Source organism: Haemaphysalis longicornis, unplaced genomic scaffold (assembly GCF_048455015.1).
Source record: "Haemaphysalis longicornis isolate Haplotype H1 unplaced genomic scaffold, Haemaphysalis longicornis Haplotype H1 scaffold_10, whole genome shotgun sequence".
Lineage (NCBI taxonomy): Eukaryota > Metazoa > Arthropoda > Arachnida > Ixodida > Ixodidae > Haemaphysalis > Haemaphysalis longicornis.
Window position 1 is genome coordinate 110,149,327 of NW_027526204.1, and position 288,358 is coordinate 110,437,684.

Sequence of the window (288,358 nt, forward strand, 5' to 3'; positions counted from 1 at the left end):
GAATAATGAAATCCCTGCCCAAACTCATGGGCACCGCCAAACCCGGGCAGCACGTAAAGCGCTGCCGACACCTTCTGCTTGCGTAAGAAATGCGCAAGCGCACAGCACCACGCGCTTGAAAAACAGCACCATTGGCGACTTGCAAACGGGTGCTGCATTTGTGCAACTTGACACCACGTGCTCGGCAAAGTTCAAACACTGTATCGCCAATTAGCGACAAACTGCCGCCAGTGTGAATCAAGGCGTCAATGTTCGTTCCAACCACGTAAACAGAAACATGCGGTGCTATGGGCTGTACCGGCGCTTCAACACGACAAGCAGAGGGTAAAAAACACAAGTTTTCACCATTCGTCATATCCGGAGCCCATAGCGATGCTTTGGCGGCCATTAACATCGCGGGCTGTACTCGTTTCCCTGATGGCTGTTTCCCTGATGGACGGGTGGAAATATTTTGGCGACGAGCCATCACCCCAGGACACTCACGACGGAAGTGTCCAGGCTGTCCACATCGGAAACAGCCGCCAGATTGATTTTCATTGGGCACGTAGCCCCGCGACCCTCCCGTCTCGACGACCGGACGAGAAGGACCTCTGGAGTTCAGAGGATTTCGTTGCCGACCCCGAAGGGAGAGACTCGGGTCGGGGAGCGGTGAGCCTGCCAGTAAAGAGGGCCTGTTTTCCCAACGCAGGAACCCTGGCTCTAACCACTGCGGGGAGTTCCCGCCGTGGGCTGCACCATCTAGTGGTCTTCCGCGCTCCAACTGCTTGTCGCCAAGGGCAGAAGGACCTCGTGCGCGGGGAGAATTCAAGCCCGCCGCTGCCGTACCCGGCTGTGGACTTCACTGTGGCAAAGTCGCATAGGTGTCTCTCCATGCGCAAGCTGGCTCAAGTGCCTCCCCTGCTGGCGGAGGGGGTACATAACTCAGCTCTGATATCAGAGCGTCCTCGATTTCCTGAGCTGATGGCGCCATTTCCTCCAAACTGGAGTAATCACGACCATGCAGGAAAGGTCGGAAGCGCGGGTGGCAACGCCGCAAGACGTGCTTTACCATTTCCGCGTCAGACGCACCCGGGATAGCTCTTTTAAAATGCTCCTGAATCGTTCGAATGTATTCGAGCAAGCACTCTCGCGAGTGTTGTGTGCGTGCCACCAACTCACGGAGGATGCGGTACTCGTAGTCGGGTGGCAAGAACTCCACCCGGAAGCGTTCCTCGAAGTCGGCCGAGGACGCGAACGGGGTCTGGAGGCGCCACCAACGACCAGCCGATGCCTCCAGGGCAACCGGCAGGACAAGGGTCAAGACGAACTCGTCCGAAGCACCCGACGCCGTCTTGTAAACGTTGAGGTCGCACAGGAAGTCCGCCACGGATTTGAAGTCGTCATAGCCCGTGAACCGTGGCACTGCGAGGCTCGGGTGGAACGCCGGCACGCGCTGCGGCGCCTCGAGTCTCGTGGGGGGCGCATGCCCGGAACCAGCGGGCCCCACCTGCAAATTGTCCAGGCGATTAACAAGATTCTCGCAGAGGTGTGCGATCGGGCCCAAGGTAGCGACGACCGCCGAAGCATCCGATCCAATGCTGGCACCGTGAGGACCGGCCGAGAGGCTCCGCCGAGCAGGAGGCGTGGCTGCGCCCCGGCGAGGCCTAAGCTCCATGATGGAATCCCGTCAAGCCAGCGCACGGGGCCAACGACGCGGCGGCCGACCACCGAAGGTGAGGGTTAGTGGGATTTCTTGCGCTTCGTTGTGGCGGTGTAGGTTGAGTCTGGGGTTGCATGGTAGTCACGCGGAGCATGCTGGCGAATATGGCGGAAGGAGACGGAAATGGGCAGACGCATGAGGCGCCACCTCAAGGAGGAGCAGCGGCAGGAGGGGTGGTCCAAGTGGAGTCTGAGGCAATAATTCTTAGATGGAGTTGGAGTTTCAAGTGCGAAGGGAGGAAAGGGCGCGAGAATCGAAGGAGCGCATGCAAAAACTGGAGCTCGAATCTGAAGAGCGGTTGCGAAGGTATGAGTTGGAGCTGGAGCGGAGAAGGCCGACGCCCTTGCGCTCGGGCACCCGCGAGCAGAAACAATGGGGCACAGATCCAGCCAGTTGTATGGCGACAGCGAAGTGTAATGGTTCCAGGGAATGTTTGGAAGTTGAACATTGCGATGACAAAGTAAGCAGCCGTGACTCCCTACACGAGGCTAGCATTTCCGCCGGTGTCGAACGCGTGGAGACGGACATTGGGATGAGGAGTGACGAGGACAGAGCGTCCGATGATACCGTAGAGCGGTGTAATGAAGTGATGCTCGAACATGACGAGCAGCCTCGCAGGCAAAGTTTGGGGATGGAGCTGCAGCGCATAGGGCAGAACCCTTCGAGCAGGCCCAGTTATGCACTGACAGCAAAGTTGAAGGGGGGCAGCCCGTTTTTCAACTTTAAGCCACGCGAGAATGAGATAAGCGGCCGTGGCTGCGCACGGGAAGCCAGCGGCTCAGCCGGGAACAGCTGCATGGAAAGGGAAGCGAGCACGCGGAGAATCCCAGCGAGCGCGTCCGGTATGGGAGCAGAGTCAAGGGGTAGCCCCGTTGTCGCGGGTGTAGAGTCGCCAGCTGCTTTTGTACCGGACACTGTGCTGATGCAGGCTGATGATGATGGTTGGAGTTTTTTTTGGCGCAAGGCCAGCTGGGGCAAAGAGCACCAAACAAAAGTATTTAGAAGAAAATAGTGGCTACTAAAGCCAGAATAACACTAAAATCAATTAACGACAATGGTGATGGCTGGTGTATAGGGCCAGTTTTGATTACGCATGATAGGAAATGAGGTTTAAAAAGTTTACATCAGACAAATATTTAAAAACGCGTTGCACAGAGACCATGGCATTATCCCCCAAAAACAACGAAGGGTGTAGCGGAATGTGTTGTCTGTATAGTTCCTTGAAGTGTCTGTGTCTTGTTGTGTCGAGTGCCTTGCATGTGATTAGGATGTGGATTACGGATAGGCCCTCCCCACACCTGCTACACCCAGGTCTTGGAGAGCTAGTGAGCAGGTGTGAGTGTGTTACGTGAGTGTGGCCTATCCGCAACCTAGCTAATGTAACTTCAATGTGTCTGTTATGTGAGTCAGTAGCGTATGGTCCCAAGTGAGGTTTTATTACATGTAACTTGTTATCTGTCTGTTCACTCCAGTGTGTTTGCCATGTGTTGTGAAGTTGGTGTCTGATGTGTGGCTTCATATCTGTGTATGGAAGTGTTGCTATGCCCACTGAATTCAAGAGTGTAGCAGCAGTGGCCATTTCATCTGCAGTTTCATTCCCGGCTATTCCACAATGGCCAGGAACCCAACATATTGTTATTTCAAGACTTGATGCGTATGCCACCATAAGGCCCTTAAAAACAAGATTGATTATATAATTTTTTGAGCGTTTTCTAGACAAAAGTGCACGTACAACACTAAGAGAATCTGTAAAAACTATGGACTTTGGAATTTGATGCTGGACAATGTGGTCTAAAATAAGTAAAATGCCGTGTGCTTCAGCTGTAAAAATGCTGTTGTGGGAGTTCATTCTTTTTGCCATGTTAAAGGTCGGTCCATGGGCAGCACAAGACACAGCATCAGCTGTCTTTGATGCGTCGGAGTAAAACTCTGCACACTGGTACTTATCCTGTAGGAAGAGGAAATGCTGCATAATAGCTTCCCTTGGTGCCCGGTTTTTGTCGAACTGCACAAAAGACAGGTCACAGGAAACATCCCTGGCCTGCCATGGTGTAATAAAATCAATGATCGGTGTCTTGTGGATATATAAGAATGACACTGCTAGCTCAGAAGCTTCTGCTCTCACTCTGAGAGGGAACGGCATGGGAATAGATGGACGGTTTAAAAAGAGCTGCTGTGAGGATGCATCATGAATGGTCGAGTTAAGAGGATGATTTGTCAGAGTCATGATTTTAGAGGCGTACAATAGGTGAGTGTATATCCTCTGGTGATACAGGGACCATTTGTGGCACTCTGCATAGAGGCTTTCGACAGGGCTGGTGCGAAAGGCGCCACAAGCAAGGCGAAGCCCCAAATGCAGAACTGGGTCAAGCATTTTAAGTGCCGTTTTCGTTGCAGACCCATATACGACGCTGCCGTAGTCCAAGCGAGATCCTACCAGTGCAGTATAAAGACGCAGGAGTAGCTGCTTGTCTGCACCGTACGATTGGTGAGAGACGACTTTAAGGATATTCATAGTTTTTAGGCATTTTTGTTTAAGCATTTTCAGATAAGGAAGAAATGTTAGTTTGTTGTCGAATATTAGGCCTAAAAACTTGTGCTCCTTTTCTACAGGAATCGACACGCCGTTTAGAGTAATGTCAGGGTCCACATGGATCCCACGAACACGGGTGAACACAACACAAGTACTTTTTACGGGGTTCAGCTTAAAGCCGTTTGTGTCCGCCCAGCCAGCAAGTTTGTTCACGCCGAGCTGGACTTGCCGTTCACAGATTGACATATTACATGATTTAAAAGATATTTGCACATCATCTACATAAACTGAACAAGAAATGGTTGGTGGCAATGCCTTACGGAGTGAGTTCATCTTCACTATGAAGAGTGTGCAGCTCAAAACACCTCCTTGAGGCACGCCATTTTCCTGAACATGTACATTAGAAAGTGCACTACCAATTCTTACACGGAAAGTTCGTTCAGACATGTAGCTAGAAAGTGTGCTGAGCATGTTGCCCGAAACACCGAATGACTTCAAGTCACTCAAGATGCCGTATCGCCATGCCGTATCGTAGGCCTTTTCCATATCAAAAAAGACTGTTATACAGAACTGTTTGTGAATGAAGGCATCTTTTATGTAGGATTCTAACGCAACAAGCTGATCATTGGTGGAGCGCCCCGCCCTGAAGCCTGCCTGGCAGCTCTCGAGAAGACCGTTGTACTCAAGGAAGTACACGAGCCTGCGATTGATCATCTTCTCGAAAAGCTTGCACAGGCAGCTCGTCAGGGCTATAGGGCGGTAACTTGACGGGGACGACGGGTCCTTTCCCTCCTTCAAAAAAGCCACTACTACGGCCTCCCTCCAAGACTTTGGAATGTGCCCCGAAAGCCATATTTTATTATATAGATGAAGAAGTGCTTCGAGTGTGTCTGTGTGTAAGTGTTGTAACATTGTGTATGTGATGTTGTCTGGGCCTGGAGCTGAGGGTTTACACGTGCTCAGAGCAGCCCTCAGCTCATGTAGTGAAAACAGGGAGTTGTAAGAAGTCTGTGATTTGTTGTTGTCGCGTAGGGACTTCTTTTCACAACAGGCTTTATGTTTCAGGAAAGTGTTCGTGTAGTGTGCTGAACTGGACACGTGCTGGAAGTGTTGTGCGAGTGTGTCAGCCTGGTCTTCCAGAGTGTCGCCTGTTGTGCTAACCAGGGGCAGGCTGTGTGTCTGTTGTCCTTTTAGCTTGCGTATACGTGTCCATACTTTCCGTGTGTCTGTGTAGGAGTTTATTGATGTTATGAATGTACGCCAACTCTCTCGTTTTGCCTCACGGCGCACACGTTTTCCTAACGCCTTGGCCCGTTTGAACAAGAGGAGGTTTCCCGACGTGGGGTACCGACGAAGGACACCCCACGCCTTGTTCTGGGCCTCTCGCGCCCGCCTACAGTCCTCATTCCACCACGGCCTCCGCTGGTTGCGCGGGGCACCAGAGGCGTGGGGAATGGACTTTTCGGCGGCGTCGAGGATGTGCGCCGTGAGGAGTTGGGTAGCTTCTTCAACGTGTAGGTGTCCTATGGATGTGTGGTGTAGTTTGGATGTCTCTGTAAATGTGTTCCAGTTAGCTCGTGCTTCATTGAACCTATTATGGGAAGATGAACTGCTTGGGCCGTTACCTATGTATGTAAGTGAGGTGGGGAAGTGGTCACTGCCATATGGGTCAGTGCCCACACCCCACTCAAGACATGGAAAAAGAACTGCAGAGCCAATCGCCAAGTCAAGACATGAGTATGTGTTGTGTCCTATGTTATGGTATGTAGGCTGTTTATTGTTGAAAAGGCATGCTCCTGAAGATGTAAGGAATTTCTCTATAAGGCGACCTCGGGCATCCGTGCGAGAAGAGCCCCAAAGAGTGTTGTGAGCATTAAGGTCGCCTGTCAGGATGTATGGTTCGGGCAGCTGGTCAACCAGCGCCTCGAAGTCAGAGCTTAAAAGTGAAACATCAGGAGGAATGTATATGGAGCATACCGTTATCAACCTATTAAATATTATCAAGCGTATTGCTACAGCCTCAAGGACGGTGTTCAAGGTGACAGGGTGGCAGGCTAAGGATTTCCGGGCAATTATGGCCACGCCGCCAGAAGAGTGTGTGCAGCCATCCCTGTCCTTTCTGAAGACCATGCAACTATTCAAGAAATTTGTGTGCTTGGAATTCAAATGTGTTTCCTGAACACACATTACACTTGGCTGATTAGCATACAGTATTTCGTATACATCGTCAAGATTTTTAAGAAGGCCTCTACAGTTCCATTGAATTATGTTTTCTCTTCCCATTATTTAGTGTTAGAGCTACTGGAGTGTGTGTTTGTTTATGTGTCGTCTTTCGGGGCTGTGACTCTCGCCTTTCTTGGCTTGTCGGGAGGCTTTGGCGTCGGGACGCGTTCCTTGCGGTGCACCGCAGGCAAGAACGGCCCGACGTCCATGTCGTCGTCGGATGTCCGGGGGGTGCCCGACGGACCGGGCCCCTCGGACTTGGCCCCTCCTCGGGAGCCCTTCGTTTGAGCCGCCACCGCCGAGGGCGTCCGGGGCGCCAGAGGTGGCACGGGTGGTGCGGTGGCGGTGGGAGCCGGTGCGGGGCCCGTGGTGTCCATCACCTCGGTACCCTCCAACGGACTGGAGGACGGGGAGACAGAGGCGGGAGCGGCACCGGTCCCGACGGAAGACGTGGCCACCACAACCGCTGCTGCCTCAGCAGGCGGCGTGGTGGCGGGTTGGGCTGCCCGAGGCAACCCAGGGGGGGTGGGGGAGGGACCAGGTCAGACTCGCTGAACTCGGTCCCTATGGAAACCAGACGCCGCTCCGCCCCCCGGCGAGCTGCGTCGGCGTACCTCCCCAGAGGGAAAGAGGCGAACCTCTTTCTCGCCTCTGGAAAGGTGATGTTCTCAGTGACCTTAATGTTTATGATCTTTTTTTCTAGTTGGAATTTTTCGCACTTGCGGGAGTATGCTGCATGCGGCCCCCCGCAGTTTACACAAGTGAGGGTTTCGGATGCGCAGTTCTCGCTCGGATGATCGTGCGCCGCGCATTTTGCACACGTCGTTCGGCCACGGCAAGAGTTCGTACCGTTCCCGAACCGCTGGCACTTAAAACAGCGCCGCGGGTTCGGGATGTACGGACGGATGGAGCAACGGATAAAACCTGCATTTATGTGTTGTGGGAGTACTGCGCGGTCAAAGGTCAAGATGATGTGCTTGGTGGGAATCTCCTTGTCGTCTCTGCGGATAGTGATGCGTCTCACGGCAGTGACGCCCTGATCCTTCAAGCCGGCAAGGAGATCCGCATCCGTTTCGTTCAGGAGATCTGTTTCGGATATCACACCCTGCGAGCTGTTGAGGCTCCGATGGGGTGTGACCCTGATGTGGAGATCAGCCAGTCTAGTCTGAGCTAGAAGTTTTGCAGACTGCTGCTTGTCATTTATTTCGATTAGGAGTTCACCAGACCTTTGTTTTTTGCATTTATACGATTTTCCTATTATTGCTTCAAGATACTTGGCGATCAAGAAGACTGACTGAGATGCAAGAGGGTGGGTTGGATTCAGGGACTCCATGACAAGAAATCGAGAGTAATGTTCTGGTTCAGGAAATGTCAAAGATGGCAATGGAGGAAACGATACTTCGGTGCGGCCCCTTTTAGGGGGCCGATCACGGTTGGGGGGGTTTTAGACAATACCATAAAGCATAGTATAAAAGCAGGGAGACTGGGGTACTTTCTCCTTTGACCTTACCCTGGTAGTCAAAGAGGTCCCGGCGCTCCCTGCCTGGTAGACAGGCAGGGAGCCCATCGGCCGGAGCTTGACCAAGGCTCCGACGGCCACCGTTTACGGCTTCTACCCTTCACCTTTAAACACCTCGCCACGGTTGGACACGACTTATGTTGGGAGCTCGGGGTCCGCGGTGTCGCTGCTCACCGTCACCAAGATTACTCAAGGTGCCCCGTGCGGGGCTGATGCAGGCTGAACTTGCTGGCACGGGCAGTACCGAAATTCTAATCGGTGGAGCGGAGGAGACTGGAGTCGCGTAGGAAAGTCTTGGGGCCCGCCGCGCTCCCAATTACGCTCGAAAGTTGCACGAGTAAGCGAAGTCCGTGTCGGGCGTTCAGGAGCTCTCCCAGAAGACAAAGGATATAGAATACGAGAAAGCATGTGACGAGACGGAGCGAAAGGAGGAGGAAAACTTTTATTCATATCAAATAAGAGCGCTGTGAGTGGAGTCCTCAGTCCAGGACCCCAGAAGAGCTTGCTGCCGCCTTCGCCCTCTCGACGAGCCGAAGCTGACGGTCAGGGTCTGAGCTGGCCAGCTCTCGCTCCCACTGCTCTAAAGTTGGATTTCATATTCTGTCTAAATTCTTATTATGTTGACAAGCCGACACCATGTGATATAAGGTTGAGAGCTCTCCACATTGAGGGCAAGTGGATGTGTACATTGTGGGGAATATAGCGTGGAGCCTGGTGGGGTGCGGAAAAGTATTGGTCTGTAGCTGCCTAAGTGAGGTTTCTTGCTCTTTTGTAAGGGATTTATGGCCTGGCGGATATATCTGTCGGGAAAGCCTAGAATGTTGAGTGATCTCTCTGTACGTGACTAACGGCTGGTTAACCCTCTGCTGGTCTTCTTGTGGAGCCCGGCCGGCTAATTCTCGGGCACTCGTGTGAACGACGAGGTTTCCACGCAGACTGGAGTGGGCAGGTGTCCAGAGGATAATCACATTTCACAAATCAAATGTACAAGAAATTTGTTGAACAGCGTAATCAAGAACTATTTTCACAGTTCAAACTATACAGAAATAAACTCAACAAAGAATTAAAACAGGCAAGAGATGCGTACTATTACGCACTGTTTGAATCCTGCCATGATGACGTTAAAAAAAATATGGAGACAAATAAATACAGTAGTTCTGCATTCGAACAATGTCATAGCTCCTGGTGAGATAACTGTTGATGGAGCTAGCGTCGCGGGCAGACATGTGTGATGCCTTTAATGATTATTTTGTTAGCCGAAGGACTAAATGTGCTGCACCGCAAAATGAAAATTCATATTTTTATAACAGTAATTGCATGTTTATGAACCCAGTGACATGCTCTGAAGTTTATTCTGTTTTTATGAACATGAAAAATTCTCAAAGCCGGGATGCAGATGACGTCCAGATAAAGCCGGTGAAATACGTCCTTGATATATTAACCCCAGTACTTACAGACATCTTTAACCTCTGCCTTAATTCAGGCGTTTTTCCCGCCGAAATGCAAAAGGCAAAAGTGTCCGCCCTCTTCAAAAAGGGGGACAGGAGATGTGTGTCAAACTATCGGCCCGTGTCAATATTGCCGGTATTTTCTAAAGGGCTTGAAAAAATCATTCAAATTCGGATGGCATCATTTTGTAAAACTCATAAATTAGTTTCTGATGATCAATTCGGTTTTGTAACACACAAATCTACGGAATTAGCACTACTTCAACAAAAAGAATACGTATTACGCTCCTTTGAAGAAAAGAAAGTTGTTCTAGGCGTGTTCATAGATTTTTCTCAGGCATTCGATTGCATTAATCACAACATACTTTTATCGAAACTTGATAGGTACGGTTCCCGCGGTTGCGTTCACTCTTTACTCGCCTCTTACTTAGCCAATCGTACACAGTATGTTTGCATTGGCACCCACAAATCATCTGTTAAGCGTATAATAGCTGGCGTCCCACAGGGTAGTATATTAGGACCCTTGTTGTTTAATTTATATATTAATGATATTTTAAGCTTATTTCAACAAGCGAAGTGCATTTTGTATGCCGATGATATGACCATACTTTTTTCGTTGGATTCGTCAGACCAGATCGGAAGGAAAACTAACGCTGTCTTGCAGTCTGTTCAATGCTGGTCAATTACTAATCGATTAAAAATAAACGCAAATAAGTCTAAAGCTATACTGTTTCGTCCCAGAAATAAACAAATCATTGTTCCACAGTATGTTAAGTTTGGTTCTGACTCAATAGAAATTGTGGAATGCCTGAAGGTATTAGGAGTGTATTTCAGTAGTCACCTTACTTGGGATGACCACGTTAATTCTGTAATTATAAAATTGTCTCGCATTGCAGGAATTCTTAGCAAACATCGTCACTTAATTCCGCTTAAAGTTAAGTTACTGCTTTATAAATCTTTGTTTGAATCTTATTTAAATTACGGTCACCTAGTTTGGGGAACTACTACACTTGCTAATAAAAACAGACTTCATGTACTGCAAAAAAAAATCCTTACGTTCCATTTGGAATCTCAGCTTCTCGGCCCACACCGGTCATTTATTCCAGAAATACTGCATTGACAAAATTTTCGATCTTTATAATGTAAGATTAGTTCTTAGCTTTAAGAAAGAACTAGCGAAAAATTGCAAAAGTTTATCTGAGCTGGCCTGCTTTTGCCCTAATTCGCCTGTGTACACTTGCAGAAACACTGAACGATGGCATGTACCCACCTTTCGTACATCATACGGTCTGCAAACTTTATCTAATACTTTACCGCGCTTACTGAACAAATTGGAAGCACGAAATATAGATATGACACGTACTTAAGTGTGTAGATTGATAGCGTCATTCTGGTAATGTTTCTTTTTTTTTCTTTACGTCGCCCATCTTGTTATCGCCAAGCTAGCACCTATCAATGCTGCCCTGCAAAACACTTCGTTGCGGGCCTTCCTTTAATTCTTCTCTTCTTTGCTACTCCAATTTTTCGGGCCTTCAATAATTAGCATTACTGTTTTTCCTATGTGTAACGTTTTAATGAATTAGACATCTCACTGTGGGTAATGCCCTAATTGGTGTAACCATTTTTCTTGAAGTGCTTATTCCTGTTCTGTTGTGTGCAGTAGCTCATATGTATACTTCTTTATCACTTTTTGTTTACCAGTGCTTTTTTTTTGTAAACTGACACTATTTGCACTTTGTATGTTTCAGTATGTGCCTCGTCGTTTCTTTTTTTTCTTGTTTTTCTTTTTTTTCTCAGCAAAAATAAGATTTTCCTGTAGCGTTCTCACGTTTTTCGAATACAACATCGTTTCTTTGTTTAGTTGTTAGCGTGCATATATATACATATTTTTACTTTGCATATCTTTGTTATCGCAATAGAATTGCGTTATTTTGGTGTGTTTTGTGTTACTGTAAAAGCTGTACAGCATGCATTTTTGCCGTCTGCTGCTGACGTCTGAATTGGGCTGACGGGCTCGTCAAGATGCTTCTATGCAGCTTTTATCGTCAGCCTTTGATGTAAATAACGATAAATTGAAATAAAAGATACCTCACCTCACCTCACCTCTCCTAGGAGGGTTTTGCTGGTGAATGTGAAGGGCGGTTTTGGAAATTCGTCCATTTATATAATTCCTGCATGCTCCCTGTGAGTCTGAGATTACTGTCATGGCTTCAGTTTGAGAGATGGCCAGCGCAATGGCTGTTTCTTCCGCTTGCAGTGTATTGGTGCGTCTGAGTGTCAGGCTCGTGAGTGTTCGCGCCGTGTCAGTGACCACTGCCGTCATAGCATGCTGTCGGGCGTAGTCTGCCGCGTCTGTGTACACCACCCTGCTTTGTTGCCCATATTTTCTCCCTACGTTTTCGGCTCTGGCTGTTCTTCGGCCCTCATGGTGCTGAGGGTGCATATTTCGAGGTAGAGGGGAAACCTTGATGTTTTCTCTGATTTCTTCGGGAATATCTTCCATGGCAGGCTCCGAATTCACTACTGAATATCCGAGACGGCGCAAAAGGTGACGGCCAGTTGGAGTGGTGGCGAGTCGTTGCTGCTGAGTGGTCAGGTGGGCTTCTATGAGCTCGTCTATGGTGTTGTGGAGTCCAAGCCCAAGCAGTTTCTCGGTCGATGTGCTTATCGGTAGTCCGAGGGCTTGTTTGTAGGCCTTCCTGATTAGTGCGTCCAACTTATTGCGTTCAAACGTTTTGAGTATGGCATAGGGAGCGATGTAGACAATTCTGGATACAACGAAAGCTTGTACGAGGCGAATCGTGTCTTGTTCTTTCATTCCGTGCTTCTTGTTTGTGATACGGCATAGCATGCGGGTGATTTGACTGATCAAAGAGTAGAGTTTGCGGATCACCTGAGAGTTAGAACAGTCTTCTTGAAGGATCATGCCTAATATTTTGATGGAGGGTGAACGTTTGATGAGGACCCCATCTAGTTCTATTTCTATGGTTGTCTTAGTGGCATTCTTGAGTCGAGATCTCTTCTGCACCAGTAGGAGTTCTGACTTCTGAGGGGCGCATTTGAGGCCGCAGTTTGCTGCATAGGTTCGGACAACGTCTGCAGCCTGTTGTAATTTGTCTTGCATTTCGCCTTCTGAGCCTTCCCCTATCCGGATCGTGATGTCGTCGGCATTTATTCCGTGGTACATACCTGGAATTTGATCCAGTTGCCTTGGAAGGTTGATGAGTGCAATATTGAAGACAAGCGGGGAAAGCACCGCCCCCTGCGGAGTGCCCCTGCATCCAATCGTGATGGGTTGAGAGCTCACGTCCCCAACTTTGATGACAGCCACACGGCCCGTTAGGAAGTCTCGAATGTATGCGTACATTTTTTCCCTGCAGCCAAGGTTATTAAGGTTTTGGAGGATGACTTCGTGCTTGACGTTATCCAACGCCCCCTTTAGATCGAGGGCCAAAATAGCCTTCGGTGTGAGCTTGTTGGCTTTGCTCAGAACATCTTCTTTAATTTGCAGGAGAATGTCTTGAGTTGAATGATGTTGCCGGAAACCAAACATTGTGTGTGGCATGCGTTGGGATTCTTCAAGGTAGCCCTGTAGTCTGTTAAGAGCAACATGCTCCATGACCTTTCGAATACATGAAGTAAGAGAAATCAGTCTCAGATTTTCTATGCTTGGGTCTTTGCCAGGCTTTGGGTTAAGCCTGACCTCGGCTTCTTTCCATGTTGAGGGTATGGGATCTCTCTCCCAACAATCGTTCATGTATCCCGTGAGTGCACATATTGAGTTGTCATCAAGATTTGACAGAGCTCTGTTGGTGATTTGGTTCATTCCTGGTGATATGTTCTTCCGGATTTTTGCAAGGGCTGCCCTAACCTCTGCCTCGGTGATTGGTCGGTCGAGGTGAGCGTTTGGGTTGCCATTGTACGAAGCCGAGTGGAAAGGGGGTGAATTGGGCATGTAGCGTGATGGGAGAGCACGAAGCAAATCGTCTGTCGTTCCCGGAAATTGATGAATGATTGTCTGCATGGTTTTACTAGTTTCTCTTTTGCTTTTTGTCGGGTCAATGAGGTATCGGAGGAGACTCCAGGTTTTGGATGTGCTTAGAGTGCCTCGCAGCTCATCACATTTCCAAGCCAGTTCTGCCGGCAGAGCTTTGTTGTGTGAGCCTCTGCCTCCTTCGTCAGTTTTGCAATGCGGAGCTCAAGCTTCCGGTTGTGTTTTTGTCTTCTCCATCGCCTAGTAAGGCTGTGGCGAGCTTCCAACAAATGAAAGAGATGGCTGTCTATAGATGGGGTCTGGGTGGTGGCTTGGAGGACTCTGGTGTGGTTTTTAATGTCTTCTCGCAGTTTCTATGCCCAATTTTCGATGTCTATGATGGAGTCCTTCGGAGTTTGTTGCCGGCTTTTTCTTAAATTATGCCAATCTGTGATTCGAGCTTCAGTGAGATGCCTTCGGTTTGCATGCCCCATCTTCCCCGTCTCGGGTAATGACAGGGATCAACGCGAGCCCAGTGCAATGCCCGCGGCTCGCCCAGGGGGAGCGTCCTCGGTGATCAACGATGCCCCGACACCAGGTAAGTATGCTTTTTCTTTCTTCGGACGACCACCTGACCCGATCATGCGTGGCGTCGATTGATTGATTGATTGTAGGGTTTAACACGCTGACGAAACGCAGGAGATGAGGCGCGACGCGTAGTGGGGGGCTCCGGATTAATTTTGACCACCTGGGGATCTTTACGTGCGACGAAATTTCGTACACACGGGTGGTTTAGCATTTCGCCTCCATCAGAAAAGCCACCGCCGTGGCCGCAAATCGAACCCGCGACCTCGTGCTCAGCAGCACAGCCACTTAGCCACTGAGCCACCGTGATGGGTAGGCCTAGTGTCGAGAGCCGGGGAATATTTGAGTGTAACACAAAGTATAACCGGTGTGCAAACAACTTCTGCGCGTGCTTGACGATTGCTGAAGCGGACAGTGAGGTAATCCTGTTGCTCCGTTAGATTGTGCAGGATTATTTGGTATATGTGCCGCCATGGTACTCTCCATCGTGGCCATACGTTGGAATATTGCATCGAGGTCTTCGGATTGCCTTCTCAAGGCTTACATGACGGTCTCAAGTTTGTCTTCCTCCTCGGCCCTCCGAGAGCACGGAGATATTCTACGCTTGGTGCTGCGCAAACCCAAATGGACCCTGCAATGGCCAGTAAAACAAAGGACTTTCACATCTGGCAGTGGAACTGCGAGAGCTTCAAGCAAAGAAGAGCCACATTACAGCAATATTTAGAATCGCAACCCGAGAAACCCCAGGTAATCCTCCTACAAGAAACGCTCTGCGAAACCCTTACAATTCCAGGATATCGAGTCGTCGCGGCTGGAGAGCAAGGAAAGAGAGGACTTGCCACGCTCATATCTACTCAAGTTTCATTCCAAGAGCACGTGCTCAAAATCAATTCGGCCAAGCTCGAACACATCATGATCGAAATTGTCCCCAATGTCAAGTGGAGCGCACGGCTTTTCATTCTCAACGTTTACGACTCCCCGTCTGACTATAAACAATCTTTCTACACGTTAATCTCCAAGGCTGCAACGCTAGCGAGGGACGTCCCCATTGTTATGGCAGGGGGTTTCAACGCGGCGCACGAGGCCTGGGGTTACCAGAAAACAACGGTGCAGAAGAAGGGTTCTAGGCTCCTACAGGCGGTCACGGACTGTTCGTTTAACTTGATCACGGAACCCCAATTCCCTAGGCGGATTGGGACGTCCGTGACAAGAGATACAACACCGGACCTAACCTTCATAAAGAACATTCAGGAAGCGACCTGGCGCAATACCCTAGAGAACTAAGGCAGTGACCATTACATCTTGGCCACTACCCTTCAGATGGGAGCGCAAAAGCCCAGGCAACATAAAATCGTTGATTGGGACGCGTTTCGCTGGATCTGTAAGGAAGACCAAACCGAATACGAGACACTGCAGGATCTTCTCGATAGGCTTAAGACGGATGTCGCGGCCGCCACCAAAACCGTCGAAGCCCCACCAAATATCATGCAGATGGACGCTAGACTCGCGAATCTGCTTGAGGCAAGAAATCCAATTCAAGCAAGATGGCGCAAGCAACGACTTAATAGACGACTGAGGAAGGAGACTGCGGAAGTCAACCGCAAAATAAAGGAACATGCACTCAGACTCAATACTCAGAAAGGGGACGAGATCTGCGCCCTCTCAGACGGTCGCATGCGTATGGGTGGAAAGTGGAATCTGCTCAAGAAGCTCATCGACGACAAACAGTGGAAAGGCAATCAACTACTCGCACTCGACAAACTCATGCACAACCTGCGAACGTCGGGCATGACGAACGAAAATATTTTCGATAAATTAACTAGCATCTACCTCTCCGTGGGTCAGAGCTCAGACCAAGACTACCCCGAATACCAAGAAGAAGAGAACGAGGTTCTTGACGGCCCAATCACGGAGCGGGACGTCTGGGCGGCTCTGCAGGAGCTGAACAGCCGTTCTGCCCCGGGGCCTGATGGTGTCACGAACCGCATGCTGCGTAACCTCGACGCCAAATCGGTCAACAACCCTCACGGAAGAAGCGAACAAGGTCTGGACAACTGGCCAAGTTCCCAAAAGCTGGAAAGAAGCAAAGGTCGTCATGATTCCCAAACCAGGTAAGCCCCTAGCGCCCGAGAACATGAGACCGATCTCGCTGACCTCTTGTGTCGGCAAAGTCGAACACGTGGTCAACGCAAGGATCTCACGTCACATCGAGCAAGAAGAGATCTTCCCGCACAACGTGGTCGGCTTTAGACCCGGACTGCCCACGCAAGACGTCATGTTGCTTCTCAAGAACCAAGTCCTGGAAGTGTATTCGAGAGATGTCAGGGGCATCCTAGCCCTCGACCTCACAAAAACCTTCGACACGATTCGTCACCAATACGTGTTGAAGATGATATCGAAACTCAACCTCGGCAGAAACTTTCACTCATACATAAGATCCTTCCTCAGGGACCGCACGGCCTTCTTCAAACTCGGCCAGGTGCGGTCGAAGGAGTACGGACTCGGTCCGAGGGGCATCCCGCAAGGAGCAGTACTGTCTCTGCTGCTCTTCAATCTCGTTATGCGGGACCTGTCCCTCGAGCTGGGACGTATCCCCGGAATCAATCACGCTCTGTATGCGGATGACATCACGGTCTGGAGCCGCGGTGGTTCGGAAGCTCAGACGGAAGAAGCCCTGCAAACGGCGCTAGACATCACAGAAGAGTACCTTCAGGACACGTGACTAAAACTGTGGCCGGGCAAGTCGGAACTCCTGTTATACCGGTCCAACCGTAAGGGCGGAGTGGGGCAACCGCACCGCAATCAAGCGGCCATCGAGCTGCGCACGAGAGACGGCTCCGTCTTACCGAAGGTTGATGTCATCAGGATACTCGGTATGCTCATTCAAAGTCGAGGGAACAACACCAAGACCATCGAGAACCTGACGGGTAAAACGGAAGCGACGATCCGACTCATGGTGCGCGTCTCCAACCGCAGGGGTGGCCTCTCCGAGCGCAACCTCCTGCGACTGTACAACGCCTTCCTAATGAGCCACATTAACTACGTGGCGGGTGCCCTCGACTGGTCCCGCACGGAAGAGAGTAAAGTCGATACGCTCATGAGGGAGAGCATAAAGAGGGTGCTCGGTATCCTCTTATCCGCAAACACGGAAAAGTTGGAACAACTGGGCATCCACAATTCACTAGTCGAAATCGCAGAAGCGCAAAGAAGCGCGCAAGAACAGAGGCTGCTTTCCACCAAGGCCGGCAGGAAGATTCTTGCAGACATCGGCTACATGAACGAAGATTTTGTGGATCACACTGCACAGGTCTTCGGAACGGTGAGGGAAACGTTCCAGGTAGACCCGTTACCGAGGAATGTACATCCCCAATATAACGAGGGGAGAAGGCGAGCCAGGGCCCGAACCATCTTACATCGCGCAAATACAGGATCGGCCAAAGCTCTGTTCGTGGATGTCGCCCAGTACGGCCGCTCGGGCAGGTTGGACATGGCAGCGGTGGATGTCAAAGGAAATCTCGTCCCCTCGGCGTCCTTCTATGCACCAAAGGCCACTACGGCCGAACAAATCGCCTTATCCATCGCCATGACGGAAACCCGGTTTAAGCAAATCTACACGGAATCCCGCTCGGCGGCAAGAGCCTTCCTCAAAGGAACTATTGCCGAAGAGGCAACCAGGATTCTACATGGAAGAAAACAAGAGACGTTCCATAACATCACATGCTTCCCGGCCCACATGGGCCACGGAGTCCACGACACCCTCCCCAACGCCAATGAGTTCGCTCACGATCGCTCGTGAGAAACCGTCAGCCGCGGCGATCGAACAGGCCGAGCTCCCGAGGCCCCCAGAGAGTTCTGAGACGCGTTACTCACGCTCAACGAGGTAGTCACACACTACCAACTTACGCGAAGAACACTCCCGCTGGCCCACGCTGCTCTCACACACCCACAGTCAGCAGCCTTTAGAATGCTTCAGACCGGTTCCTTCCCAACCAGGAGCCGGTTTAGCTTATGTCACCCGCACATTGACCCTCACTGTCCTCTCTGCGACGGAGCTTACTGTAACTTAGACCATATGCTATGGCAGTGCCCGGCGTTACAAGAGGACGCCGAACTCATCACAGAGGAAGAATGGATCATGGCGCTCCACAGCGAAGACTACTGCACACAACTCCGGGCTGTCCAGAAGGCCTGCGTTAGGGCGGAGGTCCTAAACCTCCCGCCACCCGCGCAGGTGCAGCCCGCGTCTACTCGGGACGCTCCTCTGGGCCGCTAGGTTAGACCTTCCGGGCCTAATAGAGTTCAATGTCTGTCTGTCTGTCTGTCTGAAGCGAACAGGGAGCGTTCTACAAATCTTTAAATTATGTTAGTTCATATTGAACCAGTTTTATCCGTTCTATACTTTTCTTTTAGTACGCGTTAATTTCTAGCGCGACGCGTTGGAAAACGAGTGTCCCGGTGTTTTAGTACCGTGACTACAGGAAAAGACGACGACAGGAGACACCGACAGCAAGAGCCCCTAAGGGGCGTCTCCCCTAACACACCTTGTTTGCTGGAACATCTAATTTGCATCAATTTTTCGCTTTTGTTTGTCTTTTATCACGAATTACTTTGACTGGCTTCTTTTCTGGTGTACAGTGTTTGTGTTGTGAATAGGGGGAGGGGGCTGCACGAGGAGAACCTCATACGACTAGTGTAGTCATTCGTCATGGAGCCACATAACATACGTGGCGGCGTTTCACATGTGGAAGACCAGTGAGAAGAAAAAGCTGGAATCGCTGATCCGGAGGGCGTATAAGACGGCCATCGGACTACCCGAGCCCACAAGTACCGAGCGACTGCTAAGCCTGGGCGTACACAACACCTTGGACGAAGTCATCGAGGTCCAACGGGTGGCACAGCTAGAGAGGCTGACCATAACTAAAGCAGGCCGAAGAATCCTGGACCAACTGGGCTACAACTAGCAGCGCACCAAGACGCAGCTACGTGGCGACAGCAGGGACAAAATCAAGGTGGATGCAGTCCCGCGCAACATGCACCCTGAGTACAACGAGGGCTGGCGGCGAGCACGGGCGAAGGCGCTGGTGGAGCTACACGCCGGGGATGGTAGAGCCCGCTACGTCAATGCAGCAGAACACTGCAATAAACGTGGCTTCGTGGTGACGGTAGTCGACGCCGAGGCCAGCCTCTGAGCTGCGGCCACCGTTGCAAGCGGCAGACCCGAGGAATCAGAGGAGGTGGCGATCGCGCTGGCCATCAAAAATCGAAGCTGCACAACGGACCTGAGTGATCCAGGCAAGCTGTCAAAAACTTCACCAGAGGCAGGGTTTTCCCCGTAATGGAGAAACTACTGCGAAAACAACCAAGCCTTATGGGGAAGACAAGAATCACGTGGTTTCCGGCACACGCAGAGACGGTGTCGGCACGTGCTGAGAACCACAATGAAACCGCATGCGCTCGTGCACGCGAAATCACGAACGGCGCCGAGAAAAGTGTCGGAGAGCATTTGTGGCACAGCACACGAGACCGAATGACTACCTACAAATAAATTACTCAGGCCTATCTACTGGCCAGACGGAAGCTCCCGCCGCCCTCCAAAGGATTGAGCAGGGAGCAGGCGGTCATCTATAGGCAACTCGAAGCAAAGAAGGTCCCGAGCCCCTACCGGAGACATACCCTGATGCCACCTGTCGGATGTGTCGCAGAGCACCAGAAAGACTCGAGCACATCGTCTGGGATTGCCTCGCATACCCCGACGAATCAAACACAAGAGCAATGCCGCCTGCCTTCGAGGAAGCGGTGCGGACTTTCAAGACCAAAATCTTCAATTCCAGGCTGTCCAGCGAGCCATCGTGGCGCTGGCCAGGCAGGGGGACCCCGGTGACCCGGTGACGGGGAGCGGGGGCCCCTAGACGGGTTGGCTACATCTGTGGTGACGACTCCGGCCAAGTCATGAAGACCTAGCAATAGGACTTCATTCGCAGGCCCCAATGAAGTTTTCTCAATCCATTTGTGTTTCTTCGCTGGCATTTCTTCGTCTTTCGGCATGAATTACGTAAGCAACCAGACTGACACACGCCACAGCTTCCTTGAAATGAGGAGTTTGCGCAGCTGGTGTGCACCTGTTTTATTATTCACGTGCCATGAAGTTCGCGGGTAGTGCGGCACACTTCATTTTACAAATTTTACTTTTCCAATTCTGTAATGCTGGCACCTTAGCCCCTCAAATGTCCCGACTCCTGGCCAATCACCCAAGTGGGTATGTGCAACGAAGAAAGGAACATCTACAACTTTTGTTCCACAGCTGGCAACGTGCTGCTCCGTCTTGTTGGGGTTATTAGAGTGACATTTGCTTCCATGTTTGCTCGTTTGTAAACCGTTTATTAAATGTAAATGGGGGTCAAGGGAAGGACAAAAACTGTGGTTGATTCCTCTGTCGGGATCCACCGGGATCCACCAAGATCTGACTCACTTCATATCCCTCACGGAAATGACATCGCCAGAAAAACGCGGCTGCGCTAGGATTCGAGCCGGGTTCTCCGTCGCCGCAACGGGAGGTGCCAGGGGCTTTACCGACTCCGCTACGAGCTGAAGCACAGACAGCCGTATGAATGCGCCATATATCTTTCCTATAACCTCCTCATTTTTGATGGTGAAGCTAAGTAGTGCATCACAATGATAATGAGCGCCGACAATCGGAGCCAGCTGAGCTCGTCGCAACGCAACCGTCTGCCGTACACACCACAGAGAAGAGACGCAGTGGTCACGCATTCGCGAAAGCGACGCGCCCCCAGGTCTTGCTCGTTCCATTCACCAAATGATTCGCTGGCAACCCGTCCGGTTTCGTTCGCATGGTTTGCGAGCGCGTGTGGTTTCGTTCGGTTTTACGCAGTGCTCCGGCGTGTGCAATCCAGTGTTTAATGTTGATATGTCTGACGGTGCGATACTGAAGAAATATAAATAGCAACGTGCAAGTTCATATCGATGCAGAATAAATATTCAACTGATCCTATGAAGGCGCATCTCACTTTCGTGTTTTACCGATTCCTACGAAAGAGGGATCAACCGCATTTTTTTATTGCGATAGTATACCCGATGGCATAACGACTACGTTACAGGTATAAGTTAACTCCCGTTTCACGAAGAAACGCAAGGAGGAACCGGTCGTGGGACCCCCATATCCACCGACGGAGGTCAGGTGGTCTTCCAGGATGGAGGCCTGTGCCTCGAAGGTGTCGTGTTCTGGTCGCTTCCAATGAAGGGCGCGTGTTTTTCGAGAGATGTTGCAAAGGTAGGTATAATAGGTATATGTTTTAAGTCTTCGCCAAAGTGTTCGACGCGAACATCAGTAATTGTGGTGGGTGTCGGTGTAAGTTGGGTATAAAGGAACGGAGTAGCTGGGGAAACGCAAATGAGTCGCCGTTATTTTCCCCCAATAAAAAAAGTTCGGTGAAAATGCAGTGGTAGCGCATTGGCCCACGACTGCGGAGACCCAGGGGCAAATCTCATAGAATCATACATGCGTTTTGTTTATTTACTCGGAACAGCGGCGCCCAATTTTCTTAACTGGATAACAACTACAACAAAAGAGGTTTTTGGTAGAATGGTGCACTTGAAGCTTCCACCCTAAAAAATGCTCTTTTTACTGGTATGTCTATGAGTGATGCTTTGTCTCCACCACTGCAGACGTTACGGGCAGGGACTGGGGTTAACGGGAGTGCATCAGTTTGACGTAAATACGCTGTTTATATGCTTATGCCAGGTGCGTGGGCTGTAGCTTGTTTGAAAAAAGAGCGAACGCGGAAAGACGAATTACCTGCCGCATTGTTTGGTGTCAACACCGGGGCAAAAAAAAAGAAGAGAAAACACCGAGAATGTTTAATCTCTTGAGCAGTTGTCTGTTCTATTGTTGGTTGGCGCATCTTCGCAAGATGCAGCCGCTGCAAATGTAAATGCTTTATACGCACCTGCAAAACTTCTCTATGGAGGCAATTTTGAAAATGGGAGAAATATGTGCTTACAAGTTGCCAATAATGTGGGTTTATTTAGGAGCCCACCTTAGGGGGGGGGTCTCAAGATTTTCATTTTGTAATAGCCTCTTTTTTCCTACCGCGCGAGAAAAGGTACTGCGGCTGCGAGTTGCGCCGTTAAAAAATTCAGAATTAGAGGAATTCCTCTCATACAAAATGTATGGGAATTGAAAATAATAATCCTTCAATATTTCGTAAGCACAAATCGTGCATGCCGAAGACAGCATAGAACAGATTAAAAAATATTTAGGCCAAACAAACTAACGGCAAACGAGTTCACAGAAACTTCTTAATACGACAAAAAGAATGAATTCTACCGCCACTTGCAAAAGAAAATAGGTGCCGCCGAATTCGACACCACGACGTAATACTGCATAGATATTAAATTGACCAACGATTTCAACACGACGCAGCAGGCCTCATTTCCTTTGAAAATCAAATTTTGAAAGCGACTACACCCAAATTGTTTCGTAAAGTCCTTAATTTCTTCTATACATTCCATGGTGTGGTTAGAACAACAGCAAGGAAAAGAACAATAGTTGTAGGCAGGTGTGGTGTTTTAAAATCTTGCGTTGTAATAACAAAAAAAAAATATTGAGCCGTTCTACTTTGCCAGCAAAGATTTTTAGCACACGACATAGAGGTGACGATAAACTTAGGTGAAAGGTATGAACAAGTGCTCGTTCTTTTGAGCGTTTACGCTGGTCATCCACAATATTACATCCACAATTACGGTGGTCAAGCACACAATATTATTTACACTCTTCTGACCTTGATTATGGTACCTATACATACCTTGCACGTGAATTCACCGTCGCCCTTTCTTGTGCACTGCTTGCAGCTTCCCTAGCGCTGCTCGAGATAAGAGCACCAGGTAAGTTCACTGCATTCCGCCGTCCAGGCGGTTCACCAACATAGCATCTATCGTGACGTCAGTGGATGCTATGTATTGGTAACTAATCTGCTCAATATGCATGTTGATGTTCTGGGGCGTATAACGCTGAGGTCTAGGCCATTTTTACCTTGGCAATGATTCTTATTAATAAATAATCTTCTTAAGAAGCACACTCAAGTGATGAGATGTACAAGCTTGAGATCCAAATCAATGTTTTGAACGGCGTGCGACTTTGGTGATGACCGCCAGGGCGCCCGAGAGAGAGAGTAAACGTGTTTATTGCGAAAAGCAATCGGGAAGAGTCCTCACTCCAAGACCCCTTGAGCTTTCCCCGCCTCAACAGCCCTCAATACCAGCAGGCGCTGGTCATTGAGGTCAGAGCTGGTCAGAGCTCTCTCCCAAAGCTCGCGAGAAGGAATTGAGGGATTTCGCGAATGTAGTGGGGCGTGCGCGCAGCCCCCTACCATATGAAAGAGCGTCCCGGGGGCTCCGCAGAAGCGGCATAGCGGGGAATATACGGTGGGGTGCAAGATATGGCATTTAGTGGGATGGGGGAAAGTATTCGTCTGGAGTGCACGGAGCTGCCGTTCCTCCTCTTTCGTTAGGTGTTTATGCGGTGCTGGGTAGGTGATACGTCCCAACTTGTAGTGCTGCGTTATTTCGTGATACGTGATCAGCGGGGTTGGCCTCTCTTGCTCGCTTCCCGGGGCCCGGCGGGATAACTCTCGGGCCAACAGGTGGGCGGTTTCGTTGCCCGGGACGGCAGAGTGGGCGGGTGCCCATGTGATCATGATAGATCTGTCTGATGGACGCTGGCAGATGATTTGGTGGGTTGTGCGGTGAATTCGTCCGCATGAGAAGTTGCGGCACGCTTGCTGCGAATCTGTGATGATTACGCTCGCGGTGGTTTGCGTTATGGCGAGAGCGATGGCCGCTTCTTTCGCTTGTAAGGGGTTGTATCCGGGCAGGGTTAGGCTGGTGACGTGCTTATTGTTCTGGACAACCACGGCTGTCATTGCTCTTATGCCGGGATAGGAAGACGCGTCCGTGTACACTGTGGTTGGTTCCCTCCCGTAGTAAGTGTGGATGGCCTTGGCTCTTGCTTCCCTGCGCCCAGAGTGATGCACAGGGTGCATGTTTCTAGGGAGCGGTGAGACGTAAAGCTGTTTCCTGATATTGTGGTCGAGAATTCTCATTTGAGATGTCTGACGCTGCAGAGGGGATGTGAGCCCCAGACGAGAGAGAAGAGTCCTCCCTGTGCTTGTAACCGCCAGCCTCAACTTTTGGCTCGAAAGATGGGCTTCTATGAGCTCGTCGGCTGTATTGTGCAGGCCCAGCTTGAATAGCTTGTCCGTGGCCGTGCTGACGGGAAGTCCGAGTGCCTATTTGTAGGCCTTCTGAATGATGACATCCAGCCGTTCCATTTCTGACTTGGAGAGAAGAGCGTAGGGTATGGCGTATGTAATTCTTGATGTTATGAATGCTTGGACGAGGCGGAGGGTGTCCTCCTCGCGCATTCCCCGTGTTTTGGTGGTCACACGCCTGATCATATGTGTGACTTGGTCCGAGGTATGTTTCAGCCTATTTATTAGGATGGAGTTTGTTCGATCGGCTTGAAAGGTCATACCAAGGATCTTGATATGCGAGGAGGGAACGATGGTGTGGCCCTCCATGTGGATGGTGACAGTGGGTGGCCTCTGGAGGAGTTTCTTTCTTGTACAAATAAGGAGGAGTTCCGATTTTTGTGGGGCACATTGGAGGCCGCAAGACTTGGCGTAATGAGTGACCTTGTTGGCTGCAGTTTGTAGGCGCTCCTCTATCTCGCCTAGGGATCCTGTCTTCGACCAGATGGTAATATCATCTGCATACAAGCCGTGATGTATGCCCGGAATAGAATCCAATAAGGGAGGGAGACCGATCAGCGCAATATTGAACAACAAAGGGGAGAGCACTGCCCCTTGTGGTGTGCCGCGGCTGCCCAGCAGGATGGGATCTGTGGCTAGGTCTCCCACTTTAAGTATTGCCCTACGATCTGTGAGGAAATCTCTTATGTACTGATACATTCTAGGCCCGCAGTCAAGAGCATTTAGTTGCGAGAGGATGGCGGCGTGTTTAACATTGTCAAACGCCCCCTTGAGGTCCAGCGCAAGGATGGCTGTGGGTGAGTTGCGGGTGGCAGGCAGCATAACCTCTTCCTTGAGCTGGAGTAAGATGTCTTGCGTAGACAGACGAGGGCGAAAGCCAAACATGGTCGTAGGTAGCTTATCGTGATCTTCGAGGTACGTTTGTAGCCGGTTTAAAACGATGTGCTCCAACAATTTGCCTACACATGATGTGAGGGAAATAGGTCGAAGGTTATCAGTGCTCGGTGGTTTGCCCGGCTTAGGTATGAGCCTGACTTCCGCTGTTTTCCATTCATCTGGGAGTAAACCTGTCTGCCAGATGTGATTGAAATAATCCGTTAGCTCAAGCAGGGAAGGGGTGTCCAGATTAGCGAGGGCCTTGTTGGTTATTTGGTCTATTCCGGGCGCCGTATTGCGGCGACGCTTGTCCAGAGCGGCCGTAACCTCATGCAGAAGGATGTCGTCGTCCAGGAGCGGGTTGGACCTTCCAGAGTAGGGGGGAAGGGGCTCCGTAGGGTGAGTGGGAAGATAGCGGGCCGTAAGAGTGGCGAGCAGGTTTCGTGTGCTTCCCGAGTGTTGATGAAGGATTCTGGCCATTGTGCGTTGGGATTCCGTCTTGCTCTTGTCGGGGTCTATAAGAAAACGCAGCAGCTTCCACGTTTTGGAAGTGCTAAGGGAGTTACGCATACGATCGCAGAGGGCGAGCCAGTTTTCTTTGCACAAAGAGGCGGCATAGCGTGCCGCTTCCTCTGTAAGGTGAGCAATGCGTTTTTTTAACTTACGGTTGAGCTTTTGTTTGCGCCAGCGTTTAATTAGACTGCGGCGAGCTTCCCACATGTGGAGGAGCCGCGCGTCCACGCATGGGGCGGTGGTCGACGTCTCAATTACTTTTGTGTGATTTTGGACGTCCTGGTGGAGACGGGATATCCACCCTTGAAGAGTGATTGGTGGATGATTTGGCGGTTTTTCTCTTGTTTGTCGTTCTTCTCGGAGTTTGGTCCAGTCAGTGAGACGCGCCGTGCCGAGTTTGACTCGGTACTCTGTGCCGTGTATGGTAGTGGCCAAGATGGCGTGATCACTTCCTAAATATTCTCCGAGGTGCGCCCAGTCCGCATGAGAGATGTGACCAATCATAGCCAAATCTGGTGAAGTGTCCTTGGTGACGCTGTTGCCCATGCGCGTATGGGAGGCGGGATTAGTCAGGAGAGTTAGGTCGTAGTTATCGATGATGGCATGCAAAGCATTACCACGTGTATTAGAGTACGTGTAACCCCAGAGCTGGTGGGCCACGTTGAAATCGCCCGTTATGAGAAGAGGATGACTTCCCGCTTTGCGGATGGCCTGAGTGATCACATCGTGGAGGCTTCCGGCTTTACATTTGGGTCTGCAATACATGTTCAAAAAGAAGAGGCTGTGTATCGGTTTTGTAGCGCGTGGGATGAGCTCTACCAGGATTCCCAACTTCTCTGCTTGTTGGAGAGTGTGTTGGATAGCAGTGATTCGTTTGCTCACCAACGTGTGAAGTCTGTTGCCAGTGTCTTCTCCGTACGTCACGTAGCCGGGAAGGCGAGGGGGGGAATTGGTCTCTTGAAGTGCTATGACATCCGGGGGTGAGGTAGACGCCGCGACGAATTGAGAGAGTGAGCCACACTTGTTTTTGAATCCACGACAATTCCAGTGCCATATGGTGGTTTTGTGGTTGAGGGTTTGTTTATTCTTGTGCACTGCCATCTTCGGTCGGATGATCCTCTTGGGGGGGAGTAGGTCTGCTGTAGGGCTTCATGTCGCGCCGTGCTAGGCGAGCGGGGTGAGTGTGAATTTGAGCTTCAAGCTTTTCAAGGCGGGTGTTAGTTTGTTGCACATAGTTCAGAATAGTTGTCAGTTGCTGTGAGATTTCTGCGAGATTCGGTGCGGGTGTGAGCGGTGCTGGCGGGGGTTCGACCGGGGTTGGTGGTGAGCGTTCTGTCTTTCTGCGTTTCTCTGGAGTTAATTGCGATTGCGCCTGCTGCCTGATTTCATTGCGAAGGGCATGTAGTTCTTCTCTCAGACTGGTTATTTCCGCTTTAAGCTGTGCATTCTCCTCCATTAGTCGCGTGTTGGCAGCTTGGATTTGTTTAAGCTCAGCCCCAAGAGGTGATGGGGAACGAGTTTTAGGCGAGAGCATCTGTGCCCAGCTCACCTGCGCCAATGACGGGTCTCTTCGCCTTGGGGTGCTCCGACGCCTTCCTCGGGACTTTGAGCGTGACCGAGATCTCGAAGTGCGACGCCCGTTGCCCTGGGAAAGGTGGCGACAGCTCCGAGATCTGGATCTGGATCGGGATGGGGATGAGTGATCACCCTTTTGGCGAGAGGGCGTTCTCGACCACCGCTCAGTGTTAGGCTTCCCCTGTTTCCTCTGGTTCGCTGGTGGCAAGAAGCGCTTGGGGCAGGACTTGCTAGCCGTGGGGTTGTCGCCGCCGCATAGGGCGCATTTTGGTTTGCACTCGTGAGGCTCTGAGGTGAGTCGGGTTCCACAGTCCTTGCAAGTCGGCACAGCAGGTGGGTGAGGGCATACGTCCATGCGGTGGCCGATTTTGTGACATACGGTGCAGTGCGCGACGGTGCGTTTGTAGAGATAACATCTCGTCTCCACTCCACCAACGTATATTGTGAAAGGCACTTTCTTGCTCATGAAGGTGATGAGGATGGTGCTTGAGTCCCCGAGACGGCGGCACGTCAGGGGTTCGTATCCCGGTGCTGAGATCGCTCCATGATTTCTTCAGGGGTGGCTTCGTTGTGAATATTGTGTATCACGCCCTTACAGGAGTTGTCGGGGGAGATACCATACGACGCAATAGCGTAGGTGGTTTGACCAATAGTCAGCTTCTTTATCTTGCTCAGCGCCGAGGCTGCGGACTGGTACGGTGTGCTTGCTACAAGGATGTTCTGGTCCTCATTGATGCGAATTTTCATGCCTGCATCTTGGGAGCGTAGCTTGGCTTCTCGCAGTATGCAAGTAGAAAGAACCATCGGGCTCACCTTACTCAGCACGAGACCATTGCGAGGTCGGATAGCCAGTTTGAAGTCGTCAGGCGGGCGGCCTGTTAAGCACATAAAATGAAATGCGAGATCAAGTAGAAGAATATAGCTACCTTGAACAGGTTGCCTTTGCTCATCCCAGCCACGAAAAAGAAATTCGGCGCAGAATAGGTATGTTCTGGGATTCACTTGGCAAACACTCCTAAATACTGAAAAAGTAAGCTACATCTATCGCTGAAAAGAAGAATATGCAACCAGTGCGTCCTGCCTGTGATGACATATGGAGTGGTAACTTGGTGCCTTACTAAGTAAATCGAAAGCAAACTAAAGGGAGGGACACATGTGCGTCCGAACAATCAGGTTTCCGACGGGGTGCGGCAAAATATCTTACAGGTTAAATGCGCGCGGTAGTGGGCAACCTGTCTCCATCGCGTACGCGTACGCTTGCTTTTTCGCTCATGTGTTCAACCCTTAACGTCGGCGCCACAGGCCATTGAAAGAAGAATGATAGGAGTAACGTTAAGGGAGAGGATGGGAGCTACCTGGATCAAAGAACAAACTAGAGTAGAGGATATCACAGTTCGAGATGAGAAAAAAAAGAAGGACTTGGGCTGGCCGCGTAGTTAGATGAAATGAGAACCGGTGTACCACCAGGGCAGCAGAGGGGATACCGAGTAACGGGTCTAGAATAATGGGAACGCCAATAACTCTATGGAGAGACGAAAAATAAGGAAATTCGGAGGTAAAGAATGAACTCGAGCAGCGCACGGCAGGAGAAGTTGGAGACATGCATGGGAGAGGCCTTCTTGCATTGGACATGATGGGAGAGGCCTTCGTCCTGCAATGAACCTATAGTAGGCTGTTGATGATGATCAGAGCTGGAGTGGATAATCGTTAACGGCGAAAGTTCAGCAATTGTGTGTGGCCACCGACATTGTTGCAAAAACCAGTACACTTATTGCACGGGTGCGGCGCGCAGCCGCACCAATCGTATCATATTTGCTTCGTTTTGTGCAAAAAATTAGGACGCTGTTATTTAAAGTCTTTAATTTCCTCTGTTTGCAGTTGTGTTTGTTTGGTCCTTTTCAACTGGCATCTTTTTGCTCTCTACTGCACGAATAAATCACGGTACCAAAAAAAAAAAAAAATTGGCCGCGTATCTGCTCCTTTCGTTGCAAATGACGTCAAAAGACGATAGTCTTTATCGGCTTTTGCCAAGTAAATGCCTCCCTTCGCTTTCCCGCTCACCTCTCATGTTGTTCATCTTGCGCCGCGCTCCTCCCAAGGTAAAGACGCCATATGTTTGCTTAAATCATTTTAAATTTCCCGCGTTCCACTGCTCCAAACCGGGTGTCTCGATGCGAACGCTGCCGTACGGCGAAGACGAGCGTTAAACGAGGCGCCCTACTTCAACGTTTATAGAACCGCGTTTCTATACTCCACGTGCATTCCACGCAGAACGTGAAACATATCTAGTGGAACCTTGCGTAACTGTTGCCGGTTGATTTCTTAAAATAGCGCCAGGAGCTATAGTGGCGCGGGCGACAGCAGGCGACGGCGGAGTGAATTCTTTTTCTGCAGTTGATGAAGTATTTAACTTCGCAGAAGTCAAGCCTGTGTAATTTTTTATAAAGGAACACTGCAAATATCACTTCTGTATTGATTTGTTGTCTCATATTTGCGTAATGTATTGTTCTCCTTCAACAATGTTGACAAGTAGGAACATTACACCGGACATAGACGGGTAGATTTAGCTGTGAATATATAAGACTATTGCGCGGGCATTGTTTTGCTTTGGCCGGGTGGCTGAATCGAGTCACAGACAGACAGACGGACAGACAGGCATACAGACAGACCAAAATTTCTGGGTTTAAGTAGCCCAAGAAAGACTATCGTCTTCAAAAAGGGTTTTTACATGCTGACCCTACACCTGGGCTATCAGGCCCCGCCGTAGTGTACGAATCGTACTACCTTTAATACCACTCTATTATCCTTATCGGGATTCCAATTCTCTCACGTGTGCTTTTGGTTTTCTCCACTCCATTTAACATAGTAACATACTGTCACGGGACACGTATAGGCGGGCACTGTCCCATACTGCGTGGGCTCAGGCACAAGACGACGAAGACGACGAAGTGGCTGTGTCCTTGTGAGCGCTATCTTATGCCCGCCATGTACATTCTATAGATAGGTTGCTTCACCCAATCCCATAGTTCGTCTCATGTGTCCTGCCGCCTCGTAAAACACTCTCTGGACGTGAACACAGAGCCCTAACCTCCTCTCCCCCCATACCCAATCCCCAATCCTGCACCCTTTATGGGTAAAGAGGCTGGCCTACTCCAGTGCGGCAGGGCAAAGGACACTCACTGTACACGCACAGATGGCCTTGTCGACTATTCGTGGAGCTTCGGACTACGGGTTTGCTTGTGGAAATAAAATCGCTTTGTTGTTCTCGTCCTCAGCTTCACAATGCCTTAACCACTGAAATGCCATGGTGGGTGACAGTTTGTAGTAAAACTGCTCGCATGTCAGTACTTAAAGGGACACTGAAGCCAAAATACACGTCACTATAGATCGATAGATTAGCTCACTGTAAGCACGAATACACAACTTTTGCTGATAGCTTTTCGAAAAAAAGGCAGAAAATATCGAAGACGTGAAGACGCATGCTGCCACCGCTGGCTAGAGATGGTATTCACTGGAAAGTTTAGCTGTCAGTTTCTTCGCTTAGAAACACTGAAAAAGTCCGCGGAAATGGTGCGGCTTGTGCCGCTGCGGCCGCACGGCGCAGAAAAAAAAACACCGGCGTGCGTCGTCTGCTCCGCTTCAACCCGATTCTCAACGGTGGTGTCAACGGTGGTGCTATTAATCGCACTCACATTGGATTCGAGGCAACACTTAGCGTTCGGTGGGGTAGTGCTTGGAACGTCCAACACACATCATGTGCTTAGCACGGACAAGTACCGCCGTACCGGGGAGCCCTACGTAATCAGTAACGGCGCACTCACATGGTGGCCTGCATGCGTGCCTCGCCAGTCAATACAACCTATACCACACAACTTGCACCTGAAGTGGTTAAAACTTCGGCCGTGCGCAACGTCTTTTCTGGCTGCCGCTGCACGGTGCTACTAGTCTATACTTGGACGGTCGTACCGCTTTACGAGGAAGTGTGCGAGCTACGCACTTGTGGTTGATTCGACGCCAACATTCGCGGGGCCTCAAAAGGGCAATGTTTTGCTTCACTAAAGAGTGAGTGGTGATCACGCGTGTACCATTAAGGAAGATTTTGCTTAATGATTAAGTGCTGGAAAGGACGTGGGAGTTCGGGAAAACACAGCTGATTCCACTGAAACTGACCAAACCGGTCGCTACCTGGCAGCGTTATATTCGGTTGCTTACATAGCTCTATATATCACCACTGCTTCGCTTGCTTCTGGTTTATCATGACGGACACAGGAGATGCAATCGCTGTTTGCGTCATATTTTTTAAATCGCGATAGTATGTCCATTGTTATAGTTTACGTACTGATTACGGTACTGATTAGATAAGCGTTTGATTAACAATTTCTCAGAAATTAAGGCGCCTTTCGCACCTAATCAGCGCTAAAATAGCTATGGCAGGGTCACCTGTAGTGTCCCTTCAATGGCTGTTCGAACGTGCACATTTTCACGTTCACGTTCACGGAATTTCACGTGATAAGAAGAATGGGACTTGTGGTGGGTACGCTGGGACACTTTGCATCTCGTCAGATAATCTCTGCAGCACATGCGTTTTATTTGTGTCCGTGTTTTTCCCCCAGATACAGATATTAGCCCCAGATATAAAGCAGGCTAACTTGCATGGATTGGCCATCATTGCGATTCTTTCAATTTGATAGCATGGGTTAACTGTAGAACACAGTAGTTTTTTATAAGGGGTTTTCTTGTCACTAGCATAGAACTATCAACCCCTTACAATGGCGTACGGTTAGGCTTGTTTCCGCAGGGCTGCTTTTGTTGTAGCATAAATGGTGCCATCGTTACTTCCACAGAACGGAAATGAAGCGCGACCATTACCAATGTACATTCCGAGAGATGTCTGAAAAGCTATGAAGGTTCACAAAACAAAGCGAAAGTAATGAATATCCCAAGCAATACATTTCTTTCATGTTGGAATTTGAAAAATGCATACAACCGAAATATTTGGGTATGAAGCGCGGATTGTGTTTTGTAAGAAACCGACACGCGAATCGTTGCAGGATAAAAACAGACCTTGTTGTTCCCGAAAAATGTTTTACCTCTCAAACACAATAAATAATCACGCATTGTTACACATTCATGTAAACAGATATCGCTCAGGCAGACAACCGGTTCTTAGTGAGTGCTTTTTATAGCTTCAATAACAGCATGCAGAGAGCTGGTAATAATGGAATGTATATTTCCCCCAATCTCCCTCTGCGCAATTGGCACCCTGTTCGAATGACTAATGGAGATGAAAAAAAAAAAAAAAAACGCGCGTGTGCCGAGATTTCGGCGCACGTTAAAATTCTCCACATGGTCGAAAATAACCTGGAGCCCTCCAATACGCCCGCCTCATAGCCAGGGGCCGAATTATCTAAAACGACGGCCGTCATTTTGAGATGATACGTTATTGGCGAGCAAATACACGTACTCTGTGGCTGCACGCTCTTGTGGGTTGTATTGTCGAATTTACTGAGCACATCCGCCTTTCACGAAGGCGGACCAGGGCACGAAATGACGCGCACTATGTGCGTCGCTTTTTCCGTCGTGCGTGTTCACTTTCTTCGAAGCTTAGTTTGCATCTCAGTCCAAGGCATCCGTAAACATCGAAGCTCCGCATAGAAGTCCTGAGCTTTAACTTGCTTGCATTTTTCAGAGCGCAGCTCTTAGACGCCCGCTCCTGTGCTTTCGCGGAGTCTCCCCCCGTCGGCCTCGTAACCGCGAGAACAAGGAAGATACCAAAGATAGAGCGAGCAGGAAAGCGGAGAATGAGAGCATGGCGAATATGTGAGGAGGAAGGCGGGATGCCGAGGGTGTCGTGCGAGACGTGCTCCGCGGCGTCGACGCTCTACGAGATAGCGGCAGAGTAGCGGGCACAATCTTGCGTTCGCCGATGACGCGATCACTACCTGATCACTACATGCCCGAGCAGAGGAACAGCGCTGCTGACTCCAGAATCCAGAGGTTCGCGCCACCGATGCAGCAGCGATGTGCCAGCTCCCAGAAGGCTGCAGTTCGCTCTGCGCTCAAATTTCGGATTGGGGAGTACCGTAATCCTCAAGCCAATCTGTTTTCGCCACTCTGCCCACTCGGCGGTGTGCGAGAAACCCTCCAGCACCAGCTCTGCGAATGTGCTCGATTTAGTGCGCAAAGAGTATCCCTCGAAGTGTCTTTGGGACTGCCGCTTTCTGGGGACATTCAACTAAGGAACGTTTTAGGACCGTGTGGATGTCCCAAACGTGCTTTACGGGCTACGAAAGCTTTGATAGAGTGCCCTCAACACACAGGTCTAGACCAGTCTCTGTAAATAACTCAACGTCTCTGTGCGCATCAAGTTCGTGAACATCATCGCCATCATGTTCATCGCGTCATCAACTGGCGTAGCAGTTAGGCATTTTAGCCCGGATCACATCACCAGACTTCATTAAAGATCGTTCTATATATATCTCTTTCAGCCAATCATTCTTTGCTTTGCAGCACTTCACACCCTCTGCTTCATCACACAGCACCCGCAAACCCAGGGAATATTCTTTTTGCCACATGATGGTTTCCCGCCGGTCTGGTAGAAGCCTATATTAGTTGTAAAACCAAAAGTCTATGGTGAAACCGCGGGAGCACATTTGTGTATCTCAGTGCATAGGTTTTCTGAGCACGCATGAGTGCCGAGAGGGAGAGAGAGAGAGAATTAAATTTGTTTATTGAGAAAAAAATAAACTGGAGTCTTCGGGCTGGTTTTCTTAGTCCAGGACGCCTTGAGCTCGGGCCGCGTCCCCAGCTCTCTCGACCAGCTGACACTGATCCTCGTGGGTGGAGCTGGCCAAGGCCCTCTCCCAAAGTTCGTGGGTGGAATAGGAATTGGGGGCGGGGAAGTGGGGCTTGGTCGCAGCCTCCTACAATGTGATAGAGTGTCCCGGGGGCCTCACCGAAGCGGCACTGCGGGGGGAAACAGGTAGGAGCGCCAAAATGTGACTTCTGGTGGGGTGGGGGAAAGTGTTCGTTTGAAGGGAACGAAGGAGTCGTCCCAGCTCTCTGGGGAGTTGTTTGTACGCTGGAGGGTAATGCTATCGCTGTAGTCGGTAGTTTTGTGTGATTTCTTGGTACGTGAGCATCGGGTGCATGCGCTCAGGCTCACTTCCGGCAACAGCGGCTCGGCGGGATATCTCTCAAGCCGGGAGATGGGCGGTCTCGTTGCCCGGAACGTCGAGATGAACGGGGGCCCAGATGATCTTAATGGAGTGGTTTGGAGGGCGTTGTGCAAGAATCTTGAGGGTTGTGCGGTGAATTCTTCCATTGGGGAAATTTCGGCACGCCTGCTGCGAGTGTGTGATGTTGACAATAGCTGTGGTTTCACTCACGGCAAGGGCGATGGCCGCTTCCTCTGCTTGCAGTGGGTTGTGGTGTGGTATAGTGAGACTGGAGTGCCGAGATCATGCGAGTACTGGGCCCTTATAACTTCTGACTATCTGGGTTCGGCGGCAGGATGGGTTTTGAGCGCTAATGCGTGCTGTGACCAGATTCGTCATTATAAGTTTGTGCTCACGGTGAGTTTTGACTGCTGAGCTGCCGCTATTTATGAGACAGACAGAGAGATAGAGATAGATAGATAGATAGATAGATAGATAGATAGATAGATAGATAGATAGATAGATAGTAGATAGATAGATAGATAGAGAGAGAGAGAGAGATAGATAGAGAAAGAGAGAGAGAGAGAGAGAGAATAAATTTTAATTAAATCCAGAAAATGCTTCAAAGAGGCGTCGTCATTGCAGGGTGCCTCGAGCTCGGGCCGCGTCGACAGCCCTTTCGATCAGGCGCAGCTGATCTTCGAGGCCGGAGCTGGCCAAGGCTCTCTCCCAAAGCTCCGTGGAAAGGTGGATGTTAGGGGGGGCTAGGGTAGACTTATCGCAACCGCCCACAATGTGTCTGAGAGTCCCAGGCTCTCCACAGAAGCGGCAGGCTATGCCTGGAAAGGTCATGGCTTTAGCCTGTTGGGGATGCATGATGAGAATAAAAGTGCCCAACAAAGGCATTGGTGAAGATCGAGAGGCAACACCACGAGTACTTTGAAAATGTTTCATGGCGTCAGGAAGAAGGCGAAGGCGACACGATCTACGGTAGATGATTAGAGGGATTTAATGCATGTCAGTCATGTTGGCGCAAGCACGGCTATGTCACACTATGTGTATCATATTTGTCAAAGGCGGTTAAGCCTGACGCCATGTGTAATAGTCTCCCTTGTCAGCTTCTTCTCGTAAATATATATTTTCAAACAAAAAGCCATTTGTACACGCCAAAGCTGTCCTCTTCAACGTAGAACATATGCGCGCACTTATAGTCGTCTTTGGAAGCACAATTATTTTGCGTCAAGGACAAAGAGGGATGGCCGAGAGAACTTGCTTGCAACCTCTTTTCTCGGCTTCTACTATTTCTTCAGCGAGCCTTTTTTGTCATTGTTAGTCAGGAGACATTTGTCTATAAAGCGGTTCACACGAGCATGTGCTGTAATGATGAGCTAACAGCATGTAACCCGCATTCTTCAAATTGTCACAGCGTTCTTAAGCCAATTAATGAACACCACCTAGTTTTCCCAACATACCGTTTGCCACAGGAAAGGAGAACTTCATAGACAACGTTTTCCGTGCATTTTGAGGCAGAAGCCCCAATTACCCATTATGCGAAAAACAATCGTTGTTGTTGCCCAGTCAAGGAAATGGCTGCGGTTGTAAAAGGCAGATAAATAGGCATGCTCTTATACCTCCGTGTTCGGTTGTCCTTCCCCTCAACCCTACCAGTATGGAGGAGGTTGTCCTACGAAGAATCCGGTTGGGGGTTGCTCTTACCCTTGCCTGAACGCATGGATGGAAAGGAGACTACCAAGGGCAAGTGAAATGTCCAACCTGCCCCGATGAATCTTCTACGGCATACCTTCACCATCTATTTATGGACATGCCTTGGAACCACGGACATTCGAAGGAAATGTTTGAGGGCAGCCGGCCTAAATTTGCGGCAAGACACGCATCACCATCGGTGTCTCCGTGGTCCTTCTTACCGTTTCTTGCTGGGCTATATCCGGGAGGCTAACCTAGTTTCCCAGATATAGTTCGGACTCGCTTAATAACTACGAAGTCTTGAGTCTATTGACTAAATGAAAGCACAGCTAGGGTCTCCACAGCGCTACCACTGTGGTAATGGTTGTCCATAGAAATGTCGCATACCTACTTAGGCAGATTGGCCAAGGAGAATTTGTTTAAGTCATGAAAACCAATTCGTTAATCAGCATGGTAAAGCGAAAGACAAAAAGAGAAGAGAAGAAGTACAAGCTCAAAAAAGTCGGCCCGGTCTGAATAGCTCTAGCACGGATAATGAGCCGTCTCTGAAATGATGGCTATCTCCGCCCGTTGCCAGCGGTACAACAAAGGCTGCCGCTGCTGCTGCTGTTTCTTCCTTCGTGGCACATACCCACTTGAGGGACTGCCCAGGAAAGGGGAGCTTCGAGGGGCTAATGTTCCTGTTTAGCAAAATTCACAAAACCATTTCATGGAAACGTAAAAGCTGTAGAGTAGTGCATGCAGCGTCACACCTGAACGTGATGGCACGTGAATAGAACAGGTGTGAATTAGCCGCGAGAACTCTGATCCCCTGGAAGCAGTGGCGTGGGCCAGTGCTCTTGCGACGTCGTTCGCGCGGTAAAAAGGAGGAAAAAAGAGCGACGGAAGAGGCGCAGATACAATGTTGCAGCAAATAATTTGTGTATAAGTATCGCCAGGATTTCGTTTTCAAAGTACGTAAGGGGACAAAAGTCTACCGCTGAATGTTTTATGCCCTGGCTTGTGTGCTTTTTGACACAACGGTAGGAATGTTGACTACGGGGACTGCTGGCTTTGACTAATCTGGTCAGTTGACCCGTAGAATGTTGGCTTACTCTAATGTTAACGCGTCTTGCAATATTCTTCAAGTGGTTGGGAGCATTGTGCAGCCTTCAAGTGAATGTTCTTCTCTAAGTTAAGAAGTGAAGCCAAGCAACTGTGTAATAAGGTAGTTCTTGCCCAAGTTTTGGATTGTATATCCAAGTCAAAACCGATTTTCGGTGTAACTTGTAGTACCAGACCGCAAAAAAAACTGATAGACAGGTATGGGTCATTGTATGTAAAACACGTAGTAGTAAGCATTAACACTGCTTTCGCAACAATCTGTCAACATTTTAAAGTTTTCGATTCGTTCACGCGAAGAATGTGGGAAAAATTTCACAAATTTTGCATTGTAATTACCAAAATATGATGCGATTTTTCAATATATATTTCAGCCAGGCATACGCCATGGATTATATGCGGACGATATTGCCATATGGGCCATTCATGGATCAGTAGGGGGCATGGAGAATAATCTCCAACACGCGGTTGACGTACGGCAGTGTGGCCTAGAATGCTCGCCGCAGAAATCGGAGCTGTTGATCGTTTCAGCAAAGAAGAAACCCTCTTCTGGGTCGCCAACCACCTCTCTACATATGGATGACCATGTAATTGTTCCGGCTCCACAAGACAGAATTTTAGGCATGCTTTTCCAAGCGGATCGTTCGAACATCCAACTACTCAAGTGATTTAAGAACACCACAGAGCAAGTCTCCCCCATGATCCGGAGGATTAGTACCAAGACGAGGGGTATGCGAGAGGAGGATGTACTCAGGCTGGTTCAAGCCTCCGTAGTATCTAGGGTCACCTACTCCCTCCCCTACGCCATACTCTCCAAGACCGAAAAGGAAAAGGTGGAAGCGATGATACGCAAGGCGTACAAAGTAGCATTAGGACTACCTGTTACCACCTCAACGCAGAAACTCTTGCGGTTGGGAGTCCACAATACCTTAGCTGAACTATTCGAAGCCCATCATTTGAGCTAACTTTACGTCTTAGCTCTACCCCTACCGGTTGAGCCATTTTGTCTCAACTGCACCAGTGCTCTCCTCTGCAACACCCGCAGGCCGATGCGACTCAGCTTCCCCATGAGGTTCGCAAGTTCATTGATGTGGCCCCACTGCCACGCAACATGCATCCGGCACATCACGAGGCTCGTAGGGAAGCTCGAGCGAAAGCGATTGTTAATCAATACGGCCGAAACTCTGCCACACTCTATACAGACGCCGCTTCCTATCCAGGGCGAAAAGCTATGACCGCTGTCGTTTCTACAACCGAAAACCTCGTTACATGCGCATCAATTCCCACCATCCACCCTCTTCAGGCGGAGAAAGCGGCCATCTCCCTAGCCATTGCACAAACCTCTGTAGAAATAATTATCACAGACAGCCAACAAGCATGTAGAACCTTCTCCAGAGGTTGCATATCACGACCTGCCAGAACAATTCTTCTCCAGCATCCTCCTCGACATCCCATGAGGATTATCTGGGCTCCAGCCCACTCCGCCGTGTCTGGCAACGAAGCTGCCCATCAGCGTGCCCGAGAGTTGACGCACCGGGCAAGCCAGGAGTTCGGCGAGCCGTGGCAGGTCTGCCCCCTCTTGTCGTTCCACGAAATCACCCAGCATTACCGGCTGGAACGAACGCTATATCCCCCTGCGCACAAAAGCCTCACTAAACAACAAGAGCGCCACCTCCAAGGCATCCAAACAAACACCTTTCCCCACCCCACTAGAGCTCACATTCTGACCCCCACCCTGTACTCCTCGCAATGCCGCTTCTGCGAGGCTCCGGGCACCCTCTACCATATCATATGAGGCTGTGATAAGAACCCCCACCTACCCCCCCTGCCCTTCCCCTCCCCTGAGCACTGGGAGACAGTACTGTCCAGCTCGGACCCTGACGACCAGCTTTGGCTGGTGCAAGTGAGCCCAAGAAGCCGGACGGACTCCAGGGGTCCAGGAATGAGGACTCTTCCCCAGGGCTGACTGTTTTTGACACACGTTTATTCCTACTCCTCCTCAGCTTTATACTGTTATTTGCCACGTGACAAATTGCTGATGATGATGATGGTTAGAGTTTTTTGGCGCAAGGCCAGCTGGGGCAAAGAGCGCCAAACAAAAGTATCTAAAATAAAATAGTGGCTACTAAAGCCAAAACAACAATAAAATCAATTAACGGCAATGGTGATGGCTGGTGTATAGGGCCAGATTTGATTATGCGTGATAGGAAATGAGGTTTAAAAAATTCACATCTGACAAGTACTCAAACACACGTTTAACGGAAAACATGGCATCGTCACCCAGAAACAGAGATGGATGTAGGGGGATATGTTGTCTGTAGAGTTCTCTGAAGTGTTTGTGTCGTATTGTGTGAAGTGCCTTGCATGTTATTAGTATGTGTACTACGGATAGGGCCTCTCCGCACCTGCCGCACTGGGGCCTAGGAGATCCCGTCAGAAGATACGAGTGAGTTGCATGCGTGTGCCCTATCCGTAGCCTACCCAAAGCGACTTCCGTGTGTCTGTTGTGTGAGTCAGCTGTGTACCGTCCCAAGTGTGGCTTTATTACATGTAGTTTGTTGTCTGTCTGTTCGTCCCACATGTTCTGCGCAGGTGTTGTCTTATGTGTGGCTTGAGGTCTGTGTAGGGTACCGTTGTAATGTCAACAGTGTTCCTGAGTGCAGCAGCACCGGCCCTCTCGTCTGCCAACTCGTTCCCAGCGATCCCTGCGTGTCCTGGGACCCAGCAGAGGACCAGCTCATGCTTTTGTGCATACACGGACATGATAGTGTTGAATACAAGATTAACTATGTGGTTTTTGGGGGGCTTGTGCGATGACAGTGCGCGAACAACACTCAAAGAATCTGTATAAATGATGGAATTGGGAATTTGAGCTTGAAGAATGTGTCGTACAATCAGTAAAATTCCATACGCTTCTGCTGAAAAAATTGTTGTGTGCACGCTCATGGTTCTGGCTGCATTGAAATTTGGACCATGAGCAGCGCACGACACCATAGTGGAGGTTTTAGAAGCGTCACTATAAAATTCTGCACATGTGTATTTATACTGCAAAGACAGAAAGTGCTGCAGTATTGCAGCTCGTGGTACACGATTTTTGTCAAGTCTCATAAAAGAAAGGTCGCACGACACAGGGCGAACTTGCCAAGGCGGTAAACTGTAAGCAAAGCATGACCTGTACACATCTAAAAACGAAGCGCTCAGATCCGAGGCTCGCTCTCTCACTCTAAATGAAAAGGGCAGAGGAACGGATGGGCGATTTACAAAAAGCACAGATGTGGATGTGTCGTAAAGACAGGATAAAAAGAATGATTATTGAGTGAGGAAATTTTAAAAGCATAAAGTAAGTCCATATACGTTCGTTGGTTCTCAAGGCTCCACTTATCACATTCGACATACAGACTCTCCACAGGGCTAGGGCGAAAAGCACCCGAGGCGAGACGAAGCCCCAAGTGTAGCACTGGGTCAAGCATTCGTAACGCCGTTTTGCTCGCCGACCCATACACCACACTGCCATAGTCCAAACGAGACCCAACCAAAGCAGTATACAAGCGCAGCAGGAGTTCTTTATCGGAACCATAGGATTGGTGGGAGAGAACCTTAAGGATATTCATTGTTTTAAGACATTTTTGTTTTAGTTGTTTCATATGAGGGATAAAGGAAAGTTTTTCATCAAGAATTATACCGAGGAACTTGTGTTCTTTTTTGACCGGAATCGAGACACCATTCAGTTTGATGTCTGGATCTGGCCTGATCCCACGCCTTTTGGAAAACACAACACAAGTGCTCTTGACTGGGTTCAGCTTAAAACCGTTCTGATCTGCCCAGCCTGCTAGTTTGTTGACACCAAGCTAGACTTGGCGTTCGCAGATTGACATATTGCATGATTTAAAAGATATTTCCACATCATCTACATATATTGTACAGGAAATGGTTCGCGGCAACGCCTTTCGAAGTGAGTTCATCTTGACAATGAACAATGTGCAGCTCAAAACGCCGCCTTGAGGCACGCCGTTTTCCTGCAGGAAAACATTTGAAAGGGCAGTGCCAACTCTCACACGAAAGGTTCGCTCCGCCAGGTAGCTATGAAGTGTATTAAACATATTCCCCGAGACACCGAAGGCTTTTAGGTCGCAAAGTATCCCGTATCGTCAAGCGGTATCGTAGGCTTTCTCGAGATCAAAAAACACCGTAGCACAAAACTGTTTATGGACAAACGCATCCTTGATATACGACTCAAGGGCGACGAGTTGGTCGTTTGTGGATCGCCCCACCCTGAAGCCGGCCTGGCAGCTCTCGAGAAGACCATTGAACTCTAAGAAGAACACAAGTCTCCTGTTGATCATCTTCTCGAGAAGCTTGCCCAGGCAGCTTGTGAGGGCGATGGGTCGATAGCTGGCGGGAGAAGCAGGGTCCTTACCCTCCTTCAGGAACGCCACTACAATAGCCTCCCTCCAAGATTTTGGGATGTGCCCCGAAAGCCATATGTTGTTGTATAGGTGTAGGAGTGTTTCAAGAGTGTCCGGGTGTAGGTGTTGTATCATGGTGTATGTAATCTTATCTGCGCCGGGAGCTGAACGTTTACACGTGCTCAGTGCAGCCCTCAACTCATAGAGTGTAAATTCAGAATTGTAACCAGATATTGACCTGTTATTGTCATGTAGGGACTTCTTTTCACAAGAATTTTTATGTTTGAGGAAAGTGTTTGTGTAGTGTGCAGAGCTGGAAACGTGTTGGAAGTGTTGTGCAAGAGTGTTAGCCTGGTCTTCGAGTGTGTCCCGTGTTGTACTGACCAGGGGCAGGCTATGTGTATGTTGTCCTTTAAGTTTGCGTATTCTTGTCCATACCTTATGTGCATCTGTGTATGAGTTAATGGATGTAAGGAAGGTGCGCCAACTCTCTCGTTTTGCCTCACGGCGCACACGTTTTCCGAACGCCTTGGCCCGTATGAACAAAATGAGGTTACTCGACGTGGGGTACCGACGAAGGATACCCCACGCCTTGTTCTGGGCCTCTCGCGCCCGCCTACAGTCCTCATTCCACCCCGGCCTCCGCTGGTTGCGCGGGGCTCCAGAGGCGTGGGGAATGGACTTTTCGGTGGCGTCGAGGATGGGCGCCGTGAGTAGTTGGGTAGCTTCTTCAATGTGTAGGAGTCCTATGGATGTGTGGTGTAGTTTGGATGTCTCAGTAAATGTATTCCAGTTAGCTCATGCTTCATTGAACCTATTATGGGAAGATGGACTGCTTGGGCCTTTACCTATGTATGTCAGTGAGGTGGGGAAGTGGTCACTGCCATATGGGTCAGTTCCCACTCCCCACTCGACAAAAGGAAAGAGAACTGCGGAGCCAATAGCCAAGTCAAGACATGAGTATGTGTTGTGACCTATGTTATGGTATGTAGGCTGTTTATTGTTGAAAAGGCATGCTCCAGAAGATGTAAGGAATTTTTCTATCAGGCGACCTCGGGCATCCGTTCTGGAAGAGCCCCAAAGAGAGTTGTGAGCATTAAGGTCGCCGGTAAGGATGTATGGTTAGGGCAGCTGGTCAACCAGCGCCTCGAAGTCGGAGCTCGTAAGTGAAACATCAGGAGGAATGTATATGGAGCATACCGTTATCAACCTATTAAATATATTTAAGCGTATTGCTACAGCCTCAAGGATAGTGTTCAAGGTGACAGGGTGGCATGCTAAGGATTTCCGGACGATTATGGCCACACCGCCAGAAGAGTGTGTGCAGCCATCCCTGTCTTTTCTGTATACCAGGTAACTATTCAAGAAATTTGTGTGTTTAGAATTCAAATGTGTTTCCTGAACACACATTACACTTGGCTGATTGGTATGCAGAATCTCATACACGTCATCAAGATTATTTAGAAGGCCTCTGCAGTTCCATTGAACAATATTTTCTCTTCCAATTATTTAGTGTGAGAGCTACTGGAGTGTGTATGTTTATGTGTCGTATTTCGGGGCTGTGACTCTTGGATTGGGCTTTTTGGGCGGCCTATCTGAAGGCTTGGACGTCGGAGGCCGCTCCTTGCGCTACGTTGCAGGCAAGAACGGCACGACGTCCATCTCGTCGTCCGATGTCCTGGGTGTGCCCGTCGAACCGGGCCCCCCGGACTTGGCCCCCCTTCGGGGGCCCTTCGTTTGAGCCGCCACCGCCGGTGGTGTCGGAGGCACCAGAAGTGGCACGGGCGGTGCGGTGGCGGTTGGAGCCGGTGCGGGGCTCGTGGTGTCCATGGCACCCTCCAACGCACTGGACGATGGGGAGGCACGGACGGGAGCGGCACCGGTCCCGACGGAAGAGGTTGCCACCACAACCGCTGCTGGCTCAGCGAGTGGTTCGGAGGCGGGTTGGGCTGCCAGAGGCAACCCAGGGGGGGGGGGCGGGACCAAGTCCGACTCGCGGTACTGGGTCCCCGCCGAAACCACACGCCGCTCCGCCCCCCGGCGAGCTGCGTCGGCGTACCTGCCCAGAGGGAAGGAGGCGAACCTCTTTCGCGCTTCGGGGAAGGTGATGTTCTCGTTTACTTTCAAAGCAATGATCTGTTTCTCCTCTTTGAACTTCTCACAACTTCTGGAATAAGCAGCGTGCGGTCCCTGGCAGTTCGGACATGTGAAGTGCTCAGATTCACAATTATCGGTTGGATGATCTTGTGCTGCACATTTGGCGCACGTCAGTTTCCCACGACAAGAGTTTGTGCCGTGGCCAAACCGCTGACACTTAAAGCAGCGGCGTGGATTCGGCACGTAGGGTCGGACCGGACATCTAACGAAGCCTGCGTTGACCGACTCAGGAAGTGTTGAGCGGTCAAACGTCAAGATGATGTGTTTGGTAGGTATGATTTGATCGTTTCTGCGTTTGGTTATTCGCCTCACTGCCGTCACGCCCTGATCATGGAGGCCCTCGAGTAGATTGGATTCAGTTTCACTTATAAGATCTGGATCAGAGATCACGCCTTGGCAGCTATTAAGGCTGCGATGAGGTGTGATCTTGATGTCAACATTGACCATGCGCGTTTGTGAAAGAAGGTTTGCGGACTTCTGTTTGTTGTCTACCTCAATCAAAAGTTCTCCCGTTTTCAGTTTCTTAGCCTTGTACGACTCTCCGACAAGGCTTTCAAGATACTGGGAGATTAGAAACACGGACTGGGAAGTGATTGGCTTTGTCTTGTCAAGAGAATCCACGATCAGAAGGCGCGAGAAATTATCGGGCTTTTGGAGCGAGATTGATTGCAACGGAGGAAGAGATGCTTCGGTGCGGCCCCTTTTCGGGGGCCGATCACGTCTGGGGGGGTTTGGAAAATGCCATACGATACATTGGAAAGCAGGGAGACGGGGGTACTTTCTCCTTTGACCTAACCCTGGTAGTCAAAGAGGTCCCGGAGCTCCCTGCCTGGTAGAAAGGCAGGGAGCCCATCGGCCGGAGCTTGACCAAGGCTCCGACGGCCACCGTTCGTGGTTTCTAACCCTCCACCTATAAACACATTGCCACGGTTGAATCCAGCGTATGTTTGGGGGTTCGGGGTCCGCGGTATCGCCAGTACCGTCACCAAGATTGCTCAAGGTGCCCCGTGCGGGGGCCACGTGACAAACTACTTAATTTTAGGGAAAAAACAATCACGCGTTTGGTAGTGCGCCTTTCTAGAACGCAGCAGGAGTGACATGAGCTTTTTAGAAATTTAAGGTGGTAAGCCATGTCTTCAAAGTGAGAAAATACGTATTGGTTCGTGAATTCCGCAAATTCTTCGCGTCTCGTTTATTTAAAACTTGACAATGGGTGTTGCTGGCTACTTCGACAAGATTAATGTAACTCGTGCCTTTCGCTTTGTTGACAGTTTTTATTCTTCATTTATTCCAGGCTTGGAGTGCTTGAATATCGGGAGCTAAAGAAGCGCTTTCGTCATTGAACCTGTTGGGTGTACCAGCCGCAGAGCAGCGAACCCCCCCTCCCATGATATTCAGCGCGTTCCCAACTTGTGAAAAGAAAAGAGGGCTTTCAACATGTGCTTCAAGAATACCAAAAAATCCTGCCCCACCCAACACTCTTAATAAAAAGGTCGGGGCATTCACTAATGCAATACTAACAAATCACTTGTCCCAGTATACACTAGATACTTAGTAACTGTAGGTAGTAAATGTAGCACTTGTCAGAATTACTAATCGAAGCAGGCAGTAAGGACCACTTCCCCCACAAGTAAACATCCCAGCAATAGCACTCTTCTGAGCTACATGCGTTTACTAACTGGCCATGCACAACCTAGTCATCAGCACGAGCTTAATCTAGTGCATACTACTTCCTTCACTCAGTTAATTTACTAACCATGCAATTGTTAGTGGCAGAGCCTACGTACAAAACCGCGGGGTAGTAAGGTTTGTAAGGAGTTAGTAAATACGGCCGTTGCTACCTTTTTACGACCTTTTTTATTAAGAGTGAATGACTAGTAGCTTCTGTTAACAGTCACAAAAACTTTCCAATCCTGGCTATCCAATTCACGTGCAAACATTTCTCCGTGGGTACCTGTTAAAAACGTTGGACCCGCAAACGTAGTATGAGCGGTGGCATCAGTCGACATCCACCCAAAACTCGCTGTCATTCCTGATGTGCACTATGTGGACAGAAATGAGGTCTGCAGGCATCGCCGCCCGTAACCACGATTGGATGTCTGATTGTGTCTCTGATAGTAGCATCTACCTTTCAGTAGTAGATGGGGAGGCATCCCCACATAACATGTCCCGTGGTTGGCCTCAGGATGGGCTATTGAGCTCGACCCTCTTTAATACCTGGCTGATTGGCCTTGAGAGATGGCTACTGGAATTGGTTGACATTCCTATGCACGCAGATGATATCTGCATATGTTGCTCGGGCCGCAACATGCGTGCACTCCGGTCGAGGCTCCAGCGTGCAATGAGCTCAATCGAAAAATTTCTCGCAACACGTGACCTTGATATGCAGTCACGTAGCCAAAGACGACGCAGCTGACTTGAAAGAAAAGCGAGTTTATTGGAACGAACTTGTGTTCCCCTAACAACTCAAAGAATACAGAGGCGGCGAAGCAGCAGTAAACAAAGTGGCGGGCGCAGGCGAGTTTTGGGGAATGGAATGCCGCGACGTCTGCTCAGCGAGTTATCTTTCTAAAGATCTTTCTAAAGTTATCTTTCGGCGTTGTGGGAATCTAAGCCCAAGGAACAAATACCTCAATGCCAAGAAAAGGGACCTTGCAGGTCTCAACCACTTTAATGGCGACTTTTTGAAGAAGGATGAAGCAGCTCGAGTGAGCCGTCCGCGTGATGATCGGCACCGGTGATGATGATGCCATCGGTGCAGCAGTGATGGTGATTCCAAAGTTTCTACATCTTTCCCCGCCCACTAGGAAGATCGGTCAGTCCACTTCCAGTAGTCAGAGGCGCTGCACTTTTTGGCTTATGATTGGTCTATTGGGAAACTCACGGAGTGCTAAGGAACTAAATTTGTTTTCGCGGTCTATCGTTGCTAACCGGAGTCCAAAACACTCGTGGATCCATATAACCATTGTTCCTGATTCTGTTTTTTGCTTGTCGGAGGCCTTTTGAAGGTACTTGCTTTGAAAGAGAATTTCTTGGTATACCCTTTTCCGCCTCGTCCAACTTGGCAGTCTCTTAGATGTACATCTGTCTGTAGGTTCACAGAGGTGGTTCAGCTTTTCCTCGGAAACTGGAACGTCGTCTGCAAGGTGTGGATTTCTTTTCCAGGGAACGGTAAATATGTGTCGGCCATCGTGGTTCGAGATGGGTTCGTCAAGTACAGACATCACGGAGTCCTCTCAATGAGCGGAGCGTGGTCATTGGTTTCGATACACTTCGTCTTCAAAACTTGTTCAAGAAATGAGATCACTTGTGACTGTTGGGTGCACGTTTGGAATTCTGCGATGCTTGCGAAACTAACTCTACTTGAAGGTTCGTGTCCTTGTCCTTGCACTGTACATCGAAGTCGCGTCTCAACTGCTTTTAGTCTGGGCCGTAAACGTCGAATATGGCCAGTCACAACATCCCAATAAAAGTGTGATTCAATTAGCACAGCGATGTCTTTTTGGTCGATGTGCTCCCGCTCGAGACATCCAGTAGCGATGCCCTTCTCTCGCAAAGCTGCAATCACAGTTTCGTGTGGAAACGAAATCAACTGGTTTGAAATCGATTTCAGTTCAAGCGCTTCTATTGTTAATACCGTAGTGTTGGTTGTGAGGCTATGCAAGTGTACTCGCACTCTATTGAACATTTTTCTGATTTTTTTCCGCCAAATACTTCTACGGTGAGGGTTTTTTTTCCGATCAACTGGCAACCCAGCTTCTTGGAGAAGTCAATCGTGATAAAGCTACGCTGACTGCCTCCGTCGAAAAGAATTCTGCCATTTAGCTTCCTCGCCACTCCTGACATGGTGGCGGTCAGCGTTTGGAGGAGCACAACAGACCTCTCATGTCTGGTGATCAGCTGAGTTAGTTTTACGGTGGCGCTCTCGCTAACGTCATTCCTTTGGTGTTCGTTGCACATCGAAGAGGCATGTCACCGCGAGCAGTGTGGGCAGGCGATCTCTCTCTTACATTTCCTAGCAAGAGGTCCTTGCATCAAACAACGAAAGCAGCGTCCCACTCGAGAAAGTCGCGCCTTCTTCTCCTAAAGTTATCAATTCAGAGAAGCAAGACTCCGGGTGGTGCGTGGAAGCACAAAACAGGCATTCTCCCGTTCCAGATGTAGTACTGTGCAGGGATGCTACGCATGCCAGTTGGGGACATGTATGTTGCTGCTGTGAATTGGTATCTTCTAAATCGTAGTTCGACGTAACCGGTGTCATTGTCTCCCAGCACTGAAGTTCTTGCTCCCAAAAAGTCATGAGCTGCTGAAAGTCCTTCTCGTGTGCGACAATTTGTTGCGAAGAATCATCACTTGTGGTGGTCGTCATGGCCATCTTTGACCACTCCTGAAATCTAAGCACAAGATCTGGAGGTAGTGTCCGGATCAGAATCTCTCGAAGCATGGAGCAGTATGTACTAGGGCTCATCCCAAGGGCTTTTAGGCTTCTGCACTGAACTTGAACACGGTCATACAAGTTTCGCAATCTCTCTACGTCTGAGGATGAAGCGACCGGTTTTAATTCGATTAGGGCTTGCATGTGATCTTGCACAAGGAGCGCCTTATCTCCGAACCGTTGTTTCAATATCGCTATCGCGTCCTTGTAGCATTCCTCGGTCGGAGGCATTTCTGATAATTCGGAAGCAGCTTTTCCAGTTAAAAGGTTGACTAAGTAGTGGAATTTCTCCGTAGGGCGAAGTTCGGGGTTCGTGTGAATCACACTCTCAATCTGGTTCCAGAATTGGAGCCAGTTTCGCCGATCTCCATCGTATTTAGTCAATTCCAGGGTTGGTAGCTTCCCTCGCTTGGCTATGGCTCCGGAAGGCGGTGAGCTTGTCTGAGAAGGTGTAATACCAGACTCACCGCTCGGATGGTCTCGAACCGAAAGCGAAACTCCGCCATAATTTGGACGATTCTGTCGTTGAAGGCTGCTTCAGCAGATGTCTCCGCTGGAACGAGGTCGTCGGTGGTGCCCAGATAAATATCCTCGTCTAGCTTTTGGATCTGTCGAAATAGAAATTCAATCCGCTCCCGGGAAACAGCCATATCCATCTTTGTGGGAAGGTTTCCAGTGCGGAGGCCTGCTTCAACGTTCCGAACGATGCTATCTAGCTTCTCCCGCAGTGTGTTTCGTCACCGTAGCTTCCTTTCAATAGGGGTCATCGTGCTTCGCAAGAGTCTGGTCCGCCGGAGCAGTAGTCGTCGTAATCTGGTAGCGGTCCTGCTGCTCGTCGTCTCCGACGTCAATTCCCGGGTTTAACAGCACCAATTGTGGGAATATAAGCCCAAGGGACACATACCTCCGCGCAAAGAAAAGTGACCTTTCTGAACGCATCTAATTTTAATGGGGACTTTTGAAGAAGGATGATGCAGCCTGTGCGAGCCGCCCGCGTGATGATCGGCACGGGTGATGATGTCATCGGTGCAGCATAGATGATGATACAAAAGTTTATACAGGCGTGGTAGTTTTTCTAACCGTTGAATTACATCGAGGACACTGGAGATCACCGAAGATTATTCTAGTCCGGGAACAACAAGGCAAAACACTCTCCCAATCAAATGAGATAACCCGTGCGGGATCAAAAAACAATTGAACGCGCGCTTCGCTTGGCATACAGATAACACAGCCAGGCGCGGCCAGGCTGTAAAACCCAGCACATACATAAACAAACAAATGCAAGGTTCGTGGCCCTACCCCCCTCTGAGAGTGCATCGACCCGATGCTAAAATAAAACAACAGTCAGAGCAAGCACAAAGTCCGCAATCTTGCGTAGTAAAGATTGAGCCCAACCATGTGGACGACTTCGGGTCGCGTGTGTCGTGGTGATGTGCCGGAATCGCCGTCGGGGATCACCGGGTAGGTAAGTTGGCCAACACGTCGTAGAATCTTGTGCGGTCCGAAATACCGTCGGAGAAGCTTTTCACTAAGTCCGCGTCGTCTAATCGGGGCCCAAAACCACAAAAGGTCACCCGTCTGATACTCGGTGTCTCGACGCCGGAGGTTGTATATGATATATGCATCCGGCATCCGCCACCTGCATCCGCCATCCGCCACCTGGCGGGCCTCCTCCGTACGCTGTAGTATCCTTGGACTTCCGAGTTGACGTCGTCGTCGTCTAAGTGATGCACAATGGCATCGAGCATCGTCTTTGGCTGTCGACCGTAGGCAAGCTCGGATGGAGTAATCCGCGTAGTTTCGTGGAAAGCTGTATTGCACGCGAACGTGACATAACGGAGCATTTTGTACCATGATATATGCTCAACGTCGACGTACATAGACAGCATATCGGTCATTGTCTCGTTTATGCATTCGGTTAGTCCACTCGTGTGAGGGTGATACGCCGTCACCTTCCGGTGATATATGTTGCTGTAACAAAGAATGACTTGCATTATCTCCGTGGCAAATGCCGTTCCGCGGTGCGGGATTACTACTGCAGGGGCTCCATATCGAGTACAACTTCGCGACCACTTGTGCAGTAAAGAGGAAGTCTGGGCCTGTTTGTTCATCATGTTCAGGGAGAAACCAGTGAAAACACGCCACACAAGAGGAGAGGCAAGACAAGGACAGTCACTGGCAAGACAAAGACGAAGAATGCAGTCCCTTCTAGAAGAGCGGTGGTCTCTGCGTAACGCGTTGTGTTGTCTGTCGCTACGACAATCCACTTGTGTTCGGATCGTGACGTAGGAAATGGGCCCACATGGTCCATTCCAATCTGTTTGAAGGACCTTGATTGGACGGCGATCGGCTGCAGAAGTCCGGTGGGTCTCGTCGGCGGCGTTTTTTGTCGATGACAGTCCCGGTAGCTCCGGACGTAGTTGGTGATGTCGGATGTAAGGCGGCTCCAGTAGTACTTCGCCTTTATTTTTCCTATGCTGTGTGCTGTGCGGAGATTTCGGGAAGACGAGTCGTCAGGGCAAGCTTCCAAAATTTCGTCACGACGGTCTGCTAGGATGACAAGAAGATTAGTCGTTCTCGTTCTAGGGTTTAAATTTTTCTTCACGAGGACGGAGTTTTTCAGCCTGAACGCCGGCAAGTTGCGTTTGAAGGGCCTAGGCACGACGATGTTGCGTCCTTCGGGGTTGTCGATCATGGCGCGAAACTCGGGGTCTTCACGCTGCTGGGGGGCTAGGTCGCTCTTCGTCAGGACTCCTAAGAACGCGCTGTCTTCATCGGAATCCTGTGGTGGTGGGTAGACGGAGGAGCGGGACAGGCAGTCGGTGTCGGAGTGTTTCCTGTCGGATGTATAGACGATTGTAACGTCGAACTTATGCAGGCGCAAGCTCCACCACCCAAGACGGCCAGAGGAGTCCTTCAATTTGGCGAGCCAACACAGTGCATGGGGGTCTGTCACAACCTCGAATGGTCTGCCATACACGTATGGAAGAAACTAGAGGCTGAGTAGTTTTTCTCTTCCTTCGACAGACCACGGCGGGCATAAGCATTACTTTTTTGCAACCGCGTTGCTTTTGGACGAGCACCGCACCCAAGCCTATATCACTGGCGTCCGTGTGGATTTCTGTTTCGGCGTTTTTGTCAAGATGAGCGAGCACGGGCGGGTTCTGCAGGTGCTGTTGGAGGTCGCGGAATACTTTTTCTTCGGTTTTTCCAGCTGAAAGGAGGCTTTATTTCGTCAGCCGTGTGAGTCGCTTTGAATGCGTGCGAAGTTTGCGAGGAAGCGCCGGTAGTATGGGCGCAGTCCGAGAAATCGTGGCACACCCTTTTTGTCTTTCGGTCTTGGGAAGTTCGCTATGGCTGAAGGTTTCGCCGGGTAAGCTGGACTTCCGCGGCGTTGATGACACGGCCCAAAAACTTGAGTTCCTCGTACGCGAAGTTGCATTTTTGAGGCTTCAGCGTTGACCCCGACGTGCTAATTGCCTCGGGTATAGACTACAACCTTGCAAGGTGTTCGTCGAGTGTTCGGGCGAATACCACGATGTCATAGAGGTCTACGAGGGCAGCTAGCAGAGTGTCGATGACTCCCTTAAACGTTGCTGGTGCCGTGCACAGCCCAAACGGCATCACCTTGAACTCGTAAAGGCCGTCTGGGGTTACGAATGCCGCCTTCTCTCGATCTCTCTTGTCCACTTAGTTTGCCAGTAGCCTGGATTTAGTTACATCGATGAGAAGTACTTCGCGTGTCAGAGGTGGTCGAAGGCGTCGTCAATTCGTGGCAGGGAGTGCATGCTCTTTTTGATGGTTTTGTTCAGTCACCAGTAGTCAACGCAAAACCTTAACGTGCCGTCTTTATTCTTCACGAGTAGGACGGGCGCAGCCCAGGGGCTTTCGATGGCTGTGTAATGTCGTCGCTGAACATGCCTTCCACTTGTGTTAAGATGGGATGGCTTTCCGCTCGCGTGAAGACACGTGGTAGGTGACTGTCGGGTAGGACGGGATCCGTCTTCGATTATTATTTCGTGCTTCACTTAAGGTGTCTGACGTAAATTTTGAGTTCAACGAAAAACACTGACTGTAGCGACGCGGCAAAGCAAATAATTTGTTTCGTTGTTGTTGCGGTAGCTTCGAATTCACGTCGAAGAAATGCGGAAGCCTGAAGCCATCTTCGATCTTCGGGTTGACTGCTGCTTCGCCGCCTCTGTATTCTTTGAGTTATTAGGGGAGCACAAGTTCGCTCCAGTAAATTTTCTTTTCTTTCAAGACAGCTGCGTCGTCTTTTGCTACGTGTCATCTGGTGGACGGGCGCGGTAGATGCACCCTAAGCCCTTGTCAAGCCGAAAAGCAAGCCCAGCTCGCGTCAGCCGCCGGCAGCAAGGTCTTGAGCCGGAGTTTGGACTGCTTCTGGGTAAATTGAAGGAAGAAGACATCGTGAAAACCACCATGATTATCTCAGGCACCATGACGAGCGCTACAAATTCCGCCCTCGTTCTTCAGCAATTCAGGGAGGTCCCATCATTCCATGGCTCGCCTTCGGAGAAATCCGAAGACTGGTTGGATAAGTTGAGCGGGTCAGGCTGTCTAACCGATGGGACGGCGCGGAGACACTGAGGCAAGTGTTATTCTACCTTGAAGATTCAGCACGGATCTGGTTTGAAAACCATGAGAGCTCCCTTGAGTCTTGGAACGGGTTCTCAACGAAATTTTTAACGACGTTCACCACGGTTGTGCCAAAAGAGTGGGCCGAAGTGTTGCTGCAGACGCGGTCACAACACCCTAACGAAGTCATTGTTGTGTTCGTCGAAGCGATGAAGAGACGCTTCAGGCGTGCTGACCCTTGCATGGCGGAAGAAAAGAAGTTACGCTTCCTAATGCGTGGCGTAAAGAAAAAACTTTTAGCTGGAACTGTCCGCAATCCGCCCGAAACCGTCTTCCAATTCGTGGCCGAAGCCAGCACAGTTGAGAAGGCCCTGAAAGTCGTGCTAGCAGTACGAACGCACACTAGTTGGCACGGCGATTGCGAACTACGTCGACAGCATGCGGATTCTGGCAGATAGCCTGCACGAGACTATCCGCGCAGTAGTGAGGGAGGAGCTGCGGAAACTTCTAACGCCGCCACAACCCCAAGTCAGTCTCTCTACCGACGTCATTAGGGAAGAAGTGTTGCAAGCGCTAGGAACTTCAACGACGCCAGAAGCACCCCGCGAGCCGCAAGCCACGGCCTACGTTGACCTCGACCACCTGTACCCTATCGTCACGAGGCTCCGTACCGTCGTCCCCTGTCGCCGCCCCGACCACCTACGGTGCAACCCCCGGCCCCAAGAAAGACCGACGTGTGGTGAACGTCTGATAACCGTCCACTGTGCCACCGCTGCGGAGAGGGCGACCACATCTACAGTCACTGCTCCTACAAGAGGCTCGGTTTGCGAGGGTTCTCGGTCGACGCACCACGCCCCCGATCCTGTCAGCGCTCTACTTAGATAGAAGAAGTTTTGTACAACACCAACCGAGGATCAGCGCGCTTCAACCGTTCGCCCCCGCCCTGCCCATACCGATCGCTAAGCCGTCGAAACAATGCAGACTTCACGCGAGGGATGTCCCCCAGTCCACGTAGAAAAAACTAAAAGCAGCAACTTCTGGAGGTAAAGTTGCGCAACCGCGCGAAAATGAAAGCCCTCTAACGACGTAACGACTCCCCGAAAACCCCGATTCACGACATGCCCTGAGCCCGACGACCAAATCTACCCGTCACGTGACTCCCGAACACGACGACAGCAACACAGCGCGACGCGTACCCGACATGACCGAGTCTACCGCTGAGAAGACCACGGCTACGACGACGCATAGTACCCAGCACCTTCACCAGATGTTACTTAGTGAAAGACGACTCAGCCCAAACGGAATCGCCTTGAACTAAAGGCCATCCGGGATTATGAACGCAGTCCTCTCTCGGTCTCTCTCGTCCGCTTAAATCTGCCTGTAGCCTGACTTTAGATCCATGAATGAGAAGCACTTCGCGTGGCAGAGGTGGTCGATGGCGTCGTCGATTAATGGCAGGGGTACACGTCCTCAAAGAATACACGTACTGAAGGTATACAGAGGCGGCGAAGCAGCAGTCAACAAGTGACGTGCACAGGTGAGTGTCGACGTATCGAATGCCATGGCGTCTGCTCGGCGAGAATTTACCTTTCGGCGTGTGTGTTTCTCGAACCTCCGAATGACAGCGAGAACACTGGAGATCGCAGAAGATTATTCTAGTGCAGTAACGACAGGGTAAAACGCTCTCTCTATGAAATGAGACAACCCGTGCGGCAAAAAAAGAAAAAAAAATGGAACGCGCGCTTTGCTTGACACACAGAAACACAGGCGGGCGCGGACTGGGGGTAAAACACAACACACACATAAACAAACGATGCCAGGTTCGCAGCAATCTCACCGAACAAGTGCTCCGTTATAGCCTTCACAAAGCGGAACGTCACCAACTACTAGCTAATGGCTGCAGGCGTACCGATACCTTACGTCACGTATCATGGTTTCTTCTGACATTGACGCCGCACATTCAAGGCCTAAAGGGAAGCTAACATCATTTGCACATATTTTCGCCATACTTTCCCTAGCGCTGGTGGATGCTCTGTCAGCTCTCTTTTAAGGCTATACAAAGCTTACTGCGAAGGCTTATTTCGCTATACCCTCCCAGCTCTGGTTTCCCTCTACAAAGGAAATTTTCAAGTACTGAATGGGTTGCAGGCGCAAATACTGAGAATATATTTCGGTGTTCCGAAGGCGGCTTCCGCTGACTGCTGCGCAGGCAATGGATCAACCTCGCACGCGACTGCGCATTTCGGCAAGGCAGCCTGGACATCCTCTAGCTGCCGCCTGTGTCTCTGATGTACAGCACGATCTGCCTTCACACTATGAGCTTCCAGCTTCCCCTTCTTACCCTCTGTGGATGTTTCCGCCACTTAAAATTGTCACCACTGTACCTGGACTTAAGCGGAAGGCGGACATACCGGCCCCGGCAATACAGCTCTTTTTGGTGGAACATATCAACAACTACTAAAGATGCTACACTCACTTGTACACTGATGCTTCAGCGACGGCTACATCGCCGGCGATAGGGATCTCGATTCTTTCGTCGCTCACTACTATCTGCGCCCCACTTAGCCACCACTCATCTACAACAGTTACTGAGCTGGCTGGACTGTGCGCTGCATTTCAGTATATTCAGGAAATCAGTATATTCAGTATATTTAGCCAGAAAATCAATGGGCTGTATTTACAGACTCCAGGTCAGCACCCGAGTGTTTATAGTAGCTAGCGGAAGAATAGCTGACCTGGGAAATCTATGTTTTGCACCTACAATCAGTACAAAGGGGGCACTGCGGGAAACTGCAGTGGATTTCTGCACACTGTCGAGTTGCCGGCAACGACTCAGCCGATAAAGCCGCCTCATCTGCGCAAAGTTTTTGTATACCAACTCTGTCGATACCATTCGCGAGAAAGAATGCGACAGAACTCGCCTCATCGAACCAATTGAAAACGCGGATGTATATCTGGACTCACGAGAGAGAGAGAGAGAGAGAGAGAGAGAGAGACAAACATTTATTATACTGGTGAGCAGGAGGATGTTCGTAGGGCCTCCACCCAGTGAGAGGCATCCTTTTTTCCGGGCCCATTCCACCAGTCGGCGCTGGTCCGAGAGCTCGGAGCTGGTCAGCTGCTCCACCCTCTGCTCATAGGTAGGGTTGGGATTTGGGGTTAGAGTGGAGGTCCGTTGGCACTCCCATGCCACGTGGTATAGGGTACCAGCAACAGGGAAGAAGTTACAGGTGGCAGGGTATTGGGTGGGGTACATAGCGTTTAGTAGGGTGTTATGGGGATACGAATTGGTTTGTAGGCGCCGGAAAGTGGTTTCTTCGTCGCGCGTTAATTGTCAATGAGGTGGCGGGAAGCGAAGACGGTCGTTTTTGTAGTGAGCTAAGATTTCGGTGTATGTGTGGAGTGGGGCCGGCTTCGAAGCAGTTCGGTCGTTGGTTTCTCCCTCTGAGGTAACGGCCCGGTGTGTATGAGCATGGGCAGCGGCGTGTGCCGCCTCGTTCCCTTGGAGGGACTGGTGGCCGGGTGACCAGATGATATTAATTTCTGGTAGTCTTCTTATTTGACGAAGAAGGTACAGTGCGGGTTGAGATATGCGGCCAATTAAAAAGTTTCTGCAGGCAGTCTGTGAGTCAGTTATAACAGTAAGAGATTCCTCATCTGTTGTTGCAGCAAGAGCGATGGCACACTCCTCAGCAGTCTCGATGGAAGTGGTGAGAACGGTCGCTGCTGCCAGTTCTGTGCCTTGCGTGTTAACGACACAGGCTGCATGCGCTTTCTGATGAGGGTAGGGCGATGCATCTGTGTATCGAGTGCATAATAGATGGTGATTGTCCTTATGAATTAATCGAGCTCGTGCCGTGCGCCGTTGTTTGTTGAAAACCGGGTGCATGTTTCGGGGTAGAGGAGCTACGCGGATGTGTTGCCGAATGTCTGCTGGGATTAGAATCTTCTGATCTTGTCGTGGTGGGACGCTGTAGTGTAGACGGAGAAGTGTCTCTTTCCGTGGGCGTAATCTGTAGTCGGCGTATCTGTGATGCGTGGTGGGCCTCTTGTATTTCTTCCCTGGTGTTGTGGACCCCTAGCTGCAAAAGTTTCTTGTTTGCCGTGCTGATTGGGAGCCCCATAGCGGTCTCATAGGCCTGGCGTACGGTGGCGTCGAGTTTCCGTATTTCTTGTAGTCTAAGGACCAGGTATGGCGTGCCGTAGGCTATTTTGCTGATAAGAATGGCTTGGACCATGCGTAGGGTGTCGTGTTCGCGAAGTCCGAAGCGACGATTGGAGACGCGGCGGATAATGCGCATGAGCTGGTTAAGTGTGCGCTGTAAGTGTGGTATAGCTTGCAAGCCAGATCCGTCTCTAGGTATTATGAGGCCCAGTATCCGAAGGTGCGGGACGTTAGAGACAGAGTGATTATTTATATATAATTCTGGTTCGGGTATTCCGTGTGCGGACTTGCGGGTAGTTCTCTTACTGAGCACAAGTAAACCGGACTTTTGGGGGGCGCAATCCAGTCCTCTGGATTGGAGATATCGTTGGGCGGTGTCAAATGCCATTTGAAGTGCCTCTTCCTGATCTCCGATTGATCCAGTGGGTGTCCATAGCGTGAGGTCGTCCGCGTAGAAAGCGTGTCGGAGATGCGGAATATCTTGGAGCAAGGGTGGGAGGTCCTTCATGGCAAGGTTAAAGAGTAGGGGTGAAATAACCGATCCTTGAGCGGCTCCTTTGGGAATTGCTGGAAAAGGGTCAGATGACAGATGGCCGATGCGTACAGTGGCGGTTCGGGCGGTGAGAAATGCCGCGACATAGTTGTAAAGTCTGGGCCCGCAGTTGGTAGTACCTAGCCCTTGTAGGATGGCTTCGTGTGTGACATTGTCGAATGCCCCTTTTATATCAAGTGCGACAATGGAATATTTGTGGTTGCTTGAGAGTCTCATTAGTATGTCTTCTTTAAGCTGTAGCAGGATGTCTTGGGTGGAGAGATGGGGCCGAAATCCATACATGGTGGTTGGAAAGTAGTTATTGTCCTCTACGTAATGGGCGAGACGATTGTGAACCATATGCTCGAGAAGTTTGCCCACGCACGATGTGAGAGAAATGGGACGGAGGTTTTTGAGTGTGAGGGGTTTTCCGGGCTTGTGGATTAGCGTGATATCGGCATGCTTCCACTGTGACGGGAGAGTTCCTTTTGTCCAGTGTTCATTCATATATGTGAGCAGATTTTCGAGGGCGATGGCGTCCAGATTGCGCAGAAGTTTGTTAGGGATCTTATCCTGTCCAGGAGTGGTGTTCCTTGTTAGGCCGTGTATCGCGGCATCAATTTCTTGAATGGTGAAAGGCGTATCCAGTTCTGGATTCGGTTGACCAGTGTACTGCAGTGGCGGCAGTGCCTGTGTCGTGGGCTGAGCTTCGAATGATTTGTGCAGCTCTTTCAGCAGGTCTTCATCTGTTCCGGGGTGGTTATGGATTAATTTTTTTAAGGTTGTGCGCAGCCGTGGCTTTTGATTCTTTGGAGCCCATAAGAGAACGGAGAAGGTGCCAAGTTCTCCGGGTGCCGAGGGATCTCTTGAGCGTATTGCAGAATTGGTTCCAATTTTGCTGGCTTAGTTGTCGAGCATATTGTTCTGCTTCTTGTGTGAGCAAGGCTATACGAGTGCGTAGCTTCCGGTTGGTCTTGCGCCTTTTCCACCTCTTGAGAAGGCCGCTTCTGGCGTCCCATAAGTGTTTGAGGTGATTGTCTTTGGCCGGATTGTCTTCGGTGAGAGGAAGCTCTTTTGTGTGCTTTGCGAATGTCATGATAATCTCAGCGGCCCAATCCTCAATATTTTGGATTGACTCAGTAGGTGAGTCTTCTCTGAAGGCCTTCCAATCAGTAAGTTTGGCTGTCCCAATTCTTTGCCTGGCGTTTTTGTGATGAGTGATTCGGAGTTCTCTAATGTGATGGTCACTTCCTAGTGTTTCGTCTAGGCAGGTCCATGCGTCATTCTTGACGTTATAAGCTAGGGTTAGATCGGGTGAAGTATCTCGGGAGACGCTGTTTCCAATGCGGGTGGGTGTGTCTGGGTTGTTGCATAGATGAAGACGATGCTGCTGAATTGCGTCATGAAGTTGAATGCCTTTCCGATCGTTGCGATGGTAGCCCCACATCATGTGATGTGCATTAAAATCCCCTAGTATTAATAATTTATGTCCCTTAGTGCGGAGTTTCACTTCTCGGAAGAGCTTGTCTATTTCTGACAGGAGAGCAGCGGGTGGGCTGTAGATGTTTAGTACGAATAGGCTTGAGTGCGCCTTTTTTCGGGGGATGACCTCCACGAAGGTGTAATCTATGCTGGTGGGGAGGGTGTGTTGTTGGGCCGTTTGATCGGTGCGGACGAGGATGGCGGTGCGGGCAAGGGTGTCTGTAGTGTATGTCGTGTAATCTCTGAGGGTGACGTTGGTGGTGTCTGTTTCTTGTAGAGCGATGATATCGGGTCGGTGTTGTTGAGTGAAGTGAAGGAGGGATGATTTCTTGCTACGGTATGAGCGACGATTCCATCGCCATACGAGGGTGGTAGGTGGGGTGGCGGCTTTAGGCGGAGAGGAAGGGGGCGTCCCCATCATCTTTGAGCGGTACTGTTCTCCCGGTGGGATGTGGGCGAGAGCCTTGTTTGGGTTTCTTCCGTTTTTTCCTCTTGGTAATTTCTAGTGCGGCAACGCGCTTTTTCCTCTGAGTAATTTTTAGGGCGGGAACACGTGTGTCAACCGCTTGAATTTTCGCGTTCAAGTCCGAAAGAAGTCACGAGAGGAAGCAATACGCACCTCTGCACCTGACTAGTACCAAGTCCACCGTCAGGATACCACCATGGCATAGCAAGCGCGAGGAAACCATTCGGTAGAGACTGCTCTCGAATGTGGCCTGCACAGGAAATTACCTCCACACAATCCAACAGGCATCTTCTCCTTCTTGCTGAACATGCGACACACGAGAAGACATCCATTATGTTATGTGCATGTGTTCAAAGTAAATTGTGCACAGACAAAAACTCATATTATCTTTGTGCAGGTCGCTTGGTGAGGGTCTTGAGGACTGTTCTGGGTCCTTGGTCAGGTTCCAGTTAGGCTGCATGTAGAACCAAAGCTCTCTTGGTGTCCCTTCGGAGCACAGAACTGGGCAGAGTTTTGTGAAAAACTTTTTGCATGTTACGAGAATTTTGTACGCATCATCCTACACCTTTTCATTTTTATAAGTGATTGTTTTCTTTTCTTCTCTTCAAACATTTGACGTAGTAAGCCAGCGTGAGGGCTCGGCCAAGTAAATTTATTCTCTCTCTCTCTCTCTGTCTCTCTCCTTATCTGCACAATTTGAATAAAATTGCCGGATGATTCATCATTGTTTTTCTTGCCCCTGAAAAATTGGCCAGACTGTATAGCTAGCAGTCCTTGTCAACATTCCAAACATATTGTCGAAAACACAGACAGCAGTACATAAAATGTGCGGAAAACCCTGTCCATGGAATACGATTTTCCTGTTGCAAACGGCATGTCGGGCAGACTGGGTGGTGTATCAATGACCGGCTTGGTGAATGCTGTGCCAATGTGAATAATGCGTGTGACGCATGGTTGGGTCAGCATTACAAGATGTCTGGGTGGGAGCCACTTTTCTGACAAAACGTGTGATATTCTAACAGAAATTGTTCTTGAGCTAGTAGGGTCATGACTGCTTGCTTCATAATGCTATGTCTGCCGCTGGCTGTCGAGTCTGAGTTTGAATGAGCGCACATCGGTGGCAGTGGTGGAGAGGAAATTGAAGAAGCCTGTAACAGGTGGCCAGAGATAAAGCTGAGCTAGAGTGAGAAAAGTAATCTGAAAATTTTTTGTGAGTGGTTTGCAGGGAGCAGTTTCCACTGCGATAACGTATTACCGGTCAAACGCCCTAATTGAAAGTCACACAACTAAAATTGGCAGGTACTGTGAACTGTCCCATCGATCGCAATAATTTGAATAGAGAATGGCTACAGGAACTCTGTTAACTGTGAGGGAATGCGTACGCAATCTTACGCTCCTCCCCCGTTTCACGAACCTTACGTTTCCTTGGTGGTGTTGATGGAACACGCCAACCCAAGCAGTGTTTTTCTTGTTTTTTTCTGTTTTGAGTTTGTTTATTTGAATAATTTCCATACCCGAAGGATTTACAGAAAAGAGTGGGGGTTATACAACAAAAAGTAATCGAAATCTTACAATTGTTGCAAAATAGAGATTGAACATTGCAGGGTCGGTGAGGGATGCAGGGTCGGTGAGGGATGAAGCTGCAGTGAGCCTGATAGTCAAGCTAATCCCAGACAAGCACGAAAGCTAAGAATAAAAAGCTATACCTTAACACTGAGTTTAGCTGACCCAAGTCAGTGCTATTTTTTTTCTCGTCTGTGCGAGTGCATCAATTCATTTTCAGATTTTATACATTTCAGCTAAGACTTCTAGATTTAATACATTTACAGTATTACGTATTTTCTGATTTTGTTAGTTCATTTCCACTTTTTATATTTGGTATGTAGCTATTTCACCTGTTACTTCTGTTGTTTCCTGGAAAGCGATGGATTAGGTCTAGGCAGGGCCTATTGTGTGAACGAGTGGACCTAAATAGGTTGCTGCTGCTGATGATATTGATGATCATGAACACAGGAGAATGTGCAGCATTACTCTGAGGCCGTATAACGAAATAGTTGATCCCTATTCGTCAAAAGCGACCTCAAAAATAGCAATACACACTTATTTACATACATAAAGCGCAGAATACTTTATCAGGGTGGCCAGAGTTTGTTCTTGTGAGGGCGAAAACCTCCGAAAAAAACCTAAAAACAGCCATCATCGTGCGGTTTAAGCCAGAATATTTCATTAGGGCTGTCAGATGCTGTTTCGGCCAGGAACGCTTGCATTTCCGATATGGCTACCAATAATCAAACAATGGAAGCTTTGGCCTTGAAAATCCAAATTGCGAGATCTGGCTACCAGTCGAAATTGTGCGACTTTCTTTTTTAGTCTGGTAGCAGTTTCTCTTTGTTTCATTGCATATTTTACAATTAATTATGCGCCCACTAATATAAGAAATTAATGCCTCAAATTATCCATGTACGCATGTTAATGCACCCACAAGGCGTTGTGGTACTTTATCTTTACCAGACACTGTAAATGACTGCACGCATCTATGCCTATCAACTTCAACACCATGATATCATCACCCTAATTATAACGTGCTGTTGGGCTAGTTGGTGCATTATGTATCACGAAACTTGCGCTTAATAGACATACACAGACGAAGGAAGACGGACGATGCGCATGTTTTTTCCGTCTTCCTTCGTCTGTGTATGTCTATTAAGCGCAAGTTTCGTGATACCATAATTATAATTGAGGCATATTAACCCGGGTAACGTGGTTCTCGCTCTCTCTCTCTTTTTATGTCTCGGCAAAAAGTGCTTACTGTAAATAAGGAGGCTGGCTAAATTTAACGATGAAGGCACGCAACTGATGATTCACGCTGGCTACGCAGTGAGGGGCTCACCACAGAGTTCTTCCTGTTGCACACGTGGCTTAGACGGTCGGGCGCGTTACCTCCTCCAGCGAAGACTGCATCCGGCGCAAAAAGCTACGGTAGCAGTTTATCACCTCACTGATCCTGCCAGTAATAATATACTTTCATCAAAAATTAATCTCTGCGTACCTAAGTACAAGCTGAAATAAGGACAAGACGCATTGGTTTTGACTGTTCCTCTGGCGTTATTTACGTAAAAATAAATAAATAAACAGGCTTTTTCTCCCTGGTATGTGTATGGCTGGGTCTCTATCTCATTCCGTGCTGATGTAAGAAGGACAGCGAAAGCCGTCAGCGCGCCTGCATCAATATCGCCCGAATGCGCTATTTATACTTCTGTTAAGTGGATGCCGTCGCAGTTTGTTTAAAGGAGCCATGAGGACAAAACACAAGTTCGGTTAATTCGAAAGATTGCCTCGATAGAATCATACTGGCACCACCGTTAACGCACACTTCGCTCAAATAGGCTACATAACTAGGGAAAAAACGGAATGGCCATGCGACCCACTAGCTCATTTCCCGCAACAGAGCATGTGATGTCACATAAGCTCAGCTGTGCGATTGGCTGAGGACGGATAAAGTAAACGCAAATTAGGTACGGCTTATAGGCTTTCGGAACGAACTATTTGCGCTTAAGTGTAATGCATATTCATTTTACAGCAGTAAGAATGGTGTGGTAAACAAAGAAAATTACAAAAACGCATGTAAGCATAGAAGTACCGATGCACACTGCTGTTGGTACTGGGACCACTATGCTTGTTTTAGCTGCACAGCACTCCGCCGCTTTGAAGTTGTTTTACAGGACACTGGCCGATTGGCGTAAGCGGCGTTGTCTTACGTGACCCTGTTTGTCGAGGATACCCCAGGTTTCATGAGACGATCACTTTTTACAGTAACAAAAACAAGCCAGGTGCAAATACGCTAAAAGAAAAAGCAACGGCGGACAACGGTTCGTGTTGTTGTTGTTGTAGAACTTTTATTGTGAGAAGAAAGGGGAAGGGGGCAGGGGTGAAAAGTTGAAAGGGAGTTCATGGGTGGGGCCCAACGTCCAAGGCTCCAGATGCAACGGCTCCCACCTAGGCTCTCTGGATCAGACGTAGCTGATCTTCGAGAGATGAGCTGGTAAGAGCTGCCTCCCATGCCTCGATAGGATTAATCTGTATACTATTGTTTTCCTGGGGCCAGATGAGCGGGCACGCCCAGGTTGCGTGAAATAGCGTGGCTATCTCTCCGCATTTTGTGCACGTTTCTTCCAAGAAACGGTTCATGGATGACTATAGCAGCGCCATCTGGGAGGGCTGACGGACATCAAGGCCGCAAACCCGAATGACGCAGTGGAGGTTCGCTTGAATACACGCACTTCTGACGTCATTTGTGACTACGAAACCTACGATTTGGCGGGAGAATCAAAATTTCAACCTAAATTGATCAATTTCTCAGTGAATATGGCATCATTTGCAGCCGAGCAAGCACTGGTGGTGCTATAAAACGCGAAATCTTTCGAATAAAACAAACTTGTATTCAGTCTTCATGGCTCCTTTAAGGAGAAAGCGGACGTGGTGAGGCACAGTACCGCTACCGAAATTGGATTTCAACGTAGCTAGAAGACAAGTGAACAAACGTACAAGATATTGACGATGGCAAATCTCCTAAGCATCTGGCTTGTGTGTGCGTTGTTGTCGGGTTTATCTCCATGGCGATATTCCGCTTCAGCATAGGTACAAGCCCGGCACCTCCATTGCGTTGTAAAATGCTAATTAGTGTTAATAGGCTGCGCTCTATCTGTAAACTGACCTAAAAGATACCGAACGATTTTTTGTTTACGAAAAGAATGCGCACAATTGAGATAAGAGAACATTTCACAATAAAATGATCACGAATCTTGGGAAAAAAATATTGCCATTGCTGGGCTCGCGCTCAAGGCGTTCATTCCAAACCCTTAGGCAACTGCGGCAAACAATGAAATTCTTCTTTTTCTTTAATGCATGAAAAATTCAGCTGGACTCACACACAACACGCAATGTAGAAGATAAGAGACAGCGAAGAATAAGCACAGCAGTCTAACAAATATAGGCATCGATTCGAAACTCAGGCAAGCAGGCACTCATTCAAAAGATGCAGCCATTGCGGTGTATCACTCTGTGCGCTATAAACGCCCTGCACGACCTCACCAAAGGCTGACCTGTTCGCGACGCTTTGTCAACCCAGGGCGTTTTGCATGCCGGTAAATCATGCGGTACTTCCAGAAGCAAAACAATCATAGCACAACAAAAACGTCATAGGTCACCCAAATAACATCTTTAACAGGCAAGGAACGAATTGTGGACGGAGTGATGTCAATGTAAGTTTCAAGAGTCTGTTGAAAACAGCCCCAGAAAAAAACTGCGTCACGGCACAGCACAAAACAATGATCAACAGTCTGTGGTTGATTGCACAAGCGCAAATGGTCTGACCAAGCAATTGAAATCTGAATGGGCAGGAACTGAGCTAGTTGCATCACAATTGATTTAAACAATGGTCAGCCTAAATATAGCTCAGGACACAGACTAAGGCGGTAGACGAAGCACAAACGCTGGCACTAACAACAAAATTTTAACACCCCTCACCTTGTACATTTCTATACTCTCCTCGCCACGTGGTGCAGGTGTAGATATTTAAATAATTAACATTCATTTATTCCCCAGCTATGTTTTACTCCGGAAGCATTAATAAATGAAGTGTAAAGACAAACGTTTGTGTGCATTTCGCAGCGCACACATACGCTTAACACGATCTAAAACACTGCTGGCACCGCAACCGTCACTCCGTGACCCAGAGCCTATCCAGCAGCAGTACCGTGCTCTTCAGCAACACCACTGCCTTGCAAGATGTGCCTACTTACCACTGCACCAGAAGCTCACCTTAAAGGAGGCTGTAGCCTGGCGGCAACTACAGCCAAACACATACCCCAGCCTTAGCTTCCTGCAGTCATACACCCCACAATTTATCCGCAGCATGCCCACAGTGCAGCCAACGTCCAACATTGTACCACACCACATGGGCTTGCCAAAACACACCAGCAGCCCCTATAATTCGCACCCCCACCATCGAGTAGTGGGAGGCTGCTCTGTGCAGTTCGGACTTTGAGGACCAGCGACAGTTGGTGGACCGGGGACGCAGGACAGCAGCCGTCGCAGGGGCCCTGGACTGAGGGAGTCTCCCGATTTCAAGCGCGACCCTCTTTTACTTGAATAAATGTTTCACCGCCACCACCACCTGGCCGGTGAAAAATTTCAAAAAAGATGGACTCCACCAAAATATCTTGTCGCTTCCTTATCTCATTGTCGTTTTCCCATTTAAATTTATAGATGAAGTGTGCTAAAAGCATGCACGGAAACAAGGCCGAAAGGAGGCGGTGGGTTGCGCCACATAATATTTTCGGGGGTGCTATAATACCGACATCCCCAGGCTACGCCCTGGCCTGAGACGATCATGCTCACTACAACACAAAATCCCCCATGAGCATGACTCTTTGCGGGCGAAGGGAATTCCCAAACGACATAACTGTGATGAATGGCAACGTGAGGGATTGGCCGCGAAAGTGAGCCAGCAGAACGACAGCCACGATGACGAGGAGAAGGGCCGCGGGGTCGGGATCGCGAAGGCTCGAAGGACGACGGCTGCAATTCAAGCGGCGGAACAAGGCGCGGTCTGTGGGAAACGACCCCGTGAGACGCCTGGGCCACCTTGAGCGGGACCGGCGCTACCCTCCGCCAACGCTCGGGAGCGCATCTAGGCACCGCCATCGCGGCGCTTCTGGGCCAATTGCTGACGCTCCGTTCCGGCTGTCGGGCGGTGCCGCTCCTGCTGTTTGAGCCGCTTGCATCACATCGCGACGGAACGCGAGCTTACTTACTCATCGGGCATTGCTCGAACCTTCCGAACTGCGAGAGACTATTTCCGGAGTGCTGACTGTGCTCCCGTATGACACCCAAGTCCCAAGCTTGTCCTGTCTATAACGTCCCAGTGTCTACTGGCGTGTGCTTGTCCTTAGTCCTCTTCAATATAGTCTTCGGCGTGATAACCAGTGTTCGACTCTGCCTGCGTGGTCCTCGGCCCATTCATAACAAAAGTGGCGAGCCTGCCAGGATCCGCAGTTTACCATCAGTAGAGAGGAGCCTTACTACTGTTCTTCGCATTTCGCCGGTACATCAAATGTATATAGCCGGATTGGAAAAGATAATGAAACATGGACAAGAGCTAGGACTGACAGGTTAGAGCTTCGAAATTATTTCGACACCGAGCGCGAGAAGCTTGAAGCAGAGCTAGCGACTTGGTGGCGACGCTGCTTTATTACAACAAGGTGGTGAGCGGAAAGAAGTGACCCTGAGGCAATATCAGGAAAATAAAGATGAAGAGGAAAGAGAGGAACTTAAGGAGTATGAGAAGAGGAAGGACGAGGATGAACGAAGGATAGCCGCCCTCAAGAAACAGATCGCCGCTCTGGAATCGCGAGCATGCCTCGTTCGTCCGAACGACCTATTTCTTCATAGCTGTAACTTTTGCTGTATCTCTTCCCCCCGTACATGTGCCAGGCTCCGAACATAGCCCCCCAGCTTGCAGCTAAGTGCCTGTTCAACCAGAGCTTTACTTACAAGCACCTGACACCAATGACGTTAACGCAGAAGGTCCTGAGGCAGATGAGCCACAGGGTTCACTTAGTCCGGAAGCATGTTCAAATAACGGCCCGGAAGACAATATTCCAAAAGAACGCCAAGTTGGCAGCGAGATGTTTTCGAGCTCACAAAGGCTACCGTGGTCACGAAAGAGCCGCAAGAAGACTGCAATGCATTCCGCCACGAAAACATCAATAATACCTGTCTCTACTCCGCATAGCCGCGTATCTCTAAAGCAAGGTTGTCAACAGCGTTTTTACCATTGCGCGACTCGATGTTTGCCTAAGTTGAGTCGCAAAAGCAAATGCAATGTGATGTGCCACACCAAGAGATTTTCAATTGGCTCAGTACGTCGTAGGAGTGTAAGGATGGGAAACCTTTTCGCAGGACCAACCACTGCTATCCACCTTTCCGCGTGCAATGCTACTCAGCGTAGAGCCACTCCAACCAAGCAAGTACGCAAGCGGGGTAAAATAAGACGTAAGCGGAGGAGAAAGCTACAAAGGCGCAAAGAGCGTAATACGTTTCCAACAGTTCCAGGCGGCCCTTTTTCTACTCGATTGTCTGAACACAAACACCCTACTAAGAGGCGCAGGAACAGACACCAGTGGGTCTTCCATAGCAGAGGGTCGTGCTGCCCGACTCGGAAGAGGTGCCGGGTTTTTTAGGCAACCGTAGGCTTTTCTGAAGTACACACATGCCTGGACCTGGAAATATGACTCTGAACAAGGATTTACGGCTGTGCATAGCTCCGTGTGCTATCTTTTTTGAACTGTTTTCTTGTGAACTGTTTTCTTGTGTGAACTATTTTCTTTTCTACAAACTCGAACAAAGTGACTGTGCTGTATGACTCTGCTACATGGATTAGTTTTTCGACCGTCTCTTCGATACGGACGAGCCTTCACCCTAAGCGTCTCCAGAATAGTTCTCCTAAGAACTTTCTGAAGAGGGCGGTATTGTAGTGAAGGGCCGGTGCAAAGTTGTGGCCAATCCGCCGGTACCAGTGGCGTAACGTTTGCGCAATAGAAAGCGGCATCGAAGAAGGGGAAGAAGACGAGTAAGGAGCTCGGAAGCGGTCGGGCATGACGACAGGAGGACGGCGCCCTCGCGGTGTAGTCCCGAGGTCCGTCACCGGCGCTTCCTTGCAAGTTTTCGTGCGTCGCGGTGTAGGCCCGACGACAGCCCTGGACGCCGCCGGAAGAAGCCGGGGTCCTGCCCAAGAGTGAGCGGTGTGTCGGTGACGTGGAGCGCGAGCAGCGAGGCCTCGCCGTGGCACAGGCCTAAGCCCTTCCATCCCGCCGCTAGCCATCGGCCACCGTCACGTGGTTGTCCAGCGAGACACCTCCACAACGACTCGAGTAATCTGCCCCGTGGCCAGCCAGAGAAGTGCGGTTCCGAGTCGTCACATCCATATTGACTCATCTCTGCGATCCCCGTCTGTGAGCATACGACTCCCTTCATGACTTTGTCCGCCGTCATTCGCACCTGCGTGTTTCCGCGTGTAGTTTCGGCTTTTTACATTGTTGGGTTAATATAGTTGGTGTGTGCATTTGGAAAAGCGCAGTCCAGGCTCGTGACTTTCTACGCGGTCCGGCCCAACATTCATAAAAACGTTGTGCTTCTGCGGGTGGATAGTTCTTCCCATCGTCTGGATTATCTTTCTAGAGTGATGTACGACTCAACCTCGCATGGCGTGTGTGCAGTGTGCTCGTCTAAAAGCCTTCTCGGCTTGCGTGGACTTGCTGTTCGTGGCCGCAAACCGCGCGCGAGGTGATTGCCGAATTTACGACGGGCAGGATGAGGCAACCAATCGTCTGTAAATCGCGGTTCAAACTTGCAACGCATGTTGTGACGTTGTGTTCGTTCGAAACTCATCTCTGGATTGTTTTGAAGTTAAATACATGCGTCAAACCCGGACATTCGGCTCAGGGCGTTCTCTGCGATTCCACGATAGTGCCACGGGGCTTCAACGCTTTCTTTGTGGAGCGTACTCAGGTAAGAGAATATCCATGTTGTGGTATGGCCGTGTTGCATTCAATACAAATGGTTAAGCGTTTGTTTACACTTGTTTGGATAGTCGTAAACCGTCCAAGCACTCGGGCACTCCGCTGGCAGATAAACCGGCGAGCCGACGATGAGCAGACGACACATCTCTTTGCCGGAAGTGGATGAAAAAGTCGCCCAATAGCAGGATGTCTACCTCATGACGAACATCTGGGAATCGATAACGTAGACATGTGAAGATGGCAGCGTTCAAAAACACGCAGGGAAGGGTGAGAAAAGGGTGACAAACTTTGGAACAAAAGTGTGAGCTTTCCGCTGCACGTAAAAGAGTAATACTTGGCACAGCTGATGTTGACGACCCAATCTAACGATTGCGCTTGTTCATTTAGTGTTCTCAAAACGCCTTTCAGGGCTCCTTTAAAGTCTCAATCGTCTCTTAAGACACAAACTCAGCGCTATACTCGTGTCTTATATAATTCAACCTGCTTTTTGCGCTTTCATCCCCAGGGGCATGGGGAGAGGGGAAGCAGGAGTAACGACGGCTCCCCTAATGTACAAATGGGGCAGAATGGCTCCCCCAGTCAAAGGGCACCTGTAGCCGTCCACTGAGCCCCATACGGCTCCGGGTATGTTGGTTTATTCCCAGAAGGTGTTAAGTATTAGACTAAATTCACTTCAAATCGTGGCCGTCGCATCGTTCCCCCTTGCGCTTAACCCTCGGTATTCACGCGCCCGCCACGGGTCAGCCGCACAACATTCTGGAGACTGTCCCCCAAGGGCTGCTTCAGGCTGAGCGAATCACGAAACGGCTGCCCATGATAACGCAGGGCCCGGCGACGGGGGATGACCCAAGCTCTCCATGCACAAGTAGAGAACTACAAGTACGCAAATGTGTCAATCAACCGAAACGCTCGAAAAAAGATTTGTCCGAAATAAAAATGACCACCGACGTATCACTGATACAATTATCGACTTTTTGATTGATATAAAATTCTTCCAACAGTTCCTGTGCTGTCGCATCTCTGCTGCTACGCAGAATCTTTGCCCTCATTCACACAGCCGTTTTTCACCCCGTCACGTCATCTTAACGTCACCGTCTTCCGTCATCGGCGACGGTTTTTCGGGCGATTCCTCGCCGAAAACGGTGCGACGGTAACAGGAGGCCGAGCTCTACGTTTCCGTCCCGTCAACACGACGGAACCATGCCCCGCGGTAAACCAGCTAATCAGAAAAAAAATTTTACGGCTAAATTTAGTGAAATAGGAGCACAAGCCATTTTCTTTACTTTTCAGATGAAGCACGCCAATTCTAGGCTAAACTGATCACTAGGCAGACAACCCTGTACACTGACCGAAAGTTCCAGTACGAACGCTACCCCGTTTACGTCTCCGTCGTGGTTTCTTGACGTGAGGGTGCCGTGACGGAGAAGGTGACGGCTGCATGAATGAGGGCTTAATCTCACCCCCAAGTGGTTCACTGTTACAGGCATTGCAATGCGCTGGCAAATGCGCATTTCTTTTTATCGACAATTTATGTTCCCGTGCTCGGTCGCTGATACATCGGCCGGTCTGGCCAACATAGACTTTTCTGCATTTAAGTGGAATTTGATATACGACGTCTATAGCACAGACTAAAAAGGGCCTAGCATGCTTCTTGTCGCATCCTTGGTTTTTGTGTCCATTGGAAGAAATTCGCGCGCAAAGTCGGGCCAGCTTGCGCTGCGCCGAGAACAGGATCGGAATCCCATGCCTGTTGGCCACCTTCTTGAGGTGATAGGTGGCTTTGTGGATGTATGGCGCCACTTAAATCATATTCCACTTAAATGCGGGAAAGATTATGTTGGCCAGATTGGGCGATGTATCAACGACCGAGCACGGGAACATAAATTGTCGATAAAAAATAAAGAAAATGCGCATTTTCCGGCGCACTGCGATGCTTGGAAGAGTGAACCACTTCTGGGGGAGATTACAATTGTGGACTCTTTTAACAGCGCTAAAATGACGGGGACAAAGAGAGACAAATAGAGGGGCTGATTGGCGACTAAAACTTATTCAAAGGAAAACAACACCTATATACATATACATCTGCTCATGTGCAATGACTGTGTGCATCGATAAAAATAACAGCAATATTTGTATACACGATAAAACCAGCTGCAAGATTGTTCATTCGTCCTTTACCTCTCACAGACCTGACACCAGCAAACTAAATTCGTTATCTGAGAGGGATAAGGATGGGTGCCTTATGCAGTCCTCTCCGAATCTCTTAATGTGGAAAGCTTCCACCACTTCTCTTGTAGTTTGATAGGTCTGTTCGTATAATATCGTTGTGTCATTGAAGGACGGGCTACACATGCATTTTTTGCAATGAGGGGACAAGTGGCTTCAGGGCCTTCTCTTTAGTGACGACAGATGCTCTCTGAGCCTGGTATTAACTACCCGACTGACCCACGTACACGCGATCATAAATGAAATGGTATCCATACACGACCCCTTTCTTATTACAATAAAAAGATCGGGGAGTATGGTTGATATCACATTTTCTTTCGGAGCTTTCCTTTTGGTTTTTATTTTTGTACATGCGTTCAACAATGGGACAAACGCGGCTTGGTTTACTTTTTGCAGAAAAAACCCCATTTACATTGAACGTTCTGCTTATCTTTTTCATACGATGGGAAAGCCCATGAACTTACGGCATTACAATAATTTTCATCCGCGTGTCCTTAACTTTGTCAGATTGCAGGGGTGATTTAAAAGCTTTGAAAGCTTTCTCGCAGTCTGAGGCGTCGTCGAAGTTGCCGATACATTTGGTCGCACGCAGCTGGGACCCTCGCATAGATCTCAGGCTCCGCGTCGTCTCCTCTGCTTCCACGGCTCCGTGCGTCGATGTACTTGGCGTTGGCTAGAAGTTCCGGGTTTGGGCACCATGTGTTGGACCTCTGGGTCCTCCAGCTCTGGCGCCATGCTCAGGAAGGGGAGCGACACGTCTGAAGAGGATGAGGCTTTAATGGAATCCGGAAAAAGCGGGCGCGAGCCGGCGCAGCCACATGAGCATGCTCGTGACGACCGTAATGAAATGATGATGATTAGCGTCGTCTGCTACTAGGGACGGCAAAGAGGAAGTTACAACAAAAGGGTAAATAAAGAAGTAAAAAACCAACAAAAATAAGCAGATTCCCTCTGAACGGGGCGGGGACGGCAGGATGAAGTGATTGTTTAACGTCTCCCAGTTTGATTTCGTTCACTTCCATTGTTCACTGCGTTGTCGACGTCTGGGGACAGATCTTTCGCCAATGTCTTTATTGTCGTCCGAATCCATAATAAGCGAGCTCCGAAAAGCAAAAAAAAAAACAAAAATCTGGGGAAAACATCCATGAAACATTCCAAACTGTCAGGCGGGAACTCACAAGGTGGCTGCCATGTTGTTTATATGAAGTCACGCCAAAGGACACCCCCATTGATCAAATAGGTTTCGCTCATCGTGATCCGTGCAACAACACATTAAGCTCATTTTCGATATGAAATACGATTTTCGTGCGCGTTCGCTGGACGTTAACTGAGCTATTTCGTTGCAGCAGCTAATCTAGGGGAAAGTTTCAGAGTTCTTCTCGTTACTACAGTGATAACTTAGTTCCGGTTTGTGACTTTGACTCATTCCGAAAAATAATTTTTTCACACGTGCACTATAATAGCGCATTAATGTTTTAGCTTCTCGCAAAACGCATTTTATTCCCCACACACTGCGGCGTGGTACCCGGCAAAGAATGCTTACTAAATAAGGACGCCGGCTAATAATAAGTACAAAACGCGCCATCCCCACCGACTGTGTTTCTGGCAGGAAAAGGTTTTGGGCGGGAAATTTAAACCGAAAGGAGTGCAGTCCTGTAAGCCAGGTTACCTGCAAACAAAGGAATTCCGAGAGCATGAGGTAGCCTATTGTGCCCTCTCATGCATACTAACACGAAGTATTGCAGAGAGGGAGAGATAGATAGAGAGAGAGAGAGAGAGAGAGAGAGAGAGAGAGAGAGAGAGAGAGAGAGAGAGAGAGAGAGAGAGTAGTTTCATGTACTGATGAGATCAGCCGGCTTCCTGAGCAGATACGTCGTAAGTAGTGGCCGGAGTTTCAAGTGCCGATTTTGTGCCTTGAGCTAAAATTGCCTCATCTTGATAATATAAACATGAATCAGAGGTGAAGAGGGACTTTTACGGCGTTTTTGTAGTGCCTAGAAACGCCTATTTTGGTGTCCGTACCGAAATGCATATAAACGCCTATAATTGCATATTTTCAAAATTGGGGCCTACTTGCACACTATTTAGACTCAAGTTTTTCATTCGAGTTCAGTTTGAGATCGCTATTCCCGTTACCGGGCAGCACTGACTGTGCTGAACTTTGCGACTTCAACCTAGTCGTCTAGTTGAAGCAACTCCCGGAAAACTACTGCTAGCAGGAATGAAGTCGTACGCTCATTCTCAGTGACAAGAAACACAACTTCGAATCCAGAAATCTGGAGATGGTGTTAGTTTGCTATTGTTTTCTTAATTTTAAAAAGTTCTTAGACTCCGTTCCACGTTCTCTGCAAACAGATTTCTTCAAACATGTGCGGTCGCATGCTTTCTATAGAAGCATAGTAAAATACAACTCTATTTTCAAATGAATGGTTCAGCATCCAACGCGCCTTAGTCGGAAGATCATTTCTATATTGAAACGCCAACGACGAAACATTATTTGGAAGCTGCATTTCCTTACGCCTCGGAATCGCACTGCTGACGGGATCAAAGGTACAATTTTCTAAAAGAAATCGGTTTGGCTGCAAAACACCTTTTAAAAAATGCTCTTCAAATGTGCAGAGACCTACTTGGCACTGCTGGGAGCTTTGAATTTACAATTCGGATAACATCATTGTATATTACAACATTGTCAGAGTTGTACCTAACAGACCTCATCTAAGAACATATTAACTTCTTTATAAATTATCGTCTATCTTGCGTTTGTTTTGTGTCTTTGTTGTGCCGTAATTTAGTTGCGTCAGGAAGACTTAAGGCACCGCTTTTTTAACCAGTATCCCCAGCTGTGAAGTATTCTCTTTTATGCCTGCTTAACTATACGCGATATTTACAAGTTACAGTGGCCATTGAACATGAGTGCGAGAAGCGTGCTTGTTGAATTAAGCCAATGAGTCGTCATTAGTAGAGCAGTTTCGTGGGACAATAGGAATGCTATACTAAGCTGTCGGTGCCTTTTGGCCATCATAAACATTAACATTTAAGCTTTTCCTGTCGTAGATACAGATTACACACGGCTTCGTTTGAAATTATTTGCATTTATGTAGAAATTTATGGTGCCTATATTTACGCCGTTATTTGCCTTGGCTGCCTATATTTGGAACATAAAACGCGTTTTTTAAGGTCTAAAAATCCGGCCCCTCGTCATAAGTATTTAAGGGCATAGGCAGAGGAACGATTGACGCAGTGTGGGGCGGCCTATTTGATCTCAATGATGATGATGATGGTTGGTGTTTCATGGCGCAAGGCCAACGAGGGCAAACAGCGCCAGAAAAGAAGTTATTTAATGAAGCGAGGTGATTACCACAAAAAGGTAGGTATAAAAACATGTAAATCGAACATAGTAAAATCAATTAATGATGATGGTTAGAGTATTTTGGCGCAAGGCCAGCTGGGGCAAAGAGCGCCAAACAAAAGTATCTAAAATAAAATAGTGGCTACTAAAGCCAAAACAACAATAAAATCAATTAACGGCAATGACCCGCCGCGGTGGCTCAGTGGCTAAGGCGTTGCGCTGCTGAGCACGAGGTCGCGGGTTCGATTCCCGGTCGCGGCGGCCGCTTTTCTGATGGAGGCGAAAAGCAAAAACGCCCGTGTGTTCGAGATTTCGGCGCACGTTAAAGATCCCCAGGTGGTCAAAATTAATCCGGAGCCCTCCACTACGGCGCGCCTCATCGCCTGCGTTGCGTCGGCGCGTTAAACCCTACAATCAATCAATTAACGGCAATGGTGATGGCTGGTGTATAGGGCCAGATTTGATTATGCGTGATAGGAAATGAGGTTTAAAAACTTGGCGTCTGACAAGTACTCAAACACACGTTTAACGGAAAACATGGCATCGTCACCCAGAAACAGAGATGGACGTAGGGGGATATGTTGTCTGTAGAGTTCTCTGAAGTGTTTGTGTCGTGTTGTGTGAAGTGCCTTGCATGTTATTAGTATGTGCACTACGGATAGGGCCTCTCCGCACCTGCTGCACTGGGGCCTAGGAGATCCCGTCAGCAGATACGAGTGAGTTGCATGCGTGTGCCCCATCCGTAGCCTAGCCAAAGCAACTTCCGTGTGTCTGTTGTGTGAGTCAGATGTGTACCGTCCCAAGTGTGGCTTTATTACATGTAGTTTGTTGTCTGTCTGTTCGTCCCAGTGTGTTTGCCATGTTCTGCGCAGGTGTTGTCTTATGTGTGGCTTGAGGTCTGTGTAGGGTATCGTTGTACTGTCTACAGTGTTCCTGAGTGCAGCAGCAGTGGCCCTCTCGTCTGCCAACTCATTCCCAGCGATCCCTGCGTGTCCTGGGACCCAGCAGAGGACCAGCTCATGCTTTTGTGCATACACGGACATAATAGTGTTGAATACAAGATTAACTATATGATTTTTGGGGGGCTTGTGCGATGACAGTGCGTGAACAACACTCAAAGAATCTGTATAAATGATGGAATTGGCAATTTGAGTGTCAAGAATGTGTCGTACAATCAGTAAAATTCCATACGCTTCTGCTGAAAAAATTGTTGTGTGCACGCTCATGGTTCTGGCTGCATTGAAATTTGGACCATGAGCAGCGCACGACACCATAGTGGAGGTTTTAGAAGCGTCACTATAAAATTCTCCACATGTGTATTTAAACTGCAAAGACAGAAAGTGCTGCAGTATTGCAGCTCGTGGTACACGATTTTTGTCAAGTCTCATGAAAGAAAGGTCGCACGACACAGGGCGAACTAGCCAAGGCGGTAAAATGTTTGAAGAGGATGACCTGTACACGTCTAAAAACGAAGCACTCAGATCCGAGGCTCGCTCTCTCGCTCGAAGTGAAAAAGGCGGAGTAACGGACGGGAGATTTACAAACAGCACAGATGTGGATGTATCGTTAAGGACAGGATAAAAAGGGTGGTTATTCTGAGATGAAATTTTAAAAGCATAAAGTAAGTCCATGTACGTTCGCTGGTTCTCAAGGCTCCACTTATTACATTCAACATATAGACTCTCGACAGGGCTAGTGCGAAAAGCACCCGAGGCGAGACGAAGCCCCAAGTGTAGCACTGGGTCAAGCATTCGTCACGCTGTTTTACTCGCCGACCCATACACCACACTGCCATAGTCCAAATGAGACCCAACCAAACCAGTATACAAGCGCAGCAGGAGTTCTTTATCGGAACCATAGGATTGGTGGGAGAGAACCTTAAGGATATTCATTGTTTTAAGACATTTTTGGTTTAGTTGTTTCATATGAGGGATAAAGGAAAGTTTTTCATCAAGAATTATACCGAGGAACTTGTGTTCTTTTTTGACCGGATTCGAGACACCATTCTGTTTTATGTCTGGATCTGGCCTGATCCCACGCCTTTTGGAAAACACAACACAAGTGCTCTTGACTGGGTTCAGCTTAAAACCGTTCTGATCTGCCCAGCCTGCTAGTTTGTTGACACCAAGCTGGACTTGGCGTTCGCAGATTGACATATTGCATGATTTAAAAGATATTTGCACATAATCTACATATATTGTACAGGAAATGGTTCGTGGCAACGCCTTTCGAAGTGAGTTCATCTTGACAATGAATAATGTGCAGCTCAAAACGCCGCCTTGAGGCACGCCGTTTTCCTGCAGGAAAACGTTTGAAAGGGCAGTGCCAACTCTCACACGAAAGGTTCGCTCCGCCAGGTAGCTACGAAGTGTATTAACATATTTCCCGAGACACCGAAGGCTTTTAGGTCGCAAAGTATCCCGTATCGCCAAGCGGTATCGTAGGCTTTCTCAAGATCAAAAAACACCGTAGCACAAAACTGTTTATGGACAAACGCATCCTTGATATACGACTCAAGGGCGACGAGTTGGTCGTTTGTGGATCGCCCCACCCTGAAGCCGGCCTGGCAGCTCTCAAGAAGACCATTGAACTCTAAGAAGTACACAAGTCTCCTGTTGATCATCTTCTCGAGAAGCTTGCCCAGGCAGCTTGTGAGGGCGATGGGTCGATAACTGGTGGGAGAAGAGGGGTCCTTACCCTCCTTCAAGAACGCCACTACAATAGCCTCCCTCCAAGATTTTTGGATGTGCCCCGAAAGCCATATGTTGTTGTATAGGTGTAGGAGTGTTTCAAGAGTGTCCGGGTGTAGGTGTTGTATCATGGTGTATGTAATCTTATCTGCGCCGGGAGCTGAAGGTTTACACGTGCTCAGTGCAGCCCTCAACTCATAGAGTGTAAATTCAGAATATAACCAGATTTTGACCTGTTATTGTCATGTAGGGACTTCTTTTCACAAGTATTTTTATGTTTCAGGAAAGTGTTTGTGTAGTGTGCAGAGCTGGAAACGTGTTGGAAGTGTTGTGCAAGAGTGTTAGCCTGGTCTTCGAGTGTGTCCCCTGTTGTACTGACCAGGGGCAGGCTATGTGTATGTTGTCCTTTAAGTTTGCGTATTCTTGTCCATACCTTGTGTGCATCTGTGTATGAGTTAATGGATGTAAGGAAGGTGCGCCAACTCTCTCGTTTTGCCTCACGGCGCACACGTTTTCCGAACGCCTTGGCCCGTTAGAACAAAATGAGGTTACCCGACGTGGGGTACCGACGAAGGATACCCCACGCCTTGTTCTGGGCCTCTCGCGCCCGCCTACAGTCCTCATTCCACCACGGCCTCCGCTGGTTGCGCGGGGCTCCAGAGGCGTGGGGAATGGACTTTTCGGCGGCGTCGAGGATGTGCGCCGTGAGGAGTTGGGTAGCTTCTTCAACGTGTAGGTGTCCTATGGATGTGTGGTGTAGTTTGGATGTCTCTGTAAATGTATTCCAGTTAGCTCGTGCTTCATTGAACCTATTATGGGAAGATGGACTGCTTGGGCCTTTACCTATGTATGTGAGTGAAGTGGGGAAGTGGTCACTGCCGTATGGGTCAGTTCCCACTCCCCACTCGACAAGAGGAAAGACAACTGCGGAGCCAATAGCGAAGTCAAGACATGAGTATGTGTTGTGACCTATATTATGGTATGTAGGCTGTTTATTGTTGAAAAGGCATGCTCCAGAAGATGTAAGGAATTTTTCTATCAGGCGACCTCGGGCATCCGTTCTGGAAGAGCCCCAAAGAGAGTTGTGAGCATTAAGGTCGCCTGTAAGAATGTATGGTTCGGGCAGCTGGTCAACCAGCGCCTCGAAGTCAGAGCTCGTAAGTGAAACATCAGGAGGAAGGTATAGGAAGCATACCGTTATCAACTTATTAAATATTATTAAGCGTATTGCTACAGCCTCAAGGATAGTGTTCAAGGTGACAGGGTGGCATGCTAAGGATTTCTGGACGATTATGGCCACACCGCCAGAAGAGTGTGTGCCGCCATCCCTGTCTTTCCTGTATACCAGGTAACTATTCAAAAAATTTGTGTGTTTAGAATTCAAATGTGTTTCCTGAACACATATTACATTTGGCTGATTGGTGTGCAGAATCTCATACACGTCGTCAAGATTATTCAGAAGGCCTCTGCAGTTCCATTGAACAATATTTTCTCTTCCCATTATCCTTAAGTTGCAGGCGCTTCTTGGTTGGTGCACCTAAAAAAAGTGCCCTCCGCCAGCAGTGTTAGCGTCCGGCTACAAGAAGCCGCGACCGCAGTCAATTACTTCTTTCATCCTCCCAGGACGTACACGCTTTCCCCAAAGATTAATGCACATTCATGAAATACGTGTCGAAATAAGGCGAAGCCACATTTATTGTTACTGTAAGAGGTTTTCATTAAAAGTAGCAAATGAAATTAAGGGTTGCTTTTAATGGTATGTATATGGTATAGTCTTTGCCTCTTTCCACACTGAAGTTATAAGGACAGCGAATCACGTTAACGGGCCTACATCCTTCTCGTTTCAATGCGATCTTGATACTTACGTTAGTTATTTCAGAAAAAATCGGACATGTTGAGGTACAGTACCGCTAGCAGTATTTTGTTTTATTGTCGCATTAAAGAAAACAAAACAAACGTAGAAGATGGACGACGGCAAAAAAAGTTCGTCATCGTCCGTAGAAAGGTTTCAAGCGAACCACGTGGACGACTTCGGGCCGCGTACGTCGTCGTGATGTGCCGGAGGCACCATCGGGGGTCACTTCGTAGGTAAGTTGGCCAACACGTCGTAGAATCTGGTAGGGTGCGAAATACCGTCGCAGAAGTTTCTCACTCAGTCCGCGTCGTCGGATGGGAGTCCAAACCCACACACGATCCCCAGGATGGTACTCGGCGTCTCGGCGACGGAGATTGTAGCGTCCGGCATCCACCAGCTGCTGGTCTGTTATACGATTTCGAGCGAGCTGGCGGGCCTCCTCCGAACGTTGAAGATATCCTTGGACGTCGGCGTTGAGGTCGTCGTCTTCTACGTGTGGAAGCATGGGGTCGAGCATCGTAGTCGGCCGTCTTCCGTAGACGATCTCGAACGGTGTCATTTGCATAGTGTCCTGGGTAGCTGTGTTGTACGAAAACGTGACATACGGGAGGACTTCGTCCCAAGTCTTATGTTCAACGTCGACGTACATAGAAAGCATATCCGCGATCGTCTTGTTCAGACGTTCCGTAAGACCGTTCGTTTGGGGGTGGTACGCCGTCGTTCTTCTGTGATCCGTGTTGCTGTAGCGTAAGATTCCTTGCATAAGCTCCGCATAAGCTCCGGCTGCAGAAGTCCGGCGGGTCTCGTCGGTGGCATTTTTCGTCGCTGACAGTCACGGCAGCTCCAGACGTAGTGGGTGACGTCGGATGTAAGGTAGGGCCAGTAGTACTTCGCCTTGATTTTTCCAATTGTGCGGGCTGTACCGAGATGTCCGGAAGACGGGTCGTCGTGGCACGCTTCCAAAATTTCGTCACGAAGGTCTGCGGGGATGACAAGAAGGTAATTCGTTCTCGTTCCGGGGCTGAAATTCTTCTTCACGAGGACGGCGTTTCTCAGGCTGAATGCTGGGAAGCTGCGTTTGAAGGTCCTAGGTACGGCGACGTTGCATCCCTCGAGGTAGTCGATTATGACGCGTAGGTCAGGGTCGGCACGCTGCTGGGCCGCTAGGTCGCTCTCCGTCACGATCCCGAAGAACGCGCTGTCTTCGTCAGCGTCTTGTGGTGGTGGGTCGACGGGGGCGCGGGACAGGCAGTCGGCGTCGGAGTGTTTCCTGCCGGATTGACAGACGACTGTAACGTCGAACCCCTGCAGGCGCAAGCTCCACCGCCCAAGACGGCCAGAGGGGTAATTGGCGAGCCAACACAGCGCATGGTGGGCTGTTACAACCTTGAATGGCCCTCCATACACGTATGGGCGAAATTTTGAAATCGCCCATATAATTGCCAGGCACTCTTTCTCAGAGGCAGGGTGGTTTTTCTCCTTCGACAGACCACGGCTGGCATAAGCGATTACCTTTTCGCACCCGCGTTGTTTTTGGACGAGGACGGCTCCCAAGCCTATATCACTGGCGTCCGTGTGCATTTCCGTTTCGGCATTTTCGTCGAAATGAGCGAGCACGGGCGGGCTTTGCAGGCGTTTTTGCAGCGCGCAGAATGCTTTTTCTTGGTCGTTTTCCCAGCTGAAAGGGGTGCTATCTTTCGTCAAGCGCGTGAGCGGCTCTGCAATGCGTGCGAAGTTTGCGACGAAGCGCCGGTAGTATGCGCACAGTCCGAGGAATCTTCGCACGCCCTTTTTGTCTTTCGGCCTTGGGAAGTGTGCAACGGCTGAAGTTTTTGCTGGGTCGGGTAGGAATCCCGCGGCGTTGACGACGTGGCCCAAGAACTTCAGTTCCTCGTACTCGAAACGGCACTTTTCAGGCTTCAGCGTTAACCCCAACGTATGAATGGCCTCGAGTACAGACTCCAACCTTGCGAGGTGTTCGTCGAAAGTCCGGGCGAATACGACAACGTCGTCGAGGTATACGAGGCAAGTGTGCCACTTCAGGCCAGCTAGCACAGTGTCCATGACTCTTTGAAACGTTGCTCGGGCCGTGCACAGCCCGAAAGGCATCACCTTGAACTCCTATAGGCCATCCGGGGTTATAAATGCAGTCTTCTCTCGGTCTCTCTCGTCCACTTGAATTTGCCAGTAGCCGGTCTTCAGATCCATCGATGAGAGGTACTTGGCATGGCAGAGGTGGTCGAGGGCGTCGTCAATTCGTGCCAGGGGGTACACATCCTTTTTGGTGATTTTGTTCAGTCGCCGGTAGTCAACGCAGAAGCTTAATGTGCAGTCTTTTTTCTTCACGAGTACGACCGGTGCAGCCCACAGACTTTTCGATGACGGTATTATGTCGTCGCTGAGCATGTCGTCGACTTGAGTCCGGATGGCTTCGCGTTCGTGTGAAGAGACGCGGTACAGTGACTGTCGGGTAGGTAGGGCTCCATCCTCGGTTATTATCCGGTGCTTCGTCACAGGTGTCTTACGTAACTTTGAGTTCGACGAAAAACACTCGCTGTAGCGACGGAGCAAATCCAGTAATCTGTCTCGATTTTCTTGCGGCAGCGCCGGGTTCACGTCGAAAGCATCTGCGCGTGCGCATTCAAATTTAGCGACCGCGATGACTTGACTTGCTTCTTGCGTTTCTTCGAGGAACGCAATTGCAGCGCCCTTGCTTAGATGCTGGCACTCCTCGGTGAAATTGGTGACCAAAACATGGGATTTGCATTGCTTAAAGCGCGCAATGCCTCTTGCGACGGAGACACTGCGGTTTAGAAACAACCTTTGGTTACCCTCTACGATAGCGTCGATGTCACGAGGAGCATCCTCACAGTAGACGGCGATCATCAAGCTTGCGCAGGGTGGCAGGGTGACGTGATCGTCGGCGATCCTTACAGCAGCACCGTGATCGGGGTTCGGTGGCGGCGTCGTAGAGTGATCAGAGGAAGAAGTTATCGACTTGGTCTGCAGATCAATTATTGCGCCGTAGTCCGTCAAAAAGTCCATTCCGAGTATTACGTCGCGGGAGCAGTTAGGTAAAATTACGAACGCAGCAGGGTACATGATGCCGTCTACGGTGACACGGGATGTGCACGTTCCACTTGGCGTTACGAGATTGCCTCCTGCTGTGCCCGTCCCATCTTGTCGTAACTTCCTTCAGCTTAGACGCGAATGACCCGGTCATCACCGAGTAGTCGGCTCCTGTGTCGATGAGGGCTACTGAGTCAAAGCCGTCGATGGACAACTGGACGTCGGACGCTGCCATCCTCGAGTTCCGGGTGCGTCGGGGCGTCGCATCTCGGCTTATGCGTGTTGACGGTCGGGTACTGTGCGTCGTCGTTGTCTTCTCAGCGGCCGTCGTAGTCATGTTGGGTACGCGCCGCGCCGCGTACCTGTCGTCGTGTTCGGGGGTTTCGTCACGGCTCCGTCGGGATGAGGGCATGTCGTGAATCATGGTCTTCGGCGCGCCCTTGCGTCGTTGGAGGTTTTCATTTTTCCGCCGTTGTGCAACTTCACCTCGAGAAGTTGCTGCCTTTAGTTTCCCCCGCGTGAGCTGGGGGACCTTCCACGTAACAACTCAGCATTGCTACGGCGGTTCGGCGACTGGTATGGGTAGGGCGACGGCGAACGGTTGAAACGGGCTGGTCCACGGCTGGTGTTGGACAAGTAGCCTTCGATCTCCGATGGGCGCTGGCCGGTTCGGGGGCGGGGTGCGTCGACGGAGAACCCTCGCAAACCGAGCCTCCTGTAGGGGCAGCGACGGTAGATGTGGTCGGCCTCTCCGCAGTGGTAGCACAGCGGACGATTGTCGGACGTTCGCCACACGTCGGTCTTTCTTGGGGCGGGGGGTTGCACCCCAGATGGTCGGGCCGGCGACAGGGGACGACGGTACGGAGCCTCGTGACGATAGGGCGCAGGTGGGCGAGGGCGACGGACACTAGCCGCGTAGGTCATGGCTTGCGGCTCGAGAGGGGCTACTGGCGTCGTTGAAGTTCCCAGCGCTTGCTGAACGTCTTCTCTAATGACGTCGGTAAGAGAAGCGACTTGTGGTTGCGGTGGCGTTGGGAGCAGTTTCCGGAGCTCCTCCCTCAATATTTCGCGGATAGTCTCGCGTAGGCTATCTTCGGGAATGCGCCTGCTGTCGACGGAATTCGCATTGGCCGTGCCAACAAAGTTCCGGTCGTACTGCTTAGCACGCATTTCGAGGGCTTTCTCAATTGTGGTGGCTTCGGTCACGAATTTGGAGACAGTTTTGGGTGGGTTGCGGACAAGTCCAGCGAATAGTTCCTTCTTCACGCCGCGCATTAAGAAGCGTAACTTCTTTTCTTCCGCCGTGCAAGGGTCAGCACGCCTGAAGAGTCTCTTCATCTCTTCGACGAACACAACAATGCCTTCGTTAGGGTGTTGTGTCCGCGTCTGCAGCAACACTTCGGCCCGCTCTTTTCGCACAACCGTGGTGAACGTCGTTAAAAATTGCGTTCTGAATTCGTTCCAAGATTCTAGGGAGCTCTCATTGTTCTCGAACCAGATCCGTGCTGAATCTTCAAGGTAGAAGAACACTTGCCTCAGTGTCTCCGCGTCGTCCCATCGGTTAAACAGCCTCACCCGTTCGACTTGCTCCAACCAGTCTTCGGGGTCCCCCGAAGGTGACCCATGGAATGATGGGGGCTCCCTGGGTTGCTGAAGAACGAGGGCAGGATTGATCGCGCTGGTCATGGTGCCTACGTTGATCATGGTGGTGGTCACGACGTGCTCTTTATTCACTTTATCCGGATGCAGTCGAAACTCCGGCTGAAGACCTTGCTGTCGTAGGCTGACACGAGTAGGGCTTGCTTGTCGGCTTGACGATGGCTAAGGGTTCATGTACCCAGCACCTCACCAGATGTCACGAAGCCAAGGACGACGCAGTCGTTTTGTAAAACAAACAAGTTTATTGGAGCGAACTTGTGCTCCCCTAACTACTCAAAAGAATACAGAGGCGGCGAAGCAGCGGTCAACAAGGTGACGTGCGTCGGCGAACGTCTCAGAATCGAATACCCCGGTGTCTGCTCTGCAGGCTTTTTGTCTTTCGGCGCGCGTGATTCTCGAACCGTCGATTCGCATCGAGAACATTGTAGATCCACAAAGATTATTCCGGGCTGTTCACGTTAGATCGGAATGGTCTCCCTATCAGAACAGATAGCACATGCGGCACAGAAAGAAAGAATGGAACACGCGCTTCTCTTGGCACAGAGATAACACAGACCGGCGCAGCCGGGTGGAAAAAGAAAACACACATAAACAAACCCCATGCATGGTTCGCGGTAATACTGTGCCTGCAATGTTGCGTAAATAATAAAAGGGCATCCCGAAGACAGCACAGGAAGGAATATAATGTTTAGACTAAACGATATAAACATAAACCAAATGCCCTTTCGGATATATGTTATTACAAGAAATAGGGGTTGGGCCTATTATCCAACCAAACGCAAACTAAAATGAGAACAGCAGCATTGTAAACCGTACGGTGTAAAATGCCAGGGTTATTCATATACCGTGCAAGATAATTGGCAACGATTTGATTCTTACGCTGACGGCTTCGTTTCCTATGAAATTTATCTTGTCAGTGAAATGACCCGGATGCTGTCGCGTTTGAACTACGTAATATGTTGACTATATGCCTTCCCCCGTGCGGCGACAAGAACTACTACACGAAAAGATCCTCCATTATTTATATATATTTCTTGGCACCATTTGCTCTAGTTGGCCTTGCGCCCTTGAAATTCAAGCATCATCATTATTATTTATATTTTTCTTTCGTGTTCCACTCCAAGGAATTCCCGTTGGGTGAAATAATGAACGTGCAGCACCGATGACGTGCGAAGATCCTAGCAGTTACAGAACAAAGACGGACTGACTGCTGTTGTGCAGCTAAGCACAAGGACCCGGGTGCGATCCCAGCCTCGGCAGCCATATTTCTGGAATTGGAAACAACGGGAACAGCCCGTGCGTCTAGTTTTGGATTCCCGTTGCAGGTGTAGCTTCGGCGACTAAAACCCCGATTTTTTGTAAGTCTACGACTTCGGTCGCGTCAGTCCCGCGAGAGCGGAAAAGCATGTCTAACTCTACAGGAAGAGGAAAACACCAACACCACTCTGCACTGAGGACATTAAAGGGCAGAAGTAAATGTGTGGAAGTGAGGTGTTCCGCAAAATAAAATGAGCATAGTACGATACCTCGCGGACTCGGCATTACAACTGAGCAGAAAGCGTCAACATTTCACACGATTTTGTGACTTGGTACAAGTACTCCAACGGTGGCCAATTCGAAGTTTTTCACAGGTACTCTCACGGGTACGCTGACCTTAACTGTCAATCTTACCGAACATGTTAAGAAGACGCCGACGCTGCTATCACTGCCATCGTCATCGTCGTTCTAACCACACAGTCAACAGAATGGTTGGGATAGTTTGTATTTTAAACGCGACAGTGTCAGGGTTACCCATCGAGCATTAATTTCAAAGAAAATGAGCCCCGCAACGTCAGGCACAATCGTTGGTAAATTTTGCTGGATCACGTATCGATTCAAGATGCGCCTGTTCCATTTTTCCGTTGCCAGTGGTGCTGGAACGGGGTGACCCCTTTTTGTCGTGTTAACGAGTCTCCAGGAAGCATTTTGTTCACGTCATTTTTGCAACCTAAAAATTTCATTCAGTTCTCGGCTGTCTTCTGCATGCACGATTCATAGTTACGCAACATTGGAGAAAGCGAAATGGAAGAAAAGACGGCTTGTTCGAATTCTAAACTTTATTAGGGTATAACAGGTGGCCGCTGTAGGTTTTCCTGTGCCATAGGAAGGGAGCGAGTTCCAAGGCGAAAATCTCGGTGGAACTCGATAAACACGACTCAGAAGAAGCAGGATGGCGGGACAAGAGACCCTCCTGCTTTTTCTGTGTAATTGTGTTTATCTCATACTAATGTTTAGAATAAGTGCGCAACAACTTCTCCACCAATGTGTTTTGCTGAAGCTCCGATGCGAAACATTCCAACACTGCTGAAACCGCATTTTATTTTTGAAATAGGTTGATATTGTGGCTTACATAGACTAAAGGTGCCCGTGGCACGCACAATCTGAGCATATAAAACAACCCTATTTTCTGCGCTCTCGAAACCGCATATTTCTCTCATTGCTACAATAGCCTTACAGGTTCAGCCCATGCATTTATTTGACACTCGCTGCATCTCATGGAGAAAAAAAAAACCGACAATAAAGAATCCCACAAACCAGACGCATAGGGGATTTGCCATCGTCAATGTCCTCTGCGTTTCTTTCTTTATTGTTGTCTTGTGCCGTTAAAACCAAATACTGCTAGCGGTACTGTGCCTGTAAGCTGCAATGACGTCTCACTCGACGCAAGTATAAAATGTATTTTCGGGCTGTATTGATGCAGGCACGCTAACGTCATTCGCTGGCCTTATAACTTCAGCATGGAATGATGCCAAGACCCAGCCATATACATACGAGTAAAGGGAGCATTTATATTTATTGGTATTTACCAAAACAACTCAAGAGCGAACAGTCAAAGCAAATGCGGCTCTTTCTTGTTTTCGCAAGTACGAAGGAATCCATCAATTAGTCTTTGACAGAAGCGTATTGTTCACTGCAGGATCAGTCATGTGGCAAACCGCGCTCGCACCTTTTAACAGCGAAGATGTCTGTTGAGGAATTCGTTGATTCCGGCATGTCACAAAACTCAGCATAACACTACAAAGAAATGATATCACTGGCCCTGGCAGGATTCCAACCTGCATCTCGTAGATCAACGGAGTAGGAGTCAGTCGTCTTGCCCACTCGGCTGCGACCGCGAGTCAGCACGCGAAGGTTACACGGCTCACTCACTGAGCTGTGACTGTGGGGGGAGTAATCACGTCCCCTGCTCGACAAAGAACACGTGATATGGCACTCGTTGCACCTGTGGGCGACTAGTTTAGGTGTGCGCGTTTTGTTCGTTCCGTTCCTGCGATTTGCTTTTTCGCCATTATAGCAACAAAAATGTTGCTGCAGTGAAGAAGAATCAAATCGGCGGCAATCGTTGGCTTAAACCGTCGTGATGGTGAGGAAAGGTGCGCACAGCTTTGCTACCGTCAAGTCTTACGCCTTAGTGTGAGCTCCCTACATTTTTCCCTCTGTTTTTGCGGTCGCACGCCGTCTGCTTTGGAGGATGTAAGGTGCCCTATAACGTCGAATCGACGTGTGCAAATAAAAAAAACAGCCGCAATTCCAGGCGGCTCACTTCTTTCTCTATCTTTCTCTATCGCCTCCACGAAGGCTCGTTCATCTCCTTTCGCGTTCACCTCTGTAGCTAGCACATTTGGCATTTGAAACAGATTCGTTTCTTTACATGACCGTATCATTGGACATAAGGGTACAGAAGCCGAGAGTAACTTATATGTTTAGGGCCTATCCAAATCCTTATTTGTGGATTGTAAAACAATGTCATGTGGCCGAAAACCGCTTCTGAGGTCACGGGTTGAAGCTTTTTAGAGATTACCGCGTCAGGCAATGCTCTCGAAGTATGATCACAAGTCCAGCTACTTTTTATTTTATTTTATTTTATTTTTTTTGTCTCATTTTGAGTTTGTTAATCGCAGGAAAGCCAAGGGTCACAGGCGAAAGCGCACATAGAAGTACTTGGTGAGATTACAAAACCTCACTCAATCTTCAGCAGCAGTACATTCCGGGCGCAGTACACAAGCAATCGTACATAATAATGCATCAAAATACCCCCACAAGATGCGAAAAATAACAGCGACATTGTTAGAACCAAGAGCAGAATAGACACGAGAAAACAAGAGCAATAACGATAAGTGGTAGGGCAGAATCCTCACGAGTAACAAGCATCACAGCAAACAAAAAATTTGTAAAAAAGATAATAGAGACAGGTTGACGCAAATTGTTCCAGGAAGCTTCTACTTCTTCCTTTTCTTTACCTGCACCCGAAGTTTTCTACAAAAGTAACCAAAGTAAAATAAAATGAAGGCGTGTAGATGAACATAACCTCTGATACATGCACAACAAAGGAAACACTAAATTGACGTAGGACATGATGATCAGATTGAAATTGAGTGCAAACGAAAGTGTAACTGATAAATACATCAGTATTTTTTTACAGAATTGGAAGTTGACGACAAGCCACCTTTAGGTTTTATTACGCGATGAGACCGTGAATTCTTTCAAATACTTTTGGCCACTTAAAAAACTAGGAACAATATGTTTCATAGAATGCTGTCTGTATATAGTGCTAATCCTTGTCAGCATATTTTTTTTTCTAATGAAACACTTTTGTATCTCAGAAGGTCTGAGAACTCTGTTTTTTGGAAGCGCATTTTGAAGCCACATATGCTTAAACACTGGTTATTAGCCATTAATTTACATTATTCTGGGATTGCAATTCGAAGTCTAAGGGATCAAACATTTGTCAAATAACCCGGCGTTCAAGCTAGCGGGAATCAATTTGCTTAGAGCCCACAGCACAATTATCGGAAATACTACATGAGAAATCATATCGGCTTTCGCACGGCTACTTGGGACCAGATTACAATAATTAGCAGACACTTCGCAAGTAAGACGCACAGAACGAATGATATTTGTTCAAACGAGAAGCAGTTTGTCGCGTGAGTGTGCTGGTGAACGAATGGGTGTGCCCTGGTGCGCCACTTCTAAAAAGAGGCACCCATATCTATCAAGCATCTTCCATAATGGTGCATGAATAACCTAGCATCGAAAATACGCCCGTGCAATGGATTGAGATCAAATAGACCGCCCCACACTGCGTCAATCGTTCCTCTGCCTGTGCCCTTAAATACTTATGACGAGGGGCCGGATTTTTAGACCTTAAAAAACGCGATTTATGCTCCAAATATAGGCAGCCAAAGCAACGTTTTAGGCCTATAACGGCGTAAATATCGGCACCATATATTTCTACATAAATGCAAATCATTTCAAACGAAGCCGTGTGTAATCTGTATCTACGACAGGAAAAGCTTAAATGTTAATGTTAATGATGGCCAAAAGGCACCGACAGCTTAATATAGCCTTCCTATTTTCCCACAAAACTTCTGTACTCATGACGACTCATTGGCTTAATTCAACAAGCGCGCTGCATACACACATGCTCAATTGCCACTGTAACTTGCCTAAATATCGCGTATAGTTAAGCAGGCATAAAAGAGAATACTTCACGGCTGGGTATATTGGTTAAAAAAGCGGTGCCTTAAAGGGACACGGAAGTGAATTTGTCCAGCGCCCGGTTTTGCTTGCACTGCGTAGACTGGCTCAAATTACCACATTTTTCATCGTTTATGCGGTTGATAAGTCGGCAATTATTTTGTAAAGCGGGAAAGAAGAAAAAAAATTACACCATCTTCCCGTGGGGAATCCTGATGAGGATGCGAAGCATCGTGGCGGTTCAGTGTGGTTCCATTGTGTTGCCGTTATGTTGAGTGATCTGGTTTTTACTAGCGCCAGAGGGAATTCCGCGTCCGGGTCCACACCGGTGGCAAAGGCACGCAAGTGCTGTTGTGTTACGGTGAGTAGGCGGTGGTTCTCGAGGTGCCGAAACTCGTCCATCATGTTCTTGTCGATGTTGTCTCTGTGGTAGAATCGGTAGTCTCCGTCAGCTTTGGTGAGGTAAAGGTGTTGACATTGGTGCACCGGCTGAGAGCAATGTACACGCCCTCCTCTTCGCAGCTTTGTCTTCTCGTTCTTCTTCGGCGGTTCCCCTACGGGAAGATGACGACGGTGGTTGAACGCGAACCTACCTCGTGATGGATTCTTTAGTTGGCCAATCCCTAGGGGCATCCTGCCACAATCAGCATCAGAGGCGCTGCGGACGGGGCTGGTTGAGCTGCAAGGCGCGTGGCGCTTCCCGCCACAGCTTTCCCACGGGAAATTCAGCATACCCCTCTAAAGTTTTCAGTTCGTCGTTTCCGTTGACGTGCAGCTTCGCGTGCCTTCGTTGTATCAGTAGCTTCTTGACGTAGTTTGAATGAGTCAAGGACATAAGGCGCGTTCGTAGCACTTGCTCCTGTCCCCGGATTTGTAGCGTGGTGGGAAGAGCACCGCGTACCTCCTGTTGCGGCCAGAGAGTCTTGGGATCGAAACCGGGCGCCGCTAACTATTTCTTTTTTTTATAGTGTAGTATCGCGGAGCTGTGGGTGTAAGGAGGAGAGCTGCGCATGCGCAGTGAGCGTGTGGACGGCGCCGCCATCAACGACGCAGGACAAAGCGAGCCTAAGAAATGCTCCGCATTTAAAACTACCATGGGCGGTCTGTGGCGGCCGCACCAACTAAAGGCTGTAACGTCGGGAGGGGGTGCACCGTGATTGACGATGTCCAAGATTAGCATTCAAACAAGTTTCGGTTTCGGTTCTAAAAAACAACATGCTTGAGATCCGACGGCATCGTTAAATGGGCATTCTCGATATCTCAGTAATCGTCGTACAGCGCTTCTGCCATGTTGTCGGCTGTAATATGCCTAAGATAAGCCTCTCAGGACGGCTTGGCATAGTAGAAATCACTAGCCGAGGCCTACGCAGTGCATGAACGCCCTCCGCGTCACCGCAGACGCTCAAATGCCATGCGCTTTTCCCGCATATTCGGAGCTTGCCTCACTCATGCCCGTATCGTAAAAAGCGTGTTCGCACCAGGCCAAGGGTCTGCTGATTCTGGCCTGTGCCCACTGCCCGCAAGCGGTCGGTGCTTGTGGCAACAGCACGCCAACGAGAACTGGCTAGCGCGTCAGTGTCAGTCTGCGCGCGTTCTGCGAACTCGCTCGTGGAGCTGTGAACGTTACGGCCCAAAAATGGTGACCTCAAAAATGGTGACCGCAAAAAACTTAGGTTAGAAAACATCGGCCGCAAACGAAAAAATCAACTTACAAAAAAAAGCATGCACCCTTGGGGATTTGAACTTGCGACTTGCAAAACAAAAATTATAGCGCTTTAGACCACTTGGCCATGAGCCAGCCTTGCCAAAGGGTGATATATAAGGTATATAATGTACAAACAGTTTACACTTTTATTTAGTTTTAGCATTTCAAGTACCTTAGGTGACTATTTGTTGTATAGCGCTCCTGCAGTAAGCGTCCCCCAAACTTCCACAAAATCTCACGTCTACCAATTGCATTTGTTTGATGGAAAAGCGTTCGCAGATGTGTGGTCGTGCTGCTGACCGCTGTGCTTGTTCACCCAGCACAGAAAAGTGGTTCCGGCTTTCTAGTTTTGCGCGTTACGGTAAAAGTTTCAGTTGATTTTATTTCCTTAGTACCTATATTGACTTCGCTGACTCTTCTCCCGCCTTAAAGTGGCATTAGATTTTCCTACTAGCGTAAAGTCAGCGAAGCGTCGCATGTGCACTTGTGCAGCGCTTGTGTGGAGCGACCCGCACTCGGAGCTTGATACAGTGTACAAACTAACAAAGTAAAGAAAGGCACATTCTTCCATTCACAAATGTGCTGTGGCTTAGTTTCAACTGATCGAGCAAGTTGCGGTGACCCGTCGGCGGCCGGCGGACTAAACATTGGGCCGACTGACTCGGTCGCGGAATGTCGGCGACCAAAGAAGCCACTACTTACAGTTACTGTTGGAAGCGAACGAGTGCGGCACTGTTCGCTACACTTTCCACCCGATCTCCCCGCTTCACCTGAAAATCTCACCCCAAGCCCTCACAACCTACCACATAACTTGGGAGAGGTGTCGCCCTCCTGCAATCGCATCTAAACACTCCGCCCGCCATGAGCAGTCTGAAGGCATGCTAGCCAGCCCTGACACAGCGATCAGCTACAGGTAGTAAAAAGGTCCCGCTAGGCAGCGGCCACCCAGATATTCTGGATGAAGACCTTCTACCGGCATACGTGCAGGAATTACCAAAGGTTTAGCTCAAATACAGTTTACTCCAGATACTCAATAGTTATGGGTCATACATTCACTTGCCAGCTCACGGCAACAGCTGCATGTACGCAAACATGTACAATTGCTTTCGTTGTTAAACTTTGGTTTTGAGTATGTGTTCCAACGAGGGACAATTACGCACTCTCCCACGCGAAATGAATCACGGTATAACAGATTTTCGATGGTTAGTGCGCAACCATACAAGGAAGCTTCCTTAAAAGAAAACGATTCCCCGCCGTAAGTACACGAGAATACATTAAAGGAGACGAGGAAAATAAAAGACCCTCATTACGCAAAGGCGCAAGAATCACGATGATAGTATATTGTCATGTCGCCAAGGCCGACGCTCGATTCTGCAAGGAACAAAAATTCCCCCGCATTTCCCCGAGGGGGAGAATGTGAAAGTGCGAATGCACGGTTGTCGGCCCGCTTGCGGCGCTTGCGCTCGGCCCCCGCAGCCCACCGCCTCGCCGCCTTCTCTTCCATCTCTTCCATCGGGTTTGTAGTATCACGTGTACACCACGCAGTTATCAAGCCGCTATAACGCCGCTGAGTCGCCAACGCACGCCGCTGACGACGTAGTTTGAATGCGTTAAAGATATAAGGCGCGTCACTAACACTGATATCAGCGTCGCGTCCGTGGCTTATTCGGTAGAGCGTCGGGCTGCGGCCCGCAAAGTCCTCGGATCGAAACCTGGCGCCGGATGCTGTTTCTTTTTTAAATATAGAGGAGCACTGCGGACGCCAACGCCGCCGCCGCCGCCGCCGGCGGTGGATGGTTTGGGGTCGCTTATAAAGTGCATTCGCACTTAAAAGTTGTGCTCCGCTAAGAACTCAGAGTACATAAACGCTGACGGCGAAGTCAATAACGCACCCGCCGCGGTGGCTCAGTAGCTAAGGCGTTGCGCTGCTGAGCACGAGGTCGCGGGTTCGGTTCCCGGCCGCGGCGGCGACTTTTCTGATGGAGGCGAAAAGCAAAAACGTCCGTGTGTACGAGATTTCGGCGCATGTTGGAAATCCCCAGGTGGCCAAACTTAAACCGGAGCCCTCCACTACGGCGCGCCTCATCGCCTGCGTTGCGTCGGCGCGTAAAACTCTACAATCAGCAATAACTCAATAACGTGACATGTCCAGACGGGTGCCGGCCAATCAAATGCCGCGGCGTTTCACCTGCGAGCATTTATTTATCCTTTCGCGGTATACTTTCCGCAACCGTCAAACTAGATCGACACTTCTTGCGATTAACGATGGACGTTGTGGTGACAACTCCGGCCAAGTCATGAAGACCAATAATATGATTTTATTCGGAGGCCCCAATAAAGTTTTCCCAACCCAATGCAATGTAATATATTGAAGAAAGGGCGAGATACACTCACTTTTAAATCAGATACCCCGCGCGGGATACAAAATAATGGGAAGGAACCGGGCTGCACTTCGAACACAAATAAGACAACCCGGCGCTTCCAGCCGATGGCAACCAAACACATGAGTACACAAGATAGGAGGAATAGATCATGACAATATCGAAAATACAATCTCGCCACCGGAGGCCTACAAGAATAGTTCCGGGCTTAAAGTTTGGCGGTACCGAAGATATGGCGCTTTGCCGCACCTGTGAATATCGATCGCTCTGTCGCACACGCGGTCCGCCAGTATCAAATTCTAATTTAAACTAGGGCGATTGGCCAATCCTTTCAGTAATAGTAACAGAGAGGACAAAACGACGCAATGGGAAAATGATCATGACGATGGAGGAGGAGGAGAAAAACTTTTATTGTTGCCCGGCAACGGGTAGAGAGTAGGAGAGGTGGGAGTCCCCGTCCATTCTCCCTCACCCATCAGTCAGGAGGCCTTGGTCCCTGGCGGCGGCTTCGGCCATCCGCACTACTTGTAGCTGGATGTCAGCTTCCGAGCTGAGCAAGGCTGCCTCCCACTGCTCGGGTGTGTTTATAATGAGTGTTCTCTGATCAGTTTTATCTATTTTGGAGCAGGACCAGATGATGTATTCTAACTCCGCTCTCTGCTTGCAGTGTTTGCACTTGTAGTCTTGTATGCCTGGGTAGTAACAACTATGTAAGACTGGGTTAGCGTACATCCCAGTTTGAATTCGTCTCCAAGCTGTGGCCTGCTGCTTGTTGAGGGTTTTATGCGCTTCCGGACGATAGAAAAGACAGGACCCAATCGCACAACTGGACTCGTTGCTGGGGGTTCATGTTGTTTCCGCTGCGATCGACCTGGGAGCACCGGCTTGAGCGACAGGTGTGCAATGTTGTTGGCGACGGTAGTACCCATTATGAGAGGATGCAATGAAATACAAAAAAAATGTGGTTGATCCCTTTTTCATAGGAATCGGTATCACACGAAAGTCAGACGCGCCTTCACAGGATAAGCTGAATGTTTATTCTGCATTGATATGAACTTGCACATCGCTATATATATTCCGTCGGTATGGCACCGCCAGACTTATCAACATAAGACACAGGTTTGCACTCCGCGGAGCACTGCATAAAGCCGAATGAAACCACACGCACTCGAAAACCATGCGAACGAAACCGAACGGGTTGCCAGCGAATCGTCTGGTGAACTCACGGTCCGCTTTAGCGATATAGCATGATTTGCGGGGCTGTCTTGTGGGTGTTCTCGGCGAGCGACAACCTTCTGGCGCGTCGCTTTCGCAAACGTGCGGGACCACGAAACAACCCGAACGGGTTTTGCCTGTCTCAAAATCCCGCTCTCAAAATAAACTGGCTATTTCTCCTGTATTCAAAATTCCTCCTCTCATATGCACATGTTAGCGATTGTCCCCTCTCGTGTCCCCTCGACCTCCCGCTTCTCCTCAGCGAAAACGAGGGTTGGGTCGGCTTTTGTTGCCACCAAGACGAAAAAAGGGGCAGTGGCTGCCATGGGGCGCAAAGCGTAGAATGCGTGCGCGGAGGCGTGCAATGAGTGCTCCCCTGCTATAACTGGTGGGGGGGTCACTTTCACTGATTAGGTTTCCCTGCCATTCGCTCCATCTTAAGCAGCCGACACAGGAAAACACGCGTCAAAGAGTGCCGTACGGATGATACACAAGCGACGAAATAATTACCGAGAATGCTGTCGAAATAAAGGCGGAGTAATAACAAACAGATCATACCACGTCATTCCAACATTAAAAATGGAATGCCCTAATATGGAGCAGTCACAGGAATGACTTGAGCGAAAAAGAACTCGCTCTAAAAGAGTCACCGGTGCCATGAACATTATTGATTGATTGAATTTGTTATTGGAGCAAGAGGGCGTGTGCCGTACGATGGGGAGAGGGGATGCAAGCAAGGGGATTGAATAATATTAAAAAGAAAGATCTAAACAAGCTTTGCTCATTAGAGAAACATAAAACGCGTGGAGGAGGAAGAAATTCCCACCAAAAATTTTGTTAAATAAACAAACTCGCTGTGCAGATACACTTTGCTCTTTTTTATCCATGTCGATATTTATCTTGCTCTTATTTATCTACAGTCATTTATCTATGCTGAGCAGACTGAACATTTACCGAGAACATTTGCAAGTTAACAGGGGAAAGATTAGGGTAAATCTCAACGAAGTACCCAATAAGCATTTCGAAATTTTTTACTGAAGGGAGCACGCACATGGACTACGTGCAGAAAGTGTTTACAAATTCTTGTGAAGGAGATTGTTCATAACTTTCGGCACGCCCATCTTGGGAAATTTTTCGTCATGGTGGGTGGGCGTTCCTTCTACATCCGGAACTGCTGTGTTGCTTGCTTCCATGTTGTCGTCAGTTAATCCAAAGAAATGCAGTTGCTCATGACTTTCAGGACAGTTTTTTTTTCTGAGCACGCTGGAGAGTAATTGGCCTGCCATGCGCCCACATGTGCCTCAGGACCTAGCAACGAGCCCGTATTTAGGCCGCGTCGTCAACGTGTAGGTTCCATGGTATTATAGAAAACCTAAATATCATTTCTCTTTACTGGGCCTAACACTGACGACTTGGCCGGACCGAAGCATGTGCGACCACTGTGTCCCCATGTCCCTGCTCCATGGAGTGTACGGCAGATGGCTGCGTTGCGACGAGCTCAGCTGGCGCCAACTGTCGGCGCTCATTAGCATCGCGATGCACTACTTCGCTTCACCTCTCTTAGACGGCAGCACCATCGAAATAGAGGAAGTTATAGGAAACATGTACGGCGCGTTCATACGGTTGTCTGCGCTTCAGCTCTTAGCGGAGTCGGTAAAGTGCCAGACACCTCACGTTGCGGCGACAGAGCACCCGGCTCGAATCCTGGCGCAGCCGCGTTTTTCTGGCGTAGTCATTTTCGTGATGGATATGACGTCAGCCAGATCTTTGTGGATCCCGGCATAAAACACTTTTGTGTTAATATGCAACACGCTGAGCAAAAAAGCAGGCGCTTGATGCAGCTAGAACCACAACTAGGCGACACCACCGCAACCGTTACTAAGGGGAAGATTACACGCCAGACAAAGTTCCCTCTGCTGACGACATAGTTGAAGAAGATAGCATAATAGTGACAAACATGCCATTAAACGTACATTATCTCATAGCTTGGTATACAATGTTATGCTCCCGTTTTCTACATGGCAGCAGTATTAAGTGTCTGAATTTTTTGCTGCACCTGAATCAATGTATCAATCTATTCACGGAAAAAAAGTATTCGATTCGATTAGATTCTATTAGACACGGATTCGATTAGATTCGCGTTGACTTCGCCCACACTTGGACCCCTTTTCCGTCCACTCAACGTTTTTCACCCCCCTCGGTTTAAAGGTTGAATTGAGCACCTAAGATTGCGAAACTGTTGTACAGATACCGATTATAAACGGACAGCTAGTTACAGACCATAATGGTTACAGAGGTATCAACGGAGGAGAATGATTGCGCACTATTAGCCATACAGGTCTCGTATTAGTAGCGTTAGAGTGGAAATAGAAATAAAAATTAGGCGAACCGGTTGTCGACGTGAGTCAATAAGTGTTATTCCGGATGTGGGACAGATTTGTTTTGTCGAACTGATTTAATTTACCGCGCCCTACTTTTCCGCTTTCCTCCAGTCCCACCTACTACCCCTTGACTCCATTCACCCTCTTCGGGTGGAAGATGAAACTGAGGCAGCGAAAACCGTGAAAACCGTTAGATAGAAACTGGCGAACAACGAAATGGGCGACGTAGGTCAGGGGGGTCGACCGCAGTAAGGTCAGCCCGAATCAAAGTTCCTTACTGTCGGTGTGCTGCGACTGGCCTTCTTGGGGTTGCGTGAGGTGTGTCTATACCAACTGAACAAACTTCACTGCCACCTCACTCACTTTTTCTTTCTCCCTCACCCCGCTTCAGTTAATTTGAATTTGAACGCCGGATGGCCACTCCTCTTTCGTCATCCTTTCATTTCGCTCCAGTCACCTCTGACCACCCATACAGCGTCCTCTCCTCTACTGTTTGAAAGCAAAATAGCAGGTCGAGCGACGGGAAAACAAAAGAATGTCGACGTAACCAAACCCCCGAACAGACACCAACGGACCGAAATCTCTGTGAATCACAGCCCAAAAAAACCAACTGCATCAAAGTGGTTAGACGAATTACAGCGATGAAACACTTAGCCAGTAATTCATGATTAAATACTGAGAGAAGCCGCTCGAGAATGTTAAGCGCAATAAAAAGGACAACCATGCCGACTCCGACAATGGATCGTCATGGTTGTGGTGTTGGTTGTTGTGTGGGATCAGGCGGGGTTAGCCTGGATGGATATGCCGTCAATTGCTCCGCGCAGAAAATTGATCGGAGCTTGATGCATAGCTTTGTCTTTCTTACATTTCTCTCTTCACAATAGCACGTCGTGGGGGATAATTAATTTTTCAGGAGCCTATAATGTCATGACAGACGATATATTGTTTATGAGTTCCAGGAGCTGAGCTTTAAACTGCATTAGGCTTTTTTGTATAAATACAGAACCCCGCCATACAAATATTCAGTAGTATTCTGGGGTTCCTATCACCAGTCAAACTCGGTCAGTCAGATTCAAATTTTATACAACCGGCCTGACATAGATCTTTTAATTTACTCTACTTTTGGTGCCAATTTAACGACTTCCAGGTCTTCTACGCCATTCTGCAACTTCTTTGGGTTCGTGTTTTTTATGATATTACGTTGTCAGTTTCAAAAAACCATCAGTCTCATGGTCAATTCGTTCAACTGTTCAGGTAAACCGTATTCGCTTCCTTCTACTTATAGTGCCAAACTCACGACAGCGAGGTCTTGCGTCCCTTTCCGAGGTAAGCGAGTTTAAATTTTTTTTGGTTTGTGTTTTGTACGGTATTGTGTCCTCACCAGAACTGCATTTGGCCCAACTCAAGACCTATTCGAACTTCAAAACTTATTCGTACTTCGAAGTTCTTATTCGAACTCCATAGTAAAACACTGATTACTGAAACAAAAAGGATGAAATGTTCGCATGAGGCCGCTGTGCTATACAGTGCGCCTTATAAATAAAGGTTAGGGTATAGTTTAAATCTTACGGAAGGAGTAGGAGTAGTGCATACTAGTGGAATCTTCATTTGAGCGGAATGCCAAAGGCCAAAAGGGGTAGTGATATTAGGGGGCGGGGAGAAGAAAGAGTCAGTCTGTTCCGTAGCGGACAATGCCGGTCCCAGATGAACAATCCTTGCCAGGCCACTCTCAATAAAAAAAGACCTATTTTACACAGCTGTCCAGCAACGAGCGCAGGAAATAGAAACTGAAGGTGGAAGAAAACTGTTCATCGGCATTGCGGCCAGCTTCCGATCAGTGCACTGCCTTCTTCGATGCACGAGCTCACGTTTCTCACAAACTGCCTCGTCGTCTTCGCGGTAGGATGATGCAGTGGGTCAAGAGATTGAACACAGTAATTCTTTGTGTAGTGGTGTATCATCGATATAATTTGACATTAAATACCGGGGGGAGGGTGGAAAATCGAAGTTTGCTCGGAAAACAATTTCACAAAATGAATATTTAGAGGGGATGTGAGGAGAGATTGACTTATTAGTGAGGTGTGGAGTACGTGCTGCGTTGGTGACTAATTTATAAAAAAAACATTTCACCAGTACAGGAGGAGGGAGGAGACAAGTATTTCTTGCGAAATGGTGTCTTGAGCATAAAAATTGTTTCAGTGTGCAAAGGTCAGGATGGAGGGGAAGAGGCGACGACTCACGAGTTGGGCGCCATGAAGTCTGTCGTGCTTTACGTACTTGTGCCAGGTGAATAGTTTTTCAGGAAGCATGCGGCAGTGTTCAATGATACGGGCAGTAGCTGCCAGTGTATAAGCCGTTAATCAATACCAGACTACAATTTCACGTGAGCTCAAGCTATACTTTTATTTTAGTGAATGGCAGCAGCATTCAAGAGCCTGAAGCGGTCACATAAATGTGTTCGCCCCTTTTCTCTCGTACCAATGTGGTAAACGCCAGGAGGGAAACGAGATATGGTCCCACAAAGGCCAATGTACATTCATGAACAAAGGAAACTTCAACACAAAAATATGAATCAGGGCACGCAAAAGTGAAGAACACTGTTCATGCACATTACATTATAACGCAGTTGGGGAACATTTGTAAAGTCAGACTTCCAAATTTTGTCACTTTTAGGAAGCATTGCGACAATGTGACTTGCACGGAAAGGATTCTCGCTTTCTGTGTTCAGGATAATATTTTTGCGAGCGTAAGCGTTTTATTTGTCCAGGACTGCACTTGGTGCGGGAAAACCTAGGACCCAGGTGAAGGCATGAAAGGTAAACCCCCACTTTCTAGCCTTAGAAGTCCAACATCCTGGCGAAACAACCGTGGTCTTCATGGTTATTGGGCTGTGGTAAGAATACTCAAAGGAGGTTTCGAGAACCACTGACGTCATGGAGGAGATGAGTCCAATACTCGGCCAGATTGCACTAGGTAGCATCCCTTGTCGCTGATGGGCTGGAGGACGGTAAGAGCAGCCACTCCGGGGAAAGAAAACTAAATTAGTGCTAGTTATTAATTGTGAAAACGGGAATGCTCTACTTGTGCAGGAATGTGGTCTACGCTGTGACATCATGAAATGAAGACATGGTGTTTTGCAATATGTGAGAGCCCACTTTGTCGAAGTCAAATCCTATACGGCCTAGTTATCCATAAAAATCTCCCGCCCCTTGGGTGTAGCGAGTGGTTATCGTAGAACATTGTGGTGAAACATATCTACATAAATCTTTTTTAAGTGATAAAATTCACTGGCTGCAGTGCAGGAATACCTGCCCCGCCTGGGAACAATTTTCAGAGCTACAACAGACACGAGCCACGTGCGTGGGGCCCAGAGTTGTTCTATATATATAGTTGCAAAGCTTACATGACCAATTAAATCGTTTGGCTCGTTAATCAAGTGGCCTGAAGTTTTTCAAGTAATTAAAATAGCTTCGTGTTTGTTACTAAGATTTACTATATTTAAAAACTCTTTAAAAATTTTATTCACTGCTTCTTATTTAGTTAATTCAAATTTGTTCCGAAAGACAACAAAACAAGACGTACGGCCCCCACCCAAGGTCCGGAAGTCAGGGGACGCTTTTCGATGGGCCATTTGACAACTCACTATTTTGAAGAATTCTTTGTGCGCGTGGTCTTGTGTCATTGTGCGCCACCCATGTTTTTTCGTCATTTGTGGCCCTAAAAATAAGTGAAAAAGGTACAGGCGGTTAAATCTTCTTTTTAGAAAACAAACAATGAAGGTCTGGACAAAGACAGCGGGTTTGATTTGCATTGCGTTTTACGTGGGTGGATTTTTCGCTGTCGAAAGCACAAGCCAAGAGAACGTAAGTTTTTTTTGCTCTTGTACTCTTTCGCACTTGGTGTTGTCATCGTTGATTGGTTGATTGATTGATTGATTGATTGATTGATTGATTGTAGGGTTTAACGCGCCAACGTAACGCAGTCGATGAGGCGTGCCGTAGTGGAGGGCTCCAGATTAATTTTGACCACCTGGGGATCTTTAACGTGCGCCGAAATCTCGTACACACGGGCGTTTTTGCTTTTCGCCTCCATCAGAAAAGCGGCCGCCGCGGCCGGGAACAGAACCCGCGACCTCGTGCTCAGCAGCGCAACGCCGTAGCCACTGAGCCACCGCGGCGGGTTTGGTGCTGTCATTATGCTTTAAAAAGCCATGTGCGGAAATGAAACCAAGCGTACACATCATTTTAGTTGCGCAGGTTTTGTGGCGGAGAATGCTTAAAATGATTAAAATTGACCACACGAACCCTAAGATCATTACAATAGAAAGTTGCAGGGGACATCTACGTTTAAGTGTTAGGATGTGCGTTGCGACAACGTTACTTTGTCGAGAAGAGAGCGTTTGGAAACGTAGCTAGTTAATTTATCATCCATGCTGAACAAGCGCTGAAGGTCAACTGAGAGAGCAAGAGTTTCAGCAGCGGTTGTACTTGTTGCGGCCGATAAAAACAGTGGCTCGTTGGCTTGAGCGCTCGTTGAGGGAGAACTAACCCCGCTCCGCAAGCGCAACGCGGGATGAAATCGTGTATCCTCTCTTTTCCGTCGCGCCATCATTGTCCGCGAGCCTTCCGGCACGCCTCCTCATTTCCACAATCTAGCGCCCGATCTGAGCTGCATACGGCCACTCGCTTGTCGCTGTCGCCATCGTCGTTTTTGTTGGAAGTGATGACTTTATTTCCACGGGAGGAGTATATTTGAGGAGCGCGACTACGGACGCCTAGTGCTCATGACAAATCGTTCAATAAGCCCAGTTACGCTACCGCGTTAAAGACGCTATTAATAAAATGAGTGCCAGGGCAATCCTTGCTAAAGCAACATTATGTCCATCTACCTATGCTGCAACGTTGCCTGTTTTCAATGCACTAAACGCCGACAAATGACGCGTTCAGAAGAAAATATGACGGTAGAACCTCACTACGGTGCGTGGAAGCATGGTGCATTAATTGAAAAAAAAAACAATCAGGTAGAAGGTGCCGCCTGAGGCGGCGGCCGCAACAACTAGCAGCAGTGACACGAATTTGAGTTCCGATGTGATTGGATGACGTCCAAGATTAGAATTCAAACCATGCCCGGTTTTGATTCTGTGCAAGAACAAGCTTGGCAACTGACGTTAGCGTTTTTTGGGCATTCCGCATATCTCAGGAAGAAGTATACCACGCTTCTGCCATGTTGTCGGCTGTAGAATACGTCAGATAAGCTTGTGTGACGGATAGACCCGCGCAGGTTCTTCTCAGTTATTTAGGGGTGACTGGGACTTGCCACAGTGCCAATAACCAGACGAAGGCGCTTGCACTCTTGGCAAAAAGGTCGTGCACTTAGTGACCGAAAACTAACCAGATATTTGTCACGGTATCCACTAGGGACTTAGTGCTTTTACTAAATGGCCATCTATAACCTATTAAAAAGCTACGCGTGAAAATTTTGATCGGCCGATTGCGAAGCACGATATAGATACATTCAAAACCCACATATTTCACTTAGACAACAAATAAATTGAGCAAGAAAACCAGGGGGATGCACGAGGAAAGCGAGCATAACTCAGTTACCGTAGAAATACATGTGTTTTTCTTGCTTTTATAGCCAGCAGTGGAAATCCCTGTGATAGTCAGTGGGCTTGTCGCAAAAATAATATATTTCGGCGACAATTTTAGAATTATGCATTTGAATGTGAGCATATACAAGTCAGTGTGTGGATTTGAAAAACTTTCTACTAGTGGTTTGGAATGGGAAAAGTACTGTAGTTATTATGTTCATGAATTCATAGAATTTGTTACTGTGTGTGAATGTTAGTATAACAGCAGTTACTACGTGCATGGTCTGGACTGGTGACGATAGCATTTAGTTTCCATACTCAGTCGCAGTACGCACGTGTCGTTCTGGGGGTAGTAAAGTACGTAAGGAGTTAGTAAATACAACCTGTTAATACCATTATTAGTACTTTTGTTACGAGTGTGGAGGCGGAACAAACATATATTCCTAAGAAAATACAGCGCACATTAAATTACAAAACATTACACCCGAAAGCAAATCACAACTTAGAATTCTGCCAAATATACATAACCCTGAAAACTACCAGTTCTAAAGAGCATAACAAGAAAAGTCCCCACCATAGGTTCAGAGCGATGAGGCGTTGTCCGCAGGGCGTCGTGGGTTCTGGTGACGCTGCGAAGTGAGGTTTGCCGAGGCTAAGATGACAGCGTCGCGCGTGCGGGAATGTCGACGAGGAAGACGCACCGTTGTCCTCGTATAGAAGGGTCTGCCCGGCACCCGCTCACGATCGGGCGCCCTGTAGTAGCCGGCAGAAAGCAACCGGCCACTGCCCGTCGGAGATGGGCAGCAGGCAGCGGGTCGTCCAAGGGCGGAGCACGGCAAAGTTGCGCGTCTCCAAGATTCATGAGTCGCGCCTCGGCTCCAGGATGCCAAGACTCTATGTAAACCCCTCGTTGAGCCGTGCAGAGGCAGTGTTGTTACGACAGCTGCAGACAGGTTCGCTACACACCCCGGTCTTGATGAAGCACATATATCCAGAAGCCTACCTGACCGACACGTGCCGGGTATGCCAGCGGGGGAGGGCGGACTTCGTGCACGTGTTGTGGGACTGCATCAAGTTTCCAAAGCGAGCGTCAACAAGAGGAGGAAGACTGTCGATGAGGTTAGAAGCAGCGATGGCGAGCTGCGACCAAGAAGAACAATAATGGGCCGTCCAGCAGGTCCTGGAGGCTCTCGAAAGGCAGAAGCTGAGCGAAAACAACGGAGAGGCGCTTTCACAGGCGACGAACCGCGGGAGTAGCAGAAGCCGACTCTGAGTAGAGGACCCCACCAGAATGACGTAAAGGCCCACATCGCGGCGCTCTAGGACGTCGATCGGCAGGCTACCAATAAAGTTGCTTCCATCCACTGAGCTCGGGTCCCGAAAACCCGACGAGCTTCGAATCTCCCACCTGGACCTAGCGGTCTTCGAACCTGCTCCGTCCACTCCTCCCGGCGTACTACCTCCGTTCTAGTCTGGCTCTCCAGCGGCTTGCTTGTGGCCGCCTCTTATTGATCAACCTCATTTCCTCGTGGGGCTTGCTGCTGCTTCTTCCTCGGCGCAACCACACTGACGGGAATTCCCGTAGCCCGCATTCGTGCCACGAGCACTGGGAGGGCATGTTTCGGCCACGCTGTCGCCATATCGTCATCGTCACAACGAGTTTTACACCTCACAGGCTGTCAGCACTGGTTAGAATCGTAACCTTCACTAGCCGAGGCGCACGCAGCGGCTGAAGTCTCTCCGATTCATCAGAGACGCCCAACTGCGAGGCACTTCGCCCCAACCTTTGTAGCCTTCCTGGCTCGTCCTGACTTAAATGGACCCAGAAAAGCCTTTTGTAAAAGTTGCAAAATGCCTTTATTGTCGCGTAGTACTAGTATAGCGATGCAATGCCGTTGGAATTATTGATGTACATTAAGTATTAGCTGCGCCAGAAGCAATTAAGTGCACCTCTCCCCCCTTGCCGATTGATTCTTCCTCCCTCTCTGCTTCTTTCAAACGAGCTGGAAACACTGGGAATAGCCATGTGAAATCGCGACGCTCGACTTCGTTCTCCGCTAGCATTCCTGCGCCTAGGCACGCGTCAATCGCTGCAGACCCGCCTTTGCCTCGGGATCGCGCAGGAAGGAGGAAGAGCATCCGGAAGCCAATGGCAGTGACGCTGCCGGCGACCGACGATCGGCCGAATCAGGGGGGCGCCTCGCCGTTGCGTCAGCCGCGATCGCCGTTGCGTCATCCGCGGTCGGCAATGCGTCAGCCGCTTTCAGCTCGCTGCGGTGGCGCGCTCATCGGCTGAGAAAGGCGATCTTCAAAAATTGTTTACAAATTGTCCGTACAACGTATGGGGCTCACACTTGGCTCAAAAATCCCCCGTTATGTGTTGTACCACCTGAATGCATTTGATTACCACCTTCACAAAGCTTTCCTGGGTCCCTTTAAGAGGAGCGTTCGCACCATGCCGACAGTTGGCGCATTTGGCACTGTGGGCGCAAGCATTTCGATGCTTATGTCAACACCATGCCAACGAGAACTCTTCATCGCGTCAGTGTCAGTCTACACGCACTCTGCCAGCTCGCTCAAGGAGCAATGAAGCTTGCAGCGCAAAATGGCGAATTCAGTATACAAAAAATTACCTATGCAGAAAAAATTAACAAAAAAAAATTGATGCCCTTCACTCTGTGAAAACGGATCACCTGCGAAGCTGCACGCCTTCCATGCAATGCACGAAACAAAACACGTTTCTAATTTACGACTGAGCATACTTCCTAGGCAATTACCTGAATGAAATTTGGAAAGGCCCGAGATTCATCCTAGCGGACAAACGTAGAGGTGTCTCTTTCCCTCTCACGTCCCTTTCCCTCCCGGCAGCCGGTCATGAGCGGGTGCTCAAAAGTGATAGACACTGGCGAACGTGTCAGTCTGGAAGCCCTCTACACCATTTAGGTGATATTGGCCCACGTTGGCATTCCAAGCGGGCCAGTTGCTGTTCATCCGGGAGGGATTCGCTGCTACTCGACCAGCTGGAACTTCAGGTAGCAACGAAGACGGCAGCGGCTCTCCGTTGTTTTCGCGCCCATTCACGCTTCTGTTCAGGCTCAGGCTTCTTTAGTTTCCGCTTTTCTTCCTCCAAGCGAACGACATGCGTCCGTCCCATAGCGAGTGAACACCTGGAAGCCCTCGACCTTTATTCTAGAGGACACACACGTAGGTGTTCCTTACGCTGCCCAGTCGTAGACATCGTATTGTCTGTGCGACACACCAACCCAGACCCAAACCACTCGATTGTGGAGAACAGATGGCAGGACGCACTGAGCCATGAGACATCCACGTTTAATTCTCCCACCACCACAACGGGCACGCCACCGCCCTCCCCTCCCAACCCGTGCAAGCCTAAACCGGCTACCGGGGAGGAGTGCATAATTAGACGTGAAATACGCGGGCGAAAGGAGAGATAAAGACCTTGTATGCAGCCAGACTAAGATCTAATATTATTCTTCCGCCAGAAGAACTAGGACCAGCTGGTCAACGAGGGCCGCAGACGCGACAGTGTCGCACGGAATGGCTTTCATGCTAAAGGAGAATTATAGGCTCACGCCGGTGTTCCAACCGAGCAAGTTGCTTTCAACCGGCAGGGAAGCGCAGCTGGCGGGCGAGGTGGAATTCGAGGCGGCAACGGCCGCGGCTACATGCATGACGGCTTTGGCTGCGGTGGCTTTCGGGCGTATATACACCCATTCGCGCTGTTGATTATCTGCAATCATCTAATTACGGCGCTGCGGGCGCTGTGAGCCGACTGCGCAACTTGTGAAACAGGCATCGGTGGTGACGAGGGGAATAACCTTTGTGATAACCGTTGTGAAAAAAGGGTTCTGCGTTGGCAAGGAGGCGCCCCGGAGCGGCCCCGAGTAAATCGGCTTCACCGGAAGGAAAACTGGGGGGAGGGATGAGACATATACTGCTTCGTAATAAAAACAAGTGCCTTTGGGGATTTGAACTTGCTAACTGCGACGCTCTGCCCCCAGTGCTTCAGACCACTTGTTTATAATCTCAGCGCAGTCTTAAATGGAAATATAAAGTATATATCGTATAGCCTGGTTTTCTTAGTTATAGCATTCCGAACAACTTAGATGATTATTTATTGTATAACATTGTTTTAGTAGGCACCCCCTAAATTCCCACGAATATTTTATCTCTAGCGACTGCATTCCTTAGGCAGGAAGCGCGGTCGAAACTGTGTGGCCGTGCTAGGTCACCCAGCGCAAGAGAGCGATTCCTTTACCATGGTTTTACACTTTTACAATATTTTATTGGTTTTGGTTTTACAATAAAAGACCCCCTGGGTTATAATTTTTAGTACCCATATTAACTTCGCTGACTGTTCTCTGGCCTTTAACTGGCCTTACATTTTCTACTAGTGTATCAGTCAGCGAAGCGTCGCGCATGTGCGGTTGTATGGGGCTACTTTCACTTCAGAATTTAGTAGTCTTGATACAGTATATACACTAACAAACTAAGGGCACGTGCTTCCAACCACAAATCGTGCCATGAATTAGTTTTGAACGAACTGCGACGACCCGCCGGCGGGTGGCCGACTTATTCTGTTAGAGGGTCGGCGAGCCGAGCAGTAGAGTAGTCGAGCCGAGCCTTCTCCAGTAAGCGTCGTACAAAACATAATATGAAATCGGCAAGGAGGATGCAATGAGGTGGACAGCACTTTAGAAATAAATTTTCCTCCAAAAAAGTCGCGTAAATGCACCGAGAGTGTTCGCGCCATGGTTTAGGGGATCCAGGCTACAATTTCATAAGAAACCCCACATATTTATAATCACTTCGGTGTCGCTTAATGTGAGCCAGTTCCTCCGCGGTGAGAGAGCTAGAATACACTCAGAAACGTGCAATCTCTCCCGCTTCAGTAATTTCTCTGGTCGTCTGATTGCCACATCTGCCCAACACAGTGCATAGTTCGAACATTGGTGCCGATGCTGTTTACACCGAGCTGCCAAGTGCCCTGTCAGTGTCCCTTAATTTAATAATGCAATCATGTTCCCGCAAGTGATCATTTATGCACCGCCGGGTCTGGCCTACACAGCACTTTCCACATGAAATAAATTCTGTGCATAATACGGTGATGCACGTATGGATTCCGATGGTTGGTTTGGCATACTTGAGGCTGCTTGGTGTCGCCGCTGCAGGCTTTGCACAAACTTAACAAAATGTGCGGCGCGGAAAGGGCCATGCGCCCATCCACCCGTTTCTCTATTCTATTTAGGCCATTGGAAACCCCAGAAATATAAGGCAGTAGTGCCGTTTCTACATTCGTGTTTATTAGCTGCCCTATTTTCTGTGTATGCCTTCTGATACAGAAATCAGTAAACGTTAAGGGCCAGGCGTTTTTGTATTTATTTATTTACATACTCACATCACCCGTTGGACATTATAGTAGGGGGGACAGATAATCGATATAAAATACAAGATTGCACTCATTAAAAGGTAGGAGAGAAAAAGATGAATTGTAACACAAAATGCAAGGCTTAATTTCAAGGCCGTGACTGCAATACTAAGCATGCATGTGGTACATTCACCCGCTGCGGTGGCTCAGTGGCTAAGGCGTTGTGCTGCCGAGCACGCGGACGCGGGTTCGATTCCCGGCCGTGGCTGCCGCTTTTGTGATGCATGCGAAAAGCAAAAACGCCCGTGCGTTCGAAATTTCGGCGCACGTAAAGATCTCCAGGTGGTCAAAATTAATCCGGAGCCATCCACTACAGCGCACCTCATCGCCAGCGTTGCATCGGCTCGTCAAACTCTACAATCAATCAATCAATCGGGAATAGCCCAAGGAATATCCCAAGAACAGTCGCCAACCAAAAATTCAAAAGTTCCTTATGGTGCTAGTTTTCACGACCAATCCTCTCCCTCGATACGGCGCTCTCGAAGAGACCACGAGGAATTAATAAGCCCGACCGGCCAGGCCGATATTTTGAATCTCCTTATTACGATGCTCTTCGCAGCCATCAAGGCACTGCTAACTCTGCCTCTCGGCGCTTCCCTGAAGTCGAGGCTGTTCTGGCTCTAGAGCCCCTAATAGCGTCTAACTTCACGACGCAACAGCGAGTTGGCATATCGCAACAATGATGACTCGGCCGCCGTCGCCATTTACGATAGTGTCCAGAAACATCCATCTAAAGGACTGTACAATTTTTCAGTGGAACGCCCGTGGCTTGCGTTGAAAAATTGCCGACTTTCGGGAACTTTTACGTTCATACCAATTCCAATTCATTGTGATATCTGAATCTCGCGTTGGCGATAACTTTAGTTTAAAGAATTATTATATTCTTCATTCGCTACGTTTAAACGGTGGCAGCCGACTGTTCATAGGTTTCCGTAATGATGTACCTGCTGCAGCACTGGACGTTCCACCTCATCAAACCGAGGAGTACGTCTGTGCGAGGACTATTATTGGCACTCAACCGTTCACACTAATAGCTTCCCACCTAGAGCGAGGGACTGCCTTTGATGCTTTCAGGCTTGAAGGTATCATCACCAGCACTCCTCCGCCACACCTGACCTGCGGCGATTTCAACGCACACAACGAAATTTGGGGGAGCGCACAATCATATTCTCGCGGAGCAAGACTCGCCGAGCTGATGATGAAATATTGCATAGAGCCACTGAATAACGGCAGCGTTACGTACCTGAAAAATGCAGCAATCACCAGCTGCATTGATATTTCGTTTGTATCAAGTCATTTCATTCGGAAATTTGCTTGGAGAAGAGATTTCGAAACGAGACGGAGTGATCGCTATCCCGTTCTTGTATCCTATCACAATGCGGCTGTGCGTCGAGGCGGAAGGAGGATTAAACTCACGTACTGGGAAGCCTACAAATGTGCCCGCGCAAATCTTAGAATTACGGCGGCAACGCAGACGACGACCTTATTCCAACCATGCCCAACTGCCTTCAGGAGTCCTCCCGACCCACAATCGAGCGTCTCAACGTGAATACAGACCCAGAATATGAAAGATTACGAGTTCTTCGCAGGCGTGCTGAACGAAAGGCACAACGCACGAAGAAATTAGAAGACGTTCTAGAGGCTCGCATAATGCGGAGGCAAGTATGACGCCACTTGGAAAAGTTTAGCGGACAGCGATGGCGGGACTTCTGCTTAAAACTGGACGTTCGCAAGCCTCTATCACGAATTTGGCACGTCGTTAAGAGAATGCGCAGCAACGTTCAGCAGTGGTACCTATTCCGAGCGCTATTGTTGCATGACGACATTTCTCTTAAAGAGGCAGCCGAAGGGTATTGTAGGTTACTGTCCACGAGATCAGTACCGCCGTCACGCCCCACAGGTGCGCCCTCCGAAGTCCCGCTTGCAGCTTGCCCCGCCATCGACCTTCCTTTTTCCATACACGAACTCAACGGAGCCATTTGTCGTGCCAACAAACGTTCTTCACCGGGTGAAGACGAAATAACCTACGAGGCCATTTCTCACCTGTCCCACCACTCAGGATTGCGTCTCCTAGAATATTAACTCAATCTGGCTCCGTGGCACAGTACCTTCCCAATGGAAACTAGCTAAGGTAGTGGCCATCCTAAAGCCCAGTAAACCACCAACGATATATGACTCTTTCTGACCAATAGCTTTGCTAAGCTGTGTCGGCAAAGTTATGGAGAAAATGATATTCAGAGGAATGGCCTGGAACCTTGAGAGCAAAAAACTCTGTCCGCCGCACATGAACGGGTTTCGCGAAAATAGAGCAGCCATCGACAACGTGATTACACTAGTTTCATCTTTGGAAGAAGAACTGCATAATGCACACGTTCCTATTGCCGTATTTTAAGACATCAAATCGGAATTTGACTCATTTTTTCATGATGCCATTCTGACATCCCTTGCTGTTCTTGGGTTTGCTGGAAAACTTTGCGTTTGGATCTCGAGTTAACTACAATGGCGACAACTTTTCATGTCCACGCCGAAAGGCCCAACTTCCTACTATACCAGTGGTTCTCAGCCATGACTGCCCCGGGGACCCCTTTTGGGCTTGCTAAAGTGATGGGGGACCCCACGATGGAGCATATGTTGTTTGGTGTCATAATGTCAAACAATTTCTACTTGCAGCTTACGTAGCCCACACACTTATTCGATGCCCGCCTTTTATGGTTGACGCTAATGACGATGCGCACCATGTTAAACAATCTGGTCTTGAATCTAAAATTCTTCTAAACACCTATATATTGCCTCTTCTGTGTATGCTTTTCTTCCTTCTCATAGCTGGCTTGTCGTGCAAAAAGCAGTTGTTAAAACAAATAGGTGCTACGCGGAGAAACTAAACGTACATGTAATGCGACAAAGCTACATTTTTTGCATTGCAAGAAAGTGCTGGCCAAATCGAGAAAAGCTTTGAGTAAAAGCTTTGAGGTAGGCTTCGTGGACCCCTCAAATGTTCTCGCGGACCCCCAGGGGTCCGCGGACCCCCATTTGAGAATCGCTGTACTATACTATAAAAAAGGAGTACCTCAAGGAGCCGTCTTGAGCCCTCTGCTATTCAACCTTACTCTTATCCACCTAAAGCGGGCACTCCCACCTGGCGTCCGCGTCACCCTTTATGCGGACGACATCTGCATCTGGAGTGCATCGCGATGCCGGGGAACGAAAAGAGGAAAATATAAAACAATATTAAATTACCTAAGCGTAAAAGTGTTTTTAACATTAGGTGTATTTGTGTACTTTTCAAATTCACAGTGTTATGAATTTTGCGAACCGGGCACATTAGTACCTCAAAGCTCCCAATTGCGAGCCAATCCCCCAAGTGGCCATGTTTTACGAAGGCAGGCATAGCAACAAGGACAACAACTTTTCAGATTTGTTTACTTTATTTTACTGTGCTCTTTACCGCTTTTGCTCGAATAAGCTCTCCACAGTCGTTTTTTTCATAGAGTTCGATCCCCTCATAACCCTCTCTTCTTTCGCGCCCTTCATACTCCCACTTACCCTCTCTGTGGGGCCACGCGGGTCCTTTAATAATTCTTAGCTCTCCCCTTTACTTTCTTTCTATGCTCTGCTTCCTGTCATACGACGGTGCCACTGAACAAAACCCGTTGAAATGCGCAAAGATCGCTTTTGACAAAAGGCACGTGCCGTTGATTGTATTGTAGTGAGGATAATGAACAGATGCAAGAGGCCATCAGGCTGAAAAACTGTGTTAATTCAGGCTTGTTGGTGCATACTTAGTTTGATAACAGCGCTAGGACAGGACACAGAGAAGGCGACACGAGACCAGCGCCCAGTCTCGTGTCGCCTTCTCTGTGTCCTGTCCTAGCGCTGTTATCAAAGCCATCAGGCTATCGTGGTATGCGCCGTACAAGCATGAATCATGTTGAAAACAAAGGTAGGATTATGTCCTGTCCTGACGCGACGATATGCGCCAAAGACGTGTCAGGGGAAGAAGGTGAACACCATAGCCTGCATGCGCGAGAAACGAGCTGGGTTATCTCAACGCTCGGACCTGCGTTCCTATCGGCTTCACCCCTCCGAATAAACCACCTAAACCGTCTATCGGTGTGTGGACTATCTCCGTGACAGCATATGTAATACGTATAAGCTGTCCTGCCTTTACCCTTTCAAAAGAAATGCGCGTCACGCAACCCCTCAAGGGAGTCTGTCGCGCGGATGATAAACAAAACGCACAGTCATGCAACACCTCGTTCGAAACTGTTTTTTGAGCAGAAGATAACTGAAGCGCACTCCCCGGCTGCAGACGTATAGACTCGCGGTAGGAACCTGCCGAAGCCATGTCCGCCGAATTACCTAAAAGAAAAATGAGGTCTTGGAAACATGTCTCCACTGATCGTATTGCGCACACGCCTGTTGACAGTCGACTGGTGACGGTCGATGGTGCGGTCGCCACCAACGCTTCTGTACAAGCTGACCGTCGCGTAAGATGGCAGCGCACACTACAGTTGCTCCTCCACGGTCATGGAGCGAAAGCCGCCTGTAAGTCGTCGCAAAGGGGAGTCATCGCCAGACGACTGAAAAATCAATGCACACCACATTTCGAGACCTAAAAACGAGTTCGGAATTCCTCCTTCATTTAAAAGACCTGTCGGGGTAGAAATATGCCTGCTAAGGCAACGATAAAAATAAACGACGCCGCAGCAGCGGCCACCACGGGCGTCCGGAGTTCAACATAGCTGTTTAAAATCGTGCCCAAGTTTTCACCGAGTTCTAATGTCAGTCAAACACACCCAGCCTATTCGTGGGCGCAGTGTAACAACCGAAGCCACACCCACCCATGGCGTCCACTTTGTGTGGGCGTAGCGTCGTAGCCACGAAGTCGTCATTTGGTGCCCGCTAGCAGCGACAAGAGCTTAGCACAAAACAAAAATGAAGTCCCCAAGCCACCGCCAGCCAATGGTGCCACAGTCACGGGGGTGTTCAGTCCGAACTGCAGTTCACTATTGTACGAGCCGGTAGGAGAGGCCAAGACGACACAATTTTACCACGGCAGCCTTCTTCATACACCGTGGATACATAGTCGATGACAAATCACAAAACTCCAACGTCTAAAACGCACTCGCGAATGCTCAAACACACTCTTGACACGGGACAATTTATGATAAGTGCCCGCCGTGCACGCTCAAGCAAGCCGTAAACCAAAGCCATATTTGATGGTCGGGAGCAGGGCAAGTTCCGTTCGATACAGTGCGCCCTTTTGCTTACTTCGTTTGTGCTTGCGCAGAGCTGCACTGGGACTTCCCTCAAGTCAAGTAGCAAACATAATTCAGTGGAAGAACAGAAAACCGAGAAAAATGAACCGCCCCACGCCGGCGTGGCCGACAGCCAGGCCGGGGATTTCAAAGTAGCAGTGGGGTTATCTAGTTTATGCTATAGGGAATGAGTGTTGCAGATCGATTTCAGATGGTGCTGCATGCGGACGATGGCACAAGCCGTACTTTATCAACGTCAGCGGCCCCACTATACAGCGCGCTGAACATGCCAGGCGTGCTGCGCGCGATTCCGGTGGTTTCGCTCGAGGTGTATCGAATGCTCCACTATCTCTACTTTCATAACCCAAGCAGCTGGAAACTAGGGAGTAGGCGGAAGCACTGGGTGGAACTCAAGCCTTTTCGAATAGCGCCTCTGCTTAAACTTTCTTGGGTCCACGCAGAGCGATAACAGGAAATTCGGCCCGACGAAGTGGAGGGGAGAAAAACGCTAGGCCGAGAAGTGTGAGGGAAAGTGACGAGGAGGCAAGAAGCCCACGAGCACTTGATTGGAACACCGGTCTCAATAAAAAGAAGTATGGTTAAGGAAGATCCCGAGAATAGATCCCGGGTCTTTTACGCCGTGAAACCGGCAGCCTGCACTAGGCCACCCCAAAAGCCACAGGGGTGCGAGGATAGCGCCGGCGGCGAGCAATAACGTGTGCAGCCAATCGGAAAGGAATAAACGCTTCCCGTGGCCGTAATCGAACCTGTGTCCCTCGCGTTATGAAATCGGCGACTATCCGGTTGCTCTATCATCGCATTCGGGGCGCACCGCATTTCTTTGGGCTCGTAGCGCGGGCGTTGACATTGGACTTCTGCTGCAACTGCAGGGGACTGTGGCTTCGGACGTAGGCATTTGGGATTTTGTACTTGAGGTGCCAGGATTCTGGAGTTTGACTTACGTCAGGTTGCGTGGAGAAAGTTTGGATTTCTACCATCTTTTGCTTTAAAAAAATAAGAAAGGGGCGGACCTAAGACAAGCCAAAATAAAGCAAGGGAGGACCGTCAGCTCTTCCGTTTCCTCCGTCTTCGCATTTAAATTGCGAAGGTGGCCGAATTTTTTCGTAAAGTTTTTATTTTTGTATTTTTGGCTTTCCGAAATTCCATTAGACGGTTAGTTTCCGTTTACCTCCCTTGGGGGTAAATGGCGAAGAATTCATACTTCATACGAAAACAGCGCTCAAGACGGGACAAAAAAATGACGCTACACCCAGACAGAGCTGAAAGGAAAGAAGGCTACACATTAAAACACGACAGCCCATTTATCCAGTTCGCGCTGGCTACGTAGTGTTTTAGCCTACCAGGTTCTAGAAAAAGAAAACATATACGATACAAATTACCCAAAAAGTAGATTGTTTCTTGTTTTTCACTCGTAAAGATTTTCTAGGTGTCACCAGTTTCATAATATTTAAGCAAAATGTAAGGAGTGAATGAAAACAGAAATTGAGGCTTATCGGGGCTCAGCGGCAATGCTTAATATTTAGAGAGGTTTGTTTTAGAACATGTAGATTTCCTGCACGGGCCCACTCTTTTCTGCGCACTCTAAAAGCAGGCAAACATCTAATTTGTCAGCGCCGAAAAATGTGCAGAATTTCCGATAAATGTCTGTTAATCCGCAGTATTGTTGCGCTGCTTGTCGTCATTGCGAATTTTTTATATCGAGATTCAGCTGTGGGAAGCCAAATACAAGAAGTATTAATATATAGTACTTATTGCCGCGTACGTCCCCATTGAGGGCCGTGTAACTCCATGTAGTTGCACAAACACAGTATAACTCCCTTATACGACTTTTGTGGGGGAAAGGGTCGTAAAATGCGGCTTTCGTAAAATCCGAACAATTACGCCTACAAATGCAGTTTGGCGTACGGATTTTCGGGAAACGCTAATGTAAACTACCACCTAATGCTTTGCGGGCCTCGGAAATCCAAGTAACCTAAAAATGTAAATGAGAAAGGAATAATGAAGTGCAGGTGCCAGTCACGCTCTATTAAAACAAACATTCGAGCGCAGTCTACTGCCGTGATTCCCACCAGCCGGTGCGAGTCATGGCACAGACGATCACGACAAACACATCCTGTCATCGTAACCCCGTTGGCGATTCAATGCTGAGTGGGAGATATGAACACCTGCTCACTGCCCCGTAACCACTGCACAACAACAGGAGATCCCAGTGAGGAGATGGGTAAAGGGACTGTGCAGGGGACCGGGTGGCTACTGGAAAGGAGAGAAACGAAAGGATGAAACGTAGAAAAAGCTATGCCAGAGAGAACCGATATACTGGGTTGTAGGTCGGCGGAACAGGTTCACGGCCCTTTCATCTGCCGGTCCCTCGCGCGCTTCATGTGGGTCGTCGGGTAACGCGGGTCAGGCATCAAATCGCAGGGGATAACCGAGGTTTTAGTGCATATTGCCGCGAACCATGCATTTGGTTTGTTTATACTTTTGCCGACCGGCTGTGCCGGGTTGTGTTATCTCTGTTATCCGTGGGCCAAGTTATCCCCTTTGATATGTTATCTCCTTTGATAGGGAGATTGTATTGAAGTAACGTCACCAGCCTAGAATATTCTTTTTTGATCTGCAATGTTCTGGATGTAAATCGCCGGTTCGAGAAACACTCGCGCCGAAAGATAAAAGCCTGCAGAGCAGATGCCGTGGTATTCTACTCGCCGACGCTCGCCAGCGCAAGTCACTTTGTTGACTGCTGTTTCGCCGCGTGTGTATTACTTGAGTTGTTAGGGGAGCACAGGTCCGCTCCAATAAACTTGTTTTCCTTGAAGACATCTGCATCGTCTTTGGCTTCGTGACAATATAGTTTCTACGGAAACGTCAGGTTTTAGCGAAACATAGTCACATATAACCGGGGTTCTACTGCAATTACATTATTATAACGACAAATGTGTTACAATAATTAACGTAACACATTTGTTTATTATAATAGAGTAAGTATAGATAACGGTAGGAACATGGGTTAACAAATACAAAAATAAGAACTTCACAATAAAGAGCTGTCGAAACAAAAAATACCCACCTTATACAGCTCTTCCAGAAAAACCAAAGACAAAAATAAAATGTCCAAGCAAGGACATTGGTAACACAACTAAAAATACCGAAAACGACAAACCGTGTAACACAGATTGAAGGCGGGCCAGTTGGTACATAACTAACTTATAAAACAGCGCTAGAAACAGGACTACAGAAAGGGCACACAGACAGGGCGCTGACTAACAACTGAGTTTATTGTCACTGAACGGGCAATAAATACGGAAAGAAAGTGACACGTGAAGAAAGAAATAACAACTGAAGAATACAAAAAAACAACCAGTTTCAAAAAGTAACAGTGATCTTCAATACTAACACAATCGTAGCAACCAGCACGCCTTATCTACATTATCACCTAGAAAGTTAATTTCTTTCCCCGTGCGAGCAATAGACGGAGTGCTGACGCAATCATGTTTCCGGCCATGCATTTCCCAGGCTTCTCTAATCTCACGTCGCATCCGGTGGCGGTATCGCGCCAGCACGCGAAGCTGAAGCTGTTGTTATCTGACAAGGAGGGTGGATTTGCGGTTATGTTCGAGGAAAACTACGCACATAAGGCAAGAGAAGCGATTGCTGCCAATTTCCGCCATGTTTCGGATGTAGATCCACTGAAAATAAGGAAGACAGCACTGAAGCAGTGCGAGGACATGGGCTTAGACAGGGTTGCTGCGTCAGTCAAGAAGAGTCAGCAAGCTAGCCTGACAGTATTTTTTTCCGCCAAGACACACAAGCCTGAATGCCCATTCAGGGTGATCGTCTCTGAGCGTGGCACTTGGCAACACTCCGTTGGGCTGTTTTTGCAGCGGTATCTGGGCATGCTGCCGATCGATGAACCTTTTCGGGTTAGGAAGGCACAGGATGTTTCAACATTCCTAGAAATGGAGCAACCAAAAGCGGTGAGCGCCTTTTCAGTTGACCTCAAGGATCTATACTACTCGCTGCCGCACACGTCCATTTGTCAAGCTGTTGAAGAAGGCATACACTGCATAGGTGCCATTCGATTCCAAAATGAATGCGGCATTACTGTGGGCAGGTTCATCGAGTTGCTTTCTTTTTACCTCAACTCCACGTTCGTAGAATTCGAGGACCGCCTGTAAATTCAGAAAAAGAGTGTTTGCATCGGCTTTGTTATCGCTCCTATACTGAGTGACCTTGTGCTCGCCCGCCATAGCAGGGCTTTGGATGCGGCTTTGAAGGACAGCGCGGTGCTGAAGGTGTTTCGCTTCGTCGACGACTTCCTCGTCCTGCACAAGGTGTCTGCGAAAGAACAGGCGAGCGATGTTGATGGCATCATGAGATTGCTTGCCCAGAACCTTAGTGACTTCGTGCTAACAAAGGAGGTACCCACTGATGACGAACTTCAGTTTTTAGATACGAGGTTGTTCCTGAATGCGAAGCACCTTTTTTGGAGGTTTGCACCGCGAAGTCAAAAGGGTTTCATGCCATTCCCGTGGGCGCACTCGAAGCTCATAAAGCGAGGAGTTGCTACTTCAGCATTACAAAACTCGCTGTCAAGGTCCTGTCCTCATCGAATCCAGAGCAGCCTTGACGCCCAAACAAGCCGTCTGCGGAGGGCTGGCTTTCGTGATTCGTTGCTTTGCGGCGTGGGCTACAAAATCTTGAAAGGACTGAGAAAACCACCCCAGGAACAGCATCCTCCATCCAGAGAAAGAAGGAAGGTAGCGGTGATCCCTTACATCCAAGGGGTGAGCCACAAGCTTAAGAAAATAGTACGGCGGTCGGGTGTTGATCTCGTGTTTTCTGCTCCTGACAAATTAAGTAGCCTTTGCCGCAAGGTAAACAGTGAGAGACCAGCGACGAAAAAATGCGGGAAGAAACATACGAAGCTCTACGTCGAATGCCAGGGGGAGGTTATCTACGAGATACCGCTGTCTTGCAAGCGGTCGTACGTGGGACATACGGGGCGATGCCTCAACGATCGTCTTCGGGAGCACGCGTGTGACGTAAGAAACGCCACTGGTAGCACACTCGCTACTCACGTTGCCAAATGCCCAGGCTGTTCGCCTCTGTTTGAGAAAAGCCACGCGCTGGCCCGATACCGCCACCGGATGCGACGCGAGATTAGAGAATCCTGGGAAATGCATGCCCGGAAACATGATTGCGTCAGCACTCCGTCTGTTGCTCTCACGGGGAAAGAAATTAACTTTCTTGGTGATAATGCAGATAAGGCGTGCTAGTTGCTACGATTGTGTTAGTATTGAAGATCGCTGTTACTTTTTGAAACTGATTGTTTTTTTGTATTCTTAAGTTATTTCTTTCTTCACGTGTCACTTTCTTTCCGTATTTATTGCCCGTTCAGTGACAATAAACTCAGTTGTTAGCCAGCGCCCTGTCTGTGTGCCCTTTCTGTAGTCCTGTTTCTAGCGCTGTTTTATAAGTTAGAAACCGTGTAACTCCCCGCATGTAGAAAAGAATGCCTAATTGGCGGAAATAAGAGAGTAATAGTTATAATAGCGTACACTCAAGTTATTTTTCGAAAGGAATTTCGAAAAACCAAGAATAACAATAAGTAATGAAGGATAAAAAATGTTTAAAAACAAAAAAAGGAAAAATATTGCACTTCATACATCTCCAAAAACGAATGCTAAAATTTCAAAATCTTGGGAAAGAACGCGGGGAACATGAATAAAAAGTAGCAGAAAAGCGGGAAACGAATAGCCTGGTAACAACATTGGGAACGCCAACAAAACAATAGCAAAAACGGGGCAACCAGGTCACGCCCTGCATTTGAACATAAATGAGTAATTGGCAGAAGTAACATTAAAACGCTATAGTAGCGTAGTGGAAGATAACTGGAGGAACGAAATTTCCAATAACAGAAAATACAAAAAATATAACAAAACTCAACAGAAATGACCTGACAAAGGAAAAAAAAACTATGAGTCTCACATCTGCTCCAAAATACAAACTTTAAAATAACACTCCGCTTGAAAGAGAATTTCAACCAGACAGACAGGCAGACAATGAACTTTATTGAAGGTCCTGAGGAGCACCGCCGCCGTTCAGGGCGGCAGCGCGCCGGGCCGCTCCCACGTGGGGACGGGGAGGCCGAGCCTCACCGCCGCGTCGTGGGCCCTCTGGACGGCCCTTAGCTGGTGTAGTAGATCGGGACTCTCGAAGTCGGAGCGCCACTCTTTCTCTGTTATGCTTTGAGGGCCCCGAAGTGAGGGACACCGCCAGAGCGTATGATCCAAATTGCTACGTTCGCCACAATCCGGGCAGTCCGGTTCAAAAGTGTCCGTGTAGAAGCTGAGACTGGATAGACTAGGATAAGACCTGGTCTGCAACATTCGGTGCGTGGCTGCTTGCGGCCTGGAGAATTTATCGTGCGGAAGAGGAAACGTTCGCCTTCCCAGCCTATAGTGCTGAATAATCTCGTTGAACTTGAATAAAGTGTCTCTGAAGACCTCCCAACCAATCCCCGAGGAACCGCCTCCGTCCGACCAGGCGCGGTGGGTTAGCTCGCCCGCGCGGGTGTGGGCGACCTCGTTCAGGTTAGTTAAACAGGACAAGTGCGACCATAGGTGAGCGAGAACCCAGGCGATAGTGTGTGAGGAAATGACCTTATTTCCTAGATGCGAGCTACCTCGGCCGAAACAGAACCTGATGCAAAGGCCCTAACGGGGCCGCGCTTGTATCGGTGTAAATTCGATGCCGGCTGTCGTCAAGTAAAGCAAGAGCCACCGCGGCCTGCTCGGCTCTAGCCAGGGGGGGGGGGGGGGTTCCTGAAAGACGCAGAATTGAGAACTGTGCCACTGTGATCCCCCATAACTGCCGAGAAGTTTGCCGATCAGCCGTACTGCACGGCGTCCACAAAGAACGCGGAGTGCGGGTCATCGCGAACTTGTTTTAGTAGGGCCTCGCCTCTGGCCCTTCGCCTGCCTGCATTGTGCTGCGGGTGCACGTTGCGGGGAAACGGAGAGATAGTTATAGCAGCTCTCTGCTCCTTAGTAAGGCCAACCTTGCGTTCCTCCTCTAGGGATTGATTATGGCGGTTCCTCTAGGAACCGCCAGAATCTCTGTGCCAGCGGGAGAAGACGACAACCTGGCAGTCTCAGCCGTGTGCTGCGCTTCGATGATTTCCTCTAAAGTGTTGTGCACCCCGAGCTGCACGAGCCTCTCTGTGCTGACATTCATCGGGATAGCCAGCACGCGCTTGATGCTTTTACGAATTAGTAAATTGAGCTTAGCCTTTTTGTGATTCTGCCAGTTGTGCATGACCGCCACGTACGTGATGTGGCTCATTAAGAATGCATGGAAGAGCCATTGCAAAGAGGAACAAAAATATTGTGCAAATACACTATGTGCTCTGTCTAGCATCCCTGCACAAAAATACACGGTGATGTGCGATGCCTCTTATCTCTACAGAAAAATGCACGGTGGAGATGAGGCGGCCATAAATGTTCATCATGTATGAAATATAAACAAATGAAACCATTAAAACAATACGACAACGTAATGTATTTGGCTACTGATTATGAAATTTGGCTAAAAAATCTCCATGAAGACAGTCGGCGGATGAATGCTGCGCACCAGTGGTCACTTCACTGAATTCGAGCACATTTCTTGTTCGTGTTTTCGTGTTGTTTTCTTGCTTGGCTTTTTGATTTTCGCCTTCGTTTTATGAGGGGATATGATTGAGACACATATTTTTGATTCCGTAAATTACCTTTTATTATTTATTTCTTGTGTTTGGTATTTTTTAGAATTCCTTTTGACCAATTATATGGAGTACGTTATTATACATTCCAAATTCAGGAACGCCACAAAGAAATGCTTTTTTGTGCGAATGCAGGGCCTTACTCGGTTGGGGCTGGGTGGGGGGTACTCGGCAAAGAAGGCTACGCATGAAAATTTCCGAGCTTATTATAGGGCAAATATGCAGACTGTATAAGATTGGAAACTCTGCTGGTGGGGATTCAAAACTGAAAGGCTACCATGTTCGACTAACTTATACACTAGAATTAAACGAGCATTAGCGGGTTTGCATGTTAGATCACTGTTACAAATGGCTCCAAGGATCGGGCTGAAGAAGCAAAATCTACCAGCTCTAAGAAAACACTGGAAAATATTTCTTTCGGTAAATTATATCTACAGAGTGGGTAAACTATATAATATGCATAGTCGAATGTAAACGTGAAACGAACAAACCAGAAATACCTGGCACTTGCGCAAGAAATAACGCGTCACACAAATTTTCAGGCACACAAGCAGCCCAAAGTCGCACTGCTAATCTTCGCTGAGGTTACGGTATTTTCTGAAGCAATGTTATATCTTTTAGGAAGCAAGACAAGCGTTCGGTTGTCAGCTGTCGAATTTGTAATTTCGTCCCTGTCCTTTTCGGGATTCTTTGAACATTACCAAACAAGCAAGAATAGTGTGATGGAGACTTTGTTTTTCTCATTTCTAGTATAAACAGGGAGAAGCCGGGAAATTCGTGCAACCAGTAACTTGCTGAGGGTCTTAGTTATTAAGTATCGGCATACCCCTACTGTTCACATGTTTGATGTAAAATGTATCATTGCATTCCTCAGAAACGTGAGATATTGTTCTATTCTAAAATTGTGTCTCCAATATTTTTTCAGCGGCTTCATCCCAAAACCAAAACAGACTGCTCGTTGTCATTGGAAGGCTGTAGAGAACATCAATGCTGCTTAAAAAAATTTAACAGTACTCAATCTCCAACTTGCCGCCCTCGCGCAAAACTCAATGAATCTTGCTCTCTAAACCCCACGGTTGGTGCCCATCTCGGCTACTGCTCTTGCGGTGTCGTCGGTAAGTTAGTAAGTACTGAAATGAAGGTAAAGGGGTATATATATAGAAATATATATATATATATATGAAATTAGTCTTCAATACTGAAATGTTTGGACAACTGACAGTAAGGCGCGATGATTTTACCGTAGACTATGCCGACATCACGTAGTTAGCATGCACCAGGCTTTTATTACGGTCAATTTGATAATAAAGGTCCAAGGTCACGGCAGAGTACTGCATGACGGATAAGGCCACCCTAAGTGGAATGTTGAAATAATTCACGTGTGAAGTGGGTCTTTCAGCTTGTGCAGAGGCAACTAATGCAATCTAAGAAAAAAGAAAATCCGTGCTCATTCCTTTTAGAAAGTCATCCCGTTGCCACAGAATTGACCCCTTGGGACTCTGAAGGGCAGGGTTAGCAGACTGTCTTTCAAAGAAAGTCCCGGGACTCTCAGGCCAAGAATCCTGACCAAGAGTAGATAGAGAGTATGTAAGACTCCATGGGCTGTAGTCGTTGTCACTCCAATTAAGTGAGCAAATAGAGTCTAGTTGGCTGCTTCGTGACCCCAGTAATAAAAGTCCCGCTGAATTCTTTTGAAAGAGAGCCCCGAGACTCCATCAAACCAATCAATATTCGAGAGTGAGTATGCAGTACTCCATAGAAGGTAGTGACTGCAACTCCAAATCGACGAGCAAAGAGATGTTGTTCACTGTGTGTGTGTGTGTGTGTGTGTGTGTGTGTGTGTGTGTGTGTGTTGTGTTGTTTTATGGCACATAAGCAACTTAGGCTATCATGCGCCAAACAAAAGGTTTTGTGCATTTTATGGATAACTGATTGTTACAGCTCGTTGCGGTATTACAGCTTGTTTAGAAACCCTCCTTCTTTTATAAAAATATAAACGGAGGAAATTTTAACCAGAGCGTTTTCTCCTAAAAGCAGACAGGGGTGAAATGGAATGTGTTCGTCGTAGAACAGCCTAAAATGCTTTTTTCTCAGGACCTCAAATTTCGTACATGAGAGTAACATGTGTTTTACTGTTAACTCTTGGTCGCATTCCTCACATCTCGGTTTATCGTCTTTCATAAGAAGGAAGTTATGCGTCGGATGTCTATGTCCAATGCGGAGACGGCACTAAATAGCTTCTGTGAGGCGTTCTTCATGTTTTCTTGATTCCCACTCTGCTATAGTGGGTTTAACTACGTGAAGTTTGTTGTTTGTTTCATTATCCCATGAGAACTGCCATGTTTCTCTCAGTTTACTCCGTATAAATTTCATACAGCCGCTATGAGGAATATGTACTTGTTTTACTGTTTTGCTACCAGCCTGTGCAGCACATGCATCGGCTCTCTCATTACCATTCATCCCAACATGGCTAGGAACCCAGCAAAACTTAACTTCCTGTCCCTGTGTTTTTGCTGTCACTAAATTGTGTATTATGTCTCCTATTACGGGTTCCGCTGCATTTTCGTAATGTAGGGCTGTGATCGGGCTGAGCGAGTCTGTGTAGATAACACTTTTTGGAATGCTTTCCTTCCTAATTCTTTCTACAGCCACAGCAATTGCATAACACTCCGCTGTGAAAACTGAGGCGCACTGAGGTAGTCTGATCCCCTTTTCCCATTTACCTTGTATTATTGCACTCCCAGAATAGCATGATGTTTTGGAACCATCTGTGTATAAGGAGGTGTAGCCTTTGTATTTTTCATTCAGTGCCAAAAACTCCTGTAATATGTGTTCATGCGGCGTTTTCTTTTTTTGAAAGTGTGTCAGTGTAAAATCGCACACAGCACGGAATATATACCAAGGTGGTAGTTGTTTTGTTCTTTGGGCAGTCCCAGGTAATGTGTCCAGCATACTAAGTTCTTGGCATTTCTTTTGAAACCGAAGGAGCAATGGTCTAATAGCTTGGGGTTTGTTATTAAACAGTGTCCTAGATGGGCATTTCGTAACTATGGGATAGCACAGATGCTTCGGTAGTCAACGAATTTTTAGGATGTATGAGCTTGTCAGCATGGTTCTTCTGTATGTAAGTGGTGGTTCATTGGTTTCAACATAAAGGCTGCTAATGGGTGATGTCCTATATGCACCAGATGAGAGTCGTAAACCTAAATTATGTACGGGATTTAGTCGTTTTAAGTACGACTGCCTTGCTGAGCCATACACAATGCAAGCACAGTCTAAGCAAGAGCGCACAACGGAGCGATAAACTTGTAAAAGGCATGACCTGTCAGAACCCTGTGTTTGCGTGACAGAACCTTAAGTATATTTAGAGCTCGGGAGGCTTTCTTTTTCAAGATATTGATGTGAGGCAGGAAAGTGAGTTTTTTGTCAAATGTTATCCCTAGAAATTTTGTGTTCATTTTGTATGGGCAAATTTATTTCTTTTAGGTGTAGGGTGGGGTTGGTCTGCAGGCCTCGTTTGAGTGACAAAAGAATAGCGACTGTTTTGTGTGGTGAAAACTGGAAACCATTTCTGTCTGCCCATGCTGTAAGTTTATTTATAGTTAACTGTACTTACCTCTCGCATGTCGTTACGTTGGAGGATGTGCAGGCTATTGGAAAGCCATCAACATAAACAGAATACATAATCGACCTTGGAATTATTGTGGATATGAAGTTCATTTTTACGAGTTTTTACGACAACCAGTGTTGTGCAAAGAATACAGCCCTGAGGGATCCCGTTTTCCTGTACGAAATTCCTCGACAGGGTTGATCGCAGGCGCACGTGAAATGAACGATTTGTCATGAAGTCATTCAGGCAATTCTACATTCTTCCACGGATGCCTAATTCTACTAAATCCCGCATTATTCCAAACCTCCTTGTAGTGGCATAAGCCTTCTCGAGATCAAAAAAGACAGCAAGGCAGTGTTGTTTGTGTATAAATGCTTCTCGTACGGCATTTTCGAGGCGGAAAAGATGGTCAGTTGTTGAGCACGCTTTTTTGAAGCCGTACTGGTGAATGTCTAGAAGTTCATTTTGTTGTAGGACAAAACTTAACCTGGTATTCACAAGTTCAAAAGTTTTGCCAGACAGCTCGTAAGGGCTATTGGTCTATAACTACTAGGGGAGGTTGGCGGCTTTCCGGGTTTTAAGAATGCTACAATAAAAGCTTTTTTCCAAGCTCCCGGCATTTTTTCTGATACCCAAATATTATTAAAAAAACTTCAGAAGTGCTTCTACAGCAGGACCAGATAGATGAGCGAGCATTTCATAATGTATATCATCTGGCCCGGGGGCTGCTTACCAGACAAAAGAGCTCTTTTTAATTGTTGTAGTGTAATTAATATGTTGTATGCTTCGTTTGTGCCACAGCATGTTGGCAGTTGTTGTTTCTCAGCTGTGTTTTGCACTTTAATAACGCATGTGTGTAGTGTGCGGAACTTGATACTTTGGCAAAGTGTTCACCCAGTATATCTGCCTGTTCTTCTATGCTTGTTTGCACATCCGGTGCGGTTAAAAGGGGAAGTGTGTAGGGGGAGTACGTCCCGTTTAGCTTATGAATTTGCTCCCATACCTTCTTTGATGTTACGGAGCTGTTTATGGATGAGACATAATTTTGCCATGAGGCTTTCTGTGCTTTGCGGCGAATGTACCTTGCTTTAGCTCTTACCTTTTTAAAATTTATTAGATTTTCCTGTGTTGGGTACCTTCTAAAGACCCCCCATGCTTTATTTTGCTGCTTTTTTGCCTCCTTACATTCTTGGGTCCACCATACTTTGTGGTTTTGCCTCACCACTCCCGGGGACTGTGGGATAGCTATGCGTGCAGCATTAACAATGTGGGATGTAAACAATTCATTCAATTCGTCAATACTAAGAGTGTCTGAAAGAACTTCGTCTAAATTTGCTTCCGTAGTAAAAAGTCCCCAGTCGGCAAACTCAACTTTCCACCTGCGTGGTTTCGTCGGGATAATGGTTGGTGATGATGTTACGCTAATGAATACAGGTAGATGATCGCTCCCATATGGGTTGTCTATGATATCCCATTTAAAATCGCTAAAAACAGACGGTGAACTAAAAGATAAATCTAAGCAGCTCATCTTTCTTGAGCTTGGGGAGCAGTATGTAGGTTTGCCAGTATTCAGTAAGCAGACATTATTGGACAAAATCAAATCTTCTAAAATCTGGCCCCTTACTTCAGTTTTTTTACTGCCCCAAAAAGAAGAGTGGGCATTAAAATCACCTACTATTAGGAACGGTTCTGGTAACTGATTTACAAAGTCTTCAAGGTCAAGCAGTGTTACCGTGAGTTGTGGTTCCAAGTGCACACAGCAGACTGTGATTGTTTTGTATACAAGCAGGGTGGCAGCCACTCCTTCTAGCCTAGTTTTCAGTTCGTGTCCTTGAGCTGCAATACCATTTTTCATAATTATGGCGACACCCCCAGAGAGCGGATTCGCCTGCTCTCGGTCACAACGAAAGACCTGGTATCCTTTCAGTATGTTCTTATGTTTAGGACCCAAGTTCGTTTCCTGAACGCACAAGACTACAGGTGAATGAGTTGCGAATATTTATTTGACGTCATTTAAATTATTTAAAGGTCGTCTACAATTCCGGTGGGCTAAGAATGCCATGTTATATTTGCATTAGATGAAAACTAGGTTTTCGGTCCCGTGATACAGTTTTTGCCTTTCTTTCCATTTTCTAGAGTGTTCCGCCACACCTCCGAAGTAGACGGCTGAGAACCTCTATCAGTTGTGTCCATTGTCTCTTCAGAGACGCTGGAGGATCGTGCAGGATACACGTGTGTTGAAGAGTTGAACCTCGCCATGTGGGGTGAGGCCTTGGAGACTGCCGAACCAGGGGTCCGTGCAGCCCGCTTTGGAGGTTGTGGTGCAGTGCTAGCTGCTTCCACCGGGGGTGCGGGGGGCCTTGCTTCATTCAGCCTCACTTGGTGTGGCCTCAGCAGGCGCCGAAGACGGCTGTGATGCTGCGCCCTGTTGCACCAAAGCTGAGTATGGACGGGTATGCGCTGGTGACAGTCGCCTCCGTGCTTCGCGAAATGTTAGGTTTTCAGTCACTTTCAGTGTGATGATTTCTTTTTCTTTTTCCACGCTGGGAAAACACGAGCGTGCGCTGCGTGGTTGCCCTCGCAGTTCACACAAAGATATGTTTCAGCTTCACAGTTTTCAGCAGGATGTTCATGGGGAGGCACATTCTGCGCAGGTGTCTTGGCAGCTTAGCCAGCCGTGACCGTATCGTTGGCATTTGTAGCATCGGCGAGGATTTGGAATGTACGGTCTCAGTTTCATCTTTGTGTAGCCTATGTCAACAGATTCTGGAAGTATGCTGGATGCAAAGGTCCGGACGATGTGCTTGGTCTGCATTTCTTTGTTTTCTCGTTTGATTTTTATCCTATAGACATTTGTGACGTTCTGTTGTTTTAAGCCTTCTAGAAGTTCCTCCTCAGACATGTACTTTAGGTCGTCATGGGAGATAACTCAGCGGACCGTGTTGAGTGACCGGTGTTCACTTACAGTTATAGGGATCTCACCAAAAGACGTTAGTCCTGGCAGTCTGTCACACTGGTGTTTGTAGAGCAGTTCGAGTAGGAGGTCTCCATTAGCTAGTTTTTTTTACTTTGTGGCCTTCACCTAGGGTGGATGTTAGAGTCTTTGAAACTAGAAACGGTGAGACGAGTCGGGCAGTTTTTTCTGTGTGATTGCTGTGCACCACGTGAAATCGAGGGAAGTTGTTGACGTTTTTTACGAAAAACTTGGCGGTTGCGTCGGTGCCCCATCTTTTGCGAGAGGGATTAGTTGGGCGAAAAAAAGAAGCCATAAAATGAGAAATCTGTTCGGCCACGGTGCCAGCCGCCCACCATGGAGACCAACAAGGGGACGGGACAGGAACTCGCGAGCAAGTCCTGCCCACGCCAGCTGTACACCACGGCTATAACCTAATATGGCTGAACTCAGGGTTGTCCGCCACACAAGGTTAACCCTAGCCGCAGGAAAAAGGGAAACTGAAGGAGGAACGAGACGACAGGAAAGTTGTTAGAAAGAAGAAAGGATAGTGAAAGTTGAAGGGGAGGACAGGAAAAGGCGACTGCCAGTCCCCCCCGGGCGGGTCAGACCGGAGGTGCCATCTACGAGAAGCGGAGGCCAAAGTGGTGTGTTGCCTTCGCCAAGGGGCCTCACATAAAGAGAATTTATTAAACACAGGTTACAGCTAGGACCCGCTGTAGTTAGCTACTACACGGGTCGACAGAGCACAGGATTTACGTAATGTGCCACAGAGGAAAAGGAAGTGAAGATCACGGAAGTTCACAAAACAACTAGTCCACCGCACCGAAGGTCCTTTACAGTAGTGTCCGAGGCACGAGACTCATACACCATAGTTCACGCATGGGAGTGAACATAAAAACAACAGCAGTTCACACACATCCGTTCTATGTCCGTACAGAGATGCATGCGCAGCCAGGCTGCCTAAACTGCGCCTTGGCCTCAAACATACAACTCCTTTCAGCACGCAAGTTTAACCTTATTAATAAGGCACGACACACCATTGCACGGTGTTATTGGCAACCTTGATGAAGCGAGTAGACCAACGCATGAGAAAAGATTCTTCACCCAGCGCCGCCAGCTCATGCTCCAGATGCTCTATGGCCATTTTTCGAACTCGCCACAACAGGGGATACATGGCACGCTGTGGTCGTGCCTGCAAGGCGGCTACACCTCGCTGGAGCCACACAACAAAGGCACCCACTGCTGCCAAGGGGCCTTAAAGGTCCAAGCACTCGGCGTCGGCTCAACCACCAGGACCCTCTTTTCCCCGGTCACGGCGGTGTCATGCACAAAACGTGGGTGCTCGGGGTCCGTGGTGTCGCACAGTACACGCAAACATCTGCTTTCGCAGATGGCCCCTGCGGGGAGATGTTGTTCACTATTTTGTGACCCCTGTAAGGGGGTCACGAGACTATTTTCATAGGGGAGCTGTTGTTACTGGCCGTAAGTTCGCCGTTGCAGGAAAAAAGGGCCAAGAAAATGCCGAGCGCTCGTCAGCGCGCGCCTCGCGGCAGCGCAGAGCGTCCTCGACACGCGCAGTGGTTTATCACAAAACTGGTAAAAAACCCCAGGAGCGAGAAAATGGCGTGCCCTCATGAGCGTGTGCCTCGCGGCGACCGCCGAGTCCCCGTTCGGCTCGCGCAGTGTCTTCAGCAAAAAAAAGAAAACACAATCCAAGTGCTCCCGTCAAGCGCTGCCGCGCATATAAAACAAAACTCCAGCACTAATGCTAAAGTTGAAAAGACGCCCTGCTTGGGAGAAGTCACCGCCGATGCCACATTGTCTAGAACCTATTATGCATAATTTGAGAGATGGCTACAACAGGAACCAAACCTTCCCGAGACGATTTACAGATCCAGCCACCGCTGCCTCGTCTCGTTGGCGGAGAGCTGGTGGATGTCAACAACGGGGAGGATGACTTTGCATCCGCTACTCACCACAAAGAGGACAACAACCTCTTCGATGCATATGACGATGATTACTAGCACCGCAACTATGCAAATAAATAATCATAATGAAGCCTCACTACGTGTCCCGCGATGCTCACCTGCAACAGCTTCGCCATTCAAGTGTTGCGCGTGAGTGCAAGCTTTCCTGAATTTTTTGAAAGAGAGTGCAATTAGTAGAGTTCTATTAGACAAAGAGACTCCGAAAGGCGTATGAGTGCCTGAATTAGGCATAATGGCTGCGGTTGTGTAAGGGAAGCCACGCATGCATGCAAGAACCATCAATGCCAGGGAATAAAATCTTGTAATTAAGTATCAATCTAAAACAATATAAATTTTAATGTCCTCAGCCATGAATGTTGACTAAATTATTAGGAAAAATGTCAAGTTAAACACAAAATCACGAGAGGTAGTCTTAGAAGCTGTTTACATAAATTACGAAAAAATAAAAAACAAAGACAACATCACAACTCACATCAATGTAAAATTGCCTTTCATTGGCCTTTCACAACGACCACGTATCAGGGCTTCATACACTGAAAATACAAATGAAATAAAATTCAAATGTGAAGTCCAATAATAGCCGTGTGGGCTGCCTGTAGTGCAGCTGGCAGTTGGGTGGGCATAAATCATTCTTGAAATTTGCAAAAACGTGACAAATAAGAGCAAAATTTCACAGTAAAACATCGTGCAAAAGCGTTCCTATAAACGTGGGCCGTAAACAACAAATATGATGTTTATACATGCTACATGTGCTTTGTAGAATAGAGAAGAGTATTCATGTTAATATAATAAACAAATAAAATTGTGGGGTTTAGTACGTCAAAACTACAGTTGTGCTATGAAGTGCGCTGTAGAGAAGGGCGCCGAGTCAATTTCGACCACCTGGGGAACAAATCTGGACGGCAGTAGTGTAACTCCTCAACGTTCTTTTTCTTGTGCATTAAAATCTGCGATACTAAGGAGGGGGGGGGGTATGACTGCAGCATAGGTGAAAAAATCTTGCAAAAAAATTTTAGAAATAAAATTTCTTACATAAACTCCTACGTAATGAACACCCATTCATGAAGGGTATATTGGCAATAAACCCAATGAACCCTTTATTTTCAGTTGGGCCTGCATCGTATTTTAAACTAAATCTTCTGCAGTGGCACCAATTTTGAACAGGCCAGCAGCCATCTGAAAAAGTGGCACAAGGGGCACTTACATCCCATGATTTAGCTTAGCACCCTCTTTGTATGTACCCACAAGGCTTGCGGGTTGCCCCCAATGGTTTGAAGTAGAGCAGTGTAGATCAGTACAGCGGGTCCCTGCACAACCAAAGTCTTCAACTGCTCCGATTGCAAAGGACCCCGACTGCTTATTTTTGAATCTTCAACAAAACCAGCGAAAAAAAAATGCATCGACGAACCTAACTATAGCCGGAAATTGTACTGAGAAGTGAGAAAAAAGCTCTGTAGTTCTGTTGTTTGATGGACCGACAAGCAGCTCGCCGGAGAAGCAGGGGTCCATGTGACCCCCTCACGTGAGCTTCGCGTGAGCTCCTCGGTTTTCAGGCCACAACTGCCGAAATTCCTCAATCAGAGAAATTATCCCTTTACCAACGTTTTCAGCAAATCGCACAGAGCCTACGGACACGAGGTTTGACCTGGTGGGTTAGTTTTCTCAGGAACTAAGGCTTGGTCTTCGCAAGCGACCGCGCTAAGCCTACTACTAGCGGGTGCAGGCTTTGGCGCGAGCATGGCATGAACTCAGCCTCGGCTGGTGATGCTGGAGCTGCAACGGCGGCGCGGTGTGCAACGCCAGTCAACCCGAACACGGGCGATAAAGATGCAATGTAACAAGGATCAAGTGTGGATGGCGAATTGGATTCCTCGCCGGAATAAGAGAGAAACCGGTACACCGACAGCGTCTCGAAGGCGCAGTGCCGACGCAACCGACCAGCCAGCATCGTGCCTAGGCCTACGCAGGCCTCCCACGGAATCCAAGCCTCGCCATTATTTTAACCAAGACAGGTGAGCCGCAAACCTGTGCCCCGGCCTACTCTTCTCCCTATCCACGATTTCATGGTGCTTTAAATGCAGAGCATTTCAGTAACTCACGATGTCACCCGCGTTGGCGTCCGTGGTCCGCGTCCGCATCACTCCCCCTACACTATATAAAGAAATAATACTTGCCGGCGCCAGGTTTCGATCCTACGACTCTGCGGGCGGAGCGCAAGGTGCACGGTACTCTACCAACTGAGCCACAAAGCCGACACAGAACGGAAGGTTACGAACGTGCCTTATATCCTTGACTCATTCAACCGTCGGCCAGAGGTGCGCCCTCTCCCCCGCGTCCTCCTCGCCTTCTCTCCGCTCGCAACGCCCTCTCTCGCCGCGTTCGGTTCGGGCGCACAACAGGTGGGGACGTGCGCAACACCTTCTCTCGCCGCGTTAGGTTCGCGCGCAAGAACAGGTGGGACGCTCGCATCGCGCTCTCTCGCCGCGGTCGGTTCGCGCTTAAACCACATATGTCGTTCGCGCGCGCTGCGGTGGCTAACATCTGTGGCGTGATCGTGACGTCAGCATCACGCGTTCGCGTGGTGGCGATTTCGGCGCTATAACACTCTCTCGCGAGAGGCATTGGATTGGATTCGATTGGATTGGCTTGGATTGGATTAAAGTGGATTGTGTTGCGTCATAGCCGCGCCACGTTGCGTCATAGCCGCTCCACGTTGCGTCATAGCCGCGGCAGGGGGTTCACGGCACGTTTCACCATCGACTTCATCGACAATGTCTACGCTGGAAGACAACAATTACAACAACAACCAATACGTAATCCATACGACTTGCAGGCGCCCCCCCCCCCCCGCAGAAATGCTCTGCATTTGATCGTGCCCCTCGCGAGGGGGATGTTTTTATTTTGCGATTGGCGGTCCCCGACCGAAGAAGCCACCGCCAAAAAACACGTTAGGCGATTGCAGTGATGTCTTGAGTCCCGTTCGATCATATCGCTTAGTGCTAACGTGCAATAAACCAACACCAGCTAAGTTAGACTGATAACTACGTTTTCAGTGTTGCCCTTTAGCGCGTCACTGTTGCCGCTATTGCGTCATTGCTGACGTCATGTGGCGCGAAATGAATTTTTTAAAGTTCTGCCTTCCACGCTACCGCTTGCCCTGCTCCATGTGACTAACGCATCCCAGAGGAAGGCCAATCTACGTCTTCAAGTAGACGTCAAGCAGAACACAGAAATCGCGACCACACCTTCTTAATTTAGAGTTAGCAAGCTCTTACTCAAGAGGAAGCAGATTGCGTTCAGCAATGCCCTTCACGCCGTGGTCTTGAGCGGCTTTGCCCCTGACGATGCATTGAAAGGCGTAATCCGCGGGCTACCCGTCTAATTTACGGAAGACCAAATTATTCAAACATTCATCAAGATGGGTTCGAGCTCTGCTCGTGTCGTCGGATAGGGAACAAATCGACCACTATCATTCTCCCATTGGCGGGACCCAAGGTATCTGATTACCTACGTGTATACGGGGCGGAACCACACTGCACGTTATACAAGAAGACATTCCCGATCTGTGCGAGGAACCACGAGATTGGCCACCGTAACACAACCTGCCCTCAACCAGACCACGACTCCCGCGCGAATTGTAATCGCTGCCCCGTACCTCACAGCATCCATAAGGTGCCCGAAACTTTGCATCACCCCATACATCGAACGTCAGCCGGAGCTCCGGCGCCAGCAGCAGCGACAGACCGGTCGATTGTTTAGGCGTGACGGAACACTCCAGGGGGGCCGCTTTCAGTCCACAAAACCTAACATTCGAGGGTAGTCCGGCGACCGACACCAGGACAGATCCGTTACTCGTGCTAGAAGATGACCAAACCCGTCGAAGAATAGCTGCTCCTGCGCACAGTCCATGTCACGGAGTAGCGCAGTCAATCCATGCCACCCGGATAAAGCACGACAAAAGGGGTAATCTGGATAGCTAGGACATTTCCCATTTCTCAGAATATTAAAGCCACCCCCCATTAGGGTAGGCACAAGGTAGCCGCGGTCGCGAATGCAATCACCTACGTCACTACTACCTCGGTACAGGCGGAGCACGTAGCCGCCCAAGCAGATAAACTAGCGAAACAAATCGAGTTGATTAACTTCCTTCACATCGGAATGAAGGCAGTGCAACGGGCACACTCGCACGAAGTGACAGACGAACGAAAATAAGCCAAGCGGGACACCTCCAAAAGCCACAGACTTCTGATTCAGACGGGAGCAGCGGTCGCCACTATCAGCACACCTCGACCCACTCAACGAGTGCTCAGCCAAGCAAAGAAAATTCACGAACGTCATTCCTAAACACCGTTGTGCGCATAACAGAGAAGTTGCCGACCTTTCAATGCCAGGCAAAGCTAATAAAGAACTTCTAACAAACTCGCTGATCACTACAGCAATCTACCTAAGACAACCAGGTCTACAGTGCCCGCGGCTCGACGCCGTAGAATTGAACGTGAGACAAATACTCAATACTCTACGTTCTTCTACTTCTCCTCAATCCGAAGCGCGCAGACCGCACAACTCCCAACATCCAAATCTACATAGAGTCAAAGCCTGTGCCAGTTGTCCCACAAATCAAAATCCTCGGCGTAGTCATAAACAGTAATCATTCAAACACAGAGTACATGAAGCGCCTTTCTTCACATGTTTCCCAAACCATCGGACTCCTTCACCACATCACCTCCAAAAAACATGGGCTTAAGGAGGCAGATAGGCTCCGACTCGTTAAAGCATTTGTGTTTAGCCGTATCATCTATGCTCTCCTGTACCTCCTCCGCTCTAATTCAGAACTAGCCAAAATCAATTGCCTTATCCGCACAATATACAAAACTGCTCTGCAACTCCCGCCCGGCACCTCCACTGCCAGACTAGAAGGAACAGGGGTGTACAACACGGCCCAAGAGTTGATAGAGGCGCACCGTATGAGCCAACTAACCCGCCTAGCCAAAACTACCACCGGCAAACACCATTTCCAACCCCTACAGCTACATGCGCCTATCATTACAGATCAAGAACTCCCCATACATATTGAAACCCACGCCTGCCTCAAAGTACGTCCCCTACCCCGCAATATGCTTCCTCATATTCACCAGCGCCACAGAGAGCAACGAGGCAAAGCCTTTGCAGAACGCTGCCCCATACGGCCCGCCACGGTGTACAGAGATGCCGCCGAGTACCGGCACGAGAACTCTTTGCACAGGCTATCATTAATGCCCCCCCCCAATCATCTCCGTCACAATTCGCACCTCGGAACCTGCGACGGCGGAAGAGGCGGCAATCGCACTAGCCCTGTCGCACAGGCCGACCCCTGAATTCATATTATCCGATTCGAAAACGGTCATTGAAAATTTTGCTGCGGGTGCCATCTCACCCCAGGCCTTAAAACGACTTATGAAAAATCCACCCACCACCCAAGTAGATCTGATCTTGACTCAATGAGGCGGCTCAATGAGGCAATGAGGCGGCTCATGCAACACCCCGAGCACTCACCTCCCGGGCATACCCCAGCCCCATTGCTTCCAGGTCAGCTCGCGACAGCCTCTTGGGCTACCACGACATCACCATGCATTACCACCTCTCTCGCCTCTGATACCCCCCCCCCCCCCGCCCACCCTTCTCTCAGCTACACGGAAGAACGACTCTGGAGACTCCTACAAACAGAATCTTTACCCAACAGAGCTCTCCTTCACCGTATTCACCCCTCCCTATTCTCCTCTCCCAACTGCACATCATGCGGCGCGAAGGCCACCGTACAGCATCACATGGGGGCCTGTCCCGACGACCCCCTACCCCCAATCACCACCCCTGAGCTATGGAAGGCGCGCTGGGCTGCTCTGACCTGACGACACAACGAGCCGTGACAGAAAGAGCAGCCAAGGTCGCTGAGCAGCTGCGGCTACTGGCCACCCGCCCAGCCTTACAGTGCCCGATTTTAATAAAGTATTTTTCTCTCTCTCTCAAGGAGGGCCACCCCTTACACTAATCAGAGCCCTGACGATAAGGCTTGTAGTAGCCGCGATCATTCCCCGCCAGAAAATGTAACTTTGCGATAAGCGAATCGATACGCTGGTGGTTCCGTATGCTTAAAGACAAAAGCCGGCGAAATACAACACGCAGATACATTTGAAACCAAATGAGATGTCATTGCCTTGAAAAACCAAATAATAAATCTAAACTACCGGGATACATTACTTACGCTGAGTTTTTTCAAGAAGCCACAACAACGTTGGTTCGAAATAACACAGCTGCTGCGTAGTATCTCAATCCAAAACAATGGTGTGAGCACACGATAATAGAGCTACACAGTCACAGAAGGCAGCAGGAAAAAAATTTTATTTGTATAACGCCGCACCTTTCAAGATGCCCGGCAAACGGCTAAAGGGAGACCCCTCTTCCTGTTGGGGAACTTCAATGCCACCCGCCAGATTCGGTTACATGTACGGCTGGAAAATAGGGAAGGAAATGCCTGCCTTCTTTATTTCTTTCACCCAACCCCCTTGAATGATCTTCATCTGTCAAGACCACACCCGTCAAGGCACTAGTATGAAAGGAGAGACCACCTCGGAGCTTTCGCTACTGGTTAGCTACTTGGACGTGGCATGGGTGCGGCGTCCATGGATGTGGCATACAGGTGAAACTCGGCTCCGATCATGATATACTTCATCTTCCGTCACGCGCAGACACGTTCAAGATACCCATTACGTCAGCCCGGCTTACCAACTGGGCCAAATTTTGAGAGGAGCAATCTACGCAACTCTCAGCGAACCTCTCGACCTACGAAAAGGGGGCATCACACACTTCGTCGTTGGCCAAGAAACCCATGGAGACAATCTTTATGACGCAGCAAACCACGTGCGTTGACGCCCGGCTACTCTAACTTGACTACCGGAAGTACACGGAAACCAGTAATGAATATTACAATGAGGACTTCCCCACGGACGAACTTAAAATAGCAATCAAGAAATGCACAGGACACAAAGCGCCAGGTCATAAATACAGCCTACCTAAGAAACCTGGAGGAAAGGGATAGGGAAGTCCTGCTCAACGAAATAAACTATATATAGAGAGGAAGCCCACTTTACTCAAAATGGAAGTTTGGTCAGATCATATTCATCCCTAAACCAGGCAAACCCCTTAAACCAGCAACCTAAGACCCATCACGCTCACGTCCAGTGTGGGGAGGTAATGGAAAGGATGGCCTTAAAAAGACTTCGTCAGCATCTTGAAGATCAAGAGATGTCCCTCCTATCATAGTAGGCTTCAGAAGCAACCTCTCCACCCAAGATGCTTAACTTCGCATCTACGAAGATATACACAAAGGACCGAGTCTGGCGCAACTCAACGCATTCCTACCCATTGACCTGAAAAAGGCGTTTGACCACATTGGCCCGGACGCTATGCTCCAAGAACTGGAAAACTAATTTTGGATGCAGAATGCATATCTATGTAAAAAAATTTCTACAAGACAGGCAACGCGCCATCGGCATGGCGAACGATCTCATTGCTGCTTTGTCTCACCCACCTATAGGCATACCCGAAGGGCCAGTAATTTCACCAACACTATTTAATCTTGCCAAGCTGAAGGTGCACAAAGAATTAGGAAGATTCCGGACATAAAATTCTTCCTTTACGCAGATATATATATATATGTATATATATATATAAATGTATATATATATATATATATATATATATATATATATATATATATATATATATATATATATATATATATATATATATATATATAGCCTTGATGCCTAGGTAGCATGAGAGGGCTTCCCGCCAGTAACCCGCTAATGACAGGCTGTAGACGTTCGAGTCACGCCCCGGGGGTTAAAAAGAAGGTCCCCTTCTCCCCGTGCAGTCAGAGTGGCGCTGGCTACCACCCTCAAGCGGCAGATATACTTCCAGTAAATATAAATAGCCCAGAAAGTGAAGGAGAACACAGTCGCCCAGATAGCCGAATTGGTAAGGCATTCAACATGTAACCGAAAGGCGTGGGTTCGGTCCCCACTCTGGGCGCGTGTTTTTCTTTCTTTCTTTCTTCCTTATATAAAAAAAATCTTAACTTCATTAACCGTAGTAAAAAATAGAGCCTACCAACACCCCTATGCCTCCTTTGGCGTTGTAGACTGCCGACCTATGTTTCTGTATTTCCTGAACCAGCCCCTCATTTCCTTACTATATTATTCTGCGAAAGCCTAGCGAGGGTCTCGGTTCTGCCTAGGTAGCATAAGAGGGCTTCCCGCCAGTTACCCACTCATGACAGGCTGTAGACGTTTGAGTCACGCCCCGGGGGTTAAAAAGAAGGTCCCCTTCTCCCCGTGTAGTCAGAGTGGCGCTGGCTACCACCCTCAAGCGTCAGATACACTTCTAGTAAATATAAATAGCCCAGAAAGTGAAGGAGAACACAGTCGCCCAGATAGCCGAATTGGTAAGGCATTCGAGATCTAATCGAAAGATGTGGGTTCGGTCCCCACTCTGGGCGCGTGTTTTTCTTTCTTTCTTCCTTATATTAGAAAAAAATCTTAACTTCATTAACCGTAGTAAAAAATAGAGCCTACCAACACCCCTATGCCTCCTTTGGCGTTGTAGACTGCCGACCTATGTTTCTGTATTTCCTCAACGAGCCCCTCATTTCCTTACTATATTATTCTGCGAAAGCCTAGCGAGGGTCTCGGCTCTGGCAGCCTTGATGCCTAGGTAGCATAAGAGGGCTTCCCGCCAGTTACCCACTCATGACAGGCTGTAGACGTTTGAGTCACGCCCCGGAGGTTGAAAAGAAGGTCCCCTTCTCCCCGTGTAGTCAGAGTGGCGCTGGCTACAACTCTCAAGCGTCAGATACACTTCTAGTAAATATAAATAGCCCAGAAAGTGAAGGAGAACACAGTCGCCCAGATAGCCGAATTGGTAAGGCATTCGAGATCTAATCGAAAGGCGTGGGTTCGGTCCCCACTCTGGGCGCGTGTTTTTCTTTCTTTCTTTCTTCCTTATATTAAAAAAAATAATCTTAACTTCATTAACCGTAGTAAAAAATAGAGCCTACCAACACCCCTATGCCTCCTTTGGCGTTGTAGACTGCCGACCTATGTTTCTGTATTTTCTGAACGAGCCCCTCATTTCCGTACTATATTATTCTGCGAAAGCCTAGCGAGGGTCTCGGTTCTGGCAGCCTTGATGGCTAGGTAGCATAAGAGGGCTTCCCGCCAGTTACACTCATGACAGGCTGTAGACGTTTGAGTCCCACCCCGGGGGTTGAAAAGAAGGTCCCCTTCTCCCCGTGTAGTCAGAGTGGCGCTGGCTACCACCCTCAAGCGTCAGATACACTTCCAGTAAATATAAATAGCCCAGAAAGTGAAGGAGAACACAGTCGCCCAGATAGCCGAATTGGTAAGGCATTCGAGATCTATTCGAAAGGCGTGGGTTCGGTCCCCACTCTGGGCGCCTGTTTTTCTTTCTTTATTCCTTATATTAAAAAAATCTTAACTTCATTAACCGTTGTAAAAAATAGAGCCTACCAACACCCCTATGCCTCCTTTGGCGTTGTAGATTGCCGACCTATGTTTCTGTATTTCCTCAACGAGCCCCTCATTTCTTTACTATATTATTCTGCGAAAGCCTAGCGAGGGTCTCGGTTCTGGCAGCCTTGATGCCTAAGTAGCATAAGAGGGCTTCTCGCCAGTTACCCACTCATGACAGGCTGTAGACGTTTGAGTCACGCCCCGGGGGTTGAAAAGAAGGTCCCCTTCTCCCTGTGTAGTCAGAGTGGCGCTGGCTACCACCCTCAAGCGTCAGATACACTTCTAGTAAATATAAATAGCCCAGAAAGTGAAGGAGAACACAGTCGCCCAGATAGCCGAATTGGTAAGGCATTCGAGATCTAATCGAAAGGCGTGGGTTCGGTCCCCACTCTGGGCGCGTGTTTTTCTTTCTTTCTTTCTTCCTTATATTAAAAAAAATCTTAACTTCATTAACCGTAGTAAAAAATAGAGCCTACCAACACCCCTATGCCTCCTTTGGCGTTGTAGACTGCCGACCTATGTTTCTGTATTTCCTCAATGAGCCCCTCATTTCCTTACTATATTATTCTGCGAAAGCCTAGCGAGGGTCTCGGTTCTGGCAGCCTTGATGCCTAGGTAGCATAAGAGGGCTTCCCGCCAGTTACCCACTCATGACAGGCTGTAGACGTTTGAGTCACGCCCCGGGGGTTGAAAAGAAGGTCCCCTTCTCCCCGTGTAGTCAGAGTGGCGCTGGCTACCACCCTCAAGCATCAGATACACTTCTAGTAAATATAAATAGCGCAGAAAGTGAAGGCGAACACAGTCGCCCAGATAGCCGAATTGGTAAGGCATTGGACATGTAATCGAAAGGCGTGGGTTCGGTCCCCACTCTGGGCGCGTGTTTTTCTTTCTTTCTTTCTTTCTTTCTTCTGTATATTTAAAAAAAATGTGTACTAAATAACTGTAGTGAAAAAGAAAAAAGCCTAACCACACCCCTATGCCTTCTTTGGCATTGTAGACTGCCGAGCTATCTTTCTGTATTTCCTCAATGAGCCCCTCATTTCCTTACTATATTATTCTGCGAAAGCCTAGCGAGGGTCTCGGTTCTGGCAGCCTTGATGCCTAAGTAGCATAAGAGGGCTTCCCGCCAGTTACCCACTCATGACAGGCTGTAGACGTTTGTGTCACGCCCCGGGGGTTGAAAAGAAGGTCCCCTTCTCCCTGTGTAGTCAGAGTGGCGCTGGCTACCACCCTCAAGCGTCAGATACACTTCTAGTAAATATAAATAGCCCAGAAAGTGAAGGAGAACACAGTCGCCCAGATAGCCGAATTGGTAAGGCATTCGAGATCTAATCGAAAGGCGTGGGTTCGGTCCCCACTCTGGGCGCGTGTTTTTCTTTCTTTCTTTCTTCCTTATATTAAAAAAATCTTAACTTCATTAACCGTAGTAAAAAATAGAGCCTACCAACACCCCTATGCCTCCTTTGGCGTTGTAGACTGCCGACCTATGTTTCTGTATTTCCTCAATGAGCCCCTCATTTCCTTACTATATTATTCTGCGAAAGCCTAGCGAGGGTCTCGGTTCTGGCAGCCTTGATGCCTAGGTAGCATAAGAGGGCTTCCAGCCAGTTACCCACTCATGACAGGCTGTAGACGTTTGAGTCACGCCCCGGGGGTTGAAAAGAAGGTCCCCTTCTCCCCGTGTAGTCAGAGTGGCGCTGGCTACCACCCTCAAGCGTCAGATACACTTCTAGTAAATATAAATAGCGCAGAAAGTGAAGGCGAACACAGTCGCCCAGATAGCCGAATTGGTAAGGCATTCGAGATCTAATCGAAAGGCGTGGGTTCGGTCCCCACTCTGGGCGCGAGTTTTTCTTTCTTTCTTTCTTTCTTCTGTATATTTAAAAAAATGTGTACCTAATTACCTGTAGTGAAAAAGAAAAGACCCTAACCACACCCCTATGCCTACTTTGGCATTGTAGACTGCCGACCTATCTTTCTGTATTTCCTCAACGAGCCCCTCATTTTCTTACTATATTATTCTGAGAAAGCCTAGCGAGGGTCTCGGTTCTGGCAGCCTTGATGCCTAGGTAGCATAAGAGGGCTTCCCGCCAGTAACCCGCTCATGACAGGCTGTAGACGTTCTAGTCACGCCCCGGGGGTTAAAAAGAAGGTCCCCTTCTCCCCGTGTAGTCAGAGTGGCGCTGGCTACCACCCTCAAGCGTCAGATATACTTCTAGTAAATATAAATAGCCCAGAAAGTGAAGGAGAACACAGTCGCCCAGATAGCCGAATTTGTAAGGCATTGGACATGTAATCGAAAGGCGTGGGTTCGGTCCCCACTTTGGGCGCGTGTTTTTCTTTCTTTCTTTCTTTCTTTCTTCTGTATATTTAAAAAAATGTGTACTAAATAACTGTAGTGAAAAAGAAAAGAGCCTAACCACACCCCTATGCCTCCTTTGGCATTGTAGACTGCCGACCTATCTTTCTGTATTTCCTCAACGAGCCCCTCATTTCCTTACTATATTATTCTGCGAAAACCTAGCGAGGGTCTCGGTTCTGGCAGCCTTGATGCCTAGGTAGCATAAGAGGGCTTCCCGCCAGTAATCCGCTCATAACAGGCTGTAGACGTTCGAGTCACGCCCCGGGGGTTAAAAAGAAGGTCCCCTTCTCCCCGTGTAGTCAGAGTGGCGCTGGCTACCACCCTCAAGCGTCAGATATACTTCTAGTAAATATAAATAGCCCAGAAAGTGAAGGAGAACACAGTCGCCCAGATAGCCGAATTGGTAAGGCATTCGACATGTAATCGAAAGGCGTGGGTTCGGTCCCCACTCTGGACAGGTGTTTTTCTTTCTTTCTTTCATCTGTATATTAAAAAAAGATGTGTACCTAATTAAGTGTAGTGAAAAAGATAAGAGCCTAACCGCACCCCTATGCCTCCTTTGGCATTGTAGACTGCCGACCTATCTTTCTGTATATATATATATATATATATATATATATATATATATATATATATATATATATATATATATATATATATATATATATATATATATATATATAGTAAGGAAATGGGGGGCTCGTTGAGGAAATACAGAAACATAGGTCGGCAGTCTACAATGCCAAAGGAGGCATAGGGGTGTTGGTAGGCTCTATTTCTTACTACGGTTAATGAAGTTAAGATTTTTTTTAATATAAGGAAGAAAGAAAGAAAGAAAAAGACGCGCCAAGAGTGGGGACCGAACCCACGCCTTTCGATTAGATCTTGAATGCCTTACCAATTCGGCTATCTGGGCGACTGTGTTCTCCTTCACTTTCTGGGCTATTTATATTTACTAGAAGTGTATCTGACGCTTGAGGGTGGTAGCCAGCGCCACTCTGACTACACGGGGAGAAGGGGACCTTCTTTTCAACCCCCGGGGCGTGACTCAAACGTCTACAGCCTGTCATGAGTGGGTAACTGGCAGGAACCCCTCTTATGCTACCTAGGCATCAAGGCTGCCACAACCGAGACCCTCGCTAGGCGTTCGCAGAATAATATAGTATGGAAATGAGGGGCTCGTTGAGGAAATACAGAAACATAAGTCGGCAGTCTACAACGCCAAAGGAGGCATAGGGGTGTTGGTAGGCTCTATTTTTTACTAAGGTTAATGAAGTTAAGATTTTTTTTTAATATAAGGAAGAAAGAAAGAAAGAAAAACACGCGCCCAGAGTGGGGACCGAACCCACACCTTTAGATTAGATCTCGAATGCCTTACCAATTCGGCTATCTGGGCGACTGTGTTCTCCTTCACTTTCTGGGCTATTTATATTTACTAGAAGTGTATCTGACGCTTGAGGGTCAGCCCAGAAAGTGAAGGAGAACACAGTCGCCCAGATAGCGAATTAGTAAGGCATTCGAGATCTAATCGAAAGGCGTGGGTTCGGTCCCCACTCTGGGCGCGTGTTTTTCTTTCTTTCTTTCTTCCTTATATTAAAAAAAATCTTAACTTCATTAACCGTAGTAACAAATAGAGCCTACCAACACCCCTATGCCTCCTTTGGCGTTGTAGACTGCCGACCTATGTTTCTATATTTCCTCAACGAGCCCCTCATTTCCTTACTATATTATTCTGCGAAAGCCTAACGAGGGTCTCGGTTCTGGCAGCCTTGATGCCTAGGTAGCATAAGAGGGCTTCCCGCCAGTAACCCGCTCATAACAGGCTCTAGACGTTCGAGTCAAGCCCCGGGGGTTAAAAAGAAGGTCCCCCTCTCCCCGTGTAGTCAGAGTGGCGCTGGCTACCACCCTGAAGCGTCAGATATACTTCTAGTAAATATAAATAGCCCAGAAAGTGAAGGAGAACACAGTCGCCCAGATAGCCGAATTGGTAAGGCAATCGACATGTAATCGAAAGGCGTGGGTTCGGTCCCCACTCGGGCGCGTGTTTTTCTTTCTTTCTTTCTTCTGTATATTTAAAAAAAATGTGTACTTAATTAACTGTAGTGAAAAAGAAAAGAGCGTAACCACACCCCTATGCCTCCTTTGGCATTGTAGACTGCCAACCTATCTTTCTGTATTTCCTCAACGAGCCCCTCATTTCCTTACTATAGTTTTCTGAGAAAGCCTAGCGAGGGTCGCGGTTCTGGCAGCCTTGATGCCTAGGTAGCATAAGAGGGCTTCCCGCCAGTAACCCGCTCATGGCAGGCTGTACACGTTCGAGTCACGCCCCAGGGGTTAAAAAGGAGGTCCCCTTCTCCCCGTGTAGTCAGAGTGGCGCTGGCTACCACGCTCAAGCGTCAGATATACTTCTAGTAAATATAAATAGCCCAGAAAGTGAAGAAGAACACAGTCGCCCAGATAGCCGAATTGGTAAGGCATTCGACATGTAATCGAAAGGCGTGGGCTCGGTCCCCACTCTGGGCGCGTGTTTTTCTTTCTTTCTTTCTTTCTTCTGTACTTTAAAAAAATGTGTACTAATTAACTGTAGTGAAAAAGAAAAGAGCCTAACTACACCCCTATGCCTCCTTTGGCATTGTAGACTGCCGACCTATCTTTCTCTATTTCCTCAACGAGCCCCTCATTTCCTCACTATATTATTCTGCGAAAGCCTAGCGAGGGTCTCGGTTTTGCAGCCTTGATGCCTAGGTAGCAAAAGAGGGCTTCCCGCCAGTAACCCGCTCATGACCGGCTGTAGACGTTCGAGTCACGCCCCGGGGGTTAAAAAGAAAGTCCCCTTCTCCCTGTGTTGTCAGAGTGGCGCTGGCTACCACCCTCAAGCGTCAGATATACTTCTAGTAAATATTGTCGCGTACAGCAAATACGCGTTGGGGGTGTTGGTGAGCTTTACTAAAACGCTAATAGAAGAAGCAGCGGAGAAGAACGCTCTTGACCGCGAAGCACTCGAGCTGCCAGAGCAAAACACTGATGATGATGCGTTCCCGGTAGCGCTCGTTCGTCGTCGTCGTCGCCTCGGCTGGGATGTCACAAATTAAAAGTTCATTCAGATGCTTGGGGGTACGTGACAGTTTACCTCCCCTCCAAAGGAAGCATCGTCCCGATGCTAAGGCAGAAAGAGCGGAACTTCATTTGCGACCCGTCACGTCCTCGCGAAGAATGGTTTCATGCGGACTATGTGGACAACCTCGGGCCGACAACGACGGCGCATTGTGGAAACGCTGTCCACCGGAGTAACTGCATACGTGACGTCGCTTAGTTGCTGTAGTACTCTGTAGGGCCCGAAGTAGCGCTTCATGAGCTTCTCGCATAGCCCTCTTCGTCTGATAGGGCTCCATACCCACACGTTGTCACCAGGCTGGAAAGCGGCGTGCCTGTGGCGAGTATTGTAAGTAGTAGCATCATGCAGCTGTTGTTGCCTGATTCGATGTCTTGCGAGCTGACGCGCCTCTTCCGCGCGCTGGGCGAACTCCTGCGCAGTCGTGTCGTCACCCCCACCGTCGTGAGGGAGCATGGCATCTAACATTGTGGTTGCCTCCCGACCGTACACAAGAGCGAATGGCGTCATGCGCGTGGTTTCTTGCCTGGCGGTATTGTAGGCAAAAGTCACGTATGGTAGAACTTGGTCCCAACTCTTGTGTTGCTCGTCGACGTACATGCTCAGCATGTCTGCAAGTGTTTTGTTTAACCTTTCTGTCAGTCCGTTTGTCTGCGGATGGTAAGCTGTCGATTTTCGGTGGGAAGTACCTGTGAGGTTCATGACGGCGCGCACCAAATCTGCGTTGAATGCGGTACCCCTGTCTGTAATCACAATTTCGGGAGCTCCATGGCGCAAAACAATGTTTTCGATGAAAAAGTGGGCCACGTCGAGAGCTGTGCAACGCTGGAGGGCTTTCGTTTCGGCGTATCGTGTAAGGTAGTCGGTGGCGACAAGTATCCACTTGTTGCCGGCATGAGACGTAGGAAAGGGGCCTAAGAAGTCCATGCCGATTTGTTGAAACGGGGTTTCCGGTATTTGGACAGGTTGAAGTAAACCGGCTGGGCGTCCCGGCGGTGTTTTACGACGCTGACAGTCACGGCAGGTACGGATGTATTGCTTCACTGTCGAAGGAAGCTTGGGCCATCGGGACATCGGGACATTCGGGACATCGTACGTGCATAACCTAAGTGACCAGCGGTTGGGTCGTCGTGGCAGGCCTGTAGTATTTCTTGTCTAAGGCTCGCGGGAATAACGAGAAGAAAGTCTCTTCCGTTCGGGGCGAAGTTTCGCTTGTAGAGGATGTTGTTTCTTAAAGTAAACGACTGGAGTCCACGTATGAACAGCCTTGGCTTGTGCGGAGTTCGTCCTTCCAGAAAATCTAGAAGTGGCTGCAACTCAACGTCTTCCCTTTGCTGATCGGACAGAGTTGTGGCGTCGATGGCACCAAGAAACGCCACGTCGTCATCATCTTCCTTTACAGGGCAGTCGACTGGAGCTAGAGACAGGCAGTCGGCGTCAGAATGTTGTTTCCCTGACTTAAAGACAACCGTCATATCAAATTCCTGAAGTCGAAGGCTCCAGCGGGCGAGGCGACCCGTAGGGTTTTTCAAACTGGCCAACCAACAAAGGGAGTGGTGGTCGCTAACAACTCGAAATGGGCGACCGTAGAGGTACGGCCGGAATTTCGAGACCGCCCACACAACAGCCAGGCATTCCTTCTCTGTAGCTGAATAGTTAGACTCCGCGCGGGACAGTGTTCGGCTTGCGTAAGCGACAACTCTCTCCGCGCCGTCTTGCCACTGAAGCAGCACTGCCCCAAGGCCAACATTGCTGGCGTCTGTATGGATTGTGGTGGCCGCATCTTCATCGAAATGGGCGAGCACAGGCGGCACTTGTAAGCGACGCCGCAGGTTCTCAAAAGCAGCCTGCTGCTCAGTGGTCCAAACGAAGGCGACGTCATTGCGGGTGAGGTTTGTTAGCGGAGCCGCGATGTGGGAAAAGTTTGGGATGAAGCGCCTGTAATAGGAGCATAGGCCTAAGAATCGCCGTACGGCCTTTTTGTCGGCAGGCGTCGGGAAGTTGGACACAGCGGATACTTTGTCAGGATCGGGCTTGATGCCGGCGTGGCTGACAACGTGGCCCAAGAAGCGTAGTTCTTGGTACCCGAAATGACACTTTTTCGCTTTAAGTGTGAGACCAGCTGCTCTCACGGCGCGAAGTACACAGGATAGTCTTTTCAAGTGCTCTGCAAAGGTTGACGAGAAGACGATAACGTCGTCAAGGTATACTAGACACGTCTGCCACTTGAGACCGGAAAGAACAGTGTCCATCATTCGTTGGAATGTTGCTGGTGCCGAACACAAGCCGAAAGGGAGCACTTTAAATTCATAAAGTCCGTCCGGCGTTATAAAGGCTGTTTTCTCGCGGTCGCGCTCATCCACCTCGATCTGCCAGTACCCGCTCTTTAGATCCATCGACGAAAAGTAACGGGCATGACGAAGCCTGTCGAGGGAGTAATCGATCCGGGGCAATGGGTACACGTCCTTCTTTGTCACTTGATTGAGCTTTCTGTAATCAACGCAAAATCGCAATGTGCCGTCCTTCTTTTTGACCAGAACGACGGGTGATGCCCACGGACTTCGAGAAGGCTGGATGACATCGTCGCGCAACATCTGCTCCACTTGGCTGCGAATTGCGTCCCGTTCCTTCGCAGAGACACGATAAGGGTTTTGACGAAGCGGCCTCACATTATCATCAACAATGATGCGATGTTTTGTAAGCGGAGTTTGACGCACGCCAGATGTCGAAGAGAAACAGTCCTTGAAGGTCGTCAGCAGCGCGAGGAGGGCTTGTTGTTCACTGAGAGGCAAGCCGGAGTTGACATCGATGATGGCATCGGAGCTGGTTTCACCAGGTGCGGCGCCTTGTAAAGCAAAGCAGTCTTCGCCATCAGCTATGTCTTCGAAATAGGCAACTGTCGTGCCTTTGGCGACATGTTGGCGTTCATTGCTGAAGTTAGTAAGCAGCAATGCGGCACGGCCATCGGTTACATGCAACACGCCTCGAGCAACTGCGATGCCATGACGGAACAAAAGTTCATCGATTCGCTCTGCTATGCCATCAACATTGCTAAACATGTCGCAGTGAACTGAAACTAGCATGCATGACCGCGGTGGTATGTTCACGTCCTCGTCGATAACCCGCAACGGCGCTCGGCATGCTGCGAGTTCTGGTGGGCGGTGGCTCGACGAGAATGTAATTAGGCGTTCACCAACGTCGATCACAGCGTTGTATTCTCTTAAAAAGTCCATCCCCAAAATAAGGTCCTTGCAGCACTCCACGAGGACCACGAAACTGCCGACAAAATCAGCGTTACCAATGGCGATTCTGGCGGTGCACTTCCCTATTGGACTCATTAAATGGCCTCCAGCAGATCGAATCTGAAGTCCACACCACGGCATCTTCACTTTTTTTTAACCGATCGGCGAGGGTCTGACTAATTATAGAGTAGTCTGCACCGGTGTCAATAAGAGAAACCACTTCATGTCCATCTATACAAATTACGAGGTCGGCGCTTCCAGCTTCGGCGAAAGACATTCTTGTGGTATCCTTTTCCGTCGGAGACGTCGAGGGGTTTTGAAGGTCTTGCGTAGTTAGGCTACGAGCAACCCTACCTCCAGAGGTTGCTGCTTTTAGTTTCCCCGCCTAGGGCTTGGGGATCTGCCTCGCAGTATCCCGCCGAAGTTTTGACGGTTAGGCGAGACGTCGTTCGCTGGGGACGGTGAACGTGGTCGACGGTTCGGCGAAAGGTCTCGTCTCGCAGCAAGGTATTCCTCGATAGCAGGGGGTCTTTGTCCAAAGCAAGGGCGTGGAGCCGTGGGAGCGAATCCGGAAAGCCCAATTTCGCGGTACGGACAGCGGCGGTAGATATGGCCTGCTTCGCCACAGTGAAAACACAGCGGCCGGTTGTCATTTGTGCGCCAGACGTCGGACTTCCGTACCTGTCGTCCAGCTGAAGTTTCCATTCGAGGCCTGGGATGCGGGTTGGTGTGCACTCCCTGATGCCAGGAATCGGTCTGGGGAGCCCGTTGAGGTGCTGGAATAGGCGGTACAGGTGGGTGACGACGGACAACCGACACATAGCTTGGTTGGAGCTGCTGCGGCTGGCTCTCCGGAATGGCCAAGGCTTCCCGGATCTCCTGACGCACGATGTCGGCGACAGAAGCATGCGAAGGCTGTGAAGAGCCTATCCCGTGCAGCTGTAGTTCCTCTCTAACTATCGATCGCACGAGCTCACGCAGGGACCTGTCACTGGATGCCGTCGCTGCAGCAGTAGCGCTTGGAGAACCGCCGGTAACCCGGTCATATTGCCGGCATCTGTCCCGCAGGGCATGCTCGATGGCTGTGGCCTCCTTAATGAAATCCTTCACTGTGCGGGGTGGATTTCGTACGAGGCCGGCGAACAGTTGTTCCTTCACGCCATGCATTAGATGCCGTAGTTTCTTCGGCTCTGACATTTCAGGGTCGGCTCTACGGAAGAGGCGTGCCATGTCCTCTGCAAACATCGCCACCGTCTCGTTCGGTTTTTGGATGCGAGACTCCAAAAGGCGCTGAGCGTGGTCACGGCGGTCGCTGCTGGCGAATGACTCCAGCAGCTCCTGGCGAAATTTCTCCCAAGTAGATAACCTCGCTTCGCGGTTCTCGAACCACGTCCTTGCACCATGTTCTAGCGAGTAATACACCTCACGCAGCTTTTGACGAGCGTCCCACTGGTTGAACGATGCGACCCGCTCAAACTGCTCCAGCCAATCCTCGACGTCCTCAAACACCTCACCGTGAAAAATGGCCGGCGTACGTGGCTGTTGGAGAGTTACCTGGCAGGGAAGTGGTTGCGTCATTACTTGGGGTGCTGGCGCTTGACGTCTAGGTGCAGTGAAGTCAAGGTAACCGCACTCTGGAGACAGTCCGCGTTGGCGACGACTAGCCCGATGGACAGGTGTGTGGACAGGGTGAGGCCGTTCCGGGCTGGCCGAAGGGGTCCTCTGCATGGGGTAGTCGTACCCAGCACCTCCACCAGTGTCGCGTACAGCAAATACGCGTTGGGGGTGTTGGTGAGCTTTACTAAAACGCTAATAGAAGAAGCAGCGGAGAAGAACGCTCTTGACCGCGAAGCACTCGAGCTGCCAGAGCAAAACACTGATGATGATGCGTTCCCGGTAGCGCTCGTTCGTCGTCGTCGTCGCCTCGGCTGGGATGTCACAAATTAAAAGTTAATTTAGATGCTTGTGGGTACGTGACAATATAAATAGCCCAGAAAGTGAAGGAGAACACAGTCGCCCACATAGCCGAATTGGTAAGGCATTCGACATGTAATCGAAAGGCGTGGGTTCGGTCCCCACTCTGGGCACGTGTTTTTCTTTCTTTCTTTCTTTCTTTCTTTCTTCTGTATATTAAAAAAAATGTGTACTTAATTAACTGTAGTGAAAAAGAAAAGAGCCTAACCACACCCCTATGCCTCCTTTGGCATTGTAGACTGCCGACCTATCTTTCTGTATTTCCTCAACGAGCCCCTCATTTCCTTACTATATTATTCTGCGAAAGCCTAGCGTGGGTCTCGGTTCTGGCCGCCTTGATGCCTAGGTAGCATAAGAGGGTTTCCCGCCAGTAACCCGCTCACGACAGGCTGTAGACGTTCGAGTCACGCTCCGGGGGTTAAAAAGAAGGTCCCCTTCTCCCCGTGTAGTCAGAGTGGCGCTGGCTACCACCCTCAAGCGTCAGATATACTTCTAGTAAATATAAATAGCCCAGAAAGTGAAGGAGAACACAGTCGCCCAGTTAACCGAATTGGTAAGGCATTCGACATGTAATCGACAAGCGTGGGCTCGGTCCCCACTCTGGGCGCGTGTTTTTCTTTCTTTCTTTCTTCTGTATATTTAAAAAAATGTGTACTTAATTAACTGTAGTGAAAAAGAAAAGAGCCTAACCACACCCCTATGCCTCCTTTGGCATTGTAGACTGCCGACCTATCTTTCTGTATTTCCTCAACGAGCCCCTCATTTCCTTACTATATTAATCTGCGAAAGCCTAGCGAAGGTCTCGGTTCTGGCAGCCTTGATGCCTAGGTAGCATAAGAGGGCTTCCCGCCAGTAACCCGCTCCTAACAGGCTGTAGACGTTCGAGTCACGCCCAGGGGGTTAAAAAGAAGGTCCCCCTCTCCCCGTGTAGTCAGAGTGGCGCTGGCTACCACCCTCAAGCCTCAGATATACTTCTAGTAAATATAAATAGCCCAGAAAGTGAAGGAGAACACAGTCGCCCAGATAGCCGAATTGGTAAGGCATTCGACATGTAATCGAAAGGCGTGGGTTCGGTCCCCAATCTGGGCGCGTGTTTTTCTTTCTTTCTTTCTTCCTTATATTAAAAAAATCTTAACTTCATTAACCGTAGTAAAAACTAGAGCCTACCAACACCCCTATGCCTCCTTTGGCATTGTAGACTGCCGACCTATGTTTCTGTATTTCCTCAACGAGCCCCTCATTTCCTTACTATATTATTCTGCGAAAGCCTAGCGAGGGTCTCGGTTCTGGCAGCCTTGACGCCTCAGGTAGCATAAGAGGGCTTCCCGCCAGTTACCCACTCATGACAGGCTGTAGACGTTTCAGTCACGCCCCGGGGGTTGAAAAGAAGGTCCCCTTCTCCCCGTGTAGTCAGAGTGGCGCTGGCTACCACCCTCAAGCGTCAGATACACTTCTAGTAAATATAAATAGCCCGGAAAGTGAAGGAGAACACAGTTGCCCAGAATTGGTAAGGCATTCGAGATCTAATCGAAAGGCGTGGGTTCGGTCCCCACTCTGGGCGCGTGTTTTTCTTTCTTTCTTTCTTCCTTATATTAAAAAAATCTTAACTTCAATAACCGTAGTAACAAATAGAGCCTACCAACACCCCTATGCCTCCTTTGGCGTTGTAGACTGCCGACCTATGTTTCTGTATTTCCTCAACGAGACCCTCATTTCCTTACTATATATATTATTCTGCGAAAGCCTAGCGAGGGTCTCGGTTCTGGCAGCCTTGATGCCTAGGTAGCATAAGAGGGCTTCCTGCCAGTTACCCACTCATGACAGGCTGTAGACGTTTGAGTCACGACCCGGGGGTTGAAAAGAAGGTCCCCTTCTCCCCGTGTAGTCAGAGTGGCGCTGGCTACCACCCTCAAGCGTCAGATACACTTCTAGTAAATATAAATAGCCCAGAAAGTGAAGGAGAACACAGTCGCCGAGATAGCCGAATTGGTAAGGCATTCGAGATCTAATCGAAAGGCGTGGGTTCGGTCCCCACTCTGGGCGTGTGTTTTTCTTTTTTTCTTTCTTCCTTACATTAAAAAAAATCTTAACTTCATTAACCGTAGTAAAAAATACAGCCTACCAACACCCCTATGCCTCCTTTGGCGTTGTAGATTGCCGACCTATGTTTCTGTATTTCCTCAACGAGCCCCTCATTTCCTTACTATATTATTCTGCGAAAGCCTAGCGAAGGTCTCGGTTCTGGCAGCCTTGATGCCTAGGTAGCATAAGAGGGCTTCCCGCCAGTTACCCACTCATGACAGGCTGTAGACGTTTGAGTCACGCCCCGGGGGTTTAAAAGAAGGTCCCCTTCTCCCCGTGTAGTCAGAGTGGCGCTGGCTACCTCCCTCAAGCGTCAGATACACTTATAGTAAATATAAATAGCCCAGAAAGTGAAGGAGAACACAGTCGCCCAGATAGCCGAATTGGTAAGGCATTCGAGATCTAATCGAAAGGCGTGGGTTCGGTCCCCACTCTGGGCGCGTGTTTTTCTTTCTTTCTTTCTTCCTTATATTAAAAAAATCTTAACTTCATTAACCGTAGTAAAAAATAGAGCCTACTAACCATTGTAGACTGCCGACCTATGTTTCTGTATATATATATATATATATATATATATATATATAAGCAGTAAAGGAAAACTTCTCGAGGAGCCAGAAAAAATACTTGAGAAAATGGTAGACGCACGATTAAAAACAACAACAGTGGTTTACTGACGTTTCGACTGCGGGACCAGTCTTCATATATATATATATATATATATATATATATATATATATATATATATATATATATATATATATATATATATATATATATATATATATATATTTATATATACAGAAAGATAGGTCAGCAGTCTACAGCAGTCAACAACGCCTTGGTGATTGCAGGCCGTCGCCTGCCACTCCCTAGTGCAATGCGTTCTGAGTTCTGAGGTGTTTGTGCATTCCCACAATATATGTTCTTGGTTAAGTATGGCGTTGCAGTGGCTGCACTGGGGGTGGGCTCGTGGTCTTTTGCCTTAGGTGGTGTAACCACGCTGGTGTTTGTAGTGTGTTTGTGCTTGTCTGAGTAGTGTTTGTTTTTCTCTGTCCAACAAAGGATGTGGATTTGGATACTCCATCCTGTCGTGAAGGTACGTCGTCTCAACTTGATTTTACGTGGTGGGTGAGGTTTCGAGGGACATACACCGTCATACACGGACATACACGGTACACGGTCATACACGGTTCATACACGGTCATACACGGTCATACACGGTCATACACGGACATACACGGTACAACGGCGTTGTAGACTGCTGACCTATCTTTCTGTATTTCCTCAACGAGTCCCTCATTTCCTTACTATATATATATATATATATATATATTTATATATATAACACTTTCGATCAGTAAGGGAAGCCCAGGTCCCATCTAAGACACCCCTGTAATTGGCACTAAATGCAGTAGGAAGGGGAGCCCACAAAACAGGAATAGAATGCTTCCCAGAAACCAACCACAACGCTTAGTAGTGCAAAATCCCCGATGGAAGCCTCCCACCATACACGTAAGCTACGAAAACCATGACATATTCCCCAAGCCCTCTTGTTGGAAATCACGGCGAGGAGGAAGAAGAAGAGACCGTGCGCTCGAACGGAGCGTGCACTACTATCATCATCATTGTACATAGTGTACCATCCTGTCCCATTAAAGCGCCAGCTCCCGTTCGTGTCCCGGCTCGGTCCTTTCCACGACATGGTGCCGAAACCCGGGAAAGCGGCTTTCACAGACGTGACACACCCTAACGAGCGCCGGCCCCATCGACCTTCGAGAAGAAGTTTCCGCCGGTGCATTTGTGTCCGCGCCTGCAGCCGCGCCAGGGGAACTCAACAGTGGAAGGTCCGAGCGGGTTAACAAGCAACGACAACGTAAGCCGTGGGGCGAGGACTGTTGGACCTGACGCAGAACGAGCTTGAAGCCCCATTACAGAAATGACATGGAAGGAACGAGCTTCAAGCACATGCATTCACGATGAAGACACCACCTTCATACGTTGTAACGACGGTGTACTTCGTGGCCATACCAAGGAACGCCTACCTACCAACGATTTTGTGGACTGCATAACGCCGAGGAGAACAATGGAGGAGCTTATAAGCCAACGACTTCAGCTACGTGACGAAGTCTCCACAATTATTAGGCAAGTTGAGCTGCATCTTTCTTATGGAACGCCCTCGCTAGTTCAGCTATCTAGCTGAAACCAGTCTCTGCTAGAGCAAGAACAAGCTTTAAAGAAACTGGACGGCGAAGTCGAAGACCTCATTGCCATAGAGAAAATTGCCGAGGAGATCGAAAGTGCTGGAACATGGGCCAATACCATCGTAGCAATGAAGTGGAAAATACAAGAGGTTATAGGTGATTTACGGCAGTCTTTAAAAAGCTCAGTTCGCCAACGGATCAAACGCAACGTGAAATGTCTGGACGTAACATCGTTCACCTGTTACGGTTCAAATGGGGAGGGCACTTCTCCCGATATGTCTGATACGTCACTGATGGGCATTACGGACGAAACATATGACAAGCAGGTCATATCGGGAGAAGTGCCCTCCCCAATTGAACCGTAACAGGTGAACGATGTTGCGAACAGCACGTCATTACCTTCAGCACCAACAGAAACTTTTCAGTGCAGCCATCTGGAATCTGAGGCAGAAAACGACGGTGACACCCAAAAAAGGCTAATCCGCACGGTCTGTCCTGTAAACGTGAACGAAGAGGCTCTAACAAATAATGACGTAGAAGAGCGTACGCTGTGTGCGAAAATAACGCATCAAAAGGAATGCAGAACGCATCGAACGCGCAAAGAAGGAAAGAAACGGGGAGGTTTTAACCTTCCGGAGAAAAGCCTGAAAAGAAGTGTCTTCCTAATTTCATGTAGGAAAAGAGGAAACGCGCTTCAAATGGCAGCAAAAAAGATGCAGAGACATACAACGGGGAAACCTCGCAAGAAACGATGTACAGGCAGGATTCCACGACGCCTGAGGATGTCTCAACGCTGTCAGCAGTATCTTTCTCTGGGGGATACCACTGTTTCCTGTGGAGCTGACACAGCGACCTATGTGCCCCATTTCACGTGGTGCTACTCCACACTCCGACGTTTAGGCAGACGGTACAAGCACCGATGGCGAAGCAAGTGCACTGGGGCTGCACCGGACTGCTTTCAAGACTACACCTGCCTATTTTTGAGTTACCCATGTACTTTGGAACAATAACGCTGTATTTGACTTAGTCGCTTAGTACCTTCTTCTTTTCGTCGTCGGGAGGATGTTGGAAATCACGGCGAGGAGGGAGAAGAAGAGACCGTGCGCTCGAACGGAGCGTGCACTACTATCATCATCATTGTACATAGTGTACCATCCTGTCCCATTAAAGCGGCAGCTCCCGTTCGTGTCCCGGCTCGGTCCTTTCCACGACACCCTCCATAAGAATTCCGGGCCTCCACACACAAAGTGGCGGCCGAGGACACAGAGCTGTGAGTGAAATAATGCAGCAGTGTGAGCAGACCTTAGATATAATAGAAGAGTGTCAAGCAGAAATAAAGGGCTCAAGAAAGCATACTTAATCCACCTCGGAGACGCCCTCACTACAACCCGCATTAGATATCAAGGCCCCTACATAAACCTCATCAAAACATTAGAAAATCGGCTGCACACACTAATCAGGGAAGCAACAGCTTGCCCTAGGAATCCCCTTCAGCACCAACACAACATAACTCCACAACAGAGGGGCTCTCCATAATACCGGAGAAATTATAACCACACACCGTCACAACCAACTATTATGGCTAAACAGCACTCACTCGGTACAAGCTATACTCATAGAAATGGGATACCAACCAAACCCTACCCAGGTTGTTATAACCCCATCAAGCAAAACCATCCGCAAGCACATACAGGTGGCGCCGACCCTACGGCACATGAACGAATAAAAGAATCCATCTAGATGACTAATGAGAGCGGCATTTTATTCAAAGAAAGTTGTGCGAGATCCCCACCTAAAGTAAATACTCACGGATGCAGCAAAGAAAAGACCTATGTGTGCAATAGCGTATACGAACCTCAAAGAGGGCGAATGCTCGATACCCACGAACTGTGTAACTGCGGAAAAACCTAAAATGCTAGCCATATCACTCGCAATAGGACGAACGACGAGCACCACCACGCTTACAAATATCTACACGGACTCCAAGAAGGCACGTCACCTACTTGCACGAGGACGGGACTGAATTCACTGGGTACCTGGGAACAGGGTAGTAGCAGGGAACGAACGAGTAAATCAACTGGCTCTTGCAGCAGTCATGTTGGCTCCCGATGACCGTGTATGTCCCTCGAAACCTCACCCACCACGTAAAATCAAGTTGAGACGACGTACCTTCACGACAGGATGGAGTATCCAAACCCACATCCTTTGTTGGACAGAGAAAAACAAACACTACTCAGACAAGCACAAACACACTACAAAGACCAGCGTGGTTACACCGCCTAAGGCAAAAGACCACGAGCCCACCCCCAGTGCAGCCACTGCAACGCCATGCTTAACCAAGAACATATATTGTGGGAATGCACAAACACCTCAGAACTCAGAACGCATTGCACTAGGGAGTGGCAGGCGACGGCCTGCAATCACCAAGGTCAACAGGACCTCGTGACCTTCCTCCGAAGCGCTACCACCAGCTGCCTGGATGGAGGCGGCTGACAGATGCCACCCCCACCACAGCGATAATGGGAAAAATGGCAGCATCTACACTCCGTGGATGATGGCGAGGGTGCGGAATACGGGGACTCTGAATGACATCCAAGTTGCGCCCCGAGAGACAACCGATTTGCGCCCCGACAGAGTGAGTTGCGCCTTGATTATTCCCTAAATGAAACTGACGGCTCAAATCGAATTACACTTGATTTTCGCTTGATAGTGGTGTGTGCTCGGATAGAGGCGGACGAATATTGGGAGGTCCTAAGGTACTCCGTACCGTTTCAGGCGAGGGAGTATGCCGTTTGACTCTCCGGTGCTAACTCACGGTCGTAGCCCAATGGGTAAGACGACTGACACTGACTCTGTTTGGTCTACCAGACACAGTCTCGGAGCCTGCCGGTGCCTGTGTGATTTTTTGCGAGTGTAAATGCTATGAGCACGGACGCGGATGGAGATTGTGCAATCCTGAAGTACTCCTCACCTAAAAAAATTGGCCGCGTATCTGCTCCATTCGTTGCAAATGTCGTCAAAAGACGATAGTCTTTATCAACTTTCGCCAAGTAAATGCCTCCCTTCGCTTTCCCGCTCACTTCTCATGTTCTTCCTTTTGCGTCGCGCTCGCTCCAAGGTAAAGACGCCAAAGGTTTCCTTAAATCATTTTAAATTTCCCGCGTTCCACTGCTCCAAACCGGGTATCTCGATGCCAAGGCTGCCGTACGGCGAAGACGCGTGTGAATCGAGGCGCTCTACTTCAACGTTTATAAAACCACGTTTGCTTAGTCCACGTGCGTTCCAAACAGGACGTGGAACCTATCTAGTGGAACCTTTTGTAACTCTTACCACTTGATTTCTTAAAATGCAGCCAGAAGCTATATGGCGCGGGCGACAGCAGGCGACGGCGGAGTGATATTTTTTTCTTTAGTTGATGAAGTATTTAATCTCGCCAAAATCAAGCATGTACGATTTTTTATAGAGGAACGCTGCAAATATCACTTCTGTATTAATTTGTTGTCTTATATATGCGTAATGTCTTGTTGTTCTTCAACAATATTGACAAGTATGAACATTACACCGGACTTAGACGGATATATTTAGCTGTGACTATATAAGACTATTGCGCGGGCATTGTTTTACTTTGCCGGGTGGCTGAATCGAGTCACAGACAGACAGACAGACAGACAGACAGACAGACAGACAGACGGACAGACAGACATACAGACAGACCAAATTTGTGGGTTTAAGTAGCCCAAGAAAGACTATCGTCTTTAAAAATTGATGTTGTTTCTTCCTCTCTTCTGTTGTAGGCCCTCAGGAGGCTTACAAAGTGGTGAAGTGGCAAATACACAATAGTCCGCTTCGCAAACAAAACAATGAACTTAACAAGACATCGGCGGAATAGACCAAGGTACTCTGTAAAAAAAATGGGCTTCAATTTGGCGACGTCTTCAGAAAGGCTGTCACCCAAAAATAAACGTCGCAACTTCGTCACCTGATTGACCCGCTAAAGAGCAAGAGCGAGACCAACCGCATATTAGATCGCACCCTCAAAAACTATGGCGGAGATGCCCCAGCACTAATGAAAGCTCTCAGAGAAGGAGCTTCAGACAGGCGACCCAGGTACCCCTCGGTGTGACTTCGCGGGCCGCTCCAAAGCAACACTAAACCGCCGAATTCTTCACAAAGTCAAGGCTGCGATGGCCTATGGTGAAAAGAACAGCGCGCCTGGTCCGAACAGCGCCACGTACAAACTTTTAAACAAACGTGGGGACGCCTCTCTCGCTTCCTTCCAGGAACACCTCTACTCTGCCTAGTCCTGAAGCACCTTACCCTCTTCATGAAAAGCAATAGCGGTACGATTAATTTCGAAACCCGACAAATACCCCCCCCTCCTCATGTGGATAATCTTACACCCATCCCACCTGCGTCCTGTGTGGGAAAGCTAATGGGAAGGATCGTCCTGAAACGGCAACCGAAACACCTCGACCACGCCGAGTTAATGCCCATGTCCATGTCTGGCTTCAGGCAAAACCTCGGCACACATGATACACTCCTTCAAACAAAGGAGTTGGTACTTACACAGGCCACTCGAGATGCCCGTATAAAACAATTTAAGTTTGGAGAGAGAGAAAGAGAGGGAAAAATCTATTGTAGACTGGAGAGGTCAGCTCTGGACTGAGAGGTCAGTGGCTGTGCTTACTACGCCAGATGGGGATGATCAAACTGCATTTAGGTGGATGTGCGAGATTGGGAACAGAACACCTAGGGAGCGAACAAAAATAAAGAAAAAAGAACACGAAATGAAGTGCAAGCAACAAAACTCTAAGTATATTTTAGTAAAAAAAGTTGAGCCAATAGGGCAGAGAAAACTAAGAACGCCAAAACAGCAAAAAGAAAAAAAACGTTCATGACGGCACAAACGGGTAAAGGCGTCGTACCACGCACAGTTCAAGAATTACAAAAAGTTTGCTGTAGTTCAAAGTCCCGCAAAACCGCAGCAAAGTTTTTATCCATAAAGATGAGTCATTGTTGTTGCCCCAGCGCCCAAGAAAGTGACACAACTGAAGCTCTTTTTACGTCCTACACAAGACAGGCATATCGCGGGCGTATACACAAGTGCGCGTTAGTCTCGTGTGGGACACAGTGGTAGTTTGTCCGACCCTATTGCAAACTTGAAATTTTCGGGTGTGAGCCCCGTTGAGGCGCAGACGATGCAGTACGCTTTCAGGCCCTTTGTTTAGGTCGGGTGGAAAACGCAATTTACAAAGAGGGTCGACGCCATTCAGAGGTGGTAATCCTCTGCAAGGGTCCTGCCACTTCGTCTGTTGCTCACTCCATCCAGTTCGAGAGATGACGGCACAACTATCCGAGCGAGAGAAAGGCAGCTGTGCCGTGTTGCGCCGGTGCCGGCGGCTGCAGCAGACGTAATATTGCCTTCTATTCCCGAAGGACCAGGCAGCCATTGAAGCACATTGTGATGGCCTGCGCGCGCTGCCGCTGTGTGTATTTCGCTGATTTCGTACACATCCTGACTGCGGTGGTTGGATAGCCTTCGTAGAGCTCGCAAAACACCCCGTGACTATAGCAAGTGAACCCATCGCCGTGCATGATTTGTGCCAGTGAAATCAAGGGCAGCCCTTACAGCGGCTAGCTCGGTAGCGGTTGAAGATGTTTTGTAGCTCAATTTGTTCTTGGTTGTGCTCTGGACCTACGGGATCTACACGCCATTGGCGGATCATTCTGCGGTGACTGAGTCGTCCGCATGAATGGGAATTTGGTCTGCATACGCGGTAAATAAGCATATATTGCAGAGAGGACAACTTCATTGCAGTTACTGGCATGGAAGAGTTTTTACTTATTACAGGAATTTCGGTTAATATATTCCAAGGTGCAAACGACTACGGTGGAAAGGCTGGCTTGACAGGTCGATGAAAACATTTTGAAAGCAAAAGTCTTACAAACGATGCGGTGATGATGCCAAATTATGCACGTGGCACCGAGTGACATAGCGTTGATATGTCCGAAATTGCTCTTGATGTTGAAGCAGTGAGGCAGAGAGGCACAGATTTCCCGCAAAGTTCTAGTTGTTTGCTCACCTCTGGGAAGACCAAGGCAAAGGCATAGAGCTCTCGCCAGCACTGAATTTATGACCTCCAAATGTGTAGAAGACAGTTGATCTAGGTCCGGAAGGCTGGAGCGTACAATAACGAGAAAGAGTGCCTGATAAAGTCTTAGAACTGAGGACACGACACATCCCCAAGATTTTGCACTGATCATGCGCAAAATTCGCACGAAAAACGAAAGGAGGGGAGATGTCTGCGTAACGGAGCAATCAGCGCCGGTGTCAAAAACAGTGGTTACCGGATGATTGTGGATGAGGACAGGAATTTCGGCCGACATTTGTTCGTTATGTTCGAAAAATTCTCCAGTTCGAGGAACGTGCGGATGTCCTTGCGTTGATGGAGGTTCTTCAGCGATGTTCGCAGTGGCCTCACCCCCAGAAGCCGTGGTTTCAGTTTCCCCGGCGTTGGCTAGGGGAGCGATTCCCGGAGGATCCAGGAGAGGCGGAACGGCTGGGCGCCAGGTACCTGGAAGGTGAAGGCGATCTCGCCTGATGCGTTGGGTTTCAAATTGGCGACAGCTCCAGCGTGAACACATGTCGTTCGATTTCTAGCGGCCGTTCCCCGTTACGCGGTCGAGGTGTGTCAGGCGAAAATTCGCGGAGACCAATTCGATTATATAAGCAGTGACGAACCACATTACCGGCTTCACCGCAATGGTAGCACAGAGGTTGATTGTCAGACGTGCGCCAAACAGAAGCTTTTCGTTCGGGTCTTCTCGGTTCATACCGCCAGGCCGGGCTCAGGGTGTGCCTGAACGGTGTTGTCACGGTAGCAGTTGGCTGAGGCAGTGCTGAAGCCGGCGGGAGCAAAATATCCCTAAAAGTTCCAACAGGCCTGTCTACTGGAAAGTCGACGTGGCTAGCCCGCACGTGTAGGTCGTGACCGGACGCTGAATTTCGGGTGGCGCAACATATCGCCGTGGATGACATTTGTAGCAGCCGCGAACGATGGCCGGGAGTCATTCAGGGGAAGTATCTGCAGTTCTTCACACACAACGCTTCGCACCAGCTCCCGGAGGGCTTTTCTTCGAAGGATGAAGCGCAAGGGGCTAGATTGGCTGGACGACCTTACTGCATGGTGCGTTGGTGAAGTGACTGCTCCATTGTTATAGCTTCTCGAACAAAGTCAGCAACATTGGCTGGAGGGTTGCGTACAAGACTAGCGTACAAGACTAGCCACCTTCGAGAGGAAAATAAACACTTCGAAGCTTACGTTTATCCTTCCACTCGTTGGACATGGCCACGCGGTTGAAATGATCCAGCAAGTTCTGAGAGAAGTCGAAGGTATCGCCGTGGAATGGCCGTGGGTTGCGCGGGGAGTGGAGGAACACCGGTGAGAAGGGTCCGCTGCACTGGATGGTTTGGCTGGCCGTTGTGGTTGTCATAATACGGGGTGGTGGGACCAGGCGACCAAATTCTGAGTGTATTCCTCGAACGCGGCTAATTTACCTGGGACCAGTGTCCGCTCCGGATGACTGCCGCGTTCCAAGGGGTCGAAGTGCATGGGATTATCCAACACCACCACCAAAGATGGCGCGAATGAGTAGGAGTGGTGCTTATTGAACCAGGCGCGAGTACGGATCACACCTGGGCTGGCAGTGTGAGCCAAGCATCCAAAAAATCTGGCAATCAAGTCCACACTTCAGCGTTCTCGTCTTCTCTGCCCGAATTGTTTGGGTAGCGGGGCATACCCGGGCAAGGAATGTGGCCCTGGGCAAGATTTCAGACAGACAACGTGTGGCAATATCATCTACAAGAGTGATGATGATGATAATAACTTTATTTTGCTCAAAACTGGGTGAAAGGAGGAAGGGGAAGTGGGAGCCTTCCTGAATTCCTCCCCCTCAGATGGCGGCCAGCAGCCCTTGGGCGCGAGCGGCATCTTCGGCCAGTTGGACGACCTTAACCTATATTTCGGGGTCGGAGCTAAGCAAACAGGTCTCCCACTGCTCTGCACTGGTGATTCGTAAGCATGCTCGTATAGTTCACGGCTGAGCACCACAAGCCCAAATCATGTGAGTGAGTGTGGCTCGCTGGGTGCACCACTTGCATTGGTCTTTATAAAGGTCGGGATAAATTTGGCTCAATACTGCACGATTGTGGAAGGCATTAGCCTGCAGCTGACGTTAGGCTACTGATTAACGTCTGTTGAGGGTGGGATGCGCTGCGGGATATTTCTGGCGCTAAATGCGATAGTGCTGAGCGATGTCCCGGTAGGTCACCAGCCTGTCCCTAGCCCCCTGGTTCGAGCCAGCAGCGTCGTCAGGGCAATCCCGGGAGCTGAAACTTCGGGTCGCCTCGTGTGCTAGCTCGTTGCCTGGGAGAGATGCATGGGCTGGTGCCCAGATTATTTTCACGTTGCGCATACGAGTCGTTTGGACGGAGCATAAGATGCGTAAGGTGGTATTGGAGATCATGCCAATTTCGTAATTCCGGAGAGCTGTTTAGAGTCGCTCACTATGGTTTTAGCCGTTGTGGAGGCGACGGCAAGCGCAATAGCGGCCTCTTCTCCTTCCTAAGCGTAGTTGGTGTAAATTGAGGCGGATGCCAGAGAGTTGCCTTTAGAAATCTATTGCCACGATGGCCATGGCGCGCGTAGGGTGGTAATCAGTGGTGTCAACATAGCATACATCAGGGTCATCTCTGAAACGCTGGTGCAGGGCAGATGCTCGGGCATGACGGCGATCTTGGTGGTGTACCGGGTGCATGTTTCTGGGTATGGGGGATACGTAGATGGCCTTTTGAATGTGAGGAGGTAGCGAAGTCTTCGTTCCATGTTGGCTGGCGTACGGAATGCCTAGTTTCTGGAGTAGAAGGCGTCTATGTCACTGCTAGATAATCGCTGGTATTGTGATGTGCGCTGTGCTTCTACAAGTTCCATTAGAGTATTATGGATACCCATAGCCATGAAGCGTTCGGTGGATGCCGTGATGGGCATGCCCGCGGCCTGTTTATAATCTTTGCGTATTATGTAGTCAATTTTACATTGTTCAGCGTTTTTGAGGTAGAGGTATGGTGTGACATACGTGATACGGCTTATAATAAAGGCTTCCACTAACCGGATGAGGTTGCGCTCCTTAAAGGAGCCATGAAGACAAAATACAAGTTGCGTTTATTAGAAAGACTGCTTAGCCCCGATAACAATGACACCAATATCATCGCCATCTTCGAACAAATAACGAAGATATTAAAGAAAACGTGTGAAGCAGTCGCGACCCCCTAGCCAATTTCCCGCAACTTTTCTATGACGTCACGGAACCTTATTTGTGCGATTGGCGGCCGCCTAACTGACCTGTCACGACGACACATGTCTGGACGTCTGTAATGGGGCCTCTAGTTCCATTTGGCCGCATCCCTTGAATGCTAACGTGCCGTTAACGCACTGAAAATCATGTTTTACTGTTGGCCCGTATGACGTCATTCTTGCTCATAACACGTCACTGTGGCGCGCAATTTGAAAGTTTTTAAATACGTCTTGCTTTTTTTCGTTAAAAAAACGTCTTTTGTGACTGTAATGGAGCTGAGTGAGATACTGAATCCTAGTTCTTTCAAATTAAACGAAGTTGTACTTTCTCTTCACGGCTAGTGCATGGTGGCGGTGCGCAATTCGGGAAATAAGACGGCTTATTTGTAGTGAACTTGCAGACAGGGCTTGTATGGTGTCCGTATTGAAGCCTGATTGATGAATGCGGAGTCCAAGAACACGTATGCACGGGGCGATGGGGATAACGCGATCTTGTAACGGGAGCTGAATGTCTGGTGCACCTTGACGACGTCGCTTGCTGGGAGGACTGTAGAGGAGTAGTTCGGATTTCTGCGGAGAACACACCAGACAGCGTTCTCCGGTGTAAGCTTTCACTATGTCGACAGCTTGTTGTAGGCGGTCTTCGATGTGTGCGTCGCTGCCTCCAGCCGTTCATATCGTGATGTCATCAGCATATAAACTGTGATGCACATGCGGGATAGTAGAGAGGAGATGAGGGAGTTTTATCATTGCTGCATTGAATAAAAACGGCGATAAGACCGATTCCTAGGGGGTCCCACGATTACCCAGGGAGATGGTAGCCGATTACATGCCCCCAACCACAAGTTTTGCCGTGCGATCCGTAAGAAACGCCTTGATATAGTCGTACGTTTTGGGGCCCACATGGAGGTCTATCAGACTGTTCAAGATCGCATCGTGCCGGACGTGATCAGAAGCTTTAGTCAGGTCGAGTGCCACGATGGCTGTACTGTCTCCTGCTGGGCATGACTCGGGGTTAATGATCTGATGTTGTGATTGGAGCATGGCATCTTGTGCGGAGAGTCGTGGCCGAAAACCGAACATAGACGACGGAAATAGCTGGGAACATTCCATGTAACGATGAAGACGGCTCAAGACAACGTGCTCCATTAGTTTTCCTACACAGGAGGTCAGCGAGATGGGCCGCAAATTGTCTATGTGAAGGCTCTTTCTGATGTGAAGGCTGCCTTCCGCTCCGGCGGGAGGGTGCCAGAGTCCCAGCAATGGTTCATATAGTCTGTGAGAGCTTGTAGAGATGAGTCATCTAGATTAGAAAGAATTTTGTTAGAAATTTTATCCTGGCCGGGGGCAGATTTGCTGCGTAGCCCTCGTGCTGCAGCGCGCACTTCTGACACGGTTAGAGGACTGTCCAGTTCCGGATTAAGGCTACCGGTGCACTTGGGTAGGGACTGTGTGGGCTGAGAACCCACATAATGACAGGAGTAGCACTGATCCAGCAAGAAACGAGCCTGCTGGACCAGGGAACCAACTCTTGTAGATACCTTTGGGAATAGCGTCACGAGAGGTATCTACAAGAGTTGGTTCCCTCATCCAGCAGGCTCGTTTCCTCTGCGTAAGTGCTACTCCTGTTATTATTTGTTCCATGGTCGGTCAAGCCGATTTACGTTCCCTTTCAAGTTGTTTAGTAAGGCGCCAAGTTTCCGCTCTATATATAATCAATCACAATACGCATTGGTTGTAAATTCTTCTTTTGAGTAATACAGGTGGCGTGCTTTATATTATTTGGAAGTACTTGCCGAGTGCACGTAAACCCACACCAATTCCGCGCTGTATTTCTCTCTCGTGTTGGGAGTCAGCAGTGACAACCTGCCCGAGGTAGTTATATTTTTATACGTGTTCTAGCGTTTCGTTACATATACTGAAGCGGGCGCTATCGGCATGTTTATTAATAAATTCTTCAGATTTATAAATCTTTATTTTTAACTCCACGTCTGCACTTTGTGATTATAGTTCCTTTTTGCAGGTATTGTGCAGTCTTACTTGGAATAGTATGTCGTCTGCACATCTAAAATGGCTCACGTATTCCTGTTTTTTTCGCAAACCTGTGTTCTCCGAGTTAAGCTTCCCGAATAATCCCTACAGACCTGCTCTGAACAGTTTTAGCGAGAAGACCTGCCTTTGTCTCACTCCTTTTAGGATAAAGAATTTGTCGCTTTACTTCTGAAGGTTTATCCTGCCCGTATATCCCTCCCGTGTACACTTGTGTACACAACACCACACGTATTCATATATCGATGTGGAAAATGTCTCTTTTATTCATTTTTTGTTAATTCAATGGTGAGGTGGAGAACAGCCGACCAACCTGGCTGTGACCACTTTCCAATTACCTTCAAATGGCTAGTTAAGCACCCCGACCGTTTTATGAACCAAATGCCGACTTGGCGCACTTTAAAATTATGGGTCCTTTTCGTGAACGAAAACGAAAGAAAACGTGAAGGTTTATGGCAAAATGGCCATGCAGAAGGACGGTTGAGGCCTTTGTCGCTTGTCGGCCTCCACTTCAGTATGACAAACTTCGGAGTCCGCACGAGGCTCACAACAGAGACAGAGAGATAATAATTGCGAAGTCATTCCTGCAGAATGGTGAGAGCACTGGCCCTGTGGGAGCGTCCTGTAGCTCACGAGCACGCTTACCATTACGCTCACGAGCATGCACCCGCATAAGTGCCTCTTCTTAGGCCGAACGAATTAGCCGTGGCCTACCCATAAACCGGCAAATTCATGTGATCACCAGAGTTCCTTCAGGTGGTATTTACTGTGTGGAGTTAGCATACACACACCGCGTATTCAAATCAGTTATTCCAAGTTTTGCTTGAAAAAATATGAACCCTGTTACCCCATCGTATGCCACTTAGGAATTGATAAATCTTTCCCATATCACGTCTGCTACCAGCGATTCAATTTCCCAGTTCTGTAGTACCCCATGTGATCTTCTAAGGCCCTAAAGGAACGCAGAGTTATGACTTTGAAGAATTATTAACACCGTGTTCTTGGGTGTCCTACACACATATCCACCACCCGAGAACCAGATCGGTTTCGAACTAATTAAAAATTAGGGCCCTTTTACTCTGTGAAGAAGGCGAAGCTGGGGGCAGTACACAGAATGCACAAAACGAAACACGTTTGTTTCCAGTTTGCGATGGCGAAATCAGCACTTAGCCCAATCAAACTTTGAAGGACCCGAGGTTTATTCTAGTGAACAAAGATGGGTCTGACTGTTCCCCTGCCTCGCTGTAGGCATCTTACTGTCTGCCTAACACACCAACCCAATCCCGTCAACCACTGAAAAGATAGCAAAATATGCATTTTGGGTGGTGAACGTACACGTTTAAACCTCCCGCCAGCAAAAGGGACATGTCATCAGTGAGTGCATGAAGCCTATATCTGCACGTATACGCCCCTCCCCCTATCCATCCACTCCGAAACTCGTGTCTGATAAACTGGCAACCAGTTATGTGCGCGTTCTTAGAGGTGAAGGCACCGCAATCGTCGCTCTGAAAGTGCTTCAAGTTGAAGAAGAAACGCTGACTCACGCCAACGTTGCTGTTCATCTGGGAATGATTTCCTGGTAATCGGTGAGCTAGAACTTGGTGTGAAAACGTCGTCAGCGGCGGTGGCGGCATCTGTTGTTTTCCCAGCTATTTGCCCTGCTGTTCCGGCAGACGCTTCTTCCATTCCCACTGTTAGTCCTCCGAGAGAACCATACGCGCCGGTTTGTAGGGAGTTAAAACCTGGAAGGACTAGAGGTTTCTTTCACCAAGAGAGAGAGAGAGAGAGCGAGAAATATACGGTTATTGTCTGAAAAGACTAGCTAGGACTTGGTCATTGCCGGTCGGAGGTGGAAACCTCTGGTGGAATCGGAGTCCAGGAAACCTCTGGCGGTGGCTGCCATCTTCACCCGGTTCAGCAGTATCTTCTGGTTTTCCGGATCTTCGTACAGAAGCAGTGCCTGTCATTTTTCAGCAATGTCTGGTTGACCGGTTGTATGCGTGCATACAATATCTTGTGGTGCGGCAGCCAGGGTTGTTGATGATTTTTGGCTATCCACAGGCGGGTTTGGGCAGCGGTCTTCGCAAGGGCACTCCAGGATCATGTGCGGCAAGGTGTCGGCTATGTCGCAATAAGGGTAGAGGTGCGGAAATTGCGTGGGGTAAATGCGGTTCATCATTATTCCGTGTGCGTACGTGTTTGTTTGGAGGCGACGAAAGATTACGCTTTCTTCCTTGGTGAGACCGAGATGTGGTGGGGGAAATCTCCGCTCAAGTCAGTAGTGCTGCAATATTTTCCTATAGGTAATGGGTACGTCTTCTGCGCCAATTGGCGCACGGATGTTGGGCGACAGGAAGGCCCGGCTGGTATGTTCTCAGGCTGCAGCGTGCGCTGCTTCGTTTCCCGCCATCCCTTCATGCCCCGGGATCCAGGTGACGTAGGTGTCAGGAAGTTGGGGGCGTGTCTTTAAGATTTCAAATGCTGTCGCGGACACGTGTCTTTTTTGGAAGTTCCGACATGCCGCTTGGGAGTCGGTAATATCAGTGCTCGGTCGCTGCAGGTTGGCATTGCCAAGGCGGTGGCTGCTTCTTCCGTTGTTTCGGGGTTACGAGCCGGTATTGTTGCCGACGTCAGTTCCCTGCCTCGTTGGTCCATGACGCTTATTGCGAAAGCAGTGTGGTCTGGGTATCGAGCAGTGTCTGTGTATCTTGTGTTGTGATCATTAGCATATTTTCGGAGGAGTGCCTTGGATCTTGCCTCTCTTTTTATGCAGAAATGCATTATAGTCGGGGGTTGTCGTGCGTCCCTTGGCCGGCGTCCGCAGCGCGTCTGATGATGATTGTGGCATGATGCCCCTAGGGATTGGCCAACCAAACAATCCATCACGAGATAGCTTCGCGTTCAACCCCCATCGTTATCTTCCCGTAGGGGAACCACTGAAGAAGAAGGAGAAGAAGACAAAGCTGCGAAGAGGAGGGCTATGCGAGGTAGCAATCACTAAACTTCGGTGCAAAATTCCCCCACTAAATTTTTATCTTTATAAATCTCGTCTGGCTCCATCTCCGCAATGTCCTTTCTGCGACGAACTGGAAAATTTAGAACATTTTCTATTTAATTGCCGCAGCTTCTCCCCAATGCGACGCACGCATCTGGAGTCAACCTTTAGACGCCTTAACCTTCCGCTATCTAGTTACGAGGTCCTGTCACTAGGCGCTTCCGCCCTAGGAGTCTGCCACAGGGATGTTGTGTCTGCCCTCCATTCTTATGTTGTGGCGACAGGCAGGTTTTCCTGCTAGCCAGCTAAACATTCACACATACCTCATTTTTCTTCCTGAATCTACTTTCATATTATACATATTTATAAAATTCTGTTGGGCATTTTCTTTTCTAAATTTTGGGATCTAAAATAATATAGGTCACATCCATTAGGCACAAAACTTCTTGGCCAATCCCCCGCGTGGGTATGTGCCATGGTGGGAGGCAACCAACCAACCAACCAACCTGCGTGACTTTTGGCTACCGTTATCCTCCTCGGCCGGCGCATCTTCCCGATCTGAACCCGGTCGAAGAGCGGCTCATCGCTCCTCGACTCCCCTACATGAGCATCAGGCGGCTGACTCGAGGCAACGGGCAGTTTGGAATCAAGGGACAGGTGGTGAACGTGCCCATCGACGTATCGAAGGTTGTGCGGTGCCTTCCTCGCATGGTACCCGAGGACGTTGCGTTCGACGTTCGCATTTCTGCATCCTCACAATCCCCCTCGGGGAGGTGCGGGGGAATTTTTTTCTTTGTGGTAAGAGGGGTGCATGTTACGTGGTATGCGTGCTACAAAGATTGCCTCTCGGAGTTGCGATGGTGGTATTGCTTTTTGGTCGGTGTCCGGCGATGTAGGTTTCACTGTAATTGAGATAGCGGAGTACTGCTCTGCCTGTAGGAGTGAGCTTGAGGCGTTCGAGTTGGCTGGCTTTGTGGGCTTCTACCATCTCCTCCCACGTATTATGTACTCCTAATTTAAGCAGCTTGTCGGTGGATGCCAAGAAAGGGATGCCCAGAGCAGTCTTGGTTGCTTTCCTTATCATTGTGTCCAATTTGTTTTACTTCAGCGCGTTTTAAGGCTAAGTATGGGGTGCCGTACGTCAACCGACTGGTTATTAATGCTTGAATGATCCGTAAGGTGTCTTGTTCTTTCAGCCCCCTTCGTTGACTTGTGATTTTTTTAACGAGGTGGGTGACTTGTGTCACTGATTGCTGTAGCTTGGGAAGATGAGCTGCACCCGATTTATCCTTATGTATTGTAAGCCCCAGTTCCCGAAGGGAGTTGACCTTGGGAATTTTCACTCCGTAAAGAGTGACGCTGGGATCCGCATCAACAAGTTTGGGTGGTCGTCCTTTAGTTCGAGCCTTCGGAAAGAGAAGTTTTGGAGGCCGCGAGAGTATAAGTAGGTCACTATCACGATAGCCTCCTGCAGAGGGTCCTGTTGTTGCCCCGTTGTAGGCACTCTCACCCACCGCGTGAAGTCGTCTGCGTAAAGAGCATGCCTTAGTCTTTCGATGGTCTGAAGCTTCTTTGACAGGTGTATCATGACGATGTTGAAAAGCAGCAGGGAGACCGCCGAACCTTGAGGAGTGCCTTTGTTTGGTAGGTGGAAGGTTTCGCCTCGAAGGTTGCCGATGCCCACCGTTTCTGTACGATTCGGGAGGAAGTTTCGAACATTATTGTAAGCGTTGGGGCCATAATTGGTACTTTGCAGATTTTCGAGGATCTTTTTGTGTTTGACATTGTCAAAGGCGCCGTTGGCATCGACGGGGAGTATGCAGGACTTGTGATGGCAATCCATACGTTCTATGATGTCCTCCTTCAGTAGCAAAAGGATGTCTTGGGTAGACAGATGCTGTCGGAACCCAAACATCGTGTCCGGTATGTAGCCGTTGTCCTCGAGATATGGCGTCAGCCGATCGTGAACCATGTGTTCAAGAAGTTTAACCGCGCAGGAAGTCAGCGATATAGGGCAAAGATTCTCAATACGTAGAGGCTTGTTTGGTTCGGGAATCATGACCTCATCGGAATGCTTCCACGTTGCCGGCAGTTTGGCTGTTTCCCAGCATACGTTAAAATACTTCAGGAGCGCTGCTGTTGCGTTTGACGGTAGGTTACAGAGGAGCCTATTTATTTATTTATTTATTTATTTATTTATTTATTTATTTATTTATTTCAGGATACTGTTAATCCCGTTATGGGATTATTACAGGACTAGAGTCACACTGTAAAACCAAACAATACACAGACTAAAAATACATGTTGCAAATACACTTGGAATTTCAAGCATATATCACGGACGTAGTGCAAAATGCGGCGCAGTGAAAGGCAAAGAGTCGTCATGAATATAAACATTGGTTGAATTGGTGGGGCAAAGGACAATCATAATAAAAACAAATACAAAATTAATTGCACAGACATAGAGTTAAAACTTGCAACATCGTCAACTCTAGATATCACGGCTACATGAACGTCAGCACAGATTCACTCGCTCGAATAACAAATTTGTCAACTGTCAGTTGTGTCAACACAGTGGGGTGCAGTGCATTCCGGGCGCGCATGGATCGTGGAAAAAAGAGTGGCCAAAACCTTGTTCTTGAAGGGATATTCTTCAAGTGTGTGGCAGTGCTTGTTTCGGGTTTGGCGTTTACAATTAGCCCTAACATAACTAGCCGGATTTATTTTCAAAGAGTTGTGTAACACTAGATACAAAAATCTCAGACTATGAAGCTTGGCGAGGCTCGCCAGAATGCGCAGATCCGCTCTTTTCAAAAGAGCAGTAGGTGAATCGGTACGCCTATAACGATTATAGATAAAACGAACTGCTTTACGTTGTACTCTTTCAAGCGCGCCTAAATGTTTGTTTGTGCAAGGGAACCAGGCCACGTTCGCATATTCGAGGATTGGACGGATAAGCATGGTATACGCTAGAACTTTTGATTGGGGTGTCGAATGACGAGGGGTTCGCTTAAGAAAAAATAACTTGCTGAGAGCCTTCTTTGTGATATGTTCGACATGCGCAGTCCACTTAAGGTCGGACGATATCAAGATGCCGAGATATTTGCAGGCAGCGACGTTGCGAAATAGTACATTTCCCCGCGAATACGAGAAATTTGCCTTCGCTTTTTTCTTTGTTATTGACATGGCGACAGTTTTCTCAATATTTCTTTCCATTTGCCACTCCAGACACCAGGTTTCGACCTTTTTTAGCGACCCATCTAGTTTTAACCGATCCTGGTAGCTGTCTATTGTCTGGTAGAGGACACAGTCGTTTGCGAACAATCTGATTTTTACTTCGGCTATGTTAGCGACGTCATTAATAAAATGAAGAAACAATAAGGGGGCTAAAGCAGAACCCTGAGGCACTCCTGAAAATACTAGAACCGTTTCGGACACATGTGCACCATATTGAACAAATTAGTAGCGGTCGCTCGAATAGCTTACGACCCACTTGGTCATTGGTCCGTTGCCCAGTATACTGGTAAGCTTTTGGATCAGTTTGGGATGGGAAACGCGGTCAAAAGCTTTTGACAGCTCTAGAAAGACTACGTGAACCTGCGATTGATCGTTAATGCCATTGGCAAGGTCATGCAAGGTCTCAAGCAGTTGTGTGACAGTATATAGGCCGCGACGAAAACCGAGTTGACTGGAATGGAGAATACTATTTTCTTCCACGTATTCGGTAAGTGACTTTAGAATAATATGCTCAAGGATTTTGCAGGAAGTGCACGTAATAGAAATTGATCTGTAATTAGATTGGCAAGACAAGTCACCACTTTTGTGTATGGGAAGAATTTTTGCAATTTTTCATTCCGATGGAACCTGGCAATCTTTAAGCGATTTGGAAAATATAGGGAAAAGGTATTTGCACACTGTTTCAGCGTAACGCTTTAAAAAACACGTCGGGAATCCGGACCGGTACCGTTTTTTTCATCGATGTTCAATAAAAGTGATAGCAAACCCACGTCAGACCATTGAGGCAAGCTTGAGGTACTTAAGTTTTTATCCTGAAACAGAAGCGGCGTTTTTTACCACTGTAGCTGTGAAGACAAACTGGAAGTGAGTGTTAAATAGGTTAGCTTTCATTAATTGCTTCTCCGCTGAAACGACAGTAGGGGGTTGTTTTTTGAACCAAGATATTGCCAGAACTTCTGGGGCGATTCACTAATAAACTTACTTAGTGTTGTGCTGCAGAAGTTTTCTTTGGCACTACGGATTTTTACCTTCAATGACACAGACAAGTAATTTTTTTTGGAACCCATAGACTGAGCTTGATTTGTTTGATTTTCTTAGTCTTTTTATTTTAAGTTTAATATGAATAATGTCACGTTGTGATCCAAAGGTTGTGTTTTTTGTTACTTTTGCAACCTGCGGAACAACATTGGTCATACAATGAGCAATAATAGCTTTAAATTTAGCCCAAGTTTCGTCAATCGCCATGGACCCATCAGCACACATATTGAAAAAGTCGTGAAATTCATGCTCTAAATACGTCATAACTGCAGCGTCATCGGCCTTCGGAAACGCCGGGGCAGACATAACCGGCCCTCGCATGCGAACGGAGCATGGTACAGGCAGGCAGCGTGAAACGATTTTGTGATCAGATAACTGCTCCAGGGTTTCTGTTAAGATATTCTTTGATGGCAAATGATCACTAACAAAGATGAACTCGATTCCCGTTGTTCACGGGTTGGCGTGGCAACAAGTTGTGTGAGAATAAAGACAATAGGCAATCGCTTAGAAGTTCCTTCACAGCTGTTCCTGTACTCAGACATTCCCAATTTACATCGGGCAGATTGAAGTCTCCAGCCATGATTACTGCACCACCGGTAGCATGGTTGTGCATGTAGTCATATAAATATTCCAGATATGCCATTTCCGCATGCGGGGGTCTGTATACCGCACCGATGGATACAGTGACACCATTTAGGAAGATCTTCGTCCGGAACATCTGGCATGACTGTAAAGCTTATGCCTTGTCGTACGACAATGGCAACGCCCCCACCTCTGTGCTCTCTATCTTTGCGAACAATCACATAGTTCGGCTGAACAATTTCGCGGTCCAGTATTTCTTTGTGCAACGAAGTTTCTGCGACAGTGACGATGTCTGGCTCATTGGCGATCAAAATGTCCTCAAACTGGTCGGCTTTGTTCACAAGACTTCGCGCATTAACGTTAAGTAATGTTAATGGCGTCGGCGTCTGCTGACCCGACCTTCCATAAGCGGGCGATTTTCGTTTTTTGACAGCGCAACAAGATCGCCGTGATTCTTGTCCCAGCCGTAGAGTTTCCCATTAATGGTGACTTTATCATGAACCAGCATCACCTTTTCACCTTTGTCTCGATTTTGTTTAGTTCTATCCCAGAGTTTCTTCCTTACGTCTCGCATGGTACGGGAGAAGTCGTCACTAATTGAGTAACCGGAACCATTCAGTTTAGAGCAGTTTTTGAACATTTTCGTTTTGTCCTGGTAATTCGAGAATTTCAAAATAATAGGCCTGATCTTTAACATCTTCAGTAGGCTGTTTTCCTAGGCGGTGAATTTTTTCTATATCCCCGGCATTTACTTTTAGTATACCCTCAAATATTTCCTGCGATACTACACTTAGCAATGTTTCTGGGGACTCATTCGGCTGCTCCTGTACGCCATAAATGATGAGTTTAGACCTACGGCTTCTGTTTTGCAGTTCATCAAGTTTTTTTGTAACGGCTTGAAGGTTATCCTCTAGCATAGCTATTTTTTCACGTAGTCTGAAACCTGTATTTTTAAAACCGCTAATCTTTTCCAGTTTCTTGTCTTTCGCACTTAGCCTCGCAGCGATATCGCTTAGTTGCTTGTCGAGCGTCTGCAAGTCAGGACCAGGGTTTTCTTCAACATCCCCTCCCGAAAGCAAAAAGAACCTCAAAAAAACAATCACACACTGAGACTTCTTATACAGCGACCGTGGGCACGGCAGCATAAAAAGACAACGGTTGTTAATTCTAAAACATTTTACGTAACTCTTCCTCACCTGAATGAAGAAAAGAAATGGGTTGGATGACTGCATCGTGGCGTTTCCCCAGTGGCGACTGCTTGGAGGTCGCTGAAGATGTTCTTTTATACTGTTGTCCTACAGTGGAACTGCCCATGCGCTTAACCGCCCACCCGACGACACAGTAGCGCCGCCAAGCACGCGGAAATGATACGTGAACGATGTAATTGGTAATCTTGCCATTGCCGGGCGAAGTGTTCCTTGTGAGTTTGGCCAGGGCTGCCTCTATTTTAGCCTTTGTTAAGGGCCGATCGAGGTCAGGATTATGCTGGCCACGGTACGCATAAGTAATTGTCGGACTCGATGGGATGTTACCAGCCAACTTCCATTGTATCTCATCTAGTATGTCATGTTGGGTGCCTGCGTATGAGTGGATTAATTTTTGGAGGTCTTGCTTCGGCTGCATTTTTGTCCGAGTAGTCGCCAGGAGGCCTTGTAGTGCTGAGGGTGCCCTGAAGTTGGTCACATGCCTTGTCCCAATTTTGCCGGCAGAGTAGGGCGCCATATTCTTCGCCTTTCTTAGTGATGGCGGTGATTTTCAGCTCGAGTTCTCTGTTGTGATTTTGTCTTTTCCACCGTTTCAGGAGGCTTCTTCTTGCTTCCCAAAGATAGGAAAGGTGTAGGTCAACAGCGGGAATACCTGTGCTCAGTTGAATTATTTTTGTATGCTCTTCCGCTTTCTCAAGTACCTTGGAAAGCCATTCGTCAATTTATTCGATGTTTCCGGGATTGAGGTCGGTATGGAAGGCTTTCCAATCCGTGAGCGTGGCTGTCCCGGACCGGGGTGTGCACGATTCCACCTAATCCCAACATCCCCGTTCCAGTCCAACTGTGCCCTTCCACTCGCAGGCTTGCCCCCCTTTTTAAACACCCCGCGTTCTAAGCGACACTGCGCGCTGCTCCCTTTCCTCTTCTCCCGCAAAGAAGGGACAGGGGGGCGCCGCCTCGCCGTGACTTATGGCACTGCGATGTAAAAAAGAAGTAGAAGAAAGTGGCTGTTGGGTTGGCCGCTTGTTTTTGGTGCTGCGAGGAATTCTCAGGGCCACGTAGCAGCAAGGACTGTTCCGTGGTTCCCAATTGGCCGCAGTGGAAGCATAGTGGCGAAGCTTTTCTGCCTAAGAGGTGGCTGCTTTGACTGGCTCTCGGCCTCTTTGTTGCCGTTCAGGCCGACGTGCGAAGGCACGGCCTTCGTGGGCACGGCCTCCTTTGATGTCGCGTAGCTTTCTGGCAAGCTAGTGCACGAGCTTGGAACGGTAGAGGGTTGAAGTGAAATGGTGCTGTTAAGACGTAACCAGATGATTGTAGTAGAAAGAATTGCCTGGTATACGTTGTAAGGGCGACAAATGGCAGCCATATGGGCTACCCAATGGAACAATATCATACGTGATACGACTGATGCTATGTAGTGCACGGTAGGCACATGATCAAATGGAAACAAATGGAAATGGCAAATGATCCAAAACAAGTTACTGAAAATGGCTATTAAAGCAACAGATGCTCAGACTGGATAAAACAAGCAAAGAATATTCTATAAACGGACGTTCCTAAAAGAGGCGTTCAATAAAGTGTCGGGGGCACTTGATCTGAACGGCCGATAGGTAATAAAACCTGGTCCATCTAACTACTTGGGAAACAGTTTTAAAAGTGATATTTCTGCCATTTCCTTAAAATGTAACAATAGCGGAAAATTACATAATATGTTTTCTGTTTGAAATGACATTCAATCACAATTTTATTGTTGGGATGCCTGTGAAACGAGTAATGTTAGTGTTACTGCCACGGTGATCTGACCGGTTGTAATATTGATAAGTTGAGCCTACTAATTTGGGTTACGGAAATCGGAAAATGTTTTGGGTTGCATTATTACTGGCGGACAAAAAAAATGCGTGGCATCACTGTCTGAAAACGCTCATATCCCACATACAGAAACGCATTTCTTGCGCCTATACACCAAGAGATAAGAAAAAAAGGGCCGACTGAAAAAAAAAAGTTTCCGCAGTTTCAAATCAGCAACTTAAATAAAACGATTAGGTTTTAGATAAATGATCGCATCAGCATGCATAATAGTTCCTGTTTGGCTGTATAACTTTACAGAGGAGCAGAAATGTCAGTTTTAGCAGAAGCAATTAGCAGAAGCAACGCATTGACTTGTTATAATAGCGCAAATAGAGATAATTGGTTGTACGAGATTACAAAAAAATAAAAAGAAACAAAATATATAAAAGTGAACGAGATCAAAAATAGGCACCTTATGTATCCCCCCCCCCCCCCAAAGTGAAGACGCAAAAAAAAGCCCAGAAAAGAACTACCGGTACACGAAAAGAAAAATCACAAAAACGGACCAAGCATTTAACACCCAGCGTTTTGCGAAATGTGTTATTGGCTCAGTTAACACACTCAATCGTTATATTTAACGCAAATGGAAATAAGGAGTCGAACAAAATAAGACGGAAAAATAAAAATATATATACAAGTAAACTTGCAAAATCCACCATATGTTTACCCCCGAAAGACAACAATACAAAACTCGTCAAAACAACGACGGAAACACTAATAAAAATTGTGAAAACTTACCGTAGAGTGCCGTGTATTTGCACAAAAGTGCGGAATCAGTGGACGCAACACATTTATTTGTTATAATAGCGTAGATAGCGATAATGATTCGCAGGCAAAGTAAAAAAACGTGCATGCAAAAACCTTAAAAACCAGAATATACACGAACAGAACTAATGAAATCAAAATTTTTTACCTTATATGCCACCATCACGAAGCGACGACAAAATTAAAACAAGTCTTTTTTAGCTTATAAGCCGCCCTCACGAACCGACGACAAGAATAACTAGAATAAACTAGATTGACTTCCCCCACCGTAACGAATGCGCGGGAATGGCGAGGGCACCCGCCGCGGTGGCTCAGTGGCTAAGGCGTTGCGCTGCTGAGCACGAGGTCGCGGGTTCGATTCCCGGCCACGGCGGCCGCTTTTCTGATGGAGGCGAAAAGCGAAAGTGCCCGTGTGTACGAGATTTCGGCGCACGTTAAAGATCCCCAGGTGGTCAAAATTAATCCGGAGCCCTCCACTACGGCGCGCCTCATCGCCTGCGTTGCGTCGGCGCGTTAAACCGCACAATCAATCAACAAGAATAAAACGAAACACGGATAAAAAATTATTAAAAGCACCATCCCCGCACTGCGCCTTGGGTCGACGAAAATCATGATGCGCAATTGGCGAAGTTGAGGCCCTTGATCGCAATGTTAGTGCAAGCGTACATTTCTCCGGTTTCTTCTGGAATTGATTGATTGATTGTAGGGTTTTATCGCGCCGACGCAACGCAGGCGATGAGGCGCGCCGTAGTGGAGGGCTCCGGATTAATTTTGACCACCTGGGGATCTTTAACGTGCGCCGAAATCTCGCACACACGGGCGTTTTTGCTTTTCGCCTCTATCAGAAAAGCGGCCGCCGCGGCCGGGAATCGAACCCGCGACCACGTGCTCAGCAGCGCAACGCCTTGGCCACTGAGCCACCGCGGCGGGTATTCTGGAATCCGGAATTTGTATGTATATCTAACTAACGTTTGGGTTTGGGCTTATTTTACTATCTTCATTTAAGCGCTGTTTCATTGTTTTATGCTTTGTATGTATTTTTAGTTTTGTTATGCTCATTAGCAAATTTCTGCAAACAAAAGTATGCATTATTGGCGGAAAGAAACAAATGAAAACTTCAAAACAATAAGATAGATCAACTTAATTTGCTACTCCAAACACGCTACGAAAAAAGCTCATCATGAATACAAGTGGCGTAAGAATCGTGTGCATTACTATACAATTCTGTGAATGTTTGCATATCTGTCAACATTTCAATAATAATCTATGCTGAGTGAAACATGAACAGGCTGCACTTTAATTATGGCGCTGCACATGAACTGTGCCAGCGGTGTCAAAATTGTGCTGAGCACCCTGAGCTGTCATCGGTCGAATACACCGTCCTTCTGCCGTCGTTCTTGGGATGCATATTATACTTAGTTGTCCTGACTTTCAAACTTTATCTCCTTCAGCGCTCCACGGGAGACCATTCCGAGTGCACACGTAGTCGTTCTGCAGTAAGGATGTGTTTATTTATTTATTTATTTATTTATTTATTTATTTATTTATATCACTACAATCGCCCAAAGGGCATTATTGTAGGAGATACATAGAAGAATGTGTACAGTCCGAAAGTGAACTCATCAATCTCACGCTAAGGCGACAAATATACAAGCATAAAATATAGACATTTATTAAAAGATCACAGCCAAGAGTGTTGCTCTACAGCAAAGGAACGTCGAAGACAAAGGAAAAAAATTAAAAACGGAAAGAAGTTTGGAAAAGGCGAAGGAAGAGAAAAAAACGGGCATCGTATGAAACCAATAAAACGGGTAATAAAAATATTGTAATAAGCAGCACTGCGCAGTAGTAATAAAACATACAAAAAACAAATAAAAACAGGAACAAATTCACGGCAATTGAAGTATTGCTGCGTTGTGTGTGTTACAACATTATTTGCTACAATATCCTGTCACTAAAAGTTCTGCCCTGGGGAGTTTTTAAGATTTATTTTTGAAGAAGAAAGATAGAGAGAAGAAAGAAGAAATTCAAGGATAAAAGTCAGTAAATAACAAACAATCTGCACACAGGAACAGAATGCAGTTTTACGCGCCCTGACTGCGCTTTCTTTTACCTCTACCCTTCCTCCGTTTTCGGTTTTGCTCGGCAAGACAGAGGGGCTGCTCCGCTCACTAAAACCCGACTCACAAACTAAAACTAAAACTCAAAAAAAAAGAACGTCGCCGTAGCCCTCCTTCCCCTTGACCGGAAGCCTACCGCATCCAAACAAGTTCACAAAGGCCGCGCCCACCCGAGAGGCCCCCGCGGGGAGAGGGGCCAGCATTTTCAACGGTGGTTCTGGCACGGGTAAATTCGCACGCAGGGGAAAGGAAAGGGGGAAGTTCCCCGCGTGGTAAGTGACACGCGGGGGAATCGGCACAGTGGTTTCGGAACGGGAGGATGACCCGCAGGGTGCGCGTGCTACAACCCCGGACCGAATGGTTCTTTTCCGATGGCTTATCTCGAGTTGCAGTATATGGTGGTCACTTACTAATGTCTCCTCCAGTTAGGTCCACTCTGCCTGATGGATGCGGTGGGTGATGGTGAGGTCGGGATTAGTGTCTCTGGAGATGCTGTTGTCTACTTGGGTTGGTTGCAGCGGATCGTTTCAGAGACTTAAATTGTGAGATTGGGTGGCGTCATGTATGCAGGTCCCTTTCCTGGTTGTTGACGGGTACCCCCACACCGTGTGAGAAGCATTAAAATCACCAGCGATACCCGCCGCGGTGGCTCAGTGGCTAAGGCGTTGCGCTGCTGAGCACGAGGTCGCGGGTTCGATTCCCGGCCGCGGCGGCCGCTTTTCTGATGGAGGCGAAAAGCAAAAACGCCCGTGTGTACGAGATTTCGGCGCACGTTAAAGATCCCCAGGTGGCCAAAATTAATCCGGAGCCCTCCACTACGGCGCGCCTCATCGCCTGCGTTGTGTCGGCGCGTTAAACCACTCAATCAATCAAAATCACCAGCGATTACGAATTTGTGCCCATTAGTGATGTTTGTGATTTTCCTTATAAATTACTCGAAGTTCACCAGCTGGTCTCGATGGGGGCTGTAGACGCTTAAAGTGAAGAGACTTTGCTGAGTCTTTCTGTCAGGTAAGATTTCACCAAGTGTATTGTCCACGTTGGTGTCCATGATTTCGTGCACTTGGGTGGTAAGGGACTTTGTAGTCAGGGCTGCGGTGCGCTCTGTTTTGCTGAAGGTGTTGTATCCTTGAAGGCGAATGTTAGTGCTGTATGTTTCCTGGAGGGCTATCACATCTGGTTGATCTTGATTAATGAATTCTAGGAGGTTAGCTATTTTGAGCCCGATAGATCTACAGTTCCATTGCCAGATTTTGGTTTGTAAGGCGTCTGGGCCGCCGTTAGTTTGGACTGCCATCTTCGAAGTATTCCACGTCAGAGAGCTCTTCTCGGCTTAGGGAGCAAGAACATGAAGCGTCGTGGCTTTCTTTGCTTGCCTTTTTACGCGCCGCATCTGTAGGACTGAGGAGTGAATCGAGAACAGCTTTGGTGATGAAATTCTTCCTGGCGTATGCGGCGAAGTTGTAAAAGGTTGCCGTGTTATGAGATGCTTGCTGGGCAAAAGGCGCTATGGCCTTCTGGATTTCTGCCGCGACTACCTGCTGTAGGTTTACCATGATCCGCTGTTCCAGTACGGTTATTCTGTCTTCAGTTAGATGAATTGCTCGCTCTTTTGTGAGTAGCACTTGTTGTGGAGGGCGTTTAGCAGCTTCTTGTTCACGACAGCGCTGGAGCACCTTCTGAATGACAGTTTGGTGGCTTTGGATCTTCATCTCTAAGGCTTTGATGGCAGCTTCGTCTTCGGATCTTCTTCCAGAATCGCTTGAAACATTATCGTAGCTCACTCTGTTTTGGGATGAAGCTCGCGAGCCGGATCGAGATAGTGAACGCGGCCTGGATCTGTCTCTGCTGCTTCTCTGGGCGTTGTTATCGCTGCTATCTGAAGTTGTGCTCTTGACTGCTTGTAGATCAGGGAAGTCTTCTGTGTGGGGCCGCCATCCACTCTATTGTTCTGGACTCTTTACTTTCCATTGCTGTCGAACTTTCTGGGGGGTGGGGTGGTCCCGGCTTCAGCTTTTGCCTGCAATCTGTCCCTGCGGTCTCATACGGTTGTTTGCAGATTTTGCAGCATGGTCCACAGTCGGGGTCAGGTGATTCATGGTCTGGCCGCATTTGGGGAAGAAGTTTTGAGCTGGATGCGGGCATATGTCTTGCCGGTGGCCGAGCTCCCCGCCAGAACGGCAGTATTGTACTGTCTTGCGTTAGGGCTGGCAACGGTAGTTACCACTCTGATATATCACTCTGAACGGTACGTGGAGGTCATTAAACTAGATGACGGCTGCATACTATTTTCCCGGCATTCGTTCTGCAACAATGGTATATCGCTCTGGCACGCGGAGTCCGTTCATTAGTACTCTGGGACTGGTTTTCGGTGGAACGCCCTTGATGCCTTCTCTGCTGATCCATTCCGGAGTTTTCACATGGGCTCGCATGGTGAATATGTCTCGTCCTAGTTGAATGCTGCTGATTTCTCCCAGGAAGTGGAAAGCCAGGTCTTTCCTTGGCGTACTTGCAATGACGAGGTTTTCTATGCGCTGCACTTCAATGCGAACATTGTCGTAGAATTCCTTCTGTGTGATTTTGCTTGCTCTTCTGATGGCGTTCGTAATTTGGGCGAGGGAGCATTTCCAAAGTTGAAAGCCGGCTTGTGGGCGATAAATGATTTTCGTGTCGTCTACGGGCAATGGTGGCATCCGGGAACGTTTCCACTGCGTCGTTCCCGGGGCCGAGTGCTGGGAGGTTGGTTGCGCGGCTGGTGCAGCTCCTTGAGTGGCGGTGGCCTTGTTTCGTTCCCTTTCTGTCACTTTCCATTGATTCCGTAAATGGCATTGTTCTGCCGCTGTTTTCATCGTATGCCCACTTCACTGGCGAGCCACTTTCTTGGGCGGAGTCGGTGTGCGTAGCGCTGTCCTCCTCGTTCGGTTTCATGCTTTGCGCGTTCATCGCCGCGTCGAGGGCTTGGCTCATTGTGGGGTAGTGGGAGCTTGCGTCGGCGACGAGCAGCTGCGGCTGGACTGGCTCGTGGAACTCTTGGGCAGCCGCAGCTTGCCGATGAGAGCTCGCGCTGCTGCTCATGCGCGTGGTGCGGGCATGTGCTACTGGATCCTCGAGGCGCTCTCCTTCGCCGGCCTTGGAACGTTCCTCTCGTGAGGCCTACCCTGATGCGATGTTTAAACAGCCTGAAAGCTTGGCGTAAAAGGCTCTCACTGTGGCAAACGTGGTCATGGGAGATTCCTTGTCACTTGCCGGTGCTATTGACGCACAACTGAGAAAGGTGAATGGCCTTTATCCGCATGAAAAGCCGCAAAAGCGAGAGCTCATGTGGAGTAGGTTATCACTCCATAGCCCCCTAGCGAGAATCCCCCTCTTTCAGCAAAAAAAAATGTAATTGTCCGTTTCCGTCTTGTGTCGTAGGAATCTCGCTGTCTGTGTAACGCACCTACCCGAACGCAAACCGCTCAACAATTGAGGACAGCTGACAGGTCGCATTGAGCCTGCGCGAGACTTTCACGTTTAAATTTCCCGCCAGCCCAACGCGAGTGTTATGTCGGTAGCGGCATGACATGAAGACTAGCTCTGCATACACGCCCCTCTGCTTTGAATCCCCAACCAGTGCACCCTGTGATGGGCCCGTGCATATGCTTGAAATACACGGGCGAAAATGTCGCGCGGAAAGCCCTTGATGCTGAAAAAGAATTATGGGCTCACGTTGGCGTTCGAAGCTGCCAAGTTGATCTGGTAATGCCTGGTAAGGGCGCTACCGCCGTTATCAGGAGATTGCGGAGCTTTGGAAAGATGCATGTGGTTTGGTGAGGGGCACATCAGTTGTGACAGCAGGGTCGGAGTTGGCGAGGAGGAGCCCCGGAGCGGCGCCGAGTAAATTGGATTCATAGGAATGAAAACGGGAAGGGGGGGGGGGGGGGGGTTAGACATATACTGCTTCGCAGTAAGTGATGGCAAGGCGCACTTGCCGCCGCGATAACCCAAACCAGAAGTTTTTCGTAGCCTTAATGAATAGGAAAGAGGTACATGAAATACCCTACCCAATGATACAGCACCACGACACAGACAAAAAAAGCTCTCCTCGTCTTGCGTGTTCACATATGGTGTATTGGTAGATTACAACGGGCATAGGAAGATGCAATTGTCTTTGCAAAACTAAACAGGAAAATATGGCTCCCACCGAAAACGTTATGACAGTTCGACAGTTTGACACTTTGACAGTTCGCTGAGCAAGTTGGTCAGAAATATGATCAATAGAAGACTTACGAACAACTTGGGTACGTTGTCGAATGTCATCGTGTTCTCGAGATCTGCTAAGCAGGTTTTCTGCCTTGGAAATGCGCTTCTGACAATATATCAACCATTCAAACATATGTATCACATGCTTTTGACCACAAGCAGCATTATCTGACCGCATTTTAGACAGAAAATGCCTACGACACAGCTTGGTGTCACAGCATTCTCCGTCTCCGTGACCTAAGGTTTTCTACATATGTGCAAGCGTGATTAGTAATAGGCTTGAAAGGTTTTTGTAAATTAGGACATTTAGGTGAGCATTGGGGTATCACTATTTAGAATACACATAAAAAAGGTGTACCGCTGGTATGAGGGGTTAGCTGCACTTGTACTGGTCACGTTACCTATTTGTGTTGGTTGTTAAAACAGTTATTTCACTTAAATGCTTGTGTTTTGCAACAAACGTGGATGAGAATGTTCTTGCTCCATTTTTTTTCTATCTTTTGGACTTACGTACTACTAGCTTTCTCTTTCGATAAACTAAAGAATAAACATCTGGTAAATGTGTAGTCCAGAAACGTTTTTTCATAATGATAGTTATTTATCTGGGTAAATGATCTGTCAGAATGTATAAACAGTCTCTTAACCTTTTTACAACCAATTTTTGTTTCAGATGAGGTGAAGTTGGTGATGTTAAAGTGCGAAGTCAAAACGGGAGAAAATTACGGCGTTTGTGTAGAGGCATAGGTAGCGGAAATTCAACGCCGAATGGTTCCATTGGGAGTTATAGTTGTGTTAAAACGAATAAAGTAAATTAAAAAAATATCTGGTTACCAATTTCGTGCTTTGCACTTTATTAAGGCTGCGTGTGGGGAGCTACGCATTATATTGGTCTAGGATATTGCTTGTCTGCAGTCTAAATAAAGGTATACCACGGAGTTCGACGTTTTTTGCGTCGTGTAGATCACCGCAATGAGAACTGCACTTTTCCGGTTTGGCGGAAAACGTACCTCGGCAGCTGACCAAGCGCTTTTACCAATTACGTCAAGGAGACAGTAAATCATATACAGTCGACTGCCATTAATACGAGGTCCACGGAGACCGCAAAAATGTTCGAATGAACGCAATTTCTAATTAAACAAGAAGCAAAATAACAACATTGCCAGAGGTCCTTCACACGTTTCCCTTCTTCATTTTGTGCATAATCTCAACGGTCGTCGCCAATTTGAGCGCACGACACGGGTTGCCATGAGAGTTCAGGCTTATCCCTAAAATCGAAGTCTGAAGCGCCCACCACGCAAAGTGCTCACCTAGCGCTGTGCTCAACAATTGAGGTTGGGGACTTAAAAAGGGAGGGATACAAAAACTCCCAATTACCCGAAATAATGGGTTTTAGCTTCAAATTATCGAGCGATTTGCTCCATTGATTTTCATGAAAAAAGGCCATAATCAAAACCTCACTCACAATTAGCTGAAAATTGCGACTTCGAATTATCGAGAGTCGACTGGAATAACTTTCAAAAGGGTGAGGCGAAAGAAGGCTAATGTGATAGCACGTTTCGTATGTGGTCAACTTCTATATGCAAATCGTCCGCGTGCGCGTGGTGTCTAGGTCATGTGATTTCCATTCCATTTTCCAGCGACACCTTTCAGCAGTTTGTTATAACGGGTAGTTAATTTTCAAGGAAAGCGGGGGCTTCTGTCCCTCACCATGTGTAGTGTGATCTAGCGTGGGATGTACATAATCCGTATCAAAACACAAGTGCCATTAAGGGCTAATCACTTGCAGCGACAGTGACGAGTAACGCGACGAACGTAATTCAATGGGTACAGCAAACCTGTAGTGTGGGCGGCGGGGACGAGCGGAAAAGATTTTACACAGGCTGCGAAGAGCGGCAACAGTGGCAGCGACGGGCTGTAACTATCGCTTATTTTTTACTGTCCAGAAGCAACCCACAAGCGGGTGACAGCGACGGAGGGCATCGGCGGCAGTGTATTAATTTCTTTTCGCCAGTCACTGTCGGCCGCAATACTTGTTTACTGTTCCCATCGAATTCGTCTTTTGCGTTGCTTGTTGGCCTCGATGCATGTGGTTACCGCTTTAAGCTCCTAACCAGCAAATACAAGCTGGGGCTTTATCTTTTTCTGGGTGGCGCCACGGATTTCGATAAGTACATGTATGGTTCCCCGTCGCTGTGTGCGTCGAATGCCGTGTCTTTTTAAAGGAGCACTGACACCAATTTTCGGCGTTAATATTATTGCACAGTTCGCTTCCTTTATTTAAAAGAATACCCTGGCTGAAGTATGAGCGGCCTGCGACGCGAAGAACGTGCTTTAATTGGATCTCATTTATCGCGCTGACGCAGAAGCACGCGGAGCGGCATTCAGCAAATGGACATCAGCGTGACATCACCCCGTGAAAGCCAAAAGAAGTGACGCGACAGCGCTCGTCAAAAACTCATGACGTCCCTTCATGCGCGCGACCCCGCGAGCGTCGAGCGTGCGCTGGCGCATTCACAAACGGGTGCACGTAGCCAGAGCAGAGGCATTACCGCTGCACAGAAAGGCACTGTTGGCAAAAATAAAGTTCCACACACGGGAAAGGAAGCGATAATATAGCCCAGAATCGCAATAGAAGTCGCCATGAGTACTTTTATTGAAAGCGGTCATCGAATTTCCGCCGCATTGGAAGGCCTAACAACATCAGGCAGCTCAGCCGTTCAGCTCCGGCGGCGGCGCGGTCGAAATAACGCCCCCTCCGGCTTCTGCAGTGTTTTGACATCCGCACAAAGCGGTGAGGTCACGCCGTTGATCCGGACATATGCGCCTTTCGGGATAAAAGCGCGGGAATTTGAAACAAGCGATTTTCAGGCTGTTCAGTGTAATTAATTATCGCACGCTGAAGTATTTGAAATGCTATTTCAGGTCCTCAAGTCCATTAAGCATCGATAAAAGCAATAAAAGTGGAACATAAAATTTTCGTGTCAGTACTCCTTTAAGACTCATACCACAACCTTCTGAAGCGCAGAGCACTTTAGCGTCCCGTATTGCCGTCGTAGCCCGTTCGCTGTCACGATGTCTAGCCGCCACTCCAATCAGGGGAAGTAGCGACATAACGTACCCAAACAGAGCATCGCGGCGTAACGTCGTAACAGAGAAGCTTCCAAAAACAAGCGGTTTCTAGTCATAACCGTTCGAAACTCCTGAACCGCTGGCACTTGTCATACACCTCCCCGTTGTTAAGCGCAAGTTCAGGAGCATTTGAGGCACATTCTGTGTAATTCACCGCAGCCCCCGCGTTCATTCAGTTAGGACGCTGTATGCGCATGGTTGGTTTTTACGATAGTAAGAAAAAAAAAGTGTCAGTGCAACAAAAAATTAGGGCCCTTTTAAGGCCGTTCTACATGGTGCGTTTTTCGCCTGCGAATTCGGTGGAACGAACATTCACACTTGCGAAGTTTGCAATGCCTGGAAATGTCGTCTACATGGCCTGCAAACGTCGCGATTTTCGCACTTCAGAAACATTGTTTGCAGACCGACTTAGGTCTGCAAACAAAAAAAAATGTTTTATTGTACTTTCTGGGGAAGTTATTTCAGATTGTTTTGCAGCAAATATAAGTTTATTAGCGGTTTCATTTAACAATCGCCAATTATTGTTCAATATATATATATATATATATATATATATATATATATATATATATATATATATATATATATAGGGAGTAGTAGAACTTTCAAGATGGTAGAGAACACAAGAGAAGAAAAACTTCGAACAAGGTAAAAGCACGATTGTGGCCTACGTTTCAGCAAAGAGAACTTGCCCTGAGGAAAGCAAGTTCTCTTTGCTGCAACGTAGGCCACAATCGTGCTTTTACCTTGTTCGAAGTTTTTCTTCTCTTGTATATATATATATATATATATATATATATATATATATATATATATATATATATATATATATATATATATATATATATATATATATATATACCCCCAAAGAGCAGAGACGACAAACACAGCAAACAACCCTGGGTTCGCTTGTTGTGCGTGCTAGCACATTTTGGTGTACCTCGGACGGGACTTCTTCGGTTCTTATGTACTTCTTCCGAACTGCTGTGATGTCCCCGCATGCGCGGACACCGATTAAGCATTCGTTGGAAACGGCGCGCGATATCGTGTTCTGAACCCGAGTACGTTCGAGTTGGTGCGCCCGCGCTTACGCCGCGCATATGCAAGCAACGCCATCTGGTTTCTAAGCGTGCAAATGGTGATGCCGCGGCGTGGCCGTTACGTTCACCTAACTGTGTTCCTATTAGCCGCACGTTCCGGCCCCTTTACCGCCTCCACGTCGCACGAGCGGCGTTCGCCGGTGATGCGCGATCGTTCCAAACATTTCCCACTTTGCCGCGGCAACGAAAAAAAGGTAGTTTTGCCGCACGAGCGGCGCCGCATCTGCGAATTCGCAGGGAAAATTGCACCATGTAGAACGGGCTTTATTCTGTGAAGAAGGCGAAGCTGGGCGCAGTACACCGAATGCACGAAACAAAACACGTTTGTTTCTAAGTTGCGGTGGCGTAATCAGCACTTAGCCAAATCAAACTTTGAAGGGCACGAGGTTTATTCTAGTGAACAAAGATAGGACTGACTGTTCCCCTGCCTCGCCGTAGGCATCTTACTGTCTGCCTAACACACCGACCCAATCCCCTCAACCACTGAAAAGATCGCAAAATACGCATTTTGGGTGGTGGACGTACGCGTTTAAACCTCCCGCCAGCAAATGGGACATGTCATCAGTGAGCGCATGAAACGTGTATCTGCGCGTATACGCCCCTCCCCCTTCCCTCCACTCCGAAATTGTGTCTGATAAACCGGCAACCAGTTATGCGCGCGTTCTTAGAGGTGAAGGCACCGCCATCATTGTCGCTGTGAAAGCGCTTCAAGTTGAACAAGAAATATTGGCTTACGTCGACGTTGCTGTTCATCTGGGAGAGATTCCTTGCTAATCGGTGAGCTAGAACTTGCCGGCGGCGGCGGCGACGGCGGCGGCGACGGCGGCGGCTTCTGTTGTTTTCCCAGCCATTTGCGCTTATGTTCCGGCAGAGGCTTCTTCTATTCCCGCTGTTCTTTCCCCGAGAAAACCTTACGCGCCGGTCCATAGGGAGTTAAAACCTGGAAGGACTAGACCTTTCTTTCAGTGAACAATCATGCAGCTCTCCGTTTCCGTCTTGCGTCGTAGGCATCTCACTGCGAAACGCGCCAACCCAAAGACCAACCGCTCCATATTTGAGGACAGCTGACAGATCGCATTGAGCCGCGAGACTTTCACGTGTAAATTTCCCGCCAGCACAACGCGCATGTCATCGGTAGCGACATGGCATGGAGACTAGCTCTGCATGCCCGGCCCTCTGCTTGAACCTCCAATCAGTGAACAAGTAAACCGGCAGGCACCTTGTAATGAGCGCGCGCTTAGACGTGAAATACACGAACAAAAAGTCCCGCGGAAAGCTGTAAAAGAATTCTGGGCCCACGCAGGCGTTCAAAGCGACGAAGTTGCTCTGTTAACGCCTGGAGAGGGCGCTACCACCGTTATGATCCGATTGCAAAGCTTGGGAAAGATGCATGGATGTTGGCGAGGGGAACAACAATTGTAAATGCGGTGTCGGCAAGGGCGAGGAGGAGCCCCGGAGTGACGGCGAGTAACTCGGTTTCACCCGAATAAAAACGGGAGGGGGGAGGTAGCTCAGATATATACTGCTACTTGTAAAAAGAACAGAACTACCACTGGCCCTGTTCCAGGCAGGGGGCATGCGAGTACTCGAAAGCGGGAAATTCGAAATGCGTTGGACAAACCTCCGAGGAAAGAAGTTGATTGATTGATTGATTCTGGGGTTTGACGCGCCGAGGCAACGCAGGCGATGAGGCGCGCTGTAGTGGAAGGCTCCGGATTAATTTTGACCACCTGGCGATTTTTATAGTGGGCCGAAATCTCGTACACACGGGCGTTTTTGCTTTTCGCCTCCATCACAAAAGCGGCCGCCGCGGCCGGGAATCGAACCCGCGACCTCGTGCCCAGCAGCACAACACCTTAGCCACTGAGCCACCGCGGCGGGTCGAGGAGAGAAGTGAGACCAGGTGGCAAAGAACGTGATGAATGGGAGCAGTGAAAACATAACAGTGCGGCAGCCCATTACGGCGAATCACTGTTTTGCGCTTCCGACATTTTGCACGTTGAGTTCAATGGCTTTAACTTTGTTTAATTCAGTACCCCCTAAGCATATAAGTCTCCATTTCCCAAACTCAATTGCAGCTGCTTCAGCAGTGGAAGATCTACCAACGGCAACACGTGACCGGTCCACGCCTACCTAAGCGGGGTTGTTACGAGTAGGGTTGCCACACCGTCGGACTTCCAAAATGGCGGACGCCTCTGTCTGTGGCGGTGCCCATGTATTTCAGCTCGCCAGCCGTGACACACTTCCTCACGCGCTGCGAATCTGGATAACGGCAAAGGAAACGAAACATTACGGACTTGTTCTACTAGAATCTCTGAAGATTACCGACTCGGTCTGCCTACTCGAATAACTGAGCCTTGAGACTTTCCGACGCTGCTCTGGTGTATAGAACTGGTCGTCTGGCCTGCTTTGACTAATGTGACCTTGAAAGAAGGCAGCGATGACGTTATATGGCCTCCCGCATATGTGGAGCTCTCGTGTATTGGTGAGAACCGTGTCATGCAGAACTGAGTATAACGCCTTCCTGATGTCATCACCGAGCGCGGCAGAGGCTGGTAAGAGAGCTTTTGCAGCACCTCTTCTCGAAGGGGGTGTAGCAAGTCTCACGTGGACAGTCGAGATCGAAGCTGCCCTGTGCCGGTGCCGCCAGCCTCCAGTTGCCAAATTAATCCCGCGTGTACCATGCTCTTCGTGAGTTTACACTAGCGCGATCACAAAGAGATTGAACGGTGGTTGGGCAGAAAGGGAGTCGACTTCCCTAGATTCGGGCTCGATTTTAAGACTGCGAACTTTCCGATTCTGGGTAGCTCGCCACTCTCCCAGATGTGGTTGATTTTATCAAAAAGTGCATGTTTGTTGCTATCGGGGAGGCGTCGCTGTTAGGAAGCGAATACCTGGCCGGCATCTTGTTCCAGGGCACGACAGTTTAGTCTTTGTAAAGCGACGTTGTAAGCCTCCTCATTGGCAGACGTATCGTTCCGATCATATGAAGTTGTAGAGGGGTCAGACCTGTTCTTCGGCAAGCTCGTTTACGCTCACATTTTGGCGAAGGCCACCCTGTGGGGCATATTTATTGGTTTTCGTCTTTAGCAGAAAGGGTGGGAGAATAGCACAGGCCATGGACGTGTGCGTGAGGCTATTTATGGTGTGGCATACAACCATCAAACGATCGGTGGCTAGTTCGTTAGTGTGGCGCTTGATTATCTTCTGGAACTCGCGGAGATGTCGCTTGATATGTGGCTCATCACCCGACAATTAACAGCGCAGCTCTTTAAGCCTTTGGATTCGCCGTATGGCGTTAACAAAGAAAAACACAAAAAAAATACCGTGCGCACTTGAGCGTGCACCTTATGACGAGCGCCCGGCGTCTTCCAGCTCGGCATTCGAGATAACCCTGCCCAGCCTCCGTGGCGTGTTCTCTTGTGTGCTGTTCCCCTCGCCAATTCCCGAGCTTTAACGCCTGAAGTAAAGAGCACAGACGCCGAGTTAGCGGAGCCGATTTCCTCTGCCGCGTGCTAACGGGGTATACTATTTGAAAGATGTGAAACCCTGCGGACGAAGCAATCCCGGCCTGCCAGTCATGAAGAACTTACAATGGCCCGTTTGGAAATACACGTTAGGTGCAATACCCGGGTCTCCGACGAAGGGAGAGCGGCCACGAGCTCTGATTGTTCCTTTAGCCGTGAACCACTAGTGGAAGCTGCACCATTTTTTTTTTGCGCCGATCAAGAATTGGAAACTTCTGGTTCCGTAGCTTCCACAAATGTCTTTCTGCATCTGGGTGATCCGGAGGAATGGGCCGTTTTTTGCTAGATTGTTTCTTCACCGTGCACAGTCGGTTCCAAGAAATTTTGAACACCTGTGGGTGGTGGCTATTTAAGTAAAATGTGCCGATACCTGTCCCAGAGCGTAACGCACACTGTTCTCGCACGTGACCCAGAGCCAGCCCCATGTCACCGTGGTCCGCCAACGTGGAAATTAACTGAAATAGGTAGGTGGCGACTAACTAACGCGTCTTATGGATTTGGCACCTTGTCAGCTTTGGATGTAACTGTTAAGAATAGTGAACAACGGAAGCGGGTCGCACAGGCATGGGGGCACGGGCCCATATCTTGCGCATCGCGCTCGTGGCAGTTGCTCGTGACCAGCCAAGCTAACGGGCGACCGGTTGTCGGGCTCCCTTCTTGCTACGCTATTCGCGACATTCTGGTGCCGAAACCATGGAGACCGAGTTTGCGAGCAGACGTGACCTGATGCGGCGCAGTCTCGGAGACTCTAGGCCTGGGCTCCCCTGGAAGCTACCCAATGCTGCCAGCCTCATCACTGAACGCTGTCCGCCGCCTGCGGTCGTGCCGCGGCCGCCGTTGCGACCGGGCGGGGGCACCCGATCCGAGCACCGTGGCCTCCGATATACCAGTGATAGCGTGTATGATGCGAGCGGCCAGCCGCTGTTGCAGCCGTGAAGAAGTCCAGAAGCAGTAGGCCAACGTAACTGTTCACTTCATAGCGAGACGTGACCCCAAGCCAAAGAACAACAAGCCAAAGAACCCCGACAGGCGAGGTTACAATACAGGACTCAAGCAGAGTAACAGCTAGGATTCGCTGCTCGAACAGGAATGGTTTACAGCGCTTGCGGGGGTCTATTTATACCCAAAAGCGGTAACGGTCAAAACGCCAACAAGCGGCAACACGCCACGTACGTCACAGACACACACAACGCTCTTTCCAGAGTTCGTGACAGTCGGTAGCCTCGGCGCATGTTGAGTCCGAGAGAGGGGAGATAGGAGGACTCCGTCGCGATCGACGGGGCCTCTGTGTCCTTGAAGAGCGTTGAGACGAGCCTCGCCGGCAGCCGCCGAAGTTTCGAAATGCGCCGAAAGCGAAGCGTCTGACTCGGCTTGTCGAAACTTGTCACCGACATGGTGGCGCCTGACGGCAGAAAGGCGCACGCAGTGGCTTCGCCGCACAGCCGAGGAATGATGCGGGAAAGTACGGTGGCGCTGGCCGATTTGTAACAGCTTCTCCGTCGGGGGTCCGAGATCCCGATGGATAAGGGTCTTCAACCGTTGTCCGGAGGGATGCTGTCGAAGTGAAGTGCCCGGCAGACACTCGACTCCAGGCCTTGGATGTACGGCACCGTGCTGGAGCTTCACCGGGCCGGTCACGGAACGAGCATTGGCTTCCCAAGACCATCTCTGGCTGGATCAGGCAAGCAACAGAACAACACAGGAAGACACAACCGCATTGCCGGCAAGTGCGAAGACAAATCCACACTGAAGATCTACCAGGCTTCTAGTTGCGAAAAAATACGCGAATAACTAACTACTCTAGTTATATTTTAGCCCAGCAGTACTTTAGACAAGGGCACAAACCTGAAAGGTGACATTTCGCTTGATTGGAAATGTCCCACACAAAAAGAAATCTAATCGTAAAGGGCGAAACCTGCTTCAGGAAAAACAATGAACTTGAGAAAGTCAGGCGTCTACAGGCCACTTCTCGCGCTGAGAGCCGCGATTTGAGCTCTCGTCATTGCTCCGAGCTTTCCCCAATTTGTACCGCACTTTAGGTGCGCCTGCTTCCTGAAAGAGACTGCCGCGACCGCATGAGAGGACACCGGCCGTTCCCTTCGACAACAGTCGAGCGCGCGGGGGAGCGAGCGGGATCTTCCACCGTTCGTACGTTAGGCGCGCACTCCTTCTTGGAGACGGCGTTCCCTTGGCGCGATGCGAGCTCACGGCTTTACCCCTTGGCGTGCCCGCACTGAAACACGCCCCGCAAGTACTCGCGGAAGTTTTTGCTATCTCCTCGTTGCTCGCCTTTTCACCAACGCGTTCAGCAAGCAAACGTCGGAACGCGTTTACGTTCTTTCCTTTAGGCTGGTCGGTTCCCGACTTCGGCTCAGCCACAGGCGACACCGGAACCTCAACTAGCTCAGCCGATGTTGGCCTGTCATCGGGAGCATCAGCTGGGAGTGAAACGGGCACGACGAGCTCTTTAGATACCTCGTAGCTTCCAAAAGGCCCTATCTAGGTGTCCACCGCGCTTTCGGCGCAGCCCCAGCACGCGAAGACCGAAGCGTGTTCCCGTTCTCCTTCCTCACTGCCAGAACCACACTACATCCAGGCTGCCCTGTCTCAAAAGACGGCTCAGCCGTCCGCGACAACTGAATCTCTACGAGTTCGGTTCGCCGTTGCTCGAGGTCAGCTACGTGAACTGGTGGCAAGACGGAATCAGCTTTCTCAGTGGCGAGATTGTCATGACTACCAACTGAAACGTGAAAACCGTTCGCTGCCTCGACTGCAGGCTTACCCACCACGTCGCTCGTTTCTGCACTACCGTCCGAAGGAACAACCTACATTTCATCGGACTCGTGCGGCCTCTCGGTACCTCATGGTTTACGCACTCCAGCGAAACCTCGCTATCTCGCGAAATGTTCATGTTCAGACCGGTAGCCGCTCCCAAGGCCTCCCGCGAATTTGAACCATCTAAACACCCTGCCGAGATCTCCGAAACAAACGCCGACACATTATCGCACTCAGTGGACACGCATTGCTCTCTTCTGCCTCTGCCGACAGTCTGAGCTAACGCGCCTTCGTTATCTGTCTCAGCAACTTTGCGGCGCTGCTGGGCCGCAACCGTCGCTTCCGACTCGCGCTCCCGAGCGTCTGGTACTAGCGGCGCTGGCAGGGTGCTTGCCTCGACAACGAGGTCTTTTTCGAGCAACAATTCTAACTCGGGCTTCTCTTCTTCCTGCTCGAGTTGAATTCCATGCTCTAGGTGCTTGTTCTCCCGTTGGAGTCTCTCTCTTTCGAGCTTCTTTCTTTCCCTTCGGATTCGCTAGATGTCGAGGTCGTACCATCGCATCTTTTCCTCATGTTCCTCATGCTGGCGCTCAGCCTCCGCCTCGGCGGCCTGACGTTTCCCGGTCTCCCTGCCATTGACCAGCTCAATGCATTCCGACAGCTCCTCATCGTCAGCCCCGACAGCGAGTATAGCCTGTATCAGCTCAGGCTTTCTCAGCGCGTCCGTAACATCCAAGCGCAACTCTTTTGCAAGCTCCAACAACTGCGGTTTTTTCAACGCCTTCAAATTCATGGCAGTTCTAGAGTTCTGCTTTCCCACTGCTCCAAAATGTTTTGCGCGGATAACCCACGCGACAAAAACACACGCCATACCAGCTATCCTCAGAAGCCTGGTAAAACTCAGTGAAGAAAAGTCCCGCACTCACCCTTGACCACCGTGAATTCTGCGAAGTCCGAAGCTGCCTTGACGTCCGTGGTGTTGGACCTCGCACCGCTGGCTCCAGGTGTTACAAAGTTGCCATCCCACCTCTGCCACCAGTTGTTGCGACCGGGAAGGGCGACTGCAGCTGGGCGAGAGGTGAGCCGAAGCCAAAGAACAATGCCCCGACGGGCGAGGTTACAATACAGGACTCAAGCAGAGTAACAGCATGGATTCGCTGCTCTAACAGGAATGGTTTACAGCGCTTGCGGGGGTCTATTTATACCCAAAAGCGGTAACGGTCAAAACGCCAACAAGCGGCAACACGCCACGAACGTCACAGACACACACAACGCTCTTTCCAGAGTTCGTGACAGTCGGTAGCCTCGGCGCACGTTGAGTCCGAGAGAGGGGAAGGAGGAGGACTCCGTTGCGATCGACGGGGCCTCTGTGTCCTTGAAGAGCGTTGAGACGAGCCTCGCCGTCAGCCGCCGAAGTTTCGAAATGCGCCGAAAGCGAAGCGTCTGACTCGGCTTGTCGAAACTTGTCACCGACATGGTGGTGCCTGACGGCACAAAGGCGCACGCAGTGGCTTCACCGCACAGCCAAGGAGTGATGCGGGAAAGTACGGCGGCGCTGGCCGATTCGTAACACCACCCGGTCGCAGGCTTTCGCGCCGTCTGCCATGGAGGAGCTACGCCGCCACCGTGACATTGTGTGGGAAGCCGTCACAAGACGCGTAGCTGCCATTCAATTGCTGTTGCGGGATCCACTCATTGTTACCGGCCAGATCCAATCGCACCTGCGTGCCGTAAACAGCAGGTACAAAGAATTGAAGTTCCTCCATACGTGCATCCATAAGATAACCTATGTGTACGAGCTGGAGGCCGATTTCTTCGAGAGCTATGAGTACGACAAAAAGGTCGTACTCATCCGCACGAAGGTGTACTTCGCCAGACCCTCCGCGGTTTCTTCACTAGTTGCTGCTCGGAGTACCAAAACGCAAAGCTGCTACTCCCCCATCATCCCACACGGCAAAACCTCGGCACCCCCAGGTGACAGCAGAATAGCTGCGGAGACCGACAAGGTGGCGAACGTTCTCTCTGCGTGTGAGCCGTGCGTTTCAGACCTACACATCCTCACACCTGCCGACGACTCTTATCCTTCGGATCTACTAAAGAAGCGCTCGGCAGCCCTCTCGAGCACCCTCGAGACGCAATAGGAGGCATCCAGCATCCCACCTAGCGATTCTGCATCGTAATCGTGGATGGGGAGGGCATCGAGCTCTCCAAGGCCCGTCTGACCATAATGTACAACGGCGGACCTGTACCCGCCAAGCGTAATATTTACCAGTGGTCTGGACGTCGTGATTGGGGATGGGGTTTCTTGTTGACGGAGGAGATGGGTGGGCGTCGCGAGCGGATGCCGTTGCCCCTTGAAATACGGCGGATGTATTGCTCCCGGCACTGGCGTCTTTCTTGGCACCTCCGCTGGCTTTCGCGCCTCCAGGAGTCTCCGCCTCCGGTGGACGCACCAAATGCTGTCTGGTTGTGCAAGCCGTCAAACGAACCCTGTGGCGGCGGTCTCGTGAATGGCAACTGGGGAGCTTCAACTGCGCGCTTGGCGGTCCCCTGGGAAGTTTCTGGAAACCATACCATCCGCTGTCCCTATCATTCTTCCTGAGGCATGGGGGCGCCGCTCAGAATCCCGATCCGTGCCGACAACAACGAGTGCTCAACTGTGACCAGTTAAAATTCGTGGCAGTTTTCGCAGGCGATGCGCAGGCATTACAGCGGCAAAACGAGACTGAGCTCGTCAATTCAAGACCGCGACCCCAGCAAGGTGAATTGTCTTATGACCCCGGTGGCTATGGCGGACGAGGAAGTGACCAGGCAGGACACAGAGGCACCGCACATCGCTCTCATGGTCTACATTTGGTGAGCGAGTTCGTGGTGGGTTACGTGGCGTTTCGACGCTCGTACCACTTCCACAACTTCGACATAAAACACCATCTTCAAGGAAACTTAACACTACCGCAAGATGCCTTTAAGTATCATCTTCATGTCTGGGAACGTCGTCGCGATTTCGTACGCATTCTAGAATTCCGAAGCGTTGCCAGCCTGAACTGATTGAAGCATCTGGCTGTGAATAGTCTCCATGGAACTTTTTGAGACTTTCCCTTTATAGTGTACGTGGAGCCATTTGTGACTTCATGCGCTTCAGAGTTGAACAGGGTGAAAGTGCCACTTCCGAAGATCTATGACATGACTTTAGAGTTGCTAAACGGGCCGATTTCCACCCATCAAAGTAAAGCTTTTGACATCCGCGGCCTCCGCACTGAGCCATCTGCTAGGCTGGGGTGTGCGTTCTTCTAGATCTCGGACGGCTCGTCACTCGTGATTATTTTATTTTAATAATATTGTGTCCTGATTACCTTATCTGCGAATCCTGAATTCTGTCGACTGACTCGGTGGGGGTGACTAGATGTTCACGATGGTGCAATTGTTCAGGTAATTTTCCTTCCGTGCGACTAATTCCGTTTTCCCCCTATCAAACTTCGTTGTCTGCATTTGGCTGCGTGCTTTTAGCATCGTAAATGGGTGCATATGTGTATCGGCCGCAGGCTCCTATTCGTTTTCATAGTAATGGGCCTGCGCACCTTGAGGATAGGGAATAAAATAAGCGGGTCACACGGGTATATGCGCTGCACGGACTTATAGCTCGCGCCTCGCGCTTGTGGCAGTTGCTCATGACCAGCTGGAAGCCACACCAACCACTGCCGCTATCGGCTTGCAGGACGAACGGTTGCGCAGCTCATGAGCTGGATCTGTGCAGCTCACAGCAAAGAGTGGTGAACTGGGACCAGCCGCCATCCTTGGCGCCCTGCGCAGGCAAGTGCGTGCTTGCCAAGGAAAAAACAACACGCTACTCGAGGACGGAAGACCGCGGCACCGAGCGGGCGAATATCCATATGATCCTGCCGGCTACGTAGAACCAGCTGGTGACCGAAGCGGCGATCGAGGTACCGGGCTTCACCTTCATGCGGACCACTATCAAGGCAAACTGTTTACTGACCAGTGCAACTACGCCATGAGATAACCAGGTTGTACTATGAGGTTGGCGAAGAGGAGTCCGCTGTCATGAAGGGTGCTCGTCTCCCTGTACCTGTTTCTGCTGTGCCTAGTGCTCTGACTAATTGCCCAACAGCACGTACATCATTTGCGGTTGGCGGAACGGGTCTACGGTTTGTGAACGAGAACACCGTCAGCATCTTTTTGGTGATTCTAACGTTTCTGCTGCCCTCGGACGTCCACAAGTTGGAGCTTGAGAACCACGTACTCCGGTGGAACAAGTCTACCGCAAGGCGCCTTGGGGAGAGCTATTAATCTCTGAGAACATATGGTTATTTCGCGCGCATTCTAGAATTCAGGCGCGTAGAAAGCTCTAAGAATTGGCCGAAGGTTCTGTCTGGTAACAGTCGTAGTGAAACCTTTTGTGACTACGTTTCTGAGTTGAACGCAGCGTAAGAGCGACTGCCGAAAATATGTAACATCGCCTTAATGTGGCCAAACAGATTGTTTTTCACCCTTAAAGGGACGCTGAAGTGAATTTGTCAAGCACCTGGTTTTGCTTGCACTGCGTAGACTGGCTCAAATTACCACACTTTTCAGCGTTTATCCGGTTGATAAGTCGTTATTATTTTATAAAGCGGGAAAGAAGAAAAACTGCCATGCGCGGTCTGTGGCGGCCGCACCAACTAGAGCTGCGACGTCGCGAGGAGATGGCACCGTGATTGGACAATGTCCGAGGTTAGCATTCAAACAAGTTTCGGTTTCGGTTCTGTAAAACAACATGCTTGACATCCGACGGCATCGTTGGATGGGTATTTTCGATATCTCAGTAATCGCGGTACCCCCCTTCTGCCATATTGTCGGCTGTAAAATGCATGAGATAAGCCTCCCAGGACCGCTTGGAATAGTAGAAATCACTAGCCGAGGCCTACGCAGTGGATGAACGCCCTCCGCGTCAGCGTTGACGCTCAAATGCCATGCGCTTTTCCCGCAAATTTGGAGCTTGCCTCACTCATGCCTGTATCGTAAAAAGCGTGTTCGCACCAGGCCAAGGGTGAGCTGATTCAGGCCTGTGCCCACTGCCAGCAAGCAGTCGGTGCTTGTGGCAACAGCACGCTAACGAGAACTCTCTAGCGCGTCAGTGGCAGTCTGCGCGCGTTCTGCGAACTCGCTCGTGGAGCAGTGAACGTTACGGCCCAAAAATTGTGAACTCAGTTTAGAAAACATCGGCCGAAAACGAAAAAATCAACTGGCAAAAAAAAAAACAAAAAAACGACGTACCCTCGGAGATTTGAACTTGCGACTTGCAAAACCATACCCCAGCGGCTCAGACCACTCGGCAACAGGCCAGCTCTGCCGACATGGGATATATAAGATACATAATGTATAACCAGTTGACACTTTTATTTAGTTTTATCATTTGAAGTACTTTAGCTGACTGTTGTATAGCGTCCGTGCAGTAAGCATCCCCCAAGTTTCCACAATATCTCATGTCTAGCAATTGCATTTCTTAGACGGAAAAGCGTTCGCAGATGCGTAGTCGGGCTGCTGGTCGCTGTGCTTGTTCGCCCAGCGCAAAAAAGTGCTTCCCGCACCCTAGTTTTACGCTGTACGGTAAAAATATCAGTTGATTTTATTTCCTCAGTACCTATATTGACTTCGCTGACTCTTCTCCCGAATTCAAGAGGCCTTATATTTTCCTACTGGCGTACCAGTCAGCGAAGTGTCGCATGTGCGCTTGTGTGAAGCGACCTTTACTTGGAGCTAGATACAGTGTACAAATTAACCAAGTGAAGAAAGGCACATTCTTCCATTCACAAACGTGTTCTGGCTTCGTTTCAACTGAGCGAACGAATTGCGACGACCCGTCGGCGGCCGGCGGACGAAACGCTGGGCGGACTGACTCTGTCTGAAGGTCGGGGAGGCGTGCAGTAGCGCAGCCAATTGCGAGCTCGGCTCCTCCCGACGTCACACGAAAAAGCCACAGAAAATGGGCGAGTGTAAAGAGAGGAGGACAGCATTTTTGAATTAATTTTTCTAGTAAATAAAATCACGTAAACGCGCCCAGAGTGGTCGAAACATGGCCTGGGGACTCCGGGCTACAATTTGCGCCAGCAATCCCGCAATGTTTACATATCACTTCAGTCCCTTTAAGAGTGATGCTGTTGACGTCCAGTGCATCCGACTCGAATGAACTCTCTGCTAACTTCGGGTGCGCGCAACGCCATTTTCGAGATCTCGGATTGGATTGGATTGGAAAAACGTTTATTTGACCTGCAGTAAAGCGCGCGCGCTTTAGACGCGGCCTACGTCGTCTTCTTGGCGCGCCTGCAAGTGTCTCGACTCGCCTTTTCAGGCTCGCCGAGTCCCTGCCTGGCTAACGCCTCGATGACCCGCTGGATGGCCTTGAGTTGCGTTTCTTGGTCTTCTGTCCGCGTCGCCCATTCGAGCGACGGCGGGAATATGTGTCTTCGTGCTTCATCCGGATGCTTTTTGCAATCCCACAAAATGTGTTCCATGGTGGCGCTTTCGTCACGGCACACCTTCCAATTGTCGTCTGGGTACGCGTCCGGGTACACCTTGTGTAGTACTGCTGGGTTCGGCAGCGTTCTTGTTTGTAGCTGTCTGAACAGGACAGCCTGTCTCCTGTTTAGGCTCTTGTGTGGTTGTGGCAGTTCTCTCCTTGCCAGTCTGTACAGTTTGGTGATTTCATCGTATCCTGTCATTCTGTCTTTGTTGATGTACCACAGATCCGGGCATTCCTCTCGGCCGCGGTCCGTTAGCTCTCGCGCCCGAGCATTTGCCGTTTCGTTGTGGTTTGTGTTTTCCTCCGATACTTTTCCGGTGTGTGCCGGTATCCACTTGATTCTGGCGTTTCGTTTTTTTTATTTCTGTTGTCTCTAGGATGTTGATGGCCTTAGGGCTGATCCTTCCTTTGGCATAGTTCTTGACTGCTTGTCTTGAGTCACTGACGATTGCCCTGCAGTCTTGATCAGCAAGGGCCAAGGCAATGGCTATTTCTTCGGCTTCTTCAGCCTTCTTACAGTTCACGCTGGCTGCTGTTCTTGTTTTCCCTTCGTTGTCCACCACTACTATGGCATAGCTGTCTCTGTTGGCGTACTCCGCCGCGTCCACGTATCTGACATATGTATCCGTTGCGTGCGTGTCCACCATGACTTTCGCTCTGGCTTGCCTTCTGCCTGCGTTATGCTCTGGATGCATGTTCCGAGGGAGAGGGTCCACCCTGATGAATCTTCTGGCTTCGTCCGGTATTGAGCATTTGGGGCCTTGCTGTCTGTGATACGTTATGTTTAAATTGTCCAGAATTCTTCTTCCGGCCTTTGTTGTAGTGAGTCTCTCCAGTTGGGCTGCACGCTGCGCTTCCGCTATTTCGTCGAGCGTGTTGTGCATGCCTAGCCGGAGCAGTCGCTTCGTGCTCGTGTTTTCCGGTAGTCCTAGGGCCAGCTTATACGCTCTTCTGATGAGCACATTGAGCTTGTTCTTCTCGCGTTGGTTCCATCTGTGATACGCTGCCACGTACGTGATATGGCATATTACAAAGGAGTGGACTAGCCTTGTGAGGTTGTCTTCTCTCACTCCGCCTCTCCTGTTCGTGATCCGTTTGAGCATTCTTAGTGTGTTTGCTGCTTTGCCTGTTATTCGTGTGATTGTGCCGCCGTTTGTTCCGTGTGCTTCGATAAGCATACCGAGGATTCGGATCATGTTGACTGTTGGGATTTCGTTGCCGTCGCCGGTTGTGATCTTGATTTTTTCGCTCTCTCTGTTCTTGGTTCGGTGCGCTTTCGTTGGCTGGTAGATCAGCAGCTCTGATTTGCTCGGAGAGCATCTCAGGCCCGACCCTTCCAAGCCTTCTTCTATCGCCTCTACTGCTTTTTGCAATGTGGCCTCAATGTGCGCGTCGCTTCCGCCATTCACCCACAGTGTAATGTCGTCCGCGTAGATTGTATGGCACAGGTCTTTGATCTGGATCAATCTCTTGGCCACTCGGAACATCACAAGGTTAAAGAGCATGGGCGAGATGACTGCCCCTTGTGGGGTGCCCTGGCTGCCCAGCTCCTTTTCGTCTGCCTGTAGTTCTCCTGCCCTGAGTTCCGCTGATCGGCCCGTCAGGAAGTCCTTGATATATTGGTATGATCGTTCTCCCATGTTGAGCTCCGACACTTGTCTTAGGACCGCCGCATGCGTGACCTTGTCAAAGGCGCTTTCCAGGTCTAGTCCTAGTATGGCCTTGTTGTCTCTTGTTTTGTCGTCAATGATTTGATGTCTGATTTGGATCATTGCGTCTTGTGTGCTGAGGTGCTGTCGGAAGCCGATGATTGTTTCCAGGTACAGCTCTTCTCCCTCCAGGTACTCTTGCCACCGATTGTGTAGGACGTGCTCCATGGCCTTGCCTACGCAAGATGTTAGTGCGATTGGGCGGAGGTTGTACGTGCTCAGTGGCTTCCCTGGCTTGGGGATGAGGATTGTCTTGGATTTTTTCCACTGTTTTGGGAGCTTGCCGCTTCTCCAGCATTTGTTGTAATATGCTGTCAGGTTCTCGATGGATTTGTCGTCGAGGTTCCTGAGGATCTTGTTGGTGATGCGATCCGGCCCGGGCGCCGACCTGGTGTTTAGGTAGTGCATCGCCGTCCGTACCTCTTCGACTTCGATGTCCCGATCGAGGCGCTCGTTGGATCGGCCTCGGTACGGGCCGTGCACCACCGTGGGCGTCGTCGGCACGTACCTGTCCCTCAACTTCTGTGTGACGGCTTCGGCTCCATTCTCGGTGACTTCCCGCTGCAGAAGTTTGGCCAGTCTGTCTCGTTGATGCGACTTAGTCTTGGTTTCATCCATGAGGTGTTTGAGGAGATTCCACGCCTTACCGTTGTGTAGCTGGCCGTCGACCGCGCAGCACATCTCGTTCCATTTTTGGTTGCTCAGGACTCTGCAGTGGTTTTCGATTTCTTTGTTGAGCTCAGCCACTTTCTTTCGCAGTCTTCTGTTAAGTCGCTGCTTTTTCCACCTGTCTTGGATGGCTTTTTTCGCCTCGATCAGGTGTGCCAGCCTGCTATCCATGGCTTCCATTTCCACGTCCGTTTCAATCTCCTTTCTTGCCTCTCGCACGTTGCGTGCGATTTTGTCGGTCCATTCGTCGATGTCGTCTATCTCTTCGACGTCCGCTTCTCCTCGGTCCCTGATCTTCCTGAACTCCGACCAGTCGATCCACGTGTATGTCTTTACGTTGTTCTTCTGGTCGGCCGGGACTGGCACAGTGATTTCCACTGTTACATGATCACTGCCAAGGTCGTCTCCAGTGTTTCTCCACTTGATGACTGCGTCCGCGTCGTTCTTCACGAACGTAAGGTCTGGCGTGGTGTCCCTCGATATCGAGTTGCCGATCCTCGTCGGTTACGCTGGGTCCGTGATTAGGATGTAGTCGAGCTCGGTTGCGTCTTGTGCTAGATTCCTGCCTTTGACGTTGTTTTTGAGGTAGCCCCACGATTGGTTCATCGCGTTGAAGTCTCCGCAAGCGAGTAGTTTGGAGTCTTTAGCGATGTTTCCGGCCTTGTGGAGCAGTGACTTGAATCGCTGGTGCTTCTGGGACGGGCTGCTATATAGGTTCAGGATGAATAGGCTCTTTTTGTTGTTCTTGGTCGGTATAAGTTTCGTGTAGACGTGTTCAATCTTGTTTTTGATTTCGTGTTCCAAAAAAGTCAGTCCTTTCCTGACCAGCGTGCATAGGCCTCTTCCACCTGCCGGGCCCACTTGCACTCTGTATCCGGGAAGGGTTGGCGTTGCGGTGAGCGTTTCTTGTAGTAGGATCACGTCCGGCTTTTTCTTGGCGTGTTCGATGTGCTGCTGTAGTACTGCCCGCTTTGGTTGGAGACCGCGGCAGTTCCACTGCCATACGGTTATGCTTGGTGGATCGGGGGCCATGGTTGTCCTGATTGGTAGTTGTTGCCGGGTTCTTGTTTGATCTGGTGCATCACCGGTGTCATCATTTGATCTATGCTTGCTCTCATGTCTGCCAGTATGCTGTCTTGCTGTTGAATCTTTTTTTCGAGGGTTTCCGTAATCCTCTGGATTGTCTTGTTGAGTTGCTCCCGGATGTCGTGTATTGTTACTTTTTCTTCTTGTTCTTCAATAAAGGAGCCATGAAGAGAAAACAAAAGTTTGTTTTAGTCGAACGATTAGGTGTTTCATAGTACCCCAAGCGCTTTCCCAGAAGCAAATGATGCTTTATTCACTGAGAAATAAGGCAATTTAAGCCAAAATTTTAAATCTCCCGCTAAAATTCAACATTCCGTGACGTGTACAATGGCGTCAAAGAGCCGGTCCATGAAACAGATACTTAGTATGTCGACTCCATATAGCACCCACACGCGGGAGTCGATCGAGACGGCGGCCATTTTAAAAATACTAGTAAAACCTAGTGCACCCGCCGCCCTAGTCATGGAATCGCCTGATCCGGAGAACAAAACTCTCGCCGAGGAGCTCGGGCTTGCATTTAACAACCTCACACCACTTGAACGCTCAATGCTTCTAAGTGCACGAGCGGCAAGAGTTGTGGGATACGCGGTGGACGGGAAAGCGACCATTCCGCGATAGCCACAACAGACGAACGCCCAGCCGTCGGCACCGCTGCCTCGTCAGCCCCGTCGCGACGGACGAATATAGACTGGTACGTATGTGCCGTATTTTGATTACGGTTAATAATAGTTCAATTTCAGTAGCAGTATCACTTATGCCAGTTGGCCGGTGTCGTGTATGGAAAGCCGTTCGCGCGAGCTCTCTGCTTCGACCAGAAAGATACGAGCGTCAATGCGCGGCGTTTACGGCATTTTTTCCCCAAGGTCAGAGCGATTTGACGAAGCCGGCGACGAGCGCCAGCATGTCCCAGGAGTGAGCTAACGTAAGGGTCCCTGCCGTAATCACTTCCTCGGAAATGAAGCGAGCACACTCGTACTTCCTTTAGCTCTCTTTCGCCTCCGTTTGCAAAGTTCACAAAACGTAGCCACTTGCTTCGCTTAGGTTCGTCGTTGGGCAGCACATGAAAGGAGATCTCCTCACCGGCAGAGATGTCGCACTCCCTCGACGATTCGCCCGTACTACATGGGCATTTCAAAACGCAGCAACGAAATTTCAATGTAAAGTACTCGAACAAACTGAAGTTCTCAGTGGTTGTAAACTGGAAACGAGCTCGTAACGACAGCAGCAAGCCAACACCATTCGAAACTTACGCGACGACTGGCACTATCTCATCGCTTCTTGCTGTTCCTTACTCCCCTCGTTTCTATTTTTACCTTTGCTGGTTGGCGATATGACGGCCAACCTCCTGTGAAGGGATTACGATACGAAGCAAGGTCGCGGCTGTGCGTGCTGGAACGGTTCGTTGGCCCCGAAGAGCCTCGAACCCGAAAATTCGTCTGCGCGACGGCGAGATGTCGAGCTCGGCCGGCGCTAGTTTCGTACGCATTGGCGCACACGCTTGCGTGTTCGTTCGGACCTTCAACCGTTTACTCCACCGTTCTTTGTCATAAAAAGAATGTGCAGTATGTTTCACGGGCATTTAGCTCGCTATGCAAACTGTAAGCCCTGCCTAACATGCGTTTGCTTTTGCCGGCCTCCGCCAATCGCAGAGCATTCCCAAGTGACATCACAGGCTCTGTTGCGGAAAATGAGCTGGTGGGTCGCATGGTCATTTCCTTTTTTCCTAATTATGTAGCTTATTTGAGCGAAGTTTGCGTTCTAAGTGGTGTCGTTATGGTTCTAACGAGGCAATCTTTCGAATGAACCAAACTTGTGTTTTCTCTTCATGGCTCCTATAAGTCGTTTCTTTGCTGCTGGCCCCTCCTTCGTCTCTGTTATGACCTTGCTGATGCTTGGTTGGTCTGTCAGTTGCTGCCTGTCAGTCAACTCTCTCTTGAGTCTGTTCACGCTTTGGGTGAGTTGCTGAATCATCGCTTTAAGCTCCGCATTTTCTTTGCGGATGTCCTCGTTCTCTTTGCGTAGTATACCTATCATCTCCTCTTCCTTGCTCTGGATTTGGTTTCTTGTGTCCCGCGCTCTTCTCTGGGTTTCCCGTCTTGCCGCCGGTGACGCGCACCGTGTCTGCCCAGCTCACTTTTTCTCCGGATGGCGATCGTCCGCGTCGAGTACTGTTGTCGCGGCTTTGCCTTCTTTGTTTGCTATTGGCCCGTGATTGCGAGCGGTTCCGAGAAGGCGTCCTTGGATTATGCGCAGCTGGAGTGTCGAGCGGTGGAAAATTCCACGCTTGCGTCAGCTGTTCTTCTGCTTTGCGCCTTTCCCACTGCCGCTTACGCACCACGTACGGGGTCTTATATCTTGCTCGGCATTGTTTATCTCCTGTGAGATGCTTATCCCCACAAAGCTTGCACTTTGGCGTGCACGTATGACCTTCTTTGGGGTTTTTCTCACCGCAGCCTCTGCATGCCCGCTCGTTTGGTGTTGGGCACACATCTTTACGATGTCCTACTCGGCCGCATTGGTGGCACACGTCTACTTGTTTGCGATAAAGCTGACACTTGATGAGGGCGTTTCCATACCTGACATAGTTGGGAACCTTGCCTCCGCTGAAGGCTGCGATGACTGTTGTTGACGTTCCGATGCGTTTAGCGCCCAAGGCTAGCGGGTTCCGTTCGTTGACGATTCTTGCGTCTATGTCTCTCGGCGTTTCGCTGAGGGGGATGCCTCTAATTACTCCTTTAAATGTGTCGTGCGGGGTCGTGCGATATGCGCTCACCTCGTGTTGGTTTCCGCTGACGACGATGCCTTGAATACCTTCATAGCGTCTTGCATTCTCTTCTTTCGGCGTGCTGATGACGACGATGTTTTGTTGCGCGTTTATGCACATCGTGTCTTCCTTTCCGGCCTCCTCGGTGATCCCGGCGGCCACGTGTATGGCGGCCATTACGTCAACTACTCCCGTCTTCGCCGCGTGTATTCCGCCTCGTGGTCGGACTACAATCTTGGTTTCCTCCCTTGGCATCGCCGGCATCCTCGCTGCTTTGATTGCCGAGATCCTCGTATTTCTTGCCTGCTTTTCGGTTTTGCGTCTGTCGTCCCCTTCGTTGGTGGTTCCCGTCTTCTTCTGCCGACGCCTGGCGTATCGCTCGCCTGCGGTTCTCCATCCTGCTTCTTGGTTGAAATCTTCCGGTGGGATTTCCTCTCCCTCCACTTGCACATATTTTCCATGGCCCTGGTCTTGAGTGCAGGTTTCCATCTCTTGCTGTAATGACGCTCCCTCGGGCGTGCCCAGACTCGCCGCCAGCATGGCGGCCCGTCTAGTCGTTCCTCGTTAGGCTTAGCGTTGTTTCGTCCAGCACTGACAGAAAAATCTAACAAGTCCGCAAATTTCACTTGCCTGGTGGGATTTTGGTATCCACTGATGTCGCTTAACTCCCCGAACACGCTGATAAAGGTGGATGACCGTTGTGGCTTATTAGCACTGCATAATGAACCATCAATTGCGGAGCCGATGCGAGACACGTCCACTCACTTCGGCGAACGCAGCGCCCCCCAGATCTCGGATGAGACGTCGTTCGAGGTGATCCTACCGAGTATTCGCAAGAACATTGTGTCCTACTGCCCGTATCCTCCATTGTGTCAGCGGACTGGGGCTGGGCAATACGATGATGGTATCTCAACATGCACTTTTCCTTCCCTTCAACATCTGCAGTTTCTCCGTCATGCACCTGCTGAACTTCGTATTGCTGCCTCTGGTTGCCTGTGTTTATTATCGCACGTGGGTGCCTTGTGCATCGGCCGCAGCCTCCCATTTGTTTTTATGGTGCTGGTCCTGCTCCCCTTCGCGACGGGGGGAGTGTGTTTAGGATAGTGAATAAAGGAAGCTGGTCGCACGGGCAAGGTGGGCGGGAGCCAGGGCCTGTAGCTCTCGTCTCGCGCTCGTGGCATTTGCTCGTGACCAGCGCAGTGAACGGCCGACCAGCTGTCGAGCTTCCTTCGCGAATCGCTATCCGCGACAGTAACGCCCACGAGTGATCTGTAGCCACTCTAGCTTGCTTTTCGGTTTGACCGATTCGACTGTTCTTCTGTGGTGCGCAGAGCAACGTCAGCCCCGATGCCATCACGTCTGCCTTGTTGCACTTGCCCCGGATGCTCTTCTGCTCATATCCACGGCAATATACTCGGCGCTAAAATCATCACAAATAACTGTAACGTCTTTGGGGCACAGCTTCTGGCAGTACGAACGAAGCTGAGGTCTGTGAAGAATAGTTGTATTCCTTACGCGCCCCTTCTGAACTTAAACAGCAAAACTGCTCTGTGTGGCGCCATTTCAACTCTACACCCCGCTGCTTCAGTGGAAGCGCTACACCACGGTTCATTGTCGAGCACTACGAGCGCAAATACCCCGTGGATGAACAGTACTGTTTTGAGAGGACGTGCGGGGTTGTCGTAAGGAGTGCGTCCTCTCTATGACAGTGTCCTCACTAGGGGTCCGCTAACTCGCTGAAGGTAGATAATAGCTAGGGTGTTTCTTCCTTGACTTAACTAAGATCTAGCTGTAAATTCCCTTTGTTCTTCATAAGTGAGCGGCAGTTCCACTGCAACAAGTTCCGCTAGGAGTGGTAGCCCGTGGAGTTGAGCCCATTATTTTGTTTTGTTATGGTTGATGGCGTTAGTGCGCGCTGTGGTTACCGAAGCCGTACGAAGGCATGAGCCTTGAAAGGGGAGGATACCCGCAATGATAAGTCTTTCATTGACTGTTTGCATGCACGTCTCGACGATACACTGTGTTGGGTTCTGCTCTTGTGGTGCGTTCGTTCAACTGTTTGTAGCGATTGTCATCCAGACATGCTGCATGGGGCTGTTTCGTAGGCTCGCTTGAGGTCCTGACGTCTCGCAGCCTTCTTTTCAATGTGTGCGTTTCCTTCAGCCAGTGCCCGCTCCACCTCTTGGCTAGCTTCTTTCAGCTGGTGGTGCAGATCTGTCTCCGTTTCGCTGAGAGCCGTGATCATAACTTCTAGCTCGTCGTATTTACACTGGGCCAACAACAATTACTCATCTTTAGGGACAAAAATTCTGCTGCGTTTTTTCGAGTTTCTGGACTAGACGGAACTTCGTAATTCTTGCATTGTGCGCATGCCTACGTCTGTACGCGTTTAGGTCGTCATGTACGCTTTGACTCCTTTTTCTTGTTTGGCGCTCTGCGCTTCCTGAGCTCCATTCGCTCTATTCTTTTTCTTTTACTTAACTTTATTTCGAGTTTTTTTCTTGCATTTCACTGCGTGCCATTTTTTATTTAACTTTTGTTTTCTCTCTATTGTTGCTTTTCCGATCTATCACATTCACTTCACTGCATTGTAATCACCGCCATCTGGCGTAGCAATCGCTGCCGCTAGCAGAGCTGACCTCTCCAGCCCACATTAGAGTGTTCTCTCTCTCTCTCTCTCTCTTCAAGGAGAGTAGAAATGCTTTGGGACGATCGATCGATGATGTTAATGAAGATGTTGAAGTTGGCTCGCTGATCGAAGGGACATAGCTGACGACGGTCTACTCCTCAAAATTTAGACCTTATTACAGTATTTACAGCTAAGTTACAGCAGACATGAAGTACCATTGCTCGAGGAGAGCTCGAGACGAGTCCGCATCAAGCGGGGCTCTCTCTTCCCTCTCTACAACAAACACCTTGTTTTATTAAAATACCACGCCTCCAAGGAAGGTGAAACCAAACAGAGAAGGACACATAATGAAAATATTTGGCCATTCAGAGGTCACACAGCCGCCACAGACGGAGCTCATAATTAAGCAATTGGCCCACCCCTTGTCCCATTACTCCGCAAACTAGACGTCAATACTCTGAAAGGATTCCAACCAGAAGCCGTGGGACGAAAAACAAACTAACCAAGTCTGACGCGTTGTTACACCGATTTCGGAAGTGGTCTCAAAGGGCCCGACAAGGCCTACACTCCCCGAACCCCACATGCCAACAGACACCTGTGGCGTCTCGCCGCTTGTTTACCAAGGTGCCGCCGCAGCACCATGCCCGTTTCCGCAGCCAACGGTTCTGAGAATTTATGTCCAGTTGTCCCTCCGTTTCCGGTCATCGCCTAATTACGCACTTCAAAACAAACCTGAGCGTGTTACAGTCTCAAAGAAAGCCGTCGCCGCCGCGGCCACCGCCTTGACATTCCGCGTCTTCGGAACGAGTCCACCCAGCGATTTATGACCCGGACGCTGCGCGGCCGCTACCGTTCCCGCGCAGCAGCCTGGACACTCAACGCGCCCGGTGCGAAACCACATGGCTCTCGCCCCTCGCATGCTTCCACGAATTAGGGCCAACCGATTCCCAGTTGACGCCGAAGTGCTAAGCGGTGTCCGCCGCCCCGAGTGAAACATAACAAAATGCACTCGAAGAAAGTGCCCCTAGGCCGGCTAGTTGACACTCAGAACGAGCCTCTACAAAAATGAACGAAAAAAAAAAAACAAACAGTGCAAGCCAGTCTTATAAATTAGGCGAGGCAACCCCCGAACTCAAAAAGGAGCTTAGAACAAAAAGTACAACTTTGGTTTATTAAGAAGACTGCATTGATCGAGTAAAAATGACGCACATCTCAACTTGAGCTTCCAGAAAGGGAGCTAGACATTAATAAAAACCAGCTCCATCTGCACTAACGTGAAAACTAAAAAGGGGCGAAGCATGCAGTGTATAAGTGTATTGTTGGCGGCTTGACGTTTTTTCCCACGGAGATGAAACCGTAACGTGAATCCTGGGGAGGGGCGAAGCATGCAGTGTATAAGTGTATCCTTGGCGGCTTGGCGTTTTCGCCCATGGAAATGAAACCATTGGGGGTGGAGGTTTACAGCTTGCTGTACATCTAGTGTCTTTGAAGCACGAGGCGTTCTAGCGCGAGGCGTTGCAAAACGAGCGTCCGGGTGTTTTAGTACTGTGGCTACATGATAATACGACTATATGAGACGACGACGACGTGGGACTAGGACAGCCCCTAACGGGCTTCGCCCCTAAAAGAGTCTGAGTAGGCAGTGTCGACTTACCGGCCACTTTCTCGTTGGGCCCTTAGGACGTCACTGGACAGGTTTCTTAGAGGGCGGTCGCCACTACCGCGACCGCAAAGAAACACGACTGCGCATTAGAAGCGTCGTGCGTCTAGTTTCGTTTGATTGCGCGTCAATGATAACGCGTAGCTATCCCACCGGTATCTCTGCTTTTAATGATCTCCTATATACGCCAGTGCAGACGTCGTGAAGCTTGAAAGTTTAAAGTTTTCACTTTTTCTTGCTTTTTCCGTCCTTACGGGCTGGAATTGAGTTGAGTGAGCCAGCAAGGTATGGTTTGTCAAGTTAAATAAAGTTGTATTTTGTTTTCACAGCAATTTTACGTGCGAGTAGCCAAGAGAAGGGTGGCCATATGGCCCTACATGTCCATGTTGTGGAATTTTACACATGCATGCACCGTGGATAACTGATGATGCTTTAAGAAAAACGTGAGCCTGGTATTTTTGTTTACTTGCAGTTTCTATTGAAACCAAATTCGAAACAGCCTGGAGCGAACAGCAAAGATGCAGACAATCGATGACTTTAAAAGCAAAAGATGTGCCTGATGTTTCCTCTTTTCGAATCTGTGCCCATAGCAAAGAAATTCAATAGGGGCTGCAAAGAGACCGTTGGGAGACAGAAAGCGTTGTCTGAATGCTGGAGAGGCGAATTGAAAAGTCGGCGACACGGTGTTTTGGACTAGACTGACCTATGTTGGCGAGGGGTACTTAACATTTCGCTTTGGCGGATTTTGCTTTCCTTAGTGGAAGGTTATGCGGGTGCGTATGGCCGTGACTTGGAGAGTGGGCTATAAAGCACTTGAAAAAGAATCCCAATCAACAACATAAGACTGAGCTTGAGATTGAAATCGAGAGCATGCTATTGAGAGGGATGTTATCTGTGTAAACAAAGCTAGATATGCGCTTCAGGCGTGCTATCGCCTTCGGGCAATGTACGAATTTTAGGGGCGAAGCTCCTCTTGCTCGGGCCCTGTCCCGTCCCTTGTTGCTGCTGCACACGGCACCACGATGAAGATTGGGCAGAATCTCCTTAGGGATTGGCCAACCCAAGATTGGCCGAAGAGGTCAGAATGTTCAACGCGTTCGTTGCTACCCAACAAGGAGGAGAGAAAGAAGAAGAGGTTGTTCGTCACCTGCGAGCTCAAGACACGTACCGAGGGTACGCGACACAAGACGCTCTGCAGGGTTGTAGCACGCGCCCCCCGCGGGCCACCCTCCCGTTCCGAAATCACTGTGCCAATTCCCCCACGTGTCACTTGCCACGCGGAGAAATCCCCCCTTTCCTTTCCCCTGCGTGCGACTTTACCCGTGCCAGAACCACTGTTGAAACTGTTGGCCCCCCTCCCCGCGGGGGCCTCTCGGGTTGGCGCGGCTTTTGTGAACTTGTTTGTACCGGAGGGCTTCCGGTCAAGGGGAAGGAGGGCTACCACGACGTACTTTTTTTTTAGTTTGTGAGTTTTAGTTTTAGTTTGTGGGTCTAGTTTTAGTGAGCGGAGCAGCCCCTCTGTTTTGCCTAGCGAAACTGAAAACGGAGGAAAGGGAGAAAGCGGAGTCAGGGCGCGCAAAACTGAATGCTGTTCCTGTGTGCGGATTAATTGTTATTTGCTGCCTTTTCTTCTTGAATTTGTTGTTTCTTCTCTCTATCTTTCTTCTTTAAAAAATAAATCTGAAGAACTCGCCACGGCAGAACTTTTAGTGACGGGATATTGTAGCAGATAACGTTGCAACACACAGAACGCACCATTACATCAATTGCCGCGAATTATTTCCTCTTTTTTATTTGCTTTTTGCATATTTTATTACTACTTGGAAGTGCTACGTATTGCAATATTTTTATCACCCATTTGATTGGTTTTATACGATGCCCCTTTTTTCCCTTCGTTTGCCTTTTCCAAACATCTTTCCTTTTTAATTTTTTTTCGTTTGACTTCGACGGTCTTTTGGTGTGGAGCAACCCTCTTGGCTGCGATCTTTTAATAAATTTCTCTATATGTTTATGCTTGTATATTTGTTGCGTTAGCGTGAGATTGATGAGTCCATTTTTGGACTGTACACATTCTTTATTGTATTTCTTACAACAATGCCCTTTGGGTGGTTGTAGTATTCGAAATAAATAAATACAATAAATAAATAAATAAATAAATAAATAAATAAATAAATAAATAAATAAATAAATAAATAAATAAATAAATAAAAAAATAAATAAATAAATAAATCCTTACTGCAGGACTACTACTTGTGAACACGGTGCACGATTGCACTCGGTGCACGTGTGCACTCGGTGGACGTGTGCACCATGCACGTGTGCACGTGTGCTCTCGGCACAGTTCATGTGCAGCGCCATAATTAAAGTACAGCCTGTTCATGCTTCACTCAGCACAGATTATTATTAAAATGTTAGCAGATGTGCAGGCGTTCAGAGAATTGTATAGTAATGCACACGATTCTTACGCCACTTGTATTCATGATGAGTTTTTTCCTAGCCAGATGGGAGTAGCTAATTAAGTTGAGTTATCTTATTGTTTTAAAGTTTTGCTTTGTTTCCTTCCACCAATGATGTAAACTTTCTTATTGCAGAAGTTTGCTAATAAGCATAACAAAACTATATATACATACAAAACATAAAACAGTGAAACAGCGCTTAAACGAAGAGAGTAAGAGAAGACGAAACCCAAACGTTAGTTAGATACACATACTAGGGGTGGGCGATTGATCGATTAACCTTCCGATTAATCGATTAATGCTTTAGTCGCTATTAATATTTCTAATCGGTTAATCTGTTGAAGTCACGCGATCGAAATGACACAAGGGTGTCATGATTAAATTGTGCGCAAGCATGTTGAGGTTCATAATCGCGCACGCATAACCCGCCTGACTTCACAACAGAAAACGATGCAGTATGCTGAGAGATGATAGTGATTAAAACCGCAAGCAAATATTCCCCACAGACGGGAAGATGGATACTCTCAATACAAATATACACTGTACAAAAAACGGCGAGCGGGCCATCCCGTTTTACCCTTATATGAACCAACAATGGCGTAAGGAAACCACGATTAATCGAGCCCCCTGCGAATACGGAGCGTGCCAATGTGCCTGATTTTAGAAATAGTGCGAGTGACGAATGCGGCGATCGGCGCCCCGCCCGCATCATGATGATGATATTCTCAGCCCATCTGGGATGTCTACTGCTAGCGTGACTTAGCCCTGTCGTTATTCTTTCTTACTGCTTTATCCTTTCATGCCCCCTCTACTGCCCTTCCCCACGCACTGGGTCTCACGCAGGTGAGCTCACTGCCGAGCTGAATAATATCCCTACTGCACCTCCTTTCCTTTTATCTTCCCTCGAACCACTACAAAAAGATGCGAACAGGCCTAGAAGCATACTGGCAATATATTTATTACTATATTTTTGTAATTAGTACAAAATATTTGTGTCATTTTTTTTCTTTATCTAAGGCAACCATTTAATCGATCAATTAACCGATCAAAGCGTATCGATTAGTCGGATAAAAACTTTTAATCGACGGCCAGCCCTAATACATTGAAATTCTGGATTCTTGAAGAAACCGGAGAAATGTACGCTTGGACTAACATTGGGGTTAAGTGCCCCAACTTCGCCAATCATGCATCATGATTTTCGCCGATGCAAGGCGAAGTGCGGGGATGGTGCTTTTCATAATTTTTTATTCGTGTTTACGTCATCCTGTAAAGATTTGCTTTATTCTTGTCGTCGGTTCGTGAGGGCGGCTTATAAGATAAAAAGGAATTGTTTTATTGTTGTCGTCACTTCGTGATGGCGGCATATGAGGTTAACATTTTTGATTTCATTATTTCTCTTCGTATATATTTGAGGTTTTTAGGTTTTTGTATGCATGCCTTTTTATATTCCCTGCAAATAATTATCGCTGTCTACGCTATTATAACAATTAAATGTGTTAAGTCTGCCGATTCCGCATTTTTGTGCAAATTCACGGTACTCTACGGTAAGTTTTCACAATTTTTATTCGTGTTTCCGTCGTTGTTTTGAGGGGTTTTTCATTGTTGTCTTTGTTTCGGGGGTAAAGACATGATAGATTTTGCAAGTTTACGTTGATATATATATATATATATATATAAATATATTATATGTATATATATATATATATATATATATATATATATATATATATATATATATATATATATATATTTATTATTTTTCTGTCTTATTTTGTTCGACCCATTATTTCCGTTTGCGTCAAATATAACGATTGAGCGTGCTAACTCAGCCAATCCCACATTTCGCCCAAACGCTGGTTGTTAAGTGCTTGGTCTGCTTTCGTGATTTTTCTTTTCGTTTACCGGTAGTTCTTTTCTGGGCTTTTTGTTATTTGCGTCTTCACTTTGGGGGAGATACATAAGGTGCCTAATTGTGATCTCGTATGTTCACTTTTATATATTTTGTTTCTTTTTATTTTTGCAATCTCGTTCGACCGATTATCTCTATTTGGGCTATTATAACAAGTCAATGCGTTACTTCTGCGAATTGCTTCAGCTAAAACCGACATTTCTGCTCTTCTCTAAAGATATACAGCGAACCAGGAACTATTAAGTATGCTGATGCGACCATTTCTCTGAAACGTAATCGTTTTATTTAGGTCCCTGATTTGAAACTGCGGAAACATTTTTTTCAGTCGGCCCTTTTTTCTCGTATCTCCGGGTGTATGGGCGCAAGAAATGCGTTTTCGTATGTGGGATATGAGAATTTTCATACAGTTATGCCACGCATTTTTTTTTGTCGGCCAGTAATAATGCAACCCAAACCTTTGCCGATTTCCGCAACCCCAATTAGTGGGCTCAACTAATCAGTATTACAACCGGTCAGATCACCGTGGCAGTATCATGAAGATTACTCGTTTCACAGGCATCCCAACAATACAACTGTGATTGAATGCCATTTCAAACAGAGAACATATTAGGTAAATTCCCGCTATTGGTCTACCCACGACCCCGGCTTTTGCTGCTAAGGGAATAGCAGAACTATCACATTTAAAAACTATTTCCCAAGTAGTTATATGGACCAGGTTTTATTACCGATCGGCCGTTCAGATCAAGTTTCCCGACTCTTTATTGAACGCCTCTTTTAGGAACGTCCGTTTATAGAATATTCTTTGCTTGTTGTATCCAAACTGAACTTCTATTGCTTTTATTTTCAGTAATTTCTTTTGGTTTATTTGCAATTCCAATTTGTTTCTATTTGATTATGTGCCTACCGTGCACTGCATAGCATCAGTCGTATCACGTATGATATTATTCCATTAGGTAGCACATATGGCTGCCATTTATCGCCCTTACAACGTATGCCAGGCAATTCTTTTTAATACAATCAGCTGGTTCCATCCCAACGGCACCATTTCCCTTCAAACCTCTACCGTCCCAGCTCGTGCACTAGCTTGCCAGGATGCTACGCGACATCAAAGGAGACCGTGCCTTCGCACGTCGGCCTGAACAGCAACGAAGAGGCCGAATGCCTAGTCAAAGTAGCCACCTCTTAGGCCGAAAAGCGTCGCCACTATGCCTCCGCTGCGGCCAACTGAGCAACACGGAACAGTCCTGCCGCTGTGCTGTCATGGTTGCGCTGCTGCTACGCGACCCTGAAATTTGATTGATTGTAGGGTTTAACACGTCGACGCAACGCAGGCGATGAGGCGCGCCGTAGTGGAGTGCTCCGGATTAGTTTTGACCACCTGTGGATCTTTAACGTGCGCCGAAATCTCGTACACACGGGCGTTTTTGCTTTTCGCCTCCATCAGAAAAGCGGCCGCCGCGGCCGGGAATCGAACCCGCGACCTTGTGCTCAGCAGCGCAACGCCTTAGCCACTGAGCCACCGCGGTGGGTAGGCGGCTCCGGTATTTTCGGTACAGGACGTTTCGGTACAGGGCATTTCGGTACGGTCTTTTTGGTGCACGGGCATTTCGGTACACGGGCGTTTCGGGACACGGGCGTTTCGGGACACGGACCTTTCGGGACACGGGTGTTTCGGTACAAAGACGAATTTCGGCGAGCGCTTTAGGCTGCGGTCGTTGTTTACGGGGTGGTTACAAGCACGGAATTTGTACCTATTTGTTACAGATGTTCTTGTTCGTTATTCTGCGTTATTTTAGGCCAGCAGTCGGTTATGCAGGCTTCCCCCCCAAAAAAACTCTCTTGATTTGTTAAATATTAGCTGGGATATTTGCACCATTTAAACAACCTATAAGTGTTCATTATTTTGTTTCTTAGCGACCTATTATCACCAAAATGTTATATAACAAATCAGTGACAGTATCATCGTGTTTCTTCACTCGTTTTTTTTGACGACTTATTATCACCTGGCATCAGGAGCTTCAAATTATCAGGAACATGTCAGGAGCGTCAAATCATATCAGGAGCGTCAAATCATTCAGGAGCATGTCGACGACATGCTGAAGAAAAACATAGTTCACTATTCAATCAGCTCCTGGTCATCGTCCGTTGTTCTAGTCCAGAAGAAGGACGGATCTCTACAATTTTGTGTGGATTACCGGGCGCTTAACAACGTAACTCGGAAAGATGTCTATCCGATGCCTAGAATTGATGATGCTTTGGACACCTTGCAAGGAGCCGAATAATTCTCCAGTCTGAATTTGAGATCGGGATACTGGCAAATTTCCATGCACGAGCAAGACAAAGAAAAAAAAACGTTCACCACGCCTGATGGTCTTTACGAATTTAACGTAATGCCATTCGGGTTGTGTAGCGCTCCGGCCACATTTGAAGACATGATCGATACGGTTTTAGGCAGCTTAAAGTGGAAGACGTGCCTATGTTACCTTGACGACATAGTCGTATATACTGCTACTTTCCCGAACATCTCCGTCGGCCTAACGAAGTGTTAACTTGGCTTTCAAACGCCGGCCTGACCCTTAACACATAGAAATGCCACTTTGCGAGCAAATCAATCAAGGTATTATGTCACCTGGTGAGCAAAGAAGGAATCCGGCTTGACCCTGACAAAAGCAATGCTGTACTAAATTTTTCTCGCCCAAACCGTCAAAAAGAACTTCACAGCTTTTTAGGATTGGCCTCCTACTTCCGCCGCTTCATCCGGAACTTCGCTTCAATCGCTTCCCCTCTACATAAACTGCTGTCTTCTGCCACACCATTTCTATGGTCCGACGCCTGCGAAGCTGCCTTTAAGAAACTGAAGTGTGTCCTAACCTCATTTCCCGTACTTGGTCATTTTGATGAAACACCGCCCACTATACTACACACCGATGCCAGCGGACACGGCATCGGGGCGGTTCTGTTACAGCGCAGGACATCTTCTGTTGAACAGGACATTGACACCTGCCGAGAAAAATTACACAATAACAGAGCACGAGTGCCTCGCTGTAGTTTGGGCAGTTCAAAATTTCGTCCATATCTGTACGGTCGACACTTCACTGTGGTCACGGACCATCACGCCCTTTGTTGGATATCCTCCCTAAAGAACGTAACCGGTCGGCTAGTCCGTTGGGTACTCCGTTTACAAGAGTACAGCTTCACCGTCGTCTACAAGACTGACAAAAAGCACGGGGATGCAGACGCTCTTTCACGCTGCTCGTTATCCCCCGCTCAAGATGACATTCAAGCGCTTTCTGCATCAACGGCAGCCTTACGGATTGCCGCTGTGGACACTTGCACGGAACCACTTCCTGAATTGGTCTCTCAGCAAAGGTCCGACACTTACTGCCAAAAGCTCATTGACCTGTTAAACGGTTCCGCTCAACCACGCAATAGTCGTTCACGCCGCAAGCTCCGCCAATTTTGACTCAATAATGGAGTCCTTTACCGGTACAACTACCACCCAACAGGCGACAGATGGGTGCCCGTCATTCCCGGTGCCCTCCAACGCGAAATGTTGGAGACATTTCATGGCGACGCTACCGCGGGCCACCTTGCCTTCCAAAAAACGTATGATTGTATCAAAAGCCACTTCTTCTGGCCCGGCCTATCCACCTCTGTTGCCAAGCACGTTGCATCGTGCGTATTGTGTCAGCACCGCAAACGTCCGACTTCGGGACCTGCAGGCACACTTCAACCACTGCCGTGCCCCTCCTCTCCTTTCGAAGTCGTTAACATCGATCTCTACTACCCTCTACCCGTCACTTCGGCTGGACATCGGTGGATCCTTACCGCAGTGGACCACTTGACACGATACGCGGAAACAGCTCCTATTCGCACGGAATGCGCTTTAGAGGTGGCTGGATTCTTTTTGAAGACGGTATTCCTGCGACATGGACCGCCCAAAGTGCTTCTTAGTGACCGAGGCCGGGTATTTCTTTCGGCCGTGCTTGCAGAAGTTCTTCGCATCACCAAAGCTGTATATAGAACCACGTCCAGCTACCACCCTCAAACTGATGGTTTGACAGAAATTTTCATAGCATGCTCTCGGATATGATTTCCTGTTACATTCAGCCCGACCATAAAAACTGGGACGTCATTCACCCCTTCGTCACCTACGCCTATAATACAGCGGTTCAACGAACCACGGGATTTTCGCCATTTTTCCTTGTCTATGGCCGCCCACCTTCAACTGTTCTCGATGATTCTTTCTTGACTGCGCCTGTGGCCTCTGCATCCAACAGTATCGATGACTTTTTTAAGTGCGAATGCACTTCTTAAGCGACCCTGAATCACGCGTCCACCGCCGTCCGTCCGTCCGCAGCCTAGCAACGGAGCTAGCTAGCGTGCCTAGCAACGGCGCCGGATTTCCGACGCGTGAGGGCGCTCGCGTAGCGCCTCCTATCCCCCCTCGCCTACTCTCCAGCTCGCAACACCCTCTGTCGGCGCGCCAGCCAGGCCACTACACTATATAAAAAAATAACAGCATCCGGCGCCCGGTTTCGATCTGAGGACGTTGAGGCCGCAGCGCGACGCTCTACCGACTAAGCCACGGAAGCCTTTTTTTTCTGTCAGGATGGCCGAGTGGTCTAAGGTGCCAGACTCTAAGCCACGGAAGCCACGCTGATTTCAGAGTGAGGAACGCTCCTTATATCTTTAACGCATTCAAACTACGTCGTCCGCGGCGTTGCGTTGGCGACTCAGCGGCGTTATAGCGGCTTGATAACTGCGTGGTGTACACGTGATACTACAAACCCGATGGAAGAGATGGAAGAGAAGGCGGCGAGGCGGTGGGCTGCGGGTGCCGAGCGCAAGCGCCGCAAGCGGGCCGACAACCGTGCATTCGCACTTTCACATTCTCCCCCTCGGGGAAATGCGACGGACTTTTATTTCTCGCCTGTCTTATAGCCGCCATCTCGCTCGTCTCAGGACGGCAGCCGTACAGGAAGACCGCAAGTCAAACTACGACGCTTCGCACCGCGTTGTCTCGTTTAGAGCCGGCGATCAGGTCGTACTTTCCACTCCGCTCCGGACCCCAGGACTGTGCGAGAAGTTCCTTCCCCGCTTCGTGGGCCCTTACACTATCCAGGAACAGACTTCACCGGTCAATTACCGCGTTACGCCCACCTCTACTGTCACCGACCGCCGTTGTCGCGGCACTGAAGTTGTACAGGTTTCCCGGTTGAAGCCTTTCAACTCACTGAACCCACCTTAAAATTAAGCGCCCGAGTCGGCCGCTTCAGGCCCGAGGGAAATGTTGTAAGCTATGAATAAGGCAGACATTAGCAGCCGTACGTGAACATTCTCCTCAGTGGCTATGCGCCAGATGCTATGTGCCACCAGCCTCGCTCGCCGCGCACATCGTCGTCCACGCTATCATCATGGGTGTGTTCTGGAATCTCTGCGCTCGACCTGAGCTCGCTTGCCTGTCGCTCTCTGCGAGATTAGTGAAATAAACCGGATCCCGACGGCTCCTGGCCTGTGCGTCACAATATATACATATATATATATATATATATATATATATATATATATATATATATATATATATATATATATATATATATATATATATATATATATATATATATATATATATATATATATATATATATAGGGAGTAGTAGAACTTTCAAGATGGTAGAGAACACAAGAGAAGAAAAACTTCGAACAAGGTAAAACCACGATTGTGGCCTACGCTTCAGCAAAGAGAACTTGCTTTCCTCAGGGAAGCAAGCCCTGAGGAAAGCATTCTCTTTGCTGAAACGTAGGCCACAATCGTGCTTGTACCTTTTTCGAAGTTTTTCTTCTCTTATATATATATATATATATATATATATATATATATATATATATATATATATATATATATATATATATATATATATAATTTGGAAATGAGGGGCTCGTTAGGAAATACAGAAAGAAATGCCGGCAGTATACATGAGCCTCCAAGACGTTCGAGTCACGCCCGGGGTTCGAAAAGAAGGTCCCCTTCTCCCCGTATAGTCTGAGTGGCGCTGGCCACCACCCTCAAGCATCAGATACAGTTGTAGTATATATAAATACCCCAGAAAGTGAAGGAGAACACAGAAATAGCCGAATTAGTAAGGCATTCGCACCAGACCGGTATTCTGGAGGTCGTGTGTTGGGATCCAACCTGGCGGGCATTTTTTCTCCACTTTGTTTCTTTCCAAATTCTTTACCTGTTTTAATGACCTACCATATACTCCCCTTTGCTGTCCGAGGTTTTCTTGACTGCCAGCCCTTATTTCTGTCTTATTTCAACGAGCCCCTCATTTCCTATTCTGATTCGCTACATACATACATACATACATACATACATACATACATACATACATACATACATACAAACATACATACATACATACATACATACATACATCACCAGCCTATCTACGCCCACTGCAGGGCAAAGGCCTCTCCTATTATTCTCCAATTATCCCGCTCCATTGCCAACTGTGACCAATTTGTCCCTGCAAACTTCTTGATCTCACCTGGCCATCTATATATACATATATATATATATATATATATATATATATATATATATATTGCCGCGATTTTACTATTGTGGGCAAAATCCCCGACAGGCTAACGGGGCTGTTTCTTATTATGGTTGAGTGCTCAGTAGTGAACCGAGGGGAAAGAAGTACTCGAAGCTCGCTTGTTCTAGCTGTGACATCGCCAGTGCTTGCCGGCACAAGTTCGCCCTTTTGATAAACTGTTTTACTCCCCTTACTAGAGTTCATCACTAGATAAGTGCTGGTAGTGTGGGGTACATGATATCCCATTCTTCAAGGTCGCACAGCTCAGGGTCGCCAAATCAATTTGATGTTTCACCAGTCCACGGGCGAACCAGCTGTCATCTACTCGGACTTCTAGCGGAGTGCGGCCTTTTACCTGATCACACGACCAGGATGACAGGACGGGACGGTGGCGCTGTGAACATGACTCCAACAGGCAGCCCTTTTTAGTACGTGGTTCAGCAGCAGCGTTCACCAAAAGTCTTTTACGGAGCGCCTTATGAAGGCGCGGAAGATTGGCTTTACCACTTCGAGCGCGTGGCAACGTTTAACGGCTGGGACAACGGATTTAAGCTGAGAAATGTGTACTTTTCACTATAAGAAGACGCGGTAACCTAGTATAAAAATAATAAATTTACGATGTCGTCTTGGGAAACGTTCCGCTAACGGTCACTAGCGACATACCCAAACGGTGATCGCAAGGAGAAGGCTGAGGGTGCCCTTCAAGCCCGAAACCAGCGCCCGAACGAGAGCGTCGCCATGTACGCCGAACACTAGGGTTGGTCTTTCTAGGCGCGCTGACCCCTCAATGACCGACGACACAAAGCTTCGACATCTCATGCGTGTGCGTCAAGCAAGACATCTTCGCCGGGGTAATGCGAAGTCCCCTGAGAACGGTTGCCGAATCTGTCCAAGAGGCTACCACAATTGAAAGGGCAGGCACTCCATCAAAGGGCTGGGCACTACAATCGTAATGAACCAGTCCTGTCCAACTTATCCGATATGGACTCCGGTAGCTGGTGAGACAGATTGTTCGGGAAGAACTTCAAAGGCTGCAGCAGAAACAGGGGCCACCGGCTCCATTGTCCATAACAGAACTAATTATGGAGGAGGTGAGACAGGCTGTGCGGGTACCAGAACCAGTTAACGTGTTCCGGCAGGACGAACACCGCTCCTTATATGCAGCAGCCTTGCGCCAGCCCATCTTTGGTGCTCCTCCTGTTGTTGCCTCGGTCGCACCACAACGTACCCTGGAGCTTACGCCACGTACACCCTACTCGAGGGAAACGGGCCGCCGGAAGAGCGACCTGTGGGACACCCCTGAACGCACACCTCTCTGCATCCACTGCGGGGAAGCAGGGCATATCTACCGGACCTGCCCCTATCGCCGAGCTGGTCTGCTTGGATTTCCGCCGAACGCACCACCACCGCAAAGTGGACAGAGACCTCCAGAGATCGCGGACTACAACGCCGGACGCCGTAACGTTTTTTCGCATACCCAAGAACACATTGGCAAATTTGATAGGGACACTAGCGCCGAGCGCAGAAATGGCAGAATTGGCAACGTACCGGTACGATAAATCTGGAAACTGCGTACAGATCACTGTCTACGATCAAGAGCACGCCAACCGCATCTTGAGGGCTACCAGCTTGATTTTCCAGCACGATGGCCAGACTGTCACGCTGCCGATTGAGATTCGGCACATCCCCAACCGCAGCAACTCTTCAAGAGGGGTTATAACTGTAGAAGCAGGTGAATCTAATGAAGAAATTCTCAACTGGGTCCGATGCGAGCGGACAGAAGTGCTCTCAGCCCAAAGAATCGGGAAAACAAACAAAGCCATCCTAACTTTTGATGCCCCAGAAGTCCCCAAAGTTGTTAAATATTACATGGCGATAGTCAAAGTCTCGCCATATCAGCCAAAGCGAATGGTGTGCTTCTCATGCCACCAAATTGGCCATATGGCGAGGCACTGCCCGCACCCGCAGGTCTGTAGAGACTGTGGACGGGCACACGAAGAAGGAATACCATGTGGCCGGACTCTCTTTTGCGCTGCGTGCAAAAAAGAAGGTCACCTTGCCGTGGACCCGCGCTGTTCAGCTAGAGTGCCCGCTCCCAGTATTCAAAAGCAAGAGAAAATCCAAAATGGCGTCTCCTGGGCTGACATGTTGACACGGAATGGTCGACCTGCTACGGGCGCCAAGGAGCCACAGATAGAACGGGGCACTCATGTCACCACGTCACAACCATTAGCAAGCGACATACACGGAAATGGGGCACTGTTGACTCAGCTGGCGGAGATGCGTTCGGAGCTTCGCGCCCTCAGAGAGGAGAATGGACAGCTGCGATCGGAGATTGCGGAACTTAAACGAAGCAAAGAACGTACACCAGTAACCCAATCTGCTCCCAAGTCAGGACAACCTGAGCGTTCCCATCTCCAACCTCCGAGAGGCAGAACTCCCTCTGTGCCTCGGCGGAGCCGCAGCACCACTGCAAAACAAACGGCAACGTCACAGCCTGCTTCGAGTGTCATAAATGAGATTTTACAGGCGCTCAAGTATGTCCGGGCTGATGTTCAACAGGAACGCCGCGCTCGACTTACAGATATTGAAAAATTGAAGTCTACCATCGACAGTTTTTCGCAGCAGGCGTCATCTATGATGACATACATTCAAAGCCTTCCAACGTCACAGGAGGATCCCCCTCCACGAAAGGTCACAGCGCGGAGCACGCTAGGACAGTAGCATGGATTCCCCTAAAGTGCTACAGTGGAACTGCCGAGGGTTTCAAACGGCCGCCCCAATATTGAAAAGTAAAATCCACACAAGCCGTCCTATCATTCTTCTGTTACAAGAAACGAAGTGCTCCCCAACCATAAGTGGTTATACCACTTTCGCCAATCCCGCAATAATGTGGAAAGGCACCAGAGGCAACCCTAGGAGTCCTACAGCGGCCGGGCAGGCAGCCGTTCTGGTGAGATCGGACCTAACCTGCCCTCACTTGGCGATTACTGGGCACACTTCACCAGATCACGAGGCAGTGATAGTTATGGTGCAGCTACCCAACGGAAAGAAACTTCTGGTTGCATCTGTCTACTATCGCCCTGTATCAAGCGCACAGGGCAGGGTTAATTTTATGTGGATGCGGCATCTCGTTCAAAAGTATCCCAACATACCGATTCTAATTGGAGGTGATTTTAATGCGCAAAGCACAGTCTGGGGCTACTCCCGGTCAAATAAGCGCGGTGTAGCTCTGGAGGCTGCAGCCGAGGACTCCGGCCTCCACTTGGTCAATGATATTGCAGTTCGTACGCGTCTGGGCTTACATAGCTCCCAAAATGACTCCACGCCGGACCTCACTTATGCTTCATGTGGGGTTGTCCGCTCTTGGAGCGTGTACGATACTACTTGGGGCAGCGACCATTTTCCAATTCAAATACAACTGACAGGAAAGCGATTTCGAAACAAACGAACACACAAAATTATAGATTGGCAGTGTTTCCGGCAGAGCGTACAAGTCCGCAGCACCGCTACAATGAAGGAGTTCGTTTCTACGTTGCAAGAGGCAGCGCTGCAGGCCAGGGAAGAAGTCGAATGTGACGACAGCTCACCTGCCCCGGACAAACATTCAGCCAACCTATGGCGCAAGGCGGCCACTCTTACAAAACACTACATTCGAAACGGAAAAAGGCAGAGAGATCTTGTTAAAGTGAGACAACAGTACAAAATCATACGGGCCTATGAACAGACCCTTTCTAATGAGCAGTGGCACAGCTTGTGCTCTCAGCTTAGCCAGGAGCGCGGCCTAGCCAAACTATGGGGAATTTACCGCAAATTGGCAGGGAAACGCAAATGCAAAAACCGGCTCTTCGATACCCTTATTCTCAAAGCCCCACCGGATCGGGTAGAGGAAGACATCATAAAGACGTTCTTCCCTTTTTCATCACTTACGCCCCCACCCCCACTGCCATCCATCTTACTGCCCAGTACGCGCCCGGAGCTGGACGCCCCGTTTACATTGGGAGAATTGCAGGCTGCCCTTTGTCAGGGCCGGTTTAAGTCGGCTCCAGGACACGATGGCATCACGTGGCAGCATCTGCGCAACTTAGACGAAGTGGCACAGGAACGTCTTTTAGAACTAGCAAATGCACAATGGGAACGGGGAGAGGTTCCTTCGGATCTCAAACTCGCGCTAGTAACGCCGATACCAAAGCCCAATAAGGACTCATCCAAGCTCGCCAACCTAAGGCCTATTTCATTGACGCCAACGCTATGCAAGCTTATAGAGCGCATGATTTGTAATCGAATGCAGCATCACTTAGAATATATCCAACCATGGTTCCATCCCTCACAAACCGGCTTTAGGCCCCATCTTGGAACGCATGATGCCTTGTGGCTACTCAGACGTGTTATCAACCGTAAAGGCGCCGGGGCCCTCCCCGATTACGTACTTGCGGTTGATATGCGAAAAGCCTTCGATAACGTTAAGCATCAAGCGATACTAGAAGAGTTGGCCCAGGCTTACCCCAGCCAGCGTGCTCAAAATTGGATTCGGAGCTTCCTAAGCCAACGACCAGTACAACTCGCAGCATCGGCTCCGGGATGGACCCCCAGGACCTATTTCTTGGATAGGGGCGTGCCCCAGGGGTCTATCCTCGGACCGATGTTGTTCAATTTGGCCATGGCGAGAGTAGCGCGATCGCTAGAGAAGGACACGGCGGCTAGGTTTGCAATCTATGCCGACGATATAACTATTTGGACCGAGGCGCGGGACTTTGACTGCGTCGAATCTATGATCACAGAACTCCAAGCAGCTGTCCACAGCCTTACGGACACTTTGCCCTCTCTAGGGCTCGCCTTAGCGCCAGACAAAACAGAATTTCTTGCTGTCCATGGGAGCAAGAGTTTACCTCCCCAGTTGCATCAGGTGGTATACATATCGGACATTCCTATTGCCTCTGAAACCGGTAGGATCAGGCTTCTGGGATTGCCGCTAGCCAGCAGCAACAGCGCCAAACAATGGATAAGTCAACTAAAGTCAAGCTGGAAACCGATGCTACACTTAGTGTCGCGTATGTCGAATAAGTATGGTGGTGCATCTCAAACGGCAACCCATACGCTGGCAAGGGCAGTGTCACTGGGCCGAATATGTTATGGGGCTCCGGTGTACGACCTCACCGCCACCCAAATGAAACATCTCGACATTCTATATCGAGCTGTTCGCCGCACAATAACTGGCCTGCCTCGACACACCCGTATAGCGGCGCTTGAAGATTCTGTGGCTCTGCCACCGCTGCCCGCACTAATAGAAGCAACCATCGCCCAGAACGCTGCGAGACGCGAACTGACAAGCCAAGGCCTGGCTCTTGTGGCCTGGGACAACAGAAGACAACTCGATCCTGCCACGTTGCCCGCTGCACCACCACCGCCCTGGGAACGCACGACTCAGGTCGTAATGCATCAGAACACCAACATACCCAGAAGGCACCCCCAAGCCCGACAACAGGCTCAACGGCGACTCCAGATGAGCAAACGCCCTGGGGAAATTGACATTTACACTGACGCCAGTATTCGCGACGGTCGCATCGGTGTAGCATGGAGATCTCCAGAGGCACCACACCTGGATGGCGCGGCAGGGCTCGAGCTGAACACCGGTTCACCCCTTGAAGCGGAGCTACGGGGCGTACTGGCCGTACTGGACCATTTAACGTACTCTGCGAATACACCTCAAATGGCACGCATATTGACCGATTCCCATGACGTCATGCAAGAACTCCGGAAACCATATTCAGACCACCCTATAGCCAACATCATTACGCTATCCCTTCAACATCTTTCGCGAAATAGTGTTGCGATACGCGTGGCGTGGGCACCAGGTCACACGGATTTCCAGTCGGGGAACCAAGCAGCACACGATGCTGCCAGGGAGAGCGCTTCATTACCTCCCTCCCCTTCTGCCATCGTGCCTTGCATGAACCCGCGCCTGGAACGTGATGCTAGGCGTGTTCAACGCAAGATTACCCTATTACGTCAAACTCCTAAAGGATATCTGCCACAGACCCTTCAAATACCAAGGGTTGCCGAGATATTCATCAATAAAAGCATCGCCAACAGTGCCTACACGCCCTCTGTTACGAGGAAATGGTACCATCCGAATGGGCAACCACCCCCGTATTGCCCTTATTGCCAAGAGAACGTATCATCTGACCTTCACCACCTCACGTGGGTGTGCAGCCATTTCGCGCTCCAAAGACAGGACTTGCTCCGTCACGTCCCTCCAGACACGGACACTCTGCACCCTCCAAATCACGAAATCGGTTTTCTGCAAGCACTAGGCAATTATGGCATACAGAGTGGCCTTGCGAGATTAGTGTAGCCTGGGGGTGACTACCCATCCTGCGAAGAGCCTTAATATCATGGACGCAAAATGAGTGCTCAAAGAAGGGACGTTCAATTGTGCGACGAAGACTTTTTGCTACCCCCTTCCCTTCACTTCCCATTCCCCCATGCACGGCCTCCGGGCCTCCCGTTTCCTCCAATAAAGGCTTGAATCAATCAATCAACCGCAACGCCCCTTGTCTAGGTTACCATCCCCGATGCGACACAGGTCCTCCAGCCATCGGTTCACCTGAGACCCTGCCAGGCGTTCCTCTGGTAGCCCGGAAGGCCGGGAAATTGAGACCAGTGACTTCCGAAGGTCAGGACGCTGATGTCACAAACTGCGAAGATCCTCCACCGCAACGACCCCTACAATGAGACGATGAGCAGCCTGCACATGAAACTTGTTTAACCCAACCGATTACCTGCGATGTGCTGGTGGATATCGACGGCTGTACGACAATTGCATTGGCCGATACTGGCACTGACCGTTCAGTCATCAGTGAAACTGTGGCTTCTACTCTAAAGAAAGTGATCATACCCTGGACTGGCCTGCAAGTTCGTACTGCCGCAAACAATCCGATCACCCCGGTGGGCAGGTGCACTGCGCGGATAAAATTCACGGTTTCACCTATGTGAACGGCTTCATTGTGCTACCTGATTGCTCGAGGGACTTAATTCTCGGCATAGACTTTCTGCAGACATACGGGGCAGTCATCGACCTGCAAAAATCGAATATTAGCTTTTCGACAGAGGGAGCCATCGCAAGCAACATCGAAGACAAGCGCGACGGAGCGCTACGCATTGTTGACGACGACGTCACGCTGCCTGCCCGTTCTAGCCTCTTCTTAATTGTAAAAAATGACATATTCGCGGATTGTGAAGGCATTGTTGAAGGCAACATTCAGTGAATACTGGATTGGGCATTTCTGTAGCTAGAGTCAACTTGCGCAATAAATGCACTCCAGTTCTGGTCACCAGTTTTTCCAACGAACGTCTACATCTTCCGAAAGGCACTACAATTGAATTCATTGAGGAAGTCGCTGACGTTACGTACCTGGGTGCGTATATATATATATATATATATATATACATATATACAGTCGAACACGGATATATCGAACTCCAAGGGGATGGCAAAATAGTTCGATATATGAAAAATTCGATATAAAAAATATGGGCTCTGAGACGATACCTATGGTGGACGATCACTTACCGATTCAAAAATGACAACTAATTCCGCACTCACGACGAAAGGGCAGGCTTTATTTGCGTGAAAAAAATTACTGATCTTGCCCTGCTTCTTCGTCCTGAAAATGAAATTGAAGACGCGGGTCTTGATGTTCTCGAGGCTGTCCAGGTACGACAGCCCAGTTCCTTCCATGTCGGCGCAACAACGGCGAATCAAGCTGAACGCAGCCGTCACTTCACCGGCAGAGTACGATCGTGTAGCCGTATCCTCGTCAGGACGATCTCCGCCACTCGAGATTGTCCTGAGTACCTGGGTTCCTGCGACCGCAGCTACGATACCCTCGTCACCAAGGCTCGCAACAGCCTGAACATTCTTGTCAGCGTTCACAAAGTCATCGGCAGACACTCCGGCTGGAACAGCAGCCGGGAAAAGGGGCGGCAACTCGCGAAACATGTCGACCATGCACTCGTATTCGTCGTTGCCGTCTTCGCAAGCTTCGGAAAGTTCGGCCGTCACGAAGCCTGCCTTCCGGAAGCAGTTTTCCAAAAACAACGCACCTCTGAGAGAAACATCGTTCTACGAAAGGTGCGCGACAACTCGCAAAGCAACAACAGCAGCAAAATGCAAAAGGAGGAGGAGGCCGCCAGCGCCTCCGTTCCTGCTCTTCCCTTTCCCGGGGTGATGTCGGGGGAAGACAGACCCAGAAAGAGAGTAAAAAAATCTTTCTGGCAACCCGGGAACATACGCAGCCGAAAAATAAAGAGCTGTTCCTCATTTCAGAGAACGTGGGCAGTTGGAGCGCAGTCAGGGCATCTCTACCTCGCACTGTCACATTTTCCAAGCGTTTCGCGCTTCTGTCCCTGTCGCGTTTCGGCGAAGGCGCGACGACGCCCGCTAAGCGACTGCGGACATTGGGTGGGCTGCGACCGCTGAAGAGCACCTTGCAGCTCGCGCGGCGTTCGATATACCAAATGTCGGGAAAAATACCGTTCGATATAAACGTACGAATTCCTATACTTTTACACAGAATTTTCAAGGGGATAATTTTTAAGTTCGATATAGACGATAATTCGATATACCCGTGTTCGACTGTGTGTGTATATATATATATATATATATATATATATATATATATATATATATATATATATATATATATATATATATATATATATATATATATATATATATATATACATATATATATATATATATATATATATATATATATATATATATATATATATATATATATATATATATATATATATATATATTTATATATATATATGTAAATACATATTTATATATCAGTGTGGGGAACCGAAAGACATACCGAGGTTCGGTTACGGTTCGGATTCAAACGAATCCATTTCGTTCCGGTTCCATGAGTTCAGTTATCAGTTACGTGAGAAGAAAATAAAAACGGCAACAAAAAAAAAACAAATACAGTAAACTTTCAAAATGCTGCTGTTTCCGAATAGTGGCGGTGCCATTTCAAAGACTATTTTAAGCATTTTGGGCGAGGTATTAGGAAAACAGATGAAGTAGTTACGATTTATCAGCTACTTGCCCACCCAGATCATTTGATTTCCTGCGGACTAGGAATTTCATAATGCCAATGCCAAAAGATATGATAATGAGCTATATTTTCTACATTTTCTTTTTTTCTTGAAATATCGACATTCTCGCTGTGAAATTGCATATCACTATGAAATCGCCTGTGTAATAGGGCGTTTAAATACGAGGATTTATACCAGCGGTGGAACATAATAAAAATAAACCTACCATAGACACGTCAATGCGACTAATGAATTCGGTTTTTTGGTCATTTACAATAATTTGTTAGTTGTCACTTTTTTGGAGTGTAAGACACAATTTTATCAAAGTAATTTTTAGTTCGCGCGCAGTCATTATATTATCGCTCTGGTCACTGAAATACATTTGTCGATAGCTATCTCGGAAGTAGGTGTCGCAATGATTATGTCATCGTTATTACTGAGCCCCGGCCATTGTTGTGGCCGCCACATTGCGGGATCTTGTCCCCGATTGTGCCATTATAAATTGAAAGGTTAATTTGAAGAGCGAAGCTCGAGCTGGAACGTTTTGGGGGAGACGCTACATAATTCGTCGACAGCAGTACTCCCCCTCCGGAACTAGTCGCAGTAGCAGTAGAGCGGCGAGTTAGGCAGTTAGTAAAAGTGAACCCCCGAAAAGAAAACAGAGCTGAAAACTGCAGAACAAGCACATAGGAGGAAGGCTAGGAAAGCGGGACACAGTGGGGCCAATCTGATTTCCATGCATATGTTATCTGCTTTAGTGCTATTGCCGTTCCACGACGAAATACGTATTGCTTGCAAGAGCGGGGGATGAGTTTCTTGAAAAAGGACGAAGTGTGCACCATACGCTAACATGTTTACCTGCTGTATCAATTCTTTTTTGTACCTGTCAAAGACGCTGATCTGACAGCTCTGCCGTAGTGTAAATCTGACGAATATACGATTAACCATGCTACTCGCTTCTTTTACGTTGACAGGTTTGGTTGTGAATGATTGATGTTTTTGCTTATTCGATTTTGCCTATTTTTTTTTTCCTTTAACCCGACCTTTTCCTTTAACACGACAGTTTTCTATGCCGGGATACACCAAGACTTCACTGACGTCATACCCATGCCGGAAATGACGCCTGGACAACGAACACAGGAGAACCGCCAGAAAAAGTTTCATGGACGCGGATGGTGCTGCCCTCTAGGCGGGGGGAATTGAAGTAGTGTATTATGACGCCAAATAGCGCCAACAGTTTGGCGTAGGCTGCTTCGTAGCGACGCCGACGGGCGAATGGCGCGAAGGTGACTGTTTTGCTGTGAAGAGAAACGGCAGCAGGAAGCGGAACGCGTTCACGCGTTCCCGGTACAAGCTACGAACTCTACCTCAAGCGTTATACAAGCTTACCTCGTCGCAACGCAGCCATCTGCCGTACATATTGTCACAAAGCCAAGGACGACGCAGTTGTGTTGAAGGAGAAACAAGTTTATTGGAGCGAACTTGTGCTCCCCTAACAACTCAAAAGAATACAGAGGCGGCGAAGCAGCGGCCAACAAAGTGACTTGCGTCAGCGAGCGTCGCAGAATCGAATAGCCCGGCGTCTGCTCTGCAGGCTTTTTTATCTTTCGGCGCGCGTGGTTCTCGAACCGTCGATTCGCATCGAGAACATTGTAGATCCAAGAAGATTATTCCGGGCTGTTCACGTTAGATCGCAATGCTCTTCCTATCAGAACAGATAGCACATACGGCACAGAAAGAAAGAATGAAACACGCGCTTCCCTTGGCACAGAGATAACACAGACCGGCGCAGCCGGGCGGTAAAAGCAAAACACAAATAAACAAACCCAATGCATGGTTCGCTGCATTACCCCCCACTAAGAGTGCATCGACCCGATGCTAACATAAGCGACAGTCCGAAAATAAAAATAAAAGTTCGTCATCGTCCGTAGAAAGGTTTTAAGCGAACCACGTGGACGACTTCGGGCCGCGTACGTCGTCGTGATGTGCCGGAGTCACCATCGGGGATCACTTCGTAGGTAAGTTGGCCAACACGTCGTAGAATCTGGTAGGGTCCGAAATGCCGTCGCAGAAGTTTTTCACTCAGTCCGCGTCGTAGGATGGGAGTCCAGACCAACACACGATCCCCAGGATGGTACTAGGCATCTCGGCGACGGAGATTGTAGCGTCCACCATCCTCCAGCTGCTGGTCCGCTATACGAACTCGAGCGAGCTGGCGGGCCTCCTCCGCACGTTGAAGATATCCTTGGACGTCGGCGTTGAGGTCGTCGTCTTCTGTTTGCGGAAGCATGGCGTCGAGCATCGTAGTCGGCTGTCTTCCGTAGACAAGCTCGAACGGTGTCATCTGCGTAGTTTCCTTGGTCGCTGTGTTGTACGCAAACGTGACATACGGGAGGACTTCGTCCCAAGTCTTATGTTCAACGTCGACGTACATAGACAGCATATCCGCGATCGTCTTGTTCAGACGTTCCGTAAATCCGTTCGTTTGGGGGTGGTACGCCGTCGTTCTTCTGTGATCCGTGTTGCTGTAGCGTAACATTCCTTGCAAAAGCTCCGCAGTGAAGGCCGTTCCGCTGTCTGTGATTAGGACTTCAGGGGCTCCATGTCGCAGCATAACTTGGTTAATAAAGAACTTGGCGACTTCTTGTGCAGTACCCCTCGGAAGAGCGGCTGTCTCTGCGTAGCGCGTCATGTAGTCTGTCGCTACGACAATCCACCTGTTCTCGGATCGTGACGTAGGGAACGGCCCGAGAAGGTCCATTCCAATCTGTTGGAAGGGCCTCGATGGGACGGCGATCGGCTGCAGAAGTCCGGCTGGTCTTGTCGGTAGCGTTTTTCGTCGCTGACAGTCACGGCAGCTCCGGACGTAGTGGGTGATGTCGGATGTAAGGCGGGGCCAGTAGTACCTCGCCTTGATTTTTCCCATTGTGCGGGCTGTTCCGAGATGTCCGGAAGATGGGTCGTCGTGGCACGCTTCCAAAAGTTCGTCACGAAGGTGTGCGGGGATGACAAGAAGGTAATTCGTTCTTGTTCCGGGGCTGAAATTCTTCTTCACGAAAACGGAGTTTCTCAGGCTGAATGCTGGTAAGCTGCGTTTGAAGGTCCTAGGTACGGCGACGTTGCATCCCTCGAGGTAGTCGATTACGACGCGTAAGTCAGGGGCGGCACGCTGCAGGGCGGCTAGGTCGCTCTCCGTCACGATTCCGAAGAACGCGCTGTCTTCATCAGAGTCTTGTGCTGGTGTGTCGACGGGGGCGCGGGACAGGCAGTTGGCGTCAGAGTGTTTCCTGCCGGATTTATAGACGACTGTAACGTCGAACTCCTGCAGGCGCAAGCTCCACCGCCCAAGACGGCCAGAGGGGTCCTTCAAATTGGCGAGCCAAAACAACGCGTGGTGGTCTGTCACAACCTTGAATGGTCTTCCATACACGTATGGGTAAAATTTTGAAAGCGCCATATAATTGCCAGGCACTCTTTCCCAGAGGCAGAGTAGTTTTTCTCCTCCTTTGACAGACCACGGCTGGCATAGGCGATTACCTTTTCGCACCCGCTTTGTTTTTGGACGAGGACGGCACCCAAGCCTATATCACTGGCGTCCGTGTGTATTTCCGTTTCGGCGTTTTCGTCGAATTGAGCGAGCACGAGAGGGCTTTGCAGGCGTTTTTCCTGCTCGCAGAATGCTTTTTCTTGGTCGTTTTCCCAGCTGAAAGGGGTTCTATCCTTCGTCAAGCGTGTGAGAGGCTCTGCAATACGTGCGAAGTTTGCGACAAAGCGCCGGTAGTATGCGCACAGCCCGAGAAATCTTCGCACGCCCTTTTTGTCTTTCGGCCTTGGGAAGTTCGCAACGGCTGAAGTTTTTGCTGGGTCAGGTAGGACTCCCGCGGTGTTGACGACGTGGCCCAAGAACTTGAGTTCCTCGTACGCGAAACGGCACTTTTCAGGCTTAAGCGTTAACCCCGACGTACGAATGGCCTCGAGTACAGACTCCAACCTTGCGAGGTGTTCGTCGAAAGTCCGGGCGAATACGACAACGTCGTCGAGGTATACGAGGCAAGTGTGCCACTTTAGGCAAGCTAGCACAGTGTCCATGACTCTTTGAAACGTTGCTGTCGCCGTGCACAGCCCGAAAGGCATCACCTTGAACTCGTATAGGCCATCCGGTGTTATAAATGCAGTCTTCGCTCGGTCTCTCTCGTCCACTTCAATTGTAGCCGGTCTTAAGATCCATCGATAAGAAGTACTTTGCATGGCAGAGGTGGTCGAGGGTGTCGTCGATTCGTGGCAGGGGGTACACGTCCATTTTGGTGATTTTGTTTAGTCGCCGGTAGTCAACGCAGAACCTTAATGTGCCGTCTTTTTTCTTCACGAGTACGACCGGTGCAGCCCACGGATTTTTCGATGACGGTATTATGTCGTCGCTGAGCATGTCGTCGACTTGAGTCCGGATGGCTTCCCGTTCGTGTGAAGAGACGCGGTACGGTGACTGTCGGGTAGGTCGGGCTCCATCTTCGGGTATAATTCGGTGCTTCGCTAGGGGTGTCTGACGTAATTTTGAGTTTGCCGAAAAACACTCGCTGTAGCGACGGAGCAAATCCAGTAATCTGTCCCGATTTTCTTGCGGCAGCGCCGGGTTTACGGGTTTACGGGTTTACGCCGGGTGTACGAAAGGTTGCGGCGGCTTGGAAAAATCTGCGCGTGCGCCTTCAAAGTTAGCGACCGCGATCACTTGACTTGCTTCTAGCGTTTCTACGAGGAACGCAAATGCAGCGCTCTTGTTTAGATGCTGGTTCTCCTCGGTGAAATTGGTGACCAAAACATGGGATTTGCATTGCTTAAAGCGCGCAATGCCTCTTGCGACGGAGACACCATGGTTGAGAAGCAACCTTTGGTCACCCTCTATGATAGCGTCGATGTCAGGAGCAGCATCCTCACAGTAGACGGCGATCATCAAGCTTGCGCGGGGTGGCAGGGTGACGTGATCGTCAGCGATCCTTACAGCAGCACGATGATCGGGGTTCAGTGGCGGCGTCGTAGAGTGATCAGAGGAAAAAGTTATCGACTTGGTCTGGAGATCAATTATTGCGCCGTTGTTCGTCAAAAAGTCCAGTCCGAGTATTACGTCGCGGGAGCAGTTAGGTAAAATTACGAACGCAGCAGGGTACGTGATGCCATCTATGGTGACGCGGGATGTGCATGTTCCACTTGGCGTTACGATATGGCCTCCTGCTGTGCGTATATGCGGACCGTCCCATCTTGTCGTAACTTTCTTCAGCTTAGACGCGAATGACCCGCTCATTACCGAGTAGTCGGCTCCCATGTCGATGAGGGCGACTACGTCAAAGCCGTCGATGGACAACTGGACGTCGGACGCTGCCTTCCTCGAGTTCCGGGTGCGTCGGGGCGTCGTATCTCGGCTTTTGTGTGTTGACGGTCGGGTACTGTGCGTCGTCGTTGTCGTCGTCTTAGCGGCGGGCTCGTTCATGTCAAGTACGTGTCGCGCCGTGTGGTTATCGTCGTGTTCAGGAGTCACGTCAGGGTTAGGTCGGGTCGTCGGGATGAGGGCATGTCGTAAGTCACAGTCTTCGGCGAATCGTTGCGTCGTTGGATGGTTTTCATTTTTTCGCCGTTCTGCAACTTCACCTCCAGAAGTTGCCGCCTTTAGTTTCCCCCGCGTGGGCTGGGAGACCTTCCAAGTGCGAAGTCAGCACTGCTACGGCGGTCCGGCGACTGGTACGGGTTGGGCGATGGCGAACGGTTGAAACGGGCTGGTCCACGGCTGGTGTTCGACAGGTATTCTTCAATCTCAGATGGGTGCTGGCCGGGTCGGGGGCGTGGTGCGTCGATGGAGAAACCACGTAGTCCGAGTCTCTTGTATGGGCAGCGACGGTAGATGTGGTCGGCCTCTCCGCAGTGGTAGCACAGAGGACGATTATCCGGCGTTCGCCATACGTCAGTCTTCCTCGGCGTCTGGGTTCGTGCTACAGGGGGTCGGGCGGGCGACAGTGGGCGGCGGTAGGGCGGGGCCTCTTGACGACGTGCCTCTTGATGACGTGTTGGAGCAGGGCGGGGTCGATGAACAGCCGCGGAGTACGTCATAGCTTGGGGCTCGAAGTGTACTTCGGATGCCACAGAAGTTCCCAAAGCGTTTTGAACTTCTTCCCGGATCACGTCAGTTAGGCAAGCGACTTGGGGTTGCGGCGTCGTCGGAAAAAGTTTCCGCAGCTCCTCTCTCACTACTGCGCGGATGTTCTCGCGTAGGCTATCAGCCGGAATCTGCATGTTGTCGACGTAGTTCGCACTGGCCGCGCCAACAAAGTTCCGGGCATACTGCGTAGCACGCATTTCGAGAGCCTTCTCAATCGTGCTGGCTTTGGTCACGAATTCAGCGATGGTTTTGGGCGGGTTGCGGACAAGTCCAGCAAACAGCTCCTCCTTCACACCGCGCATCAAAAAGCATAACATCTTCTCTTCCGTCATTTCGGGGTCCGCGCGGCGAAATAGTTGCTTCATCTCCTCAACGAAGATCACGACCCCTTCGTTGGGGTGTTGTGTCCACGTTTCAAGCAAAAGCGCAGCTCGCTCTTTCTCACAACGGTAGTGAATGTCTTAAGGAACTCCCTTTTGAATTGAGTCCAGTCGGTCAAAGAACTCATGGTTCTCGATCCAAGTTGGAGCAGCGTCTTCTAAGTAAAAGAAGACATGCCGGAACGTAACTTCGTCGTCCCACCTGTTGAGGATGCGGACGCGCTCCAGCTTCTCCAACCATTCTTCGGAGTCTTCAGCGGGGGCTCCCCGGAACGATGGCGGTTCCCGGGGCTTCTGCAAGACGATTGGCGACGTTGTTTCTTGCACCATGGTGTTGGTTTCAGCGTTCCTTCTCTTGGGCCCTTCTGGCATGAGACCGAACTCGGATAGCAATCCTTGCAGTCGGCGGCTTTCTCGGGTTCGGCTGGCTTGGCGGCTTCCAGATGTCGTAGAGAGCATAAAGGGTGAGTACCCCGCACCTCCACCTGATGTCACGAAGCCAAGGACGACGCAGTTGTCTTGAAGGAGAAACACGTTTATTGGAGCGAACTTGTGCTCCCCTAACAACACAAAAGAATACAGAGGCGGCGAAGCAGCGGTCAACAAAGTGACTTGCGTCAGCGAGCATCGCAGAATCGAATAGCCCGGCGTCTGCTCTGCAGGCTTTTTATCTTTCGGCACGCGTGGTTCTCGAATCGTCGATTCGCATCGAGAACATTGTAGATCCAAGAAGATTATTCCGGGCTGTTCACGTTAGATCGGAATGCTCTTCCTATCAGAACAGATAACACATGCGGCACAGAAAGAAAGAATGGAACACGTGCTTCCCTTGGCACAGAGATAACACAGACCGGCGCAGCTGGGCGGTAAAAGCAAAACACAAATAAACAAACCCAATGCATGGTTCGCTGCAATATGACTGAGCAGCACTGAACTGGTTGCACCTTTGCTGAAGCGGCACGCTAGCCGGACGTCTCTCGCCAAGCAAATCCACATGACAGCCGCTGATCCGCAAATTATGCTCCTTTCGCTGCACATTTCGCTGCACATATTTCACTAAAGTGTTTTACTGATTCCTATGACAGAGGAATCAACTACATTTTTTGTGTGTTTTCGGTAGAAACACTCTTTTTAAAAATATTGATGCGCTTGATGCCCCGATGCTACACCTCTGCTTCGAGGTGAAGCTTACGTTACAGGTTGGCAGAGTAATTTAAACCAGTTGGACGTATTTAACGTGCGTCTAAATGTCTACACATTGACATTCGCCTTTTCTGCCTACATCAGAAAAACCCACATCCGTGCAGTCAACAACCAACCGGCTACCCACTGAGCAACAACTGCGGGTCACACGTGTTAATTATTTGCACTTTCCATTTGTGCGTCCCTTTAAAACAAATTGCAAAATGAAAACGACTGCACACATCAGGCGTGGGTTTTCGCCGTTCTGCAGTGGAGCACTCTTACAGCCTGATTGCTCCTATGAAGTTGCATCTAATGAGGGCAAAGTCGTTTCATATCGCCTGCAAGGTGTGGAGGCTGACATTTCGTTTGGTAATCCCTGAACTCTGTTAGCGCTACCAGCAGCAGTATACAATTTCTACATTGGTGCGTATTCCTTTTCCTTGTTGCGAATACAAGAGCGTTAATAGTGTTTTGATTGGTCTGGAGGGAGAACTGCATTAGACGGTACGAAGTTGAGGTACTTGAAATATAAAAACTGAGGGAAGCTTGACTCACGCGCAAGACTTGAATGGCGAAGCCGTTGTAGGTGATCATTTGCGGGCACAAAGTTAAGTTTATTATCGTTGTGGTGTTGTGGTTGAGGTCGGCGGCATGGCATTTCCATGACCTTATTTTGAGCAAAGCCAGAGTTAGTTCATTGTGTTGGTGGACGTTTTCGAACGTCACTCCGCAAGCGTATACTTATCGTCTGTAGCGGATGCTTTGCACGCCGAGCCTCTCTCGGCCGTGCGAACTATCTGCGGCCGGGCCATGTGGAGTCAATGATCACCTACAGCTGCTTCGACATTCAAGTCGTGGCTCTTCTGCGCTACAGAGCGCATGCGCACGTCGACATGAGTCTGAGGGGCGTGCACTACGAGAGACGTACGCAAGGGGCGCACGCTAGAGACTAGACGAAAGCTCGCTATTAGCAAAAATAGAATGTACGCACTCTGAGAGGCCAATGGCAGCAAAACCAAGAATATTGGATGATATACTCAAAATAGCTGAGGAATTCTACAAAAACCTGTCGCTTCTGCCCTACACTCAGTCATGTTTTTCCGTAAGTGGGGTCGGCAACGTTCCGCCAATAACGACAGATTAGGCCGCAACTGCCCTCGAAGTAATGAAGAAAAGCAAAGCTGGGGGAGACAGTGCGATAACGGCTAATGTGCGGTGCCTCGGCAGGCACGTTGTGCTGACACAGCTTGCAGCCATATTTTTGCAGTGCTTCAGGCCTCTAATGCTGCCAACGGCGTGAGAAGGGCGAATTTAGTTATGCATAAGAAAGGTGATGCCAAAGAGCTCGTGAAAACAGGCTCATGAGCCTACTCTTCGTTACCATGCAAATTATTTACAAAAGTAATTCTTAAAGGGGCACTGACACATGAACTTCGCATCTTGTTTTTTTTGTTGCGATAAGTAGCTATTGACCTACTTATCACCTGTAGAAACCTCATTTGCTTCAGCGTGCGACGGTTGTTTAATTTGTTTAATTAGAGGCATTTTCAATGCGGCCAGTCGCAGTTTCGGTTTCAGCGGGTGCCGCGAACCGATGGATTTTGTCTGAACAAAGCTGACCACGTGACCGTCAGAGGGATATCACAGAGCAGAGCCGCCGTAGCACTGTCGAATCCGCATCGCCGGCAGTTTGTGCGTATGCCCCCACGTACCGATCTCGTGAGCCACTTAATTAAAAAGCGACCGTGGACGTGACGCAGGCGCTGCGAGAGCAAATGCTACCGCGGCTAAAGAACGACACGCGACGCTCGAGACAGTGGGGGGCAAGACGCGCGCTGGGAGCAGCCGGCCGGTCTGCCTACAGGTCCGCCTACAGATGTGTTTGACTTAGCACTGTGGCGGATATTCGACTGCCGCTCTCGTAAGCTGTGCAGATGACAATTTTTAATGCAACCGGCCATTGCATCATTAACCGCTTTCTCATATAAGCTACCATGGTTGGGACTTGGGTACAATTTCGTGCAGCGGTAACAAGCTGTCACTCGAGCTACTGCGCCGGCCTGGGACACCTCGCGGCCGTGGCCGCCGCCTGCACAGCGACCGTGCGGCTCGCTCAGTGGGCTTTTCATGTCTCCGGCGCGTTTTCGCGTCCAATGTAAATATACAGTAACAGAAACAGAGTGCCTAGAATCGCTGTAGAACTTCGGTCGCGGCCAGCTGCCCGATGAGCTGACGAAATCACAGCGCCCCCGCCGCCTCCGTTCGTTCTCGGGAGCAGAAGCTCCGCCCTCCGGCCCTCAGATTGGAGCGGCGAGCCGGGCGAACCGGCGAAAAACGCCGGCAGTGCGGACGCGGCAAAAACAAACTCGTGAGGTGTTTGGATGTTGTTTATTTTCAAAATATCCGCGGGATGTCGATTGCGCGTGGTCCTCTGCTGGCTGCTCGGTTGCGTTTCGCACACTTTAAAACTGATTTTAAATATGTTCTAGGCTGTATTCGCAACTGATATTTCGCAGATGATGTATATGCGTTCATACCAACCTATCTCTGAAGTTATCTCGCCTTCAAAATTTTGTGTCAGTACCCCTTTAACAGCGTCAGTGTCACTTTAAACTTTCAGCAGCTACCGAAACCGGCCAATTTTAGGAAAGGTTTCTCAGCATTAAACCACATTCACGCTATCAACCGGCTAATCTAAAATTGTTAAGAGTATAATGCTCCGCTGTATATGGCATTTATATATTATAAAAAAGCACTTGACTAAGTGCTCACAACAGCAGTAATAACGGCCTTACGTAAACAGGGAGTATACAAGCCATACATTGCGCTCTTCAAATTTATATACGACGGATGCACAGGAGCTATACTGCTCCACCAAAGAACTTGTAAGTTTTTTGTACAAAAGGGTGTCCGGCACGTGACACAATGTCACCCAACTATTTACAGCCTGTCAGGAGAATGTGTTCGGAAAATTTACGAGGAGGAAAACGGGGGTCAGAATTATGGGGAATATGTGAGCCATCTAAGGCTTGCAGACGACATTGTCCTGTTCAGTCAAAGCAACACGGAATGGCAGCGCGTGCTTTGCCAATTGTGCTCGGAATGTATGGCAGCAGGCTTAAGAATCAAAACAAAAAAACAAAACATAAGGTAATGTTCGATAAGCATGCAAAAACACGAGACTTTAAGGTAGGCAATGAAGTGTTAGAAGCAGTAGGCGAGTGCGTGTTTCTTGGATAAATACTATATGCTGATTTAAATTATCAAGAGGAAATGACCCGCAGGATTAGCACGGGGGGGAAGCTGCTTTCGGTATAAATTCAGATATCATAATCAGTGAGCGTCCTCTGTCCCTCAAAGTGAGGGTATTTAACAGGGTATAAGAGGGTGTGTTCTTCAAGTAATGACCTACGGGGCACAAACTTGGGGTCTCACTAACCAACTTGAAATGAAACTTAGGTCGGCCCAATAAGCTATCGAAAGAATGCTAGCCGTCACGCTGAGGGATAGAAAACCAGCCGCGTGAATTAGACAACAGACTAGGGTCGCGTCATGCACTTGGGAGGACAACAGGTGGACCATCCGCTTAACAGAGTGGCTCCAAATAGACAGAAAACGCAGTAGGGGTCGGCTGAGGACACGATGGAGAGATGAGCTGCGTAAATTTCGGGGAAGGCGTAGACTCAATTAGCACTCTATAGGCGTGGTTGGAGGTTTTTGGGAGAGGCTTTCGTACTGCAGTGGACACAACCAGGCTGATGATCATGATATATTGTAAATAAATTGTTCGCTTCTTCATGGTTCATGTCATCTGCTCGGCCACCATATAAAAAAAATTAACGGATTCACTAACGGCCATTGGAAATTTCTGCAGAGGCATGATTTTGCCCCTCGCCCACAAAAGGTTTGGCTCCCCCGCTCCTGAACGCTCCACCTCCCATTTGTGGACCCCTGACCACAACATGCTCCCATGCAGGACGGCTGTCTTCGCTGGCGTCGTTCTGCATATGTAAAAGAGCAGTTTCTCTTGATTTCACATACACTCAAGAACCGCCTCATTTACCTGGCTATCCAGACTCAGTATTATCAGAGTCCTTCAATAATTTTGTGGTCGCGAAACTGTGGCCGAAGTTTTCCTTCAGGCACAAATCTAGCCATTGGGGGCGCCCCTGTTCATGAATTCATGAAGGGGCTGTGCGGGCCTTCAGCAACGCTTGTTGGCCGGCTGTTTCTCTATCGGCAACACTCGTACATTCTTCTGCTCTCCTTTTAGCCAGTAAAAACGCCAAGCACACTAGCACATCTTTGTGGTAGTCATTGTCGCCTAGCTTGGCTGTGACATAGAGGCAAGAACACAGGTGATACGAAGGCATTGTGCGGTGTTGGTTAGTTGCTGCAGACAGGGTTAAGATTTCGATGTAGGAGGGCGGACATTGAAAGTTTTCGGTTTTTGACTAACGTGTGCTTTGTCGCCTAGAAGTACGAGTTAACTAGCACCGGAATTAAAGCGGTGCGCACACGTGGGGGACCTGTCGCGCTGAGAAAATGAGTATACAAACCAAGCCTCTTAGCACGTTGGTTTAGCGCTCCTTAGCGCGATTTTATTGCAAGGTGATCATACAACAAGAAAGAAATGTACAGTTGGACAGTGAGCAGGAACAGCTAAAAATATAAAGAAATCGAAGCACAGTAATGGGCGCGGAAGTCGAGGAGGGGGGGGGGCTAGATAACACAGTACATAGGTAAGTGTCAAACTAAACTTTGCAGGTGAAATCTACGCTTAGGTCTTAATTTGTACGACACGATCGCGCTACTTCGACGTCAATGAAGTGTTTTGGAAAGCAGTTGCTATATTTAACGCACGCTTTCCAAGCACCGATGTTGAGTGAAAGGGAACAAACCAGCGGCAACCGTGTCTTTTCACAGGAAAGGCAGAGGCCATTTGCGCTTGTGTAGCTGAAGATGCCAGCGTGAAAGGTTGCGGTGCTGGGGTGTTGGTCGAAAAGGCGAAATTGCCAGTGTTTCAAAGTTTTATTCTCTAGCGGTGTGCATGGCGTCAATTTTTAACAGCGGAGCTGTTGCTGCTGGCCTTAATAGGTGCAGCGTCGAAAAAAAAAGCTTCGGGCATAGTTACTCTTACCGTTTACTTCGCACGTTACCACGCGCTTTACGGGGCGCGCACAGCGTCATTCTGGCTCGCGCGTGGCGCTGGCAAGAAATACCAACGTACTCCGCGCCTCAAGGGGGGAGCACAAGACAGCTCGCGCTACAGACACCCAGTTCGCGAAGCCGGTTGCCCTGCCTATTCTAGCGCGGGCTGACGCGTTTCACTTTGGGAGGAATGAAGAAAGCGTGCGGAAACAACGACCCGGGCCCGGCAGTAGGGTATGAGGAAGACGGCGATATAGATAAATATGGCAATGACTACTACTACCACTGTGAAAAGCGACGATAAACCATGTAAATAAACATTTCAAACCTTATCCAATGCGTGGTGGTATGTCCTTCAGTGCTTACATAGAAAGAAATCCTCCAGCTTCGCTATGATTCAAGCGTTGCGTGACTTAGTGCGAGCTTCGCCATTTTTCGAAGACGTCCAAGAGGCAGGGAGGCGGGTGGACAGGGAGAAGGCTTTTATTGTGTACGATGTAGTGGGAGTTCGGGAAAGGGGGTAAACAGATGGTGGGGCTGCTTCTCATGTTTCGATGTTTGTGGAATATGTAATGTTTCAGTTGTTAGTCCTTGAGCATATTTCAAATGTGACCAGGTTGCGTGGACCAGGTTGGAAGTTTTCCCGTATTTAGCAGTTTTATGGGAACGTTGGGCGTTTCTTTACAAAACATCCTCACCCATTTAGATTCCTTGATATTTGTTTTGGTTTGTATCCGGCGCAGAGCTTGCGATTCTTCGGCGCTGCGATCACCACTTGACACGGCGTAGGATGGAGTTCCTAGACGTTGGATGAAGAGATATTCTCCACATTTTTCAGGGAGCGGAGGTAGCATTACAGGCGAGTGCGCGTGCTCTTTGGTCGGCTCCTGCATAACCTTTTACACCATCTTTTCCGGGTGTCAATGTGATGGGAATTGTAGATAGAAAAATCATTTTTAAGCGCTTAGGTACTTTGCCTGTTCATAGTGAGTAATGATTTTTGAGCTGAAATTTAGCAGTTGCAATAGGCGGAGCGCCGAACGTTTCGGTATTCGTAAGAAGTGGGAGGTTGAATTCTGCCTTATATGCTGCCCTGATGATGGTTTTTATTTTGTTTTATCCCGTGTCGGTAAATTTCTGGAAAGACAGGCTGTACGACATGATTCTTGTGATGAGTGCCTGCATAAGTCTTATCGTCTCCTTTTTTCTCTTTCGAGCTCTTCCCTTGGTTAGGTGTACTTCGCTGTGGGCCCTATAGGTAAAGATTCTGTACTTATTGCTAATTCTGGGAGCGCCTCTGCCACTTCTTTGTAGTCCCATGCCGAGGATTTTTATGGAACCGTGCTCTCAGACGACACCCTCGCGAGTTTTTAGGGTTTTTTTAAATGGGCTCAATGGTGCCGTCCCTCGCTTTTCGCCAAAGCTTGCAACGGTGACAGCGCCGCAAAAAATTGAAAAGTAATTTAAAAATTAGGTAATGACACGTAGTGTGCCCGGTTTTATTTACTAATTGATTGTGGGGTTTAACGCGCCAACGCAAAGCAGGCGATGAGGCGCGCCGTAGTGGAGGGCTCCGGATTAATGTCGACCCCCTGGGGACCTTTAACATCCGCCGAAATCTCGTACACAAGGGCGTTTTTGCTTTTGGCCTCTATCAGAAAAACGGCCGCCGCGGCTGGGAATCGAAACCGCGACGTCGTGTTTTTTATTTATTAGTGGACGTTAGTTAGTTAATTTCTGGTCTTAGCGTTAGCCTTCTGTTTTCGAGACCATAGCCTTGATCTTTTGCCCCTGTTTTAGTACCATGACAGAATGTTGGTGCAGGCATTGGTTTCAGTGGCAGGGGCGTTTTTGGGCGACCGCGCGAGTTTCTTAGTGGCTGGGCCCAGTATCGGCTGAGGATGCGACTACCACGGGGAGTGGAACAGTGTGTACTGCACAGGTGCGGCGCCTGCTAAATCACGTATCTTTTCTGTCGTGTGCGCTTTATTATATTTTCTTCCTTTCCACAGTCCAGTTGTCGCTCTGCCGTATTTGAGGTTCGGGCGAGCCCTTGTATCTGGATGCAACAGTAGTAGTTTTCGGTTGGCAGCGGTGACGTACTTCCGAGGATGCTTGATGGGCACGGCTGATAATGGAAGTCTTGCAGCCGTGAGGATATTGAAAAACGAGCCTAATAACACTATCGCGTTAAAAACTCACATGCAGAGCGCCTGCCAGACATCCAGGCAGAGGTCAAGAAAAAAAAAACACGTGCAGGCCAAGCTAGCCATGCTCGGCTTTTCAGAACTCGAAGTACCTCATTGGATTATCTAAATGTTGCAACTGCAGATTATTGGTGCGCAGCAAAGATAACAAGGAGCTGTTTGACCGCTGCCTGGCCGTAGCAGGCAGCTGCTAAGCGCGTGCAGTACAGACTACAAAAAGCATAACTGGGCTGTACAAGTGTTTATTTACTAAGTTGTGGTAATAGAAGGATGAATGTAGGGAAGTGATAGATATAATAAAAATATCGTTGAAGACATCATACATACAGTAGTTCCCGTACCATCGTCATTAGGCGACGACAGCGGACGTCGTTTTGCAGGTAGGTTTTCTTTTGTGGCGGGGACCGTTTCTTGGGCTCGCGAGATACTGTAGAATGTTTTCCAATATTCGGGGGTTTTGCGGGGTATGGCGTCGACGCGGAGCTTGGGCTTCTCATGCTAGACAGACACATATTTGACACCTACTGTGAACCCACTATACCTGCATCCCATGTAAAAGACTTGCTTCCAGCAAATTTACAGCGACCTGTGAAGCCAGCATTGCCACTGCGGGTACTTGCACCATGGAATATAATAACGACAATTCCCGGAATAAGCAAAAAGTCGTCCATGCCCGCACCTGCACTGAAGTTTTTCACACTTGAGTATTTATTTACCGCTTACCCAAGCCACTCCCACGTTTATGCGGATGGCTCAGTGACCGAGGAATCATCTGCCATTGGCGTGTGTATTCCGTCGGTCCAGTGCACAATCAGGAAAAAACTGAGCCCTAAAACATCATCCACCGCTACTGAGCTAGCGGCTGTAAGGGCTGCCCTTCATTTCATTGGTGCACATCAAGCTTGACGATGGGTGATCTTCTTAGACTCACGGGGTGCTTTGCAAGCTCTAAGAAGGCTGTCCAACCACTGCAGTCAGCTTGTGTGTGAAATCAGTGAAATCCACACAGCGGTAGTGCGCGCGGGCCATTACATCGTGCTTCAATGGCTTTCTGGTCATTCGGGAATAGAAGGAAATATAATATCTGATGCAGCCGCCAGCGCTGGCCACTCTCTGCGTAACACGACACAGCTTCCTTTCTCTCGAGAGAATGGTTGTGCCCTTATCTATCAAACTGGTTGGAGAGAGCAAATGTTAAAGTGGCAGCACCCTCGCAGCGGATATCCACCTCTACATGGAATTGACCCTTTCTGTAAATTCCGTGTTCCACCCGACCTAAGCAAAGCGTCTGAAGGTGTACTGCATCGTTTGCGTCTCAACGTGTCTTACACCCGAAGCTTCAAGTTCAGAATAGGGTGGGAGGATTCCCCACTGTGCCCCACGTGCGCTGTGCGCGAGACTACCGAGCACTTGTTGTGTATATGCCCGCGATTTTCCGCTGCGCGATTTACAGCGGCGAGCTGCCTGTCTTGTGTTCGACGCGGAGCAAGCCTTCAGTTGTGTCACTTTCGTGGACCCTGGGACAACAACAATGACTCATATTTAGGGACAAAAATTCTTCTGCGTTTTTTGCGAGATTCAGGACTCGACAAAACTTTGTAATTCTTCCATTGTGCGCATGGCTACATCTGTACGCGTTTGCGTCGTTGTGTATGCTTTGACTCCTTTTTCTTGTTAGGCGCTCTGCACTTCGTGGGCTCCATTCGCTCAATTTTTCTTTTGTTTTGCTTAACTTTATTTCGAGTTTTTTTCTTGCACTGCATTGCGTGCCATTTTTTTAAACTTTTGTTTTCTTTCTATTGCTGCTTTCCCGATCTCTCACATTCACATCACTGCATTGTAATCATCCCCATCTGGCGTAGCAAGCACTGCCGCCAGCAGAGCTGACCTCTCCAGCCCACATTAAAGAGTTCTCTCTCTCTCTCTATACCTTAAACATTTATCCATCTCTTTGCGCTCGGAGGGTGCGGAAGATTATTGTGTTTTTAAACTTTGGAATACACCTCTAGTGACGGCAGGGATTTTCAAAATGCCAGCTCCCGCAAGTGATTGTACTGCTGCTGGGTGCTCTCATAGTCGGTCGTTTAGGCACCGCCATGTTTGGCCGATATAGCATTTTTACAAGGAAATGGTATCTTGTACAATCACGCCAACCTTCCAGTCGATGAACGAATCAACGCGCTTTTTCTGGCAACCTGCTTCTTTCTTGCCCTTGTTGACGATGTTGCACAGTCGTGACAATGAGCCTGGTGCAGAAAAAACGATGGTGACGCCATACTTCCCAGCCGTCGTGTTGAGGTGGTGCGACATCTGGTGCACATTGCCTCACATTGCCTCAGTTATCCCACAAACAAGTTGCCAAACTTTCGGCACTGAAGAACAGTGAAGCGTTTTCGTTTGCACGTCAATAGCCAAAGCGTAAACCAGGCACGCAGAACGTCTAGGCATCGTAGTTTACATTGTTGGCCCATCGCGATGAATGAAAAAATGTACATCGCTAAACAAACACCTCAGCAAGATAGCAAGATCGGGACCCTAGTCACAGCCAATGGCACCCCAGCTATTCAAACCGACCTCACCCGACTGCGAGCGCCGCCGCGCAGGAGCTTTGGTCAACATATGAAGCTTTCCTATAGCGCTGCGTGAAGTTTCGTGAGCCCAAAAGCATTGCAGGACTCTGATATTATTAATTAACAGTGTCTCTAGCTCGTCAGTGAGAGGAAGTTGTTTGTTCAGTTGGTTTAGAATCAAAACATATATGCCATCTTGCACGGAGTACTTCGTATTCAACCGCCCAAACCACTTACGCGCAGTAACTAGCAAGGGCCACTGCTATTCGTTGGTATAGACGGTATTCGTTGAAAAGTTTAGCGGTCAATTTCTTCGCTTGGCAACACTGGAAACGGCCACAGACAAGGCGCAGCCTGGGCCACTGCGGCCACACGCCGAAGAAAAAAAAAAGACACCGGCGTGCGTCATCTGCTCCGTTCCAATCCGATTCTAAACTGTGGAGCCAACAGAGATGTTATTAATCGCACTCACAGTGAACTCGACGCAATAATTTGTGTTCGGCGAAGTGTTCGTAACTTGAAACACAGTCATGTGTTTCACAGTCGTGCTTAGCACGGACAAGTGCACAAGTGCCGCCATCCCGCGGAGCCCAACGTAACAAGTGACGGTGCACTCACACGGTTGCATGGAGGAGAAGAGGGGTGCCTGATCTGCGGGCCGTGCGCACAACGTCGCCTAGGAACAGACGTTTGGCCACAGATATGGCGGCGCACTCACATGGTTGCCTGCCTGCATGCATTCCACGCCATTGAATACCGAGGATACACCCATTTGAAATATAAATAACGGATAAATAGAGGGATCGCAATGTGTAGAAGCAAGTTCGCTTGTATTGTTATAGAAGAGGGCCATTAATGTAAATGTACCACTCAGGATAACCACGGTTGCTAATTAATGCAGGAAATGCCAAAAGTTTCAAAACACGTATCGCCCCCCGGCATGCACTTTCTCGCGCCGTGATTTGTGACGTCAGGAATAATGAATGTTGAAACGCGGGTTGGCGCTGCTTGCCTAAACGGGTTTCTTGAACAAACACTTGAAATGAAACTGAAACCCAGCCCGAGGGCGTGTTTTAGTAAAAGAAACACTTAGGCTATCGGGTGCGCCGTGGTGGAAGGGCTTTCGATTCATTTCTACCACTCGAAGATATTCATTATTACTGCGCCCAAATCTCCACGCACGAGCGTTTGCGCTTTTTGCCTTCATCAGAAAGGCAGCCACCACGGCCGGGATCGAGCCCTCGTCCTTGGGCTTAGCAGCACAACGCCTTAGCCAGCAAGCCTCCGCGGCGGTTTCGGGAGATAACAAGGAACCATGCGACATATTGTAACAGAGCGCACAAAATATCCGACAAGTCCTCTGTGAAGGCAGCGTTCACCTTTTGAGGCCCTGGGCTTTAAGCTTAGCAGGAAAGTGCATTTAAAAGCATGAGAGCTCAGTATAAGAAGGTTCGAATTTTGATGGGAAAAACCAGGGTTGAAATCTAGGATTCCCAACAAAATATGAAGGCAATACTTCTTTTGCAAGTCTGGTTGAATGTGCAGCAGCGCTTCTACTCAGGTCACTATGCAACCCCACCCCGTCACAAACGGGAAGCCACTAATCATCATCATGCGGAGAAATGGACTTCAATTGAGCAAACTTCAATTGCTTCCTCCATATTCCGTTACCTTGTGGGTACAAGCCCGGCACTTCCTGTACGCTTCCAGCTTCACCTAGTGATTCCCCCCAACACTCCTTTTATTGTTTTGAGCAACTGCTAAAGGAACCCCACTTTTCGGTGTTTGCAGCCTAAGGGGTAGAAACACTGGTTTTGGGGCGAAAAGCCTGGTTTTGAGCCGTAGCACGGCAGAAAGATCTGCAAGATGGTAAAATGTTCTCTCGTCTCAATTATACACATATTTTCGCAAACAACGGTGGCTTGACATCTTTTAAGTCGGGTTAGGGTCGGGGCGCGGGAAATCAATACGTTTAATTAACTTTGTGCATTGTACACCAATAGCCTGGCTCGTACCAAACTCGGAATGGAATATCGCTTTGCGTTCATTATGGGAAGAGCGAGAGGATAGAGGAAGAGCGTGATGAGTTAAACGGGAGAGAAGGGAGAATGTTACGTGCCAGCGGTGGCAATAAGAAGACAGTGGCACTGACGAAAGCAGATGCGCGGGGAATTTTCCTAATACGTGTGTGTCGAGGTTTACGCTCTGAATAAAGTTCCCTAGGGCTAATCAGTAGCCATGCAGTACGGCGCGCTCCATAGGTGTAGCTTCATTGAGTAAAATCACAGTTTGAACTTTTTGTAAGAGCGCTACGAGACGAGGACAGAAGAAATGCACACGCCTGATCGCGTTGTTACAACCTTATATGAGCACTAACTTTCCAGTTTTCAATACCTGTGGCGACACAATTTTCCGAGTTCGGCATGCTGCTTTCTAGGAGCTATAATTTTCCGGTTATGTCGACAAATCCTGGAGGTGTAATTGTGCAGCTGGTAAACAACATTTTAGTGCTTGTTTTGAAGCCCTTACGTTCTGCGTAGAGGCTAAAGTAGAATAAATATTAAATTCACATGAATCCACTACGTGAATGAAATGAATCCACTACGTTAGCAGGAAAAACTGAACAATTTCAGCCTGTGCAACCCCCGCAGCGCCACCGTGCCTCTAAACATTTCTACAGGCCACTTGATCTCAGCGCAATCGCGAGTTCCTTCAGTCATGGCGTCATCGTAGTCACAAAGCCAGGTAATGCCTCCAAAATCATTACGCTGTACAATAGCCTTGCTGCGAAGTACGGATTGGAATCTCTGACTCCAAATGGTGTTTTGCTACGCGGTCCAACTCTCGCCTCAACCTTCTTGCGATTGACACACGCAATGACGAGGCCGCCGAACGTTTGTTGAAAACCTCTTCTTTTGCTGCCATTCCCGTGAAGGCATACGAGCCACGGCCCAGCAACTGCGGCGTGGGTGTAATCAGGGGAGTCGCCAAGGGTCTCTCGAATGCTGAAATTCGCACCGCGTTGCGCCTCGGAGTGCCAGTTAGGTCCACTCGAAGACTAGAAAAAGCTTCAGAGAGTGTACAAAACTTTTTGTCCAAAGAAACCATGTCGTCGTCGGTTATACGCGGTACCGTGTGTATGACCACGTAGAAACACCTCGGAAATGCAAAAAAAAAATACCAGCGCTTGGGACACATGGAAGAAGTACGCAAATTTTCGATTAGGTATTCCAAGTGTGGTGAAAGTCATGATCGTGCAGCCTGTTCTGCTGACAAGCTAAAATGCCCTAACTGCAGCAAAGCGCACGAATCCACATTTCTTCACTGCTCCGTCCTCCGCGATCAAAAGGCGATTTTGAAATTGAAGACCGCAAACCATGTTGACTACAATTCAGCAAAAGCCCCCTACTAGAGCGGCGTCACACTGGCCGCAAAGAAGACTCGGAAAATGCAGAAAAGGAACCCGCGGGTCTCATCCCCCTCTACGTCGAGGAGGACTTCCCGGCCCTACCAGTCCTGCGGTACGAGCCACAGCAGCAGAATGCTGCTGCAGAAGCTCTGCCAGAGCGGGATCCAAGAGCAACCCCCGCGTCTTCTTCAAAAAAAGCATTATCGCCTGCATCGACAGCAGCGCCTCATCCGCCACCAGCCAAGGCTCCTACTCTAGCTGCACGGTCTTCAAAATCTGCTCGTCAGGCCGCACCTGATTCGTCACTAGCGAAGACTCCTACTGCCCCTGCACGATGTTCAAACTCTGCTCGTCGGACGTCTATGCAAGCGCAGTGTGCGGGTGATCGAAGCACCGAGGGCTGGCGTTCTGTGCTTTCCTCTCTCGGGGAGGATGTTCGCATCTTTCTCACCCCCCGTGGCGCTCTTGACTCTCCTAAACTTTGTTTCCCCTGTCCTTGCACAATGGCGGTAGCTGCTACGACTCGGGTGGTCATAGCCCCCAGAGTTCAGGAGATTTGTGACAAAGCGAGTGTTTTTCAGTGGAATGCCTGCTGACTCAAACACCGTCTTTCGTCTCTACGTAAACTCGCTCTTAAGCGCAAGTTTCCCGTAATTGCTATTTCGCAACCATGATTTTCGAGTGATATATACACCTTTCGGGTACACAGCTGTGCAATCCACAACTGGCCTAGAAGTATCAAGCGTTTTAGTGGCCCTGGGAAACGACCTCACCATAGTGAAGCATAGTTTACCACTGGACGCATCGAATGATTACGTGATAGGAACTTTGCAGGGCGCTGATTTATCCTTCACAATAATTGGTGCTTACATTCCGTCTCGAGTGACAAAAATACAAACCGCCTAGTAAGCAGCATCAGCGCCACACCGCGTCCACACATTTTGATTGGGGATTTAAACGCTCAACACCCTTCCTGGGGCAGTATAAAGCGACAGTCAAGGGGCGTCGCCTGCTTTCCACTGTTCAAAGGCATGGCATGTGCGTCGCCAACACTGGAGAGCCAGCTTTTTTCCGGGGAAATGTAGCAAGCACCCTGGACGTCACAGTCGTCCCGCCGCAACTTATTGCTAGGATGAGCTGGACAGCGGATTTTGAAGGACGTGGCAGCGACCACGGGCCGACCTTCATTTCTGTGGCTGGCCTTACGGGCATCCACCCACAGCGTGTAATTCACTGCACAAAGTGGGAAACATTTACAACGGTGATTGAAGAGTATGTGGACTCAGTGAGCTTATATGGCTCTTTCGTGGAAACAATGTCGCGAGGTCGAAGTCTAGCACCGTTGCTACATAAATACAGAGCTACTGACTCAGAGTTCGAGAGGCTTCGAGCAGTGCGTCGACGAACAGAAAGGGGAACCCGTCGAAAGCTATCACCTGAGGATATCCGAGCTTCCAGGCGTGCTCAGAGGGCAGTATAGAGGCAAATGGCCAAGCTTGCCAAGCGCGAATGGGAGTCCTTCTGCTCTAAGCTAAAACCGAAAAGCCGTTTTCAAGAATATGGCACCTGGTTCAAAGACTGCGGGTCCCACCGACTCAACTGCACCAATTTAACTCTACTGTACTCAGAACAAGCACGACTGATATACACGTTGCGAACGCTTACTGTAGGAAAATTACCAAGGCACCGACACCTGTACTACCATCACCTTCGCCCCCGAGCAAGGATTCCCTAGAGATGTTGTCTCCCATAAACGTGGCATTCGTGATGACACAACTGCTGGCTGCACTGGTCTCCATAAAAGACATCCACGTCCCAAGGTCCGGACGTTGTTACTTATGCAACCCTGTCCCATTAAGGCGAAAAGGGGAAAAGGTGCCTTCTAAATGTTTTGAATCATTCTTGGGAGAATTTTCGTCTTGAGCCACAATGGAAACACGGTCGCATTGCGCTAGTTCTCAAGCGAGGAAAAATTCTAACTGCCATCGAGTCTTATCATTCCATAGCCCTTCTGAGCTGTGTCGGCAAGCTGATGGAGAAGATGGTGCTCTATTGCTTGGACTGGGATCTGAAGGTCAGAAATGCACACCTGACCCAGATATACGGTTTCCGCAAGGGTCGGGCAGCATTCATAATGTTATCGCGCTTGCAACCAGCATCAAACAAGTTAGCACGGGCAAAACATCACGACTGCCGTGTCCCTAGGCATCAAATCAGCATATGACTGCGTAGCGCATTAAGCTATTCTTTCAGCTATGAAGTTTAAGGCATCGGAGGGCGGATGTATGCATCGTTATCCGATAGGTACGTCTACATGTCAACATGACTCAGCACTATACAGAGTGACCCGAGGTGTTCCTCAGGGCGGGGTGGTAGGCCTCCAGCTGTTCATTATATTCATTATAGGGCTGGAGAAATGCTTGCCGCAGTCAGTCGAAATCTCCCTGTACGCGGACGACGTCTGCATATGGAGCTCTGGCCGTCACAAGAATGTCCTACGCTCGAGACTGCAGCGAGTGATCGACTCCATTGCAGCATTCTTGGCAGCACGAGGATTGGAAATCTCGGCAAGCAAATGTGCTGCGCTGGCTTTTCGTAGCGGGACCTCGCTTACTACGGGCTCAGTATTGCAGGCAACGTCATCCCATGCGTTCCCAATCATAGGTTTCCGGGGGTGACATTCAACAGGAGACTCACCTGGTAACCTCACGTTCGCAATTGCAAAGAGACGCTGACATCAATCTCCCGAATATTCTGTATTCTCTGCAGTAACTGTGGAAGTTGCCCTGTTAACTCTCTCCTTCGGTTCTACGAAGCGCTCTGCGTTTGCCTCATACGCTGCGGAATCACTGTATGGTAAAAAAACAGTCAAAATCAGTTGTGTTGCTCTTTATCATTCTAATCATCATTGCCACCATGTTCATCAGCGTAGCAAGTCAGGCTGCTTAGCTCGGCTGACATCGCCAGGCTCATTAAAGGTTGTTCTCTCTCTCTCTCTCTCTCTCTCTCTTACACAGCATCTTATTCGCAGGGGTGATGATGGGCTGTCAGTTGGTCGCTTTGTTTCCGTCACCGCTGCAACACCGTGGTTATGTCATCTGTCATGGCGTAGCGAGATCGACAGGAAGGTTGTTCTGAAAAGACGGCGTATCTCGTGTGTGCTAAATCTGTATGTGTAGTATGCGTAAAGGCCATTTCTTTGAACACTTACGTTGTTTTAAAACCGCTTTTGATTCAGTACCGCTGTTGCGCTGGTAAATATAGGCGCTAACATGCCCTAACGGTTTTTTCAATGAGACACCATTTAGTGGAAACCGACTTCTGCAGCTAAGCATATTTTAGGCTTTTTTCCCCCTTTCACCTCTAATCCGAGAACTGTCGGGGAGTTGTATTGAAACTACGCCATTTTGTTCTGTCGCCTCATCTTACTTAGTCCGTTTTAGCCTTGTTGTTTTTTGGGTCCGTTTACCAAACGTTTTGACAAGCTTCGCCGACTCGTCGACACGAACTATGTCGAAATGGTTTGTTTGCAGAACTATGTCTAACTAGAATTCTCGAGTCCTCAAACACGAACACTGACCCGACCACCTGTCTTCCTGTACCCTGAACTAATATCTCTTTTTTTGTGGTGTGGGAATCTCAATGGAATGCTGCGTAAATACTTAGCATGTTCCTTTCTAGAGACAATGGTTGCACTTCTATGCTTGTTGTTTTGCGCTAAATAGAGCTAAAGCTGTGATAGAGATTTTTGGATTATTGGGTCATTATTTTTTTTTAAACGAAATGATAGGCGTCTAGAAAACCTTTGGTCCAGAAATACGCCTTCTTAATAAAAAAAGTATTTGTAAACGATTTAAAACCAACATCGACAGCCTATTAACCTTTTGAAACTGATTTTTTTTCAGACGAAACGCTGTTGCAGGTGTACGTGTGCGAAACTGAAACGGGACAAAAGCACGGTATCTGTAAAAAAAAAAAAAAAAAAAAAACATAGGTGCCGGATAATTGAAGTCTGAATCGTTCATTTGGGAATTCTTGCTACGTTGAAACCAATAAAGTAAATTGAACAAATAGAAAGTTGAAATTTTATGCTTTTTTGTTTAATAACGTGGCGGTTGTTGGCGTACTGTGGCGTCGGTTTGGAAAATAGCTTAATAGTCTACAGTCACAATAAACGTATACTACTCAGCTTTGTTTTATGTGTCGTGTTACTGCCGTAGTGAGAGAGGGCCTGCGTTTTCCAATTTTCTGGAAAACATACGTGTGACACGAATCAAGCGTACATAGAGCAACATTTTGCAAATGATGCAACAAAGAAAGCATATCATGTTAAAAGCTTCAAAAGGATGGCGCAAAAAAGGCTAATACGACAACATGTTCGGTATGGGCTTAACTTACATATGAAATTCATTAGACACCAGCCCCGTGGAACACACACACACACACACACATCTTCCGTGGAGTACACACACGGCTCACATATGTAAAAAGCTTAGAACTACTGCCTGTATGCGGTACAATTTAAAAGTGTTTCTGCCTTTCTCTGTTCGAAATATACTAGCTCAAACTTTGGGTTATAGTGTTCTTTGTTATGGCATGCGCTATTTTTTCAACTTCTCCCCTACCTGGAAAAAGAGAGTTAACAGTATTTTAAAAAACATAGCCAAGAATGGTTTTTATAAGTCACACGTTCCGGATTCGGACAGTGTAATAAAGGCAAGTGGTTTACCGTTATTCGATACATTGTTTAAGCAAATCGTCGTACTAAAATATTTCTGGTGTACGGATTACCGAGATCCCAATGTTAAACCTATACCTCTGCGGCACATACCTCGATATATGACGCCAAGGGTCCGTACCCATTATGGAATGGCTGCACGGCCATATTATGTTCCTGCTATCTTCAACGATTTGCCTGGCGAATTTTTCTCTTCAACAACACGGAAACACTTGCGTGCTGCTATGCCGGCATTAGAAACATGATGAAGTATGTATGTGTATGCGGTGATCGGTAGCTATTTCTTTGTTTTCTAATTGTTTTCTTATGATGAGAAGAATGCCACCCATGTAGCTAAAACCCATGTTGATTTATTGTATCTTTGTCTATTTGTCTTCGTCTCTTCTGTTTGCTGGTTGTTGTTTGCTTTCCTTTTTTTGTTCCTCGCTTTATTTTTCGTCTTCTCTCTTTTTTCACTTTTTTCTTCTTCTGTTTTTTTGTTTGCTTGTCTTTTTTCTACCTTCCTATTCAGTTACCACTGTCAATGAGTGTTTTTTACAGAAGTGAAGGCCGTTGCTGCCGGGCGAAGCCGCACAAGCCCACCTGTTAGCTTTGGCGGCCCCATTTTTGCTTCTGTATGTACTTCTTGATAATAAACAAAGATTATTATTATAATTATATATATTATTATTATTAATATTATTATTATAATTATTATTATTATTTACGCATATCATGTGATGCACCCTAATGGTTTCCTGTGATTCACAGTCATTGACGCTTACCCTGTGTTTCACGAGGCTGGTGCGCTGTATCACGCCAGCCTTGGTGGACCGTGGCTCGTCGGAACGAAGGTTGTCGCAAGTGTATTCGCACATTATTATTGTAAAGCGTATGCCATGGAGGCATCGAAGGAGAGGCCCAGAACACGTAGAAAAGCCGGTTTTATTCCGAACGTAGTGGGGTCTCCATCTACGGATGCAAGGGACGCGCGACCCCTCCAGTGGGTGAGCGCGCTCGTTGGCTACGTCACGCTGCTGCCGCTGACACGGTGGCTTGTAGCTACAGTATTTATTGCTAAATAATAAACACCCAAACAGCATGCAGGCTATCTTGTTCACAGCGAGTATCAATTTCCTCGCCCAGGAAATTTAAGGTAATCGAGGGGTTCGACTCACCACGACAACAGTCACATCAGGAATGCCGCAAGGCGCTCGTGTTGACTCGTCCGGTCTTGACGGTGCCCATTGTTATTTTTGCCCGAAATTCCAAGGAAGGTCATTGCCAAACACGTCCTCTCGCCTCGCTTCCCAAACGGCAACCTATCCCGAGATGTATCCTTCGCGGAGCGCCTTCCCGTGCCCTAAACGCTCCATAGCGGATGTTCCGGTGACGTCACAAAAAATCAGATCACAAAACACAAGTACACAGGAGTCGTTCAACTTCATTAAAGGGACACTAAAGCTGAGTAAAATTTTATTTTAACTGAAAGATGTACGTTTCTTATCTCTCTCGGCTTTTGTTCGACAAGCAATGATGCGTTATTTGCTGCGAAATAAGTAAATAAATCTGGCGTTTCTCTCATCCTGTTCGCTTTCATTTTTTTGCGACGTAATCATTGTGTCACAAAATAGGACCGAACCCCCGCCGCGTGCCGACTCTGGGGACGTGGGCGGCGCCGCAGAGCGGTGCGAGCAAAACACCTTGCGGCGGCGGCGCGGAGCGGCGGTGCACAGACCGGTGTACTGCAGCAATGTTTCTCTGGCCAAGGATGCTGACTTGCAGTTTCGATTCTTCACCGACGGAATGAAAAACACGTTTAGATGCTCCGGCGTCTGAGACCCCATCAAGCCGGCTGTGAGAATGGGGCCGTTTTTGAAGAAACGAGCGCCGTTTCGAATAGCAACCGCAGCGTCCTTTGCTCTCGGCTTGCGCCGTTCAGGCTGGCGCCTTTACATCACCTCATCTGGAAACCACAGTCATCTCATATTGTCTTCTCTCGTGCAGCGCGAAGCTAGCGTCAAATAAACCCTCTTGAGTCTTCGCGGCAGCCGTGTCAGTAGCCGCCATTGCTCGCGCAGAGCGACGCAGGCTTTACGGATAATCAACGACGGCTCCAGGCGAACGGGCGGATCGGTCGGCTAACTACTCGCACTAAGTTCATTTCACGGGTGATTATATTCGAACCGGGCACACTTTATTGATACAACATTTTAAATGTGTTCTACTTCTCCTACACCGCGCCCGGAGAACGAGAGATTGAAAGGTGGGTGGCTCGCTTAGGCACCCGTAATACATCTTGTTTCTTTTCCCGATTCGAATCAATGGACTTCAGCTGCTTCCCGCCGGGTATACTGCTTGCAGAAGCTCGAGCGTTCACCGTCGCGAGTTATTGATTTCGCTACTTGCGCACCAATGCTACAGTGGATAGAAAAGCTGCATATGATTTTCCAAATGAAACCGCAAGCATGATAGGTGACGGAATAGTGAGGGAAGCATCCTGCCTTGCAGTGTATTAAGGCTGTAGCCTGTGTTTTTAGATGCAACGCACCTCTTTAGCTCGTCTTGTTTCGCGTCGTTGTCGCGGCGTAGTCCGCATCCTCGGCGCGGCAGCTGTGCGCTCCGCCGCTTTCACCGCAGCGCCATCTGTGCGTCAGTGTGGTCAGCTCGCTCCCGTCGCCGTGCCAGCTGTGAGTTAGCGCGCAGCTTGCGCTCGCGCTTGCGCTCGGTTAACACATGCGCATGCGCTGCTATGCGCTGCTATGCGCTGCTCTCTCTCATTCCGCTGCATATAAACGCGGTAAGTGCGCCGCTCCGCTCAAGGGCCAGACACATGTCCGTCTTTGCAGCCGGTTTTCGGCTCCGGTAAACGTTCCGGAAACCGCTCCCCGCCGCCGTTTGGTGGAATTGAACACACATGGTGCGCGGGCGCCGTCGACGCGTCGGGTCGCTCAGCTCCGCCCCGTTCCGTCGTGCGTGCATGCAGCCTTTGGCAGCCCGCACAGGGCCGCATTGACGCTTGACGGAGTTCGCCTGGGTGCCCCGCGATGCTCGTGATTTCCTCTCGTAGGAGATTGTTGCTTTAAGTAATTGGGGTCAATTATATCCATTAATAGCGTAAATGGATATAATTGGCCAAGCGGAGTTTTGAGAAAAAAATGTACTACAAAAATAGAAAAAATAAATAATCACAACAGTGAAATTACTAAAAATATGTCTTACATCTGCTCGAAAACGAAGACGTAACTTTAAAAAGTCGACAAAAGAACGTTGAAATTACGAAAAAAAAATTGTGGAGACGAGCCAGTCATGTAACGCACTGCAGTTCCACAACAATGCATAACTGGCGGAAGTAACGCATTTAATCGTTGTAATAGCGTAATGAAGGTAAATGGTAAAACACAATACCCCCCCCCCCAAATACACAATATAACCATTTCGCAAAAATGAGGACGAAATTTAAAAAATGCTTCTTATACATGTCCTCTGTAAAATGAAGACTCAACTAAAAAAGCCCGGAAAAGAACGAGAACACGAATAAATAATCGCGCAAACGGACGAAACCAGCACTACGCCTGTCATCTGCGGAAAAACACACTATTGGTCAAGTGCTTAATCACTATAATGGTGTAATTTAGATCATTGTCGAAAAGAAACAAAATAAAAATCAAAATAAAATACCGCAACGTATTAGGCTACTCATAGCCAAATCTGTCTCTAAAAAACTCAATGAATACTAGCGGCGTAAGAATGCTACGCATTATTGACAATTATGTGGATTTGTGCAAATGCTTCTCTCATTCAATGTGGCAATAATATGGTTTCGATGGTTGTTCTTTTCACATGAACTTTAATAAAACCACCGAATCAACCACGATAAAGGCAGCCTTCGCTGACTACACGGAGAAAAAAACACTGCAATGCCGACATTTCTCAAGAGATGTTGCTCTTAATTTTACTTTATGCAGCGTGGTCTTTTGCAGTTACAAGGCAAGCGAAAGCGATACGCAGCTGTTTTCTGGTCCCATACATTTGGTTCTGCTCGTACCAGGGATATTAGCAGATCGTTTTCGGCGATGCGGGCCGCCCTTGAGCTGTTCATGGCGGCGGCGCAGGAGAAACCCACCTCGCGAAATCCAGGAGCAGACGACACACCGAACAAACGCGCGCGAAACGTCATGAATGACGCTTCCGCGCCTCGTGCTGTTATTGGCTGCCGCCCCCTGCCAGTTAATTGCCCACACGTTGGACGCGTGGCGGCGGCGGAAAATATCTAGCAGGTTTGACGCATGCGGAGACCCGGTTTTTGGTGCCAGAGGGGACCGTTCCGGCTAACGGAACGGGAAATCGCGTGCACAGACGCGTCCCTCTCCGTCCATGTGTCCCCCGCTTCAGTCGTTCCGCCACCGGCGCTCCGATGACATCGTCCGATGATTTGAATAACGCAACGGCAACCCCCGATGCGTCGCATCTACCCCATGGTTCCCCTCGCGGGAAGATGGTGTAAATGTTTTATGTACGATGAGTTCACGGAAAGCTTTGATTTACGTTTATTTGACATGCTCAGCAGCTTAGGAACAGTGTATTTCAGGAAAACATTTATAGATGCTTCTCCAATTAGATCTCACCTTTCAACACTTTTGTGGCGACACAACCCGTGGTACCCAAAAGAGTACGGGGCGTAGTCGACGGTTTGGACGTTCCTGGTTTTTTCTTTCTTATTAAACAACTGCTACTTGCGAGAATGGTGTATTTAGATTCTCGACACCGCAATTCACCGATACAGGCCAACTTGTTTCCAATGTTTACTGTCCTTTTAAGTAGGAATCAATGATGACAATAAAAAGTAAAAATATTGCTGTGCATATAAAAAATTGCGTCAAAACGTTGCAGAAATACACGAAATTTAAAAAAAGAACTTCTAGCATAACTGTTCTGGTAACCATGGCGTGGACTACCAGTCCTGTTCAGCCTGCAAGAACAAAAATTAAGTAATCGTTATTAAAACCGCACAGAATGTGATACACACTTAGGCTAGGAAAAGGATTAGTTTCTCACAAAAACGTAACTGTTGCGAAGGTGGTGCGGCTGGTGCTGGTGACATCTTTGGTGTCTGTAGGCACGTGGGTTGAGCTGAACGACCTGGTGTCGGCGGTACGGCCCCCTCCTGTCCCAGAGGCCAGGCTGCCTCAACGGCCGGAACAGACAAGGTACTCGCCGTTAACAGTTTAGCCCCGCAGCTCTCAACACAGGTAGGGCCAGAAGCCGTTGTCCCTTCTGCCGATGGGGTGGAGGAGGCTTCGAGGCTAATGCGGAACACAGCAGCTTCTACCCCTGCGGCACGGTTGATCCATTTTCTCAGTGGACGGTCGACATACCCCAGAAGAGGACGAAGTCGGGAAGTGGCCCCGCTGCATGTACTGCGCCTGCACAACAACGGCCTGGAATACCCCCCCCCCCCCCCGGTACTCCTCCACCCCCTCCGAACCTTGACGGGGTACCGAAGGGCCAAGGCCAAGGAAAGCGTGGGCCCTCAGTGGAACAGAAGAAAGGAGAAGAGAAGGAGAGGAGGAGGTCGCCATGCCATCACCTATATTTCCTTGAACACAACAGCAAACCACAAAATACTGTTATGTTGCGAAGCATACTGTGGAAACCTCGTGGGCCATTGGATAACTTAGATAACATTAATGAATGATTGAAGTCCCAACCATCTATTATGTGTCAGCAGGAAACAGATTTATCTTGTATACACAATATTCTATTTAGAAAGCAGAATCTTTACCGCAAACACTGGACAAATTCCCTTGTGTCATGTGGTGGGGTCGAAATAATTCCCCAGTCCATGCCATAAAATTAACTAAACCACAATCCCATTTGGAGGCGGTTGCCATAAGAACTCGCATTGGAATATCCATCACGATTTGTTTCTTGCATACACCAACAGTTTCAGTTACCCAGAACGATCTGTTCGAACTCATTCATGAATTGCCTGAGCTTTTTATTTTGCTGGGGGATCGTAATGCTCACAATGTACCGTGGGGAAGCACTCGAAGCAACATGCGATGCCGACTTATCGAAACTGTGGTGTCAGCAACTCCTTTGCATTTATTCAATAATAGGATTTTCAGTTACAACTGCTCATCAACCCGCACTGAATCATGCATCGACATAGCTGTTGGAACGCCATCCCTAGGTGCTTTTTTTGCTTTGTCAGCACACCAAAATTCACTTAGGGGTGACCACTATTCAGTTTTTTATTATTCAACTTAAACAGTACCCATGCTACCAGAGCACACCAAAAGGTGGAAGTTGGAGGAGTCTAACTGGTCTCGTTTTGAACAGGCGTTTGAAATTTATTTGCATGACATTCAGGACTTGAGTGCGGAGAAAGATTGCAGCTAAATACCTTCACAGCTCTTGGAAGTTACAAAGTGTCAATTCGTGACTCCTCTGGTAAACTACCCAGAAGGTCAAAGGCGTGGCGGAACTCAGAACCCTGCCATGAAGCCTTTTTGTCGACAACCGACACAGGCTGCATGGCAGGGTCATGTAAGTTTCATAAGTAGCATTTTTCGCTCAAATACTGTCTTCCATTGTATCTGGAAAGTCCCACATTACGCGCCACCATAGACAGCACCACGTACCCTGCTGCTTTCGTCATTTCACCTAACTGCTCCCGTGACGTAATTCTCGGAATGAACTTTTTGACGGGCAATGGTGCAAGAATTGATCTACAGACCAAGTCGACAACATATTCCACCGATCACTCCATGACGCTAAAAACGAACTACGAACACCGTGCTGCTTTAGGGATCGTTGATGATCATGCCACCCTGCCACCCCGCACAAGCTCGATGGTCACGGTCTACTCTGAAGATGCTCCTCCTGACGTCGACGCTATCATAGAGAGAGACCAAAGGTTGCTCCTGGACCGCGGTGTCTCCGTCGCAAGAGGCATTACGCGCTTTAACCAACGCCAATCCCACGTTTTGTGCACTAATTTCACCGAGGGGCACTATCATTTAAATAATGGCGCTGCAATTGCGTTTCTCGTAGAAACGTGACGTGATCGCAGTCGTCGACTTTGAACACGCACCCGAAGATGCCTTTAACCTTCCGCCTCCCTTCGACGTGAATCCGGCTCTACAGCAACAAGAACAGGAACAAATGACTGCCTTTGCTGCTTCGCTATAGCGAGTGTTTTTCGTCGAACTCAAAATTACGTCAGACACATCTAGCGAAGCGCCAAATAATAACCGAAGATGGAGACCGACCTACGGAGCAGTCACCGTAGCGCGTGTCTTCGCACGAGCGGGAAGCCATCCGGACACAAGTCGAAGACATGCTCAGCGACGACATTACACAGCCATCGAAAAGCCCCTGGACTGTGCCGGTATACTCGTGAAGAAAAAAGGCGGCACATTAATGTTTTGCGTTGACTACCGGCTACTGAACAAAATCACCAAAAAGCACGCGTACCTCCTGCCACAAATCGACGATGTCCTTGACCGCATTGGCCCGCGTAGTACTTCTCATCGATGACTCGTAAGACAGACTACTGGCAAATTGAAGTACAGAGACCCAGAGAAAACTGCATTCATAAGCCAGGACGGCCTATAGAAGTTCAAGGTGATGCCGTTTTGGCTGTGCGCGGCGCCAGCACCATTTCACAGAGTAATTGTCACTGTGCTAGCTGGCCTGAAATGGGCCACCTGCATCGTATACCTCGGCGACGTTGTGGCATTCGCCCGGACTGTTGAAGAACAGCTCTGTACTCGAGGCTATTCGTACGCCGGGGCAAACGCTGAAGCCTGAAAAGTGCCGAATCGCGTACGAAGAACTCCAGTTTTTGGGCCACGTCGTCAACGCCGCGGCAGCCCTGCCTAACCCAGCGAAAACTTCAGCCACAGAGAACTTCCCCAGACCGAAAGACCAGAAGCGGGCTCGAAGATTTCTTGGTCTCTGCGCGTACTACCGGCGCTTCGCAAAAACTTCGCACGCATTGCTCAGCCACTCACGCGCTTGATTAAAATAGCACACCATTCAGCTCAGAAACCGCCCAAGAGGAAACATTCTGCGAGCTGGAACAACGCTTGAAAAGCGCGCCCGCGCTCGTCCATTTCGAAGAAAATGCCGAAACGGAAATGCACACGGGCACCAGTGGCATACGTCTTGGGTGCCGTCCTCGTCCAAAAGCAAAGCGGCTGCGAAAACCTAACCGCCTACGCCAGCCGTTGTCTCAGCCTATGAGAAATGGTGCCTCGCAATTATATGAACCCATTTCAAAATTTTGCTCATACGTGTATGGTAGACCATTTAAGGTGGTGATAGACCCCCATGCGCTCTGCGGGTTCGGCAATTTGAAGGACCCCTCTGGCCGTCTTGGGAATTGAAGTTTGCGCCTGCAAGAGTTCGACGTTACAATCGTCTATAAATCCGGCAGGAAACACTCCGACGCCGACTGCCTGTCCCGCGCCCCCGTCACCCCACCACCACAAGACTCCGAAAAAGAGAGCGCGTTCTTAGGACTCGTGACGGCGAGCGACCTAGCCACCCAGCAGCGTGCCGACCCCGAGTAGCGCGTCATGATTGACTACCTCGAAGGACGCAACGTCACTGTGCCTAGGGCCTTCAAACGCAACTTACCAACATTCAGCCTTAAAAACTCCTTTCTCGTGAAGAAAAAGTTCAACCCCGGATCGAGGACGAATTATCTTCTAATTTACGCAGATCTCCGGGACGAAATTTTGGTAGCGTGCCACGACGACCCGTCTTCCGGACATCTCGGCACAGCTAGCACTATTGGAAAAATCAAGGCGAAGAACTCCTGGCCCCGCCTTACATCCGACATCACCCTCTATGTCCGGAGCTGCCGTGACTGCAAGCCACGAAAACCTGCTGTTGATGAGACCCGCCGGGCCTCTGCAACCGATCGCCGCTCCATCGAGGCCACCCCAACAGATTGGAATGGAACTTCTGGGCCCGTTTCCTACATCACGACCCGAGAACAAGTAAATTGTCGTAGCGACAGACTGCATTACGCGCTAGGCAGAGACCGCCGATCTTCCACGGGGGAATGCAGAAGAAATCGCGAAGTTCTTCATAAACCAAGTTGTGCTGCGAAATAGAGACTCTGAAGTCCTAATCACGGACCGCGGAACTGTCTTTACTGCGGAGCTTACGCAAGGAATCTTTCACTACACCAACACGGATCTCCGGAGAACGCCGGCGTACACCCGCAAACGAACGGACTAAAGACGATCGCGGGTATGCTGTCTATGTACGTCGACGTTGAACATAAGACATAGGACGAAGTTCTTCCGCATGTCTCGTTTTCGTACAACTCAGCTATCCAGGAAACGACGCAGGTGGCACCGTTCGAGCGTGTTTATGGAAGACGGCCGATGGCGATGCTTAACGCCATGCTTCCGCACGTAGAAGACGACGACCTCAACCTCGGCGTCCAAGGATACCTTCAGCTTGCGGAGGAGGCCCGCCAGCTCGCTCGAGTTCATACAACGCGCCAGCAGCTGGTGGATGCCGAACGCTACAACCTCCGACCCCGAGATGCCGAGTACCACCCAGGAGATCCTGTGTGGGTTTAGACTCCCGTCCGACGATGTGGACTCAGTGAGAAGCTTCTGCGACGGTGTTTCGGATAATACCGAATTCTACGTATTGACCACCTTACCTACGAGGGGATCCCCGATGATGATTCCGGAATATCACGACGACGCACTCGGCCTGAAGTCGTCCACGTGGTTTGCTTAAAATCTATTACGCCAGATGACGGACTTAAATTTTAGTTTGTGCGGGCTGTCGTTTTATTTTAGCAGCGGGTCGATACACTCTAAAGGGGGCGGGGTAAAGCCATGAACCATGCATCGGATCAGTTTATGTTTTGTTTTTACCGCCTGGCTGCACCGGGTTGGGTTATATGGGTCCGAAGTGAAGCGCGTGTTCCCTTCTTTATTTCTTATTCCGCAATGGTTATCTCATTTGATAGGCAGAATAATTCGCCACTAGGTAGAATATACCGTCCCTAGCCTAGAACAGTTTTTTTAGTTACAGTGTTTAGTTTAGTTAACCTCGATGTAATTCGACGGTTAGAAAAACACCTGCGCAAAAAGATAAATGCCCGCAGGGCATACGTCGCGGCATTAGATTCGCAGACGCTGGTAGGCGCACGTCACTTTGTTGACTGCTGCTTAGCCTCCTGTGTATTCTTTGAGTTGTTAAGGGAGCACACGTTGACTCCAATAATATTGTTTTTCCTTCAAGACAACTGCGTCGTCTTTGGCTACGTAACAATATACTAGTGAGATCTATGTTTTGTGCGTCGTGTATACCACGAATAAACATCTCGGGTGGTCTTTTTATTTTCCTGGAAACACACTTGTGAGACGAATCACGCTCATATAGTGCAGCATTTAGCCAATACCGTCAACAAAATACTCATACAATGAAATGGCTCAGAAGGATCGACAAAAGAAGGTTATTGAGATAAAATGTTCCGTGTGTGGCCAAATTTTATATGCAGTACGTCCCCGGTGACGTGGTAGTCATAATTTACGCATGACCCGTGAATCGCCTTCCAGTTTTCAGCAACCGCTGTCAACATTTTATTCCTGTGGCCTGGCATCTTAAGGTGGCCGCGGTATTATAGTGCACACACCCCGGAGCTCCTATATAGAAAATAACGAGCATATGGGACATTTAGAGACGAGCCTTTCTTGCGCTACTTAAACGTTAACATTTTCGTCTGCCCGTTTTTTTGTCTTTCCCTAGGTTCAACCCCAGACCAAAAGGGAGAGGAAATCTTGAGCAAAACGTTTATATAGGCAAAACATTTCCAAACTACAAAATCGAGTGCAGTGTTTGTATTTGCCGACATTTTTGAGCACAAAAAGAACATTAGTCATGTTAGAGGCAAATCAATAATGCATAAGGGTTTCTGGCAGTATTCCTTTGATTAAAACATACACGGAGGCGTGATTTTTGCGATAGCGAATAAAAGTTTCTCTAGAAATATTGTTTAACTGAAAAATAAAAAAGCGCCTGCGCCCGACCCTCCCCTAATGGCAAAATTCCGGAAAGACAAACGGTAACTTAAGGTTCCAGTAGATGACGTATGAGCAGTGGAACGCGGAAAATTGACTTCACTTGATCAAAGATTCTATGTGTTTATCGCGGGGAGGAGTGAGATGGGAAAGGAAGAAAGGGAGAGGTGGGTGGGAAAAGGAAGAGACGCCTTTACGTCGCACTGGCGGTAGAATACTACCGTCTTTCAGCGACATTTGCTGCGAATCAAGCAAATACGCGGCCAGTTTTTTTTTTAACGTCTGCGGTTTGAGCCCCGGTGGCGTGGATTCCCAGCCAGCATTATATCCACTCGTTCATGAGTCTTCACATGTACAACGAGGAAAACTTGTTCGATTTTCTATTCAAGCTTACCGAAAATTTAACAGTCCAGGAGGGGAGAAATAAATTCGCCAGGACCTGTAGATTTCTCTGCTACTCGAAGTAGTAACGCCAACAAAAACTAAGAAAGAAAGTCCCTAACTTTATTTTGGGAAAAATTTCATACCATGAACACCATTAATTTAGCGAAATTGTCTTCATTGCTTTTTCTTCTCAGGTGACTAACGTAGTAGACCGGCTTTATGCAGTTCAAATCAGACGAACATAGTGGCGGATTTTGCCTGTCGTATTTACCGCCCCCGTGATATAAGGCTGAAACTTTAACTTTGTCTTTTCTTTTTTACTGCCAAAGCGTTAAACGGTTCCTTGATCTTAACAGCCGCCGTCAGCTTTCCGTCGCGTCAGTAGCAGCGAAGCAGCTCATATGAAAACTTTTCAAAGCACGAGGCCTTCAATAGATGTAGTTCAACTCAGCAGTAGCGAAAGTTGGCCGCCCACGACCGTACACCGCTGATGAAGAGAGAATAAGACCAGAGACAAACGAGCGAACAGTCAAGCAGCGAAATACACTTTCGTCGTCAACTCTACCGAAACTCGGCGGCAAGAACTAGCAGCGGTGCAACGCGTAGGAGAAGGATCGAAACATTCGAAAGCGTTGAGACAGATAGCAAAGTGAGTTGTCTGAAGCGGAAAATTTGGAACGCCCTTCGACACTTCATGGGCTTACTTAAGTAATGTGTATCAGGCGTTCTGCCTGAAGTTCGTGCTTTCTCATTAACAACCCACGAGAAGTGCTCAGCTGGCCACCGACTCGTAGTTCTGCATTTATTTCGCTTCCCTTTGACGTCGTTTTCTAACCCAGGCACGGAATTGTTCTCAAGGATTTGTTTTAACGAAGCTGTTGTTACTGGCCGTAAGTTCGCCGTTGCAGAAAAAAAATACCAAGAAAATGCCGAACGCTCGTGAACGGATGCCTCGGGGCGACGGCTGAGTACTAGGCTAGCGCAGTGGCTTTACCAAAAAGAACAAAATCCAGCGCTGTCGTCAAGCGAAACCGTGCATGTTAAAAAACCCCAGCGCTAATGCTAAAGCTGAAACGACATCCTGCTTGGGAGATGTCACTGCGGTCAACGCATTCTCTAGAAGCCATTATGGATAATTAGAGACACGGCTACGAGTGTGCCACTCCTTACCAAGGCCGCTTGCAGATCTAACGACTGCTGCCTCGAGTCAATGAGGAAGAGCTCGTGGAAGTCTACAATGCTGAGAATGACTTTGCATCCGCCACACGTCACGAAGAAGTCGACGACCTGTTCCATGCGTATGACGACGATTACTAACAACGCAACTATGCAAATGCAGGACGATACTGAAACTTAACTACGTGCTTACCTATAACAGCTTCGCTATTAAATTCTTGCGCATGAGCGCGAACTACCCTGAATTTTTTGCTGTCTTTTGTGCATCGCCGTGCAGTGCGGGGCAGAGTGTGTTTCTGCCTTTTTTAAACGCGAAGCTGTTGAGCAAATCGTTTGTGTGTGGAGTCCCCAGTTAAAGATACCAAGAAAACACCGAGTGCCCGTGCAAGGATGCCTTGAGTTCATGTTGGTCAAGATAAGCATGCCAGTTTAAGGAGATTGGACAATATTGACAGAAAAAAAATCGTGTTCGCCGCGTGCCTCGAGCGCACGTTCGTCAAGGCAATCATACTCAGTTAGGGAAATTGGCCAATATTGGCCACAAAAAAACTCCAGCATTCGCCGTATCGTGGCAACCCTACAAATGGAGTTGGCGCCGCCGTGCAGGTACTGCCGCCATGCGGTCGAGTAGCCAGTGCATAACCTTATAGGTGTGCTGCCGCTGCTTGTGAGAAATAGGTTGTCATTAATGACCTTAGTGCTCGCACCGGACCCCCCACTGACACAAGGTCTCTTTCTCTTGCAGACACAAAAGTCTTGCATGAGGAGAGAGAGGGAGAGAGAATACTTTATTTCCATTCAAAAGGAAAGGGGAAAAGGGGGTGGCGGGGAGGCTAAAGCCGCCTCGTTCCAGGCAGCTTCTGGTGGCCTTCAAGATGAAGTCCGCCAGGCTCCTCTGCTCATCTAACTTGGTAGAAATAAAGTTAGCTCAAGAAATCAGGAGCATTGCGTTTCAGCTTCATTCCGTCGCTTAGTAACAGGGACTGACTGCAGCCACACGCACACAACAGGTTCTTTGACGAGTAAATCAGCAATGCATTTAGCTGAATAACCCAGTTCCTTCCTTGTGTGTCTGGTAAATGAACGCATAAAAAACAACGGACACACCGGCACACGCACACTAAAGAGCACGTGCGTGTTTATCGTAATTTTATAGTCAGCATGTCCTTCTTGAATAAAGTACTTTTATACCCAAGGAACGCAGTCTTATATCTACACCCATCATATGGCTTTGAAACAGACATCACTGCCTGTAATGTTCAGACCATAAAAAGTCCCGGCCAGACAGACTGCTCACATGCAGGACGGCATTGCTCGATGGTGTCGTTCCACATGTGCAAGGGAGCAGTCTGTCTTAACTTTACACTGTCGGCCCAACCACTTCTGCTCACTGACTAGCCAGAGGCACTATTAGTGACCCTGACTAGTCAATTAGCGGAAGCGGTTTACCCGTTGGGTAAACATCAAGCACACTGGTCTCATACAAGGTGGTAATTTAACTCTATGCCCATACGAGATAGCTGCTATTATGAGACGATTAGACCGCTACCGAAATGCCGCTTGCCGACCTTAAGAGCGTTTAATGTATGGTCATATTTTGTTGCGGTACTCTTTGCTCCGCGTTAACAAGCAAACATGTACTGAAACAGCCTGCATTCTCCCAAACTACGCGTCCGTAACATACAAATGGCCCAAACTAATATGAACAGTACACTACTCTTTATTTACTTGCTCAGGCTACCGCGAAATGAGACAATGCAATATACCTTTCATTGTATACCTTTCCCCCTCGGTACCTCCTAGTGCAAAGTTTCACGCTGTGCACACAACACAACAAGACGTTACTTAAACTGCGAGTGAAATAACGTCGAAGGTGAATCGCGCGCGCTAGCAACGCTGCGGCGCTCAAGTGAACGAAGCAAGGAGCAACAATTAAATGCGTAGTCAAAATGCAAAAGTGGCAGGTCGATCACTCCGGGACAGAAGCAATGACTCAGTTAAAATGGATACATACTTAAAAGTCTGAAGACAACAAACTTCGCAGGCCATTGGAATGGTTGAAACTAGAAGAGCGGAATAAAAAGATGGACAGGGAGACCCAGGGAGGCGAGACGATGCTGCAGCAGCCGCCGTTGTAGCTAACCGCAAGAGGCATACTTCTAACCGTTTATTACAACTGTCGGTAATATACATTCAAATTCCACACTAACAAATCATCGCTAAATTGTAAAATAAAATTTTATAATCGAAACCTCCGTGCTGTTTTTTCGCGCTTTGTCCAGAGTTCCAATGGATGTCCCTATTACAGCAGCCTATAACGATGCCTGTCCGATTCCCCTACGTTGTGCAATGTCGCATCTGCCACTATCTCGCTCGCCCTCCGCAACGTGTTTAGCTTTACAAAGTCGTTGTCACTTAGTTACGATGAACACACTAGCAATTCAGGTACGCCGCAGGATCGATTGGGAACGGATCAGCACTCACAGGGGAACCAGATGAGTGCTGAGGGCGCATTCTGCCGCGGATATGCACATTTGTGGTACGTCGCCTAGAGTGAAAGGAATGAACCCATGTTTCTTAACAAGTTAATGATGGATGTGCCGCCATGATGGCGGCCACGCTAAGGCGCCGCGCGTCCCCGTTGCTATGGCGCCCCACATGGCTACTGGTATGCGTGCCACGCACGGGTGCCACGCCAGTGAATGCAACCTATAAAGCATCCGGTAGACACGACAAGTCGCGGTTGCAAAGTGGCGTACGAAAACATCGAACAAACGACGCCTTGCTCCAACATCAGGTCTCGTTTAAGGAAACCGCAAAACAACCATCGAAACCGCATTATCAATGACCACGCCCCTGTGAACAATGGGAAACCCCCCACCCTGTGTTCCTGGTAAATATTGTGTTTGCAGATTAGCTTTGAAGGATAGGCATGACTAGTGTCACTAAAGAGAGCTGTTCTTGCCGAAGACGCCGAGCGCATGCGTCAGGCTAGGTAGGACACAGAATTTGCCGCCAGAGAAGCCGAGCGTAGTGTAAGTAGATAAGGTACCACTACTGAGGCACGCAAGTCCGCAATGGCGGCAATTCCGTCGTTTATCAGTGTTGCGAGATTGCCGCATCTACGGCCTCGCCGTTAAATTCGACCGGGTCATTTGCTAACAACCATAGCGAAGATGCAGCAAAACGGAATCTCTTGACACACTTCTGCTGAAATGCAGTTACACGCTTTATGTTTGGTTCGCATTCGGAACGACTTCAGTTGCGCGCATCCGCAGGTCAGCGAGAACAAGCTAAGCCGACCAGAGTTGACCGACTAAAACGTAGAAACAACCAAATGGCGGTGCATATGAATGGTCGCAGTGTAAACAAATGTCACGTAATACGAACTGACCAATGAGCATGGCGGTTGCACTGAACCATAGGAGAAAAGTGTGTCATACCCCGTACCCTTCTCTAGTCACACTAGCCAAGCGCAAGTGACTAGCCCGCCGAGACGACGAAAAAAATTTCATACCCTCCTCCATCACCATTTGTTACGGTTTACGACAGCTTTGCTGGGCACCCACTATCGCAGGACGGGATGGCGACAAATTGTTTTGGTTTGATTTTACTTTGATTTTATACGGTAGATAGCACAAAATTCTGAAACGGATCAGCGCCTTTTTGATTCGCAAGGCATCTTCTTCCCTAAGACTCCGGTGTCTGCTGGTGATCCTAAATAGCCTGTAAATAACTTAGTTGCACTCATTTACTAACATGCCTATTGTTAGATTACCTTCTGCGTTGTTCCGGATGGTCAGCCCCAGCACCTCAATGTTTTGCCTTTGGGCAACAAGCATGTCATTTATATAGGCATTCAGTTGCTCCTGCAACTGATTTTTGTTATGTTTGGTGACGACGAGGAGCTCTGATGTTACCGATGAACAGGTCATCTCTCCTTTTGAAGCATAGCCGCGGATTGCATGTAGTGCTTTTTGAATTTGCTCTTACATATATCCCGGTGACCCTATTATAATCTATACCGTGATGTTGTCCGTGTATGTCACATGTTTCGTACCTTCTTAGGTATTGAGAAGTTTCGGGAGATCTATCAGCGCTATTTTGAACAGGAGTAGCGAGATTATGGAACCCTGAGGCGTGCCTCTGTTCGCCGTGCTTCTTTCTCGCGATTCGAGGGAGCCGAGCGTTAGGGTCAAGCGCCTGTTTCTTAGCAAATTCCTCGGGCAGTTTTATGTTTGATATCCGCATCCCGTTGATTCGAAGTTTGTCAAGCTGAGATCCTGCGATACGTTGTCGAAAGCTTTCGACAGGTTGATTGCAACGATATCTCGTAATTTGGCTGTATTGGGTTTGTATATTATGTCCTCCTTGAAATTAAGAACACACTCTTCCGCTGAAATTCGGTATATGTAGCTGATGAGCATTGGGGAGAACGCTCGCGCTTCATCATCATAATCATCATCATAATCATCAGGTTCACTGCAGGACGAAGGCCTCCCCCACTGACCACTAACCGCACGTGTCAGGTGCTGTTAGACTTCACAGTTTAACCCCGAATTGTTTTATTTCATACCTCTATCGGAACAATGGCCATCCCTTTCTTCTGGACCCATCTCTTGGTATCCACTCCGTTACCCTAATTGTCCACCGGTTGTCGGTTCATCTCATAGAAGGAGAGCCACACTTTATCCTTTTGAGAACTGATATCTTCTACTCTAGTTTTTTCTCTGATCCAGGTAGCTCGTTTCCCGTCCCTGGGTATTATTCCTAACATTATTCATTCCACGGCCCGTAGAGGCGACCAAAGTTAGCCTGCTAGTTCTTTATTAAGGCGCCACGTTTCAGCTCCGTATGTCATCACCGGCAGTATGCACTGCTTGTAGATTTTTCTTTTGAGTGACAAAGATAGCTTACTTTTTCTTTTTTGGGGAGAGCGCTTTCCTAGTGCTCCTGAAACTGCACCTATTTTGCGCCAGATTTCTCTCTCGTGGTTGGGGCCAGCACTAACCATCTGTCCGAGGTTCTTTTAATTTATTTTCTTGTATATTCTTTTACTTCTTCCAGCTTTTAGTTTCATAACACGAAAAGGACGTTTTTGGTATGATTATTGCTGATTACTTGAGATTTATTCATATTTATTTTTAGCTTCATGACCGTTCTTTCTAACTGCAATTAATCGAGCGTTGTTGGCATGTGTTCTGCAGTCTCACTCAGCAATACTCCGTCATCCGCATACCTAAACGGCTCAAGTCTTCCTCGTTTATCCTTTTCCAAGTCAAGCTTTCTAAATACCCGCTCCAGACATGCTGTGCATAGTTTTGGCGAGATGGTATCTCCCTATCAGTTCCCCTTCCTATAAGAGATTTATCGTTGTGTTTGTGGAGGGTTATCCTGTCCGTGCATTCCCTATATACGTCTTGTAGAACTCTCATATGCTTATGCCCCATTCCTTGGCGTTTTAGGGCTTCTTGCGCGGCTGCGGTGAGTACAGAATGAAACACTTTCTCGTAATCTATAAATGCCATTTAAAGGGGTTTAGTGTATTCTGTGGATTTTTCCATTACTTGATTGACAACATGGATTTCATCCATGGTTGAGTACCGTTTCCATAACCCAGCCTTCTCTGGGTTGATAGGGATTCAGGCTGTCACCTATGCGGCTAACTATAACATTGGAAAACATGTGATATGCAACTGAGAGTAGGCTGATGGGTCGACAATTTTTGATCTCCTAGGGATCTCCCTTCTTATGAATAAGAATTATTTTGGAGTTTTTATGGTATGGGCAGGTTTTGACTCCTCAAGCATTCCGAAAATAGTGCAGAAAGCTTTTACAGTACAATACCTGCTACCTCCTTCAAAAAATCCAGGGTTATGCCATCATCATATGCAGCTTTTTCTATTTTCATGCCTTTGATAGCCTTTCCAACTTCATCTTGAGTTACTAGTGGGACATTGAAAGTTGCACTTGTACTCTCAGTAATTTCCCCCGGTGTAACGACGCTGGCATACAGTTTGTTGTACAATCATTCTGCTACATTTACTATCTCGTCCAAGTTGTGCGTAATGTTACCCTGCTCATCTCTCAGAATGTACATCGTGTCGGCGGAAGGCTAGCTTTCTCTTAGTTGCTTTCAAGCTTTCTCCTATTTGCAACGTTTGCTCGATCACTGCCATATTATATGCGCAAATGTCATTTGTTTTACTTGTGGTAATCAATTTCGACAGCTCGGCTAATTCAATCTCACCTACCGTACTTGACATTTCATGTTCTTACGTTTGGCAATTGCTTCCTTCGTTTTCTTAGTTTTCCAGTTTGTTCCCTATGTGTTGCTTTTCCCACAGCTGCTGCTGATTCACTGAGTACAGATATTAGGTTGTCATTTAGCCTGTTTATACTTACCTCGTTCTATTCGTTCAGAAGCGAGAATTTGTTCTGAAGATTTATTTTAAACTACTGGGATCTGGCTCTGACTGACTCCACACGGGGTTTCTTAGTTTTCACGAGTTTTCTTCTTTCTCTTATGTGATTCAGCCTTCACCTGCATCTCACCATCCTAATATTGCTGCCCCGAATCTAACTTGCCACCACTACGTCATGGACGATACCTGGGTTGCAACTTAAACGGAAGTCAGTTACGTTTTTTTTGTACTTTCGGTACTTTTCTATGTCAATTTTCAATTATTTCATTTGTAAAAAAATGTGTTCATTAAGCTCAATATATTTGTCTCTGCAAAACACACCACTGTATCTGCTCGATTGCTTCGATTGTCTATTCCGAAGAATCACACTGACCTTTTCCCCAATTTTTTCTTACCGACCTCTCCATTAAAGTCTCCCATCGCAATCGTAACTGTGTTGTTACCTTCTTAATTGCTTATTCGACATCTTCGTAGAAGCTGTCTACGGCTTCCTCATCTTAGCTGGTTGTTGGCGCATACGCTTTTATTGTCTTTAACGTGTATCGCTTGTTTAGCTTGATCAGAACAGCCGCTACTCTCTCGCTACTTCTGAAAAACGTTCCCGAGTTTTCTAATATTTCTCGGTGAATTGAAGACCCCACCCCGTGTCCTCTCTTCTTTTGGGGTCTACTGTACCACAGAATATGGTACTTTAAAGAAATTGTCGTATCTTCAAAAAATATTTCCAGACAAGTAGACACCACTTCTTCCAAGAGTTTCCCATACAGGATGTCCGAGTAATTGATTTTCGAGGCTCCGTTTTTTGCCTTGTTTGGTATCAGTATTAGTTTTTCAGATTTACATGCTATCGGCCCGTCACCCCTATGCCATACTTGATTCACGAATGTTGCCATTGTTTCGAAGTCGTCTTCACAGACATTTTCAGGATCTTATACGATACCCCATCCGGTCTCGGCGCGGTGTTTTGCTTAATTTTGTTGAGAAGTGGTTTGATTTCCTCTACGGTGATGGGTCCTTTGAGGTATTAGAGACTGTCCGGAGGGCCATAGTTGTCTTTGTGCAAGGGGTTGTCGTTTTCTGGGAGATACCGATCCACTCGCTCCTCAAGAAGTTGTCTTTCGCTCCCCTTCTGCTTGAGGAGGAGGAGCGTGACGCCTTTCGATTGTTGGTCTTGGAGTGTATAGGCTCCATTAAGCTTCTGAGCTACGTTTGTCTGGTACTCAGTGTGCCATCCAGATTTGGTTCGTGCGACAGCGTCTGCAAACTCTTCGGCTTCCTTCGAAAGTTCAGCTATTTTTGCTTTCAACTTACTGTTGCGTTCCCGCTTCTTCCATCGTTCCACCAGACCTGTCAATATGTGACATTGGGAAGCCCAGTGCGCACCGACATCTGGGTGCCTGTCATCAGTGTGCACACTGGTGGTGTTTTTGTTCACTCCGTCCACGAGTTGCCTGAGCTACGTCCTTAACGTCCTCCTTATTTGCTTGTTTTCTGAATTCGATCCAGTTTGTTATGCGGACTTTCCAGGGGTTCCATAGAGGAGCGTACATCTGGAAAAATAAAACTCAAAGGTACACTCGACATGCGCTCATTTATTATTGTATATGTCACGTTCCATAGCGCATGCATAACAAAAAAACGTATCGGGAGGCTTTAGTCTGCTTATGGGCTTGGAAGGCAGAAGATTGGCATAGTTTGTGCCGGGTACTGTTTATATACGCGTCATCCCGTCGACACGGCATCCACGCTATTTTACCGTCACTAATTCGTATCCATACTCTTACTACACCTTAATCCATATCAATATCCCTTAATTTTTATTCACTCTATTACATCTCAGGTCATGTTAGTTCATTTTATTCTTACCATACCAATTAATAATTACTCTCAGTGAGTGATCAATCTTAAATTTTTCATTCATTCTAATTTTCCGCAATACACCCTAATACACCTCAATTCACCGTAATCCACCGTCGTTCTACCCCAATCCACACCCTAGTCGTTACTATCAGTCACTAATCAATCGTTAAATAACTTTAGCGAGCAATACAAGGCTCTCAACCTCTATTCGCTTCTGGCCTTCCTTGGGTTCTTGTACTTTTCGTTTCGATGCCGAGGTCATTCAAGTCAACCTTTCAAGTAAACACATGAAGCTTTCGCTTTAACAAAGCGCACAAAATGCGCCCTCACCAGAAATCTTGCCCGAAGTGTCAGCTGGTCATGCGGAGGCAGTGTCCTAGTTGCATGGATAGCGATACGGGAGCATGTGGCTGCATTGAGTTCACTGTTGATTGTTTTTTTTTTTGGCTGAGGGTCGATATCGGTTAAACGCTCATCGACTAAAGTAGCCAAAACAAGCACCTCCACGTTATTATCTAAAAATATCCTTCGTCTGCAACTTCCCACATGCGCTTTAGTTGAGCGCTCCCTGCTCGTGGTCGCACAACGTCACGCTGTCTCGTAAAGCCTATCGTGGATCTTCTCCGATCTACGATACCCCAGATTCGATAGAACCGATACCTCTGTTTCACGTTGATTCGTCTTACGTTATTTCACCTTCGTCCTTACTGGATAAAGTGAAATTAATGAACAGCGTTAACCAATTTGTATAGAGCGTTCTGAACTTTTTAAAGTAAAGGGACGATCCTTGTAATTATTCGCAACTTAAGCACAGCCTCGTTTTGGACTCTCACGAAAAGACAAAGCAATTTTCCATTCATGGTTTTTTTTAAGTGGGAATAGCACTTCCATATTGCGTGTGAATGTTGCGTTGGTAATAATATGTGAACGTGGCATTACAAAAAAAGTTGCTACGTTGCCCCGAATCATAGTTATGAGAGCTTTTGAGAATTCCAACTGCTGATAATTCAAACATAATCCTGGGCTACCTTGGACTTTGAATTATCGCTAGTCTAATGTGCAAGGAAACTGAAACAGGTAAATTCAGCTGAAGACAAAATTAATTGATAAGAATAAAACGGTTGCAGGGTAGCAAATATGTCCAAGCAAGAAGGCGGTGTGTCGATTGATATACTAACAAATTGAGCTAAACTGAGACGCTATTACATTTAGTGATAAAATATTAGATGAGGGAGCATCAGTTTCTTTGCGCGAAGTTACGAGGGATTCCAAAACGAGCCAAACCGGAATAAGTTCCTGCGGTGACTCGCGCAGTTGTGCTTCGGCGCTAGTTACTTATAATGAGAACTTTAGATATGGATGTTATTAAATACGACAGTCTTTCTTGGGTACTTAACCCCAGAAATTTCGGTCTGTCTGTCTGTCTGTCTGTGACTCGATTCAGCCACCCGGACAAATTAAAATTTAAAGTGCGCAATGGTCGTATATACTCACAGCCAAATGTAAACGTCTAAGCCCGGTTTATATGTTCATACTTGTCAACTTTGTTGAACAAGAGCAAGACATTACGCAAATATAAGACAGGAAATTAGTACAGAAGGGATGTTTACAGTGATCCTTTGTTAAAAAATTCAAGGATGCTTGGTTTTTGGATAGGAAATGATATTCTACATCTACTGCAGAAAACGGCCGCTATGAAAAATCACGTGGCAACAGCAACGAAAGGTCCCGCTAGCTAGGTTTCATGTTCTGCTTGGAACGCACGTGGAGCACGGCCACGCGGTTCTATAAACATTGTAGTCGGCCGCCTCCATTCACGCGCGTCTCCGCCGTACTGCAGCGCTGGCATCGAGGAACCCGGCCTGTAGCAGTGGAATGCGGTAAATTCAAATCACCTTGCGCAAACCTTTAGTGTGTTTACCTTGGGATGAGCGCGACGGTAGAGGAACAGCATGAGAAGTGGCGGGAAAGCAAAGGGGGCATTTCCTCGGCAAATGTCTACAAAGACTATCGTCTTTTGACGACATTTGCAACGAAAGGAGCAGATACGCAGCCAATTTTTAGAGACGGAACCTCTACAACGATGCATAAATACTCGTGTTATCGCTGCTGTTATCAGACGCGAAGTTGCTGTTCTCAAGCGCGGTACCGCTGCTCGCTCAAGCGGTCGTTGTTGAGCCGAAATGCGTGTAGCACAGCACTTTATTCAAGGAGAGGGACGAAGAGGAATCACGCACAAAACTCGGAATTCAATAACGCACATGTTTTATTTTAAACTGAAGTGGATGTAGAGCCAAATAAACATCAGAAAACTGCCAGGGGAGACAAAAATACGATGATGCATTTATGGTATTGTCTCAAGTTTTCAAAATCAGGCAACTTAGTAACTCTTCTCATGGCTGTCAACGTAATAACATACCACTGCAACTGGGCAGTTACCTGCAAACTAAAATTAATCAAACTTAACTTTATGCACAGAACCCTTATCCAAGATTGAGCCTAAACGTCTTTTATTTCGGTCTCATGTAATAACTGCTACATGAATATTAAAAACCTGCGCCGCGGGCGACGGCACACAAGGGCAGGGAGTTCGTTTAATGTCCTGAGATTGCAGATCCATTCAGAGAGCGGGATGAAGTGTTTGGGTTAGCACCTGTGGTGGACTGAGAGCAGTTGTGGACGGTCCTAGAGGCGAGGGTTTGTGGCGGCTCGACCAGACCTGCAAAGGGGAAACAAGAGTTAGTTGTCTGTGAAATATTTTCTTTCTATTGTGGGTACTCGCACTAGCGGTCTCGAACGTGAGAAGTGACCGCGACCACTCCGAGCTTTTTGAAGGGCGATTTGAGGTATTTGTTGAATGTAGCATGGAACTGGGCGTATAAGGATGCCGAAACTTTGCCTGCAGTCGTTCTCGCCAATTCCACGTTGTATACTGCCGTTGGCGAACTGCAGTTCAGGCAAGGCAGAGGTCAGTGCATGCGCAGATGCCTGTGGGTAGGGGCATTTTCTACAGTATGACAACTCATTTTCCCCACGTCTCCGACCTAATCACAAACTGTTAGTTTTTTTCCAAATCTAAAAACTGTACTCTCTCTCTCTCCCTCTCTCTCCTTCTTTCCTCTTCTCTTTTCCTTGTATTTCCGGGTGGTTCGGATATCATGAAGGCTTTTCTCTGGCTGTAGGACTGAAGGGATATGTGCTTAAAAACCACTGTCTCATTTTTGGGCTACCATGCACAACCACTACAAAGAAGTATTCACTTTACCAGATCACGTAGCAAAAAAAAAACTCACAATGATAAGCAAGCGTATCTGCCCACATCTTCGACGAAGTATGTTCGTACAAGGTGTTTTTTAAGTTAAGAATTGTTTATACCCCTTGCGAGGAAACCAGCTTCTATCAGAGAATAAAAGGAGGAGAAAGGAAGAAAAACCCAGCGAGAGAGAGCGCTCGTTATTTGGGTTGGAGGTGGCCTCGAGGCTGTCAAGAGGGCGTCCTGCACCAGATGGGTACAGGCCGTATGGCAAAAGTGATGCAACGTAATGTGCAAGATTGCGGGGACAGCAGTGAAGAAAACAAATAAAAACTGTTAAAAATGAGATGCAAAAAATACTAGAAACAAAGGTAGAAGAACAAGCTCAAAAAGGGAAATCGACCGATAAATAACCATTGCAGAGAACGAGAAGAATGCCAAAGGGAACCAAAAAAAAAGTAGAGACATGATAACACAAAAACTTGACTTGCATTGTTTAAGAATTATCAAGCTGTGCGAGTACAGAGCCTCGCAGGGAACGCGGGGAAAATTTTGTCTCTGAAGATGAATGGTCTCTGGAAACAGGCTTCAACTGTCACTTCCTTTATCTCTGAAGTAACGTGTAAAACTGCAATCACATCATTTCGAGCCACCTTCTCTAGCAGACCATCCGTCGGGGCCGCCGCGCCTACCCCAGCATGCCGCTCCCGAGAAGCCTGGCCAGGGGTCCGTGCTGTCTGCGCCGGGCCACTTTATGTTCCTCAGGAGCATGGGATGCGCCGCTGAGCCGGGCCTCTTGTGGTTTGAGTCGACGTGGGGTCTGGCCCAGTGTGACCAGAGAGACTGCAAACACCTTCTACCCCTCCGACGGACGACATATGTGAGCCCGCTCCGACTGACACGCTTTCGCGGTTATTTCGCTGTCATCGCATAACTGGGACTCGCGTGGGACTCCGGCCAGGTGCAAGACTGCAATGACGCTGTTTTTCTCTTCCTTTTTTTCGCGTCTTCCACTTCTGTCAAAGTTTTTTTTCCCTTTGGCCCACTTGACCCGTTTTCCCTCTCCAATACAAAGCCTCATGTTCCGCCTTCTTTTGTGGACCTGCCTTCATTGATCTCGAGTGGGAGTCTCATGATTCAAGAAGTGTGTCCAAAAGTATCGCAGAAAAATCCGAACGAACACCAATGGTTTTGCAGGTTCGAACGTTACGAAACAAGTTGAAACAAAACAAGGCTTCAGAACTAGATCTCTCGAAGAAAGCTTTCCCCTCCAGTAATGCTGGAAATACAGGCGAAATAGGAAATTCGGAAACGAACGCCGAAAAAAAGTTTGAATACTTGAATGAAACGTTCAGTTCGATAGCGGGCATGTTCATTATTGTAAACGTCTTGTGGACTTAGTGATTTACTGATCGGTAGTGGAATAAAAAAAACGGTGTTACTTCGAGTAGCTGTGGATGGGAGTGATGTTCTTAAGGACAACTGTTGCTTCCCCGGATGAACTAACTGTGCTTAAGGTGGATTTGAACTGCGGTTTTTTTACCATTTAAGAACAATATTTAGCTATCCAGCCTTTAACTTTGACGAGCTATTAAGGATTTTGTCCGTTGCGCTTGTGTTCTAGAACTTCCTGCACCGTTCTTTCAAAGTTTGTGTGGCTTCGCCCCAGAAACTTTCTAAAGCCGGGGTAGTATAATCATACCAATTAAATTTGGAAGATGAAGAAGTGTAAGCCGAAATAAACAGGCAAAACAAGGTCAATAACCCGTACGCGGGTAGGCACCACAAGAGGAGGGTGCGTGTAAGGAGTGCGTGGAAGAGAAGGGCGTCATTCGAACGTTGGTAGCAAGCTAGACCGGCTGGAGTGAAGGGCTGCTTTTCGTTTGCGACTTGGCGTAGTAAGGGCAAGAACCAATGTCAAGGCGACCGGGACGTCGACAGCCCATGCTGGCGCAGCGGAACCAGCGCCATAGGGCCGGAAACCGTTCATGCGCCATCTCCAGGCACCCGAGCTATGCGCCTGGTAGTGGTAACCTGGCCATCGTTCCTTCCTGTGGGGGCCGCCATGTCGGCCGGCGTACCGCCTGGGCCTCCCACAAATCGAGGCACCCGTGTGGTGTGCCGGAGAGCCTCGGCTCGCGCCGATTCCTGCCAGTGAAGGAAGCGGTGGTACTGTGCCATACCGCACTCGCATCAAGACTCGGAACGCCACGTTAGGGCCACGGGGCATCCCTTCATCACAAAGTCGGCTCTGAAACACCCCACGCTCCTATCACGTCGGTGATTCATGTCTCACCCCCCCCCCCCTTCCCCAGTACAGCAGATGTGAGCCGTTTCTGTATCTTGCTCATTGACATTTCCTGTGTTTAAGAACAGTGGTCGCGAGTAGTACCATAGTTGCTAGTTTTCCGTTTGTTTACTTGAGGGGTAGAAAGTGTTGTCGGCTCCTTTTAACCGTCCGTGTCTTAAGTTTCCTATTGCACCTTTCTATAAATGTCTTTCCCCCTTTTCTGAAGTCCTGTGTTGCCTCTCGGTCTTTGCCCGTAACGTGTCTGTGTCTTACCGGTGAGCTACCGAACTGTGATGTCATTAGAAATACAAACATACGCCTTTGATAAGTTTGACGTACGGTCTGGTATTTTTTGCTGCGCCAAAATGTCACAGAAGACACGCATGACAGTCAGGTGTCGGAAGATATTGCAGATATACAATGTTAGGTACATGTATTCATTGTTGCACGCCTGTATCATTCAGGTGTTTTATGCATGAAATGCCATTCGCCTTGAAATATGTGTGCGTGTGGCTCGAAATGTGGCGTAGATGAAAAAAAAAAGGCTACCGGTATTTGGGAATACTCTACTAATACATAAGCATGCTTACGCCGCTTCACCGCTTCACTGACCTTACACTCTGTGAGGGCACTAAGGAATAAAGTCAACGTAGAAACCAATTTGTTGCTTTTCTTGCCTTTTCGAGTTTTCATGCTGGCGTGAGTGCGTATATGGCAGTAACATCGTGAGTAGTTTCATTTTTTTTGCTAACTCTTTATTTATTCAGTCAAGGAGTGGGATTAGATAAAACTGTGATTTCTTTAGGAAGTTTTAATCTAATTATTCCTTTTCTATTTTTTAAGTGTTTTAACTAATTGCCATCCCCGAATATACTTCCCCGATTTTTTTACCGCATTTCCTGTTTTCTTGTTTTGAGGGCTCATTTTCAGTTCATTTTTTGTGTTTATAAATGTGTTCTAATTTATTAACTATTCATGCAGTGGTGCTGGATTAGTAATCTTATGTTTGGATTAGTTCGCTTCTAATTTGTTTCTTTTTTAAAGCAAAGCTGTATTTAAAGGGACGCTGCAACACTCTTTGAGCAGTGCAAGTAAACGTGCGCGACGTTTAGATTACACTGCCAGGAATACCTGAGCCAAATATTACACGTGCACGTGAAGCGGTGGGCGTGCAAATCGATGTGAAAGACGCGGAAAAACCAACCGCTCTCTCTTCAGTTGTCCTCATTATGCAACCCGTGGCATGGCCTAAGGGATGTCACATAGGCCATGGCTGCCCGTTCGGCTGTCACTGATCAACTTCGCGGCTAATTTCTTCCATTTCCGCTGTCGTTAGCGCTGTGTACGAGCCTCTTCTATGCCTCAACCTGTAGGCGCAGTTTTGCCGTTTCTTTTGTGTATTGAGTGCGTGCACAGTTTGAGTGATGAGCTCAATACTTACCTTTCAACAGGAACACTCGACAACAAACGTTTATTGCTTCAAAAACGGCCTACCCGCCCCAGCGCGTGCTTGCGAGCAGGTACCCATGCCTGCTTTTTTGTGGCACCGCACCGGAAATAGGCCCCTCCACGTTGCGGAGGAAAGGAGTAAACTCCCCGGCCTGTGATATATGGAAGGCCGCCGATGAGAACACCGCAAGCCGCCCCCTCTCCGGGAGAGAGCGCGAAGCTTTCGTCGCATTGGCCGCGGTCGAGTTGAGAGGGAACGATTATGCGCGATTTCTCATCGCGCGTAGTTTCGGTGATAGTCAACGGATTTTCATAATTCATGCTGGAGGATATTGCTGGGACAATAGACTTTACCCCAAAATACATTTATAGTACTCGATGGTAAGTGTTGCAGAGTCCCTTTAACTTTTCTCCCGTTTTTCGGGGGCTGCTCCCGCTGTTTTGCCTGTTGGGTTTCATCTTGCACCATTTAACGCTGGCCTGTGTCGATCCCGCCCGAGGGGCCGGCCGCGGGGGTGGTGGGCGTGCCTGTATGTATTGGTTGGAGCATAATTAAATCTTAGTTCAGTAACTTCGCAACCAGACAGAAGTCTGTCAAAATGTTCACCTTCAATTCATTCGTGTACCATGTTCCCTGCACTTAGAGCTGGTGGCGTTTTCGCCACGGAGACGGAGACATTGAAAGTTTCTCGTTACGCCTGGTATTTCTCCACGCACTGCCCACTGCTCACCGTTCTGAAAAATCAGCTACTATACGCCTCGAGCGCGGCCTTTAGGGGCGCCACTGAAATCCCCCTAGCAGCCCGTTTCGAAAGCAGCCGCGGGAGTCCGCGTCCCGCTCCCCAGTGCCGTCGCTGCTTTTGCGGCACGTTCACGACTGAGATTTACCGTTTGCCGGCGTTTGAAATCCATGTTTATGTACAACAGTCACTCTGTTCGCAAATGGGGTGTGTTTACGATAGTGTAAATGTTTCTGACGCGATCTTAGTGTGGTATATTCGGTCTGTATAAGCGCCAGGTGTGTGGCACAGGCCAGCGTCGCGGAACCGGCGTATGATGGAGCCGATTGTAGTTACACTTACCTGAATTTACTAGCAGTTCCTCCGTAACCACCAGTTCCTCAGATGTTCATTCTACGGCTATACACTATGATTTAAATCGGTTTTGTGCGCTTACATAATCAGCGGAGCACTCATACCTGACAGCGCGCCAGTTACGTTTGCCAATATACCTCAGATATTGATCACCACCGTTTACAAGCCGGTCTGTGTTAATTTCGGGAATATTCACCAAAAGCACGATGGACAATGCATAATTATACTCGGGGATCAGCCCACGACAGAGTCGTCTTGTTGTGAGGTGAGCGCCCGAAAACATTCATCTGCTACATATATCCTCTGCGAGCAGCGCGGAGACGGGCTTGGAATATAATCCGCGTCCGCGACTAAATGCTTCTTCGAAATATTGTCATATGGCACAGGGAGCGTGCAGAATAAAGCAGAAACTGAAATCAGAGGGCCTTATCCCATAGCGTACTCTTCCAACGACACCTTTCATCGCTTGTTGAACAGACTACCCTGTATACTTCCAAAAATGAGTCCGCCGTACGATCAGCTGTTCGTTGCAGTATAAAAACAAGGAAAGTGAACGCGAGACTTGTGTGTGTGATTACTAAAACGAAGTTGCTTGATTCCGCTCTCATATGTACACAGCGTCCCCCTCCCCTCCCCCCCCCCCTCACCGATGTCTCGCGAAATAGCAGTGCATTTCGCTGAACCCTACCTGGCTTAAGTTTCGACAAACGTCTTAAGCATGTCAGAAGCTGCTCTGTTTTTTGTTCATTTCCGTTAGAGCTATTACGTTTCTTAATTCCGCACTTGCACAGCATTTCTTTTTCCGTGGTTTCATTAACTTGCCTTGGTTCTTGCTATATGGCGTGTTTGGGCACATATTTAACGACGCACAGGCTTGGAATATATTTAACCTTTTCGCATGGTTTATATTCTTATAAAAGGCATAAGTTATTGCCCCGGATTGGGTAATCACATCCCCGCAACATGTTTTTCTGCGACGTATATATTCGAAACGAAGCCGCATTCGTTGTCCACGCTGCAAAATGAAGCCAACCGCTCATTGTGCCAGTATCAGGTCTAAACGAGGCGGCAGTAGAATTCATTTGTGCCTGAAGTTTTGGAGGTGACAGGGGTGATATGTTGCTACGGTCGCCGACGCCCGGAAGAGCGGTGACGAAGCGCGCGGAACCGCGTCCGCGGGTAGCTCTTGCAGGCGATCGCGTACTCTACGAAAACGCAGCTGCTTTTTAAGTGACCTAAACGTACTCTTTGCCTAAAGACGGCACCATAACAAGTTTTTTTAGGGCGCAGAAAGGCGAAAAGAAACGAAACAGAACCAAAACACTGCACGAACCCCTATCAGCCACGCAGCGCAAATCCCGTCAACGCCGCGGAGAAACGGCGGCAGGCGGCGCAGCGATCGCAAAGCTCGAGGCGTATACGCCGAGCCCATTAACACTATCAAACACGGCCCCGCAAATTCATGTCAACCCAGGTATTTGCAACGATGAAATATTCGCGTTAAGTCGAGTCTCACCTATGCCTGGGCTAGGCATGTTTCTTTTTGTTCTTTGTTTTGGGCATTTCTGATTAATTGAGTGAAAGTACAGAATTAGGTGAAACATTGCCATTTGGCTACTTTACATTTATTTTGTTTTATGTATTACACCTTGCCATTTTTGCTTTCTAATTATCCTCATCTTGTCATATTGGTCTGTGAGTAGCCCAATAGGGCGACGTTTCGTTTTGTTCAGTTATCTATTTTGGTTTCTTGTCCTTTTCTCTAACAATTATCTACATTTGCACTATTATAGAACTGAATGGCTTAGGTTAGCCAATTGCGCATTTTCCCTGCAAATTCGTGGCGTTAGGATGTTCGAGTCGAGGTACTCGGCATGCAGAGTAAGGTTACGCGTTAACTGTAATACCACGCAAATTAATCGGCGAATACATACCGTTCCGGTCTTTAGGAACGAGTCATGAGTATTCTATGATTTTATTAGTACCTGGTAGGCGCGGTTTTATATTCTGTTTAGGCGCAGCTCTGAGCGAAAGTGCAAAATTTAGAATTTAATGATATTTCCAATGTCTGTTACACATGCGTTTTCTTATAGCACTTTTTGTTTAGTGAAGAAAATTCGCTATAGTTTTAACTCAGTTATTAGGTAGTGCTTGACGACCAAACGTCCATTTTATGCATTTAGAAAACGCCAGGAAGTGTTCGCGGACAGATTGCGGAAACAAATTTGACATTGAAAAAAAACATGCGACATTGATTTTTCGAGAATCCTCCACTTCAGTTTTTAAAATAC

The 288,358-nt window shown here is 48.6% G+C and overlaps 1 protein-coding gene across 1 annotated transcript; it reads right to left on the reverse strand.

Annotated features, from left to right (window-relative positions):
• Nucleotides 1-27,175: 27,175 nt before the first annotated feature.
• On the reverse strand, nt 27,176-207,116 carry LOC144160025 (uncharacterized). The gene is made up of 4 exons (XM_077691646.1): nt 206,949-207,116; nt 201,892-203,533; nt 28,044-28,105; nt 27,176-27,334 (listed from the first exon to the last, which is right to left on the reverse strand). Exons 1-4 carry the CDS (start codon nt 207,114-207,116, stop codon nt 27,176-27,178), a joined length of 2,031 nt encoding a protein of 676 aa, XP_077547772.1.
• Nucleotides 207,117-288,358: the final 81,242 nt, after the last annotated feature.

Excerpts from the sequence above, each read along its gene's own strand:
- LOC144160025 (XM_077691646.1), bottom strand. The coding sequence starts at position 207,116 with ATGGCCGCCATACACGTGGCCGCCGGGATCACCGAGGAGGCCGGAAAG. Across the intron at positions 28,106-201,891 it reads CAACATGATCCGAATCCTCG|GCCGCCCGCCTGACGACTTC; the intron begins GTATGCTTATCG and ends TGTGCTTAACAG. Across the intron at positions 27,335-28,043 it reads ATGGTCTCGTGCTGAGTAAG|ATCCAGATCTCGGAGCTGTC; the intron begins GTGAGCCCGATG and ends ATCCCGATCCAG.